Source organism: Schistocerca piceifrons, chromosome 9 (assembly GCF_021461385.2).
Source record: "Schistocerca piceifrons isolate TAMUIC-IGC-003096 chromosome 9, iqSchPice1.1, whole genome shotgun sequence".
In the NCBI taxonomy this organism is placed as follows: Eukaryota; Metazoa; Arthropoda; class Insecta; order Orthoptera; family Acrididae; genus Schistocerca; species Schistocerca piceifrons.
Window position 1 is genome coordinate 101,446,959 of NC_060146.1, and position 288,358 is coordinate 101,735,316.

A 288,358-nucleotide genomic window follows, 5' to 3' on the forward strand; every position below is an offset into this window, starting at 1 on the left:
AGAACGAGTGATGAAAATGTAGCACGCATCCAGCAAGCATTTGGCTGTTCCCTCAGCTCGAACAAGAAGCACAATAATTCATATTTCAGCAGGATGGAGCGCCACCACATTGGCACTTATCTGTCCGTAACTACCTGAACGTCAACTACCCGAGGCGATGGATCGGCCGCCAGGCAGCCCGTGACAGGGCACTTCATCACTGGCCTCCAAGAAGCCCTGATCTTACCCCCTGCGATTTTTTCTTATGGGGGTATGTTAAGGATATGGTGTTTCGGCCACCTCTCCCAACCACCATTGATGATTTGAAACGAGAAATAACAGCAGCTATCCAAACTGTTACGCCTGATATGCTACAGAGAGTGTGGAACGAGTTGGAGTATCGGGTTGATATTGCTCGAGTGTCTGGAGGGGGCCATATTGAACATCTCTGAACTTGTTTTTGAGTGAAAAAAAACCTTTTTAAATACTCTTTGTAATGATGTATAACAGAAGGTTATATTATGTTTCTTTCATTAAATACACATTTTTAAAGTTGTGGTATTCTTTTTGAATCACCCTGTATACAGTCGCGACACTCACTGCTGCGAAAGTTGTTACCATTTGACAGTTCAAGTGACACTAGCGCCCCTAGCGGCCAGAAAGCTCGCCTTCCTCTGACGGCAGATGCGATGTAAAAATAATGTTTGTTTTTAATTCGTTTTGTACGTAATTTACAAAATAGTTTGTATATTTTTGCGTCACAAGTGTTAGGAGAACAGCGAGAGACATAAATGATCGTGAAATATAAGTAAACAGAGCACGAACTATTGAGTGAAGTGACATAAGCTGCAACATATTCTTGAAGAAATAATTAAGAATTGGCATACAATCGCACTTATTCCACTGAAAGTAAGAGAATACACACTATATGCCCCATATATGAAGTATATAGATGCCCTTCCTTGTGTATAAATGAAGCGACACATCACTTTTCATTACGTTCTGCTTTGCAGGAAGCCTGCTTCCAAAAATACAATTTCCATCTTATTCTTTGTGGTATCAGATTATCTCGATAAGAAGCATGACTGTTTTAAAACTTTATTATATCCCATTGATACATTTAACGAAAATAAAATTAAATGAATGAGTCAGTCCTAACACTTTAGCAACCCAAATGAGCCAGCTTCATCACTTTTTTATTTCTTATCTTGCTCCTACTGACTAAGCCTTGATTCCTGAATTTAATAATGTAAAGGAGCCTCACGGTGTCATAAAAAAGTGGATCTTACTCCCTTCGTGTACTAAACATGGATTAACTGGTGTGATACCCAGTCTGCCTCCACTCCACAAAATTCGATCCTCGATCAGTCACACGTGTTTTTACAACCAAACCAATCTCTGTGAGTTTTTTGACAACTTCAAGAAATATGCGCGTCAGATTGGTGGCTCCTACTGGTCCTTTGGAGAAATAATGTACTAATGGCTGTTTAAAATTTGAGAAGATGCCGTTAATCATTATAACTAATGCAGTATTGGCAACCACAGATGTACGTATGAAAGCCATGTCTTCAAATGCAATAACACGATCCCTAGAGCTGTCATATATAAAATTTTCCGTTAGTGACATCTCATCCATAGACAAATTAACAATTATATCAGTTTCTGGTAACTGCTGCACTTTCTGCTTTAAAAGATGAAATATGTTATTATTTATCCCACAATTTAATTGGATATCTTCCACATACCTTTGTAAGGTACGTACTGATGGAAGGCTAAAACAGTGTGATAAAAAACTGTATGCCTGAGTACTATAATACAACAAATTAAGTGCAAATAATTTAGTTTCATCTTTCCATCTCGCACCACGGTTTGCATTCAATGGCATACTGATTTCGCTTATCAATAAATCGAGAGCATCTTTTTTCAAGTACTTGGGACCAATACTTTTTAAAATGAGCTTGTCCTTTTGTACATGTGTCCTGTGACGTTGTGGTTGCAGTTTATTCTTATGATGGTCACTTTCCTTGTCACGTAGTAATTTTGTACGAAGTCTAATGATTTGCACGTTTTTACATTTCACACGATTTTCCAACACGCGAATAATTTCACGTAATCTAAGCATTTCATCTTCAAAAGATGTCTGTGTTGCAGATTCCGTTGTTGGTGATTTTATATATGTTTTTCGTGCAGGAACACTTGTGGTAGCTGTTTCTTCTGTGTCAGGAGACAGTTTTATTGTTTTTGCAGTAACACTTTCACGTTTGTATGGCAATTTTCTCTTCATCGTCACTAGTCGTGGCTTATGCGGCACGCCAAACGACGTAGGAACTGCATTCCATACCAATGTCTTCTTTTCCGCGCTCATGAACTGGTTTGACTCGAAATGTAACGCACAAAACTTCACGTTATTGTGCAAATAAAGGACATCTTTTTGCAGCAGGTCCTGTCTTCTACTATTTGTTAATCAGTTCTTGCTTCTAAAAAAGAAAAACAAATTCAGTAATTCAATACAGTTTAGAAAAAAATCGTAAATAAAGAGCGCTCTAATGTGATGTTTCATGCCCCTCAGGGTCCTTAGGAAACCTGAAGACTGACAAATGTGGTGTCTTCTTCCTATTATTACTGCAACTGATTGCGCTACATACGCTGCCTTTCGTAAAAACCATGTTAAAAATGAATATAAACGATACTGTGTACATTTACTGACTACCGTATTCAGCAGCGTGGCTTCTCCACCGCTTGGTGCGCTGTTGTCATGGTGTATAACAAAAATCTGCGCGAGTGTCGCGACTGTATATATTAGATTGTGCTATAGTTTTATTCGGTATTAACAGTCTGAGTATGGCATAACTTTGATGTAATACGAGTGACACAGACTATAATCCGTTCATCATACGAATAAACCTGATGTAAGCATTAAGCGATGTATTCTTCCGAGTTTGCTTGAATCTCGTTGGATTTCGTTTCACGTGGAACGGAAGCCGATCTGTGACCAGTACAGTCGAGCACGATCATAAGGATACGCTTTATGCTGTGTAAGACGCACATAGACTGAGCGATAACGTGGGACAACAGCTTTACCGGCGCATTAAATTTGGACAACAGTGGCCAGCCAGCGGTCCAGCTAACCTGCAATGGTGCGAGCAGTTGCAATTCAGATGTAAAAAGAGACGAGGAAACAAACAATGTCATTTAATTTAGATTGGTTACTGTAGCTACAATGGCAGGTCATCAAGATTTAAGTGAGTTTGGACGTGGTGTTATAGTCGACGGGTAGTGTTATGGGACACAGCAGTTCCAAGGTAACGATGAAGTGGGGATTATCCCCTACGCCCAGTTCACATGTGTACTGTGAATATCAGGAATCCGGTAAAACATCAAATCTCCGACATCGCTGCGGCCAGAAAAAGATCCTGCGAGAACGGGACCAAGACGACTGAAGAGAATCGTTCAACGTGACAGAAGTGCAGCGGCTCTTCCGCAAATTACTGCAGGTTTCAATGCTGGGTCAGCAACAAGTGTCAGCGTCAGAACCATTCAAGGAAACATCATGGATATGGGTTCTTGGAGCCGAAGACACATTCGTGTACCCTTGATGACCGCACGACACAAGGCTTTAGTCCTTACCTGGGCCCGTCAAGACCGTCATTGGGCTGTTGATGCCTGGAGACACGTGGCCAGGTCGGACGAGTCTCGTTTCGAATTTATCGAGCGGATGGACGAGTACGGATGTGGAAACAACCTCACGAATGCAGGGATCCTGCATGTCAGCAGAGGAGCGTTCAAACTGGTGGAGGGTCTATGATGGTGTGTAGGGTGTGTGCAGTTGGAGTGATGTGGGATCCCTGAGACGTATAGATACGACACTGACAGGTGACACGTTCAGAAGTATCCTGTCTGATCACTTGTATCCATACGTATCCATTGTGCATTCCGACGTACTTAGCCAACTACAGCAGGACAATGCGACAGCCCGCAAGTCCAGAATTGTTACAGTGTGGCTCCAGAACACTCTTCTGAGTTTAAACACTTCCGCTGGTCACCTACCTTCCCAGACATGAACACTATTTAGGATATCTGGGATGCCTTGCAACTTGCTGTTCAAAAGAGATCTCCACCCCCTCGTACTCTTACGGATTTATGACAGTCCTGCAGGATTCATGTTTAGACATTAGTCGAGTCCATGCAGCGTCGTGTTGGGGCACTTCTACGGGCTCGCGGGGGCCCTACACGGTATTAGGTATGTCTACCGGTTTCTTTCGTTCTTCAGTGTACTTCCAATTGTCCCAGAAAAGAGAATGAAATAACATGCGGAGACACTCGAGCACTTCCGCGCGTTTCTTAGGTGACCAGACGGAAAGCACAAAACGCACTCGTTCTCACCTGACATAGTGTTCTAATTACAAACAAGAGTGATGAAAATTTCCAACTTAAATATAGGGTAATTGTTCTGAGCGAGCTGTGTGTAATGCAAAAGCGCACTGCAGGGATTTCACTGTACTGTTGAATACTGAAGCCACTGAAGGTATTAATTACAGACAGCCGTCTGGTAATCTCTTAGCTCCTTCCTCATCCGAATCCGAGAAATACATTTCAATTCTGGAAGCGTCAACTGCTACATTGATAACGAGCCTATCAACAACTGAATCCACGAAGCCAACCAGGCGCCGCATTTTCTCTTACTTCTTCTATATCTCGCCAGCATTCGGCAGTGACGTGTGTAAAAGCTGCGTGCGTTACTTCCAGTGCGTCTGTCAGCTTAACAGTCTTGTTACTTCTCTGGCCAAATCCGGCAGCTTGGCTCCAGATCAGTTCTGTTGGGATCATATTGTAACGGTACAGCAGCAAATGTAAAATGCAGCATCTGTATGACGTGCACGATGCAGTCAAAATATTGTTTTTCATGTTTCTACGATATTTATCTACCTCCGTGGTTTAAAACGATGGACATAGCTCAAATAAAGAGGATTCGATTTTTCATTTTTGTCTTAAAAATTAAATTGTTATGTTTTCTTAGTTTAAGCAACTTTTATGAACAATCTTTCATAAAACATCGATATTTAAGAATTTGCAGTTGAAATGAAAACAGGAATTTCGCGTCCACTGTGCAATTAGAAACAAGAAGACGTGCATTATTCATAAAAGTAGGTATTTCAAATTGAACTAGAAAAAAATGATTCAGGTATAGGTTTGAACTATCGAATCAGGAACTGTTTATGATTATCTTACTTTTACGCTACCGACTGCGCTACACGTACAAAGTAAATGTGTCAATAATTATCTTGGAACTCTTCCATTTGGTCCGTGCTTGCATAGAAAAACAGTAATATCAGAGACTGAGTCCGCCTTGATGCAAAACACCTTGTTATTCGTTTATTTCTTTATTATTCCAAACTAGTTTCGGCGACAAATATCACCATCATCAGTGGGTTTTTTTAATCAAAAACATGCAGAAAATGGCATGGTTATACAAACACAGTAAAACATTATTACATTTTTACGATTCGTCTTTTGAAATATAGTTTTCTATTGATACTTTCATACTACCTTATTTATTGTATGTTACAAAATGTTTTAAGCAATTATTGGCGCTTTTTGTGACATATTTTCTGTGCTTTTTTTACTTTCCTGTTGCCGTCTTTTTACTTAGCGAACATCAAGACAAATATTGCACCCAGCAAATTAAATGTATCAGTGCAGTAAATAAACTACAAATCGTCCAAAGTTTCTAAAAGAATTGAAAATAAAATCTATGTCTTACTGTTTGTGGCTCCTATTGTACATTGATTTTATGGTGGCGCAAAGTAAAGAACAAATTTTATCGTGCCTACTAAATTATTAACAGTGTATGAATCATTAATAGGAAATAAAGAAAAACGGCTATAACCACGAGTTGATCACACATTCCTGTCCAAGAATTATGTTCTTACTTTCCATTTCATTGCTTTGAGCACAGGAAACACATTCATAAAGTCGCTTGAATCAAATTCAGCAGCTACAAGATAGTTGAATTTGACAGTCTGCTTCAATTACACTCGACCATAAGTAGATTTTTCATCATCTTTAATTTGCTGAAAGTGCGTTGTAATTGTCATAAATATCTTCAATGTTATTTCGATGTTTGCATAAGCATCTAGCAACCTATACACCGAAAACAAAAAACTCAAATTATCCAAATGACAGTCTGTTAGTGCTCTTTCTGCTGGAATTCGAAAGCAATGTTTCGTTAACTAGCTCTGCTGTACCGATGTTTCTGTTATATTTGGAATCGAAATCTACTGCATATGTTTCAAAATATGATACAGTGCTCTTGTATTGTATGTTAACCGGGGGCCTAGAAACGACGCAGTGGTCCACAACACCACGACGACTACCGCAGTCCACTTCACGCCTCCATCGCCCCGTCGTGTACTATGAGGTGTTAAAACCAAATGAAACGATCACAGGTGCTCATTATCGAACGCAGTTAATGCGTTTGAGCAGAGCATTAAAAGACAAATGGCCGCAATACAGCGAGAGGCACGAGAAAGTGATTTTGCAGCACGACAACGCTCGACCCCCGCGTTGCAAAAGAGGTCAAAACGTACATGGAAGCGTTAAAATGGGAAGTCCTACCCCACCCGCCGTATTCTCCAAACATTGCTCCTACCACCTGTTTAGATCAATGGCACATGGCCTGGCTGACCAACACTTCCGATCTCATGAAGAAGTCACAAACTGGATCCATTCGTGGATCGCTTCAAAAGATGAACAATTTTTTCGACGCGGGATTCGTACACTGCCCGAAAGATGGGAAAAAGTAGCGGTCAGCGATGGAAAATACTTTGAATGATACATGTGTAACCAATTTGTTTCATTAAAGCCTCAAATGTTGGGGAAAAAACGGCAGAAGCAAAGTTGTACGCCTTGTATTTGGATAGAAAAACATAACATAAGATAACATTGACAACCAAGCACTACAAAACAGTAGAAATCAATTAAGAAATGTCTGTACCTAGCCACAATTGTTGACCATATAATTTTTTACATGTTTAAATGTCATTTTTTTAAAAATAAGACAAGGTAATATAAAAGAAAAACTGTTTTCTTACCGTTAGTTCTGCAAACCTTCTTTACTACATCTTTTAAATTTACTTGATCAGCAACTTCGTGCTCAGCTGTAAAATGGCCAAACCATTAAGACGATCTCGTGTAGTGTTGGAATATAAAATGTTCTTAACTAATTTAATTTTAACTTAGAGAATCTGCATTCGCCGCTTGCTGCAATAGAATATGTGACTTTTTTCTGGAAATTGTCTTAAATGATTAATTAAAACATATGCTCAATGCATGCTTTCTTCCTCTAGAATTTCAGTATTCTTGTATAAAAACGGAAACGAAATTCAAATAATTGGAAATTTCACTAAAACGCTCCATTCGAGTCATGTCATGGCAGTCTTGTGTGGAATGCAGATTTGAAAAATGTGTTACAAATGGTGTGTAGTACCATGCTGTACAAATACATGTATAACAACTCCGGAAAAGTTGTTTTTGACGGTTTCAGAGAACGAGAACATGTGAAAAATGTGTTTGCACTGTACTGACAAATTGCCACCATATCGATTCGTAAATTCACTAAGTTAATTAAAAATGTGTTGCACTGTGAAGTTAACATTAACTTATCTCCGAGATATGTTCTCCCACTGTTGCAACGAAGGATAGCATCATTCAACGAAATTAAACTCCTAGTGAAAAATTGTTGTTTACCCCAACTACACCCGAATTATTCGGTTGTTACAGCGGTACAACGTTGAATTTTATGAGAAGACGTCCATAGAACGCTGGTTCGAATCTGTCGCGAAAGTACCTTTTTACTTATTTGCTAAACGACCCGACAAAAAAAATGGTTCAAATGGCTCTGAGTACTATGGGACTTAACATCTGAGGTCATCAGTCTCCTAGACTTCTAAGTCTAGAACTACTAAAACCTAACTTAACCTAAGGACATCACACACATCCATGCCCGAGGCAGGATTCGAACCTGCGACCGTAGCGGTCGCGGGGTTCCAGACTGTAGCGCCTAGAACCGCTCGGCCACCCCGGCCGGCGGTTGCAGTTGTGAGGCGCTTCTTGCGAGGGTTACGAAGTTGCTCGCCCACCGATCCTGGACACTAAAGTTGAGTGCTCACTTAACCTACTATCAATTCTCAACTATCACATCTCTTCGTTTGATCCTGGTTGTCGCTTTCTGGGAGATTCCCGCTAGCAACAACGTGTGTGCATTGACGTCGGCTAGAATTGCAGCCGTCTTCCTGCGTGGTGTTTAACTTAATTTAATTCATTCCTTCATTAATGAAGTGTACCAGCAGTATCTTCTGCTTTGTGGCCGTTGATGTTCCTGTTACCTGCCCAGGTTGTTGGCGTAGTTTTCGGCAGTGTATTTTCCTCGTTGTGTTGATTCTGTCCAGTACGGCGTGTAGTTCGACAGCTGAGGTCCTGTTGGTAGTTTTGGGCGTTTATTCTGACTTGGCTGGATTGGGTACCAGTGTCCAGAACGTTGTGCTATTGACATCTTGTTGTCGTTTTGCTGGTCGGGTGGGGCAGAACTGATCTTGTTGGTTGGTTCGTCAGCTGGCTTTCGGTTGGGTTGCCTTCCGAGTAAGAGGTTGTCGGTCTGGCTGCCTGTCTCACCTAAGCGTGCATTAGTGTTACCTTCCCAGACCGACCCTTGATACCTTCTGAGCGCCGCTCCTTGTGTTTTATATAGTGATTTCATTTTTAAAGTATTCTGTGTGGCCTTCAGCCAAATTTTAGCTTATTAAAATTGCAAGACTTCCTCTTAGGCCTTAAGCTGTTATATATATATCAAAGGAGGTATATATATATATATATATATATATATATATATATATATATATATATATATATATATTTGTTGTTTGCTATGTGGCCTTCAGCCGAGTTTCAGCCTTTCAAGATTAAAATTGAAAATTCCTTGTGTCTAGGCCTTAAGCCGTAAATTTGTTTCAAGTTGGTATGTGGCCTTCAGCCGAGTTTTCAGCCTTTTCAAATCAAAAGTTGAAAATTTTGTGTAGGCCTTAAGACGTAAGAAATATTTTCTAGTTTTTATGTGGCCTTCGGCCGAGTTTTCCAGCTTAAATTAAGTAAAAATTGGAAATTTCTTTGTCTGGGCTTTAAGCCGTGAGATTATTTGGGTTTCGTATGTGGCTTTCAGTCGAGAGTTATGTGAAGCATTTTAGGATAAAGCCTTTAACCTGTTTTAGTTGAAATTTAGAAGCTCTTCCCTTTAGGCCTTAAGCCGTAAATTGTTTTCTGCATGGTGTGTGGCCTTCATCCGAGTTTAATCTCTTTTAAATTAAAAATTCAGAATCCTAAAGTCATAAGATTATTATTCCTTAGTATGAGGCCTTCAACCGAGTTTTACACGAAATATTTTAAGATAAGGCCTTCAGCCCTTTCAAATTGAAAGCACTTTTTCCCAGGCCTTAAGCCGTTAAATTGTTTTGTTCATATGCGGCCTTCAGCCGAGTTTTCAGCCTATTTAGATTAAACTTTGAAAATCTTTGTCTCGTCCTTAAGCCGTAACACTGTTCTTGGTTAACGTGAGCCTTCAGCCGAGTTCTATGAAAAAAATTTAAGCTAAGGCTTTCAGCCTATTTATATTGAAGATAAAAAATTTTGTTCTAAAGAATGAAGCCTTCTGAAGAACTCTTGTACCTCAATTCCTTGCTTAGGCCTTGTACCTTGGATTTTCGATGTGGACTTCAGCAGATCTAAATTAAATCAAAGGAGGTCTTTCCTTAAAACCTTGAGAGTTTTAATTCTTGCTTGTGTGATTGTGTGTTTTAAGAAATAAAGTTTGTTTGTTGAGTGCAACTGACTGATATACACTCCTGGAAATGGAAAAAGGAACACACTGACACCGGTGTGTCAGACCCACCATACTTGCTCCGGACACTGCGAGAGGGCTGTACAAGCAATGATCACACGCACGGCACAGCGGACACACCAGGAACCGCGGTGTTGGCCGTCGAATGGCGCTAGCTGCGCAGCATTTGTGCACCGCCGCCGTCAGTGTCAGCCAGTTCGCCGTGGCATACGGAGCTCCATAGCAGTCTTTAACACTGGTAGCATGCCGCGACAGCGTGGACGTGAACCGTATGTGCAGTTGACGGACTTTGAGCGAGGGCGTATAGTGGGCATGCGGGAGGCCGGGTGGACGTACCGCCGAATTGCTCAACACGTGGGGCGTGAGGTCTCCACAGTACATCGATGTTGTCGCCAGTGGTCGGCGGAAGGTGCACGTGCCCGTTGACCTGGGACCGGACCGCAGCGACGCACGGATGCACGCCAAGACCGTAGGATCCTACGCAGTGCCGTAGGGGACCGCACCGCCACTTTCCAGCAAATTAGGGACACTGTTGCTCCTGGGATATCGGCGAGGACCATTCGCAACCGTCTCCATGAAGCTGGGCTACGGTCCCGCACACCGTTAGGCCGTCTTCCGCTCACGCCCCAACATCGTGCAGCCCGCCTCCAGTGGTGTCGCGACAGGCGTGAATGGAGGGACGAATAGAGACGTGTCGTCTTCAGCGATGAGAGTCGCTTCTGCCTTGGTGCCAATGATGGTCGTATGCGTGTTGGCGCCGTGCAGGTGAGCGCCACAATCAGGACTGCATACGACCGAGGCACACAGGGCCAACACCCGGCATCATGGTGTTGGGAGCGATCTCCTACACTGGCCGTACACCACTGGTGATCGTCGAGGGGACACTGAATAGTGCACGGTACATCCATACCGTCATCGAACCCATCGTTCTACCATTCCTAGACCGGCAAGGGAACTTGCTGTTCCAACAAGACAATGCACGTCCGCATGTATCCCGTGCCACCCAATGTGCTCTAGAAGGTGTAAGTCAACTACCCTGGCCAGCAAGATCTCCGGATCTGTCCCCCATTGAGCATGTTTGGGACTGGATGAAGCGTCGTCTCACGCGGTCTGCACGTCCTGCACGAACGCTGGTCCAACTGAGGCGCCAGGTGGAAATGGCATGGCAAGCCGTTCCACAGGACTACATCCAGCATCTCTACGATCGTCTCCATGGGAGAATAGCAGCCTGCATTGCTGCGAAAGGTGGATATACACTGTACTAGTGCCGACATTGTGTATGCTCTGTTGCCTGTGTCTATGTGCCTGTGGTTCTGTCAGTGTGATCATGTGATGTATCTGACCCCAGGAATGTGTCAATAAAGTTTCCCCTTCCTGGGACAATGAATTCACGGTGTTCTTATTTCAATTTCCAGGAGTGTATTTTGGCCCCTTTCCACAAATGTAACTGCATCCTGCTGTCCTGCTAGCACAGGGATTTCATTATTGTGCTTTCTTGTCTCTTTGCATGCGCTTACATTTGAAATCGCTGTTCACACACGTCAAATTCAAAAAGATATTTTCTAGTTATTGTGACCGCATGCTTTTTACTTTCTTAGAAACAATGTTTTTTATCTTCGTGCTGTCTAGCTAGGATCATTATTGTTTAAACTTCTGCAGTTTCATCATCTTACATAAAGATGAAGTCAGTCTGCTTCAGACGCCAACGTTCGTTTACACTCACGCGTGGCCCGCATGTTGTATACCCTTATAACGTCTACGTCCTACACCTCGTACGAGCGCGCATGGTGATACCTTCGCTACTAGCATTGCTTTCCAACAAAGTGAATTGTTCGTTCGCAAAGTGAATACATTTATCGTCTATTGTTCATTTCTCAGACGAAGACTGAAGTGAAGCTATGTATAATCCATCCCATAATCGAACCAACTGCTAAATTCAGTTTTTGCTAACGCTATTTTCGTATTTTGTGTAAAAATTTTAAAACTACATGACCCTTCCTAGATTGCTCTTCGATGCGCTATCCGTTGCGCCACAGAACGCCTGCTGCATAACAGCATCTCTGCTGAGTGTCTTCTAGAAACGAAATCACACTAAGTTTTGTATGAACAATTTCATTGTATTTTGGGTCGCGGCTTATGACCGATAGGGGAAAATCTAGTTACAACATACGGGGTATAAACGCGTCAGCTTTTACAAGGCTTCCACAACCACCATTCACCAAATTCCTTTATATTGTTACTTAGAAGTTGTAATTGCGTTTTGCATCACTAAGTAGCTAAACTGTTTGCAGAAAAAGTACGTCAAAACCTGAAAATTCGTCTAACGCTCATAAAATAGATGTATAGCTTCTTCTTACTCCTAGACTGTCAAGTCATCAGCTAATAACACAGTGTTTTCGATCACGTGGCCAGGTCTTGATATTTAATGATTTTTAAACTGTAATAACATATTTTGTGAGGATATTGACCGTAAAAGCTTTTTAAATGCTATAATCAGTCAGAACAACAACAATCCGAACTGTAATTTTATCATAGCAAAATAGGCTATTACTGCTGTATTCTTAAAGCATTACTAAGATTGGGACAAAATTTACCTTTGTAAATAAGCTCAGTACATAGCTTAGGCATTCCTTTTTGCCCAGAAGTGCAAGGACTGCAGAAGTTTCCTGAGCTACTTCTACCCCATTTATGTCAACACCATCACCATTAGTTAAAGTACATTCTAAATCTTTCAGAGTTTTAGTAGCATTTTTGAACATATTACTTAAAGGCAAAAGGTATTGGTGAGAATTCTAGCAGAAGTGATACACTTTAGAGATCAAGAGCAGTTGGCACAGATTCAGATATCTTCATTTTTGTCATGCAGTATGTGAGATGGGATCAATGAGGCAGCGATAGGAGACAGTTTTTTGACAAGAACATACACAACGGTAGATGAGCCCAAGAATTAATTTTCTGCAGGTGCATTTGGTACCACATGGAAGACGTTTGTATATTTAAACTTACAATATATGTTCCCACACTTACGAAACTTTGCACTGGCTGAGTTCAGTATGTACTTATTTAGCAAGAAGACATATTTCAATAACTTAAGCGAATTTCCAAATGGCATTTCATTGTGTTTGCAGGTTGTCTAATCTCTTACACCAGCCTTTCATCAATAGAAAGCCATCAGTCTGACGCCAAGAATCGGTTTTTTTTCTTTTTTTGAGCGAAAGGCTATTTACAATTTGTACAGAAACCAGATGGCAGTTATAAGAGTCGAGGGACATGAAAGGGAAGCAGTGGTTGGGAAGGGAGTGAGACAGGGTTGTTGCCTCTCCCCGATGTTATTCAATCTGTATATTGAGCAAGCAGTGAAGGAAACAAAAGAAAAATTCGGAGAAGGTATTAAAATCCATGGAGAAGAAATAAAAACTTTGAGGTTCGCCGATGACATTGTAATTCTGTCAGAGACAGGAAAGGACGTGGAAGAGCAGTTAAATGGAATGGACAGTGTCTTGAAACTAGGATATAAGATGAACATCAACAAAAGCAAAACAAGGATAATGGAATGTAGTCGAATTAATAACTGATGATGATCGTAGTAGAGAGGATATAAAATGTAGACTGGCAATGGCAAGGGAAGCGTTTCTGAAGAAGAGAAATTTGTTAACATCGAGTATAGATTTAAGTGTCAGGAAGTCGTTTCTGAAAGTATTTGTATGGAGTGTAGCCATGTATGGAAGTGAAACATGGACGATAAGTAGTTTGGACAAGAAGAGAATAGAAGCTTTCGAAATGTGGTGCTACAGAAGAATGCTGAAGATTAGATGGGTAGATCACATAACTAATGAGGAGGTATTGAGTAGAATTGGGGAGAAGAGGAGTTTGTGGCACAAATTGACAAGAAGAAGGGACTGGTTGGTAGGACATGTTCTGAGGCATCAAGGGATCACAAATTTAGCATTGGAGGGCAGCGTGGAGGGTAAAAATCGTAGAGGGAGACCAAGAGATGAATACACTAAGCAGATTCAGAAGGATGTAGGCTGCAGTAGGTACTGGGAGATGAAGAAGCTTGCACAGGATAGATTAGAATGGAGAGCTGCATCGAACCAGTCTCAGGACAGAAGACCACAACATGTGACATGGTAAAATACAGCATCACTGGTCTTTCGCGGTCTAACTGTGTTGCTGCGGCAGTAAATTTAACCACAGGGCGGAGACGCTGTATCACTGCAATACACTCTGGAGGTGTGGCAGTGGGACTTGGAGTCCCGTACACCCCCCCCCCCCCCCCCGCCCCCAACGGTGACAATACTCATTAGTCAGGCATAAAAACTCAGTCCGACATCGGCAGGTAGGTTGGGAAAGTATAGAATGGGGGCCTAGTCTCGCCAAAGCATGTAGCTGCAGTGAGCGTGCCAGGCTCATCGTTAGCCAAGGTCGGTAGCCGATTCCTCTAGGACGGTTAGAGAAACTGGATGTCGATGCCAGTGGCGTGGAAGTGTGGCTCCAACGTGGCGTAACCCATGGGCAGCATCCTGCATGGCATCCACATTCTCTAAGAGCCGCCGTGCACTGTTGCGTATAGTCATCTTGAGGGGAACGATATCCGCTTCCTCATGGAGAGTCACAATTCTCGTGAGTGGCGGTGCATGCAGACTCCACCTGAGAAACTTGTTCTGCAGGTAGTGCAACGTCCGCATCCTGGTGACACTAATCGTGGCCCGTGAAGCGGATCCACACGCGAGGGCAGGCAGGATAACTGCTTGGTGCCGGCCGGGGTAGCCGAGCGGTTCTAGGCGCTACAGTCTGGAACTGCCTCGGGCATGGCTGTGTGTGATGTCCTTAGGTTAAAAAATGGTTCAAATGGCTCTGAGCACTATGGGACTCAACATCTGAGGTCATCAGTCCCCTAGAACTTAGAACTACTTAAAACTAACTAACCTAAAGGCATCACATACATCCATGCCCGAGGCAGGATTCGAACCTGCGACGTAGCGATCGCGCGGTTCCAGACGGAAGCGCCTAGAACCGCTCGGCCACCTCGGCCCGCTCCTTATGTTAGTTAGGTTTAAGTAGTTCTAAGTTCTAGGGGACTGATGACCTCAGAAGTTAAGTCCCATAGTGTTCAGAGCCATTTGAACCATTTAACTGCTTGGTAGATGCGGAGCTTGGTATGTAAGTGAAGTTCCCTACTGTGGAAGAGGGAGTACAAAGCCCTGGTCAGCTTTTTCTCCTTATTGGCGACATACTCCGCATTACAGTGATATCCCGCCAGGGGGCTCACCGCTCTTTGGTGAGTACATGTTTGGCGACCACGGGGCCCCAGCCCTCGCAGCACCACTTCTCTTTCAGTGCTGCCTAGTCTCCTCTTCTTCTGTCCTTCCCCTTTCTTGGGGAGATGTCTCGTGCCTCCATGGGTTCTTGAATCTCATTTACGTTGGCTTACTTGTAGGACTCTTCTCACTTGTATTGCTCTTTCTCTATACTGTTCTCTCCCTTTAACGCTCCTTCCCTAAACTGCTCTTTTCCTATATCACTCTTTCCCTGCACTGCCCTTTTCCTATATCGCACTTTCCCTGCACTGCCCTTTTCCTGCATCGCTCTTTCCCTGCACTGCCCTTTTCCTGCATCGCTCTTTCCCTGCACTGCCCTTTTCCTGCATCGCTCTTTCCCTGCACTACTCTTTTCCTATACTGCCGTTTCCCTGTCCTTCTCTTTCCTCATTTTGCTCCTTTCCTGTTTCCTCTTTTCCTGTTCAGTTTTCCCTGTTCCGCTCTTTCCTTGTTCCTTTCTTTCCTTGTTCTGCTCTTTCCTTGTTCTGATCTCTTTTTCCTCCACTATGGCGTTTGAGACCATTCTTTCTTTCCTCCTTTCCTATCTATTCTTCTCCTCCCTGGGAGCGCCTGGCGGCAATCCAAGCGTGTGCTGCGTAGCAGGAGACTGGGTAACGGGTCATTCCCAGCCCCTGGTTGTCATGTGGGACCCGCACGTACCCCCTGGTACAGGCTAGGCCCAGGGAGGGGTGATTGCCTGAGCTGTTACTTTCCTCCTCTGCCGACTGGTCCTTCCGTCTGTCGTTCGGGAGGTGTGGTCTAAGATGAGGACAATCACCTAAGGCGAGGGGCTCTCCTTTGGAGGGCCCCTGGCTGGAAGGAGCGCGCCATCAGAGACTCTGGCAGTCATGGCCCGAGTGTTTCCCATAAAAGAAAGTGGAATGAGGCTCCTGCCTCAATGTCTCTTCCTGTTGCGCCTTGATATCTAGTAGTCTCGCGTTTAGATGAAAACCAGACTTTTGCTACTGTTACCCCCTTTGTTATACAGAAAGGCGTGGATGACATCGCCAGCCCTGTGAAGTCATGCTCTCGTCTCCGCAATGATACTCTGCTTTTGGGAATCGATAGTGCTCTCCAGGCCCAGAAACTACTCAAGGCCCAAATCCTCCACGAATATCCTATAAAAGTAAAGGCTCACAGGACACTTAACTTGTCCCGCGGTGTTATCTACACCCGGCTGTTGGATGGTTTGACGGAGGACGAAATAACTAATTATCTATGGTATCAGGGCGTTACTGCTGTTCATGAAGAAAGAAGCTGCCTATTTGGTGCCCACTCGCACGTCGTTCCTGACTTTCGATCGGTTAACACTTCCTACCAAGATAAAGACATGCTATGAAGCCATCTCAATGTGCCCTTACATTCCCAATCCGTTGCGGTGTTATAAATGCCACCAGTTCAATCATACCAGCACGCCATGTAAAAACGCAGCCAAATGTGTCACTTGTAGCAGGGATGCACACGAGGGCGCCTGCTGCGTTAATTGTCCTGGAGACCATGCTGCTTCTTCTCTTACTTGTCCCATCTATTAAGACGACCGGGTTGTTCAGAAGATAAGGTTGAAGGAGAAGGTACTTTTTCCTGTTGCCCAGAAACTGTTGGCGAGCTGTAAACCGACTGTCCCTTCGTCTGGAAGCTACAGCACCGTGTTAGCCTGTCCCCGTCCCACGAAACACATGGCTACACGGTTGCAACGCAGCCAGTGAACCGTCAATTCAAAAAGGATTATTCCTGGGAAGATTTCTTGCGTACCTCGAGTTTGCAGCCATCTGGCTCTTCTGCCAATCGTCAAAAGCCAAAACAATCATCCAAAGCTAACACATCGGTCCTTTTCAACTGACCGACACCGAGGAAGCTCCGTCGATCCCGCTGAGTTAATGGACGAAGATCCTCCACCTGTGGATTCCAGTGGCCGTCCTCCCTCGACGGCTCGCCCTAAGCGGCCGTCGAGGTGAGTGTTTCTTCTTCATTCTCCGGTGTTCCTAAATTTTATGGCCCTTTTACAATGGAATATCCTTGGCCTTCGGTCTAACAGGGCGGACCTCCAGCTGCTCCTGCAATTGCACTGCCCGCTTGTAGTCTGTCTCCAAGAAACCAAGCTACGTCCTCAAGACCATTTTGCTCTTTCCCATTTTAGTTCGCTACGGGTGGACCTTCCCTCTACGGCGGGGATTCCCGCTCATGGTGAGGTCATGCTGCTTTTACGAGATGATGTTTGCCATCATCCTATCCTCTTGCACACCCACCTGCAAGCAGTTGCTGCCCTTGTTTTCCTTCCCGAATTTACCTTTTCCCTCTGCACCATTTATATCCCTTCGTCTTTTGCTGTCACTGGGGAGGACCTGATGCAACTTGTTGCTCAGCTTCCTCCACCCGTTCTCCTCCTCGGCGACATCAATGTCCATCATCCTCTTTGGGACTCGCCTGTCGCCTGCCCGAGTGGTTCACTTTTGGCGGATCTTCTTAATCATCTTAATCTTGTGTGCCTTAACACCGGCGTAGCCACGTTTCTCTCTGATTCCACGCACACTTATTCCCACTTCTCTCGATCTGCTGTACCCAGCTCGCTCGACGTCTCGAGTGATGTGCTCTTTCCGATACTTACTCGAGTGACCACTTCCCTTGTGTGACTCACCTGTACAATCATACGCCGCCACAGTGGCCCGCTCGTTGGAAATTCTCTCCTGCTGACTGGAGGCTATATTCCTCCTTGGCAGTCTTTGACGAACGGCCGTTTCCCACCTGTGATGATCAGATAGAGCACCTCGTGGACTTTATTCTCTCGGCTCCCGAATCCTCTATCCCATGTACTACTACCTCACCCCGTCGGATCCCGGTCCCTTGGTGGACCGTGAAGTGCGGCAATGCGATTAGTGCCCGACGACTTGTGCTTCCTGTCTTTCACCGTCATCCTACGTTACCAAACTGCATCTGCTACAGGCAACTAAGTGCGCAGTGCCGTCGCACTATTAAGGAAAGCAACAAAGTGTGCTGGGTTTCTTTCACCAGCTCGTTCAACAGATTTAGTCCGTCCTCTCTCGTCTGGGGTGGCCTGCGCCAGCTTTCTGGGACTACTGCCCACTCCCCGATTCCTGGTCTGACTGTGGCGGGAAACGTCATAGTCGACCCTGTCGATGTTTCCAACGCTTTGGGCCGGTACTTTGTGGACGTTTCAAGCTCCACCCACTACCATCCTGCCTTCCTTCCTCGGAAATAGGTGGAGGAGGCTCGTGCAATCTCTTTTCTCTCATTGAATCGAGAATGCTACAATACTCGTTTTATTATGAGGGAGCTCGAGCGTGCTCTCTCCTCATCCAGGTCTTCTACTCCTGGGCCCGATACAATCCACTCTGGCCGCACATGGGGTCTCTGGACCCCCCCCCCCCCCCCCACCATCCTCCACACTTATAAATCCCTCATCCATCCCATCCTCTGTTATGCCCATCCAGCCTGGATCTCCACCCCTTCTACCTTCTACAAGTCCCTTCAAATCCTGGAACGCCATGCGCTCCGCCTTGCCTATCGCATCCACCTCACATCCCCTACGCAGATGCTCTATGAATTAATTCCTTTTCCCCACCTCCTCTTCCTTGAACAGATACAGATCCTTTACACCTTCCGTAAACTTGATCCCCCTCGCCCAGTTGTCTCTCCCATCCTTTCCCACATCCGTCTGCTGCCTCACCTGTACTACTGCATCCCACCCGCTCTCCATCTTACCACACTCCATACCCTTACCCAAGGTGGCTTCCGCCAACTCCCTGATAATGCCCTCGTCCCCTCCATCTACCCCTCCTACCAGCTTTGAACCTCCCTCCTCCTGTGGTTTCCCCCCAGGGTTCCCTCTTTTCCCCTATCTCCCTCCTCACTTCCTCCCCTCTCCTCCCCTCCTTCCTGGGCTTCTACACACACCCTCCCCCTCCCTTCTTCTCTCCCACTGGCATCCTCCACCCTCCCTCCTACCCTCCCCTCTTCCCTATGGCAGGCCCCCAACTTTTTCGTGCAAACAATATGTTTTAGTGCACGAAAGTTCGTCGCCACTGTGTTAGTGTTTCTCTTCCCATCTGTTCATCAGTGTCTCTCCTTCGGTGCTTCACATGTGAAAATCTGTGTCTCCATTTGTGTATGGTGCTGAACTTTTTTATATAACCAGTGTGTCCATCAACACATTCCTTTATTTTAATATGTATGTCTCCTGTTTTTATCCTCCTTGTATGTTTGTTTTTATGTCTTCCTGTTTAATGTATGTTTTTCTATGGCCGAAGAACGGTGTAGATAGGCCGCTGCCACCCTACCTTTATGTAAAGGTTTGAAAATAACAATACAGGAAAAAAACTATTCTTGCCAGTTTGGTTTTACTTTGTACCTCTCCACTGAACTTCAGGTCCTATGAATCACTGAACATGTCAGCAAAGGCTTCAACACGGCCAAGTCGGCAGCTGCCGTTTTTCTGGACTTGCAGAACACCTACGACAAGATCTGGCACAATGACCTAGTGCACAAGATGCTGACGCAGACCCCTATACCGGATAACTATGTCAAGATTGTGGATGACTTCCTCCATGATAGGACTTTCCTAGTGGCTCAACGGGGAATGCATTCCGGCATTTGCCAATTGTCAGCAGGCACTCCACAAGGATCGGTGCTGTCACCCATTCTTTTTGATGTCTATGTGAATGATATGCTGGCATCCCCGAGTGGCACCTGGCACAATATGCTGAAGGCACAGCACAATATGCCACTGGCCAGATCACTGACGCCGTCGTCGCCCACCTCCAGTGACAGGTGGATGCTACCATCATCTGGTGCCAGACAGACAAGATGGCTCTCAATGCTGCCGAAACTATGGCTCCCAGTCTTCCGCCGCAATATTTCGATTGCAGGTTTGCAGGTGCCCTTTTCCCCGAAGACCACCTATCTAGGGGTCAAGATGGACCACAAGTTGATATTTCATTGTCACTTTTTGTGGGGTTTTAGGGCGAAAAACATCTAAGGTTATAAGCGCCCAATATAGAACCATAGAGTGCTCGGACCGCGGGGGTAAAAAACTGTTGTGAGGTCCAATACAAAACGGAAGAAAAAAACAAATCTAAAACATCAAGACATTACGGAAGAGTATCTAAAAGACGTCGACAAGACATTGGGGTCACCAGGTAGAAATCAAGTCTCTTTTGTCATATTACCGCTTTTTAAAAAACTTTAAATATGAGCCACAGTTCGCACATCATCTGCTAAAATGTCCGGCAAAGCGGGCGGCAGCTTGAGCCGGAGATGTAAGTGGCTAAAATAGGGGCAGAGAATCAGGAAATGTCTGACCGTTGATGGCTGGCTGCAGAAAAAACAGCTGGGTGCAGGGTTGCCACTCAACAAGTGGTGGTGACTATAGCGGCAGTGCCCTATTCGCAAACGAGCTAACATTACTTCCTCACGGCGAGACGACCAGGAGGAAGTCGACCAGGCTTTTGGAAGAGGTTTGACTTCTCTGAGTTTGTTCCCATGAAGGGAGCACCAATGGTCATGCCAAAGTGATGTGATACGCTGACAGAGAAAAGCACAAATATCTTGCGAGGGAACAGAGGCGGGCCGACCGAGATGGACTGCAGCCTTGGCTGCAGCATCAGCAGCGTCATTCCCAGGCACACCAACATGGCCAGGAACCCAGATGAACATCACTTGGGCTCCCCTATCGCGGGAACAAATGGAGGCAGTTCTGGATCCGTCGAACGATGGGGTGGACTGGATCGGGATCATCTAGACTCTGAAGGGCACTGAGGCAGTCAGAGCAGATCATACAGCGAGTGACCTGGTGCCTCTGGACGTAGTGAACAACCTGACAGAGGTCAAAAAGCTCTGCTGTAAAAATATTGCACTGGTCGAGAAGCCAATATTGAAACTTATCAGCCCTGATGACAAAAGCACAGCCAACACTGTGGGCGGACTTGGAACCATCAGTGTACAAAAATATGCTATCGGCAAGTTGTGAGCGAAGTTCGAGAAATTTGCAGTGATAGGTCAGCTCAGGAGTCGAATCCTTCGGGAACGACCTGAGGTCAAAACGAACGCAAACCTGTGTTTGAAGCCAAGGTGGTGAAGGGCTCTCCCCCATTCAGAAACTGGCAGGAAATGTGAACTGCAGCTGCTGAAGCAGGTGACGAAAGCGGACGCCGGGAGTGCCGCAGGGAAGAAGCGTACGTCTCGTACTGGCGGTCAAGAATGTCATCAAAAAAAGGGTCAAAGGTTGGGTGGCCTGGCATGGAAGAAAGCCGACACACATACCTACTGAGTATGATGTCGCGCCAGTATGACAGTGGTAGTTCACCAGCTTCTGCATAGAGACTCTCAACAGGGCTAGTATGGAAGGCACCAGTGGCGAGACGGATCCCCAAATGGTGTATTGTATTTAGACGGCGTAAGATAGACGGCCATGCAAAGGAATAGACAATGCATCCATAATCCAACTTGGAGCGGACAAGAGATCGATAGAGGCGGAGGAGGACAGTCCGGTCAGCTCCCCAACAAAAGTTACTACTCAATACACGAAGGACATTGAGGGACCGGGTGCAGCATACAGTCAGGTAGGACACGTGAGGAGACCAACTGAGTTTCCTATCGAACGTAAGCCCTGTAAGAACTTCGTTGCACCCATGAATGGGAGAGCATTTTGGCCCAGTCGCAAGGACGGTGGAAGAAACGCCTTATATCGCCAGAAGTTGAGACAAACGGATTTGGTAGCGGAAAAGGGGACCCATTTGTGACACTCCACAAATAGAGACGGTCCAGACAACGCTGAAGACAACGTTGCAGGAGACACGTCCACTGGGAGGTGCAATAATAGCAAAGTCGTCAACGAAAAGAGAGCCAGAAATGCCAGCTGGAAGGCAGTCCATAATGGGGTTGATGGCTATGGCAAAGAGGACGACACTCAGTACGGAGCCCTGAGGCACCCCGTTCTCCTGTGAAATGGTATGGGATAAGGAGGAACCCGTATGTACCCGGAAAACTCGGTCATTTAAAAATTCCCGGATGAAAGTGGGAAGACGACCTCGAAGGCCCCATGTGTGCATAGTACGTAGAATACCTGTCCGCCAACAGGTATCATAGGCTTTCTCCAAATCAAAGAACATGGTCACTGTTTGACGCTTCTGCAGAAAATTACTCATGATAAACATCGACAGGGTGACGAGATGACCAATCGCTGAGCGGCACTTTCGGAACCCACACTGATCATTAGTGAGAAGATGGTGTGACTCCAGCCACCACACTAATCGACCATTAATCACGCGTTCCATCACCTTACAAACGCCGCTAGTAAGGGAAATTGGCCGATAGCTGGAAGGAAGAGAATTATCTTTACCAGGCTTAGGTAGGGGAACAATAGTAGCTTCACGCCAAAGCGTGGGAAATACAGTGTCATTCCAAATATGGCTGTAGGTATCGAGGAGAAAGCGTTTTCCCGCAGGAGCGTGCCTTGGCTTGGATCATGTGGAGATGGTGGGTCCAGGAAAGGCGGTGGTCAAGGGTGACACAAAGGTACTTGAGGGTGGGGGTGAGATTAATAGGACAGCCATAGATGGTGAGATAAAAATCAAGGAGGCTGAAGGAAGGGGTGGTTTTGCCTACAGTGATTGCCTGGGTTATGGAAGGATTGGTGTTGAGTAGCCGCTGATTACACCAAGTGGTGAACTGGTCAAGATAGGATTGGAGAAAGTGTAGGAATCCATATTACAGATGGTGACATAGGAAGGATGGTGAGAAAGGGAGGAGGCATAGTTAATAGGAAGGTCAAAGGTTTGGAGCTTGAAGAGGAGACCGGAATGCCATACATGGTCATAGGCACGCTCAAGGTCGAGAGAGAGGAAGATGGCTGAGGAATTTAGTTCTTTGGAGAGGTGAGTGAGATGAAGGTCATCGGCAGAGAAGGATGGTCGAAAGCCACATTGGGTAGAGGGAAGGAGGCAGTGCTGGTGGAGGTGCTGGTGGATGCATTGGGTGAGGATGGATTCCAGGACCTTACAGAAGACTGAGGTAAGGCTGATGGGATGGTAGGACGAGACAGCGGAAGGTGGTTTGTCTGGTTTGAGGAACATCAGGATGTGGGAGGTTTTCCACAGGTCAGGGCAGAAGCCAGTGGACAAGACGACATTATATAGTCTGGCCAGGGTAGAGAGGAAGGAGGCGGGAGCTTCACGGAGGTGGCGGTAGGTAACACGGTTGTGACCGGAAGCAGTGTTTCGTGTGTAGTGTAGCTGTGATATATTGAGTGGTGATTGGGGAGTTGACTTCAGTGTGCGGAATGTTGTCCAAGTACTGGAAGCAAGGAACGAGTGGAGGGGCAGAGGTGTCAGTTCAATCACGGACATCAGGGAAGAGGGAGTAATCGAACTGGGAATCATCAGGGATGGTAAAGATAGTGGATAGGTAGGAAGCAAAATGGTTGGCCTTACTAAGGTTATCAGGAAAGGGGCGGTCATCATGAGGGAGCGGGTAGTAGGAGGTGGGTTTAGACCCAGTAAGGCGGCAGAAGGCTGACCAGTACTTAGACGAGTTAGTAGGCAGGGTAGCATTAAGGCGGGTGCTTGTCTGTCGCCAGTCCCGGCGTTTCTTGGCCGCGAGCAACTTTCGGATGTGTCGTTGGAGTTGCCGGTGGCATTGTAGTTTGTCCCGGACCCATGTGTGAAGGAATGCACGGTATAGACGGCGGGATTCACGAAGGTGGAGGACGGCCTGTGGAGGTAAGGTAGGTCGGTGTGGGTGGATGGCGACAGTAGGGATGTGTGCCTCCACGGCCACAAGAATAGAGAAAATTCGCATTCAAGAGCGAAAATCATAGCACACCCTATTTCTTAGGGTGGCAGTTGTGAATTTACTAAGTTGGCAGTTGTGAGTTTGCTTGGTGTCTAATATTAACCAGCAGTCGTAAAGTAAGAAAATGGAAGCAGAAATATTAGTGGGTGTAGCTGTGTTTACTAGATGAGGTAGAACTATGTTTGTCAGTGTGGGGCTAAGCGAAGCGAGCGAGCAGAAGCGCCCCTGTCGACCAGCGGTTGAACTACTGTGCAGTTTACAGTGTCAAGACAGCGGAAAGTTGCTGTGCAAGGAAAGATTACACAGAAGGAGCGAGAACATATAGTTAGCGTCTGAGGACTGTGTATTTCATATGTTTGCGTGTGTATTTCTGTATTTGTGTCCAGCAGGCGACTTGTGCAGTATTGGGAGATATTGATAAATAAGAAGTTATATGAGTACACGTATGTGTTTGGGACAAACGTCAGGTATAAGTAGGAGCGGCAGGCGCGCGGTTTGCATCTTCTTCCTAGCCAATCCTGCACCCTTCAAATCCGGAAGTATATCCCCAGTGCACCCATCACCCAACTTATCCCTCACAGAGACTCATCAAGTCTCCCTCTCCATCCTTCCATACTGATCTCCTCTGGCACCTTCCCCGCATCACCTTTGGGCCCCATGCATCCCTCACCCCATTCCTTACATCCTCCTCTCCTCGTCAGCCCCAACCACCTCGTCGTCCACCGACCCTCACCGCCGTCATCACAAAACTCATCCCTGTGGTCACAGAGGCTGAGGTGTTGGCGGAACTGAACGCCCACTCCGCCCTGGAAGGCCGCTCCGCCCGCCGTATTTACAACTCCTCTGGCCCTACTTTCCTCATGCATATATTTACAGAGTCTGCCTCCTCCATCGACCGCCTCCTCACGCAGGGAGCCCTGATTTTCAACCGTCGCCACCCTGTTGACCCATCCCATTCCCCTCCTCAATCCTAAGGCTGCCAGCATTGTCTTCTGTACAATGACCACCTCACCCAAAACTGCAAGAACCCACCCACCTGCCCCCATTGTAAAGCCTCCCACTTCCTTAAACAGTGTCCCAACCTCGCCTCCCCCCCTTCCTGCAACACCTGCAGTGAACCTCACTCCACCTATTCCTCCAAATGCAAAGCCAAGCCCCTTCCCACCAACCCTGAACTCACTGTCCCTGTTCGCCCCATCGACCCACCTATCCACCCTAATTCCCTCCGCCATCCCCCTACAACAGAGGACATCATCTGGTTCCTCACCATCGTCCTGCAGAACATCCACCCCTTCCAGCGCCCCCACACACTCCAGCAGATTTCCCTTGCCACCCACTCTGTTTTCCACTTAAACACCTACGCCACCTACTCCCACAACCAGGCCCACTTTACCTTCATCCACCTCGGCACCCTCGTTTCAGCCCCTCTCTCCCCTTCCCGCACCCTTCCCACCTCAACCTCCTGGCGCGTCAACAGTATCGTCTCCTCTATCTCAACTTTCGCTCCCTCCCTGCAAAAACAAATACCTCTTCATGCATACCCTCTCCCAGCACCAGGTTAACTCCTTCATCCTTAATGAAACCTTCCTGCAACCTCACCACGTTGTCCGCACCTCCCCCTATCTCCTTCACTGCACTGACAATCCCCTTCCCCTAGCCCGAGGCGGGGTCGCTATAGGCCGCCTCAGACATCTCCCTGTTCGGCCACAACCCCTCCTCAATGACCCGACCGAACACTTTCTCCTCAGCCTATTTTTTCCCTCCCTCACCATCACCTTTGCCACTATCTATATCCGCCCCGCAGCTCCTCTCCCCTTTGACTTCATTTCCCATGTTGACCGTACCTTCTCCACCTATGTGATCGCCGCTGACCTCAACATCCACCCTTTGGCGGTGGCATCAGTTCCTTGCTACCCTCCATGGTGACCTTGTTCCTCTCCCACAGCACACCCGTCCTGAAAGTAACTCCACCCCTGATGTTATCCTCGCATCCCCAAACCTCCTTGGTCGCATCGCCATTGATGTCCTCGATCCTGTCAGTGGTGACCATCTCCCTGTCCTTCTCACCACCCTGTCTACCCATCCCGCCACCGCAGCCACCCGCCCAGGTGCCCCTCCAAAGTCTGTCCATGACTACTGCCGTGCCAATTGGGATGCTTACCGGGAATCCATTGCCTTACAGGTCGAAAACCACCCCCTCACCTTTCACCACCCTGATGACATCACCCATGCCTCTTCCTTCCTTCAGAAGACCATCACTGACGCTGTGGAGGCTCATGTCCCTACCAAACTCATCCACCCTCGCCGCCCTACGCTTCCTCCACAGGCCATCCTTCTTCTGCATGAATCCTGCAGGCTCTACCGCTCCTTCCTCCGCACTCGTTACCGGGAAACTCTCACCCGCCACCGGCAATTACAGCGACATATCCGGAACCTCCTTACAGCAAAGAAATGCTGGGACTGGCGCCAGACATGCTCATGCCTCAACTCCACCCTCCCTGTCAACTCCTCCAAGTACTGGTCAGCCTTCCAGTGCCTTACTGGTAGCCATCCCACCCTGCATTACCCCATCCTCCATGACGATCGACCCTTTCCTGCCACCCTCAGTAAGGCTAACCATTTTGCTTCCCACCTATCCGAGGTCTTCTCCATTCCTGACGATCCCTATTTTGATTACTCCCTCTTCCCCACTGTCCTTGACCGCACTGACACCTCTGTCCCCCTGCTCGCCCCTAGCTTCCAGTACTTGAATCAGTTACCCCCCTCAGACATCAACACTCCCATCACCGCACAAGACATCACACTCGTCCTCCGCTCCAAACCCAACACCGCCCCTGGTCATGATGGCATCACCTACCGTCACCTCAAGGAATCCCCTCCATCCTTCCTGTCTGTCATTTCTACCCTGTACAATGTCCTCCTCTCCACTGGATTTTACCCCAACCTTTGGAAGACTTCCTGTGTCCTGCTGTTCCCTAAACCTAACAAACCCCCCTCTGATACCTCTTCCTATCGTCCAATCTGCCTCACGTCTGTGTTCAGTAAGGTCTTCGAGGCCATCCTCTCTCACTGTACTCACCGGTACCTTAACCAGCACTGCCTCCTTCCTATTACCCAATGTGGCTTCTGGCCTTCCTTCTCCGCCGACGACCAGCTCCTTAACCTTACCAAACTTCTTTCCCTCCAACTTAACTCCCGTCGCTCTGCTATCGTTGTTTCCCTTGATCTCCAGAACGCCTATGACCGTGTCTGGCATCCCGGGCTCCTCTTCAAACTCCAGACCTATGCTCTCCCCATCCGTATTGTTGCTTCCTTCCTCTCCCATCGTCCCTCCTATGTGACTATCCGCAATTCCAACTCCCGTACTTTCTATCGCTCTGCCAGCGTGCCCCAAGGTTCTGTCCTTTCCCCTCAATCTCTTGTACACTGCTGATATGTCCAAACCTCCCCCTCCTGTTCATCTTCTCCAGCTCGCTGATGACACCGCCTTCCTAGCCCTTTATCTTACCCTTCAACGGTCCCAACATACCCTCCAAATCCACCTTGACCAGTTCACCACTTGGTGCAACCAGTGGTTCCTCTGTGTTAATCCCTCCAAGACCCAGGCGATCATCATAGGCTGCACCACCCACTCCTTCCGCCTCCATGATTTCTACCTCACCATTTATGGCCATCCTATCCACCTCACTCCTACCCTCAAATACCTTGGCCTCACACTCGACCGCCACCTCACCTGGACTCCCCATCTCCCTACCATCCAAAACAAAGCTCACAACTGCCTCCGCCTCTTGAAATTCCTGTCCGGTCGGATGTGGGGTCTGCATCCTTCCACCATCCTTCACACCTACAAATCCTTGATCCACCCCATCCTCTGTTATGCCAGTGTAGCTTGGATTTCCGCCCCTCCCCAGTTCTATAAAGACCTCCAAATCCTCGAACGCCATGCGCTCCACCTCGCCCTCCCGCAACCGCCTTCCGTCCCCCATGCGCATTCTCTATGACCTCATCCCCTTCCCCCACCTTCTCCTTTTCCTTGAACACTTCTGCACACTATATATTGTCCGCCACCTTGGTCCCCCTCACCCCCTGGTGTCTTCCTTCCTCTCCACCCCAAACCAGTTGCGCACCTTTACCATTATGTCCCACCCTCTCTCCATCTCCACACCCTTCATCTCCTTTCCACCGTCTACCCCTCCCGGATGATGAGCTTCGCCCTTCCAACTCTAACCCCATCTTCCTGCCTCCTCCTCAGTGCTTCCTCTCCTCCCTCCTCCTGAGTGGCTTCCCCCTCCTACTCCCCCCCATCTCTTGTGCCTCCTTTCAGTGTCTCTGCACTCCCTCCTGCCCCGTCTCCCCTCTTCATCTCCTGCCCCACGTGTCTCCCGCCTCTTCATGTACCCACTGATGCCCCTCCTCTCTTCATCCCACCACTTCCCCTGCTGCCCCTTTTCTTCCTCTCTGCCCTTTCCCTCAGCAGGTCCCACCTGGCAGTTTTTATTCTTCATCATGTGTGCTCCAAGTGGGTTTTAAGTGTGTTGTTCCGGAGTGTTTTTACTACTGTGGCTGACTTTTAACGTGTGCATGTCCATTCAGTTTTGAAGAATCGCCAACTGTTTTTCAACTTTCTGGGGTGACTTTTTTTTTAACTGTCCTCCATGAACGTCTCCATGTTAGTCTATATTTTTTACCCCATTTTCTCCCATTATTCTGTTTTAAGTTCCCCTTTATCGCCTTATGTATGTAACATTTTATTCTTATTTTACGTTTGTCATGCCACTCGGCTGAAGAGCGGCGGAATGTGCCGCTGACAGCCCTCCCCTGCCCATATGGGGCAGGGGAATGAAATCACAATAAAGAAAAATAAAAAAAGGCCGGTTTGCCCTCCTCCTCTGCTGATATCCTCCTCCTGCACGTCACCCACCTCCTCTCCAACCAACTAAATTCCCATAGATCCGCCATCTTCGTCTCCCTCGACCTAGAACATGTCTACGACTGTGTGTGGCATTCCAGTCTCCTATTCAAGCTCCAAACCTTCGCCCTTCCCATTAATTACTCCCACCCTCAAGTATCTTGCCGTCACCCTTGACTGCCGCCTTTCCTGGATCCCCCATCTCTGGATAGCCCAAGCCAAGGCAGGTATGTGACTCCACCTAGTTAAACACGTCTGCCCGCACATGGGGTCTGGACCCCTCCACCATCCTCCATACTCATAAATCCCTCATCCACCCCATACTTTGCTATGTCCACCCCACCTGGATTTCTGCCCCTCCCACCTACTACAAGTCACTCCAAATCCTGTAACGCCATGCACTCTGCCTCGCCTATCGCATCCATCTCCCATCCCCCACACAGATCCTATGCCACTTGATACCCTTCCCGCATCTCCTCCTTTTCACTGAACGGATACAGATTGTTTACACCTCCTGCAAGCTTGATCCTCCCCACCCGCTTGTCTCTCTCATCCTCTCCCACCTCACCCTGCTGCCATGCCTGTACCATTGCATCCCAACTGCTCTCCACCTTCACACTCTCCATACCCTTGCCCAAGGTGGCATCTGCCAACTCCTCTTCCCTGGTGATATCCTCGTTCCTTCCATATACCCCTCCTACTGAATCTAATCCTCCACTTCCTCTCCCCTTTCCACCCCTTTCCTCCAGGGCTCCCTCTCTCTTTTTTCTCACCATCCTTTCTTGTTCATCCCTCCCCTCTCCCATTTTTCCCACTTCTTCCCCCCTCCCAAGCTTCCACATGTCACCCTACCCTCATCCCTCCCCTCTACCTTCTTTTCTCCCACTGGCTTCTTTCCTCCCTCCTTCCCCCCAGACTGTCCCCTACACCCAGTGGCGCCACCCCCTCATCAAGTGTGTTCACCGTTTTCTGTGCCGAAGATCAAAAAATGGTTCAAATGGCTCTGAGCACTATGGGACTTAACTACTGTGGTCATCAGTCCCCTAGAACTTAGAACTACTTAAACCTAACTAACCTAAGGACATCACACACATCCATGCCCGAGGCAGGATTCGAACCTGCGACCGTAGCAGTCGCGCGGTTCTGGACTGCGCGCCTGGAACCGCTAGATCACCGCGGCTGGCTGCCGAAGATCGTCATGAGTATTTAGTGCAATGGTGTTTTCTTCGTTTCTGTGAGTCAGTGTTATCTTCGGTGTGGTCCTCCGTTCGAGTGAAAAACTGATTACCTTCGTTTGTGGACCTTGTTTCTGAAACCAGTGCCTTCCGACGAACGTATTCATCACTATTCTTGTGTGTGTCTTCTGTTTTTAACATTCATGTACTTCTCTTTCCATGTCTCCGTGTTTCCTATATGTTTTTTCTGTTGGCCGAAGAGCAGCATCTGTATGCCACTGCTGGCCCACCTTTGTATAAAGGGAAAATATAATTTAAAAAAATCGCGCGCAGTTTGCAAGAAAGGGTCAGAGTCCTGTAGTGTTGACTACACATTTACTTGCGATTGTATGCGTAGATTCTTTGTTATGTTCACGAGTATTCTCTACAGCGTTGTGTTGTCGTTTCATACAACGTGATTTGTTACTGCTTTCTTTGGCGTTATTTTTGGTGTGCGTCTTTTCCGGCGATGTTGTAGATACCACCCTGGTTACACCATTATAGCCAGGATTTCGTATGGATAACGCCCGGCCGTCGAGGCCACGGCAAGGTGACTTATCCACCACCCCGTGTGGCAATGTGGTTCCTATCGAGCAGTATGCTGCCGGTGGCGCTAATACTACCACCTTCCAACAGGCTAAGAACTGCACGTAGCGGGCCGACCGCCAAAAGTCTCCAGTCACCTCCAGCACTGGCACCGATCAAAGTGTGCCTGTTCCGCACCCCTGTATGTGAGAATGCTCACCATCGTCGTTGTCATCTGACAGTTCACCTGGTCTCTTGGTTGTTGTTGACCTTTCACCCGCTGGCTGTCCTTCCCTGCTGTAACTCACCTCCACTTGGATGCACCTCTTAGGGTTGTGCCGTCTGCTTCCTTCCACCAACCGGATGGGCTTTCTGAGGCTGTCACCCATGTCTGATTATGCCGTCATCAGACATCCTACAGCTCGTCCGCTCATACTCGTTGCAGCAGCGATGGCTACGGCTCAGATTCCTCCCTTCCAGGAGAAGCCACACCTGCTGCAGCCATGGACGTGAGTCCTGCTGCTGATCTCTCCTCTCGGGCTGTGCCATCAGCCGCACCACCAATTTGCAGCCCCCCTGAGTGCTGCTGCATCTACTCCGTCTAACCGGCCTGACAGGCCTTGTGAGGACTTCACTCCTGTCAGTCCACGAACATCCAAACACGCTCGTCGCGGTGGCGATGGTTCCGAATCTGATGTGCCCTCTCAAGTGGAAGCCGCGCTCGATGATGCCATTGACGTAGATGACACTCCACGTCCCACTTCTCAGGTACCACAATCTGCGCCACCGAAGAAGGAGAAAAATCCCTCCAGTTGTGGTATACCATCCAAAGAATTACCTAAAGCTGAACGCTGAACTGCAATGCCTCATCGGTGGCCAGTTGCGGGCTGTCTTTCAGAAGGACTTCATCAAATTGCGGGAAATGCCTTACTACACTCATCAAGTTTCTGGTGACAGGAAGATGAAAATTATTATTAAAGACTTGCTACCTGAAGTTACAGAAGTGGATACCAGGAGCGAACTGCTCCGTCTCAATTTCGCGGACCCTTTGGTCCATCAATACAGCAAGAGGGACCCTGAGACCCAGAGGTTAATCCTATTGCCCACACATGTGATCTTCCTCTCTAGAAGGGATGATATTGAAAGGGTCTACCAAATCCGGTATCTTCTGAGCACTAGAGTGCGCATTGAATCCTATGAAGGTCGCGCCAGGCCCTCCATTTGTCGTAGATGCCACCACATGCGCCACGCTGTTAATTACTGTTCATTGGCATAGAAGGTGTTAGAGATGTGCACACACCCAGCCTCAGAGAAGCCCACGTGTGCCAGATGTCAAGGCACTTCTCGTGACAGCCACCACCTGGCCTCCTGAAAGGGTTGCCCTACGTATCAAAAGGCGTTAAAGTCTTCCCGCCCTTCCAGGAAAAAACCTCGATCGAATTGAGACCTCGCCGATTTCCCACTCGTCTGGAGCCAACCTGAGATTCCTCCAATGGCGGGTGCTAAACTCCAATTGCAATTGCAACACAGGAGCCCCCTTCGGGTCAGTTGCATATGCTTACCTTTGGTGATGTGGCTCGATCTACTGCTCCTTGTCTGTCTCCTGTGGTGGCTGCTAACGATCACCAAATGAAAAGACCAGCTGCAGCATCCTCACGACCACCTGCTGAAGTGTCTCAATCTGTCGAGGTGGTACCTCCTCCGCCTGCGCCAACTCCCATGCCTGTTCATCGCAGGGTCCACCGACCCACACGGGAAGTACCCCCAGCTGAGGAAGCTGACACATCCTTTCAGGACGACATGCTAGAAATCCTACAGGTCGTCTCCTTTTTCACGAAACACAACATCAGGGCGGTTATTGGTTACACGGCTCAAAAAATCCGGCGGTCAGAGGACAAGCTCATGAAGGTCATCGCCCTGGTTCAAGGGCTCAGTCAGATCATAATATAATGGCAGATCGCCCTCCACAGGACCACCATTGCCCTAGGTATCCCGTCATCTGCATCCTTAATGCCAATGGTATCAAAAGGATGAAAACTATACTGAACGCCTTAATTCATGACTACTATCTGTATATTCTCCTTGTTACTGGAACACACCTTAAGCCAACTGACGAGTTTCGCCTACCCAAATAGTATGCTATTGGACTGACCGGCTCAATCACCATGGTGGAGGCACAGACATGTTCCTCTGCAGCGCATCGGTCCACAACCAAGAGGCTGTGCAGCCACTGGACTACATAGAGGCCACAGCTGTCACTATCTCCAGCTGTCTTGGGGCCATCACTTTTGCTGCAGCTTATTTGAGCCCTAACCAACCCCTCCTTGAGACAGAACTTCACAAGCTAACATCATTTGACAAGCTTATCATTGGGGCTGACCTCAATGCCAAACATCTCATGTCGCCAAACCCAAGGATCTCCTCCTCCCTGAGCTAAAAGATATCTGAGCAATGTCTGTCTATGGCCCTCACACTCCTACCCACACACAAGCCTGCTCCAACTGCCAACCAGATGTTTTGGATGTGATTATTTGTAGAAACGTTGCTGTACATTTTTCCTTGGAAACAGTCCATGACCTAACATCTGACCATGACATGGTACTTCTACTCATTACCGATGTTGTGTTGTCTTTTGACGTCCATTCTACTGTCACAGTTACTGATTGGGACAAATTTTGCAAGGGTCCTCAACAACAGCACCCAACCAGACCTAGACCTGGCGACTCCTGCCAATCTTCTTCGTGCAGTTGATTACCTTACCACGAAAATCCAGCGAGCGGTAAAAGTCTCCATTTCCCACATTGCTAGGGTTGTAACTCCACTGGATGATTTACCTTAACGTTAGCATGAACTGAAAATCAGGAAAACCGCTACCGCCGCTGGTGGAAACAATACCGTGACCCTTGGCCAGGCATTACATGGAGCATCTCCAATGGGAGTTCGGTCGTCGCCTAGCAGATTGGATGTCAGAACAGTGGGAGGATAGAATGTCCACCTTTCTCCTCCAGCATAAATTGGACTGGGCTGTCACCCAAGTCCTGCATTGTACCAACTTGCAGACCCACCAACCTGTCCAGACAGACACAGGTCTCACATATGATGCCCTCTGTGTGGTGGAAACCCTGGCTGATGCATTTGAGGCCCAAAACCAACTGCTCGTCCTGGCCCCCACACGTGATGAACTCCAGGATGACCAAGATATCCTGAGGGCTGTGGCTGCCTTCTGAAACACCACCGATTATAGCCCCTCACCTTAACGTCCATGACGGAAGTGCTCCGAATCCTCCAGAGGAAACATAATTCGGCCATCGGTCTGGATGGGATTGTCAACGAACATCTCTGATGGCTACCTCGTAAACCTCTGGTCTTATTCACTAGGATCTTGAACTGTTGTCTTCAGAGTGGCCTTTCCCCTCCACAGTGGAAACAGTCAAAGCTTATTGCGATCCTAAAGCCTTCTAAGGACCCTAAAGTCCCTACCAACAACAGGCCCATCAGCCTTTTGAACACCATGGCAAAGGTCCTGGAGTCTCTCATACTACACCATATTTTCCAGCCTCTGGCAGCAACTGGTACGATCTGTTCTGAGCAGTCTGGGTTTACCTCACACATGTCCACTGAACTGCAAGTTCTCCAAATCACGGAGCACATCAGCACATCTGCATGGTTTGTAACTCCAGCATGTGGACAGCAGCGGTCTTCTTGGATGTGCAGAATGCTTATGATAAGAATTGGCTGGAGAACCTGGTGTATAACATGCTGGCGCAAGCGACCATCCCTGGCATATACATAAAGATTGTGTATGATTTCCTCCACTAGAGGACCTCCCTCGTTGCTCAGAGGAGAAAGTGCTCCAGTGTATGCCACATTTCGATGGGTACCCCTCAGGGCTCTGTACTATCCCTTCTTCTTTTTAATGTCTACGTCAATGACATGCCCCTCAACCGCCACTGCCATTTGGCTGAATATGCCGATGACACAGAGCTTTATATGACTGGCCAAAATCCTGCTCAACTTATAGCTCACCTCCAAAGGCAAGTGGACGCAATGGTCACCTGGTTTCGCTAGCTGGCCAGAATGGCCGAGCAGTTCTAGGCGCTACAGTCTGGAACTGCTCGACTGCTATGGTCACAGGTTCGAATCCTGCCTCAGGCATGGATGTGTGTGATGTCCTTAGGTTGGTTAGGTTTAAATAGTTCTAAGTTCTTGAGGACTGATGACCTCAGATAAGAAACTTTTCTTCCATTGCCTTGATTTTTCCCTTACCATCTGCACCCGTCCTGTCCACCTCTGCCCCAATCTCACCTACCTTGGCCTCACCATTGACCATCACCTCACCTGGATCCCTCAACTCCGCTCTATCCAATCCAAAGTTCACAATTGCCTTCAACTCCTTAAACTCCTCTATGGCTGGACTTGGTGTTTGAACTCCTCTCCATCCTCCACACCTACAAATCCACACCTACAAATCCTTAATCCGTCCCATCCTCTGTTATGTCAGTCCTGCCTGGATATCTGACCCCTCACCAAATTCTATAAGTCCCTCCAGATCCTCGAGTGCCATTCACTCCGTATTCGCCTCCTGTCCCCCAGGCAGATCCTCTACAACCTAATTCATTTGCCCCATCTGGTCCTTTTCGCCTGCTGGAGTGGCTGAGCGGTTCTAGGCACTACAGTCTGGAACCGCGCGACCGCTACGGTCACAGGTTCGAATCCTGCTTCGAGCATGAATGTGTGTGATGTCCTTAGGTTAATTAGGTTTAATTAGTTCTAAGTTCTAGGGGGCTGATGACCTCAGAAGTTTAGTCCCATAGTGCTCAGAGCCATTTGAAACATTTTTTTGCTCCTTTTCCTTGAAAATATCCACAACCTATACAGCTCCCACTGACCTGATCTCCCTCATCCCCTGGTTGCTCCTCTCGTCTCCAACCCCCACCCTATGCCGCGCCTCATCATTATGTCCCCCCTACCCTCCACCTCTATTCCCTTCATCTCCTATCCCAAGGTGGCTTCCATCAACTATGCCACACACATGATGCCCTCTCTCCATTTATCCCTCCTATCAACTGTCATCCTCATCTCCCCCTCCCTTCCTCTGCCTTTATCCCAGGCTCCGTTACCCCCCCCCCTTCCATTTTGTTTTTAATCACACACCCTCTCTCTGACTCCAATCTCTCCCACGAGTCCTTTTGCTTTCCCCTCCACTTCATTCCCTTCTCGTGCACACCCTGCCCCCCTTTTTCTATGTCCTCTCCCTCCATCGGCTCCCTACTTTTTTCTTTTCCTCTGCTCCCCCTTTTCTAACCCAATGCACTGGGACCTGCCCCCGCCGCCATCTGCCACTGTGTCGCCTCTACAGTGCTGTTTTAAGTGAATGTTCAGTGTTGTGCACCCCCTGTTGGTGTTGCGACCAGCCACCATACTGTCACAGGGTGTGTTTTTAACTGTTACGAACAGAAACCAGCCTGTCAGCATGTTTTTTAATTGTGCCTGTCTACATATTATGTGCTTTAATTAGCGCCACTGACCTTTTGTCTTCGGTTATTCCTTGCAACATTATCGCCATAAATCAGTTTTTATCAGTCACCCCCTTATCGCGTGCTTTTACTGTAATATCTCCTAACTTTGTATTTAACTTTCCTGCAGGCTGCAGAAAGGCATACAGTGCTGCTGCCAGCCCGCCCCATTCTTGGGGGGAATCAAAATGCACTAAGGAAAAAAAAAGCATAAAGTTATTTACATATGCGCAGTGGCAATATCGTAACCAATGAAGTGTAACTGAGGTGCGATTATTGCTAGTTGAAAACTTTTACCAATACCCCGCCATAGAGATGTGAAATACCACCTCTGTGGCAATTTTTAGTAACTCCTAAGGGAGTGTGAGTCTAATGTAAACAATGTTTGAAGGTGTGTTTGTCTGTAAACTCGGTCTGCAGTTGTGTAAGAGTTTGGCTGATGGTTGTGAGGGACAATGCACACCAGATAGGCTGTGTTCCCTCAGGGATTGTATACAGTGTTTGGAAGCTAGTGAAAAACATTCTCGAATTGGGTAAGCTGTTGTGCAAGTGCTAGTGTGAATCCCTACACCGTTTGTGGACCACTGAAGTGCTGTTGTGTCTAGAGGGATGCAAGTGGTACTCAAGTGCAATGTTTACTGATGTATGTTGTGTTTAGCTATTTTCTGCCAGAAATTATTGAAGGAGACTAGGGCAGTACACTGAGTGTTGATGAAAGTGTGGGAGGTTAACTCGTTTATATATCAGTGCCGGCATTGTACTTTCGTTGTTTTGTCTTGTGTTGGTCATTAGATACATGTTTGATCTTTTATGAATATGGCTGTGTGTACAGGTCGATAATTAGCACTGATGACTGTGGAATTGCTGTTGATAGCAGTAGGAAATGAATTTGTTTACACGTTTAAGGTGACTGATGTGTATGCACAGTCACATAGATGACAGAGTCTTGCCTGATGTGTGCTACACCTCACAGGTGTAACTGTAATGTCATGCAAGAGTTTGGCTCACTTTGAGAATACATACATTTCCTGTAGTGTGCAGAGCAGATGGATTGACAGAAGAGTTAGTGCTAGTAAGTGGTTGGATAGCAGCAAATGCAGTCTGTGGTGTTGAGTGTGGTATTGTGATTGCATATGTAGCATACTTGTTTCAGCTGCAGGCTACAGGTAGGGCATGTTTCTCATGCAGTGCAGAATTTGGTCTACTCAAGGCATGGTGTTTTCATTTCCATCAGTGCAATTCGTGTGTCTGTCGTAGTATTCCTTGGACTGTGGATTTGCTGTTCATGTGTGACAGAGGCTTTAGTGTAATAGTTGGTGCTTATTTATGGTCCGTTTTGCCATGAGAATGTATGTTACACCGTGTGGCATACTGAAAAGAAAGGTCTCACATTGTCTTGTGGGGTAGGATTAGTATCCATGATACTGAATATAAACCAATGTAAGCATTAAAAAATGCAGGGGTATAAAAGGCATTGGTGAGAATTCTAGCAGAAGCCATACATTTTTTATGATCAAGGGCAGTTGGCTTCTGATGGCACCTTTTTTTTCTGCATCTCACCGTTTGTGGGTGTGACTGTTCCCTGTATGTAAGGTGGGCAAAATTAGCTGCCCACTATATTACAAGGTGGGTGCCATAGAAAAATGTCTCGTATTGTTTGTATCTGTTATAGGTGGTTGGCACTGAAGATTCCTTTTTAGCACACAATCACATATTTTCATTTTTGTCATGCAATATGCAAGATTGGGTCAATGAGACAAGAGGCAGGGTAGGGAGCCGGATAGTTCTTTATCATTTTTTTTTTTTTTGGAAAGAACAATCAACGGTAGATGAGCCCAAGACTTAATTTTTCTGCGGGTGTATTTGGCACCATATGGAAGAAGCTTGTATGTTTAATGCTACATTATATGTTCCCATAATTATGAAGCATTGCACTGACTGAAGAGGGTGCTTAACTAGCGAGGCGACACATTTCAATGACTTAAGCGAATTTGTAAATGGCATTTCATTGTGGTTGCAAGGTGTCTGATCCCTAAGACCAAGTTTTCATCTGTGAACAGCCATCAGTCTTTCGGCAAGAAACGGGAAAAATTTCATATAAGAGCGAAATACACGACACACCCTATTGCTTAGGAATGTGAAGTTTATTATGTTGTCAGTTTGCTTGGTATCCAATATTAGCCAGCAGTCGTAAAGTAAGAAAATGGAAGCAGAAATTGGAGTGGGGGTAGCTGTGTTTACTAGATGAGGTAGTACCACTTTTGTCAGTGTGGGGCTAAGAGAAGCGAGCGCGCAGAAGCGCCCCTGTCGGCCAGCGGGAGAACTGTGCAGTTTACAGCGCCAAGATGGCGGAAGGTAGCTAGGCAAGGATGGATTATACAGAAGGAGCGAAAAACAAACAGTTAGCGTCTGGGGACTGTGTGTTTCATATGTCTGCGTGTGTATTTCTGTATTTGTGTGCAGCAGGCGACTTGTGCAGTGTTGGGAGATACTGATAGATGAGAAGTGATATGAGTACCCATAGGTGGTTGCGTCAGGCGTCAGGTATAAATAGTAGCTCTAGGTGCAAGGTTGTTTACCTTTGTGCAGTGGCAATATCGTAACCAGTGAAGTGTAACTGAGGTGCGATTATAGCTAGTTGAAAACTTTTACCAATACCCCGCCATAGAGATGTGAAATACCACCTCTGTGGCAATTTTTAGTAACTCCTTAGGGAGTGTGAGTCTAATGTAAACAATGTTTGAAGGTGTGTTTGTCTGTAAACTCGGTCTGCAGTTGTGTAAGAGTTTGGCTGATGGTTGTGAGGGACAATGCACACCAGATAGGCTGTGTTCCCTCAGGGATTGTATACAGTGTTTGGAAGCTAGTGAAAAACATTCTCGAATTGGGTAAGCTGTTGTGCAAGTGCTAGTGTGAATCCCTACACCGTTTGTGGACCACTGAAGTGCTGTTGTGTCTAGAGGGATGCAAGTGGTACTCAAGTGCAATGTTTACTGATGTATGTTGTGTTTAGCTATTTTCTGCCAGAAATTATTGAAGGAGACTAGGGCAGTACACTGAGTGTTGATGAAAGTGTGGGAGGTTAACTCGTTTATATATCAGTGCCGGCATTGTACTTTCGTTGTTTGTCTTGTGTTGGTCATTAGATACATGTTTGATCTTTTATGAATATGGCTGTGTGTACAGGTCGATAATTAGCACTGATGACTGTGGAATTGCTGTTGATAGCAGTAGGAAATGAATTTGTTTACACGTTTAAGGTGACTGATGTGTATGCACAGTCACATAGATGACAGAGTCTTGCCTGATGTGTGCTACACCTCACAGGTGTAACTGTAATGTCATGCAAGAGTTTGGCTCACTTTGAGAATACATACATTTCCTGTAGTGTGCAGAGCAGATGGATTGACAGAAGACTTAGTGCTAGTAAGTGGTTGGATAGCAGCAAATGCAGTCTGTGGTGTTGAGTGTGGTATTGTGATTGCATATGTAGCATACTTGTTTCAGCTGCAGGCTACAGGTAGGGCATGTTTCTCATGCAGTGCAGAATTTGGTCTACTCAAGGCATGATGTTTTCATTTCCATCAGTGCAATTCGTGTGTCTGTCGTAGTATTCCTTGGACTGTGGATTTGCTGTTCATGTGTGACAGAGGCTTTAGTGTAATAGTTGGTGCTTATTTATGGTCCGTTTTGCCATGAGAATGTATGTTACACCGTGTGGCATACTGAAAAGAAAGGTCTCACATTGTCTTGTGGGGTAGGATTAGTATCCATGATACTGAATATAAACCAATGTAAGCATTAAAAAATGCAGGGGTATAAAAGGCATTGGTGAGAATTCTAGCAGAAGCCATACATTTTTTATGATCAAGGGCAGTTGGCTTCTGATGGCACCTTTTTTTTCTGCATCTCACCGTTTGTGGGTGTGACTGTTCCCTGTATGTAAGGTGGGCAAAATTAGCTGCCCACTATATTACAAGGTGGGTGCCATAGAAAAATGTCTCGTATTGTTTGTATCTGTTATAGGTGGTTGGCACTGAAGATTCCTTTTTAGCACACAATCACATATTTTCATTTTTGTCATGCAATATGCAAGATTGGGTCAATGAGACAAGAGGCAGGGTAGGGAGCCGGATAGTTCTTTATGATTTTTTTTTTTTTTGGAAAGAACAATCAACGGTAGATGAGCCCAAGACTTAATTTTTCTGCGGGTGTATTTGGCACCATATGGAAGAAGCTTGTATGTTTAATGCTACATTATATGTTCCCATAATTATGAAGCATTGCACTGACTGAAGAGGGTGCTTAACTAGCGAGGCGACACATTTCAATGACTTAAGCGAATTTGTAAATGGCATTTCATTGTGGTTGCAAGGTGTCTGATCCCTAAGACCAAGTTTTCATCTGTGAACAGCCATCAGTCTTTCGGCAAGAAACGGGAAAAATTTCATATAAGAGCGAAATACACGACACACCCTATTGCTTAGGAATGTGAAGTTTATTAAGTTGTCAGTTTGCTTGGTATCCAATATTAGCCAGCAGTCGTAAAGTAAGAAAATGGAAGCAGAAATTGTAGTGGGGGTAGCTGTGTTTACTAGATGAGGTAGTACCACTTTTGTCAGTGTGGGGCTAAGAGAAGCGAGCGCGCAGAAGCGCCCCTGTCGGCCAGCGGGAGAACTGTGCAGTTTACAGCGCCAAGATGGCGGAAGGTAGCTAGGCAAGGATGGATTATACAGAAGGAGCGAAAAACAAACAGTTAGCGTCTGGGGACTGTGTGTTTCATATGTCTGCGTGTGTATTTCTGTATTTGTGTGCAGCAGGCGACTTGTGCAGTGTTGGGAGATACTGATAGATGAGAAGTGATATGAGTACCCATAGGTGGTTGCGTCAGGCGTCAGGTATAAATAGTAGCTCTAGGTGCAAGGTTGTTTACCTTTGTGCAGTGGCAATATCGTAACCAGTGAAGTGTAACTGAGGTGCGATTATAGCTAGTTGAAAACTTTTACCAATACCCCGCCATAGAGATGTGAAATACCACCTCTGTGGCAATTTTTAGTAACTCCTAAGGGAGTGTGAGTCTAATGTAAACAATGTTTGAAGGTGTGTTTGTCTGTAAACTCGGTCTGCAGTTGTGTAAGAGTTTGGCTGATGGTTGTGAGGGACAATGCACACCAGATAGGCTGTGTTCCCTCAGGGATTGTATACAGTGTTTGGAAGCTAGTGAAAAACATTCTCGAATTGGGTAAGCTGTTGTGCAAGTGCTAGTGTGAATCCCTACACCGTTTGTGGACCACTGAAGTGCTGTTGTGTCTAGAGGGATGCAAGTGGTACTCAAGTGCAATGTTTACTGATGTATGTTGTGTTTAGCTATTTTCTGCCAGAAATTATTGAAGGAGACTAGGGCAGTACACTGAGTGTTGATGAAAGTGTGGGAGGTTAACTCGTTTATATATCAGTGCCGGCATTGTACTTTCGTTGTTTGTCTTGTGTTGGTCATTAGATACATGTTTGATCTTTTATGAATATGGCTGTGTGTACAGGTCGATAATTAGCACTGATGACTGTGGAATTGCTGTTGATAGCAGTAGGAAATGAATTTGTTTACACGTTTAAGGTGACTGATGTGTATGCACAGTCACATAGATGACAGAGTCTTGCCTGATGTGTGCTACACCTCACAGGTGTAACTGTAATGTCATGCAAGAGTTTGGCTCACTTTGAGAATACATACATTTCCTGTAGTGTGCAGAGCAGATGGATTGACAGAAGACTTAGTGCTAGTAAGTGGTTGGATAGCAGCAAATGCAGTCTGTGGTGTTGAGTGTGGTATTGTGATTGCATATGTAGCATACTTGTTTCAGCTGCAGGCTACAGGTAGGGCATGTTTCTCATGCAGTGCAGAATTTGGTCTACTCAAGGCATGATGTTTTCATTTCCATCAGTGCAATTCGTGTGTCTGTCGTAGTATTCCTTGGACTGTGGATTTGCTGTTCATGTGTGACAGAGGCTTTAGTGTAATAGTTGGTGCTTATTTATGGTCCGTTTTGCCATGAGAATGTATGTTACACCGTGTGGCATACTGAAAAGAAAGGTCTCACATTGTCTTGTGGGGTAGGATTAGTATCCATGATACTGAATATAAACCAATGTAAGCATTAAAAAATGCAGGGGTATAAAAGGCATTGGTGAGAATTCTAGCAGAAGCCATACATTTTTTATGATCAAGGGCAGTTGGCTTCTGATGGCACATTTTTTTTCTGCATCTCACCGTTTGTGGGTGTGACTGTTCCCTGTATGTAAGGTGGGCAAAATTAGCTGCCCACTATATTACAAGGTGGGTGCCATAGAAAAATGTCTCGTATTGTTTGTATCTGTTATAGGTGGTTGGCACTGAAGATTCCTTTTTAGCACACAATCACATATTTTCATTTTTGTCATGCAATATGCAAGATTGGGTCAATGAGACAAGAGGCAGGGTAGGGAGCCGGATAGTTCTTTATCATTTTTTTTTTTTTTGGAAAGAACAATCAACGGTAGATGAGCCCAAGACTTAATTTTTCTGCGGGTGTATTTGGCACCATATGGAAGAAGCTTGTATGTTTAATGCTACATTATATGTTCCCATAATTATGAAGCATTGCACTGACTGAAGAGGGTGCTTAACTAGCGAGGCGACACATTTCAATGACTTAAGCGAATTTGTAAATGGCATTTCATTGTGGTTGCAAGGTGTCTGATCCCTAAGACCAAGTTTTCATCTGTGAACAGCCATCAGTCTTTCGGCAAGAAACGGGAAAAATTTCATATAAGAGCGAAATACACGACACACCCTATTGCTTAGGAATGTGAAGTTTATTATGTTGTCAGTTTGCTTGGTATCCAATATTAGCCAGCAGTCGTAAAGTAAGAAAATGGAAGCAGAAATTGGAGTGGGGGTAGCTGTGTTTACTAGATGAGGTAGTACCACTTTTGTCAGTGTGGGGCTAAGAGAAGCGAGCGCGCAGAAGCGCCCCTGTCGGCCAGCGGGAGAACTGTGCAGTTTACAGCGCCAAGATGGCGGAAGGTAGCTAGGCAAGGATGGATTATACAGAAGGAGCGAAAAACAAACAGTTAGCGTCTGGGGACTGTGTGTTTCATATGTCTGCGTGTGTATTTCTGTATTTGTGTGCAGCAGGCGACTTGTGCAGTGTTGGGAGATACTGATAGATGAGAAGTGATATGAGTACCCATAGGTGGTTGCGTCAGGCGTCAGGTATAAATAGTAGCTCTAGGTGCAAGGTTGTTTACCTTTGTGCAGTGGCAATATCGTAACCAGTGAAGTGTAACTGAGGTGCGATTATTGCTAGTTGAAAACTTTTACCAATACCCCGCCATAGAGATGTGAAATACCACCTCTGTGGCAATTTTTAGTAACTCCTAAGGGAGTGTGAGTCTAATGTAAACAATGTTTGAAGGTGTGTTTGTCTGTAAACTCGGTCTGCAGTTGTGTAAGAGTTTGGCTGATGGTTGTGAGGGACAATGCACACCAGATAGGCTGTGTTCCCTCAGGGATTGTATACAGTGTTTGGAAGCTAGTGAAAAACATTCTCGAATTGGGTAAGCTGTTGTGCAAGTGCTAGTGTGAATCCCTACACCGTTTGTGGACCACTGAAGTGCTGTTGTGTCTAGAGGGATGCAAGTGGTACTCAAGTGCAATGTTTACTGATGTATGTTGTGTTTAGCTATTTTCTGCCAGAAATTATTGAAGGAGACTAGGGCAGTACACTGAGTGTTGATGAAAGTGTGGGAGGTTAACTCGTTTATATATCAGTGCCGGCATTGTACTTTCGTTGTTTGTCTTGTGTTGGTCATTAGATACATGTTTGATCTTTTATGAATATGGCTGTGTGTACAGGTCGATAATTAGCACTGATGACTGTGGAATTGCTGTTGATAGCAGTAGGAAATGAATTTGTTTACACGTTTAAGGTGACTGATGTGTATGCACAGTCACATAGATGACAGAGTCTTGCCTGATGTGTGCTACACCTCACAGGTGTAACTGTAATGTCATGCAAGAGTTTGGCTCACTTTGAGAATACATACATTTCCTGTAGTGTGCAGAGCAGATGGATTGACAGAAGACTTAGTGCTAGTAAGTGGTTGGATAGCAGCAAATGCAGTCTGTGGTGTTGAGTGTGGTATTGTGATTGCATATGTAGCATACTTGTTTCAGCTGCAGGCTACAGGTAGGGCATGTTTCTCATGCAGTGCAGAATTTGGTCTACTCAAGGCATGATGTTTTCATTTCCATCAGTGCAATTCGTGTGTCTGTCGTAGTATTCCTTGGACTGTGGATTTGCTGTTCATGTGTGACAGAGGCTTTAGTGTAATAGTTGGTGCTTATTTATGGTCCGTTTTGCCATGAGAATGTATGTTACACCGTGTGGCATACTGAAAAGAAAGGTCTCACATTGTCTTGTGGGGTAGGATTAGTATCCATGATACTGAATATAAACCAATGTAAGCATTAAAAAATGCAGGGGTATAAAAGGCATTGGTGAGAATTCTAGCAGAAGCCATACATTTTTTATGATCAAGGGCAGTTGGCTTCTGATGGCACCTTTTTTTTCTGCATCTCACCGTTTGTGGGTGTGACTGTTCCCTGTATGTAAGGTGGGCAAAATTAGCTGCCCACTATATTACAAGGTGGGTGCCATAGAAAAATGTCTCGTATTGTTTGTATCTGTTATAGGTGGTTGGCACTGAAGATTCCTTTTTAGCACACAATCACATATTTTCATTTTTGTCATGCAATATGCAAGATTGGGTCAATGAGACAAGAGGCAGGGTAGGGAGCCGGATAGTTCTTTATGATTTTTTTTTTTTTTGGAAAGAACAATCAACGGTAGATGAGCCCAAGACTTAATTTTTCTGCGGGTGTATTTGGCACCATATGGAAGAAGCTTGTATGTTTAATGCTACATTATATGTTCCCATAATTATGAAGCATTGCACTGACTGAAGAGGGTGCTTAACTAGCGAGGCGACACATTTCAATGACTTAAGCGAATTTGTAAATGGCATTTCATTGTGGTTGCAAGGTGTCTGATCCCTAAGACCAAGTTTTCATCTGTGAACAGCCATCAGTCTTTCGGCAAGAAACGGGAAAAATTTCATATAAGAGCGAAATACACGACACACCCTATTGCTTAGGAATGTGAAGTTTATTAAGTTGTCAGTTTGCTTGGTATCCAATATTAGCCAGCAGTCGTAAAGTAAGAAAATGGAAGCAGAAATTGTAGTGGGGGTAGCTGTGTTTACTAGATGAGGTAGTACCACTTTTGTCAGTGTGGGGCTAAGAGAAGCGAGCGCGCAGAAGCGCCCCTGTCGGCCAGCGGGAGAACTGTGCAGTTTACAGCGCCAAGATGGCGGAAGGTAGCTAGGCAAGGATGGATTATACAGAAGGAGCGAAAAACAAACAGTTAGCGTCTGGGGACTGTGTGTTTCATATGTCTGCGTGTGTATTTCTGTATTTGTGTGCAGCAGGCGACTTGTGCAGTGTTGGGAGATACTGATAGATGAGAAGTGATATGAGTACCCATAGGTGGTTGCGTTAGGCGTCAGGTATAAATAGTAGCTCTAGGTGCAAGGTTGTTTACCTTTGTGCAGTGGCAATATCGTAACCAGTGAAGTGTAACTGAGGTGCGATTATTGCTAGTTGAAAACTTTTACCAATACCCCGCCATAGAGATGTGAAATACCACCTCTGTGGCAATTTTTAGTAACTCCTAAGGGAGTGTGAGTCTAATGTAAACAATGTTTGAAGGTGTGTTTGTCTGTAAACTCGGTCTGCAGTTGTGTAAGAGTTTGGCTGATGGTTGTGAGGGACAATGCACACCAGATAGGCTGTGTTCCCTCAGGGATTGTATACAGTGTTTGGAAGCTAGTGAAAAACATTCTCGAATTGGGTAAGCTGTTGTGCAAGTGCTAGTGTGAATCCCTACACCGTTTGTGGACCACTGAAGTGCTGTTGTGTCTAGAGGGATGCAAGTGGTACTCAAGTGCAATGTTTACTGATGTATGTTGTGTTTAGCTATTTTCTGCCAGAAATTATTGAAGGAGACTAGGGCAGTACACTGAGTGTTGATGAAAGTGTGGGAGGTTAACTCGTTTATATATCAGTGCCGGCATTGTACTTTCGTTGTTTGTCTTGTGTTGGTCATTAGATACATGTTTGATCTTTTATGAATATGGCTGTGTGTACAGGTCGATAATTAGCACTGATGACTGTGGAATTGCTGTTGATAGCAGTAGGAAATGAATTTGTTTACACGTTTAAGGTGACTGATGTGTATGCACAGTCACATAGATGACAGAGTCTTGCCTGATGTGTGCTACACCTCACAGGTGTAACTGTAATGTCATGCAAGAGTTTGGCTCACTTTGAGAATACATACATTTCCTGTAGTGTGCAGAGCAGATGGATTGACAGAAGAGTTAGTGCTAGTAAGTGGTTGGATAGCAGCAAATGCAGTCTGTGGTGTTGAGTGTGGTATTGTGATTGCATATGTAGCATACTTGTTTCAGCTGCAGGCTACAGGTAGGGCATGTTTCTCATGCAGTGCAGAATTTGGTCTACTCAAGGCATGGTGTTTTCATTTCCATCAGTGCAATTCGTGTGTCTGTCGTAGTATTCCTTGGACTGTGGATTTGCTGTTCATGTGTGACAGAGGCTTTAGTGTAATAGTTGGTGCTTATTTATGGTCCGTTTTGCCATGAGAATGTATGTTACACCGTGTGGCATACTGAAAAGAAAGGTCTCACATTGTCTTGTGGGGTAGGATTAGTATCCATGATACTGAATATAAACCAATGTAAGCATTAAAAAATGCAGGGGTATAAAAGGCATTGGTGAGAATTCTAGCAGAAGCCATACATTTTTTATGATCAAGGGCAGTTGGCTTCTGATGGCACCTTTTTTTTCTGCATCTCACCGTTTGTGGGTGTGACTGTTCCCTGTATGTAAGGTGGGCAAAATTAGCTGCCCACTATATTACAAGGTGGGTGCCATAGAAAAATGTCTCGTATTGTTTGTATCTGTTATAGGTGGTTGGCACTGAAGATTCCTTTTTAGCACACAATCACATATTTTCATTTTTGTCATGCAATATGCAAGATTGGGTCAATGAGACAAGGAGCAGGGTAGGGAGCCGGATAGTTCTTTATGATTTTTTTTTTTTTTTGGAAAGAACAATCAACGGTAGATGAGCCCAAGACTTAATTTTTCTGCGGGTGTATTTGGCACCATATGGAAGAAGCTTGTATGTTTAATGCTACATTATATGTTCCCATAATTATGAAGCATTGCACTGACTGAAGAGGGTGCTTAACTAGCGAGGCGACACATTTCAATGACTTAAGCGAATTTGTAAATGGCATTTCATTGTGGTTGCAAGGTGTCTGATCCCTAAGACCAAGTTTTCATCTGTGAACAGCCATCAGTCTTTCGGCAAGAAACGGGAAAAATTTCATATAAGAGCGAAATACACGACACACCCTATTGCTTAGGAATGTGAAGTTTATTAAGTTGTCAGTTTGCTTGGTATCCAATATTAGCCAGCAGTCGTAAAGTAAGAAAATGGAAGCAGAAATTGTAGTGGGGGTAGCTGTGTTTACTAGATGAGGTAGTACCACTTTTGTCAGTGTGGGGCTAAGAGAAGCGAGCGCGCAGAAGCGCCCCTGTCGGCCAGCGGGAGAACTGTGCAGTTTACAGCGCCAAGATGGCGGAAGGTAGCTAGGCAAGGATGGATTATACAGAAGGAGCGAAAAACAAACAGTTAGCGTCTGGGGACTGTGTGTTTCATATGTCTGCGTGTGTATTTCTGTATTTGTGTGCAGCAGGCGACTTGTGCAGTGTTGGGAGATACTGATAGATGAGAAGTGATATGAGTACCCATAGGTGGTTGCGTCAGGCGTCAGGTATAAATAGTAGCTCTAGGTGCGAGGTTGTTTACCTTTGTGCAGTGGCAATATCGTAACCAGTGAAGTGTAACTGAGGTGCGATTATTGCTAGTTGAAAACTTTTACCAATACCCCGCCATAGAGATGTGAAATACCACCTCTGTGGCAATTTTTAGTAACTCCTAAGGGAGTGTGAGTCTAATGTAAACAATGTTTGAAGGTGTGTTTGTCTGTAAACTCGGTCTGCAGTTGTGTAAGAGTTTGGCTGATGGTTGTGAGGGACAATGCACACCAGATAGGCTGTGTTCCCTCAGGGATTGTATACAGTGTTTGGAAGCTAGTGAAAAACATTCTCGAATTGGGTAAGCTGTTGTGCAAGTGCTAGTGTGAATCCCTACACCGTTTGTGGACCACTGAAGTGCTGTTGTGTCTAGAGGGATGCAAGTGGTACTCAAGTGCAATGTTTACTGATGTATGTTGTGTTTAGCTATTTTCTGCCAGAAATTATTGAAGGAGACTAGGGCAGTACACTGAGTGTTGATGAAAGTGTGGGAGGTTAACTCGTTTATATATCAGTGCCGGCATTGTACTTTCGTTGTTTGTCTTGTGTTGGTCATTAGATACATGTTTGATCTTTTATGAATATGGCTGTGTGTACAGGTCGATAATTAGCACTGATGACTGTGGAATTGCTGTTGATAGCAGTAGGAAATGAATTTGTTTACACGTTTAAGGTGACTGATGTGTATGCACAGTCACATAGATGACAGAGTCTTGCCTGATGTGTGCTACACCTCACAGGTGTAACTGTAATGTCATGCAAGAGTTTGGCTCACTTTGAGAATACATACATTTCCTGTAGTGTGCAGAGCAGATGGATTGACAGAAGACTTAGTGCTAGTAAGTGGTTGGATAGCAGCAAATGCAGTCTGTGGTGTTGAGTGTGGTATTGTGATTGCATATGTAGCATACTTGTTTCAGCTGCAGGCTACAGGTAGGGCATGTTTCTCATGCAGTGCAGAATTTGGTCTACTCAAGGCATGATGTTTTCATTTCCATCAGTGCAATTCGTGTGTCTGTCGTAGTATTCCTTGGACTGTGGATTTGCTGTTCATGTGTGACAGAGGCTTTAGTGTAATAGTTGGTGCTTATTTATGGTCCGTTTTGCCATGAGAATGTATGTTACACCGTGTGGCATACTGAAAAGAAAGGTCTCACATTGTCTTGTGGGGTAGGATTAGTATCCATGATACTGAATATAAACCAATGTAAGCATTAAAAAATGCAGGGGTATAAAAGGCATTGGTGAGAATTCTAGCAGAAGCCATACATTTTTTATGATCAAGGGCAGTTGGCTTCTGATGGCACCTTTTTTTTCTGCATCTCACCGTTTGTGGGTGTGACTGTTCCCTGTATGTAAGGTGGGCAAAATTAGCTGCCCACTATATTACAAGGTGGGTGCCATAGAAAAATGTCTCGTATTGTTTGTATCTGTTATAGGTGGTTGGCACTGAAGATTCCTTTTTAGCACACAATCACATATTTTCATTTTTGTCATGCAATATGCAAGATTGGGTCAATGAGACAAGAGGCAGGGTAGGGAGCCGGATAGTTCTTTATGATTTTTTTTTTTTTTTTTGGAAAGAACAATCAACGGTAGATGAGCCCAAGACTTAATTTTTCTGCGGGTGTATTTGGCACCATATGGAAGAAGCTTGTATGTTTAATGCTACATTATATGTTCCCATAATTATGAAGCATTGCACTGACTGAAGAGGGTGCTTAACTAGCGAGGCGACACATTTCAATGACTTAAGCGAATTTGTAAATGGCATTTCATTGTGGTTGCAAGGTGTCTGATCCCTAAGACCAAGTTTTCATCTGTGAACAGCCATCAGTCTTTCGGCAAGAAACGGGAAAAATTTCATATAAGAGCGAAATACACGACACACCCTATTGCTTAGGAATGTGAAGTTTATTAAGTTGTCAGTTTGCTTGGTATCCAATATTAGCCAGCAGTCGTAAAGTAAGAAAATGGAAGCAGAAATTGGAGTGGGGGTAGCTGTGTTTACTAGATGAGGTAGTACCACTTTTGTCAGTGTGGGGCTAAGAGAAGCGAGCGCGCAGAAGCGCCCCTGTCGGCCAGCGGGAGAACTACTGTGCAGTTTACAGCGCCAAGATGGCGGAAGGTAGCTAGGCAAGGAAGGATTATACAGAAGGAGCGAAAAACAAACAGTTAGCGTCTGGGGACTGTGTGTTTCATATGTCTGCGTGTGTATTTCTGTATTTGTGTGCAGCAGGCGACTTGTGCAGTGTTGGGAGATACTGATAGATGAGAAGTGATATGAGTACCCATAGGTGGTTGCGTCAGGCGTCAGGTATAAATAGTAGCTCTAGGTGCATGGTTGTTTACCTTTGCGCAGTGGCAATATCGTAACCAGTGAAGTGTAACTGAGGTGCGATTATTGCTAGTTGAAAACTTTTACCAATACCCCGCCATAGAGATGTGAAATACCACCTCTGTGGCAATTTTTAGTAACTCCTAAGGGAGTGTGAGTCTAATGTAAACAATGTTTGAAGGTGTGTTTGTCTGTAAACTCGGTCTGCAGTTGTGTAAGAGTTTGGCTGATGGTTGTGAGGGACAATGCACACCAGATAGGCTGTGTTCCCTCAGGGATTGTATACAGTGTTTGGAAGCTAGTGAAAAACATTCTCGAATTGGGTAAGCTGTTGTGCAAGTGCTAGTGTGAATCCCTACACCGTTTGTGGACCACTGAAGTGCTGTTGTGTCTAGAGGGATGCAAGTGGTACTCAAGTGCAATGTTTACTGATGTATGTTGTGTTTAGCTATTTTCTGCCAGAAATTATTGAAGGAGACTAGGGCAGTACACTGAGTGTTGATGAAAGTGTGGGAGGTTAACTCGTTTATATATCAGTGCCGGCATTGTACTTTCGTTGTTTTGTCTTGTGTTGGTCATTAGATACATGTTTGATCTTTTATGAATATGGCTGTGTGTACAGGTCGATAATTAGCACTGATGACTGTGGAATTGCTGTTGATAGCAGTAGGAAATGAATTTGTTTACACGTTTAAGGTGACTGATGTGTATGCACAGTCACATAGATGACAGAGTCTTGCCTGATGTGTGCTACACCTCACAGGTGTAACTGTAATGTCATGCAAGAGTTTGGCTCACTTTGAGAATACATACATTTCCTGTAGTGTGCAGAGCAGAGGGATTGACAGAAGAGTTAGTGCTAGTAAGTGGTTGGAGAGCAGCAAATGCAGTCTGTGGTGTTGAGTGTGGTATTGTGATTGCATATGTAGCATACTTGTTTCAGCTGCAGGCTACAGGTAGGGCATGTTTCTCATGCAGTGCAGAATTTGGTCTACTCAAGGCATGATGTTTTCATTTCCATCAGTGCAATTCGTGTGTCTGTCGTAGTATTCCTTGGACTGTGGATTTGCTGTTCATGTGTGACAGAGGCTTTAGTGTAATAGTTGGTGCTTATTTATGGTCCGTTTTGCCATGAGAATATATGTTACACCGTGTGGCATACTGAAAAGAAAGGTCTCACATTGTCTTGTGGGGTAGGATTAGTATCCATGATACTGAATATAAACCAATGTAAGCATTAAAAAATGCAGGGGTATAAAAGGCATTGGTGAGAATTCTAGCAGAAGCCATACATTTTTTATGATCAAGGGCAGTTGGCTTCTGATGGCACCTTTTTTTTCTGCATCTCACCGTTTGTGGGTGTGACTGTTCCCTGTATGTAAGGTGGGCAAAATTAGCTGCCCACTATATTACAAGGTGGGTGCCATAGAAAAATGTCTCGTATTGTTTGTATCTGTTATAGGTGGTTGGCACTGAAGATTCCTTTTTAGCACACAATCACATATTTTCATTTTTGTCATGCAATATGCAAGATTGGGTCAATGAGACAAGAGGCAGGGTATGGTATGGAGCCGGATAGTTCTTTATGATTTTTTTTTTTTTTTTTTTTTTTTTTTTTTTTTTTTTTTTGTTTGGAAAGAACATAATCAACGGTAGATGAGCCCAAGACTTAATTTTTCTGCGGGTGTATTTGGCACCATATGGAAGAAGCTTGTATGTTTAATGCTACATTATATGTTCCCATAATTATGAAGCATTGCACTGACTGAAGAGGGTGCTTAACTAGCGAGGCGACACATTTCAATGACTTAAGCGAATTTGTAAATGGCATTTCATTGTGGTTGCAAGGTGTCTGATCCCTAAGACCAAGTTTTCATCTGTGAACAGCCATCAGTCTTTCGGCAAGAAACGGGAAAAATTTCATATAAGAGCGAAATACACGACACACCCTATTGCTTAGGAATGTGAAGTTTATTAAGTTGTCAGTTTGCTTGGTATCCAATATTAGCCAGCAGTCGTAAAGTAAGAAAATGGAAGCAGAAATTGGAGTGGGGGTAGCTGTGTTTACTAGATGAGGTAGTACCACTTTTGTCAGTGTGGGGCTAAGAGAAGCGAGCGCGCAGAAGCGCCCCTGTCGACCAGCGGGAGAACTACTGTGCAGTTTACAGCGCCAAGATGGCGGAAGGTAGCTAGGCAAGGAAGGATTATACAGAAGGAGCGAAAAACAAACAGTTAGCGTCTGGGGACTGTGTGTTTCATATGTCTGCGTGTGTATTTCTGTATTTGTGTGCAGCAGGCGACTTGTGCAGTGTTGGGAGATACTGATAGATGAGAAGTGATATGAGTACCCATAGGTGGTTGCGTCAGGCGTCAGGTATAAATAGTAGCTCTAGGTGCAAGGTTTTTTACCTTTGCGCAGTGGCAATATCGTAACCAGTGAAGTGTAACTGAGGTGCGATTATTGCTAGTTGAAAACTTTTACCAATACCCCGCCATAGAGATGTGAAATACCACCTCTGTGGCAATTTTTAGTAACTCCTAAGGGAGTGTGGGTCTAATGTAAACAATGTTTGAAGGTGTGTTTGTCTGTAAACTCGGTCTGCAGTTGTGTAAGAGTTTGGCTGATGGTTGTGAGGGACAATGCACACCAGATAGGCTGTGTTCCCTCAGGGATTGTATACAGTGTTTGGAAGCTAGTGAAAAACATTCTCGAATTGGGTAAGCTGTTGTGCAAGTGCTAGTGTGAATCCCTACACCGTTTGTGGACCACTGAAGTGCTGTTGTGTCTAGAGGGATGCAAGTGGTACTCAAGTGCAATGTTTACTGATGTATGTTGTGTTTAGCTATTTTCTGCCAGAAATTATTGAAGGAGACTAGGGCAGTACACTGAGTGTTGATGAAAGTGTGGGAGGTTAACTCGTTTATATATCAGTGCCGGCATTGTACTTTCGTTGTTTTGTCTTGTGTTGGTCATTAGATACATGTTTGATCTTTTATGAATATGGCTGTGTGTACAGGTCGATAATTAGCACTGATGACTGTGGAATTGCTGTTGATAGCAGTAGGAAATGAATTTGTTTACACGTTTAAGGTGACTGATGTGTATGCACAGTCACATAGATGACAGAGTCTTGCCTGATGTGTGCTACACCTCACAGGTGTAACTGTAATGTCATGCAAGAGTTTGGCTCACTTTGAGAATACATACATTTCCTGTAGTGTGCAGAGCAGATGGATTGACAGAAGAGTTAGTGCTAGTAAGTGGTTGGATAGCAGCAAATGCAGTCTGTGGTGTTGAGTGTGGTATTGTGATTGCATATGTAGCATACTTGTTTCAGCTGCAGGCTACAGGTAGGGCATGTTTCTCATGCAGTGCAGAATTTGGTCTACTCAAGGCATGGTGTTTTCATTTCCATCAGTGCAATTCGTGTGTCTGTCGTAGTATTCCTTGGACTGTGGATTTGCTGTTCATGTGTGACAGAGGCTTTAGTGTAATAGTTGGTGCTTATTTATGGTCCGTTTTGCCATGAGAATGTATGTTACACCGTGTGGCATACTGAAAAGAAAGGTCTCACATTGTCTTTTGGGGTAGGATTAGTATCCATGATACTGAATATAAACCAATGTAAGCATTAAAAAATGCAGGGGTATAAAAGGCATTGGTGAGAATTCTAGCAGAAGCCATACATTTTTTATGATCAAGGGCAGTTGGCTTCTGATGGCACCTTTTTTTTCTGCATCTCACCGTTTGTGGGTGTGACTGTTCCCTGTATGTAAGGTGGGCAAAATTAGCTGCCCACTATATTACAAGGTGGGTGCCATAGAAAAATGTCTCGTATTGTTTGTATCTGTTATAGGTGGTTGGCACTGAAGATTCCTTTTTAGCACACAATCACATATTTTCATTTTTGTCATGCAATATGCAAGATTGGGTCAATGAGACAAGAGGCAGGGTAGGGAGCCGGATAGTTCTTTATCATTTTTTTTTTTTTTGGAAAGAACAATCAACGGTAGATGAGCCCAAGACTTAATTTTTCTGCGGGTGTATTTGGCACCATATGGAAGAAGCTTGTATGTTTAATGCTACATTATATGTTCCCATAATTATGAAGCATTGCACTGACTGAAGAGGGTGCTTAACTAGCGAGGCGACACATTTCAATGACTTAAGCGAATTTGTAAATGGCATTTCATTGTGGTTGCAAGGTGTCTGATCCCTAAGACCAAGTTTTCATCTGTGAACAGCCATCAGTCTATCGGCAAGAAACGGGAAAAATTTCATATAAGAGCGAAATACACGACACACCCTATTGCTTAGGAATGTGAAGTTTATTAAGTTGTCAGTTTGCTTGGTATCCAATATTAGCCAGCAGTCGTAAAGTAAGAAAATGGAAGCAGAAATTGGAGTGGGGGTAGCTGTGTTTACTAGATGAGGTAGTACCACTTTTGTCAGTGTGGGGCTAAGAGAAGCGAGCGCGCAGAAGCGCCCCTGTCGGCCAGCGGGAGAACTACTGTGCAGTTTACAGCGCCAAGATGGCGGAAGGTAGCTAGGCAAGGAAGGATTATACAGAAGGAGCGAAAAACAAACAGTTAGCGTCTGGGGACTGTGTGTTTCATATGTCTGCGTGTGTATTTCTGTATTTGTGTGCAGCAGGCGACTTGTGCAGTGTTGGCAGATACTGATAGATGAGAAGTGATATGAGTACCCATAGGTGGTTGCGTCAGGCGTCAGGTATAAATAGTAGCTCTAGGTGCAAGGTTGTTTACCTTTGCGCAGTGGCAATATCGTAACCAGTGAAGTGTAACTGAGGTGCGATTATTGCTAGTTGAAAACTTTTACCAATACCCCGCCATAGAGATGTGAAATACCACCTCTGTGGCAATTTTTAGTAACTCCTAAGGGAGTGTGAGTCTAATGTAAACAATGTTTGAAGGTGTGTTTGTCTGTAAACTCGGTCTGCAGTTGTGTAAGAGTTTGGCTGATGGTTGTGAGGGACAATGCACACCAGATAGGCTGTGTTCCCTCAGGGATTGTATACAGTGTTTGGAAGCTAGTGAAAAACATTCTCGAATTGGGTAAGCTGTTGTGCAAGTGCTAGTGTGAATCCCTACACCGTTTGTGGACCACTGAAGTGCTGTTGTGTCTAGAGGGATGCAAGTGGTACTCAAGTGCAATGTTTACTGATGTATGTTGTGTTTAGCTATTTTCTGCCAGAAATTATTGAAGGAGACTAGGGCAGTACACTGAGTGTTGATGAAAGTGTGGGAGGTTAACTCGTTTATATATCAGTGCCGGCATTGTACTTTCGTTGTTTTGTCTTGTGTTGGTCATTAGATACATGTTTGATCTTTTATGAATATGGCTGTGTGTACAGGTCGATAATTAGCACTGATGACTGTGGAATTGCTGTTGATAGCAGTAGGAAATGAATTTGTTTACACGTTTAAGGTGACTGATGTGTATGCACAGTCACATAGATGACAGAGTCTTGCCTGATGTGTGCTACACCTCACAGGTGTAACTGTAATGTCATGCAAGAGTTTGGCTCACTTTGAGAATACATACATTTCCTGTAGTGTGCAGAGCAGATGGATTGACAGAAGAGTTAGTGCTAGTAAGTGGTTGGATAGCAGCAAATGCAGTCTGTGGTGTTGAGTGTGGTATTGTGATTGCATATGTAGCATACTTGTTTCAGCTGCAGGCTACAGGTAGGGCATGTTTCTCATGCAGTGCAGAATTTGGTCTACTCAAGGCATGATGTTTTCATTTCCATCAGTGCAATTCGTGTGTCTGTCGTAGTATTCCTTGGACTGTGGATTTGCTGTTCATGTGTGACAGAGGCTTTAGTGTAATAGTTGGTGCTTATTTATGGTCCGTTTTGCCATGAGAATGTATGTTACACCGTGTGGCATACTGAAAAGAAAGGTCTCACATTGTCTTGTGGGGTAGGATTAGTATCCATGATACTGAATATAAACCAATGTAAGCATTAAAAAATGCAGGGGTATAAAAGGCATTGGTGAGAATTCTAGCAGAAGCCATACATTTTTTATGATCAAGGGCAGTTGGCTTCTGATGGCACCTTTTTTTTCTGCATCTCACCGTTTGTGGGTGTGACTGTTCCCTGTATGTAAGGTGGGCAAAATTAGCTGCCCACTATATTACAAGGTGGGTGCCATAGAAAAATGTCTCGTATTGTTTGTATCTGTTATAGGTGGTTGGCACTGAAGATTCCTTTTTAGCACACAATCACATATTTTCATTTTTGTCATGCAATATGCAAGATTGGGTCAATGAGACAAGAGGCAGGGTAGGGAGCCGGATAGTTCTTTATGATTTTTTTTTTTTTTTTGGAAAGAACAATCAACGGTAGATGAGCCCAAGACTTAATTTTTCTGCGGGTGTATTTGGCACCATATGGAAGAAGCTTGTATGTTTAATGCTACATTATATGTTCCCATAATTATGAAGCATTGCACTGACTGAAGAGGGTGCTTAACTAGCGAGGCGACACATTTCAATGACTTAAGCGAATTTGTAAATGGCATTTCATTGTGGTTGCAAGGTGTCTGATCCCTAAGACCAAGTTTTCATCTGTGAACAGCCATCAGTCTTTCGGCAAGAAACGGGAAAAATTTCATATAAGAGCGAAATACACGACACACCCTATTGCTTAGGAATGTGAAGTTTATTAAGTTGTCAGTTTGCTTGGTATCCAATATTAGCCAGCAGTCGTAAAGTAAGAAAATGGAAGCAGAAATTGGAGTGGGGGTAGCTGTGTTTACTAGATGAGGTAGTACCACTTTTGTCAGTGTGGGGCTAAGAGAAGCGAGCGCGCAGAAGCGCCCCTGTCGACCAGCGGGAGAACTACTGTGCAGTTTACAGCGCCAAGATGGCGGAAGGTAGCTAGGCAAGGAAGGATTATACAGAAGGAGCGAAAAACAAACAGTTAGCGTCTGGGGACTGTGTGTTTCATATGTCTGCGTGTGTATTTCTGTATTTGTGTGCAGCAGGCGACTTGTGCAGTGTTGGGAGATACTGATAGATGAGAAGTGATATGAGTACCCATAGGTGGTTGCGTCAGGCGTCAGGTATAAATAGTAGCTCTAGGTGCAAGGTTTTTTACCTTTGCGCAGTGGCAATATCGTAACCAGTGAAGTGTAACTGAGGTGCGATTATTGCTAGTTGAAAACTTTTACCAATACCCCGCCATAGAGATGTGAAATACCACCTCTGTGGCAATTTTTAGTAACTCCTAAGGGAGTGTGGGTCTAATGTAAACAATGTTTGAAGGTGTGTTTGTCTGTAAACTCGGTCTGCAGTTGTGTAAGAGTTTGGCTGATGGTTGTGAGGGACAATGCACACCAGATAGGCTGTGTTCCCTCAGGGATTGTATACAGTGTTTGGAAGCTAGTGAAAAACATTCTCGAATTGGGTAAGCTGTTGTGCAAGTGCTAGTGTGAATCCCTACACCGTTTGTGGACCACTGAAGTGCTGTTGTGTCTAGAGGGATGCAAGTGGTACTCAAGTGCAATGTTTACTGATGTATGTTGTGTTTAGCTATTTTCTGCCAGAAATTATTGAAGGAGACTAGGGCAGTACACTGAGTGTTGATGAAAGTGTGGGAGGTTAACTCGTTTATATATCAGTGCCGGCATTGTACTTTCGTTGTTTTGTCTTGTGTTGGTCATTAGATACATGTTTGATCTTTTATGAATATGGCTGTGTGTACAGGTCGATAATTAGCACTGATGACTGTGGAATTGCTGTTGATAGCAGTAGGAAATGAATTTGTTTACACGTTTAAGGTGACTGATGTGTATGCACAGTCACATAGATGACAGAGTCTTGCCTGATGTGTGCTACACCTCACAGGTGTAACTGTAATGTCATGCAAGAGTTTGGCTCACTTTGAGAATACATACATTTCCTGTAGTGTGCAGAGCAGATGGATTGACAGAAGAGTTAGTGCTAGTAAGTGGTTGGATAGCAGCAAATGCAGTCTGTGGTGTTGAGTGTGGTATTGTGATTGCATATGTAGCATACTTGTTTCAGCTGCAGGCTACAGGTAGGGCATGTTTCTCATGCAGTGCAGAATTTGGTCTACTCAAGGCATGGTGTTTTCATTTCCATCAGTGCAATTCGTGTGTCTGTCGTAGTATTCCTTGGACTGTGGATTTGCTGTTCATGTGTGACAGAGGCTTTAGTGTAATAGTTGGTGCTTATTTATGGTCCGTTTTGCCATGAGAATGTATGTTACACCGTGTGGCATACTGAAAAGAAAGGTCTCACATTGTCTTTTGGGGTAGGATTAGTATCCATGATACTGAATATAAACCAATGTAAGCATTAAAAAATGCAGGGGTATAAAAGGCATTGGTGAGAATTCTAGCAGAAGCCATACATTTTTTATGATCAAGGGCAGTTGGCTTCTGATGGCACCTTTTTTTTCTGCATCTCACCGTTTGTGGGTGTGACTGTTCCCTGTATGTAAGGTGGGCAAAATTAGCTGCCCACTATATTACAAGGTGGGTGCCATAGAAAAATGTCTCGTATTGTTTGTATCTGTTATAGGTGGTTGGCACTGAAGATTCCTTTTTAGCACACAATCACATATTTTCATTTTTGTCATGCAATATGCAAGATTGGGTCAATGAGACAAGAGGCAGGGTAGGGAGCCGGATAGTTCTTTATCATTTTTTTTTTTTTTTGGAAAGAACAATCAACGGTAGATGAGCCCAAGACTTAATTTTTCTGCGGGTGTATTTGGCACCATATGGAAGAAGCTTGTATGTTTAATGCTACATTATATGTTCCCATAATTATGAAGCATTGCACTGACTGAAGAGGGTGCTTAACTAGCGAGGCGACACATTTCAATGACTTAAGCGAATTTGTAAATGGCATTTCATTGTGGTTGCAAGGTGTCTGATCCCTAAGACCAAGTTTTCATCTGTGAACAGCCATCAGTCTTTCGGCAAGAAACGGGAAAAATTTCATATAAGAGCGAAATACACGACACACCCTATTGCTTAGGAATGTGAAGTTTATTAAGTTGTCAGTTTGCTTGGTATCCAATATTAGCCAGCAGTCGTAAAGTAAGAAAATGGAAGCAGAAATTGGAGTGGGGGTAGCTGTGTTTACTAGATGAGGTAGTACCACTTTTGTCAGTGTGGGGCTAAGAGAAGCGAGCGCGCAGAAGCGCCCCTGTCGGCCAGCGGGAGAACTACTGTGCAGTTTACAGCGCCAAGATGGCGGAAGGTAGCTAGGCAAGGAAGGATTATACAGAAGGAGCGAAAAACAAACAGTTAGCGTCTGGGGACTGTGTGTTTCATATGTCTGCGTGTGTATTTCTGTATTTGTGTGCAGCAGGCGACTTGTGCAGTGTTGGCAGATACTGATAGATGAGAAGTGATATGAGTACCCATAGGTGGTTGCGTCAGGCGTCAGGTATAAATAGTAGCTCTAGGTGCAAGGTTGTTTACCTTTGCGCAGTGGCAATATCGTAACCAGTGAAGTGTAACTGAGGTGCGATTATTGCTAGTTGAAAACTTTTACCAATACCCCGCCATAGAGATGTGAAATACCACCTCTGTGGCAATTTTTAGTAACTCCTAAGGGAGTGTGAGTCTAATGTAAACAATGTTTGAAGGTGTGTTTGTCTGTAAACTCGGTCTGCAGTTGTGTAAGAGTTTGGCTGATGGTTGTGAGGGACAATGCACACCAGATAGGCTGTGTTCCCTCAGGGATTGTATACAGTGTTTGGAAGCTAGTGAAAAACATTCTCGAATTGGGTAAGCTGTTGTGCAAGTGCTAGTGTGAATCCCTACACCGTTTGTGGACCACTGAAGTGCTGTTGTGTCTAGAGGGATGCAAGTGGTACTCAAGTGCAATGTTTACTGATGTATGTTGTGTTTAGCTATTTTCTGCCAGAAATTATTGAAGGAGACTAGGGCAGTACACTGAGTGTTGATGAAAGTGTGGGAGGTTAACTCGTTTATATATCAGTGCCGGCATTGTACTTTCGTTGTTTTGTCTTGTGTTGGTCATTAGATACATGTTTGATCTTTTATGAATATGGCTGTGTGTACAGGTCGATAATTAGCACTGATGACTGTGGAATTGCTGTTGATAGCAGTAGGAAATGAATTTGTTTACACGTTTAAGGTGACTGATGTGTATGCACAGTCACATAGATGACAGAGTCTTGCCTGATGTGTGCTACACCTCACAGGTGTAACTGTAATGTCATGCAAGAGTTTGGCTCACTTTGAGAATACATACATTTCCTGTAGTGTGCAGAGCAGATGGATTGACAGAAGAGTTAGTGCTAGTAAGTGGTTGGATAGCAGCAAATGCAGTCTGTGGTGTTGAGTGTGGTATTGTGATTGCATATGTAGCATACTTGTTTCAGCTGCAGGCTACAGGTAGGGCATGTTTCTCATGCAGTGCAGAATTTGGTCTACTCAAGGCATGATGTTTTCATTTCCATCAGTGCAATTCGTGTGTCTGTCGTAGTATTCCTTGGACTGTGGATTTGCTGTTCATGTGTGACAGAGGCTTTAGTGTAATAGTTGGTGCTTATTTATGGTCCGTTTTGCCATGAGAATGTATGTTACACCGTGTGGCATACTGAAAAGAAAGGTCTCACATTGTCTTGTGGGGTAGGATTAGTATCCATGATACTGAATATAAACCAATGTAAGCATTAAAAAATGCAGGGGTATAAAAGGCATTGGTGAGAATTCTAGCAGAAGCCATACATTTTTTATGATCAAGGGCAGTTGGCTTCTGATGGCACCTTTTTTTTCTGCATCTCACCGTTTGTGGGTGTGACTGTTCCCTGTATGTAAGGTGGGCAAAATTAGCTGCCCACTATATTACAAGGTGGGTGCCATAGAAAAATGTCTCGTATTGTTTGTATCTGTTATAGGTGGTTGGCACTGAAGATTCCTTTTTAGCACACAATCACATATTTTCATTTTTGTCATGCAATATGCAAGATTGGGTCAATGAGACAAGAGGCAGGGTAGGGAGCCGGATAGTTCTTTATGATTTTTTTTTTTTTTTGGAAAGAACAATCAACGGTAGATGAGCCCAAGACTTAATTTTTCTGCGGGTGTATTTGGCACCATATGGAAGAAGCTTGTATGTTTAATGCTACATTATATGTTCCCATAATTATGAAGCATTGCACTGACTGAAGAGGGTGCTTAACTAGCGAGGCGACACATTTCAATGACTTAAGCGAATTTGTAAATGGCATTTCATTGTGGTTGCAAGGTGTCTGATCCCTAAGACCAAGTTTTCATCTGTGAACAGCCATCAGTCTTTCGGCAAGAAACGGGAAAAATTTCATATAAGAGCGAAATACACGACACACCCTATTGCTTAGGAATGTGAAGTTTATTAAGTTGTCAGTTTGCTTGGTATCCAATATTAGCCAGCAGTCGTAAAGTAAGAAAATGGAAGCAGAAATTGGAGTGGGGGTAGCTGTGTTTACTAGATGAGGTAGTACCACTTTTGTCAGTGTGGGGCTAAGAGAAGCGAGCGCGCAGAAGCGCCCCTGTCGGCCAGCGGGAGAACTGTGCAGTTTACAGCGCCAAGATGGCGGAAGGTAGCTAGGCAAGGATGGATTATACAGAAGGAGCGAAAAACAAACAGTTAGCGTCTGGGGACTGTGTGTTTCATATGTCTGCGTGTGTATTTCTGTATTTGTGTGCAGCAGGCGACTTGTGCAGTGTTGGGAGATACTGATAGATGAGAAGTGATATGAGTACCCATAGGTGGTTGCGTCAGGCGTCAGGTATAAATAGTAGCTCTAGGTGCAAGGTTGTTTACCTTTGTGCAGTGGCAATATCGTAACCAGTGAAGTGTAACTGAGGTGCGATTATTGCTAGTTGAAAACTTTTACCAATACCCCGCCATAGAGATGTGAAATACCACCTCTGTGGCAATTTTTAGTAACTCCTAAGGGAGTGTGAGTCTAATGTAAACAATGTTTGAAGGTGTGTTTGTCTGTAAACTCGGTCTGCAGTTGTGTAACAGTTTGGCTGATGGTTGTGAGGGACAATGCACACCAGATAGGCTGTGTTCCCTCAGGGATTGTATACAGTGTTTGGAAGCTAGTGAAAAACATTCTCGAATTGGGTAAGCTGTTGTGCAAGTGCTAGTGTGAATCCCTACACCGTTTGTGGACCACTGAAGTGCTGTTGTGTCTAGAGGGATGCAAGTGGTACTCAAGTGCAATGTTTACTGATGTATGTTGTGTTTAGCTATTTTCTGCCAGAAATTATTGAAGGAGACTAGGGCAGTACACTGAGTGTTGATGAAAGTGTGGGAGGTTAACTCGTTTATATATCAGTGCCGGCATTGTACTTTCGTTGTTTGTCTTGTGTTGGTCATTAGATACATGTTTGATCTTTTATGAATATGGCTGTGTGTACAGGTCGATAATTAGCACTGATGACTGTGGAATTGCTGTTGATAGCAGTAGGAAATGAATTTGTTTACACGTTTAAGGTGACTGATGTGTATGCACAGTCACATAGATGACAGAGTCTTGCCTGATGTGTGCTACACCTCACAGGTGTAACTGTAATGTCATGCAAGAGTTTGGCTCACTTTGAGAATACATACATTTCCTGTAGTGTGCAGAGCAGATGGATTGACAGAAGACTTAGTGCTAGTAAGTGGTTGGATAGCAGCAAATGCAGTCTGTGGTGTTGAGTGTGGTATTGTGATTGCATATGTAGCATACTTGTTTCAGCTGCAGGCTACAGGTAGGGCATGTTTCTCATGCAGTGCAGAATTTGGTCTACTCAAGGCATGATGTTTTCATTTCCATCAGTGCAATTCGTGTGTCTGTCGTAGTATTCCTTGGACTGTGGATTTGCTGTTCATGTGTGACAGAGGCTTTAGTGTAATAGTTGGTGCTTATTTATGGTCCGTTTTGCCATGAGAATGTATGTTACACCGTGTGGCATACTGAAAAGAAAGGTCTCACATTGTCTTGTGGGGTAGGATTAGTATCCATGATACTGAATATAAACCAATGTAAGCATTAAAAAATGCAGGGGTATAAAAGGCATTGGTGAGAATTCTAGCAGAAGCCATACATTTTTTATGATCAAGGGCAGTTGGCTTCTGATGGCACATTTTTTTTCTGCATCTCACCGTTTGTGGGTGTGACTGTTCCCTGTATGTAAGGTGGGCAAAATTAGCTGCCCACTATATTACAAGGTGGGTGCCATAGAAAAATGTCTCGTATTGTTTGTATCTGTTATAGGTGGTTGGCACTGAAGATTCCTTTTTAGCACACAATCACATATTTTCATTTTTGTCATGCAATATGCAAGATTGGGTCAATGAGACAAGAGGCAGGGTAGGGAGCCGGATAGTTCTTTATCATTTTTTTTTTTTTTTTGGAAAGAACAATCAACGGTAGATGAGCCCAAGACTTAATTTTTCTGCGGGTGTATTTGGCACCATATGGAAGAAGCTTGTATGTTTAATGCTACATTATATGTTCCCATAATTATGAAGCATTGCACTGACTGAAGAGGGTGCTTAACTAGCGAGGCGACACATTTCAATGACTTAAGCGAATTTGTAAATGGCATTTCATTGTGGTTGCAAGGTGTCTGATCCCTAAGACCAAGTTTTCATCTGTGAACAGCCATCAGTCTTTCGGCAAGAAACGGGAAAAATTTCATATAAGAGCGAAATACACGACACACCCTATTGCTTAGGAATGTGAAGTTTATTAAGTTGTCAGTTTGCTTGGTATCCAATATTAGCCAGCAGTCGTAAAGTAAGAAAATGGAAGCAGAAATTGGAGTGGGGGTAGCTGTGTTTACTAGATGAGGTAGTACCACTTTTGTCAGTGTGGGGCTAAGAGAAGCGAGCGCGCAGAAGCGCCCCTGTCGGCCAGCGGGAGAACTACTGTGCAGTTTACAGCGCCAAGATGGCGGAAGGTAGCTAGGCAAGGAAGGATTATACAGAAGGAGCGAAAAACAAACAGTTAGCGTCTGGGGACTGTGTGTTTCATACGTCTGCGTGTGTATTTCTGTATTTGTGTGCAGCAGGCGACTTGTGCAGTGTTGGGAGATACTGATAGATGAGAAGTGATATGAGTACCCATAGGTGGTTGCGTCAGGCGTCAGGTATAAATAGTAGCTCTAGGTGCATGGTTGTTTACCTTTGCGCAGTGGCAATATCGTAACCAGTGAAGTGTAACTGAGGTGCGATTATTGCTAGTTGAAAACTTTTACCAATACCCCGCCATAGAGATGTGAAATACCACCTCTGTGGCAATTTTTAGTAACTCCTAAGGGAGTGTGAGTCTAATGTAAACAATGTTTGAAGGTGTGTTTGTCTGTAAACTCGGTCTGCAGTTGTGTAAGAGTTTGGCTGATGGTTGTGAGGGACAATGCACACCAGATAGGCTGTGTTCCCTCAGGGATTGTATACAGTGTTTGGAAGCTAGTGAAAAACATTCTCGAATTGGGTAAGCTGTTGTGCAAGTGCTAGTGTGAATCCCTACACCGTTTGTGGACCACTGAAGTGCTGTTGTGTCTAGAGGGATGCAAGTGGTACTCAAGTGCAATGTTTACTGATGTATGTTGTGTTTAGCTATTTTCTGCCAGAAATTATTGAAGGAGACTAGGGCAGTACACTGAGTGTTGATGAAAGTGTGGTAGGTTAACTCGTTTATATATCAGTGCCGGCATTGTACTTTCGTTGTTTTGTCTTGTGTTGGTCATTAGATACATGTTTGATCTTTTATGAATATGGCTGTGTGTACAGGTCGATAATTAGCACTGATGACTGTGGAATTGCTGTTGATAGCAGTAGGAAATGAATTTGTTTACACGTTTAAGGTGACTGATGTGTATGCACAGTCACATAGATGACAGAGTCTTGCCTGATGTGTGCTACACCTCACAGGTGTAACTGTAATGTCATGCAAGAGTTTGGCTCACTTTGAGAATACATACATTTCCTGTAGTGTGCAGAGCAGAGGGATTGACAGAAGAGTTAGTGCTAGTAAGTGGTTGGAGAGCAGCAAATGCAGTCTGTGGTGTTGAGTGTGGTATTGTGATTGCATATGTAGCATACTTGTTTCAGCTGCAGGCTACAGGTAGGGCATGTTTCTCATGCAGTGCAGAATTTGGTCTACTCAAGGCATGATGTTTTCATTTCCATCAGTGCAATTCGTGTGTCTGTCGTAGTATTCCTTGGACTGTGGATTTGCTGTTCATGTGTGACAGAGGCTTTAGTGTAATAGTTGGTGCTTATTTATGGTCCGTTTTGCCATGAGAATATATGTTACACCGTGTGGCATACTGAAAAGAAAGGTCTCACATTGTCTTGTGGGGTAGGATTAGTATCCATGATACTGAATATAAACCAATGTAAGCATTAAAAAATGCAGGGGTATAAAAGGCATTGGTGAGAATTCTAGCAGAAGCCATACATTTTTTATGATCAAGGGCAGTTGGCTTCTGATGGCACCTTTTTTTTCTGCATCTCACCGTTTGTGGGTGTGACTGTTCCCTGTATGTAAGGTGGGCAAAATTAGCTGCCCACTATATTACAAGGTGGGTGCCATAGAAAAATGTCTCGTATTGTTTGTATCTGTTATAGGTGGTTGGCACTGAAGATTCCTTTTTAGCACACAATCACATATTTTCATTTTTGTCATGCAATATGCAACATTGGGTCAATGAGACAAGAGGCAGGGTAGGGAGCCGGATAGTTCTTTATGATTTTTTTTTTTTTTTTTGGAAAGAACAATCAACGGTAGATGAGCCCAAGACTTAATTTTTCTGCGGGTGTATTTGGCACCATATGGAAGAAGCTTGTATGTTTAATGCTACATTATATGTTCCCATAATTATGAAGCATTGCACTGACTGAAGAGGGTGCTTAACTAGCGAGGTGACACATTTCAATGACTTAAGCGAATTTGTAAATGGCATTTCATTGTGGTTGCAAGGTGTCTGATCCCTAAGACCAAGTTTTCATCTGTGAACAGCCATCAGTCTTTCGGCAAGAAACGGGAAAAATTTCATATAAGAGCGAAATACACGACACACCCTATTGCTTAGGAATGTGAAGTTTATTAAGTTGTCAGTTTGCTTGGTATCCAATATTAGCCAGCAGTCGTAAAGTAAGAAAATGGAAGCAGAAATTGTAGTGGGGGTAGCTGTGTTTACTAGATGAGGTAGTACCACTTTTGTCAGTGTGGGGCTAAGAGAAGCGAGCGCGCAGTAGCGCCCCTGTCGGCCAGCGGGAGAGCTACTGTGCAGTTTACAGCGCCAAGATGGCGGAAGGTAGCTAGGCAAGGAAGGATTATACAGAAGGAGCGAAAAACAAACAGTTAGCGTCTGGGGACTGTGTGTTTCATATGTCTGCGTGTGTATTTCTGTATTTGTGTGCAGCAGGCGACTTGTGCAGTGTTGGCAGATACTGATAGATGAGAAGTGATATGAGTACCCATAGGTGGTTGCGTCAGGCGTCAGGTATAAATAGTAGCTCTAGGTGCAAGGTTGTTTACCTTTGCGCAGTGGCAATATCGTAACCAGTGAAGTGTAACTGAGGTGCGATTATTGCTAGTTGAAAACTTTTACCAATACCCCGCCATAGAGATGTGAAATACCACCTCTGTGGCAATTTTTAGTAACTCCTAAGGGAGTGTGAGTCTAATGTAAACAATGTTTGAAGGTGTGTTTGTCTGTAAACTCGGTCTGCAGTTGTGTAAGAGTTTGGCTGATGGTTGTGAGGGACAATGCACACCAGATAGGCTGTGTTCCCTCAGGGATTGTATACAGTGTTTGGAAGCTAGTGAAAAACATTCTCGAATTGGGTAAGCTGTTGTGCAAGTGCTAGTGTGAATCCCTACACCGTTTGTGGACCACTGAAGTGCTGTTGTATCTAGAGGGATGCAAGTGGTACTCAAGTGCAATGTTTACTGATGTATGTTGTGTTTAGCTATTTTCTGCCAGAAATTATTGAAGGAGACTAGGGCAGTACACTGAGTGTTGATGAAAGTGTGGGAGGTTAACTCGTTTATATATCAGTGCCGGCATTGTACTTTCGTTGTTTTGTCTTGTGTTGGTCATTAGATACATGTTTGATCTTTTATGAATATGGCTGTGTGTACAGGTCGATAATTAGCACTGATGACTGTGGAATTGCTGTTGATAGCAGTAGGAAATGAATTTGTTTACACGTTTAAGGTGACTGATGTGTATGCACAGTCACATAGATGACAGAGTCTTGCCTGATGTGTGCTACACCTCACAGGTGTAACTGTAATGTCATGCAAGAGTTTGGCTCACTTTGAGAATACATACATTTCCTGTAGTGTGCAGAGCAGATGGATTGACAGAAGAGTTAGTGCTAGTAAGTGGTTGGATAGCAGCAAATGCAGTCTGTGGTGTTGAGTGTGGTATTGTGATTGCATATGTAGCATACTTGTTTCAGCTGCAGGCTACAGGTAGGGCATGTTTCTCATGCAGTGCAGAATTTGGTCTACTCAAGGCATGATGTTTTCATTTCCATCAGTGCAATTCGTGTGTCTGTCGTAGTATTCCTTGGACTGTGGATTTGCTGTTCATGTGTGACAGAGGCTTTAGTGTAATAGTTGGTGCTTATTTATGGTCCGTTTTGCCATGAGAATGTATGTTACACCGTGTGGCATACTGAAAAGAAAGGTCTCACATTGTCTTGTGGGGTAGGATTAGTATCCATGATACTGAATATAAACCAATGTAAGCATTAAAAAATGCAGGGGTATAAAAGGCATTGGTGAGAATTCTAGCAGAAGCCATACATTTTTTATGATCAAGGGCAGTTGGCTTCTGATGGCACATTTTTTTTCTGCATCTCACCGTTTGTGGGTGTGACTGTTCCCTGTATGTAAGGTGGGCAAAATTAGCTGCCCACTATATTACAAGGTGGGTGCCATAGAAAAATGTCTCGTATTGTTTGTATCTGTTATAGGTGGTTGGCACTGAAGATTCCTTTTTAGCACACAATCACATATTTTCATTTTTGTCATGCAATATGCAAGATTGGGTCAATGAGACAAGAGGCAGGGTAGGGAGCCGGATAGTTCTTTATGATTTTTTTTTTTTTTTGGAAAGAACAATCAACGGTAGATGAGCCCAAGACTTAATTTTTCTGCGGGTGTATTTGGCACCATATGGAAGAAGCTTGTATGTTTAATGCTACATTATATGTTCCCATAATTATGAAGCATTGCACTGACTGAAGAGGGTGCTTAACTAGCGAGGCGACACATTTCAATGACTTAAGCGAATTTGTAAATGGCATTTCATTGTGGTTGCAAGGTGTCTGATCCCTAAGACCAAGTTTTCATCTGTGAACAGCCATCAGTCTTTCGGCAAGAAACGGGAAAAATTTCATATAAGAGCGAAATACACGACACACCCTATTGCTTAGGAATGTGAAGTTTATTAAGTTGTCAGTTTGCTTGGTATCCAATATTAGCCAGCAGTCGTAAAGTAAGAAAATGGAAGCAGAAATTGGAGTGGGGGTAGCTGTGTTTACTAGATGAGGTAGTACCACTTTTGTCAGTGTGGGGCTAAGAGAAGCGAGCGCGCAGAAGCGCCCCTGTCGGCCAGCGGGAGAACTACTGTGCAGTTTACAGCGCCAAGATGGCGGAAGGTAGCTAGGCAAGGAAGGATTATACAGAAGGAGCGAAAAACAAACAGTTAGCGTCTGGGGACTGTGTGTTTCATACGTCTGCGTGTGTATTTCTGTATTTGTGTGCAGCAGGCGACTTGTGCAGTGTTGGGAGATACTGATAGATGAGAAGTGATATGAGTACCCATAGGTGGTTGCGTCAGGCGTCAGGTATAAATAGTAGCTCTAGGTGCATGGTTGTTTACCTTTGCGCAGTGGCAATATCGTAACCAGTGAAGTGTAACTGAGGTGCGATTATTGCTAGTTGAAAACTTTTACCAATACCCCGCCATAGAGATGTGAAATACCACCTCTGTGGCAATTTTTAGTAACTCCTAAGGGAGTGTGAGTCTAATGTAAACAATGTTTGAAGGTGTGTTTGTCTGTAAACTCGGTCTGCAGTTGTGTAAGAGTTTGGCTGATGGTTGTGAGGGACAATGCACACCAGATAGGCTGTGTTCCCTCAGGGATTGTATACAGTGTTTGGAAGCTAGTGAAAAACATTCTCGAATTGGGTAAGCTGTTGTGCAAGTGCTAGTGTGAATCCCTACACCGTTTGTGGACCACTGAAGTGCTGTTGTGTCTAGAGGGATGCAAGTGGTACTCAAGTGCAATGTTTACTGATGTATGTTGTGTTTAGCTATTTTCTGCCAGAAATTATTGAAGGAGACTAGGGCAGTACACTGAGTGTTGATGAAAGTGTGGTAGGTTAACTCGTTTATATATCAGTGCCGGCATTGTACTTTCGTTGTTTTGTCTTGTGTTGGTCATTAGATACATGTTTGATCTTTTATGAATATGGCTGTGTGTACAGGTCGATAATTAGCACTGATGACTGTGGAATTGCTGTTGATAGCAGTAGGAAATGAATTTGTTTACACGTTTAAGGTGACTGATGTGTATGCACAGTCACATAGATGACAGAGTCTTGCCTGATGTGTGCTACACCTCACAGGTGTAACTGTAATGTCATGCAAGAGTTTGGCTCACTTTGAGAATACATACATTTCCTGTAGTGTGCAGAGCAGAGGGATTGACAGAAGAGTTAGTGCTAGTAAGTGGTTGGAGAGCAGCAAATGCAGTCTGTGGTGTTGAGTGTGGTATTGTGATTGCATATGTAGCATACTTGTTTCAGCTGCAGGCTACAGGTAGGGCATGTTTCTCATGCAGTGCAGAATTTGGTCTACTCAAGGCATGATGTTTTCATTTCCATCAGTGCAATTCGTGTGTCTGTCGTAGTATTCCTTGGACTGTGGATTTGCTGTTCATGTGTGACAGAGGCTTTAGTGTAATAGTTGGTGCTTATTTATGGTCCGTTTTGCCATGAGAATATATGTTACACCGTGTGGCATACTGAAAAGAAAGGTCTCACATTGTCTTGTGGGGTAGGATTAGTATCCATGATACTGAATATAAACCAATGTAAGCATTAAAAAATGCAGGGGTATAAAAGGCATTGGTGAGAATTCTAGCAGAAGCCATACATTTTTTATGATCAAGGGCAGTTGGCTTCTGATGGCACCTTTTTTTTCTGCATCTCACCGTTTGTGGGTGTGACTGTTCCCTGCATGTAAGGTGGGCAAAATTAGCTGCCCACTATATTACAAGGTGGGTGCCATAGAAAAATGTCTCGTATTGTTTGTATCTGTTATAGGTGGTTGGCACTGAAGATTCCTTTTTAGCACACAATCACATATTTTCATTTTTGTCATGCAATATGCAACATTGGGTCAATGAGACAAGAGGCAGGGTAGGGAGCCGGATAGTTCTTTATGATTTTTTTTTTTTTTTTTGGAAAGAACAATCAACGGTAGATGAGCCCAAGACTTAATTTTTCTGCGGGTGTATTTGGCACCATATGGAAGAAGCTTGTATGTTTAATGCTACATTATATGTTCCCATAATTATGAAGCATTGCACTGACTGAAGAGGGTGCTTAACTAGCGAGGCGACACATTTCAATGACTTAAGCGAATTTGTAAATGGCATTTCATTGTGGTTGCAAGGTGTCTGATCCCTAAGACCAAGTTTTCATCTGTGAACAGCCATCAGTCTTTCGGCAAGAAACGGGAAAAATTTCATATAAGAGCGAAATACACGACACACCCTATTGCTTAGGAATGTGAAGTTTATTAAGTTGTCAGTTTGCTTGGTATCCAATATTAGCCAGCAGTCGTAAAGTAAGAAAATGGAAGCAGAAATTGTAGTGGGGGTAGCTGTGTTTACTAGATGAGGTAGTACCACTTTTGTCAGTGTGGGGCTAAGAGAAGCGAGCGCGCAGTAGCGCCCCTGTCGGCCAGCGGGAGAACTACTGTGCAGTTTACAGCGCCAAGATGGCGGAAGGTAGCTAGGCAAGGAAGGATTATACAGAAGGAGCGAAAAACAAACAGTTAGCGTCTGGGGACTGTGTGTTTCATATGTCTGCGTGTGTATTTCTGTATTTGTGTGCAGCAGGCGACTTGTGCAGTGTTGGCAGATACTGATAGATGAGAAGTGATATGAGTACCCATAGGTGGTTGCGTCAGGCGTCAGGTATAAATAGTAGCTCTAGGTGCAAGGTTGTTTACCTTTGCGCAGTGGCAATATCGTAACCAGTGAAGTGTAACTGAGGTGCGATTATTGCTAGTTGAAAACTTTTACCAATACCCCGCCATAGAGATGTGAAATACCACCTCTGTGGCAATTTTTAGTAACTCCTAAGGGAGTGTGAGTCTAATGTAAACAATGTTTGAAGGTGTGTTTGTCTGTAAACTCGGTCTGCAGTTGTGTAAGAGTTTGGCTGATGGTTGTGAGGGACAATGCACACCAGATAGGCTGTGTTCCCTCAGGGATTGTATACAGTGTTTGGAAGCTAGTGAAAAACATTCTCGAATTGGGTAAGCTGTTGTGCAAGTGCTAGTGTGAATCCCTACACCGTTTGTGGACCACTGAAGTGCTGTTGTATCTAGAGGGATGCAAGTGGTACTCAAGTGCAATGTTTACTGATGTATGTTGTGTTTAGCTATTTTCTGCCAGAAATTATTGAAGGAGACTAGGGCAGTACACTGAGTGTTGATGAAAGTGTGGGAGGTTAACTCGTTTATATATCAGTGCCGGCATTGTACTTTCGTTGTTTTGTCTTGTGTTGGTCATTAGATACATGTTTGATCTTTTATGAATATGGCTGTGTGTACAGGTCGATAATTAGCACTGATGACTGTGGAATTGCTGTTGATAGCAGTAGGAAATGAATTTGTTTACACGTTTAAGGTGACTGATGTGTATGCACAGTCACATAGATGACAGAGTCTTGCCTGATGTGTGCTACACCTCACAGGTGTAACTGTAATGTCATGCAAGAGTTTGGCTCACTTTGAGAATACATACATTTCCTGTAGTGTGCAGAGCAGATGGATTGACAGAAGAGTTAGTGCTAGTAAGTGGTTGGATAGCAGCAAATGCAGTCTGTGGTGTTGAGTGTGGTATTGTGATTGCATATGTAGCATACTTGTTTCAGCTGCAGGCTACAGGTAGGGCATGTTTCTCATGCAGTGCAGAATTTGGTCTACTCAAGGCATGATGTTTTCATTTCCATCAGTGCAATTCGTGTGTCTGTCGTAGTATTCCTTGGACTGTGGATTTGCTGTTCATGTGTGACAGAGGCTTTAGTGTAATAGTTGGTGCTTATTTATGGTCCGTTTTGCCATGAGAATGTATGTTACACCGTGTGGCATACTGAAAAGAAAGGTCTCACATTGTCTTGTGGGGTAGGATTAGTATCCATGATACTGAATATAAACCAATGTAAGCATTAAAAAATGCAGGGGTATAAAAGGCATTGGTGAGAATTCTAGCAGAAGCCATACATTTTTTATGATCAAGGGCAGTTGGCTTCTGATGGCACCTTTTTTTTCTGCATCTCACCGTTTGTGGGTGTGACTGTTCCCTGTATGTAAGGTGGGCAAAATTAGCTGCCCACTATATTACAAGGTGGGTGCCATAGAAAAATGTCTCGTATTGTTTGTATCTGTTATAGGTGGTTGGCACTGAAGATTCCTTTTTAGCACACAATCACATATTTTCATTTTTGTCATGCAATATGCAAGATTGGGTCAATGAGACAAGAGGCAGGGTATGGAGCCGGATAGTTCTTTATGATTTTTTTTTTTTTTTTTTTTTTTTTGTTTGGAAAGAACATAATCAACGGTAGATGAGCCCAAGACTTAATTTTTCTGCGGGTGTATTTGGCACCATATGGAAGAAGCTTGTATGTTTAATGCTACATTATATGTTCCCATAATTATGAAGCATTGCACTGACTGAAGAGGGTGCTTAACTAGCGAGGCGACACATTTCAATGACTTAAGCGAATTTGTAAATGGCATTTCATTGTGGTTGCAAGGTGTCTGATCCCTAAGACCAAGTTTTCGTCTGTGAACAGCCATCAGACTTTCGGCAAGAAACGGGAAAAATTTCATATAAGAGCGAAATACACGACACACCCTATTGCTTAGGAATGTGAAGTTTATTAAGTTGTCAGTTTGCTTGGTATCCAATATTAGCCAGCAGTCGTAAAGTAAGAAAATGGAAGCAGAAATTGGAGTGGGGGTAGCTGTGTTTACTAGATGAGGTAGTACCACTTTTGTCAGTGTGGGGCTAAGAGAAGCGAGCGCGCAGAAGCGCCCCTGTCGGCCAGCGGGAGAACTACTGTGCAGTTTACAGCGCCAAGATGGCGGAAGGTAGCTAGGCAAGGAAGGATTATACAGAAGGAGCGAAAAACAAACAGTTAGCGTCTGGGGACTGTGTGTTTCATATGTCTGCGTGTGTATTTCTGTATTTGTGTGCAGCAGGCGACTTGTGCAGTGTTGGGAGATACTGATAGATGAGAAGTGATATGAGTACCCATAGGTGGTTGCGTCAGGCGTCAGGTATAAATAGTAGCTCTAGGTGCAAGGTTGTTTACCTTTGCGCAGTGGCGATATCGTAACCAGTGAAGTGTAACTGAGGTGCGATTATTGTTAGTTGAAAACTTTTACCAATACCCCGCCATAGAGATGTGAAATACCACCTCTGTGGCAATTTTTAGTAACTCCTAAGGGAGTGTGAGTCTAATGTAAACAATGTTTGAAGGTGTGTTTGTCTGTAAACTCGGTCTGCAGTTGTGTAAGAGTTTGGCTGATGGTTGTGAGGGACAATGCACACCAGATAGGCTGTGTTCCCTCAGGGATTGTATACAGTGTTTGGAAGCTAGTGAAAAACATTCTCGAATTGGGTAAGCTGTTGTGCAAGTGCTAGTGTGAGTCCCTACACCGTTTGTGGACCACTGAAGTGCTGTTGTGTCTAGAGGGATGCAAGTGGTACTCAAGTGCAATGTTTACTGATGTATGTTGTGTTTAGCTATTTTCTGCCAGAAATTATTGAAGGAGACTAGGGCAGTACACTGAGTGTTGATGAAAGTGTGGGAGGTTAACTCGTTTATATATCAGTGCCGGCATTGTACTTTCGTTGTTTTGTCTTGTGTTGGTCATTAGATACATGTTTGATCTTTTATGAATATGGCTGTGTGTACAGGTCGATAATTAGCACTGATGACTGTGGAATTGCTGTTGATAGCAGTAGGAAATGAATTTGTTTACACGTTTAAGGTGACTGATGTGTATGCACAGTCACATAGATGACAGAGTCTTGCCTGATGTGTGCTACACCTCACAGGTGTAACTGTAATGTCATGCAAGAGTTTGGCTCACTTTGAGAATACATACATTTCCTGTAGTGTGCAGAGCAGATGGATTGACAGAAGAGTTAGTGCTAGTAAGTGGTTGGATAGCAGCAAATGCAGTCTGTGGTGTTGAGTGTGGTATTGTGATTGCATATGTAGCATACTTGTTTCAGCTGCAGGCTACAGGTAGGGCATGTTTCTCATGCAGTGCAGAATTTGGTCTACTCAAGGCATGATGTTTTCATTTCCATCAGTGCAATTCGTGTGTCTGTCGTAGTATTCCTTGGACTGTGGATTTGCTGTTCATGTGTGACAGAGGCTTTAGTGTAATAGTTGGTGCTTATTTATGGTCCGTTTTGCCATGAGAATGTATGTTACACCGTGTGGCATACTGAAAAGAAAGGTCTCACATTGTCTTGTGGGGTAGGATTAGTATCCATGATACTGAATATAAACCAATGTAAGCATTAAAAAATGCAGGGGTATAAAAGGCATTGGTGAGAATTCTAGCAGAAGCCATACATTTTTTATGATCAAGGGCAGTTGGCTTCTGATGGCACCTTTTTTTTCTGCATCTCACCGTTTGTGGGTGTGACTGTTCCCTGTATGTAAGGTGGGCAAAATTAGCTGCCCACTATATTACAAGGTGGGTGCCATAGAAAAATGTCTCGTATTGTTTGTATCTGTTATAGGTGGTTGGCACTGAAGATTCCTTTTTAGCACACAATCACATATTTTCATTTTTGTCATGCAATATGCAAGATTGGGTCAATGAGACAAGAGGCAGGGTAGGGAGCCGGATAGTTCTTTATGATTTTTTTTTTTTTTTTTTTGGAAAGAACATAATCAACGGTAGATGAGCCCAAGACTTAATTTTTCTGCGGGTGTATTTGGCACCATATGGAAGAAGCTTGTATGTTTAATGCTACAGTATATGTTCCCATAATTACGAAGCATTGCACTGACTGAAGAGGGTGCTTAACTAGCGAGGCGACACATTTCAATGACTTAAGCGAATTTGTAAATGGCATTTCATTGTGGTTGCAAGGTGTCTGATCCCTAAGACCAAGTTTTCATCTGTGAACAGCCATCAGTCTTTCGGCAAGAAACGGGAAAAATTTCATATAAGAGCGAAATACACGACACACCCTATTGCTTAGGAATGTGAAGTTTATTAAGTTGTCAGTTTGCTTGGTATCCAATATTAGCCAGCAGTCGTAAAGTAAGAAAATGGAAGCAGAAATTGTAGTGGGGGTAGCTGTGTTTACTAGATGAGGTAGTACCACTTTTGTCAGTGTGGGGCTAAGAGAAGCGAGCGCGCAGAAGCGCCCCTGTCGGCCAGCGGGAGAACTACTGTGCAGTTTACAGCGCCAAGATGGCGGAAGGTAGCTAGGCAAGGAAGGATTATACAGATGGAGCGAAAAACAAACAGTTAGCGTCTGGGGACTGTGTGTTTCATATGTCTGCGTGTGTATTTCTGTATTTGTGTGCAGCAGGCGACTTGTGCAGTGTTGGGAGATACTGATAGATGATAAGTGATATGAGTACCCATAGGTGGTTGCGTCAGGCGTCAGGTATAAATAGTAGCTCTAGGTGCAAGGTTGTTTACCTTTGCGCAGTGGCGATATCGTAACCAGTGAAGTGTAACTGAGGTGCGTTTATTGCTAGTTGAAAACTTTTACCAATACCTTGCCATAGAGATGTGAAATACCACCTCTGTGGCAATTTTTAGTAACTCCTAAGGGAGTGTGAGTCTAATGTAAACAATGTTTGAAGGTGTGTTTGTCTGTAAACTCGGTCTGCAATTGTGTAAGAGTTTGGCTGATGGTTGTGAGGGACAATGCACACCAGATAGGCTGTGTTCCCTCAGGGATTGTATACAGTGTTTGGAAGCTAGTGAAAAACATTCTCGAATTGGGTAAGCTGTTGTGCAAGTGCTAGTGTGAGTCCCTACACCGTTTGTGGACCACTGAAGTGCTGTTGTGTCTAGAGGGATGCAAGTGGTACTCAAGTGCAATGTTTACTGATGTATGTTGTGTTTAGCTATTTTCTGCCAGAAATTATTGAAGGAGACTAGGGCAGTACACTGAGTGTTGATGAAAGTGTGGGAGGTTAACTCGTTTATATATCAGTGCCGGCATTGTACTTTCGTTGTTTTCTTGTGTTGGTCATTAGATACATGTTTGATCTTTTATGAATATGGCTGTGTGTACAGGTCGATAATTAGCACTGATGACTGTGGAATTGCTGTTGATAGCAGTAGGAAATGAATTTGTTTACACGTTTAAGGTGACTGATGTGTATGCACAGTCACATAGATGACAGAGTCTTGCCTGATGTGTGCTACACCTCACAGGTGTAACTGTAATGTCATGCAAGAGTTTGGCTCACTTTGAGAATACATACATTTCCTGTAGTGTGCAGAGCAGATGGATTGACAGAAGAGTTAGTGCTAGTAAGTGGTTGGATAGCAGCAAATGCAGTCTGTGGTGTTGAGTGTGGTATTGTGATTGCATATGTAGCATACTTGTTTCAGCTGCAGGCTACAGGTAGGGCATGTTTCTCATGCAGTGCAGAATTTGGTCCACTCAAGGCATGATGTTTTCATTTCCATCAGTGCAATTCGTGTGTCTGTCGTAGTATTCCTTGGACTGTGGATTTGCTGTTCATGTGTGACAGAGGCTTTAGTGTAATAGTTGGTGCTTATTTATGGTCCGTTTTGCCATGAGAATGTATGTTACACCGTGTGGCATACTGAAAAGAAAGGTCTCACATTGTCTTGTGGGGTAGGATTAGTATCCATGATACTGAATATAAACCAATGTAAGCATTAAAAAATGCAGGGGTATAAAAGGCATTGGTGAGAATTCTAGCAGAAGCCATACATTTTTTATGATCAAGGGCAGTTGGCTTCTGATGGCACCTTTTTTTCTGCATCTCACCGTTTGTGGGTGTGACTGTTCCCTGTATGTAAGGTGGGCAAAATTAGCTGCCCACTATATTACAAGGTGGGTGCCATAGAAAAATGTCTCGTATTGTTTGTATCTGTTATAGGTGGTTGGCACTGAAGATTCCTTTTTAGCACACAATCGCATATTTTCATTTTTGTCATGCAATATGCAAGATTGGGTCAATGAGACAAGAGGCAGGGTAGGGAGCCAGATAGTTCTTTATGATTTTTTTTTTTTTTTTTGGAAAGATCAATCAACGGTAGATGAGCCCAAGACTTAATTTTTCTGCGGGTGTATTTGGCACCATATGGAAGAAGCTTGTATGTTTAATGCTACATTATATGTTCCCATAATTATGAAGCATTGCACTGACTGAAGAGGGTGCTTAACTAGCGAGGCGACACATTTCAATGACTTAAGCGAATTTGTAAATGGCATTTCATTGTGGTTGCGAGGTGTCTGATCCCTAAGACCAAGTTTTCATCTGTGAACAGCCATCAGTCTTTCGGCAAGAAACGGGAAAAATTTCATATAAGAGCGAAATACACGACACACCCTATTGCTTAGGAATGTGAAGTTTATTAAGTTGTCAGTTTGCTTGGTATCCAATATTAGCCAGCAGTCGTAAAGTAAGAAAATGGAAGCAGAAATTGTAGTGGGGGTAGCTGTGTTTACTAGATGAGGTAGTACCACTTTTGTCAGTGTGGGGCTAAGAGAAGCGAGCGCGCAGAAGCGCCCCTGTCGGCCAGCGGGAGAACTACTGTGCAGTTTACAGCGCCAAGATGGCGGAAGGTAGCTAGGCAAGGAAGGATTATACAGAAGGAGCGAAAAACAAACAGTTAGCGTCTGGGGACTGTGTGTTTCATATGTCTGCGTGTGTATTTCTGTATTTGTGTGCAGCAGGCGACTTGTGCAGTGTTGGGAGATACTGATAGATGAGAAGTGATATGAGTACCCATAGGTGGTTGCGTCAGGCGTCAGGTATAAATAGTAGCTCTAGGTGCAAGGTTGTTTACCTTTGCGCAGTGGCAATATCGTAACCAGTGAAGTGTAACTGAGGTGCGATTATTGCTAGTTGAAAACTTTTACCAATACCCCGCCATAGAGATGTGAAATACCACCTCTGTGGCAATTCTTAGTAACTCCTAAGGGAGTGTGAGTCTAATGTAAACAATGTTTGAAGGTGTGTTTGTCTGTAAACTCGGTCTGCAGTTGTGTAAGAGTTTGGCTGATGGTTGTGAGGGACAATGCACACCAGATAGGCTGTGTTCCCTCAGGGATTGTATACAGTGTTTGGAAGCTAGTGAAAAACATTCTCGAATTGGGTAAGCTGTTGTGCAAGTGCTAGTGTGAATCCCTACACCGTTTGTGGACCACTGAAGTGCTGTTGTGTCTAGAGGGATGCAAGTGGTACTCAAGTGCAATGTTTACTGATGTATGTTGTGTTTAGCTATTTTCTGCCAGAAATTATTGAAGGAGACTAGGGCAGTACACTGAGTGTTGATGAAAGTGTGGGAGGTTAACTCGTTTATATATCAGTGCCGGCATTGTACTTTCGTTGTTTTGTCTTGTGTTGGTCATTAGATACATGTTTGATCTTTTATGAATATGGCTGTGTGTACAGGTCGATAATTAGCACTGATGACTGTGGAATTGCTGTTGATAGCAGTAGGAAATGAATTTGTTTACACGTTTAAGGTGACTGATGTGTATGCACAGTCACATAGATGACAGTCTTGCCTGATGTGTGCTACACCTCACAGGTGTAACTGTAATGTCATGCAAGAGTTTGGCTCACTTTGAGAATACATACATTTCCTGTAGTGTGCAGAGCAGATGGATTGACAGAAGAGTTAGTGCTAGTAAGTGGTTGGATAGCAGCAAATGCAGTCTGTGGTGTTGAGTGTGGTATTGTGATTGCATATGTAGCATACTTGTTTCAGCTGCAGGCTACAGGTAGGGCATGTTTCTCATGCAGTGCAGAATTTGGTCTACTCAAGGCATGATGTTTTCATTTCCATCAGTGCAATTCGTGTGTCTGTCGTAGTATTCCTTGGACTGTGGATTTGCTGTTCATGTGTGACAGAGGCTTTAGTGTAATAGTTGGTGCTTATTTATGGTCCGTTTTGCCATGAGAATGTATGTTACACCGTGTGGCATACTGAAAAGAAAGGTCTCACATTGTCTTGTGGGGTAGGATTAGTATCCATGATACTGAATATAAACCAATGTAAGCATTAAAAAATGCAGGGGTATAAAAGGCATTGGTGAGAATTCTAGCAGAAGCCATACATTTTTTATGATCAAGGGCAGTTGGCTTCTGATGGCACCTTTTTTTTCTGCATCTCACCGTTTGTGGGTGTGACTGTTCCCTGTATGTAAGGTGGGCAAAATTAGCTGCCCACTATATTACAAGGTGGGTGCCATAGAAAAATGTCTCGTATTGTTTGTATCTGTTATAGGTGGTTGGCACTGAAGATTCCTTTTTAGCACACAATCGCATATTTTCATTTTTGTCATGCAATATGCAAGATTGGGTCAATGAGACAAGAGGCAGGGTAGGGAGCCAGATAGTTCTTTATGATTTTTTTTTTTTTTTTTTTGGAAAGATCAATCAACGGTAGATGAGCCCAAGACTTAATTTTTCTGCGGGTGTATTTGGCACCATATGGAAGAAGCTTGTATGTTTAATGCTACATTATATGTTCCCATAATTATGAAGCATTGCACTGACTGAAGAGGGTGCTTAACTAGCGAGGCGACACATTTCAATGACTTAAGCGAATTTGTAAATGGCATTTCATTGTGGTTGCGAGGTGTCTGATCCCTGAGACCAAGTTTTCATCTGTGAACAGCCATCAGTCTTTCGGCAAGAAACGGGAAAAATTTCATATAAGAGCGAAATACACGACACACCCTATTGCTTAGGAATGTGAAGTTTATTAAGTTGTCAGTTTGCTTGGTATCCAATATTAGCCAGCAGTCGTAAAGTAAGAAAATGGAAGCAGAAATTGTAGTGGGGGTAGCTGTGTTTACTAGATGAGGTAGTACCACTTTTGTCAGTGTGGGGCTAAGAGAAGCGAGCGCGCAGAAGCGCCCCTGTCGGCCAGCGGGAGAACTACTGTGCAGTTTACAGCGCCAAGATGGCGGAAGGTAGCTAGGCAAGGAAGGATTATACAGAAGGAGCGAAAAACAAACAGTTAGCGTCTGGGGACTGTGTGTTTCATATGTCTGCGTGTGTATTTCTGTATTTGTGTGCAGCAGGCGACTTGTGCAGTGTTGGGAGATACTGATAGATGAGAAGTGATATGAGTACCCATAGGTGGTTGCGTCAGGCGTCAGGTATAAATAGTAGCTCTAGGTGCAAGGTTGTTTACCTTTGCGCAGTGGCAATATCGTAACCAGTGAAGTGTAACTGAGGTGCGATTATTGCTAGTTGAAAACTTTTACCAATACCCCGCCATAGAGATGTGAAATACCACCTCTGTGGCAATTCTTAGTAACTCCTAAGGGAGTGTGAGTCTAATGTAAACAATGTTTGAAGGTGTGTTTGTCTGTAAACTCGGTCTGCAGTTGTGTAAGAGTTTGGCTGATGGTTGTGAGGGACAATGCACACCAGATAGGCTGTGTTCCCTCAGGGATTGTATACAGTGTTTGGAAGCTAGTGAAAAACATTCTCGAATTGGGTAAGCTGTTGTGCAAGTGCTAGTGTGAATCCCTACACCGTTTGTGGACCACTGAAGTGCTGTTGTGTCTAGAGGGATGCAAGTGGTACTCAAGTGCAATGTTTACTGATGTATGTTGTGTTTAGCTATTTTCTGCCAGAAATTATTGAAGGAGACTAGGGCAGTAAACTGAGTGTTGATGAAAGTGTGGGAGGTTAACTCGTTTATATATCAGTGCCGGCATTGTACTTTCATTGTTTTGTCTTGTGTTGGTCATTAGATACATGTTTGATCTTTTATGAATATGGCTGTGTGTACAGGTCGATAATTAGCACTGATGACTGTGGAATTGCTGTTGATAGCAGTAGGAAATGAATTTGTTTACACGTTTAAGGTGACTGATGTGTATGCACAGTCACATAGATGACAGAGTCTTGCCTGATGTGTGCTACACCTCACAGGTGTAACTGTAATGTCATGCAAGAGTTTGGCTCACTTTGAGAATACATACATTTCCTGTAGTGTGCAGAGCAGATGGATTGACAGAAGAGTTAGTGCTAGTAAGTGGTTGGATAGCAGCAAATGCAGTCTGTGGTGTTGAGTGTGGTATTGTGATTGCATATGTAGCATACTTGTTTCAGCTGCAGGCTACAGGTAGGGCATGTTTCTCATGCAGTGCAGAATTTGGTCTACTCAAGGCATGATGTTTTCATTTCCATCAGTGCAATTCGTGTGTCTGTCGTAGTATTCCTTGGACTGTGGATTTGCTGTTCATGTGTGACAGAGGCTTTAGTGTAATAGTTGGTGCTTATTTATGGTCCGTTTTGCCATGAGAATGTATGTTACACCGTGTGGCATACTGAAAAGGAAGGTCTCACATTGTCTTGTGGGGTAGGATTAGTATCCATGATACTGAATATAAACCAACGTAAGCATTAAAAAATGCAGGGGTATAAAAGGCATTGGTGAGAATTCTAGCAGAAGCCATACATTTTTTATGATCAAGGGCAGTTGGCTTCTGATGGCACCTTTTTTTCTGCATCTCACCGTTTGTGGGTGTGACTGTTCCCTGTATGTAAGGTGGGCAAAATTAGCTGCCCACTATATTACAAGGTGGGTGCCATAGAAAAATGTCTCGTATTGTTTGTATCTGTTATAGGTGGTTGGCACTGAAGATTCCTTTTTAGCACACAATCACATATTTTCATTTTTGTCATGCAATATGCAAGATTGGGTCAATGAGACAAGAGGCAGGGTAGGGAGCCGGATAGTTCTTTATTATTTTTTTTTTTTTTTTTTTTTTTTTTGAAAGAACAATCAACGGTAGATGAGCCCAAGACTTAATTTTTCTGCGGGTGTATTTGGCACCATATGGAAGAAGCTTGTATGTTTAATGCTACATTATATGTTCCCATAATTATGAAGCATTGCACTGACTGAAGAGGGTGCTTAACTAGCGAGGCGACACATTTCAATGACTTAAGCGAATTTGTAAATGGCATTTCATTGTGGTTGCAAGGTGTCTGATCCCTAAGACCAAGTTTTCATCTGTGAACAGCCATCAGTCTTTCGGCAAGAAACGGGAAAAATTTCATATAAGAGCGAAATACACGACACACCCTATTGCTTAGGAATGTGAAGTTTATTAAGTTGTCAGTTTGCTTGGTATCCAATATTAGCCAGCAGTCGTAAAGTAAGAAAATGGAAGCAGAAATTGTAGTGGGGGTAGCTGTGTTTACTAGATGGGGGACTAAGCGAAACGAGCGCGCAGAAGCGCCCCTGTCGGCCAGCAGGAGAACTACTGTGTAGTTTACAGCGTCTAGATGGCGGAAAGTAGTTGTGCAAGGAATGATTAGACAGAAGGAGCAGATAACATAAAGTTAGCGTCTGTGGACTGTATATTTCATATGTTTGCGTGTCTATTTCTGTATTTGCGCCCAGCAGTGGCTTGTGCATTGTACGGTGATATTGATTGATAGGAATTGTTGTGAGCACCTGTAGTTGTTTGGGCCAAATGCCAGGTATAAATTAGAGCATCAGTGCTATGAGAGTATACTTACACCATTTTTAGACCACTGAACTGTTGCACTGTGTAGTGGCAATTTCTCCTTCATAGCATGCAAGTGATACTCATGTGCATTGTTAATTGATGTATGTCGTGTAGCCGAATTTCTGCCATATAGTATTGAAGGAGTGTAGGATAGTACTCTGAGTGTTAATGAATGTGAAGGAGGCAGGTGTTGTAGTTAACTCATTTAGATAGCTCTGCCATGATTGTACTGTGGTTGTGTTGATTATTAGATACATGTTAGATCCATTTTGAACATGGCTGCTGTTGATAGTAATAGACAATGAGTTTATTGACACTTTTAAAGTGCCTGATGTGTTAGGGCAGTCACATAGAGGACCATCTTGCCTGGTGTGTGTTACACCCTACAGGTGGAACTGTAATGTTATGCAGTACTTTGGCTCAGTTTGAGAATACATACATGTACTGTAGTGTGCAGAGCAGAGGGATTGAGAAAAATGTTAGTGCTACTAGGTGGTTGGATGGTAGACAATGCAGTCACTTATGTTGAGGTTTTAAAATCTGAGCGTAGCATATTTGTTTCAGTTATAGGCAGAGATTCTTTCTCATGCAGTGGCCGCATTGCATCTGCTGTAGAACTTGTTTGATTCCAGCAATAGCATTTGCATTTTAGCTATGTGAATGGTATGTCTTTTGTGCTAGTCCCTGAGCTGTAATTTTCTGTGCATATGTGATTGAAAATTTAGTGGGACAACTGCAGTTTACCATTATGCATTATGATGAACCATTGTGTTCTCAAAATGTATGTTACACCATTTGGCTTATGAAAAAATAGCCCCTTTACCTGCAGGATAAATTGTGATTGCATTCCAGTTCTTTAGCTGTACTGCCTTTTGGCATTAGACACCGGATCTTGAGTACTTTTTCTTCATGTAGTCTGGATAAATTAATTTTGGTTAGTTAATGAGTATGACAACCGGAAATAGTCACTCATAATAGGAAGAAAGTTATTGACTTTTAAATTGTTATGACGTATATAAAGCATAAATTAATGATATTTTGACATTTTCTTTTGTTGCAGGACTGATGATGTTTTCTACGCTTCAGGAAGAAGTGCAACTCCAGGCAGGATCCAAGGAACTTCCTTGATTAAGTCACATCTAACAAACACTGAACAAGTAATGTTTAATCCAACAGTACAGTATGACCCGCAAGTACAAAATAATCGTGTCAGTCTTTATAAGACTGTACAGGAGAAACATGATTTCGAGCAAGGAACACAGCATCATGTGCCAGGCCATAACCTTCATAGGATTAGACCACTTATAGCTCATATTTTGCAAACAACGAAGCCACCATCGCGGCATAGTGGAAGTAGCGTTTCACTTAACAACTATATCACAACGAAATCAACTTTGAAAAGTCCCTTGTTTTCTTCATCTGCGACTGCTACTGAATCTACCTTACAAGTAATAGATCATGTAGTGAATCAACATTCTACTAACACTGCAAGTGTAGGATCTGCTACGCCTAACAGTCCCTTGAATGGGGAAAGGGAGAGTATTCTCAGTACTCCGGTACCTCATGTACCGTCAAATGAAGAACAGTCCCGAGACACAGCTATGGGAGAAGTTTCTCTTGCTAATAGTAAAGAGAATTTATCTTCTGGTACTAGATCATTATGTTGCAATAACTTATCACATTCAAGCGCTTCAGAAAGACCTAATCAAAAACATCAAGTTCTGTCTGAGGAGGATCTGAGTCAGAGTGCTGTAGGAAGCAATAAGCAGTTGCAGGGGATTTATACATCAGTTACAGATGTATCAATTACAAACATTAGTTATCCCAGCAAACAAGGTTCTTATACTTTCTTACTCTCATCGAAAAGTGCAAAACACCAGGATACAAACAAAGAAAAATTCACAACTGAAATTCAGGAAAGACAGAATGATAATGCTGGAATAAAATCTGCCAATGTTGGAATTAGTATGACCAGTCTTACCATCAGCCAAAACGACAGTGTGGATAACGTGTTTGACAATAGCGACAGGTCATTGCCTTTGCATGATGTGTCTAAAGTATATGTTACTTTGTCATCCAATCCTCATCCCACAGAGGAAGCATTATTCTTTGATGGTGACAGTGAATATGCACCAACACCTTTGGCTTTGCCGCTATTTGGCCTCGAAACAAGTTGGAGTGACAGTGATCGGGCAGAATATGTGAGGCGCTCAGTAGAGTCTTTCTTGCCTAATGACTTATCTCCCGTGAAAAATGTACATGAAGATCTTATTGATGAAGGCAACAAGGCTGTAGTGGCCAGTCAGAAAAATCCAGACAGCTATATACATTTCCAGGAAGGTGATGGAAATTATGAGGCAGTGAAATCAAAAACAGTCATGCTCCTTCCTGAGAGACATATTGGTGGTTATGAGAAAGGGTATGCTATAAACAGCACACCTACCTTGAGTTCTGAGAAATCACCAGAAAGCAGTCAAAGACTTGAAGATGTCAGTGCAAGAAAACGTAATGCACATATGCTCCTCAGCTATAATGGTAGTTCCTCTGTTTCAGAAGTTCCATTCCAGAGGGATGTAGGTGGAAATCTCAGAGAATTTAATACTGGAAGGCTCGAACGCGCCGTTGACAGGATAGACAGTTCAAAAGCAAAAATTGTCAGTCACTTTGGAGCTGTAACAGAAGATAACATGCAAGACAGAAGTGGCATAGTCGATGAAATTGGATCCAGAAAGATTAATGCCATAGGTAGGAATGGAACAAGCACATCATCAGCCTATTACAACTACAGAGGTGGCGTGAAAGATGAACAAAATGTGAGGACTGATAAATTCGGTCATTCTATACCTCTGGAATCAGTTGGCGAGCCAAGTATTGTTGACAGGAAAAGCTCTGAGATTGGTAGCACCACCACTGAAGAAGTGAGCGCCAGGAGAATGGCTGCTGGAGATAAAGCAGAGCCATCTAGCCTGCTGGAGGTAGAGCACATGTGTCGTGCCTGCTCACAGGTGTGCCACCACACGACTGCCGAAATAGGGAGTGCGGGCAGAGTGCGCTGTGGCTGTTTCCGCGGCTACACTGTCGCTTCAGATTGGCAGCACTGTGCCGGTAAGGTGCTGACGAAGAGACCTGCATGCTGCATGGGATAGCCCTGAGCGCATGTTGGCAGCGTATATTGACTACCCCGGTGAGTAGAGTACTGTTAGTGTTTACAAATTACAAGCATGCTTGGGATTAACAAGTGCAGCCACCTGTAAATGGTGAACTGTTAGAGAAGTGTGCAGTTTAGTAATATTCTTACTGAATCTATTTTTGGATTTCTCAATTCTTGCACAGTGTACCTACTGTTCTTATATAACCTTCTTTTTAGTTCCAAATGATTTGCAGCTTTTTGTTTGACATTGTAGTGTTGATGAATGTTCCCACGTTCTATCGTGAAATCTTATGTGTATATTGATGTCAATGATAAATATTCTATTGACAATTATATTACTGTTTAGAAATATGGCGGAACTTATTACCTATTTAACTTGCTTGAGGGGAAAGTATGCCCAACGGAAATGTAATCCAACCACCCCTCTGTTGCAGTCATAAGCTTTTGCGTTTGTAAATCACAATAGAAATATTTGGGAGCAGTCAACAACAATAAAATTAACCATATCTCTAAAACATATAAAGCGTTCACACATTATTAACATATATTTTTATATAAACATAGCAGGGGCTAAGTATAATATCAGGGTTTTTCTTAATCTAAAGCACTGAATCCACATTTTACACGCATACAAAGTGAGCAAACATTTTACAATGAGTGTAGTAACCTGTGTACTGTTGGCTGTAGCATTCATCTTCACTGCTATTGCTTATGCTTGCTTACTGCGTCTAACGAAAAAATGGCTTAGTGTAATATCTAGATAACTTCTCTTGCGCTATTCAAATTATTCTGGAATTTGCAGACCATTACAGGAGAAAAGAGTGGAAAGAAATACAAACCTCAGAATAAAGCTTCTGCTATATCAATCCCATCAAGAGGGATGCACAGATTGCCAGTCGTAAATAAAACCTCAGATAATGTGACACACGAGAGTAGCAATTCCTAGCACTTCAGGAAGTACACACTGTTCTTCTCAGACCTGTTCCCACAGCTGCATTCATTGTTGCCGTCCACACACCACCTTCTTCTGGGTGGTTTTTGCCTTCCTTCAAGCCACTTTCCCTAAACTTCCTTGCAAGATGATCATAGTTCAGTTACAATGAAATAAACTTAATAATAATTACTTTAAAATAATGGAATGTAAGTCTAACTATGACCTGAAACATGAAGTTAATGTTACGCATATTAGGCCTATGTCATTCTTGTGTTATGCAATACAAGTTATCTGATAGTCAGTTACACAGCTTTTGCTTGCTTTTCAGCCTTAATACCATTTGCCCAATATATAGGGGCAATTTATTAAACAACCTTAAGAGCATCTACTTCTCAAGTTTAAAATTCTTACTAGCATATGCCTTGAGGTGTCTTAGCTCTTAGCTCTGGTGTACTGGTTGTGAGTTTCATGCTTGGCAGAACATTCAGAAACGCCGTTCCTGACACTGAGTTCACATATTTGTAGATACAAAATTGATAGCACTCGTTAAGTCTCAGTTTGAGAGGATGACTAATTGTTATTCTTGGTATGTGGTAGGCATAAGGAATGCACGACTAGAATAGTCTGAAATACTTCACACAGAGGAAGCGACCATAAACCAGACCCGTTTCTGTGCAAGTAGGGGATCTTTCTGCGGATCGTCCGAATTAAAAATGTAATGGTGTCGATGGAAAGAGGTTTGCTCATTTAATAATCTAAGAGTACCGTGATAACACATCTAGGATTTGTTTTGGTGATTTTATTTTGTATCTTATCTGTGACGTTATTTTAATGTCGTTTCTAAATGAAAGATTTCAAATTTATGCTATTTCTTCCTCTCAGGTTTCCTGTTGCCCTGTTTTCATATTCACATAAAGCGCCGTGCCTAAGACGGACAGATTCAGAAATATTTACTTCACTTTCATATCAATATTTTGTTCATCTGTCTGTCACATTGCTGTTGATATGGTTAAGAGTTCACAGTAGTACACTTTGACCGCAAATTACTGTAGGTGAATGAAGTCACATCGTGACCGCAATTAACTCCAAATTCGAAAGCAGGGTCGTCGATTAAGTACAACACTTATTACTGAAAGGACATTTACAGGGCGTTTATAAATGAATATCGGGGTTTTAACGCTTTATAATATTTATTACATTAAAATTACAGTTATAAATGATGTGTCAAATGAAAGAGCAACTCAAATAGTTTCACCAAGAGGCTTATAAATGTTCAATGTGGGCACCATTTGTCACATGGCACACATCAAGTGACTCTTGCCAAACGTTGACAACTGTGTCTTCAGTGATTGTACGAGCAACAGCTGCTTCAGTCTGGTTTCTTAATTCAGGGAGGTCCGCTGGTAGCGGAGGCACGTACACACGATACTTGATGAAGCTCCAAAGGAAAAAATCGATGGCGTTAGGTCGGATGAACGTAGAGGTCATGCAAAGCAAGTCCTGTCATTGGGCCCCTTGCGGCGTATTTAGTGTTTGGGAAGAACTCGGCTATAGACTTGATGTGTGCCGTGTGACAAATGGTGCTCACATTGAACATTTATAAGGCTCTTGATAAAAATTTTTGAGTTGCTCTTTCATTTGACATACACTCCTGGAAATTGAAATAAGAACACCGTGAATTCATTGTCCCAGGAAGGGGAAACTTTATTGACACATTCCTGGGGTCAGATACATCACATGATCACACTGACAGAACCACAGGCACATAGACACAGGCAACAGAGCATGCACAATGTCGGCACTAGTACAGTGTATATCCACCTTTAGCAGCAATGCAGGCTGCTATTCTCCCATGGAGACGATCGTAGAGATGCTGGATGTAGTCCTGTGGAACGGCTTGCCATGCCATTTCCACCTGGCGCCTCAGTTGGACCAGCGTTCGTGCTGGACGTGCAGACCGCGTGAGACGACGCTTCATCCAGTCCCAAACATGTTCAATGGGGGACAGATCCGGAGATCTTGCTGGCCAGGGTAGTTGACTTTTAGAGCACGTTGGGTGGCACGGGATACATGCGGACGTGCGTTGTCCTGTTGGAACAGCAAGTTCCCTTGCCGGTCTAGGAATGGTAGAACGATGGGTTCGATTACGGTTTGGATGTACCGTGCACTATTCAGTGTCCCCTCGACGATCACCAGTGGTGTACGGCCAGTGTAGGAGATCGCTCCCCACACCATGATGCCGGGTGTTGGCCCTGTGTGCCTCGGTCGTATGCAGTCCTGATTGTGGCGCTCGCCTGCACGGCGCCAAACACGCATACGACCATCATTGGCACCAAGGCAGAAGCGATTCTCATCGCTGAAGATGACACGTCTCCATTCGTCCCTCCATTCACGCCTGTCGCGACACCACTGGAGGCGGGCTGCACGATGTTTGGGCGTGAGCGGAAGACGGCCTAACGGTGTGCGGGACCGTAGCCCAGCTTCATGGAGACGGTTGCGAATGGTCCTCGCCGATACCCCAGGAGCAACAGTGTCCCTAATTTGATGGGAAGTGGCGGTGCGGTCCCCTACGGCACTGCGTAGGATCCTAAGGTCTTGGCGTGCATCCGTGCGTCGCTGCGGTCCGGTCCCAGGTCGACGGGCACGTGCACCTTCCGCCAACCACTGGCGACAACATCGATGTACTGTGGAGACCTCACGCCCCACGTGTTGAGCAATTCGGCGGTACGTCCACCCGGCCTCCCGCATGCCCACTATACGCCCTCGCTCAAAGTCCGTCAACTGCACATACGGTTCACGTCCACGCTGTCGTGGCATGCTACCAGTGTTAAAGACTGCGATGGAGCTCCGTATGCCACGGCAAACTGGCTGACACTGACGGCGGCGGTGCATAAATGCTGCGCAGCTAGCGCCATTCGACGGCCAACACCGCGGTTCCTGGTGTGTCCGCTGTGCCGTGCGTGTGATCATTGCTTGTACAGCCCTCTCGCAGTGTCCGGAGCAAGTATGGTGGGTCTGACACACCGGTGTCAATGTGTTCTTTTTTCCATTTCCAGGAGTGTATCATTTATAACTGTAATTTTAATGTAATAAATATTACAAAGCGTTAAAAACCCGATATTCATTTATAAACACCCTGTATTAGGGACACCAACGTACTGACAGAACATTAGAGCTTTCTGGAAGGAGAGAGCTGCTGTTTATACAGATACTGAATATTACAGAATATGCAAGCAGCACAGACATATGAAGTTTCGAAAACCTTCCGGAAACGATAAATAATAAATAACTACTGACAGCTCGCCAGCCAGCGACGCACGCTGCTACACCACACTGCAGGCAGTGAAGCTTGCAGCACTGGGTCATCTCCTGGAGAAAAAGTTCTCATTCCTACATCTACATCTACGTGACTACTCTGCTATTCACAATAAAGTGCCTAGCAGAGGGTTCAATGGACCACCTTCAAGCTGTCTCTCTACCGTTCCACTCTCGATCGGCACGCGGGAAAAGCGAGCACTTAAATTTTTCAGTGCGATCCCTGATTTCTCTTATTTTATCGTGATGATCATTTCTCCCTATGTAGTGGGGGGAAACAGAATGTTTTTGCAATCGGAGGAGAAAACTGGTGATTGAAATTTTATGAGAAGATCCCATCACAACAAAAAAACACCTTTGTTTCAATGATTGCCACTCCAATTCATCTATCATGTCTGTGACACTATCTCCCCTATTTCGCGATAATACAAATCGAGTTGCCCTTCTCTGTACTTTTTCGATGGCATCCGTCAGTCCCACCTGATGCGGATCCCACACCGCACAGCAGTACTCCAGAATAGAGCGGACAAGCGTGGTGTAAGCAGTCTCTTTAGTAGACCTGTTGCACCTTCTAAGTGTTCTGTCAATGAATCGCAGTCTTTGGTTTGCTCTATCCAAAATATTATCTATGTGATCGTTCCAATTTAGGTTATTTGTAATTGTAATCCCTAAGTTGTTGCTGTTGTTGTTGTTGTTGTGGTCTTCAGTCCTGAGACTGGTTTGATGCAGCTCTCCATGCTACTCTATACTGTGCAAGCTTTTTCATCTCCCAGTACCTACTGCAACCTACATCCTTCTGAATCTGCTTAGTGTATTCATCTCTTGGTCTCCCTCTACGATTTTTACCCTCCACGCTGCCCTCCAATACTAAATTGGTGATCCCTTGATGCCTCAGAACATGTCCTACCAACCAATCCCTTCTTCTGGTCAAGTTGTGCCACAAACTTCTCTTCTCCCCAATCCTATTCAATACTTCCTCATTAGTTATGTGATCTACCCATCTAATCTTCAGCATTCTTCTGTAGCACCACATTTCGAAAGCTTTATTCTCTTCTTGTCCAAACTATTTATCGTCCATGTTTCACTTCCATACATGGCTACACTCCATACGAATACTTTCAGAAATGACTTCCTGACACTTAAATCAATACTGGATGTTAACAAAAATCCCCAAGTATTTAATTGAATTTACAGCCTTCAGCTTCAGATTTGTGTGGTGTGACGTATCGCGTAATCTAAATTTAGCTGATTTCTTTTAGTACTCATGTGAATAACTTTAAAGTTTTCCTTATTCAGGGTCAATAGCCACTTTTTGCACCATACAGATATCTTATCTAAATCATTTTGCAAGTCGTTTTGATTATCTGATGACTTTACAAGACGTTAAATGACAGCATCATCTGCAAACAATCTAAGACGGCTACTCAGATTGTCTCCTATGTCGTTAATATAGATCAGGAATAATAGAGGGCCTATAACACTTCCTTGGGGAACGCCGGATGTTACTTCTGTTTTACTCGATGACTTTCCGTCTATTACTACGAACTGTGACCTTTCTGACAGGAAGTCACGAATCCAGTCACACAACTGAGGCGATACTCCGTAGGCACGCAGTTTGGTTAGAAGACGCTTGTGAGGAACGGTGCCGAAAGCCTTCTGGAAATCCAATACTGTAGAATCAATTTGACATCCCCTGTCGATAGCACTTATTACTTCATGAGTATAGAGAACTAGTTGTGTTTTACAAGAACGATATTTTCTGAAACCGTGCTGACTATGTGTCAATAAATCGTTTTCTTCGAGGTACTTCATAATGTTCGAATACAGTTTATGTTCCAAAACCCTACTGCAAATCGACGTTAGTGACATAGGCCCCTAATTCAGCGGATTACTTCTTCTTTCCTTTTTGGGTATCGGTGTGACTTGAGCAATTTTCCAGTCTTTAGGTAAGGGTCTTTCTGTGAGCGAGTGGTTGTATATAATTGCTAAATATGGAGCTATTTTATCAGCATACTCTGAGAGGAACCGGACTGGTATACAATCTGGACCGGAGGCCTTGCCTTTATTAAGTGATTTAAGCTGCTTTTTTTTTACACCGAGGATATGCACTCCTATGTTTCTCATCTTGGCAGTTGTTCTTGATTGGCATTCAGGAATATTTACTTCGTATTCTTTGGTGAAGGAATTTCGGAAAACCGTGTTTAATAACTCTGCTTTAGTGGCACTGTCAGTAAATTCACCGTTGTTATCGCGCAGTGAAGGTATTGATTGCCGCTTGCCACTGGTGTGCTTTATGTATTACCAGAATCTCTTTGGGTTTTCCGCCAGATTTCGAGACAGAATTTCGTTGTGGAAATTATTAAAAGCATCTCGCATTGAAGTACGCGGCATATTTCGAACTTCTGTAAAACTTTGCCAATCTTTGGGATTTAGCGTTCGTTTAAATTTGGCATGATTTTTTTCGTTGCTTCTGCAACAACGATCTGACCCGTTTTGTGTACCATGGGGCTTCAGTACCATCACTTATTAATTTATTTGTTATATATCTCTCAATTTCTGTCGATACTATCTCTTTGAAGACATTCCACAACTTTTCGACGCTTACATGATCAGATCGGAAGGAGTGAAGACTGTCTCTTAAAAAGGCGTTAAGAGCATTTTTATAAGCATTGGAGATGAGTACAGCACCCTGGATCTAGGTCTTGTCAGTGGTCCTCTGTATGTCATCCCTGCCTGATCCACGCTACTCCCGTCTAAGCACCACGATAGTTCAGTAGGTCTTCAGCTTCCCATCGGCGACCTGCGCTTCAGGATTGTTGTAGGGCTTCATACAGAGGAAATGGTCGACTTCTCTGCCCTTTTGTCTTCTTGATCGACGGTATTAATACTCGATTTCGTATGTGGCGTCCAACAAGTGGAGAAGGATACGATACGACCCAAAGTAGCACTTTAGTACCTTTCCCGATAGTCTCACTTTCCAGACAGCGTAAAAATCCATACCTTACCACAGGATGTGTCTGGGGGTTGAACTGGAAAGAAACACTGAGGATCTGCTGAAACGTTTGAGTTCAGCTACTTATGCTATTATACTCATTGCAAATTTTGGCGATATACATCTGAGTAAATTAGCTTACCACGCCTATTTTCATTCTCTGCTTTCGTATGACATCATATTCTGGGGTAACTCAGCATTGAGTAAAAGAGTGTTCATTGCACAAAAGCGTGTAATCAGAATAATTGCTGGAGCTCATCCAAGATCATCCTGCAGAAACTTATTTAAAGAGCTAGAGATCTTCACTGTAGCCTCACAATATATACACTCCTGGAAATGGAAAAAAGAACACATTGACACCGGTGTGTCAGACCCATCATACTGGTTCCGGACACTGCGAGAGGGCTGTACAAGCAATGATCACACGCACGGCACAGCGGACACACCAGGAACCGCGGTGTTGGCCGTCGAATGGCGCTAGCTGCGCAGCATTTGTGCACCGCCGCCGTCAGTGTCAGCCAGTTTGCCGTGGCATACGGAGCTCCATCGCAGTCTTTAACACTGGTAGCACGCCACGACAGCGTGGACGTGAACCGTATGTGCAGTTGACGGACTTTGAGCGAGGGCGTATAGTGGGCATGCGGGAGGCCGGGTGGACGTACCGCCGAATTGCTCAACACGTGGGGCGTGAGGTCTCCACAGTACATCGATGTTGTCGCCAGTGGTCGGCGGAAGGTGCACGTGCCCGTCGACCTGGAACCGGACCGCAGCTACGCACGGATGCACGCCAAGACCGTAGGATCCTACGCAGTGCCGTAGGGGACCGCACCGCCACTTCCCAGCAAATTAGGGACACTGTTGCTCCTGGGGTATCGGCGAGGACCATTCGCAACCGTCTCCATGAAGCTGGGCTACGGTCCCGCACACCGTTAGGCCGTCTTCCGCTCACGCCCCAACATCGTGCAGCCCGCCTCCAGTGGTGTCGCGACAGGCGTGAATGGAGGGACGAATGGAGACGTGTCATCTTCAGCGATGAGAGTCGCTTCTGCCTTGGTGCCAATGATGGTCGTATGCGTGTTTGGCGCCGTGCAGGTGAGCGCCACAATCAGGACTGCATACGACCGAGGCACACAGGGCCAACACCCGGCATCATGGTGTGGGGAGCGATCTCCTACACTGGCCGTACACCACTGGTGATCGTCGAGGGGACACTGAATAGTGCACGGTACATCCAAACCGTCATCGAACCCATCGTTCTACCATTCCTAGACCGGCAAGGGAACTTGCTGTTCCAACAGGACAATGCACGTCCGCATGTATCCCGTGCCACCCAACGTGCTCTAGAAGGTGTAAGTCAACTACCCTGGCCAGCAAGATCTCCGGATCTGTCCCCCATTGAGCATGTTTGGGACTGGATGAAGCGTCGTCTCACGCGGTCTGCACGTCCAGCACGAACGCTGGTCCCACTGAGGCGCCAGGTGGAAATGGCATGGCAAGCCGTTCCACAGGACTACATCCAGCATCTCTACGATCGTCTCCATGGGAGAATAGCAGCCTGCACTGCTGCGAAAGGTGGATATACACTGTACTAGTGCCGACATTGTGCATGCTCTGTTGCCTGTGTCTATGTGCCTGTGGTTCTGTCAGTGTGATCATGTGATGTATCTGACCCCAGGAATGTGTCAATAAAGTTTCCCCTTCCTGGGACAATGAATTCACGGTGTTCTTATTTCAATTTCCGGGAGTGTATATTCACTTATGAAATTTGTTATTAACAATCCGAACGAATTCAAAAGTAATAGCAGTGTACATGGCTACAACACTAGGAGAAAGGATGATCTTCACTACACAAGGTTAAATCTAACTTTGGCTCAGAAGGGGGTAAATTATGCTGCCACAAAAGTCTTTGGGCACTTACCTAATAGCACGAAAAGTCTGTCAGGTAGCTATATAGCATTTAAAAGGAAATTAAAAGAATTTCTTAATGCCAACTCCTCCTACTCATTAGATGAATTTTTGGATGTAGTAAGTGGGTAATTTCCCCAACCCCCACAAAAAATTAAAAATATTAAGTGTCATGTAATATTTTGTGTAATGTAATATCTTGTATAGACACCTTTTATTACCTGACACGTTCCACATCATTACGAAGTGTCGTATTCATGATCTATGGAACAAGTACTAATCTAATCGAAATTGATCTGTGTTTGATGTTGTACTCTTTATCCGGCTGTACTGGGCCTGCACTCGAGCCAGCTGTCTTGCTTCTTCGGTTCTGGTGGTGAGCATATCTGCCAACGCCCTATTAAAGCTTTCTCTGAGGCCATTCGTCTATGGGTGGCAGGCAGTTGTCATTCTGTGCGTAATCTCACAACATGAAATTACCTCTTATACACATCTCGACTGGAAAACTTTGTTTGCGGATAGAAATCATCAGAGTGTCTGTTTCAAAATGACATTTCCTGCAAAGAACCTTGCAATTTCCGGATCTCTGACACTCAGTACAGTTTTGATGACAGTGTAGTGGGTGAGGTAGTCAGTGTAGACTATCGTTTTCCATTTGTCGACTTCTGGAACCACCACAAGAAGTTGTTTCCAGCGCTGCAGCAGACAGAGTTGACACCAGAAGCCTCAGAAGTAACTGCAGCATGTGCTTCCATCACTACAGTGGCTCAAATGGAGACCTGCTCAGTGGTACACGTGTCTGATTCTGTCTAAATTATCCTGCATACTACGTGACCAGATGTTGCGGTGTCATGGAAAAACTTCTGGATAGCTCGCTGTACATGGGCAGTCATTTCTACCCCATCCATCGTAGTTCCTCCTATACAGTGTTCTGTTTATTAATTCAATTACTCCTTTTGTTGGTTCCTCCTCCTTCAATGCTTCTATGGTTTTCAGCAATGCTATATCTTCCCTCTGTTCAGCGGCAATGTCATTTAATGCAGTGATGACTGAGATTTCCTCCACGCTGCTGTGTTGGACGAAATGCAGTTGGAGGGCAGTTAATGTCCTTGTGACTGCATCCATTTTCTTCTACCTCTTTGACGTCATACACCTGAAGCCTCAGTACCCAACCCGCCAGTCAGCCCAACGTATCCTTCAGGCTAGTCACCCACCTTAAGGAGTGGTGGCCCATCACAACAGTGAATGGTTCGCCAAATAAATGAAACCAGAACCTGTTGATGGTCCAAGCAATTGCGAGGCACCTTTCTCAGTTGTGCAGTAGTTCGCATTGGACTTGGAGAGTACCCTGGAGGAGTAAGCTACCACCTTTTGCAGCAGCTTTCTGAGTTTTTACTAGAACTGCACCTCTGACAGATGACCTGAAACTTGCCATGGACAGACAAGAAGCGACTATCATTTGCTTCTTATATTTCAGCAAAGCTGTCGACTGCGACATCTTACTAGCCAAACTTAGTGGCGTAAATTTCTCACCAAGTGCAGTGCAATGGTTTCGCTCATAAATGACGTCTCGTCAGCAACGTGTCCTGTCCGGGAATATAAAATCACAATGGCGGCAGGTGGTGTCAGGCGTTCCTCAAGGCTCAGTACTAGCTCCCATACTCTTCTCTCTGCACGTCAATGATGTGTCATCGGTTCTGACCTATTGCAAATATCATATGTCTGCTGATGACCTTCAGTTGCATCTAAGTGCGAAACCAAGCAGTCTTAAGAAAGCTACTGCAAATTTTAATACTGATCTCGATGCACTATCAAAATGGGAACAGGACATAGGACTAAGACTAAACCCATCTAAAACCCAAGCGGTACTTGTTGGTCACTCTAAGCTCATTAGCCCAAAACATCGGGAATCCGTACCATCACGTATCGTAAATGGAACAAATATTAACTTCTCTCCCTCAGCAAAGAGTTTGGGAGTAATAATAGATGAAAATCTAAGTTGGACAGAGCACGGAACTGCAGTGTGCAAAAAAGCATCAGCATCCCTTCATGTTCTACAAAAATATAAAAAACTCTTCCCTTTTGATCTGAAAAAGAAATTAGTACAAACGCTTATACTCCCAATCATTGACTACAGCGATATTATCCTACAAGGCCTCTCTCAGGAAAATTCGCGACGTCTAGAGCTGGTCATGAATGCCTGCGTCCGAAATATCTGTGACGTTCGACTTTTTGATCACATTTCACCAGCATATGAAAAATTGTCCTGGCTGCATGCAGACAAACGCAGAGATTTCCATACACTCTGTCTCATCTACTGCCTTATAAACGTACACTGTCACTCATATCTCTCCTCGTCCTTAACACTTATATCGGAACAACATGACAGAAACACCCGTTCCCATCATAATAAAATCCTCTCTGTTTCACTGCATCGCTCAGTCACCTTCTCCAAGTCCTTTACATTAGCAGGAACCCGACTCTGGAATAACCTCCCTCGTTATGTTAGAGAACTTAAAACATGTCCGGCTTAAAAAAAACAGTTAATGACGTATCTACTTACGCAACAGTAATGCCTTCCTCTGTACATGAATGCACTTCACCTCATTACTTCCCACTTTCCCCCTCCTTTAATCTCCCTTCCCCAAAACTCGCTATACTAGTAAACATCTACTTTACACACGAAGATGTTGTACATCTGCACAAATCTTCATTACTATTGCCAATTTTTCTCATGGTTATCATTATTATTTGATTTTTTACTGTTACTATTATCGCTTTTATCATAATTTGTATGTATAGCACCTGTTGTAAAATACTGCCAGCACTTACTTTATTAGGTCTTAGTCATTACTCTTTATTCATATTGTCACTAGAGTAATCTAATTTTCTTATTTAAAGTATTGTCACGATGTAACTCTTATGTGTGAAATGCTGCATGTGTGAAACACTGGTCCGATGTAAGAGAGGGCCTGACGGCCCCAATCTGATCAGGTTAAATAAATAAATAAATATTTCATAAGCATTAGTGTAGGTGTGAAGTTCTGTTTCAGCATTCTCGTCATACAGTCATAGGACTGAAAAAGCTGTTAATTCCTCCTTAAGGACAACTTGGTCCTTCTTGCAGCTCGTTCTAGGAATATTTGGGGCCACCCTGTAGTATTTCTTCCAATGTACATTGGTACAAAAATCCGTTAGGAATCACTGGTGGTACCAAGTGGCTGTAATTGAAGTGTAGCCACTCACAGATGTCCAGTGCAGGCTGCAATTATCGTATGGCAGCGAAATGTGGTATATATTCTAATGTGTTAACAATTTATTTTTTATTTATTTATTTATTTACGTACTGAATCTTTGTGGTACATATACCATACCTTAGATGTTGGACAAAATGATATTACATTAATATACTGTTACATTGGTGTATACATTACATTTATAAATTGTTACATTTTTATATTGCTATATTGTTACATTTTTATATTGTTACAACCAACTTATTTTTCAAGATACTGTGTTACTGAGTAAAAACAGTTTTCCAAGAGATATGATGTTACAGATTTTTTAAAGCTATGGATTTTGTTTATGGCCCAAAGAACCAATTTACGCTGGAACAAAATTAGTTCCAGTTTTGGCCATCAGGTGCTTTTGGCGCTGTACAGCATCTCATCGACGTCTCTGGTGCTCATATTCATAAAACTGTGTAAGCGGCAGATAATAACATCAACATTATGCTTTTCTCATTTATTTCGCCTTTCCTGTCCACATTCCACTCCTAACCCCTTACATGTGGAAACATTTCTGTAAGTCTTTTCTTGCATTCACATTCATAGCGCCAAATTTGCACCTGGTGGCCAAAATTTGAATTGGTTTTTTTCTGCATTAGCACATTAGCATATCTATTAAGTTTCACTGCCATACGATAATTACAGCGCACACTGGATCACTATGAGTAGGTGCACTTTGCTTATAACCACCTAGTTAATCCAAGAAAATTTTTATCGCAATACAAATGAACTGAGAAATCGGAAAATCTATGACACTCTGATTTTCTCTGGATCAGGACAGACTCCACAGCCATTAACTAGGTACCCTAAGATTTTTATTTCTTGTGCAACGAAGAGGCAATTTTTCGGATTCAGGTGGAAGTCTTTAGTTTGAACACACTTCAACATGGTTATCAGGCAGCTTAGATTTTTCTCAAAAGTCTTTGAAAAAGTGACAGTGTCACCCACAAAGCAAAACACATCATCTGTCTAAGGTGCTGAAGTAGGTTGTTCATCATACATTGAGTGGTGGCTGGGGCTTTACGTAGTCCAAATGACATAACTTTGAACTCATAGAGGCTGTCAGGATTTATGAAGGGAATCTTTCTCTGGTCAGCCTAGTCACTCTCAATTTGCCAGTACCGTGTCTCTATGTCCGTAGTTGAGGATTACATTGCTCCTTTAAAACAGTCTAGGGTATCATCAATGCGTGGCAATTGATAGACATCTTTCTTCATGATTTTTTCAGTCGTCAGTAGTCAATGCAAAAACGCCATGAGCCTATCTCTCTTCTTCACAAGGACCACAGAAGAGGAGCAAGTTCTTCCTATAGATTCAGGGATGTCATCTTGCAGCATCTTCTCCATTTCCTCCCTGATTATCTGTTGTTCAGCTGATGACACTCTATACAAGCACTGGACAATTGGTGGATAATCCCCAGTGTTGATACAACTATTGGCCAATTGGTGTGTGTTTTCTCCACTCTGAAATTGGAAGCATCCAAGAATTGTCATGGAATGGCTAACATTCACTGATAGTGTTCCTCAGTCAGGCCACATTCTGTTCGCAATTCAGTTGTGGTTTCCTCCACTGTATTCTCTGTAGTGATAGTAAAGCATGATTCTTCACTGACAGCGCAGAGTTTCCCATCCTGGACTGGTATGGCTGTTGCTATGCATACAACTTTTAGGGATGAGTTGTGGCTGTTTATGGCAATCAGTGGTCTCCACTATTTCTTGATATGGTATATAGATTTCGTTTGTGAGCTTGAGCATCTTTTTGCAGTCAGCAAGAGCTTCACAGTTTAACTGAGTATCTGGATTGATGACCAGAACTCATCTCATTGAGTATGGCGAAATAACAACGTTTTAAATGATAAACAACCATCCAGTGAAATCTTTGTTCTGTGTGCTTGTTAGAATAACTTCACCAATCTGGAGCTCTGATATTCCCCAATATGACTACTTGTGATGCCTGCAAGAAGTCCCATCCAACAATAACGTTATAACTAAATTCCATTACGAAGATAAATTTGAAGGGCTACATTCTGTCATCAGTGATTATTCTTGCAATACATGTTCCTGTCATATGGAAGCATTTCCCATTTATAACCTTCCGTGGGATCTCCTTTATATTAAGGAACAGTCTTCTTGAGCTATATCGTCTTGTGCAGAGGCATCAGATAAAAAGCGGAAATGTGGGTGTCAGTCAAATGCTTTTCAGAAATGAAGAAATACCGCATCTACCTGTTTGCCTTAATCCAAAGCGTTCAGTATGTCACGCAAGAAAAGTGCAAGTTGGGTTTCATATGGTCGATGTTTTTGGAATCAACGCTGTTTGGCATGGAGGAGGTCATTCTGTTCGAGATATCTCATTATGTTTGAGCTCGGAATATATTCTAACAATGGAACCTCCCCATCGCACCCCTCTCAGATTTAGTTATAAGTTGGTACAGTGGATAGACCTTGAAAAACTGAACACAGATCAATAGAGAAAACAGGAAGAAGTTGTATGGAACTACGAAAATATAAGCAAAATATACAAACTGAGTAGTCTATGCGAATGATATGCAACATCAAGGTTATTTTGAACTCAGGAGCGCCGTGGTCCCGTGGTTAGCCTGAGCAGCTGCGGAACGAGAGGTCTTTGGTTCAAGTCTCCCCTCGAGTGAAAAGTTTAATTTTTTTTTATTTTCAGACAATTATCAAAGTTCAGGTACTCACACATAATCAACTTCGCTCTCCAAAATTCCAGGACATGTTCAGATTTGCTTGGACATATGCAGGATTTGACGGGCTACACACGGAAAAATTTGAAAACGTTAAAAACATATGTTATGACAGAGCACAGGGAAAACTGTGCGACTGTGAAACTGTAGCATTCATTTGTTTCAGTTTATGTGACAAACGCTTATGTTTTCATCACTTTTTTGGGAGTGATTATCACATCCACAAGAAAACCTAAGTCGGGCAAGGTAGAAGAATCTTTTTACCCATTCGCCAAGTGTACAAGTTAGGTGGGTCGACAACATATTCCTGTCATGTGACGCACATGCCGTCACCAGTGTCGTATAGAATATATCAGACGTGTCTTCCTGTGGAGGAATCGCTTGACCTATGACGTTGCGATCAAATCGCACGGTTTTGCGGTGCGGTCGCAAAACACAGACACTAAACTTATTACAGTGAACAGAGACGCAATGAACGAACGGACAGATTATAACTTCGCGAAAATAAAGAAAGTAAACTTTTCACTCGAGGGAAGACTTGAACTCTGGACCTCATGTTCCGCAGCTGCTCACGCTGACCACGGGACCACGGCGCTCCTGAGCTCAGACTATCATTCATGTTGCCTATCTTGCGCAGGGCCTGCTCAGTTCATATATTTAGCTTATTTTTTTCATAGTTCCACACAACTTCTTCCTGTTTTCTCGATTGATCTGTGTTCAGTTTTTCAAGGCCTATCCTCTGTGCCAACTTATAACTAAATCTGAGGGGGGTGCGATGGGGAGGTTCCCTTTCTACAACAGATGGATGTAGGGGGACATTGGATGGTAGTGTTGTGGATCTCTTCTACCACCCTTCTTTTTAATGGGTGTGACCCGTGCTATCTTCCAACTATTGGGCATATTTTTTTGTTTGAGGAATCTTCAATGGATTATAGTCAGCAACAAGTTCAGGATAGGATCTGACAGCGATTTCATTGGGCGCAACTTTAACGATTTCGGCTGTTTCTCAACACCACTGGCACTGACATATATGTCATTCATCTTCTTAGGTGTACAAAAATGTATTTGGGGCTTTTCTCTTGTGTCTTCTTTTGTAAAGAAGCCTTTGAAAATGATGTTACACTCTTCAGTTTTTGCTCAATTCCAGTTCTTGTCTTGTCTATGTCTTACTGGACACTAACTTTGATTCCATTAGCAACCTTTATACACACATCAAAAAAGTTCCCAGAACTCCTGAAGATAGACATTGACTGTGGATATTGTATCATAGGCACAGTCCCTTTGACTGTTCAGTTCCAGTCATTGCACCAGGAAGGAGATACATGGCCCATGTTGTTTGTAGTTTAACCATGGCTAGATGGTCGATACCGCGGTTCAATTGCGATTGCATTGTTGCTTTGTGCCAGAAAGGGCTCTCAACAAGGGAAGAGTCCAGGCGCATTGGAGTGAACCAAAGGGATGTTGTTCGGACATTGAGGAGATACAGAGAGACAGGAACTGTTGATGACATGCTTTGCTCGGACTGCCCAAGGGCTACTACTGCAATGGATGACCACTACCTATGAATTATGTCTCGGAGGAACCCTGACAGCAGTGCCACCATGTTGAATAATGCTTTTTGTGCAGCCACAGGATGTCGTGTTAAATAACTCAAACTGTGCGCAATAGGCTGCACGATGCACAACTTCACCCCCGGCATCCATGGTAAGGTCCATCTTTGCAACCATGACACCATGCAGTGCAGTAGAGATGGGCCCAACAACATGCCGAGTGGACCGCTCAGGGTTGACAGCATGTTCTCTTCATCGATGGATGTCACATATGCCTTCAAACACACAATCGTCAGTGACGTATTCGGAGGCAGCCGGTCTGGCTGAACGCCTTAGAGAGGTTCCCTGCTGTTTTGGGAATTATGTGGGGCAGGCATATCCGACTGGTGGCCACGGAAGGCTCTGTAACAGCTGTATGATACGTGAATGCCATCCTTCAAAAAAATGGTTCAAATGGCTCTGAGCACTATGGGACTTACATCTATGGTCATCAGTCCCCTAGAACTTAGAACTACTTAAACCTAAGTAACCTAAGGACAGCACACAACACCCAGTCATCACGAGGCAGAGAAAATCCCTGACCCCGCCGGGAATCGAACCCGGGCGTGGGAAGCGAGAACGCTACCGCACGACCACGCGCTGCGAACTGCCATCCTTCAAGTGATAGTGCCTCCATATTGGCAGCATACTGGCGAGACATTCGTTCTCATGGATAACAATTCGCGCGCCCATCGTGCACATCTTGTGAATGACTTCCTTCAGGATAAAGACATCGCTCGACTAGATGACCAACATGTTCTCCAGACATGATCCCTATCAAACAAGCCTGTGATAGATTGCAAGGGCTGTTTATGGATGACGTGACCCACCAACTACTTGAGCTATCTACGCAAAGTCGCCGTTGAGGAGTGGGACAATCTGGACCAACAGTGCCTTGATCAACTAGTGGATAGTATGCCACGACGAATAGAAGCATGCATCAATGCAAGAGGATGTGCTACTGGGTATTAGAGGTACTGGTGTGTACAACAATCTGGACCACCACCTTTGAATGTCTCGCTGTATGGTGGTACAACATGCAATAAAAATGGCATAAATGTTGTTCATGTTGATCTCTATTCCAGTTGTCTGTACAGGTTCCGGAACTCTCAGAACTGAGGTAATACAAAACTCTTTTTGATGTGTATATATGATGAGAATTCTTTGAGTTTTGTAATAGGTCATTTGATAATAATCTTCTACAGTAGACACTAAAGGCTTCATGCATTGGCCTCTTGACAGCCAAACAGTTTCAGTCACAATTTTTCTATCTATTACTCTATGCTTTGTTTTGCTGCTATTGTGCAATAGTCCATGTTGCTTTAAAAGTTTCTTTACAGTGACTGTCCACAATGGAGGGACCCTAGTGGGTGCACCCAGTGAGTGGTCAATTATTCTTTTAAACTTGAGCGATAGCTCCTCCACATTGAAATAAGAGTACTGCTTTTTATCTAATTTACTAAATATATATATATATATGTTTCTGCTTGTTTCGGTTGCCCTAAGTATTTTCGTAGTCATTTTTGCCACAACCATAGCATGGTCACTGGTACCAGCTTCGATGTGAACATCCTCAAAGAGGGCATGTCTGTTTGTAGCCATTATATCTAAACTATATCCACTGTGAATGGAGTTCTGAACCTTTTGTTCTGGGCAGTTTTCAGAGCAGGCATTTAGTAATGTTTCACAGGATGTCTTGTCACGCCTCCCACTATCAAAACTGTAATTTTCCCACTTGATTGTTGGGTGATTCAAATATCCACTGATGATTATAGTGTGATTAGGGAACTTACATATAAGTGAACTGAGGTTTTCCTTATACTTTTTGGTTACATCGGGAGGTGAGTCTGGTGGACAGTAGACGGATCCAATTACAATTTAGTGCTTGCCCCTTGTACTAAGTCTTGCCCAGACAGTCTCACATGCAGCTTCAATTTCCATCTCAGTAGATTTGTGTGTCACAAATACATCACCTCCATATCCTGTTAGCCTATCTTGTCTACATACACTTAAATTGCCGCCAAACATCTCACTGCTATTGACTTCATGCTTTAACTAGCTTTCTGCACCTAGTAATGTGTGAGCTTCACTGCTTTTCAGCCGGCCACTGTGGCCGAGCAGTTCTAGGCGCTTCAGTCCGGAACCACACAGCTGCTACGGCCGCAGGTTTGAATCCTGCCTCGGGCGTGGATGTGTGTGATGTCCTTAGGTTAGCTAGGTTTAAGTAGTTCTAAGTCTAGGGGGCTGATGACCTCAGATGTTAAGTCCCATAGTGCTTAGAGCCATTTGAACCATCACTGCTTTTCAGAAGCGCCTCAGACTCTGGCCCTTTGTTGTGAATGTTTCGGCATTTACCTACTAGGCTTTTAATACTCTTGTATGTTGGGGACATCCCTTTAGATTTTACACTTATACTTCTGGGTCTCCTACAGCTGTTGTTACATGGACTGGATGGAGGGTCGCTTAATCGAAAAAGACACCCTTGTTCGCATCTCACACACAGTCAGCTACTTAGATACAGCCTCTGATATGTCATGCTTATCTTACCCATTTAGGGGAATCCTACAGTTCTCAGCCATATGGTGCACATCCAGGAAGTCGCAACCTAGCTTGTCACAGAACCTTGGGAGTTTCTGGTGCAGTATTTCCACTCTACTAAGAATCAGGGGACCACGATCAGTTCTGGGAACAATGTTGGAAGTTGTGAACTTCATTTAAACTCTGTGCACTAAGCTGGTCTTCTCAACCTTCCGTGCCAGTTGCTGGAATGATCCAAATAAGACCTCGTAGCCTAAATGACAGGCATCATTTGTTCGCATGTGCGCCACAATCAGCAGTTGGCTGCATCCTATTACCTCAATGGCTACTGGAATATCCTCTTCAACCTGTTGAATGAGACCCCTAGGCATATATATATCACACACCGAGTGCACCTGAAGTTTTTGGCCTCTTGCTGCCATTTTCCTAAGGGGTACCATTATTCACCGTACGTTTGAACTGCCAGTGACTTCTACCCTTCCTCTTGACACAAAAAGCAGGTTCCCCACAGTTGAAGTGAGTCCCACTGGCTCAGAGCACTGAAATTAGCATTTCTATAATATGAATATACAGCCAGTACTGCATTAATTTTCAATATTTGTAAAAGAGCTGCTGTGAACCTAAAAATTAACTTTCACTAACCAGTCAATAATACTTGCTTACACACTAATCTTATCCATACATCACTTTATACATGTAATAGAAACATCACATACTTTAACCACAAATTAATCACTATGTGCTCATTAAGCTTTTATATACCGTAGTCACACTTCCTGCCACTGTAGCATGTCAAACCGTAGGGTCTATAAAAAAAAAACGATGCATTTTAGAGAGGTCTTTAATGCGGTGCATTATTGAAATTACATATTTTCGTAGTACGTAAGTATAAAAATGCTTAGAAACAATATATCTTTGTCCACCGTAAAGATTTTTTTGAAATTTTATATTTTTTGTAGTAGCATTTTTTTAATATTTTAACTTCGTAAACCCAGTTTTGGTAACACTCAATTCATGAATACTCAATAATAGTAATATTGAGAAGGCAACGAATACAGAATACACCATGTGATCGAAAGTATCCGGACACCTGACTGAAAATGACTTAGAAGTTTGTGGTGCCCTCCATTGGTAATGCTAGAATTCAATATGGTGTTGGCCCACCCTTAGCCTTAATGACAGCTTCCACTCTCAGAGGTATATGTTCAATCAGGTGCTGGAAGGTTTCTTGGGGAATGGCAGCCCATTCTTCATGGAGTGCTGCACTGAGGAGAGGTATCGATGTCGGGCGGTGAGGCGTGGCATGAAGTCGGCGTTCCAAAACATCCCAAAGGTGTTTTATAGGATTCAGGTCAGGACTCTGTGCAGGTCAGTCCATTACAGGGATGTTATTGTCATGTAACCACTCTGCCACAGGCTGTGCATTATGAACAGGCACTTGGTCATGTTGAAAGATGCAGTCGCCATCTCCGAATAGCTCTTAAACAGTGGGAAGCAAGAAGGTGCTTAAAGCATCAATGTAGGCATATGCTGTGATAGTGCCATGCTAAAGAACAAAAGGTGCAATCCCCCTCCATGAAAAGCACAACTGCACCATTACACCACCACATCCGAATTTTACTGTTGGAACTACACACTCTGGCAGATGACGTTCACCGCGCATTCACCATACCCACACCCTGCCATCAGATCGCCACATTGTGAACTGTGCTTCATCACTCCACATAATGTTTTTTCATTGTTCAATTGTCCAATGTTTACGCTCCTTACACCAAGCGAGGCGTCATTTGGCATTTATCAGCGTGATGCGTGGCTGCTCAGCCATGAAATCCAAGTTTTCTCATCCCCTACCTAACTGTCCTAGTACTTGCAGTGGATCCTGATGCAGTTTGAAATTCCTGTGTGATGGTCTGAATAGATGTCTGCCTATTACATATTATGATTCTCTTCAACTGTCAGCGGTCTCTGTCAGTCAACTGAGGAGGTCAGCAAGTACACTTTTATGCTGTACGTGTCCCTTCACATTTCCACTGCACTATGACATTGGAAACAGTGGAGCTAGGGATGTTTAGGGGTGTGGAAATCTCGCGTACAGACATACAACACAAGTGACACCCAAACAACTGACCACATTCGAAGTCCATGAGTTCCGCAGAGTGCCCCATTCTGCTCTCTCATGATGTCTAATGACAACTGAGGTCACTGATATGGAGTACCTGGCAGTAGGTGGTAGCACGATGCACCTAGTATGAAAAACGTGTTTTTGGAGGTGTCTGGATACTTTTGATGACATAGTGTATTCTCAAAACAAGATTTGATTCTCATTTTTTTTTTTTTTTTTTTAAATTTATAAAACTTGCTTTCCAGCATTTGATAAATGGCATGAACTGAGCAGAGAATGGTATTTTCAAAGATACTGAGAGCGTTCACTTTGTGAGAGTTCTTGCGGCATTTGCCAAAGATCTTGTTATTTGTACAATCTCTTTTGTTTTATCAATAAAATTTTCCCAAGCAACACATTTTGAAGTGTGTATGATGATACAGAGTACAGCGATATTTAAATAGCCCCTCACCTGTTTTGCGTTTTTAATCAAGATTTCAGAGTGCAGAGACAACGGTATAAATTGTTGTCTTTCATACTGGTAGCACGGTGAGGGTTCTGAAAGGATTCTGTTGGTTCTGGTGCAAAAATTTGCATCAGACTCCCATAGTACAATGAACTGAGATCCCAAAAGACACAAAAAATAATTAAACAAAACCTAATCAGTGATCATCCACCTCCTCTACAAATTATGGTTATTGAGATTCAAAGTTTGAAGACTTCTACATCTACATATATACTCCGCTAGCCACCGAGCGGTGCGAGGCGGAGGGCACAATTCGCAGCCAAAGTCATATCCCCCCGGTAGGGAGCCGGTATCTAGAGCCTGTTGTATATCATGCACAAAGAGGGCCAGCTGTGACTTACATGACCGCTGTTTCCTGAAACCATGCTGGTTTCTGCAGATGAGCTTCTCAGAGTCTAGAAAGGTCGTTATGTCTGAACACAAAATATGTTCCATGATTCTACAACAAATCGATGTCAGTAAAATTGGCCGGTAATTATGTGCATCCGATTTTCTACCATTTTTATATATTGCTATGACCTGGGCCTTCTTCCAGTCCCGTGGAACTTTCCGCCATTCCAATGATCCCTGATAGATGACGGATAAGAATGGTGCTGTATTTGTAGCATAGTTACCATAAAATCTTAGGGGGATACCGTCTGGGCCAGATACACTATACACTATGTCACTCATCCTTTCGTTTGTTTGATAATTGAAAGGGGGGAATGGTGCTGCAGTCCTCTATCGTAAACGAGTTATTGAAACCTAGATTTAGAATTTCGGCCTTCTGTTTATCATCATCAGTTACATTACCCATACTGTCAGCAAAGAAGGTATTGAATTATTTGGAGCGTTCATAGATTTTACGTATGACCAAAATTTTGTGGGGTTATTTTTAGAATCTGCAGACAAAATATTGCTTTCAAATTCGTTAAAAGAATCTCTCATTGTCCTTCTGACAGCTGCTTTCGTTTCGCACAATTTCTGTTTGTCAGCGCGGCAGTAACTACGTTTAAAACGACTTTGCAAAATTCTCTGCTCTCTCAGCAACTTCCTAATATGTTTGTTGTACCAAGATGGATCCTTTCCCTCCCCTATACTTTTGCTAGGCACATACTTCTTTAGCACATGGTGTACAATACCTATAAATTCCAACCAAAGATGCTCAATATATTTGCATCCTGCGGTGAATGCTTGTAGCTGACTAAGAAGATATTAATTAATGACACTTTTATTTGCTTTCCCAAACAAGAAACCTATACGCTGTATCTTTGGTTTTTTTGCAACTTCCACTGACATAGAAGCCACAACAACATTATGGTCGCTAATACCTTCTTCTAGATTAACTTCCTCAAAAAGATCAGGTGTGTTTGTCACCAAGATATCTCATATGTTCCCATCTCGAGTTGGTTTTCTAAGCAGTTGCTCAAGGTTGTATGTTGAGAGTGCTCCTAGAATAACTTAACACGAAACTTTGCTTCTGCCCCCGGTGATAAACGTGTAATTTTCCCAGTCAATGGGTGCTAGATTAAAGTCTCCACCTATAACTAATGGATAATTTGGATATTTACTTCCTATGTACTCAAGAGTTTCCCTGAAACGTTCTGCGACGTTTGTTGTGGATGCTGGCGGTCTATAAAAACATCCTAATACAATGGTCAATCCTTGTCTGATTGACAGCTTTTTCCAGACTGTTTCACAGTCCGGCCCAGTATCGATCTCAACTGTGTTTAAACAGCTTTTAACTGCAATGAACACACCACCTCCCATAGCATTAGTCCTATCCTTCCTAAACATTGTCCAATCAGAGTTCAAAATTTCACTGCTTTTTATGTCTGGTTTCAGCCAGCTTTCGGTACCTAGTACAATATTGGCATTGCTACTGTTTATTTTGGAGATTAGCTCAGGGATCTCGCTACAGACACATCGAGAATTTACTACCATGAGATTAAGCATATTTAAATCCTTTGGAATGACCTGTTTAGGCGAACTAACAATTTTTGCAGTTAGCACACTTACATCAGTGTCATGAACTGGTAATTTTTCAGGCCAGTGGTTTGTTTCCCATGGGGAGGAACCTAATCTAAAAAAAACCAATGTGCACACCACAAGTACTGTGCTACCCATGTAGCTGCTTCCTGTGTGTAGTGCACCCTCGATCTATTGAGGGATGTCCTGCAACCTTCCACCCCATAGCATAGGTCGAGGAATCTACAACCATTTTCGTCACAGAGTCGACGTAGCCTCTGATTTAGATTCTCCACTCGACTCCAAACCAGGAGACCCTGGTCTACTCTGGGTATGATGCTGCAGATCATCAGCTTGGCTTCCACTCCTCGAGAGATGGAGGCCGCCTTCACCAATTTAGCCAGCCATTGAAAGGACCCAAGGATTTCCTCGGAACCCCGACGACAGGCATCGTTGGTGCCGACATATGCAACAATCTGCAGCTGGCTGCACCTTGCACGCTCGATAGCTGCTGGAAGAGCCTCTTCCACATCCTGGACAAGGCCCCATGGCAAGCACACTGAGTGAACGTTGGACTTCTTCCCCACCCTAGCCACTATGTTCCTGACCCACCTAACATTGGAGCTCCCAATAACTAACAAACCTCTACCCCCACGTGCCTGTCTGGACCTTGCTGAAGGAGCGGCCACTATCCTAGCAGATGGTGCATTCTGATCCGGCTCAGTTAAAGTTCGAAATCTATCCTCTTGAGTTTTTGAGGGCTTAGCTCCAAATTCCTGTAATATCTCTTTCATTTCTCACTAAAGAGTGTTAGCATATTGTCCAAAGTTTATCCAATGGGGGCACATCTTTGCTTTTTGTCTGTTTTGAGCTGTATGACCATACTTCGAATACTACTGCCTTATTTTCAGTTATATCCCAATGAATGTTTGTTTTTAGTCATATATTACCAGAGATTATCAAAACACATCCAGTAAAACTTCATTCCACTTGTTTTTTGAAACAAAATGCTCGTGGCTCTCACTTTGATATTCACTTGATAGATATGAGGTAATCCCTTCCCAGTGAGTCCTGTGTTTATTCTCTGTGCACCTCTGTCATGTCAACTAGATTCCCACAGTCTAGTAATACATCAACTAGGCAGTCTCCCTCCCATTTCTCATTCTATACAGGATTTTTTTAAAGTGGTAATATAGACTTTCAGGAGCACAATTAATGGAAGGAGTTCCATATTGATTGTAAATTGATGTTTCTTAGTGACATGCGCAGAAATGAAACCTCAGAATCTGAAATTGTGTTTGTTGGTAATCATACAGTTCAATGATGAATGCAACTAGCTTGAGTTAAATGTTTTACAAATCCACCATAATTCAAGTAAGACATTTACATTGGAGTAAATATAGCACAAAAGGCCCTGTTAATTTTCATCCAAAGCAGTGCCATTTAGCGGCCAAGTAGTGTCCTTAATTCTTGACGTTATGAAAAACAACAGCACTCAGTGCCAGCTCATTGACACAGCCCATTCCTGTTATCTGCACTCAGTTCACTTACTCTGCAGCCCATTGAAGTCACTCTCAACATAACAATAGTAACTTTCCTCCAAAAGAAGTTCAGTATTTAGTGACAGAGGACCTAACTATCTTCCAAATCACAATTAATCAAAACAAAACCACAAATCATTATTTTCTGCATGCACATACCCTGTTATTCATGATAGAAAAGTTAAGATACAAGCCACTTGTGGGCTGTAATAAACATAACTGTACAAAGTGAGGCACTGATCTTCATTGACGTGAATAACATGAAACTGTTAATGTGATCAATAATTGTGAGTGCATTTTCATTGGGATGGTTTGACAATAGTGGTATGCACTCTCTCAAGAGATGTTCACTGATTGTGAGACTCACACAAGTATATTATACATAGGTCTTTTCACATCAAATGCTAGCTGTGTGATTTCCGGCTGCAGACTATTTTAACACACAAACTTCCATGGAAATTTTTTGCAGTTTACTGCCTTGTGCAGACCCTGGACATTTGGAAGGGGACAGATATTTATAGATCGGCATAATGGTGGTCTGTGCTCTTGTGAATTACGTTATAATTTTTAAAACTACAGAGTACAAATTTAATAATGTAGATGGCCTTTCAGTTCCAATAATGATTTGGTTTAACTAAAAGATAGTGAAAAGTTGTAAAACTTCCCAGTACTTTTTCAGTAGCACATTGTATCCCTATGTGGTTTTATGGGTAAAGCTGCCATATTTAAAATTATGTTAATTTAGTCAAATCTTTAAATAACAACTTAAATGAACAGTCTGGTCAGGTAAAATTAGATCAACAAAAATACTAAGTCAAGAAAAATACAAAGTCAAATCCTGGAATCTCGCAAGCCTAACGGCTCAAATGGTGAAAATAGTTTCGGGCATAGCTAATCTTCAATTACAGATAGCTTTTAAGTTAACTAGTTTTTGGCAAATTGAAACAGATTACCGAAAAGAATGAAACAAGCGCTTTTTAATGAGTGGTGTCAGTACTCTCAAATCTGCTGTCCGCAGCTAGTGGTCTCGCGGCTGCATTCTCGCTTCCCAAGCACGGGGTCCCGGGTTCGATTCCTGGTGGGGTCAGGGATTTTCACCTGCCTCGAGATGAATGGGTATTTGTGTTGTCCTCATCATTTCATCATCATTTATGAAAGAGGCGAGATTGAGTGAGCAAAGTTTGGGAATTAGTACGGGTGCTAATAACCGCGCAGTTGAGTGCCCCACAAACCAAACATCATCATCATCCCAAATCTACTGATTGAAATTATTACTACAGCATGAAATGGTAAAAATAGTGTGAGCCAGTCTTGGTTACTCTTCATTAACGTAGTTTCCATTGGAACTAAGTATACGGTTGTAATCTGTGGACTGAAAACTACAGCCTGAATTATGTAGGGTTACTCAAAAGTCCCTTGACATTTTGGGGAAACACTTTTATTCACAAAATGGAAGTTACAGCTTCATTACACACTATATGGGGGACAACATCAATAGTTTAAGTGTGGTGATCCTGCAAGTCTTCGTACAGCTCCCATCTCTCCTGTGTGACACAAAACATGGTCACCAACATGTCTTGTGTCATTGCTCCTGCTGCATTGGCTATTCATTGTAACAACTGGTCTAGGCTATTGATCCTTACCTGGTACACCTCTGACTTTATGAAATCCCTTACAAAGAAGTCAAAGGGCATCAGGTCAGGAGAGCGGGCAGCCCGAATGATGATTGCAAAGTGCAGAGGTGTGCCATCTTGTTGGAAAACAGCATAGTCTTTTATCCCATCCTGTTCCAATTGTGGTTCCAGATACTGTCAAAGCATGTGTTAGTAAATTCTTCTTATAACTGTCTTTTCAGCAAACATTAAAAGGCTGTATACCCTTGTTTTGGCTACTCCCATCCACACATTTACTTTAAGGGTGTTAATTCCCAATCCTGAAGTACATTTGGTTGGTCATCTACCCAAATGCGACAGTTGTGCCTATTCACCTTGCCACATGTGTGAAATGTTCATTCTTAGCTGAACATAATGTTTTCTGTTACATTTTCATGCTCGATTGCTTGCAGCAGGTCTGCACAAGTGAAACCACAATCAGCAGTGTCTTCAGAATGAAGGTGGTGCATAGTCTGGATTTAGTATGCACAATCGTTCAACATGCATCTCAGTGTCTACCACACAGTCGTTTGCAGGGCTTCTAGTTCCCTACTGAACCATCAAATTTAGGTGGTTGGACTGTGGTAGATAGCATTCTGTTTGGTGTCTGTGGTTTCTGGTGATATTACTGGCTTCCCATAGTGTACTTCATTGGTGACACATTCTGTTCCTTTACACTTATTTACTAAATTCCTGATAGCTTGTCTAGATGGATCTGGCTTTCTAAACTTCCTCAGGAAATCTTGCTGAATATCTTAGTAGGTCATACCTCTCAATCAAGCCAAAACAACAGCCATTCTTCCTGCAACTGTGAGCATTCTTCATGAGTATCTGCAAGACATAGACACTGGTTAGCAATTTCGAGGAAATGTCAAGGGACTTTTGAATCACACTGTAAATTAATGAGAAAGCATTTTGGCAGCTTAGAATGTATATTTTATATACACAGTACATTTAGTCAGATAGATTTGAAATATAAAGAAAAAAATTAATTATTATTCAACAGGAGTAGAATAATTTCTGTTGGAAGAGTTTCAGCTTGCTGTGATTACAACTGACTATACAGTTGAGGTGTTGAGCAGTTGACAGGCATATAAGCAAGACTGAAAATCATGTCTTCCTTCAGAACTAACTTATACAGAAAACACACACATGCATTCACTGTCAGATCGCCTCAGCTGACTACATTGTCACAGTGTCCCACAGCAGACTGTTAATGAAGATCTGAGCAGCAGTCTCTAAATGTAGAAAATGTGAATTAAATGAGATGATTAGGAAATAAAATCCTGTAATGTTTGAATATGATGGTAGTGGTGTGCTGCTTGACACAATCATAGCAGTTAAATATGTATGTGTGATTGCAAAATGATATGAAATGGAACAGTTGTTGTGGGCAATATGCTTACTGAATGAGCTACCCACACACCAAGTTGTGACAGGGTGTCATGAATTGTGTTTGGACAGAACATTTGGCAAGAACTTTGCCCCATGAAGGCAAGATTCTAGGTTTGAGTCCTAGCCTGACCCACAGTTTTAATTATGTCAATTCATCATGTGTTTTTCAATCTCTAATGAAGATTAAGCTGTGTATACAGACATTGATGAAATTTAGATACAAATGGACAGTATAGACCTGTGCACAATCAAAGGAACAGAATAAATACTGAATATATTTCTAAAAATGTTATGCATTGCACTTCCAGTGATATATCTACATCTACATGCTTACTCTGCTATTCACAATAAAGTGCCTGGCAGAGGGTTCAATGAACCACCTTCAAGCTGCCTCTCTACTGTTCCACCCTCGACCGGCGTGCATTGAAAATGAACACTTAAATTTTTCTGTGCGAGCCCTGATTTGTCTTATTTTATTGTGATGATCATTTCTCCCTATGTAGGTGGGTGTCAACAGAATGTTTTTGCAATTGGTGGAGAGAACTGGTGATTGAAATTTTATGAGAAGATCCCATCACAACAAAAAACACCTTTGTTTTAATGATTGGCACTCCAATTCATGTATCATGTCTGTGGCACTATCTCCCCTATTTTGCAATAATACAAAATGAGCTGCCCTTCATTGTACATTTTCGATGTCATCCGTCAGTCCCACCTGATGCGGATCCCACACCATACAGCAATACTCCAGAATAGGGCGGACAAGCTTAGAACTGTTGCACCTTCTAGGTGTTCTCCCAATGAATCACAGTCTTCAGTTTGCTCCCCACAACATTATCTATGTGATCATTCCAGTTTAGGTTATTTGTAATTGGAATTCTTAAGTATTTAGTTGAATTTACAGCCTTCAGATTTGTGTGGCTTATCGAATAATCGAAATTTAGCAGATTCCTTTTAGTACTCATGTAACTAACTGCACACTTTTCTTTATTCAGTGACAATTACCACTTTTTGCATGATGCAGATATCTTATATAAATCATTTTGAAATTCATTTTGGTCATCTGATGACTTTACAAGACAGTAAATGATGGCATCATCTGCAAACAATCTAAGATGGCTACTCAGATTGTCTCCTATGCCGTTAATATAGATCAGGAACAATAGATGGCCTTTAACACTATTGTGGGGAACGTCATATATTACTTATGTTTTACTTGATGACTTTCCATTTATTATTACGAACTGTGACCTTTCTGACAGGAAATCAAGAATCCAGTCACACAACTTGAGCTGATATTCCATAGGCACGCAGTTTGGTTAGAAGACACTTGTGAGGAACGGTGTTGAAAGCCCTCTGGAAATCTAAAAATATGGAATCAATTTGACATCATCTGTTGATAGCACTCATTACTTCATGGGTATAAAGAGCTAGTCATGTTTCACAAGAACAATATTTTCTGAATCCGTGCTCACCGTGTGTCAATAAATCATTTTCTTTGGGGTATTTCATAATGTTTGAATACAGTATATGTTGCAAAATCCTACTGTAATAGACATTAGTTATACAGGCCTGTAATTCAGTGGATTACTCCTACTTCCCTTTTCGGGTATTGGTGTGACTTGAGCAATTTGCCAGTCTTTAGATACGGAACTTTCAATGAGTGAGTGGTTGATATAATTGCTAAATATGGAGCTATTGTATCAGCATACTCTGAAAGTAACCTGACAGGTGTACAATCTGGACTGGAGGCCTTGCCTTTATTAAGTATACAAAAAATGGTATCACAGTTATAAGTTTTAGAGTAATTTTTCTGCAAAATGACAGGCATTGAAAGAAGTGATTATGGGTTAGAAAATTCAATGAAATTGCAGAATAGGGGGAAGGACACAGGAGCTGATGGGGTACTTATAAGAGTCTAGATAGAGTATGCATAAGAACTTGCTCTTTCTCAAGCAGCTCTGTGCTATAGGTCGCCGGAGGAATGAAGTGTTCAATGTGATAGGAAAAGCACACAGGTCATACCTGTTTTCAAGAAGGTTGGTCAAACAAATGCACGCGACTGTAGACCTATACTGCTGACAGCAGTCTGTTGCAGAAATTTAGAACATGTGTTATGCTTATTAATTGTGTCCATTCTGGACCCTGAAAATCACCTGTGTAGCAATCAACATGGGTTTCACAAACAACGATAATAGGAAACTCGACTTGCCCCGTCCATCCATTAGATGCAGAAGCAGTAGATTCTGACACCCACGTTGCTGTATTCCTGAACATTCAGGGCACATTTCCCATAGTTGCCCGATGAACAAAATATGAGCGTATAAAATATCAGACTGACTTTATGAATGTATTGAAGAGTTACTAGCAAACATAACACAGCAGTTCATTTGTAACAGAGAGAAAACTTTAAACATAAAAGTAGCTTTAGACATACTCCCAAAGACTGTTATAGGACCATTAATGTTCATAATATACACTCCTGGAAATGGAAAAAAGAACACATTGACACCGGTGTGTCAGACCCACCATACTTGCTCCGGACACTGCGAGTGGGTTGTACAAGCAATGATCACACGCACGGCACAGCGGACACACCAGGAACCGCGGTGTTGGCCGTCGAATGGCGCTAGCTGCGCAGCATTTGTGCACCGCCGCCGTCAGTGTCAGCCAGTTTGCCGTGGCATACGGAGCTCCATCGCAGTCTTTAACACTGGTAGCATGCCGCGACAGCGTGGACGTGAACCGTATGTGCAGTTGACGGACTTTGAGCGAGGGCGTATAGTGGGCATGCGGGAGGCCGGGTGGACGTACCGCCGAATTGCTCAACACGTGGGGCGTGAGGTCTCCACAGTACATCGATGTTGTCGCCAGTGGTCGGCGGAAGGTGCACGTGCCCGTCGACCTGGGACCGGACCGCAGCGACGCACGGATGCACGCCAAGACCGTAGGATCCTACGCAGTGCCGTAGGGGACCGCACCGCCACTTCCCAGCAAATTAGGGACACTGTTGCTCCTGGGGTATCGGCGAGGACCATTCGCAACCGTCTCCATGAAGCTGGGCTACGGTCCCGCACACCGTTAGGCCGTCTTCCGCTCACGCCCCAACATCGTGCAGCCCGCCTCCAGTGGTGTCGCGACAGGCGTGAATGGAGGGACGAATGCAGACGTGTCGTCTTCAGCGATGAGAGTCGCTTCTGCCTTGGTGCCAATGATGGTCGTATGCGTGTTTGGCGCCGTGCAGGTGAGCGCCACAATCAGGACTGCATACGACCGAGGCACACAGGGCCAACACCCGGCATCATGGTGTGGGGAGCGATCTCCTACACTGACCGTACACCACTGGTGATCGTCGAGGGGACACTGAATAGTGCACGGTACATCCAAACCGTCATCGAACCCATCGTTCTACCATTCCTAGACCGGCAAGGGAACTTGCTGTTCCAACAGGACAATGCACGTCCGCATGTATCCCGTGCCACCCAACGTGCTCTAGAAGGTGTAAGTCAACCACCCTGGCCAGCAAGATCTCCGGATCTGTCCCCCATTGAGCATGTTTGGGACTGGATGAAGCGTCGTCTCACGCGGTCTGCACGTCCAGCACGAACGCTGGTCCAACTGAGGCGCCAGGTGGAAATGGCATGGCAAACCGTTCCACAGGACTACATCCAGCATCTCTACGATCATCTCCATGGGAGAATAGCAGCCTGCATTGCTGCAAAAGGTGGATATACACTGTACTAGTGCCGACATTGTGCATGCTCTGTTGCCTGTGTCTATGTGCCTGTGGTTCTGTCAGTGTGATCATGTGATGTATCTGACCCCAGGAATGTGTCAATAAAGTTTCCCCTTCCTGGGACAATGAATTCACGGTGTTCTTATTTCAATTTCCAGGAGTGTATATAGGGTTTCAGAAATATGATGCCCAAACTGACAGATATTGTGACAGACACAACAACAGATTTATTTCATTAAGCAACCTAGTGTCAGGAATGTGCACTTGGGGAGCACCAGGCATGCTTAAATATGCCAGTGATGAAGGAGATAAAAAAAGTACATTTTTCAACAATTATTACTCCAAGGTATCTTTGAAGTATTGTGTTGTGATGTCCTGGCATTCGCATTGAGCCAGTAAACAACATGTGGCACTATAGTTCTTGGCCAACAGTCACTAAAAAAACATGGAGAGCTACATATGGAGAGAACTGAGAGGCGTGCACCCTGTAAGACCTAACATCTCTCAAAATACATGAAAAGAGAAGTATATTCTACACCTAAGGGCTCAGAGCAAGAGGAATTTCTTGCAGTGGTCACAGACATACAGAACATGCCTCACATTTACCACTGAACATTGGTATTGGCTCTGCACTGAAGTTAATGGTGCTTATTTTGGACATTTATTGTAACACTGATCAGAACAATAAAGGGCTGAAATATTTATCATTATTTTCTTCTAAATAACACCTGATGACAACCTGGATATGCCATACTCACAGAGATGCATTTCTGGACTTGGTTGTTTAATGAAATGTATTCGTTCTTGTCCCCATTATCATAAATGTCAGTTTGGGCATTGCATTTTTGAATACCATCTGTAAATGACCAAGCAGATAATGTCCAAACCCCCATGAGGCTGTTTGTGGTTGATGTTGTTGTATATAGAGAAGTTAAAAAGCTAGAAAATTGTTATGAAATGAACACCTGCAGAGGGTCGACGCTTGGTGTAAGGATCGGCAATTGACCCTCAAGATAAGCAAATGTATAACAAACTGCACATAAATAGGTGGAAATGCTCCTCTTGTATGATTGCATGATTGCCAAACAGTCACTTGAGGCAGACTCATCCATTAAATATCTGCAATTTAAAGTGTAGTGAGTACATAAAATTAATTGCAGCTAAGATAGATGCACTGAGATTTGTTGGGAAAATCCTTAGAAGTAGCAGTGCACCAGAGAAGGATGCAGCTTGCAAAGCCCTCATTCAACCAATACTTGACTATTCCTTATCAGTCTATGCCCTTACCAGATAGGACTGCTAGAGTAATTATACAAAGAAGAGTTGTGCATTTTGTCACACATTCATTTAATAAGCATGAAAGTGGAACAGAGTGCTCATAGAATTCCAGTGGCAGACACCACAAAAGAGTTGTCATGTATAACAGAGTTGTTTACTGTTAAAATCCTGACAGCGTACCTTTCTAGAAGAGTAAGCCAAAATATTGCTTCCTCCTATGTTTATCTTTGCAAAGAGGAAATTAGAGAGATTTAAGCTTTCATGTAGATTTATCAATGATCCCTTTGCTACACAAAATAAGGTAACTTGTGGTTTGTAGATGTAGATCTCTGTGGTATCTTCAGTCCCATAACTTCAGAATTGCATCAGTTAATTGATTAGGAGAACTGAAACAGTAATGACCATCATAAATGTTGACTGCCATAGCCAAAATGAGCAAACTGCTCCCAGAAGACTTGCTAAATGGTTCACACAGTGGCTTGCATGCAGTCTGTGCCAAAACCTAAAAGATTATTTTTAACTCTAAAGAAAGTCCTTCTTGTTATCTCACAGTTTGTGTGCGGAGTAGAAAGTGCTTCTCAGATTTCAACAGTGAGGCAACACGTTGTAAAGAGAAAGTCCCAGCTAGTATATTTCTGAACATACTCAACAATATGGCTCTTCTCTTTGTTGTATTTACATTGGTAACTGTCCCAGTCTTCATTGTAGGTTATTCACTGACATTTATCATTATCTGCAACTATGTTTCCTTGTAAAATGGCTTGTATTGATGGGAAGCTTAGTGATGTCAAATTTGAACAGATAGTTAACATGACTAAATCAGAATCAGACAAATTTTCACAAAAATATTTGATTGGTGTTCAGCCAACAAACCATCTTAAACATCAGGTTACCTTCCATTAGGAAAGAGAGTGCACTCAGTGACTGTTATGTAATTTATAAATGATAAAGCGCAGCGCAGCAATCAGTGCCCCCCCCCTCCCCCCTCCCCCCATCCAGGTTTTATTAAGCAAATCCAGTGCTGCAGCCTGTGACAATTCTGTCGTCCAGGTAATTAATACCATGAGGGATTGTTGACGTGAGGTGCTCAAGATAACGCTGAAATATCGCCGGGGCACTGGATATTCTGAAGGCCAACCGCTGGTATTGGTAAAGGCCAAACAGTGTGTTGACGACCGCCAGCCGTTTGGAGTCCTCATCAAGTGGTATCTGATGATAAGCCTCCAAAAGATCGATTTTCGAAAAATATTGGCCTCCCGCCACGTCAGAGAACAATTAATCAGAACATGGCAAGGGATAGGTGTCCACCACCAATTGGGAATTAATGGTGGCCTTGAAATTGCCACAAAGATGTAATTTTTGCTGAGGGTTTCCTGACAATAATGAGGGGCGAAGCCCACTCACTAGAAGAAATGGGAAGAACGATGAGGGCTGTCACCTGGTCTGGCTCTGCTTTTACCTGAGGGCGGAGAGCCAAGGGGATCTGCCTCGTGCATAGAAAATGCGGGCGAGCCGACGCCTTCAACGTTAAGTGAGCTTCAAAGTCAAAAACACACCCCAGGCCCTCCTCAAAGATATCCTTAAAGTCAGAGGTCAAAGATTCCAATGATTGATAGGGAACATCTTCGGAGACCAAATGTATGGTGTCTGCGATAGAAAAACCGAAAGCTTGAAAGGCATCCAATCCAAAATGGTTAGCGGAGCTCGCATCACTGACAACAATAAAAGTAAGAGGCCGAGTGACTGATTTGTAAGTAACGTCAGTAGTGAATTCACCCAGTAGTGGAATGAACTGTTTACCATAACCGCGGAGACGCCGGTAAACTGACGCCAATGGGGCGACCCAAGGTCGGAGTAAGTGTACACTCAACAAGGAAATTGCCGCGCCCGTATCTACTTGCAGTTGTAGTCGAACCGACACCTCGATAAAGAGTTTGTGTGCTGATATGTCGGGAGGCTGGCCCGATGAAACTTCCTGAATGTCAACGTCCATGTCCTCTGTACCTGCTTCCTTCATTTCTTTTGAGACTGAGCGGCAAACTTTAGCAATATGTCCTTTTTTATTACATTTGCGACAAACGGCCCAATGCTGGGGGCACTCTGACCGATCATGATGTATTTAGCATGACGCACAGGACGGTAACAGGGGCCGGCAGCCAGAACTCTACGTGTCATGTGGGAGCGACCGTAATGGCCCGATTGTACTGCTTGCATGTCGTCCATCCCAGACGCAGTGGACGCGGCCGCACCGCCCTGAACTGCCGCAACATCGCACCACACTTCCAACTGTTGACTTGTGGCATGAGAGACTTCATACGATTGAGCAGTGGACAGGACTTCCACAAGGGAAGGGTCTTCCAACTGCAGGGCCCATTGCCGGACCGCCCTATCAGGGGCTGAACGAACAATGATGTCTCGCACCATAATGCGGGCATACAACTCTCGCGACTGCTCCGTGACAAAATGACACTTGTGACTAAGACCGTGCAGGGCAGTGGCCCACGCTTGGTACGACCGATGGGGCTGCTTCTTGCATTGATAGAACTCGACCCTAGCCGCCACAACATGTGTGCGGCAGCGATAATATGAAGACAGTGAGGAACACAATGTGCCAAAAGGCAAGGATGAGGGTTCCTGCAACGGCGCTAGCTGCCGCAAAACTTGATACAGCGAGGGAGATATCCAAGATAAGAAAAGAGCATGACATACCTCCGCATCGGCAACATGAAATGCCTGGAAATGCTGCCGAAGGTGATGTACATATGTGTCCCAATCCTCCGCTGTCTTGTCATACGGGGGAAAGGGAGGAGGGAACGGTGCTGGAGCAGACTTTGTGGAGAGCAGTGCCGGAAGTGCTTGGTTCATGGTTCCCATGAGCTCCTTCTGCTGCTCAACCAAAACCCACACTGAATCCTCCATGCCGTGGATAAGCTGCAAAACCGGAACAACAATGCAACACGCAAAAGAACGTCCGTACTCATCGCCAATTGTGTATTAACACGATTCACGTTGTCCGTTGCACTTCATATAGTGTAGACCGGGAACTGTCTGCTAGGCATGCCCGATGTAAAACTGAATGGGGACGGCCCGTGCTGCCTGAGTTGTTGTTGTTCCACCGGAAGAGGGCGTCGCCGAATTCTCGTGTGCCCTGTGGTGGACGGGACTTTACTTGCGGCAACTACTGTCCATGATGCACTGTGCCGATGTGTGCCTCCTGTGATCTTTCTGGTGGCTACTGCATCCAGATTTCGGCTAGTGCCTAGCCATTATGAATACTAAAAATACAAGAAGTACATGTTCAGGTTATACAATAAAAAGTTATAGCTCATGGCATAACCTTTATGGCTTATATATTAGATTACATACCACTATTTTTTAATCTTGATGCATGTTAGGCCCCTGTTGTTCAGGTGTCAGTCACAGTTCTTTGAATGCTACTGTATAAAGAAGGTAGGTTGTGTGGAGAACATGTCAACTGGTTGTATGGCACTACATATATAACTACGTATATAACATTTAAAGGAAAGTAAAAAAACTTCAAATTTGCATGGGAATTACATAAAATAAAAGTAAGCAAATTAAGTTTACTGGAAAATGTGAAATAAGTCAGACAGCAATGTAAAGAATTTTTCTTATGTTTTATTTTATGTAATTCCCATGCAAATTTGAATTATTTTTTTTTACTCTCCTTTAAATGTTATATATGTAGTTCATATAGAGGGCACCATACAATCAATCAATGTGTTCTCCACACAGCCTGCCTCCTTTATAGAGTAGTATTCAAAGAGCTATGACTGACACCCAAACAACAGTGAACTAACATGCATCAAGATTAAAAAATAGTGGTATGTAATATAATATAAAGGCCATATAGGTTATGCCATGAGCTATAACTTTTTATTGTATCATCTGACCATGTACTTCTTGTATTTTTAGAACTGATAATGGCTAGGCACTAGCCAAAATCTGGATTTGCATAGTAAAACCTACAAAAAAATAAAATAAAATGAAAATTTTTGCTCTACAGTGGAATGTATGCTGATATGAAACTTCTTGTCAGATTAAAACTGTGTGCTGGACTGAGAACTCATGACCTTTGCCCTTTGCAGGCTCTGGCTATGCCATGTCTGCACTATATTCCTTCTTCCAGGAGTGTTAGTCTCACAAGGTATGCAGGAGAACTTTGGAAGGTAGGAAATGAGGTATATTGTTGAAAGTAAAGCTGTGAGTATGGATCATGAGTTGTGCTTGGGTAGCTCAGTTGATTGAGAACTAGCCCACAAAAATCAAAGGTCCTGAGTTTAAGTCTCAGTCTAGCACAGTTTTAATCTGGCAGGAAGTTTCATGATCAGGTTTGTCTAATGGCAGGCATTACTAGTGTGACTGTGACTTGTGGAGTGAAATTTCTCACATTCCACCTGTATTTGCGTTCAGCAAGAAGCTGGGGTTGAAATCTTTTTCTCCTCTCTCTCTCTGTCTCTCTCTCTCTCTCTCTCCCCACTGCCCCCCCCCCCCCCCCCCGACAAGTGTTATGTTAACAGAGGCATGTATATGAGGACCAGGAATCAGAAAAACATGGGAGGAGAAGATCTACCAGGCTCTCAAACTGGAGGAATAGAGATTTTGCTGGAATGAAAGTGTTTCTGGGATTTTTGCTGCGCGTGGTTAGGCCTTGTTGTTTTCTATATTTATAACATTACTGCAAGTCCATTGCAAGCAGAAATGTATTCTAGATATCATCACTTTTCAGACAACTAATCCCTTTCCAGTAATGAGACTAAAAAATTAGACCCATTTTGTATGTTTCAGTAGCACCATTACATTCAAGACAATAAGCTATGTAATGATGACTCAGTTAATTTGTGGTGTGGTTTTCTGTTTTTCATGTAGTTTTTATTGGAAATGAGAAATACAAGTGGTGTGAAACTATATGAACTCTCTGTAATCAGTGGTTCAGTTATCACATTAAAAATCTGCTGTGGCAAGTCAGAGGAATGGGCAGAGATGGAAATTGTTTCACAGACAATGGAAACCTAATTGAACTAAGGATATTTCCTTTATGAGGGCAATATTAATAAGTGCTGTTACAAAACTGTTATCTTCTTTTAGAACATATGTTAATAAAAGTCATGTAACATCATAAAGAATAACCAAAATATTAGGCATCATGAAACTGAGGATAGTTTGAATGGAATCGAAAAGAAGACATGAAGTCATTTGCAAGTGGAGGGATAAAAATGAACCCATCGCAGTTTCTAATATTCACTGTGCTGAAATGCTCGAAGTACATAATTGAAATAGTAAAGTTTCCTGTACACCTAACATAGTGGCAAGACAGGGCTACTATAAATGGTTCATTTATTACCAAAGCTCTACATTGTTCAGTTATTATATGTACAAATATGTTTGATGCGTGAATCAAACTTTAAACTCTCCCAGTTTGCATTGTACACTCCAGTTGGCACTACAAGTGCAGTGTCCAGACAAAATGGCGACAAAGCATTGCTCGAATAGGGGCATTGGTGGTGATATGGGTCTGTTCCCCCTCCCTTCAGCTCACCTGACATAATGCCTTGTGACTTTTTCCTTTGGAGATACAGTAGAGCGTCAATTATCCGAAGTAATTGGGGGACATGGGTGTTCGGAAAACTGGTTTGTTCGGATAATCAAACTGTACATGTTTATTTTCCAAAAAGAAATACTGTACAGCAAATTGATTCATAAAAACGGGCATCTCTTTTAGTATTACAAAGTAACATACAAAGGCAACTTCAGCAGGAATATATAGTATGTGACACAGTTTATTAAACAAAAATATATACATGTTACATACGCATTTTGCATGAACAACACACACAGTATACAACATTAATGTATAAAAAAATCCTTCATTTTTGTCTGTCTAAGCAAGCGTACACACTTAGGAGCAGCTAAGTCATGTACTTTTTTCATTACAGATATCTGAAACTGGTCACTTTCATCTTGGGCTTCAAACCATCGCAAGGCAGTATCTAAACAAGTGAACGCCTCAGAAACTGTTAGTATACTTTCATCTTCACTTTCTGGAGCACGGATTGATGAGATGCTGGCTGCGTCATCTTTATCAGTGACAACGTTTACAATCTCGCTGTCCTGCATGATTTGGTTTCCTGGATCTGCATCATCGATATTCACCCATTCATGAACGTCTTCTTCATCATATTCGTGGCAATCTATTTCTTTTAGCATACCAAGAATTTCAGACATATCATTCTGTTCGTCATTTTCAATCATACCTTGTGAATTTTCATCTGCGTCCAAAATTTTATTCCAGGCTTTCTTCAAATTCTATTCCTTTACACTACTCCATGCTGTGCTGATCATGTAGGATGCGTCTTTCAAGTCAATATTCTTACGATTTCTTAAGAGACTTTCTTCTCCATCCTCTTCTCTTTCTAACAATAACTTACGCAACAATTCTTTCCTGTAATATCGTTTGAAAGTCTCAATAACGCCTTGATCCATGGGCTGTAATAAGGAGGTTACGTTAGGGGGAAGAAATATTACCTTTATGAACTCATCTTTTTCGTTTAAAATATCACATGATGGATGAGTTGGTGCATTGTCAAGGAGAAGTAATTTTTTTATCTCCTTTTTCCCATTCTTTAGCTGATGAGCTTTTACAGAGGGTACGAAAATGTCCAGAAACCAGTTTATAAAAATTGTACTATCCATCCAGGCACTCTTTTGTGAGGTGTACACAACAGGCAAGGCTGACATATTAATGTGCTTGAAACAATGCGGTTTTTTACTTTTACCAATGACGAACATAGGCAGTTGGTGACTTCCAGTAGCATTAGCACAAGCCAAAGCTGTAATATGGTCCTTGCTTGTTTTAGGACCAGGTGCTGCTAATTCATGACGTGAAACAAGAGTTTTTCTCGGTAAAGCTTTCCAGTTAAGTCCAGTTTCATCAGCATTGTAAACGTTTTCGAGAGCATAATCTTCTTCCCTTAATACGTCCCTTAGTTTGACTTTGAAAGGATCAGCTGCTGAAGAATCAGCCGACAGTTTTTCTCCCTGTATTGTAAGCTCACAAATGCCGCCTCTTGACTTGAAGCATTTTAACCAGCCTGTGCTCGCTTTAAAGCTCGAAGGCCCTCCAAGTTTTTCCTTGAACTGCATTGCCTTCTCACACAGAGTGGGACCTGAGATAGGTTCTCTTTCCGATCTCTTTTGTGTAAACCACTTGTAAACAGCATCATCTAGATCTGTGTTAGTGGCAAGCTTCATAGTTTTACGGCTTGTTGATCCATCAGTAGAATCAAGCATAGCTATAAAATTTGCTATGCTCGTCTTTTGTTTTTTTATATCCGTAATGTTGACTTCCCCACCTTGTACTCATTGGATAAAGTACTTGCAGATTCACCTTCTTCTAACCTTTTAATAATCTCGTACTTGTCCCTCATAGAAAGGACAACACGTTTACGTTTAAGCATTTTGTATCATCAAGTTCACTTCTTCACGCAGCAGCGCACAAGTGGTCGTAACAGAGAACAGGTGACTGTTTGCACCGTGAGAAGCTCTTCTTGGGGACGCGCAATCCTTCAAACTGCGCGGAGCAGCATGCCTCAACTCTAAGCTGGCGCAGCTGTTGCTGTCAACAGCTTTGATACTGCCACTACTTCTACTGCCAGTGCCAAGCCGATAGAAGTGTGCCGAATGTTGAAACACAGCGACTGGCGGCTTGGCCGGTCAGCAGCGCCTTGTGGAGGCCCCATTAGAACCAATGTTCCGCCAGCAGTGGCCCAGTGCGGCGACTACTGTGGGAAACTTGGTTTGGGAGTGAGGGGGATGATGGACGGTAGGGTGGGAGAGTAACAGGTGCGAGCGAGTACACAGTTCGGTTAAGCAGTCGTTCGGTTGACCGACATTCGGATAATCGACGCTGTGTGTACTCCACTGCAAAGAACACAGGGCAGCTTAGAGAACACATCAATACTGCTGTGATGGCCAACGACAGGGTTTTGCTACATAAGGTGTGGAACAAACTTGACTACCACTGGATGTGTGTCGTGTGACCATACATCTACATCTACATCTATACTCCACGAGCCACCTTACGGTGTGTGGCGGAGGGTACTTATTGTACCACTATCTGATCCCCCCTTCCCTGTTCCATTCACGAATTGTGCGTGGGAAGAACGACTGCTTGTAAGTCTCCGTATTTGCTCTAATTTCTCGGATCTTTTCGTTGTGATCATTACGCGAGATATATGTGGGCGGTAGTAATATGTTGCCCATCTCTTCCCGGAATGTGCTCTCTCGTAATTTCGATAATAAACCTCTCCGTATTGCGTAACGCCTTTCTTGAAGTTTCTGCCACTGGAGCTTGTTCAGCATCTCTGTAACGCTCTCGCGCTGACTAAATGTCCCCATGACGAATCGCGCTGCTTTTCGCTGGATCATGTCTATCTCTTCTATTAATCCAACCTGGTAAGGGTCCCATACTGATGAGCAATACTCAAGAATCGGACGAACAAGCGTTTTGTAAGCTACTTCTTTCGTCGATGAGTCACATTTTCTGAGAATTCTTCCTATGAATCTCAACCTGGCGCCTGCTTTTCCCACTATTTGTTTTATGTGATCATTCCACTTCAGATCGCTCCGGATAGTAACTCCTAAGTATTTTACGGTCGTTACCGCTTCCAATGATTTACCACCTATGGCATAATCGTACTGGAATGGATTTCTGCCCCTATGTATGCGCATTATATTACATTTATCTACGTTTAGGGAAAGCTACCAGCTGTCGCACCATGCATTAATCCTCTGCAGGTCCTCCTGGAGTACGTACGAGTCTTCTGATGTTGCTACTTTCTTGTAGACAACCGTGTCATCTGCAAATAGCCTCACGGAGCTACCGATGTTGTCAACTAAGTCATTTATGTATATTGTAAACAATAAAGGTCCTATCACGCTTCCCTGCGGTACTCCCGAAATTACCTCTACATCTGCAGATTTTGAACCGTTAAGAATGACATGTTGTGTTCTTTCTTCTAGGAAATCCTGAATCCAATCACAAACCTGGTCCGATATTCCGTAAGCTCGTATTTTTTTCACTAAACGTAAGTGCGGAACCGTATCAAATGCCTTCCTGAAGTCCAGGAATACGGCATCAATCTGCTCGCCAGTGTCTACGGCACTGTGAATTTCTTGGGCAAATAGGGCGAGCTGAGTTTCACATGATCTCTGTTTGCGGAATCCATGTTGGTTATGATGAAGGAGATTTGTATTATCTAAGAACGTCATAATACGAGAACACAAAACATGTTCCATTATTCTACAACAGATTGACGTAAGCGAAATAGGCCTATAATTATTCGCATCTGATTTATGACCCTTCTTGAAAATGGGAACGACCTGCGCTTTCTTCCAGTCGCTAGGTACTTTACGTTCTTCCAGCGATCTACGATAAATTGCTGATAGAAAGGGGGCAAGTTCTTTAGCATAATCACTGTAGAATCTTAAGGGTATCTCGTCTGGTCCGGATGCTTTTCCGCTACTAAGTGATAGCAGTTGTTTTTCAATTCCGATATCGTTTATTTCAATATTTTCCATTTTGGCGTCCGTGCGACGGCTGAAGTCAGGGACCGTGTTACGATTTTCCGCAGTGAAACAGTTTCGGAACACTGAATTCAGTATTTCTGCCTTTCTTCGGTCGTCCTCTGTTTCGGTGCCATCGTGGTCAACGAGTGACTGAATAGGGGATTTAGATCCGCTTACCGATTTTACATATGACCAAAACTTTTTAGGGTTCTTGTTTAGATTGTTTGCCAATGTTTTATGTTCGAATTCGTTGAATGCTTCTCTCATTGCTCTCTTTACGCTCTTTTTCGCTTCGTTCAGCTTTTCCTTATCAGCTATGATTCGACTACTCTTAAACCTATGATGAAGCTTTCTTTGTTTCCGTAGTACCTTTCGTACATGATTGTTATACCACGGTGGATCTTTCCCCTCACTTTGGACCTTAGTCGGTACGAACTTATCTAAGGCGTACTGGACGATGTTTCTGAATTTTTTCCATTTTTGTTCCACATCCTCTTCCTCAGAAATGAACGTTTGATGGTGGTCACTCAGATATTCTGCGATTTGTGCCCTATCACTCTTGTTAAGCAAATATATTTTCCTTCCTTTCTTGGCATTTCTTATTACACTTGTAGTCATTGATGCAACCACTGACTTATGATCACTGATACCCTCTTCTACATTCACGGAGTCGAAAAGTTCCGGTCTATTTGTTGCTATGAGGTCTAAAACGTTAGCTTCACGAGTTGGTTCTCTAACTATCTGCTCGAAGTAATTCTCGGACAAGGTAGTCAGGATAATGTCACAAGAGTCTCTGTCCCTGGCTCCAGTTCTGATTGTGTGACTATCCCATTCTACACCTGGTAGATTGAAGTCTCCCCCTATTACAATAGTATGATCACGAAACTTCTTCACGACGTTCTGCAGGTTCTCTCTGAGGCACTCAACTACTACGGTTGCTGATGCAGGTGGTCTATAGAAGCATCCGACTATCATATCTGACCCACCTTTGATACTTAACTTAACCCAGATTATTTCACATTCGCATTCGCTAATAACTTCACTGGATATTATTGAATTCTTTACTGCTATAAATACTCCTCCACCATTGGCGTTTATCCTATCCTTGCGGTATATATTCCATTCTGTGTCTAGGATTTCGTTACTGTTCACTTCCGGTTTTAACCAACTTTCCGTTCCTAATACTATATGCGCACTATTTCCTTCAATAAGAGATACTAATTCAGGAACCTTGCCCTGGATACTCCTGCAGTTTACCAATATTACGTTAACTTTTCCTGTTTTTGGTCTCAGAGGACGGACGTTCTTTATCAACGATGATAATGTCCTCTCTGGTAAGCCGTCAGGTATTTTATCGTTTCGCCCAAGGGGGGGTCCCTCTAACCTAAAAAACCCCCGTGTGCACGCCACACGTACTCTGCTACCCTAGTAGCTGCTTCCGGTGTGTAGTGCACGCCTGACCTGTCTAGGGGGGCCCTACAGTTCTCCACCCAATAACGGAGGTCGATGAATTTGCAACCATTATAGTCGCAGAGTCGTCTGAGCCTCTGGTTTAGACCCTCCACACGGCTCCAAACCAGAGGACCGCGATCGACTCTGGGCACTATGCTGCAGATATTAAGCTCAGCTTGCACTCCGCGTGCGATGCTGGTTGTCTTCACCAAATCAGCCAGCCGCCGGAAGGAACCAAGGATGGCCTCAGAACCCAAGCGGCAGGCGTCATTCGTTCCGACATGTGCTACTATCTGCAGCCGGTCACACCCAGTGCGTTCAATAGCTGCCGGAAGGGCCTCCTCCACATTACGGACGAGACCCCCCGGCAAGCACACCGAGTGCACACTGGCATTCTTCCCCGACCTACCCGCTATTTTCCTAAGGGGCTCCATAACCCGCCTAACGTTGGAGCTCCCTATAACTAATAGGCCCGCCCTCTGTGATTGTCGGGACCTTGCCGGAGAATCGGCCACTGGCCCAACAGGGGCACTCGGAACATTTAGGAATGCAAAATACAAACTTGGTGAGTTTACTCTTCTATTTGTGCATGAATCATATTTGCACATGTAATATTTTGGAAAATATAGAGCTTTGAAAATGAATGAATCATTTACAGTAGCCGTGTACAATAATAGCATGTCAGTCTGCGCAACATGCGTTTGATTTGCATTCGAGTGACTGTGATGTATATCACATATCTATCTTTGAGAGGAGAATTAGCTCAAAGGAAAATTAAAACAAAAGACAACTTTTATTATTTAGAGGCCACACCTGCCACTGGAAAGAAAGAATGACCACCAGTGCCATGCAAAATGTGAACTTGACAGATGTGAATCACACTATCATTGCCAGATTTATTAAGAACTGCAGAAATTTATACATTTATTATCAAAAACTGTATTACCTGTATGCACTTAAGTTACTTTATTCCCAGTATGAAAATAAAAATTATATTCTGTCATGCCCAGAAAACATGCCATAGCTGTATCTCATGAATACAACATGTATTTGCAATGAGGTTTACCTACCTACCTGGCTTTACATAAAAGCTAATTTTTTTTCCGGTTAATTTGAAGTTGATGCCAGCAGTCAAATCAGTAGGTCCAAGATAACTCGCAGTTTGAAATCGGTGTATTAATCATTAGATCTTTGCCCCTTTTTGATTTTGTTAAGCTGTGGACGTTCTTGTTCCATGCTGTAGTATTTGAAGCAAAGAGTGGCTTGGTATTCTGTTGTGGCAATTATGCTGGATCAAATACCTCCACAATTTTACCTGATCTGGGTCCCAGTTGCCTTTCTGGTCCCTGTTCTTCCCATAAACTTGATTGTAGTTTTGTTTATTCTTCTGTTGCATGTGTATCTGCCAGCAGATGAAATGCTTCGTTAACCTACTCAGAAAACAAATTTAAGCTGTGGTGTAACATAGTTATATGGTACTACCTGTTAATTGCTTGCAGCAACAGTAACTACTGATACAGCTGTATATTACAAGTAATCATAACTTTTACTGGCTGCGTAACAGCATGCTTATACTGTACTGAACATGCTTTTTGAGGATATATCTTATTTCTAAAAATGCTGTATATTGTAGAAGTTACCAGGTTTCTTTGACGTACTTATTAAAAATTGTTGTATACTGTAGAAATTTGACCATTTTTGTTGATATTACAATTAGTAAATGTTACATTACTTCAGTGATGTATACACGGAATGTGTATCATGTTGTACAAATACTTTTTTTTTTTTTTTCTTTCCTTTGCACCAAGGAGTAGAGTGGTCCATTGGAGGTTCTTTTTAACCAATTACTCTATTGCTAACTGTTACAATTTATAGTTTTACGTGCACAACATGTGTGGCAAACTGCCTTGATAATTTATTTTTCTTTGCAGAATCAGCCTTGAGCCATACCATGGATATTTATTTTCTGTGCATAACAAAATTAGACTTATCACTGGTTATTAGAAGTGTTTAAGGTCTCCAACCTGTTGTATGTACATTCCAGTCCTTGTTAAATGGACAGCTTCTAAATATACTGGCAACACATCAGAGAAAGTGTGCCTGTCACTCAGTGTACCTGTTACATCACAGCATTGAATACAAATTGTGCTGGTAATGTTTGACCTTTTCTAACTCGTACAAGACAGAATTTTAGCAGCCATCACTCTGCCCCTTTGCACATGCACTGTGCATATATCTGTGCAAGAGGAACCCATATGTTTTCTCTTCACACTGATTCATTCCTCCTACTGCTTACTTTTAATGCAAGGGCATTCACCTGAACATTGTAGCTTCCATACTGATATAAGAGATAGGGACATCAGCTGACAAACTTTTCATGGTGGAAAATAGATACAGTTTATTCCCTTTTCATTTCTAGAGATAACCAGCTTTATTTATTACCTTTCTCTTGAATGTTAGTTAATTCTGAAGTCACAAGATACCATCTTTAAATATCTGGATATAAATACAAGTTCAGTGACGAATATCCAACACATGAAATGTTGTATTATCCCTCTTGGCAAGTAACCAGAGAGTATGTTGGCAGAGAACAATCTTTATTCATATTGGGCTCACTGTAAGAAGTACATAGTTGTAGGGACTGGTTGAAATGTTTTTAAGGTTTAGTTATAACAGTGTAGACAATCTGCAACTTACCAAACTGAGTCATTCAACAGCGTTTTTTATGAGTTGTATCAAGTGTTGATAATTGGATGTCATTTTTCATAAAGATAAAGATACATTGTCACTTATTCAGTAGAAGAGATACTGAGCTGCCGATAGGTATAGGCATGTAAAAATAGACGATCATTAATAGAACCTTCAGACAAAATCTTCTTTTAGAGACCCATATGGCATGTGTGCATCTGCAAAGAGGTGTGCAGCAGGAGACAGGATCCAGAAAGAATTTTCACTCTGCAGTGGAACATGTGCGAATGTGAAACCATTCATGACCTGCCCTTGCAGCTGTACTTCTGGCAGTATCTCATTTACTACCCACCAAACTTCACATAAGTTCTCCTGCTCTAGTAGCTCAGTTGCTTTACCAATTTCCCATGAAAGCCAAAGATCCTGAGTTCAAGTCTTGGTCTGGCACAGTTTTAATCTACCTGGAAGTTTCAGGAGACTGGAAGTATTGTAGATTCCATGGAAAATTGGAAAAGGAACTGCTCAATTGTGACATTTGAATTTTGTTTATTCAGTATGCTTGCTCATACAGTTGTATTCTTTGCAAATTTATTAAGGTCCATGCACCTGATTTTGGGGTACTTAAGGGGAGTTGGAACACCCTATCCTGACAAAGTTGAATTTAGTGACTTGGCTTCCCTGTATTTCAGGAACCACTGTAGCCATTGCCATGAAACTTTTATAGGACATTAAACTGTATGTTCTGAGTCTACTGAACTACAATAATTGCATTTCACCCACTGCTTTTGGAAATACAATTTTTTAATTACACATTTAAACTTTTTTGTACTTTTTTTGTATGCTATCCTAAATAATTTTCGTTATACATAATTTTATGTTCTTCTTTTAGTTCAGTAGACTCAGGGTATGTATGTTATTACTCCCTGAAAATCTGAATACTCTACTTAAAGTGGTTCCTAAGATTTAGGCAAAAATGCAACAGAAAATGTAAATTTTCAGGAATGGCTTCTAAAGTTTCAAAAGACTGTAACTCACTTAATATACGCTTACTTTTTTTATTTTTAGTTACTCAGAAGCACTCTGCATCATACTGTGTTTTATCCTCTTGATCTTTTTCCAGGTTTTTTCTTCTTTCTGGCCAACTGTGCTGCATACTCTGCTTTATCAATGCGAACCTTATCCACCTGTTCAAGTTCTCTGATGCAGTTTTCTCCAGGATTGATTCCCATATGACATAGCACTTTCACCTTACCAATGTTTCCACCATTAAAAACAATAACAGCATTGCTAACCCTCCACTTTAGTGTCTTCATTCCAACAAAAGCATTTTTTGTTAAGTGAGTCCATATAAGATTGTTGAACGACTCATTGGGATTTTGAGTCTGACTGTGACAACACGTCTTCAGTAATTGAGGATCTGTAAATGGGTTTTATGATATCCACAACTGCTGCTGGAATGGAATGTTTATGGCTGTATGAACTGTTTGAGTACTGTGCATTGCGATAACTGCACTGTGAATCAGGTCCAGGAGGGAAAAAGTGGTGTACTAGTTTTTCATCAGTTGACAGTCTGTGGAAGAAGGTAGCCCATATTGCCTGCTTCATTTTCAACAAATCCTCAGTATTATTTTTAATAGCCTTCCCATAATACTGCTGTAGTTCATCAATCATTTTGTCTGTCAGCCTGCCTCTTATGGTTTTACCATCAGAAAGTTTCTTGTCTCTCAAACTTTCTTTCAACTTCCTCAACCTGGTGCCCATCCTCTCTTGGATGTGACCATCGCATTCCAGATTTGTGATAATCTTCTCACCATAAGGCTGAGCAGCTACTACACTGTTATATGCTGTTGAGTCTCCATCACCTAAGAACTTAGTGTAACACACACTACATGTTGAATGCAGTGTTTCCCTTTATTCGAAAATTTATTACCATGAAATCCACATTTCTTAAAAACACTTTGTTTTGGTGTCATACTTTACTTTTTGAGAGATTTACCAATCTGTTCATCACTTTTCCTTGGAAAAACGTTAGCACTTTGATATACAACGTGTGTCTATATTATGAAATGATATGATACTGTTTTTGACATTGCTACCAATACAAACATGTAATTTGACCTTTATAACACAGCAATCTACAGCCTTCTATTAAAATTATTAAATTACTGATTATATTAAATGAGGATGACAAAGGAATTTGAGTACTCTGAACTCAACTGAATGTAAGTTGAAATGTTCCTTCCATCTCAAACTCTCAGATCCTGTGCCCTCACATTAAGTCCGAGTTGTGGACACAGACAGATCTCACACTCTCTTAGCTATGTCCAATGCATAAGACACACTACATGAAATAATGCTCTACAGATTTACTCTGATACATTTATTGGTGGACTCAGATTAATCATCTGAATTACTATGATATTAAATGAGTTTCCAGCTTTGCTTTGACCCGTGAGACATATCCAAAACTGGCACAAGACCTTCATCAATAATAAATACCCTGAAGCAATCCAACAACTTTCAGACTCCCAGATCTGACCACTAGACTGGAAAACATGCCCCACAAAACACTCAAAGTCAAAAGGGAAATAAATCATGCAAAATACACCGAACAAATGTAAGTTATAGGCCCAAATAGATTTGATCATCCTTGCAAAATCCACCACTTTTATCAAACACCACCTCCAGTTAGCCAGTGGCTCCACATTCTGATATGAGGTTTCTCCCTGACTTAACACTCATTCACAACACCAGACTTTGAATTAGGTAAGTTCCACATACACACATCAAAAAAAGTTTTCCATCACTTCAGTTCTGACAGTTCCAGAACATGTACAGAAAATTGGAATAGAGATCAACATAAACATCATTTCCACCCTTATTATTGCTCATGAAAACCACAAATTGCATGTTGTACCACCATCTTCAGAGATGGGGGTCCAGATTGTGGTACACACCACTACCTCTAATACCCAGAAACATGTCCTCTTGCATTCATGCATGCCTGTATTTGTTGTGACATACTATCCACAAGTTGATCAAGGCACTGTTGGTTCAGATTGTCCCACTCCTCAACAGTGCTTCAGCATAGATCCCTCAGTGGTTGGTGGGTCACGTCATTCCTAAACAATCCTTTCAGTTTATCCCAGGCTTGTTTGATAGGGTTTGTGTCTGGAGAACATGCTGGACACTCTAGCCAAGCAAAGTCATTATCTTGAGGGAAGTCATTCACAAGACACTCACTTCTGGCTTCAAACACCTGTTAAACTTAAAATATCTTCTCAATCTGACATGGCTCCCAACTCAATTCTCGTAGCCCTGAAGGCCACCTACTGATGCCATGGTTTTGCTAATTATGAGCAGCTCCATGAAAAGTGTTTTTATGATCCAACCTTTCTGCCAATTGATGTAGGAATAGAGTGCAGTTTCATTGGCCATTTCCCGGATGTCACTAAATCTGTCCAAAGATGTAAAGAACCATGCATGAGCAGAGCCTATTAGACGGAAGGGGTCCGACAGCCAATCACTTCCAGTCATTCCACCAGGAAGGAGACATGCGGCTTTTGTTGTCTGTAGTTCGACCATGCCTAGATGGTCAACACCACAGTTCAATCACATCTGCCTTGTTACTTTGTGCCAGGAAGGGCTCTCAACAATGGAGGTGTCCAGGCACCTTGGAGTGAATCAAAGCAATGTTGTTTGGACATGGAGGAGATACAGAGAGACAGGAACTGTCAATGACAGGCCTCGCTCAGGCTGCCCGAGGTATACTACTGCTGTGGAGGAATGCTACCTACAGATTATGGCTTGGAGGAACCCTGACAGCAACGCCTCCATGTTGAATAATGCTTTCCGTGCAGCCACAGGATGTCGTGTTACGACTCAAACTGTGCGCAATAGGCTGCACAATGCACAACTTCACTCTCGACGTCCATGGCGAAGTCCATCTTTGCAACCATGACACCATGCAGCGAGGTACAGATAGCCCCAACAACATGCCAAATGGACTGCTCAGGATTGGCATCACGTTCTCTTCACCGATGAGTATCGCATATGCCTTCAATGAGACAATCGTCATACATGTTTGGAGGCAACCTGGTCAGGCTGAATGCCTTAGACACACTGTCTGGTGAGTGCAGCAAGGTGGAGGTTCCCTGCTGTTTTGGGATGGCATTATTGGGGCCAATGTACGCCACTGGTGGTCACGGAAGGCACCGTAACGGCTGTACGATACGTGAATGCTATCCTCCAACTGATAGTGCAATCATATCAGCAGCATATTGGCAAGGCATTCATCTTCACGGACAACAATTTGCACCCCCATCATGCACATCTTTTGAATGACTTCCTTCAGGATAACGACATCGCATGGCTAGAGTGGCCAGCGTGTTCTTCGTACATGAACCTTATTGAACATGCCTGGGGTAGATTGAAAAGGACTGTTTATGGACGACATGACCCACCAACCACTCTGATGGATCTATGCTGAATCACTGTTTAGGAGTGGGACAACCTGGACTAACAGTGCCTTGATGAACTTGTGGATAGTATGCCACAATGAATACAGGCGTGCATCAGAGCAAGAGGACTTACAAGTGGGTATTGGAGGTACCGGTGTGTACAGCAGTCTGGACCACCACCTCTTAATGTCTCATTGTGTGGTGGTACAACATGCAATGTATGGTTTTCATGACCAAAAAAAATGGCGGGAGTGGTGTTTATGTTGATCTCTATTCCAATTTTCTGTATAGGTTCTGGAACTCTCGGAACTGAGGTGATGAAAAACTTTTTTATGTTTGTATTTTATATTCCATTCTGGATTTTCCATACATATATAAGTGAGATCATTCTTCAGTATTTTCGATGCTAAAGTTAATTTTGGATAACATCATGTTGAGTGTTTCAGATGTGGATGAGTGTCTGGTCAAAGACTCTGTCTGCCAGAATGGTATCTGCCTCAACACCCTTGGGTCCTTCACGTGCCTCTGCCGACCCGGTTACCAGCAGATCGGCAGTGACTGTTTCGACATTGACGAGTGTGCTATTGGAGCGGCTTGTGACCAGCTCTGCATCAACTTACCAGGTATTTCTCACTGCTGTGCTTCTTAAAATGATCAGTCTCTGTTCCAGAAACTCCTTGACTGTGAATAGAGATACCTTTCTTTTTCAAGGAAAGTGAAAATAATTAAGAGATAAACTATAAACAAACACAAAGAAAGGCAACCACTCAGCTGTAGCTAATTGAGTCACAGTGCACAGAAACACGTAAAACACATAACACCACAGAAACTTGATTGGCTTTTGAGAGGTGAGTGGGGGAGGGGGAGGAGGGAGAGGGAAAAATAGGTATGTGTGAGACTGGATTGGGAGCAGAGAAGTGCATGGAGGCAGTTGGAGAGCAGGGACTGTAGAAGGTTACCTTCATTATTCTCCATCTTGCACCAGTCTCTGGGTCCTTTCCACTTCCCATTCCAGCCTCACACATGCCTTCTACCCCTCCACTTCTCCTGCATAGCCCTTCTCCCATCTCTTCTTCTTTCCTCTCTCCCCGTCCCCTCTTTCCCCCACAGTGCAGCCTCTTGTCTTGTTCCTGCCACATCCCATGTCCCTGCATTCTCCCAATACAGCATCTTCCCCGAACACCTACCCAACTTTCCCTTCACTTCCCCATCCCACATCTCTCCTGTATCTGCACTATCCACCCCACCCCAGCTGAGATGATTGCTCGCTACAGTTTTGGACCTGAGCACCAGGAGGCAATACCTTGTGTGTGTGTGTGTGTGTGTGTGTGTGTGTGTGTGTGTGAAGAAGGCCTTTCTCCAATAGATTAATTAACTTTTACACATGTCTTTATGATGCTCAGCTCTTCCTGTATGTGCTGAACAGCAGTCTATCCTGATTCAAATTATTGCTATTCCATCCCAGATTTTCCATTATAGTTTCAGAGTCATAGCTGTAAACCCAAATGTTATTACCAGTGACAACTTTTCGAAATTGTTTAGATCATCCTGAAGCAATTGGTTAAGTCTTCCACTTGATATCATTTCTGATCATATTGGAATTGTCAGGTTACAAGCTTTGTTACAGTCCTCATTTTCAATACTTCTGACCAACTACATTCACTTGTACCACAACTTATTCCCGAGGTGTTGTAGAAGTCTCAGATGGTCTGTGAATCAGATCCCTCAGTTTCTGAGTATTTTCTGGTGTGACCACTGACAGGAGCAGTTGTTGTCATCATTTTATGTCTGCTGATTTTTGAAATGGTTATATACAAGTTGTAAGTCAGTGCTGTCTCCAAAAGCTTGGTTCAAAATTTGGTGTGTTTCAGCAGCTGTTTTCCCCAAGTTTTAAATGAAACTTTGTGTGCACAAGTTGATCTTTCAGTCAGCCATTGCAAAACCCCAAACTCAGGGAAATGTCATATTGAGAATACGCTCACCAGCAACTAACCAGATCTCTCAATTTGCAGCTAGTTCCCACACTCATTTACGAAAAATTCATGAGGGAACACCTAATGGTATTTTAGTGTACTCATAGCTGTTTGCTCACAAAATTCAAAATTTTTGAACTTTTGGACACCATCTCATATATGCTTTCTGTATGTGGGATACACAACATTCATTCTCACATTAGAGGTTCTTAAATTTTCTTTTAAAGCACCAACTTGGGATACACGTAGAGGGTGCACTAGGCTCGGATTGAATCTGCCTTATGGATTAATGATGGGAGTCAGTGTGCCAGCCAGCTTAGTGTTGTTTTTAGGCACTTTTCCACATCCACCTAAGTAAATACTGTGCTGGGTACTGTACCTGCCTCAGACATGGGATATGCAAACACTGCAGCATGTGGTTACACTAGGTACAGACCCAAGTGGTACATCAATTGGGAGTGGCAACCCCATCATAGTAATAGCCTGTAAATAGGTTTTCCAAAAAATAGGGGTATTGACCATTTAACAACTCCATTTTGCAATTGACGACTACAGTACCTAGTCCTGCCTTCTGAAGAATGTAGAATATTGCACCAAAACCCAAAAGGTGCCAAAAAAATGTATTAAGAGTTTGACCAGACAGCAGATGAAACTCATGGTAGGTCTAATGACTCACCATGAGAACTACAGGCAACAGCTGCACGCAATGGGTATAGAGAAAGAAGTATTCTTTGTAAATGCAAACTATTTGGTACAGAACATGAAACGACGCAACTTTTAATCTAAAGTATATTACTGCGTGGCTTTTCTAAAATGTTGAAGAGTTTTGTATTCATAACAGGCAGTAACTAACACTACCATCTGATGTTTTAACCAGTACATGAGGGGCCAGAATTTTGCAATTCACAGAAAAGTGTAACATATTAAGTACTCCTAAACAGAAAATACTCTTATACTTCAACTTAAAGCTCAAATAAGCATTTGTCATATTAGAGCCCGTATTCTTCCTGGAGAAAGTAATGAAGAAAATTTTTATAATTCAGTAAGAATGATGTAGCAGCAGTGAATATATTGTCAGAGTTTATGTTATTATTGCTGCACTAGGCCTGGCCTTTCTTTGCATCTCTGTTAACTGAGTAATCTCTGGGAGGTTTAATTTCTCTCATACCGGCTATAAAGTCTTTTTCCCAATATTCTCTTTAAAACAAAATTCCTGAAAACTCTGTGTGTCTGACTGTGATCTTTAATTTTTCCTTTTTTTTTTTTTTTTTTTTTTTTTTTTTTTTTTTTTTTTTTTTTTAGTACACAATTAGATCATATTTTTCTAACCTTTTCCTATTAAATAGAGTAAATTGAGGTAGAATATGATACTGAGGTGAATATCCATAAGCCAGCTTATGAAACCATGAAAGTTCTGTTCGTTTTTTGAGGCCAAACTTGCTTAAAACTGTTCCTTCCTAAATTGTAATTTCAAGACCTTTTTACGATGTATATTGCTGTTTCGCGATTATTGCTTATAGCTCAGTCATTAATGATGAGTGTCCTATTAATCACTGTAATCTATAGAAAAAAACTACTAAAACTTCACAGCAGCTCAAAGTTCTAATGAAACTGTACAAGTAATTATGAGAGTTATCGAATACTTACCTCCTCAGCAGACAGGTGTAAATTCTCCATCTGAACACTCCAGAGAAAATCTCAACCACTCAGCTTGAGTCCAGCTGAACAACTAACCAAAACCAGTTTCATACAAAATGAGCAGCACTTTCATCGTCTCTTTATGTTATCCATAGTACATAATAATTGTAACTCTTGAAGCTGGTGACAGTTTTATTATTATTATTATTTATTTTTTCCCGTATGAACCCTATTGGACCATGCAGTGCTTATAGACTGTTTCTCAGTCAGCTCATGTTTTGCTGTAAACTTCCCATTCTGCAAATTTTGAGGGTCATCAGCAAATTACTGGAGGCACCATACCTCCTCCCACATATCAACAAATTAAAACAATTCCAGTTACAAACTGTACACTACATAATTCAGTACACAATGTGTCTTTACATACATAAGATAGCAAGATATTTATAATCATGATGTTTCAAAATTTTTGTACTGTCACAAACTGTGTACAATTTGCAGGGAGCTACCAGTGCTGGTGTCGGCGGGGCTTCACACTGTCGACCGTCAACCGCCGCCTCTGTGTCGATCTAGACGAGTGCTCACTAGGGGTGGCACTCTGTGCTGGGAACTGCCTCAACACTTTTGGTAGCTTCATCTGCCGCTGTCCCCCAGGGGCTACACTCCATGCTGATGGCAGAACCTGCATTGCCAAAGCTTTGGTCAGTAAATATGGATCTGTTTCTCACTGTCATTGTCATCTTGTGCCACAATTCACAATGTACTTTCTAAATTTTCATTTTTGTTCCCAATTGCACAACTATTTTCAATAAGATGTGTACTTGTATGTTGGGTAAGGAAGGGGGCATGCAAGGGGGTTTGTTAAATGGTGCCTATGTGTATTGATAGCCACTTCTTGGGTGTACTGCACTAAAGAATTTTCCATATCTTAGTAATCATTCTAGCTTTGTATTTTCGCAGAACTCTTTTTTGAAATCTGGTTTCCAGGGCTGGCAGTATGAACTTTTGGAGACATTATCAGAACTAATGCTTCTTGATTTCAGTTTCTCATTGTGACAAGAGTTGCACAATATGTTGCAAATCCATACAAAATTAAAAGAAAGTTGAAACATATCTGGCCTGGCACTAGTCTGTGAAATCACTTATGGCCTACATTCAATGACTGGAAACTCCTGTTAGCAGGATAAATGTCATCCATTGTAAATGTGCCTCTATTTTTATATCAAGCAGATAAATGTTGGACTTTGAAATTATTACTGTTTGTACCTAAATAACTAGTGGGCTGATAAATTCTTGTTGTTGTTGTTCTTCTTCTTCTTTTACTTGTGGCTTTGTTCCACATCTGCTTAGGGTCAGGACGATTATTGATTGATTTGGCATGGTTAGTTTAAGGAGTGCCCAGATATCCTTTGTGTCACCACCCCGTTATCCCCTGAAACAGAATATGTGTACTCCAACTGTCTATTTGCAGTGTGATTTATGGTATGTGCAAGTGTGCAAAATTTTTTGTAAATGTTTGTGAATTGTATAACTGAAGTGATTTGTGAGCACCAGCCTAGTATTCACCTTAGTCAGATGTGTGAAACTGCCTAAAAACTACGTCCAGGATGGCTGGTACACCATCCTCATCATTAATCTGTTGGGCAGCTTCAGTCTGGGGCCAGCACCATGCCTTGTCCTGGAAGTGGTGCTTTAACATGCACGGCTATCTGGGTCCGTCAGATGCTCGTTAATGATCAAGCGATAGTTTTTATTATTGCTTTTGTTGTTTTTTACGTATGAACCCTATTGGACCATGCAGTGCTTATAGATTCATTTTGTGGGTCTCATTCTCTCACCATGAACTGTTTTTATTTTTTCTGTCCACTTGGTCCATGGTATTTTTGGAATCTTGTGTTCTGGCTTGTGAACATACAAGCTGTGGCAGGATATTAGAGCAGCAGTTTCCCACCACAGAGCATGTGGCTGATGTTTGCTGCGGTGCTGTGGCAAGTGGCTAGCGTGTACACGGCCTTGGAAAAACCCGAGTGGATGCTTGGCAGTGGCGCATATGGCTGTGTTTGCACTCTTGGAGAAATTTATATGCCACAGAAAAATGGATAAAAACAAAACTAGGAGTGACACGGAAGCACGAGTTGGCACTTATGCACAGAAAAATATGTAAAGCTAAATTATCTAGATGTGCCACAAAAATATGTAATAGTTTAAAAGTTATTGTTGTCTTAGAAATTGTAAATTTATGAAAGTTCAAAAGCTAGTATCTCTGCAATGCTTTGGCCGATTAATATGAACAAAATGTTTACAGATGCAGCTAGTAGAGCTGCATGAAGCAGTCATAGCCAATTTAGCATAGGATGTACCATTTTCGAGTGAGAGGTTGGAATACGGGATTCGACAGAGAGAAACTGTGTTTTTGGTGATAAATAAATTTAAAGAGATGAAACTAGTGGCAGGATTCTAAAGTTGAAAAGGTAGATGAGTAATTATGTATGTATTTTTATTTGTTTATTTATGTTTGGTATCAAAAATCCGGGAAAAGCAATGTCATGTCATAAGAACGTTATTTGTGAGAAAACAGTGGCAGATACAGAAAATTGGACTTTACATTATTTTTGCCTGGTAATTTTCCATATTTTTCATTGTATCATGTGTTTTTGTGTTTAGTTTTAGAATATCCACAATTTTTTGTCAAACATTGTTTTGAGTTAGGCAGTCATTTCGAGGGTGCATAGGGTGGCCATCTTTGATGACTGGGAAGTTGAGTTTGAGTGAGGCTAAGAGCTGGACGTGCTGTCCATCTGGGGGTGGTAGATGGTTTTGAGCAACACTAAGAACCAGACATGCCACACATCTGGGGGTAGTGTGAGTTCGTAGCCACATTCGGGGACAAGCATGTATGTAGCAACTTTCAAAACCGATCAAGTGGAGCAAAATATAGTGATTTACAAAAGCAGACAACAGTGTATTTGTGAACTGTGAACATACTCGAGTGTCATGATCACAACATATGAATTTTATAGTGAACTGTTGTGGCATCAGTTATTAACAGCTGCCCTTATGTAAAAGCCCCTCAGACTGCATTTCAAGTGTTAAGTGAATTTATTGAAGAAAAATAAACTATTTGTTCAAATTATAAATCAACATGAGTGACTCAATATTTTAAATTTCACCACAATACCTGCCTGCATTGTTTTGTTATATTTTATTTCAACTTTAAAAATTGAGTTTACGACAGGTTCTAATGTGTTTGATGACTAAGAGTGTGTGAAGTGTATGTGCAAACTCGCTTTTCTCTTACATGAGTTGACTTACTTTGGAAAGCGCAGCTGATCTTCTCTGGACAGTCAGCTTCTGTAATCTCTACAAACTACTTCTCCAAAGAATGATGCTAGTCACTGGAATGTTTAAGACTTTCTCTCTCTCTCTCTCTCTTTGTGAAATAATGAGGTACTCGAAGGATGCTTTTCAACAACTATCGGTCTATTTGAACTTCCACAAAGAACAAAATTCACACTTCTCATATAAACCACTGACTTCTTGTAAGTCACCTGTGTTGTCTCACATTAGAAACAATTAAGTTACATTTACAACAGAGTGTTGTTTTGATAAACATAACTCTATTATACAGGAATCATATACATGTCTTGCCTCTAGCAAGTTAAAGTTAAAAGTTACTTAAAAGTCCTCTCAACTAAAATGTTCTTTTGTCACCAACAATAGTCACAGTTATAAAACAGCACAGAATAAGACAGTAGTTCCTTGGTTCTGCCAACTTCCATGTTGCGACCGACAAGTACTTGTCGGTGCCGTTTGACCACCATGTCTACTGTCTTCTCACGATAAACTTCGGACCTGGATACACAGACAGGTGACGCACCGTAGATAAGGTTCCTTTCTCCCACTCACATCTAAAATATCGTGTGTTCGAGATGGTGGAAGGCCGAGTGGTTCTAGAATTTACGCAGAAATTCTTGAAACACTACAAGATGTGAGCTGGCACCCTATGATGAAAAGCATAGCCAAACATCGAGACCATCCACATGTCTGGGCCACTCAATTAAGCTGAGTGTAACTAATATATACAGTTTCGTGCTGTAGCACGTGTGGGCTCAGGCCAAACTATTCGAACTTCAATGTGTAGTGCCCAGTACCATCGTAGGTTGTACCTTTTGACTAAATAGATTTCTGTCTACTATTTCCACTGTTTCTTTTTGGACTTTCCTGAGATCCTTTTAACTTGTTGGATCTATTAATTTTCCAGCGTCCTGCATCATAATGTAGTATTAGCTTCATTCCTGAGAGTCACTGAATATATCCATAAAATTTCAGTCTTTATTTTCCGATGTCTGGTATCAGGTTTGGCAGTTTCTCTGTTGCTTTACTGGATTTCAGTTTGTATTCATCCCCCATTTTTTATGGGCCAAGAATTTCCCTCATAATCCATTGTTCTTCCTTCAAGATGTTTCCCAGACAACTTTCTCTGTTGATACTTAAAGTTTCACTCACATACAGAGCTTCAGGTTTGATCACTGTGTTGTAACATCTAGCCTCTATATGTGTGGACATGCAGTTTTTGTTGCAGGTAACTTGCATACTTTCATACACACTCTTGCATTTCTAAAATCAAACTCTCTGTGCCTTCTTTTGTAGTCTCTTTGGCATTACAATCTCATGGAGATACTTGAAGTATCTGCCCCTTTTGATTTATCCATACTTAGTGTTTAATTTTTGAATATTAAATTTTGTGCAACTGAGATAAGCTTTTGCAGCACATTCGTTCAGGGATTCTATTTATTTGCTGTGATTTCACTCTTCACCAGTATCCCAAAGACAAAGAGATATTATTGCAGTCTTCTGTTGATCCAGTTTGATTAGGCTTCCAGTGATGTTTTTAATTCTTTTTCCCATGCCCTAATGATTTTTGTCTCAGATGGGATGAAAGAGTCCTGGCAACAATCCATCTCCTTGATAAATAGATTTTAATTTCTAAAATTTTACTTTTGACTTTGTATGTATGAGGGTTTGCTGGATTAGGCCCACTGTCTTTGGTTCTAGTTTCTGCCCTTCTAGGATGTCAAAAAGAGACTATTGGTCAACTGAGTCACATGTCTTTTTGAATCAGTGAAATTTTTTCACGTGAAGTGAGTGACAGCTGTGACAATGAAGGTACAACTGAAGGCTGATGCATTTGATATGAACAGAGTTTTCTGTGGGACTCCTGAAAGCGAATGTTGCTTGGTTATCTGAGAACAACTTGCTGAAGTACATTTAGGACTGGATGTTGTTGTTCTGGAGGAAAGAGCAAAGGTTGTCCTATTCCTGTACTGGTTATACTGTACTATGACTTTAGTTTGTAATTATCTAGATGCTTTTGTTGGTTTCCAAGTGATATTCTTATAAATGTAACACATTTCCAGACCTTCTAGTAATATTTCCAATTTCATATTTTGATATTAGGAGTTCATCTCTATTATCTTTGAGACTTCTTATGATTGGATGAAGGACATGCAATGAGGGGCTTTTTTTTCAGAATAACAGTTTTATCCATGGTTCCATCTTCTGTTTTCCAAGCAGTTTCAACTGTTACTGTATTTTGTCTGTAGCTCTTCCAGAAAAAATAACTGTAAAAGAAAAGTCCAACTGAAGGTGTTGTAAATGACTGAGACAGTGTGTAAAGCTGTTTGCTCAGAGTTCCAACACATATAAATAGATTAGGGCTCATTTTTATGTTCAGGTTTGCTGCCCCTGAGAAAAAATGGTACTCTATAGTGGCATTCTATTACACGCAAACAAGTGGGTCTGTCACTTCAGCTATGTTCATTGGTGTTGCATGGCATAATTGGGTATGAAGCTGCCATTAATGATGCTTGAGGAATACTGCCTAATATTATATAATGCTGAACTCTACCCTAATCACATTGTCATCCTAAACCTGAACAGTGTTTAGCAGCATTTATTGCTTATTTGGTGCATTAATACTAATTGTGGAGGGGTTCATTATAAACTCAAATTATATTTAGCTCAATCAAGGATGATTTTTTGTCATGGGATTTTAGTGTGTGAGTAAAGATGCAAATAAAAACATTTATGCTTCACGTACTTTCAGGCTTTTATTACAATAACTCATTAAATCACTGAAAACCGAACATTATATAATAAGCACAACAGTGTGCTCAACTAATAATGAGCCAAACAAAATTTAAGTAATAGATAATAAGCCATATTGTCACAGCAGTGATGCTATTTATAATCTTTCAACAATTATTCCATTTCTTGCTTTGTTAAGTTTGTTCTTTCAATTGCATTTATTATAATTAAACAAAATTATGACAGGCTACACATGATAAGTTATTCAGTGTTCCTCATTACATGTGTCAGCATCAAATCCTTTTGCAAAATTTGCCTCTCTAATACAAATTTCAGTTTTGCATAAATTTATACCTGTCTTAAAGTTCATTGAATGCTTTAATGTATACAGTAACTATACCTTACATAGACTTATCAAAGCTCTGTTTCATGTCAGTTCCTTATATTTTTAAGTGACAAATTGTGGGTTTACTTGACTTAAAACAATGAAGTATCTATCTACCCTCATTTTATTGTTACGGTATTGTTGTTATTATTATAGATTGTAAGATATGCAGCCTTTGATATTTGATTTGAGGATGAAACAAAATACACAAATTATTAACCAAATGTGATGACCACCTACTCATAACCTGTATATTGTTGTCAATATTTTGAAATAACAAATTATAAGATTGAAATATATGAGCATACCAGGACCTTTATTAAAAGTATAGATTGTATAATATACTAATGAAAATTGAACACTAACAAAAAACCATAAAGTTTACTTTCAGCAAAGATCTGCAATTTAAAAAGTGTAGACATTTATTCCAGTGAACATAACAACAGTAACTCTTTGTACAACAATTATATGTCTTCACTGTACACTCTGCGAGAATCAATTGCTCCTGCAGATTTACATTACTTTATATAAGTGACACAATTTTGGCCTGCCTTCTGCACAGGAATCCAGAGATCACTCTCCACACATTGTGCTACACAGGGGCTCAACAGTACAGCCACCAGGAGAGCAGAGTATGTTGGAACTGCCCACAGCACGTGCTGGTAAGTCTTGAGCAGCATCTTACTGTCATAATGACAAGCTGGGTGGCCTGTAGCCAATTGAGCAGATCTCTGCAGTTCAAGAGGTGTGTGGCTCTATCCCTGGCCAGTCTTAAGGCTTTTTCGTCTCTTACTACTTCTTTTGCCCCTGGCAATAATTTGTTAATGTAAAAAATTGTGAGTTGGAGTCCACATTAAACTGTAGGTTCCATTATGATATAAGCACAATAAATGTAGTGTATCACAGCTACTATGAGTAAGTAATTAGGTATGATGTATTCTTCTGTGGAAATTTAGCCAACAGCATTAGACTCCTAAAAAGAAAAACTGTCAGGAGTGTGTGTATCAGGGAGATTCATGTCACACCCTAGTGTGTGTGTGTGTGTGTGTGTGTGTGTGTGTGTGTGTGTGTGTGTGTGTGTGTGTGTGTGTGTGTGTGTGTATATATATATATACTCCTGGAAATTGAAATAAGAACACCGTGAATTCATTGTCCCAGGAAGGGGAAACTTTATTGACACATTCCTGGGGTCAGATACATCACATGATCACACTGACAGAACCACAGGCACATAGACACAGGCAACAGAGCATGCACAATGTCGGCACTAGTACAGTGTATATCCACCTTTCGCAGCAATGCAGGCTGCTATTCTCCCATGGAGATGATCGTAGAGATGCTGGATGTAGTCCTGTGGAACGGCTTGCCATGCCATTTCCACCTGGCGCCTCAGTTGGACCAGCGTTCGTGCTGGACGTGCAGACCGCGTGAGACGACGCTTCATCCAGTCCCAAACATGCTCAATGGGGGACAGATCCGGAGATCTTGCTGGCCAGGGTAGTTGACTTACACCTTCTAGAGCACGTTGGGTGGCACAGGATAAATGCGGACGTGCATTGTCCTGTTGGAACAACAAGTTCCCTTGCTGGTCTAGGAATGGTAGAACGATGGGTTCGATGACGGTTTGGATGTACCGTGCACTATTCAGTGTCCCCTCGACGATCACCAGTGGTGTACGGCCAGTGTAGGAGATCGCTCCCCACACCATGATGCCGGGTGTTGGCCCTGTGTGCCTCGGTCGTATGCAGTCCTGATTGTGGCGCTCACCTGCACGGCGCCAAACACGCATACGACCATCATTGGCACCAAGGCAGAAGCGACTCTCATCGCTGAAGACAACACGTCTCCATTCGTCCCTCCATTCACGCCTGTCGCGACACCACTGGAGGCGGGCTGCACGATGTTGGGGCGTGAGCGGAAGACGGCCTAACGGTGTGCGGGACCGTAGCCCAGCTTCATGGAGATGGTTGCGAATGGTCCTCGCCGATACCCCAGGAGCAACAGTGTCCCTAATTTGCTGGGAAGTGGTGGTGCGGTCCCCTACGGCACTGCGTAGGATCCTACGGTCTTGGCGTGCATCCGTACGTCGCTGCGGTCCGGTCCCAGGTCGACGGGCACGTGCACCTTCCGCCGACCACTGGCGACAACATCGATGTACTGTGGAGACCTCACGCCCCACGTGTTGAGCAATTCGGCGGTACGTCCACCCGGCCTGCCGCATGCCCACTATATGCCCTCGCTCAAAGTCCGTCAACTGCACATACGGTTCACGTCCACGCTGTCGCGGCATGCTACCAGTGTTAAAGACTGCGATGGAGCTCCGTATGCCACGGCAAACTGGCTGCCACTGACGTCGGCGGTGCACAAATGCTGCGCAGCTAGCGCCATTCGACGGCCAACACCGCGGTTCCTGGTGTGTCCGCAGTGCCGTGCGTGTGATCATTGCTTGTACAGCCCTCTCGCAGTGTCCGGAGCAAGTATAGTGGATCTGACACACCGGTGTCAATGTGTTCTTTTTTCCATTTCCAGGAATTATATATAAGGCACTGTGTGTTCTCCTGAGGCAAGCTGGCCCAAAATTGCTGCAACCAGTCCTTGAAATCCCGGATCTGGCACTGAGATGGAATTGACATCCGATCTGGTCCCAGTGTCAGGTGAGTGAGCATTATCCTGTTGAAAACTTGCACCATGATGCTGTCAGAGGAGAGGTAACATGTGAGGATGCAGGATGTACCACCGTGCAATCAATGATTACCATCCATAAACAGATGTCGTATCCCGTGGCTCCTCAAACTGTGATGCCAAGAGTAACAACACTATGCCTCCCCAGAACTTTGGAAACAACAGCACCTCTCTCCAGATCACCACTGTACTCTATGAAGGTGGTCCTCCAGAGTTGCGCAGAACTGTGACTTATCACGTGACAGTGCAGTGCCATTCGTCAACAGTCCATGGTCCCATTCACTGCACCACTCCAAATGCAGACATTTGTGTCGTGGTGTTAATGGCAGCTTACATGTGAAATTCCTTAGTCCAGCAGCTTCTAGTCTCTAACCAGTGGTGTGGGATGACAGAGAAACTTGCAGGGAATCCATTACTCATTTTCAGATGACTGGCACAGATGTGATCGGATTAGATGTGCTCAGTGCACAGTGCAGTGGTCCTCCCCTGTGGTGGTCAGAATAGTCAACAAGAATCGTGAGAACAAGTACATTTGCCCTTGTGTTTCACATTCCAACATCAAGTCACCATCACATCTGAACACCCGACAGATCTGATTATTGCACGATTCGACCAGCGTGCCGAATGGAGACCCACAGTGCTGCCTGTCAGCAGCTGATAATACTGCCTCACAGAAGTATGCAGCTTCTCAAAATGTCCTTCACAGTGACTGTTCAACATCTGAAATTTTTCACACCTCTTATTTACCCTCCCATGCTCTGTAACAACCCTCAACAGAAAAACAGTACGCAATCTGATGGCTGTTCTGATTCTCATAGAGAATTGCAGCTCTTATCAATTACATACCAACCAATGATGCAAACACTATCAAAAGTATCCAAACACCCTCCAAAAACACTTGTTTTTCACATTAGGTTCATTGTGCTGCCACAGACTGCCAGGTACTCCATACCAGTAACCTCAGTAGTCATTAGACGTGAGAGAGCAGACTTTGACTGTGGTTAGGTGATTGGGTGTCACTTGTGTAATATGTCTGTACCCAAAATTTCCACACTCCTAAACTTCCTTAGGTCCACTGGTTCCGATGTGATAGTGAAGTGGAAATGTGAAGGGACACGTGCAGCACAAAACTGCTCAGGTCGACCTCGTCTGTTGACCGGTAGAGACAGTTGAAGAGGATTGTAATGTGTAATAGACAGACATCTATCTGCACCACCACACAGGATTTCCAAACTGCATAAGGATCCACTGTAAGTACTATGACAGTTAGGCGGGAGGTGAGAAAACTTGGATTTTGTGGTCGAGCAGCTGCTCATAAGCCATACATCACACCGGTAAATGGCAAACGATGCCTCACTTAGTGTAAAGAGCGTAAACATTGGACAATTGAACAGTGGAAAAATGTTGTGTGGAGTGACGGATCACGGTACACAATGTGGTGATCCGATGGCAGGGTGTGGGTATAGCGAATGTCCGATAAATGTCATCTGCCAGCGTCTGTAGTCCCAACAGTAAAATTCAGAGGTGGTAGTATTATGGTGTGGTTGGGTTTTTCATGGACGGGGCTTTCACCTCTTGTTATTTTTCCTGGCACTATCACAGCACAGGACTACATTGATGTTTTAAGCACCTTCTTGTTTCCCACTGTTAATAAAATTATAGGTAAAAAGATGAAGAAGCAAGCTAGGTCCCTGCTGTCCCCAATGAAAAAGAAAAACAAACTGGAAAAGAAATAGTGCAAATTACCTTTCATAGGGAAAACATCAAATAGCATAAGTAACATATTGGAGCCAAAGGATTTCTCTGTGTTTTTCTATGTCCCACAGACAATAGGTACGTTCTTGTTCAATGCAAAAGACAAACAACCAGATATCACAAAAAGTGGGGTTTATAAAATCACATGCTGTGAGTGTCAGTCTTGCTACATTGGACAGATGGGGAGGTAAATCTGTACCAGGCTTAAAGAACACCTCAGAAGCTGGAGATTGAAGAAGCCTGAGTCAGCATTTGCAGAACATTGCCTGAACAGTAACCACAAATGCACAATACATGTACAAGTCCTACACACAGAGCAAAAGGGGGCCAACCTCAACCAATAAGAAATCTTGGAAATTAAAAGACAGATGGGCATATCCACACACCTATTATTAAATGAGCGAATCCAGTTCAGTTATTCACCTCTTTTAGATGAGATCACAACCCAATGATAGAAGCAAAACTTTGGGCTCCAGTCCATCATAGTTAGAGAGTTCCAGGCTGATGCATAACTTTAGTCTGGGCATTGTTGTGTAATAGTTGAATGTGTAATTTGTTAAAAAATGGTCATTGACATAATTGCACATTTAACAACTTAAGAAGTTGAGATGATTATCTTTGCCTGGTCATTATGTTTATCTGTGTATTATCGTCTTTGGAAATCAGTAATGTACTTGAAAATTGGCTTATAACCTGAAACCTAGGTTGTGAAATAATGCTAATAATAAAATTGTGAAACAAGGCCGAAAACAGTGTTTGTTTAGTTAATAAAATTAAATTTTAATGGGCAATAGTTAAAAGAAAAAGTGGAAGATCACTTGAGGAATATGAAAACTTTTTACTAAAGAAAACAACCAAATATAAACAATAATAGTCAGGTAACCAATAGATTAATCACTTTCTGAAACTAGCTCAGAAGATTGGCATGGACAGTTCTTGGAGTAAGGCAATAGAATACATGCAAGAAGCAATGTCAACATAACAGACATACAGCCAAATCATTTACCCCATCCTCTGCCAATGAAATTAAGAATGTACTTAAACCCTTCTAAAGCAAAAATTCTCAAAAATTTGATAATATTTCAAGTACATTTCTAAAATATTTTTCTTCACTTGTATGCATTGTATTCAGTCCTGTATGAAATATACCGTTACCATTTCTGCCTCTGTTTATAAGTGGTTCTGACAATTCTCTGTACTATACTTCTCACATGTCTAAACCTCCTCATCCCTCTTCTCTACTCTGAGCTATTTGTAAAGCAAGCTGCAGAACCAAAAGTTACAAATTCATCTTTTTGACTCTTCTATGCTGCTGTTGACCTACTTCAAATTTCTGCAGTTGATAAACATTTATCTGACTGAGCGTAAGTCACATTTATCTTTAAGAATATTTTTTAGTGTGTTGTGATAGCTCTGTAATGTTGCAGGTGGTAGTGCCCATTCAGCACTGGAGAAGAGGAAGCTCCACTTGGAAACACTGCACAATGTGGCCACACTCAGGAGCTCCACATCCCGGATGAAACTGAACAAAAAGCCACTCAAGACAGAGATAGCCCATCAGACAACTACAAGAAGACCAAACCCTAAAGATGGGGCACACGATGAGTACAGAGACACTGGCTTCGAGTCAGTACCTCCTGCTTTCAACACTGGCAGGTCTAGTCCTGTGCGAGATGAGGGACAAGTTCAGGATGGTGAGGCACAGGACAGAGAACACCGTCACTTGTATGGTGCAAATGGGGTTTCTGCAGAAAGAGGCCTGTCAGCAAGTTCCAAGAATATAAGGACTGGTGACTTGGGTACCAGATATAATGGTAATGTAGGTAAGCCACATTTCACAGATGTATTGGGACCAACAGTAGTAGTGGCAATGAAAACAGAACAAGAAACTGAGGCAGCAGATATGTTTCACATAAACAGAGTCCTATCTGAGTCTCAAGTGACTACTGAACTTCCTCTTCAAGCCACTGACCTACCTACAACAAAAGTATCTGGAGTCGGATCACCAAAACCGAGTCATCAGCCACAGGACGAATTACATCAAAGCACTCAAACATCGGCATCTACTGGTAACACAGTATTCGGAATTTACTCGAAGCACAACAAGCGCCGGAGCTGCATCCCAATGTGCAGGAATGGAGGAACGTGCAATACTGCAGCAGGAGCATGTACCTGCCTGGCAGGCTTCCGTGGCCACTACTGCCAGCTGGGTAAGTCACGGTCATTGTATAAATCTGCACTGAAAGTGAAATCTTTCCGGTGATTAAACTGTGTCACTTTCCTCAACAACTTGATGGTTCATATTTCAAACCCTTTGTTGTAATCTGCTTCAGGAGTCTTCTGGTGTCTGAATGCTGTGATTTTTTAAATTTTATAGCTCTCAAATCTAGACACTCAAGGATGAGACAGGAACTGAAATTGGGGAAGGGGGGGGGAGGGGGGGGGGGGTTAGCAGTGCAAAAGCAAATATGTTAAATTCAGTTTCAAAATGTTCCTTTATAAAACAATACCCAGGAGCATTGTCCCAATTTAATTCTTGTATTAGTTCATACACGAGTGACCTGGATATTGGTGTTGAGAAACAGTTTAAATTAGCAAAACTGAACACAGCTCCAGGACCAGGCAAAATCCCTGTCAGATTTTATACCGATTTTCAACCTGAGTCAGCCCCTCTTCTAACTATAATGTTCCATAGTTCCCTCAAATAAGGAATTATACCCACTAGTTGGAAGAAATCACAGGTCACACAGGTGTACAAGAAAGGTAACACAATTGATCCACAAAACTGTTCTCCAATGTTCTTGACAACCATTATTTGTCGAATGCTAGAACATAGTCTGAGCTGAAACATAATTATGCATCTTAAACAGGATGACCTCCATGGCAATCAGTGCGGATACCCAAAACAAGTCATGTGAAACCTAACTTCCCCATAACATCCTGAATGCATATATTGAGGCAGTCAGATAGATGCAACTATGCAACACACAAGTAGTCAATCATGACTTCTGAGAAGCATTTTAGCTATGCTTATTATAAAGTACATGATTATATGGGGTGTCAGTGAAATTTGTGACAAGATTGAGGATAGCGTGGAAGGGACGACACAGCATGTTACAGTGGATGGATAGTCATGGATGGATGTAGAAGTAACCTCAGATGTACCCCAGGAAAGTGTGTTGGGACCCTTGCTGTTCACCTTCTATATTAATGATGTTGCAGACAGTATTAACAGCAACCTTAGACTTTTTGCAGATGATGCAGTTTTCTATAATGAAATATTACCTGAAAATAGCTGCACTAATATTCAGTCAAATTTTGATAAGCTTTTAAAGTGGTGCAGAGATTGGCAACTTGATTTAAATATACAGTGCTGTAAAGTTGTACACTGCACAAAAGGGAAAAATATATTCTAGAAGATTCATTTCAAAAGTTCTGCACACTGTAAGATAAAATTGAAGAAAATAACTTATTTTACAAAATACCTTTACAAACCTTCAACATAATGTCCATTCTTGCTTATGACAGCTTCCCAATTTTTTGGCAACTTCTGTATTTTGTATTTGGCTTCATTGTTGAGTTACTCAGGTTACCTCATTGGAAGCTTCATCAACTGTTTGAAAACATTTTCCACAGTGCTGTTCCTTCAATTTGGGAAACAAATTTAAGTCTGATGAGCTCATATCAAGACTGTATAGTTATAGTGGGTGGAGAAATATTTCCCACCCATATTTGTCAAATGTTTCTCTGACTGGTAGGGCAGTATGCAGTCACGCATTATTGTGCAAAATGAGGACACGAGCTTCAAACATGTCAGGCCTTCTTCAATGAATTTTTTGATGCATAACATTTTGCAGAATCAGTTTGTAGCATGCACCTGTTACTGTTGGCATCAGAATTTTTTCAGGTTTGTAGAATTAGAACTTTTCCTTTGTGATAACTGAAACTTCAGTTCTGGCTCAAAATCTCATTTCCAGGTTTCATCAAGTGCAACAATCCTTTTCAGAAACTATTCTCCTTCTGTTTGATAACAATGAATGAATTCTGTGATTCTTCTGTGATCTGCTTTCTGCCCTCCATTCAGATTATGCAGAACCCATATGGTAGCAACTCTTCTCATCTTTAACTTCTTGCGTATTGTTCAGTAAATTGAAGTGACAGACATTCTGGCCTCATATGCAACTTCCTCAGATGTTTTTTTGTTAATCCTCTCTCAAGTCATTAACAATAATGTGAGATGTGTAGTCTTTTGTAATTTTGTCCTCAGTGCTTACTGGACTTTCACAGAAATGAGTAGAGCACCATGAAACGGTGCTGCAATCCACTACACTACAGTAGATCCTACACACCTCTCTCAAAGTGTTATAAATCTCCATTGGATTTTTTCCGTGTAGGATTCAGTTTTGATGTAGGAATATGGTCACTATGTGTAATCCAAACTGGCTCGGTTTCAGCTTCCATTTTAAAACTGAATTCCTCATGACACAGTCACATGAACCAGCAAACACACATAAGACCATAACACCCAAAGTCTCACTCACAGCAACATAAATTTCAACTTGTTCACTTCACTGTAATGGTTGCACATGCACAATGTGCAGGAATTTTGAAATGGCCCTTGTATGACTACAGAATGAATAAATCGCAGTTGCAACCTGTCAACTTATAAAAATACTTGGGTGTAACACTTCGTAGGGACTTGGAATGATCACATTGGCACAGTCATAGGTGAAGCAGGTGGTAGACTTCAGCTTACTGGCAGAATACTAGGGAAATGCAATCAATCTACAGTGGGAATTGGTTACAAAACACTTGTGTGACCCATCCCAAAATATTGCACAAATGTTTGAAACCCAAACGAGATAGGAATGACAGGGGATATTTAACATATACAGAGAAGGGCAGTGTGAATGGTCACAGGTTTGTTTGACCCATGGGAAAGTGTCTCAGAGATGCTAAAGAAACTAAACAGGCAGATGCTTGAAGATAGATGCTATCTTAGGAAATGCTACTTGTGAAGTTTCAAGAGCCAGCTTTAGATAGTGGATCTAGGAATATACAACAAGCCGCTACATTTCACTGCTGTAGGGATTGCGAGGGCAAGACTAGACTAGTTACAGCATGCACAGACATTTAAACAATCATTCTTCCTGCACACCATAAGTGAATGGAACAGGAAAAAGCCATAACAACTGGTACAATATGAGATACCCTCAGCCATGCCGTTCAGTGTATGGCTGTTGATGTAGATGAATAATTATGACACTGACTTTTTTTTAAACCGTATACTTTCTCAGTGGACTTGATAAGAGCCTTCGGTGAGGACTTCAGTGACATTAAATTGTGGGGTTTCATCAAATACTAACAGGATAACAGCAATGCAACCATTGTTTCATCAGCAGCAGAATAAATCCCTGAAATGTCTGCCCTACTGCACCTCTAAGCAAACACATAACTCAGATGCAGCTCATGAGTTGACCTGAACACTTCAGTTTGTGCTTTAGATTGTAGCTATCAGACAACATGTTCTTAAAGCTATTCAGACATTCATAATGTGTACATCAGTAAAGAAAGTGCATATGCTTTTTGTTTATGGCAAATGTTGACAGACTGTTAGAGCAGTGGTGAGGTTGTAAGCTGAAAGATATCCTGATCTTGCCAAGACCTCGCATTCTTTATTTGCAGATACTATTAAAAATATTCAAAAAATTGGAAGTTTGGAGGATGAAATACACCAACAAAAAAGAACATCAGCTGATGAGAAAAATGAAACTAATATTTCGGCTACAGTAACTCGCAATCCACAGAGGCAGCTTGAATGTCTGAGTGGTATAAGCCAAATGTGCTTTTCATGTCTACAACATTCGTATGCATTTCATACTTTTCACATTCTGCTTCAGCAACAAATTCATGGCAATGTCTTTCCAAAGCACTCACAGTATCTACAAAAACAGCAAATTGGTGCAGAGTTTCTATGGAAGATTTTGTTTATGGATGAAGCATTTTTTGAAAACCGTGGCCAAATCTGTCTTTGGTCAGTTGATACCTACATTGGCCAGGAGAAGTGAATATACATCAACCTTGTTCTGTCAATGAGTGGTGGAGGCTTTTTGAATATTGCATCATTGGTCTTTGTTTTATTGATAGAACTATAAATAGGCACTAGTGTCTTCCTAACAATATACTGCCACACTTATTGGAAGACACCCCACAGAGCACATGGCAGCCCTTATGGTTCCAACATGATGGTTATTGCATTCATTCTGCACCGATAGTTACATTCCTTCATAAGCAAATGTCTGGAGATCATTGGATCAATCATTCATGAAATCCAAAATGGTCAGCAAGCTCACCAGACTTAATATCTCTAGATTTTTATCTGCAGGGAAAATTAAAAGAAATGATCTACAAGAAAATTTCGGTGGTCTGTGCTGCTTTAAGTCCAGATCAAATTCAACACGCATTATTGTTTGTTCATTTTATACAATGGTCTGATGGCAGAACAGTGGTTTGTGGTGCTGTTATCTCTGATCGAGCTCCACAAGTGATCTAAATAAGTAGAGTAATTTTTAACACAGGTTTCTGCAGTGCAGTGTCGAGATTGTCTAGCAGACCCTGGAACAGTGACAACATTTTTTTGGTGTTCTTTCATTTTGTGCTGCTGGAATTGTGCAACAGAGAAGCAGACAAGATCAGGAATAATGTATGGTGAGACTTGCCCTTTTGTGCACACGTTGGCCAATAGTGCAATATAGCCTTCCAGCTTATGACTGTACGTCCTTTCTTCTCTGTCTTCAATTGTGAAGGCGTCATCACGTTTGCATGTTAACAGTTACTGCAGCATTGCTCAGTCGCTTCTTCCCTCATCATGTCCACAGCCGAGTTCAGTAACTCCCTCACAGGGTGAGTGTATCCATGCCAGTGTCACACCGTCACTTCGTCGGTGAGCTGCTCAACTCTCTAGCATCTTCCCCCACTTCTGTCATTTGTGGACTCTCTCAATTACTCGCATACTGCCCAGTTCTGTGCCTGCTCACTGCTGTCTTGTTCTTCCAGTTTAACAGTTCTGACCCCTCCGTGTTTCTTCTAAATGTGTGTTTTTGCAACATCCACTTGTCCTTCGTCCTTGTCTTGGCTGATTTGAGGCCTCAAAAGAACTTGAAACATAGCCATCTTTTCACATGTGGCCCTCGACAGCCAGTACACGAAGCAGTTTACCCTATATGTCACAAGTCTGGCTGGCATTATAGCTAGTACACCTTACATATCTGGATTCACACTGATGCGACTCCATCTGTGTCATCTACAATATTGAGGCAAAAGTCCAGATAGGCTCCTCCTTAATGTGCAACCATTGTTCATTTCTCAATTTTAAGATCCTCTTTAGTATAAAGTGTGGCAGCTGTCTTGGGCAGGCTCCACAGTTCAGAAGACAGCAGCTTTCTCCATTTGGTCTGATTGTATAGCCCAACCACCTGAAACCAGAAAGTGCCAACTGTTCCTTATCCACAGAAACCCTTCAACATGGCCTTTGCTGTAGCTGCCATCAGTGGCAATGTACAATGTACAGTGCTACAAACACTTTGAGAGTCTTTCACTGAAATAAAATTGCAGAAACAATTGCACCAGATGAACATTCTCTGGTACCGTGCGCTGCGGAATTTGAATCCCCACCAGACGTCATGGACATCGAAGACCCATAGAGGTCTCTGCACCATCATGCTGTAAGCTGTGGCGGCGCGTGCCTCCTGGCCTGCTTTTAATGTGAGGGTGCCACAGTGGAACACATGGTTGCAGCAGCCAATAGCGGCACCACCGATAGCCTACTTAAACACCTGCCTCGCGCTCAGCCAGCAGTCTAACATCACTTTGCGTCTCAGGACATATTGTCTCAGGCAGCGTATTGACTTCGTGTTTCTATTCCAGTGGACATGGTTGTCTTGTTTGGTTCGTTACTCTGTTGTGTGTTCTTATCATGTTGTAAGGTCCTCCGTTGGTCGTGTCCGTCCTCTCCTGTTGTGTTGTTGTTCATGGGCCAGTCTGCGGGTCCCGCTGCGTTTCCGTCACTGCTACCCCATGACCGTTCCGGTCGCCGTTACAACACATTCCACATAAGTTGCATTCCAACACAAATCTGTAGTGCAACCATTTTGGTCACACATTTGTAATTGCAAGTTATTGTTTATCCTAGAGTAATACATAGGAAACCAATGTATCATTTGTTTTGGTGAAAAAAAAGTCTGATAATGAATTGCAAAAAATTCAAAACTGGTAACAGTGCTTTCTGAATGCATTCGTGGCTGTTTGCTGTACACCATCAACAATTTATCTTTAAATGGCATTTTTTACTGTGCAAATGTGACTTTCTGCAGCCCATTCTTCACCTGGATACAGTTTGCAATATTGTTATCCCGTTCTGTGAAGTTGTTTCTGGAGTTTCTGATCGACCCCACATTTGCAGTGTCCTCCAGCTCTTATCATATTGGTCAACATTTGTCAATCATGTTTCCTTCTGTGACCTTCATTTTTCCTTTGCCAGATTGTGTTGTGTTGTCTATCTGCCACTGCCATGTAACAGCTCTGCTTAGTCATTGCTGGAGCCCTGGTTATTCTGCATGTTTTACTGTTCGTGATGAGATATGTCATTAAACCAAATATCACACTTGAAAAATGTGACACGGCTCTATCGAATGGACACACAAAATTCAAACTAAAGAAAAGGTTTCTATCAAGAAACAGCCAGACAGTGGGCACAGCATGAAACAAGTGATGAGTAGTACTTGTTTGTGTTGACTACTGTGACTGGCATCAGAAAAGTCCAGGAATAACTTCAGAACCAGTGGTGGCTGGCCAAGTGGCTGAGAGTTTTGGCAGTGAGTAGCTAGAGAACAACAGGTGGCCAACATGAGAGAATGATGGGCAATGGAGATGCACAGCACAATAACAAGTCCAAAGGGTAAATCAATGTCAAATACTCAGATGTAGCAAATTCGTAACTGAGACAATGATGTGTAGTGAGATCTGTATGGTAATGTAGAGAAATCACAACTGATGGGCGGAGTGGCCACCTGCTCGCTTTATAGGGCAGCAGCGAGCCCTTATAGGCTGACTGGAGAGGTGTGTCTTATGGCAGTGCTTACATTGGTGATTGCAGCACCCACCATTGCAGCAGTGCCACCTAGTGGCTGTTGTCATTGTCCATACCATCCAGCAAGTCTTCAAATGCTCTACCGGATCCTCCCCCCCCCCCCCACTCCCCCCCCCCCCCCTCCCCCCTGTCCCCAAAATGGGCATATGATATCAGAAGTGGCCTGGATGATGCTTTGGAAGGCAAACAACTGGCAATGCTTGAGGCCCGGCATAGAAGCCCGCCAGGAGGCAGGAAAACTCTAGAGTACCCAGTGGCACAGGCACGGACAGTGTGGACAGTGACTGCCGAGAGAGCGGTGGTCACCATGAGACCTCCACTTCAATGTCTGCATCCTTGGAAAACCACTGCTGAAGCCCGAGAGTGTAAATTGTACCTCAGTCGGCATGAGAGTGGCAAAGGTGCACCTTCCAGGACCGAATGAGGTGGCAGTGATGGCAGTGGGACCGTTGGTAGGCAAAAATAGAGCTGGTTGGTGTGCTGATACTCCAAAGCCCTCAGAGTATCCACCTCCATAAGGTGCCATATGGGAGTGGCAACCACCGTTGCTAGCACCTGTGGGGTTTTTGCCCCATATGAGTGTACCCACACAGCTGTGCCATGCAGAAAGCACCGGTAGGCCTGGTCCAGTGATCTGTTGGCTGTGGGCCCAGGAGGTAGAGGAGAATATGTGGCTGCTGGCCACAGAGGTGTTCTACCAGGCAACAGTCACAGAAAGGGGTGGACTGGTAGGGGCTCAGAAACAGTGTGAGGGCAACCATGCTAGTGGAAGTACCCACCAGTTTCAACATTTATGATTTAAACTTAAGCATCATGTGCTCCACTTTGCCTTTGGAGGGGGGACGAAACAGTGAAATAAACAGGTGCAAATGCAGAACTGTTCGAAAGCTGCCACTGTGAATTAGGCCCCATTATCTAACACAATGGTGCAGGTTCTGCAAGAAAACCACTCGATGGTGAGAGTCTGGATGAGAATCGGTGGTGGTGAATACCGTGCTGACCACATATAGATAGTTAGAATAAGCATCTCTGACAATGAGCCACATAGATCCCAAAAAGGGGCCAGTATAGTTCAGACGAATGCAGTCCCAGCAGTGACAGGGATGGGCTAGGGAGTATAAGACTGGGGCAGAGCTGTCTCGTGTCAGGCACGAGGAAAACAGCTACACACCATGGTCTCCACATCTTTGTTCAATCCCAGACAGTAAGTGTGGTGCCATGCGAGGGCCTTCACCTGCAACATACCCCGATGCCCACAGTGAAGGAGGTGCAGAAAATGATGGTGCAGGGTAGGTGGGATGATGACACAGTAAGTATCCACCTCTGCATCAAGCAGGAGAAGTTGGAGATGGACAACAAATTGTGGGAGAGGCAAGCCCAGGCCCAAAGCTCAGGATTGATAGATTCTGAAAAAGAATTGGCCCACCCAACTGAGCACAGGGTGCATGGCATACTGCAATGATGTGAGTAGCCATAATAGGAAACCCATCTGAGGTGTGCTGTCATTCCTCACCAATGTGGAAACAGGAGACATCCTGTCAGTCAAATGCCAGATCGGGCTCTGGAGGCACACAAGAATGGGCATCTGCATTTGCATGTCATGCCGTGAGCTTGTATTTAAGTGTATAAATGTAGGAACTGAGGAAGAGTGCCCAACACTGGAGGCATTGGGTAGTCTACTCTGGAAGCAGAGGGCAGGGCCCAAAGAGAGCCACTAACAGCTTGTGGTCCATAGTGAGGGTAAATTTTATCCCAAAACGGTAAACGTGGAACTTCTTAATGGTAAAGATGATCAACAAAGCCTCTTTCTAATCTGCAAGTAGCTTTTTTGATCAAATGTCAGCATCTTTGATGCATAGGTAATTGGCTGTTCCATACAGTACTTCACTGCACCAGTGTCATAGGGAGCAGCACCTGTAGCCAGAACCAGTGGATGTGACGGAGTGAAGAGCATTAGGCAGGGCACAACAGACGCTTCAGCTGTGTGGAAGTATGCTCAACGGTAGCTGTCCAGCCAAACATCCTTTTTGCACAACTGTTTGCATGGATGCATAACGTGGAGGGAACTTGAAATAATAATTTACCTTCCCCATAAAAGTTTTTGGGCGTGGTAGAATGTCTGTGACAGAAACATTGCTCTTGAAAAAACCTATGTTTGTGTAAGTGCCACTTGAGCGCTGCATCATGGGATGTTGAAAGGGGGTACAGTGGTTGTGCTGGCGGTCCAAACACAAGGTTCTTATAACAATTAGCTTGTCTAGAGAGTACAAGCAGAATTGGACAAGATTAACTGTTCCTGGTATCTCTGGAAAATTTCTGGAGCAGAAGAGATCCCAAAGGGCAAGTACCTGTATTTATATAAGCCAAAGGGAGTGTTGATAACCATAATGTGTTGTGATTCCTCATGCAGGGGGGATGCATATGCATTGGTCAGGTATATCTGAGAGAAATATTTACCTCCAACAAGCTTCTTGAGGAGGTCTTCCAGGCCACTTGTATCCCAACATTGATCTTCAATTTAAAATCCCTACATAGCCAGAGAGAGCCATTAGACTTCTTGACCATCACCACTGAGGTGGCTCAGGCATTATTTTTTATGAGTTCAATTACCCCAACAGTATGGATGTGATGGAGTTCTTGCTTAATGGCTACCCACAGACAGATAGGGAGCAATCCCACATGCCAAAAATGGGGCACAGCATCCATACTTACGGAGATATGGGCTTGGAAATCTGTGGCGCACACCAGCCTGAGTTCAAACAGAGGTGCGAAGGTGGCACAGAAATCATCGAGCTCCTGGAAGGGAACTGATTCGCAGATGACCCGGACCTCACCAGTGATGGAGGAGGCATCGAGACCAAAAATATTGCCATATGAGTGACTATCAACAACAGAGTTAACAGCTGGACTACCTGTTTGTACGTAGTGTTGACTGTGATCTGACTCTGGAGAGGAGTTGAACTGTCACAATAGGTGACCACTGTATGGGTGGGTGGGGTGAAGTCGGGGAAAGCGAGATGAGTATACATATGAAGGTTGATGATAGGAATTGTAGCTTCTGTGTCTAGCTGGAAGCAGACATCTTGGGTTGCAATTTTTCACACACCATTCTGGGTGCATATGGGGGGGGGGTGACAATTGACTGTGTGAAGGTTGACAAAAAACTGTGTGGAGATGCCCATCTTTCCAAGAGTGGGTGCAGTGTGCCCAGAAATCCAGAGATCCTACATGTGGGTGGGCCATGAAGCAATCAGGACTCAACACTGCTTGTATCGACGGAGCATGATAGGCTGTTCAGAGGTCATGGAGATGTCCAATTTGATGAACTTTGATGCCATTGGTAGGAAAAGGACTTACAGGAATTTCACCCCCGACACGATATCTGGACTGATGCGACCTGGGTGGAGCCATCAGGCGTTAGTTTGCAGTTTGTGTGCTCTCAAAAGAGAGTGTGATGTTCAAAATATCATTTAAGGAAGGGTTTTATAGTTTGAAGGCTGCAGTACAAACCTCTGGATTGGGACCCAATTACACCACAAAATTGCAGATCAGTGAACTGCACATCAAGTATTGCAAACAGGGTTTGTGCAAGTGAAATAATAACGTTGACTCAACCATTGTAAATCTGTCACCCACGGGTGGTACAACTGACCAGATTGCTTGTGGTATAGATGGAATTTGGGGTGCGATGCAAGCACATGGAATAAATAGTGAAGAATAATTGGACAGATCTTGTCAAATGTGAGCACAGCCAGATTTGAGAGTGGAACCAACTTCTTTAGCAAGACAAAACTCTCCAGGGAAGCCCAAGAAAGGAAGGGCAATTGATGGAGAAAAACCTGAAAAGCAACGAAGTGCTGTTTCAGCCACTGCAAATATGTGTCCCAAAACTCTTATGCATTGTTACATGGTGGAAAAGCAGGTGGGTGGCCCTTCACCTGGGAAGTGTCCACAGTCTGGGTGGGTTGAGAACACTGAACCTGTAAATGATCTGACAAAATTTGAAATAGTTTTTGGAATTGCTGTTGCTGCTGCTGAAACAGCTGCAAGAGTTGATGTAGCTAATGTTGCTGCAGGAGCAGCTGTTGCTATTGCTATTACTGTTGCTATTTTAGGAGTTGCACAAGCTTAGCGTCCATGAAATGCCACTAACCTTTTACCTCATCAACAATTATAGTGACCACAATTGGGCAAGTCTGGGAGTGACTTCAGAACCGGCAGTGGCTGGCCGACTGGCGTAGAGAGATGACAGTGAGACGAAGGAGAGCGACAGTTGAATAACGTGACAGAACGATAGACTACACAGACAGCACGGCAGAATATTGAGGCCGAAGGGCGAGCCGACATCAAATACTAAGATGTAGTGAACTCAGAACTGGCACAATGATGTGTAGCAAGATGTATACAGTAATGCAGAGAAATAACAAGTAATGGGCAAAGTGACCATGCAGCTGGCTTTGCAAGGCAGTCATGAGCCCTGAAACGCTGGCCAGACAGGCACGGTTGTGGCGACACTCAGTTAGTGACCACAGCATCTGCAATTGCAGCAGTGTCACCCAACAATTGTCGTAGATGTCTGTACCGTCCGGTGGGTATTCAAATGTGCTGGGCTGGGATATGATATTGACTCTATCCATACACTACAAAAAATTTAATTGCAGATACCTGGCAAAATGCCATGGAAAATGCATCTGACAATTCTTCAGAGAAAGATACCCAACATATAAGCAGTGAGTGAAATCTTTACTTACTTCACTAGTGCACATCATTTGACATGTATCAGAAGCTATGCAATGTTGATAAGACATGTAGGAGATTGTCAAAATAACATTACTTGACTGTATAACTGCACAGCCTATGAAAGTTTGAAAAATGTCATGATTCACCACCAAGAATTGTTGATAAAAATTCGTTTGGTTTGTCTGCAGACCATGGTCATGTATTCTGTACACTAAGTGAAAGGGAGTATGAAAGGCATTATAAATTGAACTGTCAAGAAACAGCTAACTGGTGTACACGTTCACGAATATCTTGCATAATAAGATAGCACATACAGCACATACCATATTTACCCCCTTAAAAGGCAAAAAAATCAATGACATTGAACAACATAAAATCCTTGACTCAGTACTGGAAATAAAAGAATGACACATCAGGTAACATAACAGACTGTGTTAATACATATCACAAAATACTTAGACATTTATTGCATTCATACAGTGTTACCTGTTGTCAAGTAATATTATAAATTAAATTCTTGTTAGTAAAAATGTACCAGATGCTACACTCCTTCGTGTTATAGAAGGCATCTCAGGAGGATTGGTCAGTATTCAGGGATACAATGGAAAGATCATTCGATGCAAAAAAAGTCCAGTAGACAGGGGCTCTAAAATCCTTACCTTAAGAGCTGTGAGCACTTCTTCATTTTCTATACTGTGAAACAAATCTCTCCTACTGGAAGCTCTCTGTTCTCCATATTTTGAGAGTGGTAGTATGGACCAAAACAAGAAAAAGCATCCAGTAAACATGGTCTCTAAAGTGCATACTTCAAGAGCTTTGAGCAATTCATCTTCACTACTGTGAAATGCATCTCTTCAACTGAACGAGTGGTAAGCTATGTGTTTTAGAGCCAGTGTTTATTAAACTTTTTCATTTCAAATGATTGTTCCTGTTATATCTCTCAATGTGGCCCATTCTTTCTGGAACACCATGTATTAACAGTGAGCTTACAACATTATGAGCAGATGCACTTTTCATACTGCCAACTTCACAGCTGATTACTGTTTGAGATGAAGCAAAGATGGTCCAGAGGTTTGCATACATTAATAGCTACTGTATGATTCCAGTGACTAGTATCTCTATGATTATACGTGCTGTGTGTCACATATTACTATGAGCATTTGTGACTGTCATAAGAGTCTCATGTTCCATATGTTGTATGGAACAGCACATTGTATGTGTTACAAAAACATTAGCACTTACACTAGTAAAAAGTAAATGAGTAATGACTTATAGTTCTACATTTATATCTGTGTGAAATTAGCTACAACTATGTTTAGTATGTGTAGTATTTTTATTTTTTGTAATCTTGTTGTTTGAAATTGCTTTTGTGGTGTGAACACACAAATTATTTAAGACAAAATGTTGCTGTTACGATATAATTTCAGTTTTTGTTTATACGAAAGACTCTTTTTCCTCTGAGATGTAATATAGGCAGCTGGCCATTAAAATTTGCAACACTGGGGAGGACAGTAACTAACAGAATTTTATATATTGGGTGTATAGAGTATAGTAAGAAGAACATATTATTAAATTTGCAGCTGACTTATGAGAATAGAGGGTGCAAACATTAACACACAGAGCTGCGTCCTCTGTCAACAACAACAGCTGTAATGCGGCTGGGTGCCGAGTCACAGCTTGGAGAAAAGATACAGGTTTGTTATTCCACAGTTCTTCAGCTCTATTCAAGAGTTCATCAGTGGGAGTGGCTGGCAAGTGTTGGCATGCCAGTCTTTTGGCATCCTGTGACCGGATGTTTTGAGTATGTGGGGGATCTGTAGAAAGTGGTGGCCAGGGAAACGGTTGAATGCCCTTTGTGTTGAGGCAGTTCGTGACAGAAAGGAGAATGTGCAGTCTTGCATTATCTTACTGAAAGGTATCTCACAGACACTAGGAAGGTAGTACATGGCCACTGGCCTTGACACATCACAAATGTGATGACTACTGTCCAAATTACCAGCTGTGTGAACCAGAGAACATGTGTACCTAATGGTACCCCATATAAACACACCTTCATGATGATGACGAATGCAGTTCATTCTCCTTGGAGCCTCCTCATACAGATACATCTGTCATGACAGGATAATGGGACTGGAACTTTTCTGAAAAGACAGTGTGGTGCCATTTCTGTGTCCTGTGTTATCACAGGGTGCCCTACTGTAGCACACCTCTCTCTGCTGCTATGTCGAGGAAAGCCACAACAGTGGTAGCTACACTGTCAGTCTGTGGTGTTCCAGAAAGTGTACACTGTCTGTGTGTGTGTGTGTGTGTGTGTGTGTGTGTGTGTGTGTCTGTAAATAGCTGGATGTCGGCACATGCCTCAAAACCCAGGAGAGAAATATGTGAAGCAGTAAGGCAGAAGGATTGCATGTGGAAGAGAATGTGACACCCACCAGTAGCCAAGCTAGACACAGCTGAATGCTGGCAGATGGGACACACACGAGGATGAAATCAAGACAACCTTTGTAAACAACAAAGTGCTAATCAGAAATGTTTGCCACAATGACGTCGGCAGGCTGAGAGCAAAGAGAGATACAATCAAAATCTCGACCAGAGAGAAAGATCAAGTACCAGGTGAGGTTGTTATCTGATAGCACACGGTACAGCGATCATGGTAACTGATAATTTCAGATGTGAGTGCAGAACTGATAGCCATTCATTGGGCAGCCATATTTATATCTTGCTGATTCGAGGCATTATTCTGTGAGATGGTAGTTCTGCAAGTGTTCAGTACTGAGGAAATAGGATATTTTTTGTTTTGTTTTGTCCTTATCAGATGCACGAATGTGTAGTGTCTGCTCTCCCGGACTTGTCCAGAAGGACAGATATCGGGCGGAATCTGTAGCTGGGATACATTATCTGTAACCTGAAGGTGGAGGTGTGGAGAAAGGAAAGGAAAGGGAAGGGGTTACTGATTTCAGCTACATTGGGACAGTTGCATTGATATACAATTTTAACTGCACTGGTTACCGGTTTTAAGCTGACACACCAGTTCTCAAACCACACACCTTGTTATTAATCCTAAGTAATTATACAATTGGTGCCAAAAGGCACAAGTAGCTTCTGCACAGGAAGTTAAACTGTAGGCAGCAAATACTCTCATTGACATTAGCCCTTGTATCAACTATTGAACCTGACTGACACAACCAGTAATGTGCAACAGTAGACACAAAGGCTAGTGTCTATGAAAATACTTGTTGCCCACAGCTTAACTTTCTGTGCAGAAGCTATTCTTGTCTTTCGGCTCCATATCGTATGACTAGTTATGATTAATAACAAGGTGTACGATTTGAGAATGGGTGTGACAGCCTGAAACCGGTAACCACTGCAGCAAAAATTGTATATCAACGCAACTAAGAGGGACAAAATTAAAAAGATATCCAGTTTCCTTCATATTTATATCAGCTGTGAGGAACACCACGGCTATTGTATTCATGACGCAAGACGAGTAGCGTGCTCGTGCTGCGAGTGTGGCACTGTGGTGAGACTGTGCCCTCAAACAGCCATTTGGTCCAGTACTTCTGGTGGAACCAGGCACCAGACAGACCATCCCATTTCCCAGCTTAAGATGTGCGTTGTGACTGTATGATCCTGAACAGACGAGGAAAAAAGATCTCTCTCCCCTCATGGGCCAATCACACCTGACAGCTGTGATCCTCCAGGGCTTTGAGTATGGTCCACTTGAAGCCAGCAATTCGTTATTTCTGTAACTGTAGCGGAAATGACAAATGAGATTCTCATTAGGCTGCTATGCTGCCACTGTCACATTCCAACATATGTTGGTAGATGCTTCTGACTTACAGAAGGCATAACACTGTCTTCTTACAAGCAATCATTATTCAAATATAGTTTCTGAATGAGAAACCTGCTGCATAATTCTTACTTGCTCCATAATCCTTCCTTATATATGGAATGAAGTGGCAATATTCTTTCACATACAGGGTGAGGTGGTGCAGTCGTTAGCACACTCGACTCACATTTGGGAGGACGACTGTTCAAACACTCATCCAGCCATCGTGATTTAGGAGGTTTTCCATGTTTCCCTAAATTGCTTCAGGCAAATGCTGGGGTGGTTCCTTTGAAAGGTCATGACCAATTTCCTTCCTCATCCTTCCTTAATCCGATGGGGCCAATGACCTCAGCGTTTGGTCCTCTCCCTCAAATCAACCAGCCAACTCTTACATACTTTAAGCCATTGTAGTGAAATAATAGTCATTTTAATGCCCAAGCACATAGGTCACTTCGTGCCAGATTAGCGTTTGTCACATGCCACTCTCACAGTGTTGGCAGGTCTGATGGCCAGCAGTGTAGTACTAGGTAACTAAAAGACCTTTAATGCCCACAGATCGCAATGAGTGTATAGAGGAAGATAGACCGTGTGGCAGCCACCTGTGTGTGAATGCATGGGGCTCGTACCGGTGCCTCTGCCCTGCCGGCTACCGCACTTCGGCAGGCGGGACGTCATGCGTCCAGGAAAGTGCCTGGCGTGATCTCCATGTCGCAAACATGGTCATAGAGGATCGGCAGCCAACCCCTCTGCCGCCGCCTTCTGCTGAAAATGTAACAACTCTGCAACATTTCAGCATTGCAGCTGAAAGAGAAAAAAGTGTAACTGAGCTGACCACTGTCAGTCCCAAGCTGGGCACTCGGGAATGGCCACTGGAAGAATTGGTGAAGAATGGAAGTGCAAGCTCAGAAAACAGTGCAGATGTAAATATCTCCAGCAGTAATTTAAAAACATATGGGCCCTCTCCAGCTATTTTGAGGAACAACACTGACAAGTATTCGAATATACTATCAGAAATGCTCACCTACAGTTTTGCTCTATACACCAATCCTGGCTCAAGAGCCACAACATTTGCCACTACTTCAGCAGTTACAGAAGGAGCTGTTGGTAGCAATTCATCCAGCAGCAGCAGCAGTCACACAAAGAAGCCCACACAAACAACGCCATTAGATGATGTTTCTCAAGCAGTCACTTATACTGTTGCTGTTGTGCCTAAACTTTATGAGCATAGATTTTCAAATGTTTCTTCAGTGAGTTTAGTCAAAAACATGAAGAATGCTAGAGAGTCTGTTCAAGAATATGTATCTGGAGAGTACACACAGTCTAACAAATCAAACACAAATGTGCACAATTCAGTACCTTTGATAAATAGTGCTTCTAATGAATTGTCGAAAAGCTCGGATGCTTCTACACTAATGGAACATTCAACTACAAAGAATCTTAGTGACCCAGAGATAAAATTTAATGTATCACACATGGGTAGAAATTGCAGTTCATCAGTTACATCTAATGTTTATGACAGTCAGCTCGGTTATGAGCCTAAATCGATAACAAGTGATGACAGAAATTTAAATGCCGAGAAAAATAATGCTGTGAACAAAACCACTATTCAGAGTGACAAGCCTGGGGAACACAATTTGATAGAGAAAGATTCAGCAGGCAGTGTACAACAACCTGCAGTTTCTTATGTGGCAGAGAACAGCATAAACACCTCAGATATCGGGACAGCCTCGAGTGCATATGGACAAAGAATTCTACACACAGATCATAAATTGGTCGAGCACAGTGGAACAGATATGTTACGTACCACGTTACCTTCAACTGACAGTGAGGCTCAAGATTTCACTGCACTGCCAACAGTCACACAAAAAATGGAACTTGTGAGAGAAGAACAAGATACACTGGAATTAAAAATTGAGACACAGCAGATTCAGAAGCCAGATGAAACAAAATTCAAATCCATAAAGATGAAGAAAGTCAGGTCCAGTGTGGAGAAAATGAATAAACAAACAAAAAGCCAAGAAGAGAGAAGTGGAGAGATGGGAAGAGGACGCATGGCAGCTTCAAGACCGCCTGAGAGTAGAATGGTAAGTCACATTATAATTACTCCTTCTGTGTTGTCTTTTGAACTTAAACATATGGAAAATGAAGCTTCCTGAAGTTTCATTATAGTGCCCACTCCACTGCAAAGTGAGATACTCATTCTCAAAAGATTTCCTAGGTATCGGATTATCGAGTGTTTCTTAAACTGTGTTCCATGAATTCTGGCATTCCATAGAGATCACTGAAGTGTTCCGTGAAGTTACATTCCTTTCTCGCAACGTTCAGAAAAATAACTTAAAAAACAATAAAAATCGGCACCTCTACAAAATTAAAGAAAGAGCATGGCAACTATATAATTTGGATAGTCAGTATGAATGTGACACTGACAGTAGATAAAGCTGTATTTGTGAGAGAGCAAACAGCAACCTTGCATATGGCAAACTCAATGGGGAATGACTCCACAAGGCATGATTGTAGTAGGCCACAGTTCTCTCTCACTGTGCACCCTTATCCACTGCCATCCTCAGAAAGGTGAACCACATTGTGATTTGCAACCAACTTGCTTGCCAAAAGCTGCATTAAAGCCATACTGTAGAAACAAACCAGGGATTCCACAATAAAAGTGGCATTAAAAAGGGTTGCACTTATAGAAAAGATTAAGAAATGTTGGGCTAGTCCATTATCCATCATATCTTTGCCAGGACTGTAAGGTGGACTCCTGTAAAGCTGGGAAGAAGAGGAGAGAGGAACTACAAGAGTGTGGCTTGTGACACATCTCTAGATGCCTCAGCCAGTAGAACATTGCCTGCCAAAGCAAAGCCAGTATCAAGTCCTGGACCAACATACAGTTTTAACCTGTCAACAGATTTTTATTTTTTTCAAGGCTAGATAAATGGTACACAGCTTCTTTGCTCACACTGTGCTCCATGTTAATGAACTACCATATTTTTTTAATCATGAGTCAGAATTTGCCTTTTTCTGCAGATGAAATTCTTAAGTTGAGCACAAAAACATCAACAGGGAATATATTAATAATGTTTTTTTGTTAAAGTTACCTACCAGTTTTGTACTTATTTACTTGCTTCAAACTATGAAAAAAGAAATAAAGAAAAAAATTACACAGTTCATCTGAGTTTATACTGTCAAAAGTACCCCATCTGTTACTAACATAATGTACCACAAAAAGAATAATAAATAGAGTAGAAAGTTCAAAGTTCTTGGGTATGCACATACATGAAAACTTAAACTGGGGAAACCATATAGTAGCTTATATCTGCTACAACATTTAGTACAGCTATTTTTGCCATATGAATAATTTCCAACTTTGTGTGCTTAAAAATCAATAATTAACATATTTACCATATTTTCATTGAATGATGGACTTTGGGATAATGTTCTGGGATAAATCATCAATTAAGCAAAAAAGATTCATCACACAAATGAAAGTAATAGGAATTATGTGTACAGTTTACTTATGTACTTCATGCATACTCCTACTTAAGCAATTGAGAATATTAACCACGTTGCTCAGAGTGTAGTTATTATATGATGAAATTTGTTGTCAACTATCTAATTTTGCGACAGATAGTGGTGAACTACTTGGATGTAAAAGTGACTGTATTTGTTTGAAGTGAAAGTTAAAACTTATGACTGTACTTCATAAAATAAAGATGATACATTTTTAATTTTCTTTATATTGGTTGGAATTCCCAATTTCTTACATTTGTCTATATGGGAACATGGTTGAATATCTTTGCACCCAAACACATGACTCCATTCTCAATGCTAGAGAATGGAGACAAAGCCTAAACAAAAAATGATTTGTTGATTTAAAGACATGCAAATTAATTAAGTAATGTTCTGTTACTAGTAGTAGAGTATGTAATTTGTCAAACAATAGAAAATCCAGTGTGGAATGTAACAATATCCTTTTCATAGTAAGTAATTTGTTCTATTTTTGCTGCCAGTTTCACAGGGAATACCTTATACACTTGGCACTCTAACACCTACATCATCTTTAACAAGATGTAACATATCTGAAATCTTCTGAGTGGGACAGAAAACCAATCTCAACTCATGCCTCTGGAATAAGTATTCTATTTTGCTAACAGTCATACACTATAAATGTAATGCTGTCACTTTTGCCAAAGAAAAAACCTATTGGGATTTTGCTGTAAAAGAGCAAGCTGATATTTCATTACAGCACAATAATTTCAATTGGTATAAGTACATCTGGGCAGAATTTGGACATTGAGCAACAACAAAGAACAACATTCAGTGTCCACAGAAAGGCAGACGTCGCACTTTTTAAGATGGCAACAGTCCCTTGCACTATGTGGTGTCATTCAGCCCAGGGGTAGGTTGAATCTACCATGCCCTATTTGACTTTCCTTCTCGTAGCTGTGTAAACTGAGTCAACTTTTGAAAGGTGCTGCACTTTTTTCTTTGTGCTTACGAGGAGGACATCTAGCCACTTCAAGCAGTCCACAATCTGTGCCTCCTAAAGACAATCATGGGGACAACTGCGGTAAGATTGTGAATTAGGACACAACTGACAAACCGAGAACATCTTGTGCTGTCAATCACCAAAAAAGATTCTGAAGGAACATGGAGCAAGTTCCTCCAGAATCATATGTGGGTCTTCTTAATTCTGGACCACAGTGGGAAGTGGGGAGGTCTGGCTTCATGCCATACAGAATTGTCAGAGCCATAGATCACATAGAGTTTTGTAATCCTAATCATTCATCTATTGCAATGCAAATATCTGTGTTATAAAGATTTTTCAGTTACTTGTGTCCATCATGGAATCACCATGTCCTCCTTGAAATATACACTGACTAGCATTGTGTAATTATTAGTTTAACTGAAGTGAAGCACTTCAACCAATTTTTTGAGATGGGGTATGTTATTGTTGTTTCTTTGCAAGTAAACAATGAAGTATTGATTGTTTACTGCACTAGCCTCAATTGTTGTTTCTGCCCAGCCTGGAAAGCACATCACTAAATGTGAGTAAATAATGTTTTTCTTCTCTTGTAGCGCTTATTGTTGTATAGAGAATTGTTTCCCTTTCAACCACATGAGTTTGTAGGATCTTTCTGTGATATCCGTAATCAGCTTTCTAGAGTAAACATGCCATTAAGCCTTAAATAAGCTGTGAAAGCTGTTGCTTTGGTGGAAGACGGCCGCAGCATGCATTATGTTGCAGAAGTGTTGAAGACTTATACCTTCCATGATTTCCAGGACCGCATGAAGTTACAGAGCAACTGGAAGCTTTGGAAAGAGACCAGCAACAGGCCCCAAAAGAGTAACATCTGAGAGTGATGACCTCATCTTAGAACTTCCAGGTTCTCTACAACCAACACACCACCACTATTGATGCACAAAATTGACTCCACCAGGTTCGAGGGCCAATGTTAGTGAGAGAACCATTCGAAGAAGACTGGAAGAAGCTAACCTTCAGTCCAGAAGACATGCTACAGGTCCAAAACTCCCCAGAGAGCATTGCACAGCTCGACTACGTTTTGGAAGGGAACATCTGGACTGGACAGTACAACAATGGGATCAAGTGTTGTACACTGATGAGTCGCAATTTGGTATCTGATCATCTGACAGATGAGAGAGAGCCTGGAGAAGACCAGACCCTTGCACATTCTCATCCAGGATGCCTTTTGAGTGTGGTTCTGTCATGGTGTGAGCAGGAATGAATGCAGTTGCGAGGATGTATGTGGCATTTGTGGAGCATGGGAGTCTTACCGCACATCAGTATGTGGAGGAAATCCTTCTGGACCATGTTGTGCCATTTGCTCCATTATTGGTGATGATTTTAGACTAATGCATGACAATGCATGCTCACATGTTGCAAGAATTGTGCAAGGGTTCTTGGATGAAATATGGATTCATGCTACGGGTTGCCCTGCTCGATACCCTAATTTGAGTCCTACGGAGAGCATTTAGGTCTGACTGGAGAGAAGAGCTCGTCAGCATTATGCAGAGACCCTACAGGACCTACAGAATGCCCTCCTGGAAGAACGGCATACGATTCATTAACAGGACATTACCGCATTAATCAGGAGCATTCCTGAAAGGTTGAATGCAAGAGGTGGCAGGTGGCAATACACACATTTGAAGATGTGAATAGATATCTCTGAGATTGTGTCTGAGATCTATGAAGTAAAGTGTAAAGTGTCTAACATCAAAACAGATGTGCATTACCTTTTGAGCTTACTCAAAATTTCCCCGAAGTGTGTGTCTCTGTCTTAAATTGTTAAATTTGTTTATAATCATCTTTCTTTTTTCATTTTTGGACACTTAGATGGGACTGTACCACAATATTCCATTATAAGATTGTGGATTAGTGTCATAAATTTAAAATAAATTTCAGGTTTTGTAAGAAACTGAATTGTTGCATTTTTTGTGCCGGTCAGTGTAATACAGATTGTGGTGGCATAGGCATAGATTGGAGACAATATCTTTGTTTTGTTTACTGTTTATTGGTTGCAAGCAGCTTTTGTGTTGCCACTTTAAACCAGGTGAAGTCTCAGGATTCACAAATGAATGATACCTGTGTAAATTAATGATAAAGCAAATATCATGGTAGCATAAAACAAAAGCTGTCTTTAATTCATTAGCACAATAAATAAAAAATTTCAGCATTTTACAACAGTAAGTATAATATTTTCCTTCATAGGCTTTAGTGAGAAATTTGTGAAGCTCGTGTTCTAAATGAAATGTTCTCATGCTTCCAGTTCCTCCTGGAGCCACTGCCGACTCCGACCCCAACCACAGCTGGTACACTGCCGCCATTGCCTACTCTCGGAGCACCACCACAGTCTGGAGCTGACTGCTTCTTCAAGTATCGCAGGATCCCATCAGGCCAGAGCTTCTACAAGGATGCCACAAACTGCACTAGTTGCATATGTCGGGTAAGTTTTTGATACGCCCAGAGAATCCAATGTGTGGTATCTGCAACAATTAATGGATTAATAAAGGAAAAAATGCTTAACAATTGGAGCACGAGAATAACCTGCCCATTACATAAGAAAGGCGATAAGGCAGAGTGCAGCAATTATCGTGGAATTACTCTCTTAGATGCAACGTATGAGGTGTTTAGTAAGATTTTAGCATCTTGACTAGAATACAAGATGTGACTGGTACTAGGGTTTATCGTGCTGGATGAAGGAGTAATAGATTCACAGTGGACTAAACATTTTAATCAAGATGCGTGATAGAGGCACTTTATGAATTTGATGAGCAACTGCATCTGTTATGTTGATAACATGTAAGCTTTCACAGCCGGCATCTTCATTAATTAAAACTTCCGGGCTAAATTGCTATGGTCCATATATAAAACTTCTTCTCCTTCATGACGTTTCATTGCCTACTGCGGGCAACATCTTCTGAGGTGAGTCGGTGACTGGTTGCTAGGCACTGGTGGTCCCGCTTATATAGAGCGCTTAGATGGCGCCACCACTCGTCACGTGCTTTCAGATTTAAAACTATCTCTGGCTAGTGCCATCTCTCTCAATTACAGGTAATCGACTGTCACTTCGTTGGTACAAAGTTGACCGCCATATCTTGTCTAGTTTTAATCCTTCTTCTTTTCTATTAAAATTATTTCCGTGCTTGTAGATCTCTATAGCTTCTCTATACATGCGAGTATAATAATGTGAGGTCCTCGCTATCACGCTTGTCTCACTAAATTTTATTTTGTGATCACCGTCTTTGAAAACATGTTGCGCTACAGCTGATCTGTAGATTGGGACAGGTTGACAAATCAGCTGTAGCGGAACACGTTTTCAAAGACAGTGATCATGAAATTAAATTTAGTGAGACAAACGTGATAGCTAGGACCTCACATTATTATACTCGCATGTATAGAGAAGCTATAGAGATCTACAAGCATGGAAATGATTTTAATAGAAAAGAAGAAGGATTAAAACTAGACAAGATATGGCGGTCAACTTTGTACCAACGAAGTGACAGTCGATTACTTGTAATCGAGAGAGATGGCACTAGCCAGAGATAGTTTTAAATCTGAAAGCACATGACGAGTGGTGGCGCCATCTAAGTGCTCTATATAAGCGGGACCACCAGCGCCTAGCAGCCAGTCGCCGACTCACCTCAGAAGATGTTGCCCACAGTAGGCAACGAAACGTCAGGATGGAGAAATAGTTTTATATATGGACCATGGCAATTTAGCCCAGAAATTTTAATTAATGCATTTGTTATGCATTGATTTTCTACAAGCATACAACAGCCCAGATAGGAATAAAATTCTCCAAATTATGAAGGATTTTAAAATCCTGCTAAAATTATTGATGGCAGAAATGACAATGAAAGCAGCAGTTTGCAGGGTCAGAATAGAGAAAGAATTGTCAGGACTGTTCTATGTGGTTAAAGGGCTGCAGCCAAGAGATGTGATCCCTGCACTACTCTTTAACTTAGCACTAGAGAAGGTAATTCGACAAATCACAAAAAAACAGGAGAAACAATACTTGACTGCCATGTCCAAGTGGTGGCATACACTGATCAAGTAGCAGTAATTGCAAGGAATATCAGAACATTGAAGGATAATTATGCTGCATTGGAAAGATCAGTGCAGAAGTTAAGACTGGGAGTGAATATAAGTAAAACAAAATACATGATAGGAGATTCTGGTGGGGGTGGATGAGAGACGTCAATAAAGGTAAATGGGAAAGAGTACCAAAGAGTGGAATCATTTAAAAACCTTCACTTGAAAATACAAAATAAAATAGGACAGCAGCAGAAATCTAAAAAAGGATCGAAAGTGGAAACTGATGTTATTATCCCTTACAGAATATATTCAGGTCCAGAAATGTTAGTAGGAATTCAGAAATCCAAATATATTTGATTATATTAAGACCTGCAGTAATGTATGGCTCAAAAGGGTGGGTGATGACCACAGAGGAGGAAGGCTGGCTGTTGAGCTGGGAAAGGAAGATTGTGAGAAAAATATTTGGGATGGTGAGAGGCAGGAAGCTGGAAAATAAGGATAAACACAGAACTACAGGCAATTTCTGGACAGATGAATATTGTAGTGAAAATCAAACAAGGAAGAACAAGATGGGTTGGACACATACAGAGAGTGTTAGATACTCAAAGTATTAGGAAAGTGTTTATAGGAAAGCCCAAAGAGAAAAGGAGAAGAGGCAGATCCAGGAATGTAAATAAGTAACAGTGAATCCAGTCTCCTTTACACAGCTCTGAACAGATTGACATCCTGTGTGTGTCTGAGCACCACATAACCACAGGGTTAGATAAGTTACTTATAAAAGATAACTCTCTAGCATCTTACTTGTTCAGAACTAATATGGGAAAAGGAGGAGTTATTCCATTATCACCCCCTTACACACTCCACCCGACACAACTTCTCATCCCAGTTGAACTGCAGCATCATCACAGTGTAGTCCACTGGGACAGCTTAGCCATACAGGTGTGTGTGAACTCTGTAACTCTGAAAAAGATTTGTGCAAAATATAATAACATTGTCAGTCTCGATAATGTGCCTGTCGACAACTCGGCGTGTCTACTGTTCGGGACTCGGCTAGTTATTAGTTGCGAGGTATATTTGTTAAACAGTATATGAATAAATGATGAATTTCTCAATATGCTTTTCTTAACATACAGAGTGATTATGTGACGATGTCACAAACTTTCAGGCATGATGGTGAAGGGTAAAGGTATCCATTTGGGGGAAGGGACCCTAGTCCTTTAATTACAGAGTCAAAAGTTATAAGCTAAAGTGTAATACATATACCTGTGCTGTTGTTCCTATGATTGTAGGGTAGGCAACTTTCAGAGGTAGTAGTAATAAGAAAAAAAATTCTAGTAAACATGGGCTCTAAAAGCCATATGTTATGAGCTATGAGCCCCTGTTCATCTTAGCTACAAACTCTTCTACTGAACCAGTGCCCATAGTTCTTAAGGTGTGCATTTTAGAGCCCATATTTACTGAACTTTTTTTCTTATTTTGGTTCATACTAACCGCCTCTGAAAGTTACCTACCCTAAAATCTTTGCAACAACACCACCAATATGTGTATTCTATTGTGAGAGGTACCACAATGATTTTCACTTCTAACTTTTGCCCAGTCATTCCTGCACCTGGGTCTCTTACCTCAAATTGATATATTTACCCTTCTCCATTGTCTCTGTAAGCTTGTAACATCACCATAGAATCACCCTGTATAACTAATTCTAGAGTACAAATGGAATAAAATGGTAGATTATTAATTTTTTTCACAAAATCCAATTGTGGAATACATTTCTGTACATGATTCTGAAAACAATTTGTTCAGTTATTTTTATTCATATTTCTATTACTTAATAGTGGTTTCGTTATTGGGTTTTATCGTATAAATTTAGCAAGCCTCTGAAAATCTGAAAATTCTCAATATATTACAAACTACTGCTTGTGTATGCTTGCTTAATGGGGATTGCTAAGGGATAGGGATAATAGAAATGATTTGTGTTTGCTTTTTGTGTTAATGCTGTGCGTGGACTGAACAGTCGTCAGCTGCTCGTGAGTCACATTTTCCGTGCACAGGACAGTGAGGTGAGATGTGAGAAGAGGCAGTGCCCTGCAGAGCCATTGCACTGTGAGGAGCCGGTGGCCGGCCGCTGCTGCCGACACTGCCCGCAGGACTGCGTCCTGGAGTCGGGCGACGTGCTGCTGCCGGGGGAGACGTGGACGTCGGCTCTGGATCCTTGCAGGGTCTGCCGCTGTGCTCCAGTAAGTGTGTACAACACGAGTACTTGTGATGCGTATGGTATGGATTCTTACTGATATGATGAAATGTGACTGCGCTATATTTGAAAAGTTCAAAAACACTTTTCTAGTATATAATCTACCATACGTGAAATATTTACATCTTCAATAGCTCTGTAAAATGAATAATATGCACTGTTGACCAAAGGTTTCATCATCATCAGTGAGGAATTAATACTGTGCATAGCTAATCCGTATATTTTGTCGTCAAAGAAACAATACAGTATAACTTACTCTGTGCATGTTTGTAAAAAATGATGTGAAAATTGGCAGTTGACCTTAATTAACGAAAAGTGTGAGGTCATCCACATCAGTGCTAAAAGGAATTCATTAGACTTCAGTTACACAATAAATCAGTCAAATCTAAAGGCCGTAAATTCAACTAAATACCTAGGAATTACAATTACAAACTTAAATTGGAAGGAACACACAGAAAATGTCGTGGGGAGGGCTAACCAAAGACTGCTTTTTTTTTTTGGCAGGTCACTTAGAAAATGTAACAAATCTACTAAGGAGACTGCCTACACTATGTTTGTCCATCCTATTTTAGAATACTGTTGTGTAGTGTGGGATCCTTACCAGATAGGACTGACAGAGTATATCGAAGAAGTTCAAAGGAGGGCAGCACGTTTTGTATTATCGCAAAATATGGGAGAGAGTGTCACTGAAATGATACAGGATTTGGGTTGGACATCATTAAAAGAAGGACTTTTTCATTGTGACGGAATCTTCTCACAAAATTCCAATCACCAACTTTCTCCTCCGAATGTGAAAATATTTTGTTGACACTGACGTACACAGGGATGATCACCACGAAAAAATAAGGGAAATTAGAGCTGGTATGTAAAGATATAGGTGTTCGTTCTTTCTGCATGCTATACGAGATTGGAATAATAGAGAATTGTGAAGGTGGTTTGATGAACCCTCTGCCAGGCACTTAAATGTGATTTGCAGAGTATCCATCTAGATGTAGACATAGATGTGGTTATTTGCCACAGAAATGCAAAGGCATGTGGATCCACAGTTTACTGCTATTGCTTAATGCATATCTCTCTGTATTGGGAAGCAGTTATCGAGTCAAAGCTTCATTTGATGCAAAAGGACAGCGTTTCACAACATTATCTTTCCACTGAGAAAGAAATTATTGCTCACTTGAAAGCAGCGTACAAATGCAGTGGAGCCGGCCGAAGTGGCCGTGTGGTTAAAGGCGCTGCAGTCTGGAACCGCAAGACCGCTGCGGTCGCAGGTTCGAATTCTGCCTCGGGCATGGATGTTTGTGATGTCCTTAGGTTAGCTAGGTTTAACTAGTTCTAAGTTCTAGGGGACTAATAACCTCAGCAGTTGAGTCCCATAGTGCTCAGAGCCATTTGAACCATTTGAACAAATGCAGTGGTTTGGTTTTGATTGTGACTGACAGCTGATGGCCAGTGCTTGAATCATTGGCTATCTGCAGATCTTCCTGCAGTTCACTCCAGACTTCTAGCATTACAACCTTCATACAGACAACAGCACTGTCCACAGAAATGCCTCATGGAGTTTCTGATGCTCCAGATACATTGTCTTGCAGTTATACAGAATGTACATCTTGTTTGCCTTGTTTGATGTGTGTAGTGTTCTTTCAGCTTCGTTTTTATTAAGACACAAAGGAATTACAGACATTGGCTGCAACTAGGCATTGATTTAAATCAGTGGCAAAAGTTCAAAATTTGTCAGAGCAAGATTCGAACCCAGGTCTCCTGTTTACTAGGCAGATGCTCTGAACACCAAGCCATTTGGTCAAAATGATCATTGCATCTGCACAGACTACCCTAGCATGGCTCCTTTCACCCATATTCATTCTGTACTTATCCACATACTACTCATGTATCGATTATGCCAGTGACTGCACAGTCTGGAAAATCAGAAAGTCCATTTTGTGTTTTTGTTCTCTCTCTCTCTCTCTCTCTCTCTCTCTCTCTCTCTCTCTTTGTATAGATATATATATCTCTGAGTTGGGGGGGGGGGGGGGGGGAGGGGGGGTGTCCTCATCATTTAATCTTCATTGACACTCAAGTCACCAAAGTGGGGTCAGTGGCCAAACTCTCCAGAAGGGGATAGTGAGCTAAAAATGACACCACATTTTTATGACAACCCGAATTGCAAAAAGATTGTCTTTATATCAGAGCACTTCTTTATTTTACTATGGGCAAAGTATAAACCACATAAATCTTTCTTTGACAACTGCAGACTAGAACTTGGCAACTTCAAGTGCACTAATCACAGCTTTTTACCGTTACCTCCGTGGTGCCAGTTAATAGGACTGGATGTAGACTACATAGGCTCAGTCGTTGGTATAACAGGTTGCAGACTTCGGTTCATTGGCAGGGTAGTGGGACGATGCATTAAGTCTGCTTACAAATCACTTGTGCATCCCATATTAGAATATTGCTAAAGTGTGTGGGACCTATACCAGATAGAACTAACAGGAGACACTGAACATACACAAAGAAGGGAAGTATGGGTGGTCACAGGTTTGTTTAACTCACAGGATAGTGGCACAGTAATGTTGAAAAAGCTAAATTAGCAGATCCTTAAAAGATAGATGCAAATTATTCTTTAAAAGCCAAATTACAAAACTTCAAGACACTGTATGAAGTGAAGAATTTACAGACTTCTTCAGCCTCTTACGTATCACTCCCATTGGGACCAGGAAGACAAAATTACACCAGTTACAGCAGACACAGAGGCATTTAAGCAGGGGTTCTTTCCATGCTCTGTACACAGCTGGGATGGAAAGAATCCTTAACATGTGGTATCGTGCTAAGTTTCGTTTGCTATGCTGTTCAGTATGGCTTACAAAGCATTTATGTAGAGTAGATAGTTGACACTTCAAGAAATGGGCTGAACAGACTGCTAAAACTGCTTGTACGCATTTCTGAGGAACTTTTTAATTTGATGTCTTCACAACTGGTCCTATACCTCCACAGTTCTGCATGCTCCAGCTCATAACTTGTAAGTTATTCCTGGAGGCAATCACTGAAGACCCTATCAGGAAAATAATATGAATAACTGAGCGTATTCTCCTTCTTACATCCATCTGTATATCTTCTTCTTCTTCTTCTTCTTCTTCTTCTTCTTCTTCCTCTTCTTTCTATTCCCTGTCCTTATCCCATGTCTTTACTGGGCAACATTTCATACTGAATTTGGCAATGTTAGTCGTAGAGGATGGCTGGATGCCATCCGTCACCACCCCTTCCTTTCTGAGACAGAATTATTGCACCCCATCTGTCTGCGTGTAGTGTTATCCCATTTTAAGTGTGTGAGCATTTTCTAAATGTTTATGAATCAGTAATTGAGTCAGGATGTGGATACCGGCCCAGTATTCATCTACTCAGATGTGAGAAACCACCTAAAATTCATCCACACTGGCCAGCACCTCGGCGCTCATCATTAACCCACCGACTGAATCTGATCTGGGACTGGCGTGCCTCCTCAAATCCCAGAAGTAGTGTGCTAACACTTGTAGCTTTATAGGTGGCTTAAATCCATACACTCATTTACATTCTGTATTCTCTGTGTCTTTGATTTTGTTCTCTGTCTTTTTGGTGTTATGTTAATTATTTTCAAAATGGCACAGTTTTAACCTGTCTCAAACTTTTATTTTATTTTCCTTTATCTGATTTTCCTGTGTGCCTTAGACTACCCTTTACACTACCATTCTTCTACTTTCATTATGGATCATTTCTCTCCAGTTTCAGCATCTTTGTCTGACCTACCGAATGTTCGTTGTTACCTCACTTTTTAATTTATTCTCTTTTACACCTTGTCATTCTTCTGAACCAGGGTTTTCTATTCTATGAACATTAGTATATCTTTTTTGTGTATTTTCCTGCTTTTTTATTTTATTTTACTATTCAAAATTCTCCTACTTGACTCCTCCTCTTCCCCCAGAAAGAGTTTAGTATCTCCCAAAACCAAAGATTACAGATTGTCTCATTTTATAGCATTCCATCTGTAGTCTGACACACAATTTTTTCTCTCAACATCAAGTTCCTTCTCTCTTTGCCCTACTGGACCTTCCCCTTTTCTTAATTCCCTTCTCAAGAAGGGATGCTGGATTCCAAAACTGCAATGAATGGGATGGATGTGTTTAATATTGGGCACTAAACAGCAAGGGCTTGTGGCGACGATAGGTAGTATCGACCACGATTAAAACCATCTTTGGACTCTGATTGCTCTGCCGAGCCTCCATGTTAGTTTTTAGTTCTGTTCTGTATCGCAAGCTGTGTACACATATATGACTTACTGCAAAATGTATCTCTATATGAAATTTAATGGGGATAGTTATTGCATTCAACCGATAATCGTATCCTGTTCCCGTACTGGTCAGCCTGAAGTTTCTACGTCTTCCGCGACTTCCACACTAGGTGTTGTAAATCAGCAGGTTACGCGCACGATGCCATGGTTACCTCACCCAACACTTTGTTCGAAGATTTGGAAGCACAACAGTGATCGCCGGACATCTCCATTCCTTCATCAATGACCGGTTCTACATTAATTCACAGTGATTCATGATCTCCAGCCATGTTGACTTTAAACTTTGTCGCTCTACAGTGGTCAAGTGCTATGCCTCCAACACAATTGACTTGGGTTTCATGTCACTGGACTGTGCTTGCCACCATGTGAAGTGTGAAGTGAATAATATTCAGAACTGTGTACCTAGTGATCAGTCGTATAATGCTCAAAGTGATCTAAATTCGCACACATACTTTGACTCTCAATGGACCACAACAATAGTTACTGTCATGCCATGTGCAGCACTGCCATTATTGCAAAATACACCTAGCCACTATCAACCGCGACCTGTTCCGGTTTTACCTCATTGGCAAACTAATCAAGAACATTTTAATGCACACAATTCTACATTCTCACTTAAGAAGAACTTAAAACTTTGGTCATACGAGTTACCGACACCCCCTCCCCCTGCCCCTCCTCCCCTCCCCACGCACTTGCAGGGGGCCCCGGTTTCGGTCTCTCAGCCACTCGCCTCTCCCACAGCACCGCCTGTGTCTACCGCGCCAGCCTTCCACGTCATGTCCGGGGTGGGTCAGTTCAATTCAGTACCTGTAATCTCCGGTCCAGTTTATGGGATCCCCGCACATATTGCCCAACCACTTGTTCCCACGGTACCGACCGTGCCATCCACATCATGTTTTCGTGACACGTCAAGGATAATGCAACCCGCCGTTGCTACGGACGTGCTTGTCAGTAACACACCCACGCCTGCTCTGCCGGTCTGCTGTATGGCCTCTCCTACCATGAACCAGCCAGTTTTTCAAGGTACACCAAAGTCACCTTCGTCCCCTCCCCCTGGTCGTCTGCCAAAGCTGCCTTCTTTATACAAGGACAACCTTGTATCATGGTTTGTACTTGTTGAGCATCTTTTTGAGTTGCGTCATGTGTCCAACGACAACTCTAAATTCCTGTGTCTTGCCACGCACCTCCATGATCACTCAGACTTAATTTGTGATCTACTCCTCTCCCCACCACATCGATCGAAGTATGAGTTCACCAAGAAAATGATCATGGACCGACTTGCCTGCTCACCACAAGAATTAATCATAAAGATCTTGCACGAGGAACACCTGGAGGACCGAACTCCATCACAACTCTGGTGCCACCTTCGGTTGCTCGTGAGCGAGCACACAATGCTGGACGTCACTCTGTAAGCAGTATGGTCCGCCAAATTTCCTACCGACCTACAGATTCACCTGCTACCACACTCCTTCAAGTCAATCATCTCTGGATCACAGACAAGCCATATGCATTGCTACAACAATACCAACCAGCTCACCACTCACCGCTGGTCGGCACAACTGCTCCTGTCTACCAGCCGTCTGCTGGCAGAGGCAGAGCTCACTCCCCAGCCACACATTGTACACTGCCTGGTAGTATCTGCTCACTCACTCTACTGTCCGGACATTCCAGGATCACCCATGCACCATATGTGCCGGTATACATGCCAGAACAAATCGGCGAGGACAAGCCTCCTCCGCTACCACAGTCACTACCACCACCACCACCACATCCAGCTCATCCATACTGCTGGTACCACAAGGTTTTTGGCAATAATGCTAAGAAGTGCTGGTTACCTTGCCAGCACCCAATCTGACCACAGGACCTAAAAGATGCCGAGTCCTGCAGGGAACCTCACAGGCGTCCCCATACATTGCACTCCGTCCACTTATCCGCCTGGGCGAGCGGTCATTTATATGCGACACATTTCATCATAGCTCATTTTCCTAGTTGACACTGGTGCTGACGTGTCTATCATACCTACATCAATGGCTCCCCCTGTCTTTTCACCAACAAGGTCACTTCTGCAAGCTGCCAACACATCAAAGTTACAAACCTCAGTCTCTGTCAAAGTTACAGTGCATCTGTCCCCTTCTTTGTGTTTTCCAAGGACTTTCTACATTGCTGACATTGATGAACTAATTCTCAATATGGATTTTTTGTCCCATTACAAACTCTCTCTGAAAGTGGTTCAGGGCTCGGTGCTACACAACCACACCAATACTCGGATACTGTGCTCCTGCACTTATGTTCCACGTTCTGTTTCTCTCGCGACATGTGAGTTAGTACGTGAGTGCTTCACTCTCGTGGGTGACGTTGTGACCTGCATCACTAACCTATTGTCAGAATACGACTCGGTGGCACAACTCCAGCAGGAAAATGACGAGCTGAAACAATGAATAGCACACACTTACAACGAGCTCGTCGCAGCTCGTACCTCATTTGCTGAAACTGCAGTCCACTGTGCTGCCACCTAACCTTGTTTTTCCAGCAGACACCAGCTCAGACACTCAGCAGGTTAGACCAAAAACATTAATTGCGTGTGACGATTCACGTCTGGTAGACACTGCATCCCCGATGTGTTCACCACGTTCAGTACCATGTGTTTCAAACAGTGCTTCCAATGACAATAATGCGTGCAATATGACAACGCGCACCACACAGGCAGCCACCCCGCATGTTGATAAACATTCCCCCTCTCTCACGCGCCAACCACGTGACTCGGTGGCCATCACTGTTTCCCGCATGACGCCAACACCTCTCTCGCCCACGCCGGTTACCCAAAGCAAGGCTGACAACAGACAGTCACTGCGCATCTTGACTCGCTCCATGCTGCATGCACAACTGACCTCTCCAAACAAGCACATGCTGTGCTCATGTAATAGGCTTGTGACTTTCATCCTGCCTTTTCCCACTCGCGCTAACGGTTACTCCTCGTTTGCACCCCATTCATCCAAAAACTTCATGTCAGGACGTTACTCAGTCTCGTGTGCAGTTCTCAGTTTCTTCCGTCACTGATGGAATGACACACAAGATAATTACCACTACCACCCCCTATTAGGCACAGGGTTAGATGCCTCAACCCCATTAAGTTGCGCGTGGGCCGGCAGCAAATTAACGAACTTTTGGAGGCAGGTATTCTACAGTCGTTGGACAGCAACTGGTCTTCACCAATTCACCTCATCCCCAAACATGACAGTTCTTTTTGAACGTGCGGTGATTACAGATGCTTAAATGCTCGTACCATCATGGACAATTACCCCATGCTGAAAATAAACGATTTCACTCATATGTTATCAGGTGCCACAATCTTCAGTGTGATTGACTGCAAACATGCCTATCACCAGATTCCCATAGTGCCGGAAGACATTCTGAAGGCAGCTATTATCACACTGCTCAGTTTGTTCCAATACAACTTCATGCTGTTCGGCCTGAAAAACGTGGCACAAACATGGCAACATTTCATCGACTCAATCTTACGACAGTTCAAGTTTTGCTCTGCATATCTGGATGACATACTTGTTTTCAGCAACTCGGCTGAGGAACACGAAAATCATTTATACAAGATCCTCCAGACCTTGAACTCAAATGGCGTCGAGGTCAAAAAGGGCAAATTCCAGTTGCGCCAGTCCTCTGTCACATTTTTGGGTTACATCATCTCCACAAATGGAATATAACCTCCCAAATCCTGTATGCAGGCCATCACATCACTGCCACCTCTGGCTACTTATAAAGAACTCCGACGTTTTTTGGATACAATAAATTACTGCTGTTGGCATGTGCCTTCTGCTGCCACCGTGCAGACCCCACTGACAGACTCGCTGTCAGGCAAACAGTCATCAGGCCTTAAACCATTTCACAGGACTGAACCTATGCTAGAGGCCTCCAAGGCTCTAAAAACTTCCTTAGCTCACGCCGTGACACTCGCCCATCCCGACCTGTCGGCCAAGTTGTTCATCACTACAGACGCCAACGACATCGCGATGGGGGCAGTACGTTAGCAACGCAAGGGTGACACAGTTTCTCATTCACTACAGACGCAAACGACATCGCGATGGGGGCAGTACGTTAGCAACGCAAGGGTGACACAGTTTCTCCATTTCTTCTCTAAAAAACTGTCTATAGCGCAGAAGAAATATTCAGCTTTTGATAGAGAAATTTTGGCTGTCTATAAAGCCGTCAAACACTTTCGTCCCGACGTCGAGGGCTGCTCTTTCTTCATCCTCACTAATCACAAACCACTAGCAGATGCTTTCTGCAACCCTCCCAAGGACCCACCTCCTCAGCTTTTCTGCCACTTTGATTTAGTCTCTCAATTCACAACAGAACGTTTGCTACACCAAAGGCACAGAAAACATCCCCGCAGATTATTTTCTTGCAGATCAATACTGTCTCATACATCATCAGCTTATCCATCGTGGCCGCTATCCAGGCCTCCGACAAGGAATCTCAAGCTCTCCTCGTGGATCCTCAAACATGTCTTGTGTTTACCAATGCCAAGTTCCCCAGCATTTTGGATGAGGTGTGGTGCGATTCTTCTACCGACAACCTGCGGCCGTTGCCCCCACCCACAATGCATCCGTGCCACTATTTGGCTCATATCTGAGCATTTCATTTGGAAAAATATTAAATGGGACTGTCAGACCTGGGCACGCAGCTGCATCCCCTGTCAATGCAACAAAATCGGCCACCACACCACCCCTCCACTAGGCAAGTTTGACATTCCACAAGTATGATATCGTCATGTACGTATCGACCTTATTGGTCCACTACCACCGTTGGAGGGCCACAGATATATTCTCTCCACAACTGACTGCTTGTCTCACCGGGTGGAAGCTGTTCCTTTACACTGAAACTGTGGCCTAGGGTTTCGTCTCCTCACGGATTGCCAGGTTCAGTTGCCCGACCACCATAACCGTGGACCAAGGTTGGCAGTTTGAGTGTTCCCTGTTCACAATTTTATCTAATATCTGCAGCATTAAAAAAATTTGTACAACAGGCTATCACCCACAAAGCAACGGGTTAGTTGAATGGTGGCACCGCAACCTCAAAACTGCCCTCAGATGCCACGACTGCCTCTGGTCTAAGGTGCTTCCGTGGGTGTTACTTGGTCTCTGTTCGACCTTTAAACCAGACTTACAGGGAACCATCTCTGAATTCGTTTTTGAGGACAACCCAGTGCTTCCAGGGGAACTTAGCCTGCCTTAAGCACCCGAGGATTTTCCCCCCTCCCCCCAAATTTCATTAGTCACATGCGCACTCACTTCAAACGTGCGTGCTACACCCACCTATCAGCCATTCTCTGTCAGACACTTATGTGCCATTTTGTTCCCATGTTACGCTCAGGGATGATTCCGATAGACAACCCCTGCAATCACACTACCTCGGCCCCTTTAAAGTACTCCGGCGGGGTGAGACAACGTTCGACATTATGGTTAAAGATCATCCTCAAACTGATTCATTGCACAGGCTCAAACCTGCTTTTGTGGACTCCGACGCCCCTCTGCCATCTCAGTCGGACCCTCCTGACGACTTTTCCACCATGGAGCCTGAGAATGCTTTGTCTCGTCCCATGGTGCTGTTTTCTCCAACCCATGATCCGTCATCACCATTCACAGGTTTTCCAGGCTCGTCGCCATCCACCCCGTGTGTGTGTTTTGCCACCACTTCACCGTCTGTGGAGACTCACTCTTCCACATTGAACCTGTGCTGCAACATGCCACCGCACTGCCTGGATGATGTATCAATCGTCCTCTTCGATGACTGTGTGCTCGTGCTCCTAACAGACACTGCAGCCTCACCATCCGATGCGCAGTTAAATGTCAGTGTGTTGCGTAGCCTGTCCCTCCCCCGCGAGTGCGACCCATCATAAATCCGCGTGTTCATCTCATCGGACGGCTCGATCTGCATACGGGGTTATAGATGCCTGCACCACAACACAGCCCATTCCGCACACCTGCTCTCAGGCTGGTCGACGCATCGTCTGCCCCGCTGGTTAATCGACTACGAGGTAGACCTGCCACCAGTCACTCAGCCTCCGCACTCCGCCTCGACCGAGATGGAAATCCCAGTCATGTGCCTGTTGACTCGCACGATTACAACCGACGCCTATGCCCACATGACCTCCGCTCGAGCCTCACCAGTGGCACTTCGTACTGCGGGGGTGGCTGTGTGTTGTCGATAGGTCGTATCGACCACGATTAACACCATCTTTGATTGCTCTGCTGAGCCTCCATGTTAGTTTTTAGTTTTGTTCTGTATCACAAGCTGTGTACACATATATGACTTACTGTGAAATATATCTCTATGTGGAATTTAATGGGGTAGTTATTGCATTCAACCAATAATCGTATCCTGTTCCCATAGGTTAATCACCCATTCTCAGTATTGTGGTAGAAGTAGCCACTATTATTCAAATTGAAAGTAAAGGCTGTATTTACAAACTCAGTGATTAAAATGCCAAACATGCATACAATGGGATCTCTAATTCTGCTGTTGTCATATATTTACAGTATTTATAAAACAGTTTGGTGAGTAAATGTGGTCAAATGGTCATACAGTTAAGTGGATGAAACAATCATCTTGGAATACATTTTTCTGTGCTACGCATTGCTCTGCCTTAGGTGAGTGGTTGTTTTTCCCTTATTTTATGCAATTTTCTATCCAAGAATTTCCACTATTTTTATACTTTGCTTATTCCTATCTTCCTTCTCATACCCTTTTACCTATGGTACTGTCTGTCTTCATTTATCTACAACCTATTTGCCTGTTATTTACTGCCTAATATGTCTATACTTTCTTCTCCGCTACAGTATCTGCCTTTAAAATACGCACTTACCACCCTCTGTTGCAAAATATAAACAACTGCTGTTGTAATAGCCCACCACACTAATAGGTGCTATACTACATCTCCACGCTCTCACAGCAACAGCCCCTTTTCAAACATTTAATTCCAGTGCTGTTGTTAACACACTACCTACTATCAACTCTTGCTTTTAGACTTGAATGTTAGTGCACCAGGCATATTTATTTACAATGTCATTTTGTGAGTGTGTGTTTATTTACAGTTGTGCATGTCAATTTATGATCAAACATATATATTTATGAGTGCATCTATTACATCCTGATTCTTTAAAACTTTTTATTACCCTTCTTCTCTCTCCCTACATAGCTCTTTATACAATACCTACCATTTCTTTTGTTATAATACTCTGACCATAGTTTTCACCTTCTCATTTTCAAAATTTTCTGACTATTTCTTCAGTGTTCTTTTAATCTCCTGACCATTTAATCATCAGTCCTTGTACTTTCTACCTCTACCAACAAATCTTGTCTCAGACATGGTGGACATGGTATCCTATGTAATGGGCTTACCATTAAAACTGGGATCTTGAGCTGTCATCCATCATACCTCAAGGACCTTCACCTTTTCCAATTCCATCAGTCTCTCACCCTCACCAATCTTTCTTCCTAATCAAACAACTCAAGCTCAATTCATACTTCAGAGCCTCTACTCCTTCTGAAAAATCCTTTTACTCTATGGCCACAACTTTCTTAATACTATCACTGTAATAGAATTTAATATAACAAGTCTTGCCATTACTCCAGGAGTGTGTGTTTGGGTGTCTGTGTGTGAGAATGTGTGTACTTTTACTACACTACTGGCCATTAAAATTGCTACACCAAGAAGAAATGCAGATGATAAACGGGTATTCGTTGGACAAATATATTATACTAGAACTGACATATGATAACATTTTCACGCAATTTGGGTGCATAGATCCTGTGAAATCAGTACCCAGAACGGCCACCTCTGGCTGTAATAACGGCCTTGATATGCCTGGGCATTGAGTCAAACAGAGCTTGGATGGCGTGTACAGGTAGAGCTGCCCATGCAGCTTCAACACAATACCACAGATCATCAAGAGTAGTGACTGGCGTATTGTGACAAGCCAGTTGCTCGCCACCATTGACCAGACGTTTTCAATTGGTCAGAGATCTGGAGAATGTGCTGGCCAGGGCAGCAGTCGAACATTTTCGGTATCCAGAAAGGCCCGTACAGAACCTGCAATGCGTGGTCATGCATTATCCTGCTGAAATGTAGGGTTTTGAGGGATCGAATGAAGGGTAGAGCTACGGGTCGTAACACATCTGAAATGTAACGTCCACTGTTCAAAGTACCGTCAATGCGAACAAGAGATGACCGAGACGTGTGACCAACGGCACCTCATACCATCATGCCTGGTGATACGCCAGTATGGCGATGACGAATACACGCTTCCAAAGTGCGTTCACCGCGATGTCACCAAACACGGATGCTGTTAACAGAACCTGGATTCATCCAAAAAAATGACGTTTTGGCATTCGTGCAACCAGGTTCATCGTTGAGTACACCATCACAGGTGCTTCTATCTGTGATGCATCATCAAGGGTAAAACGTGATGGTATGCATTTCTCCTCCTTAGACGAGACATCATGACAACATTTCACCAGGCAACACCAGTTAACTGCTGTTTGTGTATGAGAAATCGGTTGGAAACTTTCCTCATGTCAGCACGTTGTAGGTGTTGCCACTGGCGCCAACCTTGTATGAATGCTCTGAAAAGCTAATCATTTGCATATGACAGCATCTTCATCCTGTCAGTTAAATTTCGCATCTGTAACATGTCATCTTCGTGGTGTAGTAATTTTAATGGCCAGTAGTGTAGAAAGAGAGCAATATCTTAAAAGCTAGAGTGAATACTGTTTCCTGTTGTCTATTTCTGTATGCCACGCATTGGTTCATAATGAAATTGAGAGTAAGACCCTCGGTAGACCAAAGGCTTCCCTCTAATCAGCATATAAATCCCAAGATGTTAAAACATTATGCATTGTGAATGTTACTGTCAAAAAACTGTATTCTGATGTATCTTCTACTCAAAATGGGTGAGTTTGTGTCATTTGTCAGTATCTTGTATGAATGCAAGTGAGGACCACTTGATGAATCCTGCTTTGAGAAGTGGGTAATAGTCAGTTCAACTGACTGCAGCTTGTTGTCTGTAACTTCCTGCCACTGTCTACCCCAGTTTTAGCCATCACCTGTTTTGTTGCCCAGGAGACTACAGCAGCCTGTGAGAGGGGGGAGGGGGGAGGGGGGAGGGGGGGGGGTGACACATTATAGTGAACAGCTATGTTTTCATGGTAGGCTGCATTTGTTGCTGTCAGCTATCTTTGTTACATCCATTCCAATCTTTGTAGGTGCCTAGCAGTATGCCACATTCTTTACCAGCCTTTATAGGAGAAGGATAGTGTGTTGCACCATCTTGACTGTGTTTCTTTGTTTGTGTTTTCAATTTTATGGCCTTCATTGGAAGACTCTAGCTAACTTTATACAAAGAATTTTTCAGTTTCGTGTCAGCCCAGTACTTATTCTGATGTGTCGACAGAAGTGCCGACACAGTGTTATTTTGAGGGGGCCGATAGGCACGCTATCTAACGCAGACGGGCGTGAATTCTGGAACAGGATAACTATTGAATGGTAGCAAGAAACGTACGTAGCTGCTTTATACTTAACTTTAATCACTCCTTGTGATACATCTCTCTTGACTATACAAATGAGACTCGTAATATACATGCACTGTTACAATTGGCACCTTGCTGGGTCGTAGCCATGGACTTAGCAGAAGGCTATTCTAACTGTCTCTCGGCAAATGAGAGGAAGGCTTCGTCCGTATTGTCGCTAGCAATGTCGTCGTACAACTGGGGCGAGTGCTCTATCGTATATCGAGACCTGCCTTGTGGTGGCGCTAGGTCTGCGATCACACAGTGGCGACACGCGGGTCCGACATGTACTAAATGGACCGCGGCCGATTTAAGCTACCACCTAGCAAGTGTGGTGTCTGGCGGTGACACCACATATTCATTCTCTCGGATCTCATCCTTCTTTCTTCATTGGAAATCACCCTTCCTATTGTCTGTTGATTCTCCTTTGCAGTCTGGTTTGTTTGTCTGTGAATTTCCTGATTTTGTCACTTTTGTTTCTCAGGTCTTCCAATGTCATCTGTAGCTCATCCATATCTTCCTTGATTTCTGTAATCCACTTAATGTTGCACTTACTATTCCACAATTTTTCTCTTATTCTCCTGATGATCCTGTTCTCTGGTGTTCTGATTAGATATCTGAAAATAGAAATACATTTCTTCCTGATTGTACTCATTACTGAATCTATTTACTTGTAGACTGTTTCATTTGCAGATACTCTCCAGTGTCCATCTTTCTGGTACAATTTGTTGATGCACATTCTGATGATTCTTCTCTCTAATTTGAGTATTTTGTCTATTTGTGGAGTGTTAGTTGTTTTGAAGATGGTTTCACTTGCGTATGTTATTTCTGGTTGAGTCACTGTTTTGTAGTGTTTTAATTTTGTTGCTATTGACAGGCCCTTTTTGTTGTAGGTGTACTTGGTGATATATTGTGCTCTAGTCAATTTGTTTATTCTGTTATGCTATGTTGGCTTTTCATTGAGGTTATATATTACGAGTTCTCCCAGATATTTAAATTTATCTACAATTTTGATTTCTTGGTTTCCTATGGCAATTTTGTTTATGAATGGTGGGTCAGTTAACATGATGACTGTTTTTTCAAAGGATATTCAAAGACTAATTTTCTGTGTTATTTCCTGTAGTGAGATGATTTGTTGTTTGGTTTCTTGAATATTGTAGGACAAGAGAGCAAGGTCATCAGCAAATCCTAGACAATTTAAACTTATGTTGTGTTTGCATCTTCCAATTTGGATGTTCTTTGCGTTAGTCTTGTACCATTCCCTCATTATGTATTCTAAAGCACAGTCGAACAGCAGGGATGCCAAGCAATCTCCTTGTCTTAAACCTGTTTTTATGATGAATGGCTCAGAGAGTCCCTCCTGAACTTGACTTTTGATACAGTGTTAGCTAAGATGAGTTCTATCAGCTTGATTAATTTTATATCGAGCCCAAAATTTCTTAAGATTTTTAACACTGAAGGCCTATGGATACAGTCATATGCTTTTTTAAAGTTCACAAAGGTTATTAAAAGAGGTTTATTTCATTTATTATAATATGCTATGGATAATTTTAAAGTGATGATCTGTTCTGCACAGCTTCTCCAAGGTCTGAAGCCTCCTTGGTATTCACCTAATTCTTCCTCTAGTTGCACTTTGATCCTCTTGTATAGGATTCTGAAGAAAATCTTATATGTGCAGTCTGTAATTATCTGGGTTGCTTTTATCTTCTTTTTTTATGGAGTGGGTGGATTATGGCTGTGGTCCAATGTTCGGGAAACTTTTCTGTTATTCAGATTTTTGTTAGGGCTACATGTAAGGATATTTGAACTGTATCACTGGAATATTTCCACATTTCTGAAAAAACTTGGTCTTCTCCACATGCCTTATAATTTTTCATCTCTCTGAGTGCTGTTTCCACTACTTGCATTGTTGGAGGATTTATGAGGACTATATTATATGTTGGGTGCATTTGCTGAATAGTGTGCAGAGCACTGAGGGAGTCCAAGCAGATAAGAAAGTTCCCTCCACCTAGAAATCTCATCTCTTCCAGAGCCTTCTTGATTACCCACAGCTCTGCAGAGTACACTGAGACTTATTACCTTTTTTTCCAAAGTAGCTTCTTTTTCTCTTAATGTTTATAACATACATCATCCTCACTACAGGTGGCATGTAATCATTCTTAGGTGTTAGTGTCCTGCCCTTCCTTTTAATTTTCCCCTACCTATCTCTCATCCTACCTGAGGATGGAACAATTAGTTCCAAAAGTGAGGTAGTGTGTCACTTTTATACTGATTTTCAGAGGGAGCATTAAGCAAGTTGGGGGGATATGTACACAACAGAAGACAAATGATTAGCTTTAAGATCTGAAACAGTGAAGGCAGTAGAGGATTGAAAGGTAAAAAGGTAAGATGTAGCAGAAATCTTTGAATAATACAAGAGATGTTGAATTTAATCAGTGAAAGCAGTTTATCATGGAAACATCATTATTAATCAGACATTTTATTACTCTTTGGATTACACAATTGTGACAGTGTTTGCATGTGCCCACAGTGTTTACATTTACATCTACATCTATATTCTGCAAATGAAGTGCATGGCTGAAGGTACATCCCATTGTGCCATTTGTTACGGTTTCTTCCCATTCCATTCGCATATAGAGCATGGGGAGAATGATTGTCTGAATGCCTCTGTGTGTACCATAATTATTCTAATCTTATCTCATAATTCCCACGTGAGTGTCATGTAGGGGGTTGTTGTATATCCCTAGAGTCATGGTTTAAAGTTGGTTCTTGAAACATTGTTAATAAAGTTTCTTGGTATAGTTTAGGTCTATCTTCAAGAGTCTGTTAGTTCAGTTCCTTCAGTTTCCCTGTGATACTTTCCCACAGATTAAACAAACCTGTGACCATTTGTGCTGCTCTTCTCTGTATATCTTCAATATCCCCCGTTAGTCCTATCTGGTATGGGTCTCACAGACTTGGGCAGTATTCTAGTACCAGTTGCATCAGTGCTTTGTAAGCAATCTCCTTTGTAGACTGATTGAACTTCCCATGTGTTCTACCATGTGCTTTACCCATGAATGAGCCTATGTGATAATTCCATTTCATATCCCTACAGTGTTACAGCTAGGTATTTGTATGAGCTGGCCAATTCCAACACTGGCTCATTGGTATGACTGTCATAGAATATTACTTTTTTCATTTTGTGAAGTGTGCAATTTTACATTTTTGAACATTTAAGGTAAGCTAGATCTGATTGAATATTTATGCAGCTTCTTTCAGACAGTACATCATTATACTGACCTTCAAAGTAGTCACCAGTTTGTAGCAGTTCTGAAGCAAATGCCGTGAAGTGTTTCTTTCAGTTTAGAAATCGAGTTGAACTTACAAGGGCTTAAGGTATAGAACTTAGCAGCCTCATCAGTCAAACAAATCAATAACAGCTTGCACTGTACATGCTTGAGCATTGTCCTGCAAAATGATGGTCAGGTCCTGCATAAAGTGTCATCACTTCTGTCTCTAGGCTGGTCATAGGTTGTGTTCCAAAAATTAACTGCATAGAGACAGAAGTGATGACACTTTATGCAGAACCTGACCATCATTTTGCAGGACAATGCTCAAGCACGTACAGTGCAAGCTGTTACTGATTTGTCTGACTGATGGGGCTCCTAAGTGCTATACCAGCTACTGCACTCCCCTGACTTAAACCCTTGTAAGTTCAACTCGATTTCTAAACTGAAGAAAACACTTCACGGCATTTGCTTCAGAACTGCTACAAATTTGTTGGGCAATAGATTGCAAAACTCAAACTGTCAACACAACTGGCACTGCTAAGAGTATCCTACAACTTCCACATTGCTGGCAAAGGGTTATACACAATGCTGGTGACTACTTTGAAGGTCAGTAAAACTTTGAAACATGTATCCATTTTGTACGAGCTGTAAATAAATAGTTGCCACTATTGAAGTTCCAACCCTCGTATACAACATGAACAGCTCGGATCCCAACACACTTCCCTAGGGCACACATGGAGTTACTTCTACATCCAACAATGACTATCGATCCAAGATAACGTGCTACATCTATCCTGCCAAGAAGTCTTTAGTTCAGTCACAAATTTCACTTGATCCCTATATGATCATGCTATTGACAATAAGTTTAGATGTAGTACTGAGTCAAACGCTTTTCAGAACTCAAGAATTACTGCACCTACCTGACTGCTTCAATCCAGAGCTTTCAGTACATCATTCAAGGAAAGTGCGAGCTGGGTTTAACACGATCGATGTTTTCGGAATCCGTGCTGTTTGGCACGGAGGATGTCATTCTGTTCAAGATACCTCATTATGTTTGTGCCCAGGATATATTCTGAAGCTCAGAATACGTGTTTATGGAGTGTGGAGAGATTTGCCACCAGCAGGTTGGCCTGTGGCCATGCATCACCTGACCAGAGGAGCAGCATCAGCTGGGGCTCTGTTGAGGCACTGACCTGCCAGCAGTGGCGGCCTACAGTGCAGACGGAAGACACCCTGGTTGCTCAGGACGTAACGCGTCGAGGCACTCAGAACCGCGCCAATGTCCGAGCATATGTGAGATGTCTTTCAGCTACAGTGCCCACATGTGCGAGTGGCAGTGATCAGCATCAATGTTTGCCCACCTAGACGAGACGAGTGAGCAGCTGCACTGCCCCAGGCTCGAACTCTAGGCTGCTGAGGTAGGAGGCTGGCAGTGCGTGATGGTTTACCTGCTGGAGGCTCACTACCCGGAAGGCAGGAAGTCACCAGCATAGGACTTAGCTCAGCTGGTAAGTCCACTGCTACTAGGAGTAGGATCCAGCTGTGGCACCTCGCAAACCGGTGTCGACACTTAGGCTGGCGTAACTCCCCCCTTGTAGGTGGTGGCTGGCTAATGGTACACATCTATGTAAAAATGAGGGGAGTTACATAGGCTCGGCTTACCCCTGTTATGCCACATTGTTGATTTCTATCCTGTAACCCAGAACAGTGTCCTGTGTAGTAATCAGGGCACCAACACTACAGTGGCCCTGCTGTCTATTGTGCTGGCAGTATTGTGCACTAACTAACTGGTCAGTGCTGTGGTGCTGGTTCTTACTGCATCAACAGGTTATAATTTTGTCTGGCTGGCCCTCTTCCACCTTCCTGCCGACGGTTTCTCACAGTAACACCGGGCAGTGTCTTTGTCTTACTCGAGCACGCAAATAAAATAATGGTGGTGCTATAGCAGAGAATGAGCTGGGTAAAAATGAGATTTGCATGAAATGAATAATAATGAAGCAGAAATGACTATAGAAGAAATGCAAAGGTGTTGAAGCACACATAACTGGGAAAGACAGATACATCATATAGGAAAATTAAAGAAATGTCCCTGAGAAAGAAATTATTACTTCTGAAAGATAGGACAATGCCCTGTACTTTTTACATCTCTGTAAACAGTATTACATATTTCACCTCCAGAATATTAATACTGTTCAGCAATTCTGTCACATTACTTATTAATCATATGTAAAATAAATTAGAAGTAATTTCCATAATATCAGTGTGAGTATATTAATAGTTTGTGAGAACACTTTAAAGAAGTAGTCTGTACTGGCTGCTTTTGCCTGTTACTGTATAATGTGACTCGTTCGGAAATTTGAAGCTGTGCACTAAATAAAATGTGAAAACTTGGTATTCTATGACTGCAGTATCAATGTGTCACAGTGGTAATTCAGCAACTCATACAGATATTTGGGTGTAAAGATTTAGAGGGATATGGAATGAAATGAGGTGACAAAGGCTTTTCAATTGTGTCATCTGCTCTTACTCTGTCAGTGCCCTTCAAAACCTCTGTGTGCTGAACACCGCCCATCCCTCAGTGCAACGGGTCCAGGAAAGCTGTCACTTGCTCACTCTTGATGGAGCCACTGTGATTTTTATGCGGGTTCCTGGTCATGTTGGTCTGACAGGAAATTAGGCCACTGATGCTGCTGCTGAGGTTACAGTCCTCGTATCTCAGCCTGCTACTTCTTACCTTCCCTCCGATGATCTCTGTGTTACCGTCTGTCAGCAGGTGGTGTCACTTTGGGATCACCACTGATCTTCCATCTCCCAGCAGCTTGGATGACCTCCTCTCAGCCCTCTCACCATGAGGAGATCATTTTAGCTAGGTTGTGTATTGGGCACTGTCATTTTAGCCATTGCCACTTGTTAAGTGGTGCTCCCCCACCACTTTGTGCTGATTGCACTCAACCTTTAACGGTCCCCCATTTCCTGACAGAATGCACTTTTTTTAGCCACTTATGTTCTCATTTGTGTTTGCTGTCTGAGTTACCTGCCATTTTAGCAAACGATGTGCAGGCTGTGTGCAGACTGTGTTTTAATTTTTATCCATTGTAGCCATATGGCGAAAGACACTTAATTTTTCATTCAGGACCTCCATTTCTCTATGATGTATTTTATAAATCTTTCTCCATGCCCCTGATTTTAGTTGTCTTGTCTTCCATTGATTAGGATTCATGTGTAGTTGTTTTTAACTCCTTTCTTTGTCTTCATGTTCTACAGTTTTGACATGGGTGCCCGTGACCCTAGTTGTTTTTGTGCTCTAAAACAAAACAAAACAAACAAACTGCATAATTTGAGTTGTAAAAAAAAAGAAAGAAAGAAAAATGTCTGATAGAAATTAAAGTTCAGAGGGAAGAAATAAAACTTTGAGGTTTGCCAGTGACATCATAATCCTGTCAGAGACAGTAAAGAACTTGGAAGAGCAGTTGAAAGGAATGGATGATGTTTTGAAAGGTGGATGTAAGATGAAAGTCAACAAAAGCAAAACAAAAATAACAGAATGTAGTCAGATTAAATCATGTGATGCTGAGGATTAGGTTATGAAACAAGACACTTAAAATAGTAGATGAAATTTGCTGTTTAGGCAGTAGAATAACTGATGAAGGTCAAAGCAGAGAGGATATAAATGCAGACTGGCACTGGCAAGAAAAGTGCTTCTTAAGAAGGGAAATTTGTTAACATCAAATACAGATGTGGGTCAAGAATACTTTCCTGAAAGTTTTTGAATGGAATATAGCCATATATGGAAGTGAAACATGGATGATAAACTGTTTAGACAGGAAGAGAATAGACTCTTTTGAAGTGCGGTGCTACAAAATAAAGCTGAAGATTACCTGGGCAGATCCTGCAACTAATGAGGAGGTACTAAACAGAATTGGGGAGATGAGAAATTTGCAGCTCCCAGGTGGTATTACATATTCCAAGACATCAAGGTATCAGCTGATCAGTAATTAGGGAAGTGTGGTGGGTAAATATGTGGAGGGAGACCAAGAGATGAATACAGTAAGCAGATTCAGAAGGACGTAGGATGCCATAGTTATTTGGAGGTGAAGAGGCTTGCACAGGATAAAATAACATGGAGAGCTGCATGAAACCAGTCTTCTGACTGAAGACCATAACAACAACAACATTAACAACAATTTGAGGTGCAGTTCTGCATAGCAAACTGTGAACTCAGTAGTGATAAAAGTGGTGGTTGTGGTAGCGATTTGGTGATGGTTGGGATGCTGATGCTCTAAGGTTCACGGAAGTTTTGTTTGAAAGTCCTATATTCATTTGATTTTGCTTTGCGAATCTTTCATATAACTTATAATTCACATTACATTTTTCTTTAAATTTTCTGTTGCAGCAATTTTTTATAAGAAGATAGTTTGTGGCTGTTTTTCTGTGTATCCATGTCACAACACGTGTGTGTGATCTACAGTTTTCGTGCCACCATTTATTGTGACTGCTGACACAGAATTGGTGTGCTAGGGGAACCCTGGGCGCACTGTCTGCCACGATGTGGAGTGCCCGCCCCCTGCATGCCCAGCCCGGGACGCGGTGCTAGTGGCAGGCGAGTGCTGTCCTCGCTGCCCACCCTCGCCTGGCTGTATCCATCGGGGCCGCTTCCTCTACGAGGGCCAGCTGTGGCTCAACCGTGAACATGGTTGCCACTCCTGCCTCTGCAAGGTCTGAACGTGTGGTGTGCACTTTCGTGTCATGTGTAGTTTGTGCACTCTGCAGATCGGTCAGCTTCATCACGTATGTCAGTCTCCCGCAACGCGAGACGCATACATCATGAAATATTCTTGTCAAAACCTTGTTTTCACCTTCATTATTTTCCATATCCTCTTTTTCTTCTTCTGTGCAGCTCATTGTTAGCTTGTAGCACAGAGTCACAATTACAAGGGTGGTCTGTAAAGTTCTTTGCCTCACCATAGATTACAGCACCAGATGGATGGTTTTTTTCCACAGAGGTCGATACAATTTTCTACATGCTCTGTGTGAAACTCCAAGTCATTCCATCCAATAATTCACCATAGACAGCAGTTTGAACAAAGTGCAGTGCTTGAAATCTCAGAAATGGTGAAAATTGAGTATCATATAGTGACAAAGTTTTTGGTAAAAGAGGGCTTGACGCCAGCTGAAATTCAATTAAGGCTCATAAATGTGGACAATGAATCTTCTTCAATTTACACTGTGAGTAATTGGGCTGCCAATTTTAAATGAGGCCATGGAGGTGTTCCAGTTGATTGCAGTAAAGACATCAAAAAAGTGTAACAGCTTCAGATACTATTGGAAAAAATGCACAATATGAACCTGAAAGATCAGTGTCCAAAGGTATGTGACATTGCCAAGGTTATGGGGATTTCGAAAGAATGAATCTGCTTCATTTTGCATGAAGAATTGCACATGAGAAAGTTTTATACAAGTTGGGGGAGCAGAAATGAATTCACATTTTTATATATTTTTGTAGTAACCAAATGATACCTTCCATTTATATTCAACAATGTGTGCAACATAGGCAGAATCAAAACAGCAATTGAATCAGTAGACAGAAGCCAGTTCTTCAGTTCCAAACAAGGCAAAGACAATGTTATCAGCAGGGGAGATCGTGGCACTGAAATAGTACCCCAAAAGGACATCTACTGTTACCATAGTAATGCTAAGTGTCAATAATGGACATTAGTCTTTCTTTTACTGGAGTATGTAGATTAGAGGTTATGTTCCAAGCAAAAATTTAATACAGACAGTATTCCAATATACCCGTGCTGCAGATGACATCTAGTATTAATAGTAACTTCCAGATTTCTTGTGCTGGCCAAAGGGCATACACAGTGTAAAAGAAAGTTAAAATACATATGTAACCTAAACAACAAAAAATCTGATATCAACACAGTATATACACTGAAGAGCCAATGAAGCTGGTACTCCTGCCTAATATCATGTAGGGCCCCGCAAGCACACAGAAGTGCCACAACATGACATAGTGTGGACTCTGCTAATGTCTGAAGTAGGGCTGGAGAGAATTGACACCATGAATCCTGCGGGGCTATCCATAAATCTGTAAGAGTACGAAGGAGTGGAAATTTCTGAGCAGCAGGTTGCAAGGCATTCCAGATGTGCTCAGTAATTTTCATTTCTAGGGAGTGTGGTGGCCAGCAGAAGTGTATAAATTCAGAAGAGTGTTCCTGGAGTCACTCTGTAGGAGTTCTGGATGTGTGGGTGTCACATTGTCCTGCTGGAATTGTCAAAGTCTGTTGAAATGCACAATGGGTATGAATGGATGCAGGTGATGAGATAGGATGCTTACATACGTGTCACCTGTCAGAGATGTATCTAGATGTATCAGGGGTCCCATATCACTCCAACTTCATGCCCCACACCATTACAAAGCCTCTACCAGCTTGAGCAGTCCCCTGCTGACATGCAGGATCCATGGATCCATGAGGTAGTCTCCATACCCATACATGTTCATCTGCTCAATACAATTTGAAATGAGACTCATCCGACCAGGCAACGTGTTTCCAGTCATCAACAGTCCAATGTCAATGTTGACAGGCCCAGGCAAGGCATAAAGCTTTGTGTCGTGCAGTTGCCAAAGGTACATGAGATGGTCTTTGGGTCCTGAAGCCCATATCAATGATGTTTCATTGGCTGGATTGCTTGCTGATACTTGCTGATGGCCTAGCATTGAAATCTGCAGCAGTTTGCAAAAGGGTTGCACTTCTGTCATGTTGCATGATTCTCTTCAGTCGTTGTTGGTCCTGTTCTTACAGGATCTTTTTCTGGCTGCAGCGATGTCAGAGATTTGGTGTTACACCAGATTTCTGATATTCACAATACACTCGTGAAATGGTTGTGTGGGAAAATCCCCACTTCATCGCTACCTTGGAGATGCTGTGTCCCGTTGCTCGTGCCCCGACTATAACACCATGTTCAAACTCACTTAAATCTTGATAACCTGCCATTGTAACAGCAGTAACTGATCTAACAACCACTCCAGACACTTGTAGTCTTATATAGGCATTGCCAATCACAGCACCGTCTCCTGCGTGTTTACATATCTCTGTATTTCAATATGCATACTTATATCAGTTTCTTTGGCACTTCAGTGTATTTTCACAAATGCCATACACTAACTTTCTCTATTGACTCTCTATTGACTCATCCGACCAGGCAACGTGTTTCCAGTCATCAACAGTCCAATGTCAATGTTGACAGGCCCAGGCAAGGCATAAAGCTTTGTGTCGTGCAGTTGCCAAAGGTACATGAGATGGTCTTTGGGTCCTGAAGCCCATATCAATGATGTTTCATTGGCTGGATTGCTTGCTGACACTTGCTGATGGCCTAGCATTGAAATCTGCAGCAGTTTGCAAAAGGGTTGCACTTCTGTCATGTTGCATGATTCTCTTCAGTCGTTGTTGGTCCTGTTCTTACAGGATCTTTTTCTGGCTGCAGCGATGTCAGAGATTTGGTGTTACACCAGATTTCTGATATTCACAATACACTCGTGAAATGGTTGTGTGGGAAAATCCCCACTTCATCGCTACCTTGGAGATGCTGTGTCCCGTTGCTCGTGCCCCGACTATAACACCATGTTCAAACTCACTTAAATCTTGATAACCTGCCATTGTAACAGCAGTAACTGATCTAACAACCACTCCAGACACTTGTAGTCTTATATAGGCATTGCCAATCACAGCACCGTCTCCTGCGTGTTTACATATCTCTGTATTTCAATATGCATACTTATATCAGTTTCTTTGGCACTTCAGTGTATTTTCACAAATGCCATACACTAACTTTCTCTATTGAATGTAAAAATACTTTTTGTTTACTCCCACTTGTGTAGGGAGAGATGACCATAGCAATACAATAAAGTAAATCAGAGCTCGCATGGAAAGATTTAGGTTTTCATTTTTTTGATGTGCTAGTCAAGAGTTGCACAGTCAAGAAATAGTGTGAAAATAGTTGTATTAACCCTCTGCCAAGCAATTAATTGTGAATTGCAGAGTTATACGTAGACATAAATGCATATGCAGGCAGTTGGCCATGGCCTTGTTGAAAGAACCATCTGACATTTGTCCAAAGTGATTTAGGAATACCTAATGGCTGGACAGAGCACAGGCCTTTGTCCTCCTGAATCTGAGGGCCATGTCTCAACAAACTCACCACATCATCAGGTTGTATATATTTCTATTACATTTGTACTTAGTTTGAATAAGTTAGCTTTTTCTGTTGCTAACATAAAAAATACACTGAAGTGACTAAAGTCGTGGGATAGCAATATTCACACATAGAAAGCAGTAGTATCATGTACACAAGCTATAAAAGGGCAGTGCATTGGTGGAGTTGTCATTTCTACTTAGGTGATTTGTGTGGAAAGGTCTCCAACATGATTATGGCCACAAGATGGGAATTAACAGACTTTGAATGCAGAATGGTAGCTGGAGCTGGATGCGTGGGACATTCCATTTTAGAAATCGTCAGGCAATTCAATATTCCACAATCCACAGTGTCAAGAGTGTGCTGAGAATGCCACACTTCAGACATTACCTCCCACCACAGACAACATGGTGGCTAACGGCCTTTACTTAACAATCGAGAGCAGCGGCATTTGCTGTGAGTTGTCAATGATAATAGATGAGGAACACTGTGTGAAATAACTGCAGAAATCCGTGTGGGATGCACAACATACTTATCCGTTAGGAATTTGCAGCAAAATTTTGCATTAGCAGGCTATGGTAGCAGATGACCGTCATGAGCCCCTTTGCTAACAGCATGACATCACCTGCAGCGCCTCTCCTGGTCTCGTGACCGTACTATATCAGTTGGACCTTAGGTGACTGGAAATCTGTGGCATGGTCAAATGAGTCCCAATTTTGGTTGGTAAGAGCTGATGGTAGGGTCTGAGTGTGGCGCAGCCCCCATGAAGCTGTGGATCCAAGTTGCCAACAAGGCACTGTGCAAACTGGTGATGGTTCCAAAATGGTGTGGGTGTTTACATGGAATGAACTGGATCCTCAGATGTTCGACTATTTGGAGGCCATTTGCAGCCACCCAAGGATGTGATATTCCCAAATAAATAAATAAATATATATATATATATATATATATATATATATATATATATATATATATACATTTTTTTTTGACAGTGTGTCGTGTCACTGGACCCCAATTGTATGTGATCGGTTTGAAAATGCTATGTCCTCGACTGTCACCTCCACTGTGGCTACTGTCTCGAGATGGCTTTGCCATCTTTCTCCAAAGGGAAGAGGAATGCTTTGTACCTCAAGTGCTCAATATTCCGGCATGACACCACAAAGCAATACCCTGCATATTGCTGTCACACCAGGTGCCTGCAGCTGACACTGTTGGACTTCACTGTGCCATACGCTGTGGTAGGGAGGGCGCCGCGATCACAGGACAGCTGGCACTATTTCGCATCCACAAAGCCACATGACATCGGCTGTTTCCAAGTACCCTTATGCCGGGTGGCCAATATAGGACTGCCTCCTGCAGCTCTCCAGGGGTGTGAGCTGATGAGTGTGCTGTCAAGTAAACGACGAGTCACCAATACAGCACTACCAGGTGAAGACAATGCGAGTGCACCACCAATTGGGATCACAACCGATTCCGACCTTGGAGAGCAATCGATGGTGACAGACTGTGTGCTAAGATCAGAATGATCTCTCTTGCTCTTTGTAGAGATTCAGTTTCTGTGTTCCATGTTTTCGTGTTGTTTCATTAGAGAAATAAATTCTGTAGTTCAAGGCTACCTGGGAACTGCCCTTTTTCAGCATGCACCATCCCACAACGGGATATATCCAAAAACATTCTGTACGGAAATACGGAAGCGTCCGATCCCGCCTGTCTGCTTTGACCCATGACGTCACAAATATGGCGGAAACGACCATAAACCATGATTCCAATATGGCGCATATAAAGTTGTTATGTACACATTATGAGGACAAAAATACATCGAAAAACAAACACACACACACATTCCACAAAAAGCCTAATGACACTAACGTGACAAGTGCGGGAAATAGGAGGTTTTTGGGTGGGTACAAACTAAATATAAACAAATTTACACACCCACCCCCATACAAAACCACACAAAACGATGAAAAAAACTGACATCACAAAACTCCCCAAATACCACTAAACACAGTATCATCTGGAATCGGACACTTCCCTTGACCTATATAGCTCAACAGCAGCTCCCGATCCCATAAATTAGGTCCTAAACACTTCCCTTGACCTATATAGCTCAAAAACATCTCCCGATACCAATACCAACATTCACAGCCATACATTGGGATCGAACACTTCTCTTGACCTGTTATCCTTACGACATCTCCACATACAGCCATCCATGGTCTGAGACGCCGGAACTTTAAGTAAGCCTCATTTCTTCACGACATACTGAACACTTCACAACTTCATCCAAAAATCTGAATAGTTGAGGAAATTTTATTAGAGACAATGCACTGTCCCCTATCATAGTTGACAACCGAAAACTGTTGACCCTGTCAGTCATATCCATACCTACCAAAGACATAAAAAAAGCAATTTACCAAAATTCACACGACGCCACACTCTCAAACTAAACCAAAAACATCACCTAACACACCACCAGAGAGCACCACCGATCGCATCAAAATGACACCTACAAACATGCCACTCTCACAAACTAAATTCCGCGCCGTCGTGACGTCACACACAACACCCTTACGTCATGGGTCAAAGCCAACGGGTGGGATCGGACACTTCGGTCGACCCTTCTGTACTACTCGAACGAATAGTTTGGCCACCCAAATTACCTGAAATGAATCCCATCAAACATTTATGGGCATAAATGAGGGGTCAGTTCATGCACAAACTCCTGCAACACTTTTGCAATTTTGGTCGGCTATAGAGGCAGCATGGTTCAATATTTCTGCAGAGGACTTCCAGTGACTTGTTGAGTCCATGCCACATTGAGTTTCTGCACTACACCAGGCAGAAGTAGTTCCGAGATGATATTAGGAGGTATTCCATGACTTTTGTCATGCAGTATAATTATCTAACTCTTCATGAGGGGCTGATGACTCAGATAAAATGGTGTGACTTTGGTATTATGGTCTAGAATAATCTGTATAATTGTTATTGTTATTATTATAATTTCTCTTTCCTGTCTCAGACATTATGTCTGGTTAAAAATGGAAAGTGATGCGGACCTTGATCAAGCGTGACTTCCTTTTAACTGTACGGTATATGTTACATTGCATTTAGGAACTTTCGGGTAATTGAACAGGTATCAATAATTACAGATTTCTGTAGTTGCATATATATGTTTGGATGTAGCTGTTTTGCGTTGATGTACTTGTGGATATTGTGTGGCATGACTCCTGTAGTTGATAGTATAATTGATATGATGTCAACTTTATCCTGATGCCACATGTCTTTGACTTCCTCAGCCAGTTGGATGTATATTTCAATTTTTCCTCCTGTTTTCTTCTTTATATTATTATTATTATTATTGTTATTATTATTATTATTATTATTATTATTATTATTAACTCCAACTCTCTAAGTAATCTTTCACTGTCAAGTATGCAATTTTTAATAGGTAAGGTTTGACTGCCTTTTAAAATAAATGTATTTTAAGCAACTCTCCCATCTGCTTGGGCAATATGTTATTCATTTTAATCTCTGATATGAAATGCTGTTTGAAGTTTCTATGTTAGTTTTTCCTTTCTGAATGTAAATCCAAAGTGAATCTTGTGTCACAATTGTGTACACTGTATAACTATTGGTAATGTACTTTTCTTTGTTTCTCCTGATGTGCACAATAATAATTCATTTAACACAATATGGATACACAATTTTTTAAAATATTTCTTTGCAGTGAGCTCAACTACTGCTGTTAGTTATTATCCTTACAGGCCTTTCCCCAGTTTGGACAATGTATCCATGTTTTGTACATTTTACCCTAGAAAAGTATCTCACAGCTGTGAAATGAATGTACATAGGAGTAGTATGTCACCACAAAGCACTGACTTTTGCACTTTGATGATAGCATTCAAGGGCCATAACATGCTGCTCACAATCTAATTGCCAATATCTTAGTGTTCATTCCATGTCAGCTGACAATCAATATTCATCACTAAAAACTAGAGTTATCACATTTAAAATGATAAGTTGTCTTCTGTGTGTAAGCAATCCTGTGTCCGGCCATCACGATTTAGGTTTTCCGTGATTTCCCTAAATGGTTTCTTTGAAAGAGCACGGCCAACTTCCTTCCCCATCCTTCCTTAATCTGACGAGACCGATGACCTCGCTGTTAGGTCTCTTCCCCCAAACAACCCAACCCATATACACTGTCTGATGATAAAAGTGAAGCACACTGGAGGAGAAAATGAAATTCCACGAGTCGAGAGGGTATGTGATGATATTTCAGCGATTACAATATCTAGCCAAGTTTTCAAGCAACTTGGCACTGTGACAATATTTATCAGTACAACACTGCATAACCTCTGACCTGAATGTGTGCACTGAGTCAGTCAAGAAGTGTGTCATGAAATCATTGTAGACTTTCCTGAGGCAAGCTAGCTCACAACTGTTGTGTTGCTCCTCAATATCCTGAATACTCGCACTGGAACGGAGTTGACATCTGAGCTGGTCCCACACATGTTCTATTGGGGGCAAATACAGATAACTTGCCAGTCACGGGAGTATCTCACCGTCACACACAGTTCATAGAAACATGTGCCACATCTCGATGAGCACTGTCCTCCTATCGGAAAATTGCACCGCGATACTGTCACACCAGAGGTAACACATCAGAATGCACGACGTCTGACTGTACCATTGTCCCGTCAGAGTTTCCCAGTCACTACCAGCCGAGACCCATGAAGGCACACCTGGTAGCTTCCCACATCATGATGGCAGGAGTAGCGTTTGGGTGCCTACCCAAAATATTGGAAGAAATGGACCTTTCCCCAGGTCACCACCATACCCTCTGATGGCGATCATCAGGAATAGTGCACAACCGTGATTCGGCACTGACCCCAGTGTGATACCGTTCACCAGCAGTCCGTGCTTCCAGATCTTGACACCACTCCACATGCAGTCGTTTGTGTTGTGATGTTAACGGCAGCCTATGCAAGAGACAGTAATTTCTTAGTCGAGCTGTTGCTAATCTCTGAACAGTGGTGAGAGATGACACAGACTGTTGCAGGGAGTCTATTACTTGTTCACAGATGGCAGGCACAGATGTGGAGGGTTTACAACACACTCACTGCACAATATGGTGATCTTCTCTTGTGGTGGTCAGACTCCTAATGAGGCCCCTTTCAAACTCTGTCAGATGCCACTAATACTGTCTCTCAAGAGTGCCTAGCACTGCAGTGTCCTTCTGTGACCACTCATCATCCGACACTGTTCACACCCCTTTTATTCCTGTCAGGCCTGTTAACAACACTAAATGTGACTAACATTAATGCACTTTGATGGCTGTTCTACTTGTTACAGAGAACTGCAGCTCCAACCACTTACATACCTGCTGCCAATGTGCACATGTGCAAAGTTACATTGACTTCTCACCGTGTCTTCTGGGTGCTTCACTTTTGTTTGTCAGACAATGTATATTAAAAACAGAATTAGTCCTGACATATTCCCTTGAGTAACATCTACGTTAATATCTTTAGGGTATGTTAATTGTTTCAGTAAAAATTGAGCATCATTTGAAAAGTAGGGCACCTATAACCATATGCACCATATTTTCTAAGTGTGACTGGAACCAATCATTAACTAATTCCCCTACACCTAGTGCTTCTATTTTGTTTAGTAATATTTTATTTGATTGTCAACCATGTCAAAACTCTTGGATGAGTCTAAAAATTTGCCTATAACACAGTCATTATAAGTTGTTTTGAAATTTCATGGCAGGTTAAAACTGTGTGTCACACCAGGTCTCGAACACGGAACCTTTCCTTTCACGGGCAATGCTCTTATGAGTTTAGAAGGTAGGAGAAAGGTAGTGACAGAAGTAAAGCTGTGGGAGCAGATCGTGCATCATGCCTGGCTAGTGTGGTTGGTAAGAGTATTGGTCACGAATGGGAAGGTTTTGGGTTAAGTCCCAATCTTGCACAAAATTTAATCAGGTAGGAAGTTTCAAGTGGTCCACTAATTACTGTATTTCTCTGTAGCCATCCAAGAAGGTAAATTTTTCAGGCCAAACGTTTAGAGAAGTTAAACACTATTGTGTCATAAGAAAAACCGGAAGCACTGTGTCACTGTATGACTGCTAGGTTTTATCAAATATGACTGATTTTAAACTTATAGACAGTTTAAGAACCTTCAACATCGCAGTGCATCAGCAATCGTTGGTTAATATATTAAAAAACTAAAAACCCGCCTCGATTGCGAAAAAAGCACCTAGTGTCAAGTGTTAACCCAGGTTTCGGCCTATCAATAGGCCGGAGTGAGGTGGAGCGTACACCATTAAGTTAAGTAGTGGTTTTGACTTTGTACATATGTACTGTTTGTGTTTTCCTTTCTTTTTCATTTGTAAATGTATAGCTATGGTGTTCTTTTAATCATTGACAAAGGTCTTCTTAGGCACTTGTGGGTTTTATTGTTGTTCTGAAGAAGGTGTAGTTATCTACACCAAAACCTGGGTTACCACTTAACACTAGGTGCTTTTTCGCAATGGAGGCGGGTTTTTAGTTTTTTAATATAAACAGTTTACCTTGCAATCTATTCTTGTTAGACTGTAGCTCCTAAACTGATAAGTTACTTTGAGACAATAGGAATTGTTTATGAATCTGAAATCAGCCTTACCTTAAAAAAACTTTGTAATCTCAATCTGCTAAATAAAAAACACTCATTCAAACATGTATATTAATGCTCAGGGTCTTACCTTTTTTCAGTTAAAGTTCACTGTGTCTTCTATTGTCAGATGTTCACTCTGGATGCTGTTATTTCAGTTTAGGTAACACTGACATAGTTTCCAAAATAAATATATATATTTTGAAATAATAAGTTGCCTATTGTCTTTAACAATGTGGTATAGTAATTCAACAGTATACATCAACCTTGTCGCACTAGATCCTATTAAGATTTCATATTACTGTTCAAGATATATTTTTGAAGATCTATGCACGAATAATCTTTACAATAAATCTTTCAAAATTGGCGTTTAACAAGTGGCATAATTCTGATGTTTTATGTGGAATGATGCAGATTTCACAGAGTTATCAAAACCAGCAAGGTCTGTACGAGCAGAAATAAGTGGGACAAGAAACACTGTGTCTCGTAGGTGCAGCCACTGGCAGTTGTTGCAGCCCACCCAGAATTTCTTCTATATGAAACAAACCATTCAAGACACGCTTCAGTAGAATTCACTCTCACAGAGTTAACGCATAGAAACATGACAAACAAGTTCATTAGCTCCTTTTGTTAAATTTTACCCTACAGAAGCCCATTTTGCATTGGTCAACAGTAGAGGATCGTTTCACTACATGCTACACATACAGTTCATGAATAATCAGAAAAGCATTTATCAAACATGTACCTGAAAAAACTAATCAGTTGGAGAGGCAGTCTGAAGTCTTGTGAAAAAAGGAAGATTAAGGTTTAAGATCCCACTTGGACTGTATTTTCTCAAAACAAAGCACTCTGGAATTTTCCATGAGCAATATAGAGAAACCATGGGGAATGTAAATGTGGAAGGCTGGATGGGGATTTGATTACATATCATCACTCCTTTATTTCTTTTTTTAAATTAAAAATAAAATGATATAATGCAGCAGAAGTGTAGAGAGGAATTTTGTGTACATCACTGTTGGTCGTAACATTATTTCGTGTCTGCCCAGAGTACAGTGGAACAAAAAACTGTAAAATAAAACATTGTGTTCCAGAATGGCCAAGTGGAATGCAGCCCTGTGGAGTGCACACTGCAGTGCTACCACCCACGGCTCACGCCCGGCGAGTGCTGTCCCCTGTGCAAGGGTTGCCAGTACGGCAGCCGCACATACGACGACGGCCAGCTGTTCCCACACCCGTCGCTGCCCTGCACCACCTGTGTCTGTCAGGTACGGGTGCGCACACATCTGCTTCACTCAGCTCAGAACACCGCAAAGAGGAGCATCCCTGATGGTTCTGGTGTCTTTCCTAGACTAAAGACACACTTTTTTGCCTTCTCGCTATTTACAAGTCATTCTGAAACTAATGCCTCCTATCATTTTGCATCGACTTTCGGTGTCCGAGCCAGATTATGTTGGTGTAGTAATAATTTTTGAACCTTTGCAGTAGTATGCTGCCCATTTTGTTGCCCTGCAACAGACAGCAGCATCAAGGGAGCATTCCAGAAAGATGTCAGACGTTGACTGCTGAACAAATTACACCAATTCAGATCCATCTGTGCTTGAAAAAGGTGTTTGGAGATGTACAGTATATGCAAGTAATGTGAAATCCTGGGTACTGCATTTCAGTAGTGTTGAAATAGATATGCATGACAAACCACACCCCGGTCAACCTGCTCGGCATGCTTCTCTCATAATGAACAGTGCCTCGATCAACTCCTGTACGATGAAAGGTGGATCGTGACTGAGGAATTGTGTACACAGCTGAATGTTAACTGAAATGCCTTAAAAGAGATGTTACATAACTTAGGTTATGCAAAGTGTGCACAACATAGGTCCCATGGATGCTTATGTGAAAAAGAATGTTGAATGGAAATCAGTTGGGACCTACTGAACCTGTATTACGCTGAAGGTGACAATTTTCTGAACATCATTATCCCTTGAACTGTCACAACTACAAGCCAGAATTCAAAAGGTAGTTCACAGAGTGGCAACATTTGAGCTCTCCTGCAAATAAGGTAAAGACAAAGCCATCTGCAGGCAAAGTGATGTGCACTGCCTTCTCGGATACAAATGGTATGGTTCTTTTCAGTGTCTCCGAGAGTAAAGTAAGTAAAGCAAGCCTCAATAACTGTCAGTTCATAACACTACACTGGCACACTGCCTGGGCTGGAAGCTTGAATTTCCAGTGTCAGGCATAAAAGACGACAAACTTCCAATCAAAACACAATAATGCTCGGCCCCACAACAGTTTTGCGACTGTGGAACTCATTGCCATATTTGACTAGACTCTCTGACCACATCCACCACACATTCCTGAATTACTGTCATTAGAGTTCCACCTCTATGGGCATGCACAAGACGTACTACATTGCCAACATTTTCCAGACTCAGATGCTGTCACTGGAGCTGTAAGGCAGTAGCTAGCCTCAGTCAGTTCAGGTCTTTATGAGTGTGCAGTGTGCAGCATCTTCTTCATCATTGGCAAAAGTGCATAATGAATGGTGACGACCATGTGGAAATGTGACAGTATGTTGCTGAAATATTGCACTATGCAATTGTGTTACTGTCATTTCTATAACTATTGTAGTTTTTGTGAAAATAAATGGGAGGCACTAGTTTTTGAATGACTTTCATACTTTCTGATAACATTTACCTTGTAAATATCAAAATTAATTAAGGCCTTGGTTTCAAAATTATCATCATTCAGACAGTAATTAATGTCTTGCTAATTCCTAAGGTGTAGTTAGTACGAGGGTCACTCCAAAAGAAATGCACACTATTTTTTTTAAAAAAATCCATCTTTTATTCTACAGGTTTGAAAGTTTCACAGTGTGTAGATACATCCTTTAGGAACAATATTTTCATTTCTCCACATAATTTCCATCCCTCACAACTGCCTTACACCATCTTGGAACCAGCGCCTGTATATCCACATGGTAAAATTCTGGACCAACCTCCACTGATTGCCTCTTCATCTCTGGTGAAAAATGATGAAGCCATGTTTCATCACTTGTCACAATTCTTCCAAAAAATTCATCTCCACCATTCTCATACTGTTTCAAAAGTTCTCTGCATACCATTTTTCTTTTTTCTTTGTGAGCCACTGTCAGCATCCTGGGAACCCACCTGGCACAAACCTTTTTTAACGCCAACACTTTCAGTATTCTGCAAACACTTCCTTCCCCTATTGCAACATAGCATGACAATTAGTTCACTGTGATGTGTCTGTCAGCAGTCACCAATTCATCAACTCTCTGCACATTGTCTGGAGTGCGTGCAGTATGAGGCCTGCCACTGCTAGGACAATCATCAATATTGCCGTGCCCGCTGTCATCACATAATCTGCTTGCCCACTTACTAACTGTACAGCGATCGATAGCAGCATCTCCATACACCTTTTTCAACCTCTTGTGGATGTTTCCCACTGTCTCGTTTTCACAGCACAGGAATTCAATGACAGCACGTTGCTTCTGACAAACGTCATGTTTAGCAGCCATCTTGAAGACACGCTGTGATGGCGCCACTCACAGGAATAGGTTGAACTAAGATTGAAAACACACTCTAAAACTTTCACACATGCAGAATGAAAACTATATTTTTACAAAAATAGTGTGCATTTCTCTTTGAGTGACCCTCGTATTACTGGGGAATTTCAATGTACAGAAGAACTTGATATGCAAAATAAATGCTTGTGTTTTAAAATTTCAACCACACTAAAAACTTTTGCTGGAACATTGACCTACACTGATTTGAAGTAATAATGAATATGTCATGTGAGCTGAAAGTTTGTGCAAGACTGGAACTCAAATCTGAATTCCCTCTTTATCACAAGCAATCACATTCACTGTTAAGCTATTTGATCACACCTCCAGGCTTAACTCAAACTTTCATTGTCACTGAAGCTTCCATCACTACCAATGGGGTGTATGGGAATATCTGCATTGGTGGGACAGAGCCAGTGGAGAATAGTTGCTCGGTTGCAACAAGGAATATACAGGATGAACCAGAACTCGACCGGCAAGCTTTCAGAGGAGGTAGGATGGACCAAAACGAGAAAGAAGTCCAGTAAAGATAGGCTGTAAAGTGCATACCTTAAGATCCATGAACACTTGTTCATCTTTGCTACTGTGAAATTTATCCCTTCTATTGAACAAGTCCTCATAACTCATAAAGTTGTTGAACAGAGGCACAATAAAAATAAAAAGAAAAATTATATCCACGTGACCGAGGTGAGTCACATAGGACACCTATAAAGTATTTTAAAAATTTGGAAACTTCTTTTACATTCAAATGCTTATTAATGTGTCCCTATGCCTTTAATATTTGTAGCCATTTGTAGTTGCCATATTCATTTTGAGTTGCCTTGTACACGATTCTCAGTCAGTGATATAACCGTTGCACAAGAGGTCGCATTTTGACACAGTCTCGTTTTTATGTAGATCATTTGTGTAGACTTTTCTGCTCTCACCCAGCAAGGAAACATCACATGCTATCCAGAGGTGTGTCCAGTGGCCAACTGCTCGCACCCCCTGCTGGCTCCCTCTGGGGGCGGCGGCAGTGGCAGCTGCTGCCCCCGCTGCCTGCACTGCCTCCTCGAGGGACAGAGGCTGCTGCATGGCACCTCCATCCTCCTGCTGTCTGCCAACACCACCTGCCACAACTGCTCCTGCCATGTAAGTGCACAGAGGTACACGTATCTGAGTTAACAATAGATGCTTTGGGTTTCGTATTCTATCTCAAAACTTTACCTGTGTGCAGTCCTTCTGAATCTCTCTCTCTCTCTCTCTCTCTCTCTCTCTCTCTCTCTCTCTCTCACACACACACACACACACACACACACACACACACACACACACACACACCCTTCCCCTTCCCCTTCCCTTCCCACTGCCCCTCTCTATCCTTGTCCCCTTCCCCCTCCCATTCCTCACCCCCTCATGCACCCCCCACCCCAATCCCCACCCTCCACTAAAGCTCCTCACACCACCTAACCACCCACCACTCTTCCCCAACCCCTCAACCTCTGTCATCATTCTCAACCTCACCACTTTCTCTGTTTTTGACATGAGGGGAAAAAGTTGTGGACACATAATTTCAGGTCATCAATGGCCTTATTTTGTTGAATACATCAGTTCTCACGAGATCACAGAGGTTAAGCAATGTCAAGGTTGGTCAGTATTTGGGTTGATAACCACCTGTGTACCCTATGTGCTGGTGGCAGCTCGCCATTTTCCCTACAGCAAAGGGTAGGAGGAGTGGTAGCATACAGTTTCTTCTCACAAGACTTTGTGCCAGTGTCCTGGAATAAAGTCCAAAGCTCTCTGCAGTGTTTGATGATATGAGGGCATGCGGCACTGTCATTGTGATCTGTCAGTCAGATGGGTACGTTAAACTCTGTGGCCCACTAAAGTGCTGTTCAAGAGAGTAGGGTACATGCTGGCAGTGGGTTTCACCCTCTTTCTTCTCTCATCATCATCACAGTCTGACACAAACATGACATCACACTACACGCCCATTACTGTCAGCTACACTTATCAGGTACATCTACATCTCACACTTCACAAAGTAAAGGTGCCATTGTGTGTGAAGAACAAAGAAAAGCTTTCCACTTAAGTGGCTACACCTGCTCTTTGAAGTCTCCTAGCCAACAACTTTGCTGTGTGAGAATGGCTGAAAAGTTGTCAGTCAAAACTTAGTAACATGAATTAAAAGTACACATGGTGTGCATCTGAAAAAGATGGGACTTTAATTTGTAGTTGGTGCCAAATCTCAGAAGGCCTAATATAAATGAGTTGGATCAAACAATTGAAAGTCCAGGCTGGAATAACAACAATATTATGAAAATGATAGGTTGCTAAAAAAGGACTTCCAGCCAAAAGCTTAGATGTATAACAGTCCTTTCGTTGTGCCTGTCTGTGACTCACAGTGTCCTTTTTGAGGCGAGTAGCAGCCTATCCCATTCAATTGGATCAAAAGTTCACTTGAGAAAACTAAAAACAATGTGAGCCAGCATTGCTAACCAGTACTTACCTCCAACTGGTTAAATATTTAGTACTGCTGAAAAAAAGTATAAAAGTAAAAGTGAGACACTACCTAACTTTCACAACAAGAGTTTGATAAGCTGGGGATGTTTGGAAGGACTCAGACACCAGAATGAGAGGGAGCCACCTGTAATGAGATAAACAGAAATGAAGAGGGAGGAGTGAGAGGGAGGAAGAGGCCAAAGCATCTGTCTGCTCTCTGACAAAAGCACTGATCATTCTAAAAGCTAAGGTAGTGTATGGGCTTTGGTGTGGGTGCATCTGTAGTACTAAATATTTTATGCATCTGTAGTACTAAATGTTTTACCCTGTAGTGGCCAGCTATTGTGTCTAATATTTTTTAATATAAATAAATTGCATATGTACCAGTTTGTGGGGTACCGCTTGCATAACCAGAGCTTTCTTACTGATGTGAACTTAAACAATTTGTGAATTTTGGTGCCAGTCCATGTAATGGACAGTGAAGTGACAAAGTATTGATTGTGATGATTCACAAGGCAAGTTCTCAAACTGAAATCTAAATATTCATAGCAAATGACTCTTCCTGCATGGCAGACTGAATATACTCTGGTCTTTTTTCCACATTGGATTGTTTTCAATTAGTTGCACTTCAAGAAACAGCAACTTGGAAGTGACAGTAGCAAAAATAAAAAAAAATTAAAAATGCATTAGGAAAGCATATAAGCACATGACAAACTGCCGCCAGATGCACCATAATAGTACAACTTTTCACTCCAATAATAAAAATAATTAATGTTGCCACTTTCAGTCTGGTAGTTAGATGACAGAACTGTAGTACTCTGTGACAATCTGAATAAAACCTAAATCAAACAATGAAAAATCTAGGATGGAATATAACAATATTATGAGAAAGAAAGTAACTATTCACCATGTAGCAGAGACGTTGAGTTGCAGATAGGCACAACAAAAAGACTGTTGGAAAGTGAGTTTCAGCCAACAAGACCATTGCTGAAAATAGACAAAACACACACACAAATGCCATACTGACTGTAAGCAGCAGTGCATGATGGGAGAGGCAACCAGGTGGTGGAGGTAAGCAGTAAACAGGGATGGGGGATGACAAACAACAATGTTGTCTGTCTGCATGAACGGCCATGACAGACAGTGGCCAAGAAACAGCTGGACTGCCCCATTGCTGAGCTCGCTGCCCAATATGATGTTCTTCATTCCAATTATGCTTCACAGCCTGTGCCACACAGATCCTTCCCACCAACACCAGCTTCCAACTTTTCTGTATTGCGCAGGTGGGAACTCCCCCTGCAATATATCCTATGTTCTGAATAGAGGTGGAGGGACTAAGAATGTGATTTATATATATTGGAAACTGATTAAAAAAATTGCTGTCTCAAGAATTAAAAGAGAAATTTTGAAAGAATGATTGAAAAAAAATTGGAAGGTACACCTATCCTGAGTGAACTTTAACTGGCTCTAATATAAACAGACATTCAATATTCTATACATATATTCAGCATTTAACATTCATGAACTTACATACATCCTTTCCTTGTTACCACCATTGTACATGGCGATTGGTATGACAATACTGGTTCCGGATCGCCCCTCCTCTGCTCGTGCAAATTCTTCTTGTTAGTTACCATCCTCTTGATGCAGGATTCTCAGCATGTCGCGGAGAGATGAACAACTGGGTATCATCGTCATGAATGAACGAATAAACTTTGCTATTTTGATAAGTGTCTTACTACTTTCTAACACACAACCACAATATAAACTTCTGAACAATACCAATGCGGAGAAAATTTTGTACCATAGATAACATTGACATACAAACAAAAGAGATAGCGAGATGCTCTTCAGTTTTTTAATTCCTTTAGATTCATCTGTCTGTTACTGTAAGTTGTAGTGGGTGGACATGTGACGAGTTCCTCTGCATTGGTATTGTTCAAAAGTGTGTATTCTGATTGTGCATTAGAAAGTTCCGGATCGCCCCTCCTCTGCTCGTGCGAATTCTTCTTGTTAGCTACGATCCTCTTGATGCAGGATCCTCGGCACGTCATGGAGAGATGAACAGATGGGTATCATAATCATGAATGAATGAATAAACTTTGCTATCTCAATAAGTGCATTTAATACTTTCTAACACACAATCAGAATACACACTTCTCAACAATACCAATGCAGAGGAACTTGTCATATAAATATTTTAAAAAATGCTGTGACTTACCAAGCAAGAAAGCGCTGGTAGATAGACACAATAAAAAACACACAAACACACATACAAATTTCAAGTTTTCGCAACCCACAGTTGCTTCATCAGGAAAGAGGGAAGGAGAGGGAAAGACGAAAGGATGTGTCTGCTCTGCACAAACACAGACACAAGCAGACATTTGTAAAGGCAAAGAGTTTGGGCAGAGGTGTCAGTTGAGGCGGAAGTAAAGAGGCAAAGATGTTGTTGAAAGACAGGTGAGGTATGAGCAGCGGCAACTTGAAATTAGCGGATAACGAGAAGAGAGGATATACTGAAGGGCAAGTTCCCATCTCCGGAGTTCTGACAGGTTGGTGTTAGTGGGAAGTATCCAGATGACCCGGACGGTGTAACACTGTGCCAAGATGTGCTGGCTGTGCACCAAGGCATGTTTAGCCACAGGGTGATCCTCATTACCAACAAACACTGTCTGCCTGTGTCCATTCATGTGAATGGACAGTTTGTTGCTGGTCATTCCCACATAGAAAGCTTCACAGTGTAGGCAGGTTAGTTGGTAAATCACGTGGGTGCTTTCACACGTGGCTCTGCCTTTGATCATGTACACCTTCCAGGTTACAGGACTGGAGTAGGTGGTGGTGGGAGGGTGCATGGGACAGGTTTTACACCAGGGGTGGTTACAAGGGCAGGAGCCAGAGGATAGGGAAGGTGGTCTGGGGATTTCATAGGGATGAACTAAGGGGTTACGAAGGTTAGGTGGACGGCGGAAAGACACTCTTGGTGGAGTGGGGAGGATTTCATGAAGGATGGATGTCATTTCACGGCAGGATTTGAGGAAGTCATATCCCTGCTGGAGAGCCACATTCAGAGTCTGATCCAGTCCCGGAAAGTATCCTGTCACAAGTGGGGCACTTTTGTGGTTCTTCTGTGGGAGACATATTTAAAGACCTGCTTGTGTCTGTATATGTGTGGATGGATATGTGTGTGTGTGCGAGTGTATACCCATCCTTTTTTCCCCCTAAGGTAAGTCTTTCCGCTCCCGGGATTGGAATGACTCCTTACCCTCTCCCTTAAAACCCACATCCTTTCGTCTTTCCCTCTCCTTCCTTCTTTCCTGATGAGGCAACAGTTTGTTGCGAAAGCTTGAATTTTGTGTGTATGTTTGTGTTTGTTTGTGTGTCTGTCGACCTGCCAGCACTTTCATTTGGTAAGTCACATCATCTTTGTTTTTAGATATATTTTTCATATGTATGAATGAGGGAGTTAAGAAAAGAAAGAAAAAATAATAATAATAATATGTTACATTATAGTCCTGTAACCCTCCTGGCCTCAACCTTCATTAGCGATTTTTCTTACCCATCTAGCTCCTTCCCTGTTCCCACTGCACCGCTCTTTATTCCACTTCTCTCCTTTTCCGCTTGCCCCCCCCCCCCCCCCCCCTCCTGTATCCCCCCACTGGCCCTTTGTCTAAGCACCCAACTGCACATAGCTGCCCTACCCTTACCCTCTCTCCACCCCACGTCATCCCTGTATTCTCCCACAAGCAGCACTTTACCATCCCCAAGACCTACCCTGCTATCCCTAGCCCTCCCTGCCACAGGCTCCTCCTTACCCCCACCACCGGCTGCCTCTCCCAGTCTAGCCTCAGCTGCCAGAGACTGTGGTCATTTGGTGTGAGCTGCATTAGCATTTGTGTGTGTGTGTGTGTGTGTGTGTGTGTGTGTGTGTGTGTGTGGTCTACGTTTGACAAAGGACTTGTTGGCCAAAAGCTCACTTTCCGACAGTCTTTTTGTTGTGACCATCTGCAACTCAGCATCTCCACTATATGGTGAGTAGCAACTATCCTTTTCATAATATTGTTACATTCCACCCTAAATTTTCCATTATTTGACATTCCTTTAGGATTATTAAAATTTTTGAGCAAACTAACCATAACAGAACTATTCGATTAAGAATTTAGTATGTGGGATATAGGAGAATGGCAGAAAACCTCCAGGCTTCAAGAGGAATGTAATGTTTCCAATTTGAAAGAAGGCAGATGCTGACAGTGGAAATACCACACAAGCATGAAGTTAAGAAGCTGGCTTTGGGGGAGCTTAGTTTCGGTTCCAGAGAAATTTAAGGATGTGATGGAATACTGAAGAAAGGAAAACATACATTTGTAGCATTTTTAGATTAACAAAAAATTTGAAAGTGATTACTGGACTACACTTTGAAATTCTGAAGTAATCATGGATAAAATATATGGAGCAAAAGCTACCCCTACAACTTTAACAGAAACCAGACTGTGAGCAATTGATTTAAGAAGTCTGTTTTGTGGAGTTTCAGTATTAAAGTTGAAGTACTAATTTTCAAAACAAACTGAGTCCTGAATTTTATTATGAGTGACTTAACTCACATTTCATAGTTGTGGCTAAGAGAGTTTATTCTGATAGTGGCAGAGGAGTTTCTGTGAGATGATTATCAAACTGAAAGTGGTAATGTTGATTACTTTTATTGCTGCTGTGAAGAGAACGAGACACTAAAAGTAGCAGATGCATTTTACTATTTAAGCAGGAATTTAACTAACACTGGCTGAAGTAGAGAGGATATAAAATACAGGCTTCATAATACCAAGAAAAGCAAGATTTGTGATAAATGTGAGCAAAGTAAGGGAGTGAAGTCAAAGAGTATTCTCCTTACAACCAAACTGGGATTCCATCCTTATCTGGTGAATTGATTGTTTTCAACTCTTTCAGGTGCTTCACTCTGCCAGGGATGCCTATTACTATGCCCTTCTGTGTGAATGATTTCTTATACACAAAATTTAAAACTTTTTGCTTTCCTTCTGCAGTCTTCCTTGGCCTCACCAGACAGAGTGACTGGATGTTTTTCTGAAGAAAAATGCTGAAAATAAGATAGATAGATCAAATAAAATTGAGAAAGCACTGAAACAAATTGAGGGCAAAAGAAAGTTTTGGCACAAGATGACCAAAAGAAGGTATAATTTGATAAGATAAATCATGAGGCATCAAAGTATAGTTAATTTTTTATGCTGGAAAGATGTGAAGATATTAATCGCTGTAAAGAAAGATCAAGTTTTGACTACAGCAAGCATGTTCAAGTAGGTTTGATTTTCAGCAGGTATGTAGAGATTAAAAGGGTTACACAGGGTAGACTAGCAAGGATAGTTGCATCAAAACAGACTTCAGACTGAAGACCATAAAAACAACAGAAAACAATGGCAACAACAACAACCACAAATTGATACTAAAGTGTAGTATTGTTGGGCAATGAAGCAGTACTATTTAAAGTAGTTCATATCTGACAGGTACAGCACTGGACTATTCTCACCAGTAATACAACAATGGGAGTTGTAATGGCATCATAGAGTCTCACTCTGTTGCTACTTCCACTGCACAAAGTGCCCTCCATTTGCTAAGTACCAAATTTTTGGGACAAGAAAATTTCAAGAAAAAAGGTAACTCCAGCAAAATTAAAAAATCACAAACTTACTTTTGCCATGCTTAGAAACACTATACAAATCTGTGCTCTATGCGAATTTCAGAATGTTTACATGATTTGCAAAAGAGGTATAGACTTTAAACTTCATACTTCTTAGGAGTTAAATATTGACAAAATGGTAAAAAATGTCTTTGGTGATGTTTATACATAGCAAAGGCAATTAAGTACAAAAATTTGGAAAGATCTGTTAACATACAAGATATTTTGGTAACCAAAGAAAAATAAATATTTCATTCAGTGTGGTAGTTTTTGAGCTATGATATGAGAACTTTAAAGCTTTTTCCCAGTTTGGAAAACTTTAGCTGTTTCATAAAATCAACTTAACTCAGACCCTAATCAAAATTAAGAACACTTTTGGGTTAAAGGAGGCCGGAGACCACTCACCAAAAACAGAAGCATGAATCATCAGTAAGCACACAGAAAAAGAATGAAAACTTGGAAGCTAGAATAAAATACACACACATACACGTGGCTATGTCCCCACACGAACAGTGCCAGTGCCGTATTTCAGCAGGTGAACCAGTTTGTGGAGTAATGTTGGATGGGTGGTTAGAGGGAGAATGAGGTCAAGGAGTGGGATTGGGATTGTGGATGGCTAGTGGCTCAGAGGGAGGCAGCCAGTTTGCTGGCTTGGAATACAGGAGGGAGAGGTGGCAGATACCCGAGCTAGGCACACGATGCTCACTTGTCGCAGCCAATGGGGAGCAGTGAATGCTTAAGGTGACATGGGAACGTGTACTGGGAGGAAGTGACAGGATGGAGGAAGGGGGAACTGTTGGGTAGAAGGTGTGGAGAGAGTGGGTTACTGGAGATTGAGGCCAGGACAATTACAGTAGCATAGGATGTGTTCCAAATCCCATCTGGCAGTGAAGGGAAGGATCTGGCAGCCATTGAAATTGAGCGTGTTGTGCTTGGCTGCATGTTGTGCCATCAAGTACTCTCCTTTGTTCTGTGAACAGTTTGGCAGCGGCCATTCACCGTAGTGAATCGTTGGTAGTCATATCGACATAAAAAGCTTTGCTGCATTTACTGCAGAGTTGGTGTATAACATGGCCTCTTATACATGGCCCGGCCTCTGATTGGGTAGAATAAACGTGTGACAGGATTGGAGTAGGAACTGCTGGGTGGGCGGGTGGGTTGGGCAGGTCTTGCACCTTGGTCTAGGCAAGACTTGGTGTACACTAGCAAGCAAGCTGTGTAGATTAGGTGGGCTACAGAACAACACTTTACGAGGGATGGGATGGGCCTTGATTACACTGTCCCTCATTTCAGAGCATGATGAGAGATAATCGAAGCTCTGACTAAGGATGTGGTTCAGTTGTTCCAATCCAGGGTGATACTGGGTGATTGGGGAGCGGGGCACTCCTTCGTAAGCTGATTCTTGGGGGTAGTGGAAGAATTGGGGGTGTGTGTACTGGATTTGGTTGTAGTGCCTACCTGTGAAGACCTCCATGAAACCTTCATTGTACAGGGCAAGGGAGTTCTTATCATTGCAGATTCATGGTCCATGGGTGGCTAGGCTGTATGGGAGGAATTTTTTGATGTGGAAGTGAGCATAGCTTTTGAAATACAGGTACTCTTAGCTATTAGTGGGTTTGATGTGGACAGGCCAATGGCCTTGCTGTGGTGGTAACAACGGTTCCTGTCAGATCACGGAAGTTAAGTGCTGTCGGGCTGGGCTAGCACTCGGATGGGTCACCATCCGGTCTGCCGCCGCTACTTGATTGAGAGTAGTGGCTCCGGGCTCAAAAACTGACAGACAGCCGGGAGAGCGGTGTGCTGGTCGCATGCCCCTCCATATCCACATCCAGTGATTCCTATGGGCTGAAGAGGACATAGTGGCTGGTCGCTACTGTTGGGCCTTCATGTCCTGTTTGGGAGGAGTAATGCGGACCGAGAGGTGTGGATGGAACTATCAGAGAGGTGGAGGTCAATGTCCAGGAACCCGGCATGTTGGTTTGAGGAATAGGTGAAGTGGATGGGAGAGAAGTTGTGAAGAAATGAATTTGGAGGCTGGGAAGGTTTCTTCTAGATGGCCCATAAACATGTTGTCAAGGGAGGGTGCTCATGGCTGTGCTGCAGATTTTTTTGTATACCTCTCCTTCAAAGGAAAAGTAGTTGTGAATCAGGATACAGTTGGTAATGTGTATAAGGAATGTGGTGGTGGAGAGCAGTAGCACTTGATAGCAGCAAGTCTGTGCCCGTGAGTAGGGTGACCTGATGTCCGGACATGTCCTCCTTTTTAGCTCTTTGTCCAGGGTCCAGGCGGCTTTTCACAATGTCCGGCTTTTTCGCAAAGTTGAGCGTAATACAGTTAAATTTACAATTCGTCCCGTTCTATTGCTCTTTTCTTAAATACTTTAACTATTGGCACAGCCTTCATGTTAAACACGCATGAAGGCGGTGTTATAGGTGACACCAGGATCGTCGATGTTATCGTTGATTGACCTATAAGCGAAAGTAAATATCGATTATTTAAAATTTTCGTTTCGTATCTTTGCTTTGTATTGGCTTGGCTTCCTGTAGTGCGCGTGGAATTTGTGAGTGTAATTTTTAACAGAGTGAGTTACGTAAAATATTTGGCTATGCCTAAACGAAAGTGTACATTTTCTAATGTCTTTTCGTGCAAATATCCGACTTTAAGAAAGGGAGAAATTAATTTGAAGTGGAATGTAAGATATTTGGAGGTAGAACACACGTCTCAGTGGCAAATAAAGGTGAGAAATAACTCGACAGATTAACTGTTATAGTTTTATTTCATTGTTTCATAGTCATTAAATTTATTTGTATTCGGAGGTTTAAAGTGCAGTTGGTAGCGGTGCGTTGAATGAAGGGAGGTGAATGGTCTTACGTTTTTCGCTTTGTAAACAATTCCGTGTTGTTGACATAACAAAACAATTGACACCACACTGTCACCACAATCAATGTTTTTAATTTTTTTATATTGCTCAGTTAACCACCACCTGACCATCAGTAACAATTAACTACTAGTTTTACTGGTAATTCCCAGCAGTCACGTGACTTGTCCAAAGCTGATGGGTGGTATCCTCATCTGCATTTGACCCATTTGATGTGTCCTCTTTTTTCTTCCTTTGTCCTCCTTTTTGAAGCTGTTTGTCCTCCTCTTTAAACAATTGTATCTGGTCACCCTGCCCATGAGGGATGTTGGTGTTCAGGAGGATGGAATCAACAGTGACAAGAAGGGATCCAGGAGGCAAAGAGGGGGAGAGGAGGGGGCGGGGGGGGGGGGGGGGGGGGGGGAGGAGTTGGTGAAGGAACTGGTTAGTGTATTTGATGTGGAAGGCTAGGTTTGGGACAATTGGTTGGAGGTGTTGGTCAACAAGAACAGAAATTCTTTCAGTGGGAGCAGCTGCCACCTACAGCAGGGTGTACAGGATTGTTGGTTTATTGGATCTTGGGGAGCATGTGATTGTGGATGTGTTGAGTGTTGTTAGGGTGTGAAAGAAGATGGGCTCAGGGCAAAGGTTCTGGGAGTCATTCTTACAACACATCACATCTTTTGCTCCTGTAATTTTCCTGGCCTTATTCTCTGATAACTCACTGTCCCCACACCCTCCACCCAACAATTTACCTTTCCCCTGCCAGTGCACATCTTCCCATTTAATGTTCCCATGTCGCTTTCAGCGTGTGCAACCCCCAATTGGCTCAGATACCTGTCCATCACATACCTAGTCTTTGTACCCGCCACCCCGTCCTCCCTCCCTCATGCATGCATACGTGTGTACATACGTGTGTGTGTGTGTGTGTGTGTGTGTGTGTGTGTGTGTGTGTGTGTGTGTGTGTGTGTGTGTACGTGTTTCTAGCTCAAAAAAGGATTACTCCAAAAGCTAACAAGTTGTCTTTTTTTTTTTCTTTTTGAGTGCACTTATTGACAACTCAATGAGTCTGCTTTTTGGTAAGTGGTCTCCTTTAATTCAAAAGTATTTACTCTCTACCAGAACTTTCGTACAACATTTAAAATTAAGAATAGATTTCTTACATGATTGGATGTACTGTATAGAGCTAATACAGACATTGATTTTACAATTTTTGCTCAATTTTTGTAGGAGACAGACTTTAATGTAATTTTCTGTCACCACAGAGAGCAACTTTGAACATTAAATGTCAGATGCCAACTACTTTAGTTCAGACTGTAGTTCTTCATAATTTACTGACTTCACAGTCCCAGACTGTCTGTAATTTTTTCTGTAGAGTTATTGGTGGATAACTCACTATACAATTCACAGTAACGAGACACAGATTTTTGGACTCGCCACATGGGACTACAGGCCCAAAGTGTGCATCTTTCCACAGTATGGCAATGTGAGCTGCTCGCCCACACCCTGCGAGACGACGTCGGGCTGCCGCCTGGAGAGCGGGGCAGTGGTGCCACTAGGCTCTCAGTTCTGGCCGGCGCAGGACGTGTGCACCGTCTGCCGCTGTAACGAGGGTGGCCGGGCCCACTGCCATTCCGCCGACTGCCCCGGCCCCCCCTGCACGCACGGCGTCCTGCTGCCCGACAGCTGCTGCCTCGACTGCTCCAAGTGCGACTACCGGGTGAGTGGGCAGCTGCAGCATGCCAATTAAATGATAATATTCTAATATTTGAGAACTGGAGTGTTTTATCAGAAATGAGTAAACTCCAGCAGCCAAGGACTGATAATAAACAAAGTAATAACTGCTATAGAGAACATGCAGTTTTTGATAAGCCTATCAGCAGTGGTATCTGATGCGGAGGATGAACACATTAATGTATGCATACTGATATCAATAACATGAAACATTTTGCCTATACTAAAGCAGAAACATAAGATTATGTACATATTGTGGGCGTCCACATTAAATTAAATGTCTGCCAAGTATAAAATCTTTCTAATAACTGAAAATTATGTAATCCATAAAAAATAGAAACCTGTGTGTATTCAAAGTCTAATTGTAACCCTGAACATATCAGTGCTTATATCACCATGATAGTATCTATTTTGTCTTACCCCTGCAATACAGAGTTCATATAAAGTGTGCGTGTTATAACTGTCCCACCACCCCCAGCATCAGACCAGTCACAGACATTTCGTACACTATAAAAGTCTTGGCCACATTTAAAAGCAGCCATATCATAAATCAGCTATTCTGCAGCATTCTTTGTGGGCATGATAAGTAACAAACTGTCTACTTGCACAACACAAATGATGTAACAGCTACTTCACTATGCGAGCCATTTGGATGCTCCCTTCCAGCAAAGTTTCTCTGAACTATGCAGGTGGGAATTCTCTCACCAGCGTATCCTGTGCTCTCGCAATCCTCCTGGCCTAAGCCTCTGCTAATCTGTTACCCACTCCTCACCTTACCTTTTCCTTTCTCTCTTTTGTGCCCACTACTCCCTCCTTGTCCAGATCCTGTACTGCTTTCTCCTCCCCCATGGAGGTTCTCTCTCTCTCTCTCTCTCTCTCTCTCTCTCTCTCTCTCTCTCTCTCTCTCTCGACCCCCTCCCCCTTTCTCATCTCCCCCTTTTCCTTCTCTCCAACCATTGCCCCCTCTCGCTCTTCCCCCTCTACCCCTTTCTCCCTCTCTATTTCTTTCTCACCCTTTCTCTGTTCCATCAATGTCTCCCCCTTCATCTCCGCACTCATCTCCTTTCCTCCCCTTCTGTTTTCCTACTCCTTCCTCCTTCCACCTTTTGTATGCTCTATCTTCTGAACTACTTTTGTCTTCTTGTGCTGCCACAAATTCATCTGTTGAAAGACCTGCCTCACACCATCTTGCTACCCTCTTCATGCATTCTTCCTTACCCTCCCCACCCCCATCTACCCAGACAACTGCCCTTTATGGGTATTGTGCAAGAATGTTACCAATGAAATAGTCCTGTATTTCTATATAAGCTATCTACATGTACATGCTACAAAGACTGCAATAATGTAATCAACTACCAAGACATGAACAGATTTTGGTATGAAATTATCCATAGGAAATTACATTGTAAAAAAGGAAAACTAGACAAAATTATTTGGAATCACTAAACAGGACAATCTCAAATGAAACACATGTGAAGATTCCTTAGGTTGTAAGATATTTAAAAACATATTTACTATAAATGTGATTAGCAAACATTGTAGATATGTATGTGCTGAAATCTGCATGGTTCGCATTGAATTATTGATAGGAAATCCTAATGTCTTGTTTTACATTTGGTGGGAGTTTGTTGAATACTTTTCCAGCTGAGTATATAACCACTTAGATCCCCAAACAAGGAAGCAAACTGTACATGATAATTAAATTTGTGTTTTTGTATTGTAATCATGAAATCGCGCTTCAGCTGAAACTGATTTTTATCATCAGCAACAAAAGGCATTAAGGGGTAATCCTTAAACAGACTACTGCATGATGTGCAGCTAGCTACTATACACAGTATTCTCCTTACTCACCAATGCTCAACAAATTCATTCCAGGATGGTTCATTTCAGAGGTCACGCCCAATTTCCTTCCCCCTCCGTGACACAATCTGAGCTTGTGCTCCATCTGTAATGACCTCGATATCAACAGGATGTTAAACCCAATCTTCCTTCCTTTCAACACAGGAAGGGTTATTTTGGTCTGAGAAGGCCTCAATGAGACCTATGCCATTGTTTCGGAGGGATTACTTGTCATTACCGATGCAACAACCACAAGGCAAGTAAGCTGTATGGAAGATCACAGTTGGACATTTGCACCCAGCTTGGCAGTGGCTCTCTCTCTTTGTGTGTGTGTGTGTGTGTGTGTGTGTGTGTGTGTGTTTGTTTGTGTGTTTGAGTGAATGAGTGATATGTTATGTGAATGTGTTATGAAGGACATAGCCTGACAGCAAATAATATCTAGCAGTGTTTTTCCATGTGCCTGTCTACCACTTAATGCCTCATCTATGTAATGTGTAGCAACCTATCCAAATCATATTGCTGTTATGTACTACAGCCGAAAGATGAAGAGTATGCTTCCCTAGTAAGCATTTATGTAGCCTTTCCCAGAACGCTACCAACTGTCTATAAGCTGGCAAAGTTAAAAAGTAATGTTAGTATTAAACAGAATTAACACCTGTTCCTTCTTATAAATACTTTTCTATTTTCCGTATATGTACAAAATAAAACTGAAATTCCAGGGAGAACTGTTTGAGGAGAAGCAAGTGTTCCTTCTGAAGACAGACCCTTGCCAGAGCTGCAGCTGTGCTGGCGGCAACGTCACCTGCCACAACATCTGCGGCGATTCGTCTGCCGTGAGGCTGCCCGGAGACTGAAGCGAGAAAGAAGCCTGGTACCTGTGAACACGAAGCGTCTGCTACTGTCATTGTCCTAGAATCGAACAGATCCAATTGTTGTGCTAAACAGAATGTGCATTTATTGGGGATGGGTTGGTTGGGGGCCATTTTTAGATGGAGATCTTGTATTTTTATCCACATTGGATACTGTAATGTACAGAAATTGTGGGTGATGCTTGTGGTCTTTTCAGAAAGTGAGGATGTTACTTGCCACTTGTATAATTCTTATGTATTTGATGCATAGGGAATTAATATTTTTGTTATTATTATTATTATTATTATTATTATTATTATAGAGTTCTAATGTCTCCCTCAAATTTGGTTCAGTGCTTCTGCCACATTTTCTCAAATTCTGTTTGTTTTAATTTATTTTCAGTATCACTCCACGCACTAGTTTATAACATGAAGGATAGAATGAACGCTAGACTAGTAGTATTTTAAACTCTCACATTGTACATTAAATGCCTTAGAACTGTAGCACTTCAGGATGTCACCACTGACAGATTCCATCCCATTATCTGAACAGCATCGATTAAAAACTCGTGTGATACTTAATAAATCATTATCTTGTGTGTAATTAATAAGCAGATAGACAGCAAGAGTATATTTTGAAATAGTTTGTGGAATATGCACTTTGAAAAGCACATTAGGGAGATCTTGTAGATGTATATAGTTATCATTAAGCACACATGGAAGAAAAAGTGCAAACTAGATGGTATTACCATATGGTGAAATACGAGACTGCCTCCCTGCATACTGCACTATTCCAGTGCACCTCTTTCCTTCGGCTTTGCTGGAAATCAGTTTAATTCCCCTTTCTGTGGGTATCTGAATGAACACAACGTTGTTACCTCATAATCTACTTTGTTGCTAAACAAGATAAGGATAGCAGTGCAATATATTTCTACATTTACAGTTCACAGAGCTTTTGATATGTACGTCATTCTTCATTTTCTTCCTTATGATGCTGATTACTCAGAAGAGGTCATTTTGATTTTTTGTGTGTCATGGTACACACAGATTTTAATTAGATTTTTTATAGGACTCCATGTAATAATTATTGCTAATTCATAAGTAACTGTTTGATTTGTGACATTATTTTTATCAGAGCATTTGAAATAATTATTTTTCCACAGTGTGCTTATAGTTTACAATCAAATAATTTCTGTATTTGTAATACTTATACCCCACACATGAGAGGTATGTGCTATTAAATATTTACACCTCTCCTCAGCCGGCCTAATATATGGAAAATATGGACACTTGACCAATGAGAGCAATAACAGACTGCAGTAAAGTCCTAGTAAAATGTTCAGTTTTTTTAACAGATTGTAGTAGTTTATCTGTTTCTGAAAACACCATAGGAGTAGTGCACTATCAAACTTAGAGATACTGATATCCTCATGAACTACATTGTCTTCCATAAATTTTCTCCTGCACATTATTAGACAGCATGTGTTGTATATCAAATTATAAAACTTTATACATGTTGAAAGTCACTAGTTATTACATTGTGAAATTGCCATTTATATTTATTCAGTTACAATGGGAAATTCTGACTGATTGTTGTTATATTATATATAATTTTATGTGTATTTTGAGATTGTAATTTATCTGATGTTTGGAGTAGAATAAATAACTACAGAAAGACTTGCTCTGTTAGTTCCACACATATCTATGTGTACGTGCCTTTATATCCATATTTCTTCTTGTGACTGTGCATGTCTGATGAAAAGTGCATTCAACTTACAATACATTACTCGTCATAACAAGAGTTATTATTATTGGTAATAACAAATTGTCTTGGATTTTGAAATTGTGAGTCTTTGCTTGAACAGAATGGGATTAATAGGATCAGCTTTTTTAGCAAAACACAAGTTATTCATTTCTATTTACATGTTTTGCCATTGTTGTGGCATCCTCTTTGAGTGTTTGTTTATTTCTTCCACAGATTACCTTTCGTCATTCTGTGATTGTCTAATGGTTTCAATCCATGATTAATACAGTATGCCATTGTTGTTTTTGTTGTTGTTGTTGTTGTCGTTGTCGTCACAGGCCTGCCCAGAGTCTTGACAGATATAAGTTTTTTAAGCTTATTGCACCCTTTTTTAATTAGTCAATTTGTTCCTTGTGTTCTTCTACATGTAGCTTAGGAACTGTGTTGCAAATGAATAACAGCAGAAAACTGTGGACAAGCATGAGGACATCATCACAAAGAAAAAAAAGACAAATCAAGGAGCCAAAAAAAGCAGCAGGCCTGCTAAAATATACTGCTTAATTTATAGATCTGTAATGGAAATTGATTGACAGCTACACGATAATGTAATTTAGCATAAAGAGTAAATAAATGAATGCCCATCACAATTGTCATGAAATATGCTTGGATTAAACAGAACAAATAATTGTGTTTTGCTTAAAAATAATAAGTGCAAGTGTAAAGCCACAAATTGCTCCTAGAAGTTAGCTTGTGAAAAACTTCTCAACATTAATTTCAAATTTTATTTGGAATTTTTAAGATGTTTCAGAACGGTGTCCACACCTCAGCAGCAAACGGCATTGATAATTTGCCTTAATATAGACCTATAGGAACATGGTCACTAAGAAAACTGTTTGTATCATGTTGACTTTGTCTTAGTGGATGCGCATTGTCCACAATCAGACCCCAAACCAAGCTCTGTGATACTGATTGCCTTCTGCAGCTTATGGCAAGATTATCATATTACTCTCCTTTGGATACCCACATTACATTACAAGTCCCTGGTTTTACTATCATGGCAGCCAATTTTCCTATTAGGGATACTGTCTGACACACATTACTAATAAATTCTCTTGTAATGTAATGCCTGCAGCAAGATGATGCTACACAACAGACAATGTGTTTATAATGATTTTTATTTTCAGGCACAATCACATTTAAATTTTTAGATTGCCAGTTTTCACTGTATCACACAGTCATCTGCAGATCTAAAAATAAAGACTAAAACTTGTATATAATTTGACATACAAGATAAATTACACATTCAGTATTCTTCTTTTATTTGTTTTGGCCATCTAAGCTTTGTTTATTCTTATCTTTATTCTTGTACAATTCTCTTTCAGTCTCATACTTGGCAACTTTTTCTGTCAATAATGATTTTGCCCTGTGTCTAATTCTGTCTCGGAAACACCGACAGCCTGGATTTTTATTTTGAAAGTCACCCTGTCGCAACTCTCTGTTTACTGTCATCCTTTCTTCCAGATCCCATTGAACCTCTTAGTATTTTGGTTCTCTTGTTAACAAGAAACTGTGTTATTTGATTTGTCAATTTCCTCCAATCTGTTTTAAGGATGTTTCAAAGAGTATTCTCTTTCAGGGTGGTGTTAAAGATTCTCTCTATCTGAGTATGCAGTTCCCAGTTTGCTCATCTTCTGTATCGACTGTCTCCTGCACCAGTATCTTGCTCAGAATCCTTCTTTTCACAAGCTCCACCCTCATAAGTAATTCTGTTCTTATTAGGTTCAGACTTTCTACTGTGTACAATGTTTCACGGTTGACCATTGTCTGATAATGTCTCTGTTTTCCATTGATCAAATGATTCTTCTTATTGCAGATGAGTTTTTATGCTAAATTCATTTTGTTGGTTCGTGCTCGCATTGCTTCCTTCTCTGTGAGATCAGTTTCTTTCCATTCTCCTAGGCATTTAAATCTCTCCACATTCTGAATTTTCTCTCCTTCTGTTGTCATCCACCTACGAACTGTCATCATGTTCAGCATCCACTTCGTTTTCTCAGTAGATATCTGCTGACATGCTTTAGCCATTTGTCTCTGAAGTTGTGTCATTTGATTAGCTGTCTCTTCTAATGATTCTGACAGTATCACAATACCATCTGCAAATGCCAAACAGTCCACCCACATTCCTTTCCTTCTCTCTCTCTCTCTCTCTCTCTCTCTCTCTCTCTCTCTCTCTCTCTCTCTCTTTTCATCCCAGTCATATTCCACCTACTCCTTTCCTTTCATTTCTCATCACCATTTCCTAACCACATTATTGAAGACACAGTTAAAGAGTAACGAACAGAGTCCATCTCCCTTTGTGTCTCAGGGTTTGATTTCGAAAGGTACTAAAAATTTTCATGTAGATCTAGGATGTCATGTTACTTAAGGTCTGTTTAATCATTTCACTGGGTTTTCTATACAAATTCACCTCCTACAAAATTTAGAACAGTGTTAGTCTATTTACAAACATGGGGTTTTTTAAGTCTATGCCACACAGAGTGGCCGCACAGTTTGAGGCACCATGTCACAGATTGTATTGCCCCTCCCCCTGGAGGTTCAAGTCCTCCCTCAGGCATAGACGTGTATGTTGTTCTCAGCATAAGTTAGTTTAAGTAGTGCAGAAGTCTAGAGACTGATGACTTCAGCAATTTTGTCCCTTAGGAATACACACACACACACACACACACAGATATGATGTGTCTTACCAAACAAAAGCACTGGCACGTCGATAGACACACAAACAAACACAAACATGCACACAAAATTCTAGCTTTTGCAACCAACGGTTGCTTCGTCAGGAAAGAGGGAAGGAGAGGGAAAGACGAAAGGATGTGGGTTTTAAGGGAGAGGGTAAGGAGTCATTCCAATCCCGGGAGCGGAAAGACTTACCTTAGGGGGATAAAAGGACGGGTATACACTCTCACACACACACATATCCATCCCCACATATACAGACACAAGCAGACATATTCAGAGGCCACGAAAATGAAAATAAAAATATGTTTCCGCTTTCAACACTACCGCTGCTATAAAATCCACCGTTTCTAGTTCACAAACAGTTCCTTTCACCTATTAAACAACCATTTCGGCTAGTTCTGATAACTTTCGCTTTATTTCCATTTCCATTTTTCCCACATCACTGATAATTTTTAGCCACTTCCCACAGGTTTTAACGTCATTATTTCTTCACCAGACAATTGTTAGCCTCATTATCGTAATCTGCCACCACAAAACCACTCCTTTTAATACATTTACACGCAGTTTTTTCGAAATTTTCCCGAATTTCTCCATCCTTTAACGTGTTTTGGCGGCAACACAACCACCTAACCATTGTGCACATTGTTGTCTACCAACCCAAGTTCACCACAGGATCAACATAGCCCAGCTTTAACCAACACTTTTTCGCCTTTTTTCACAACAGATCTCCAGTTACTTTCTAGTTCACCTTTATCTCTCCCCATATATTTTTATTTTCATTTTCATGGCCTCTGAATATGTCTGCTTGTGTCTGTATATGTGTGGATGGATATGTGTGTGTGCGAGTGTATACCCGTCCTTTTTTCCCCCTAAGGTAAGTCTTTCCGCTCTCGGGATTGGAATGACTCCTTACCCCCTCCCTTAAAACCCACATCCTTTCGTCTTTCCCTCTCCTTCCCTCTTTCCTGACGAAGCAACCGTTGGTTGCGAAAGCTAGAATTTTGTGTGTATGTTTGTGTTTGTTTGTGTGTCTATCGACGTGCCAGTGCTTTCGTTTGGTAAGTCACATCATCTTTGTTTTTAGATATATTTTTCCCATGTGGAATGTTTCCCTCGAAGTCTACGAATAATTCTTGCTTCTCTGTTTTTTATAGATAATTAACAGTTTCAGATTCAAGATGTGTTTTGTGCATTATCTGGCCATTCTGAAGCTGCCACATCACTCATCAGTTTGTGTATCTGAGTGTTATAATACAGTGCCTGACAAAAAAAAGTGATGTACCCAGGAGATGGGGAGGAAATGAAATGAAATTTCAGAAGTCCAGATGGTATGTGGTTTTATTTCAGTGGTTACAAAATTGAGTCAAATTTACAAAGAACTTGGCAACTGAAGCCCACTTATCAGTAGGATGTTGCACCTCTGTAGACTGAATCCATGCACTGATTCTGTCGAGAAGGGTGTCAAGAAGCTGTTCTGTCCTCCCCCAAGGTGAGCTGTCCCCTAACTGTGACAACAGGCCCTTTATATCCTGAATACTTGCATGGCGACATACTTTACGTTCGAGTCAGTCCCGTGGATGTTCTGTCAGGGAGAGATCTGAGGATCTTGATGGCTACAGGAGTGCCTCAGCATTACACAGACAGACCCATGCCACATATGGACGAGCATTCCGTGATACTGTCATACGAGAGGTGACAAGAGAGAAGACACAGGAATGTCCATGATTTACCACTGTGCTACCAGCATTCCCTCACTACCGGCGGCGACCTGAAGTTGTACCGGATGACTTCCCACATTGTGACACCAGGAGTAACATTGCATTGCTATGCCTCTCCGAAGCACCGGAAGACTGAGACCTCTCCTCAGATCACCACCACATTCGCCAGTGAAGGAAGAGATTACGATACACTCGGTCTACATTATAGTGATCTTCGCTAGTGGTGGTCAGGCAGAGCTGACCAGAAACTTGATGAGTAGTGTGCCTGCCCTAAAGTTCCCAGTTTAACATTGGGCCACTATCACTTCTGAATGCTTCACAAATTTGGATATTGTACCATTCAACCAGCTGGACAGATGGAGACCCACAATGTCAGGTGTCGATAATGTTGTCTCACACAAATGTGTGGCAATTCCGTGATCTTCGCTGTGATTGTAACCTATTTCAACGAATATCAGACCAAACCAACAAATACACTATAGCAAAAATATGTATAGTGACACTGTTCCCACAACATTCTGCATGGTGGGACTGGAGAAAAGTTACAGAGGAAGAAATGGTGTGCTACTGAATATGGTTTTACAAAAGTGTAAGAACCTGCTGGGCTGGTTTTTCAAGAGAATGGTTACAATCATCTGATTTCTTTTCAGACTGTTTTACTTGCAGCCGATTTATGCAAATTTTTGAGGCACTTCATGTTTCTAATCCAGAGAGTGCTACACATGTCAGCACTCAGGTTCAGTCAAATCCGAGTAAAGTAAAGAATGTGTCAGATTACCTGTCTGGCAAGTTTCTCAAAATTTATTATCCATACAGATATTTAGCTGCTGATGAATCTACAATATCTGATGTGTCGACAGAAGTGCCGACACAGTGTGATTTGAGGGGACCGCAATGCACGCTATAAACACACGAAGGATCGCGTGAGGTCTAAACAGGATACGTAATGAATGCTATAAAGAAAAGTACGTAGCTTTTGGAATACTTAACTTTAATCCATCCTTGTTGTATACATCGTTCTTGATGAGACATGCTTTATACGATAAGTATCAATTGCTATGTAAGGCTAATGGTGCCTTGCTAGGTCGTAGCCATGGACTTAGCTGAAGGCTATTCTAACTACGCGGGTCCAACATGTACTAATGGACCACGGCGGATTTAAAACTACCACCTAGCAAGTGTGGTGTCTGGCGGTGACACCACAATATCATTTGACAATTGAGTGTTATTCAAAATGTACAATCCTCAAGAATCAACAAAATAGAGACCCAGAGTTTATGTGATTTCTGATTCATCAAACAATTGTACTTGCAGTTTGATACCCTCCTTTGATGCTGTAAAACAGAGTCATTGATTCATTCAGAGTTGAATTTTTCTGAAAGAATTGCTCTTCAATTGCTGGTTAATATCATAAATGCTACAGGGAAATCAGGGTATCATTTCTACACTGCCCATTTTTATACAGGTGCTGCATTAGCTGTCAAACCGAAACAGAATGTGCATCTCACAGGAATGATTCAGGCTAACCGCAAGAACTTTCCAGCTGCAAACAAGAAAGGTTTTTCATCTGAAGAAGTGTGAAACAAAATGCCTCAGCAATAACAAAATGCCAGTTCTGGCATGGCAAGATAAACGAACTGTTCTCATTCTTTCTACAAAAGCAAATAACTCAATGTCACTCAAAGAAAGGAGAAACAGAAAGGAAAGGGAAGAAATAATGAAATCAAATATGATTATTGGTTATACTTTGAAGATGGGTGTAGTTGATTCATCTGCCCATTTTATTTCCAGTTATGGTTTTCTAATGAAAAATGTGAAGTACTGGCAAAAACTGTACTTCTGGTTGTCAGAAGTTAGACTTGTAAAAGCTGTTTGCTATACAAGAGTCACTGCAAGGAAAACAACATGAAGAAACTGTCTCACTATGTATTCCATAAATGTGTTATAAGAGATCTAGTTGGTGAAGAAAAAAATTCAGGGCTGAAACGACACTATTGTTGCTTTTGATGAATAGGAACCTTTGAATGGAAAGTTTCACATTATCGACAAGCTTCCTGGGAACAAAAGCATAAGGATTGTGCTGTGTGTTCAGACAGCAGAAAGAAAATGGCGTGTGTGAAACTATGTATTTATACAAAACATGCACATTAAACCCAGTTCTCCATCCCTGATGAGTGTTTGAAAAAATATAATTCATTGAAAAGCTTCATACTCTAATGTTTTGAAAATGTATTTGAATGAATTAAAGTGCACTTTTTTTTTTAATGTATACCCTACTTGTTGGTCAGGGCCTCACTATTTCCGCGCAATTCTCTGTGGGGGGCAGCAATTTAAATAAGATTGTGTGGAACCACTGTGTATCTGTCATATGGAGTGCAAAGAGTGCCATCCGCTATGGCCGAGCAGTTCTAGGTGCTTCAGTCTGGAACCATGCAGCTGCTACAGTCACAGGTTCAAATCTTGCCTCAGGCATGGATGTGTGTGATGTCCTTAGGTTAGTTAGGTTTGAGTGAAATGAGAAACAAAAACGGTATTTCTAATAAATTGTGAAATAGAACTGCTGGCCAGTACTTAACAGCTTCAGGAGGCAATAATACTTCCACTTCGACAGCAGCCACCCATTCCACACTGAGAAAGCCCTTCTTACAGCCTCACCACTTGTGGTAGTCAAATCTGTAGTGATGGGCAGTCCCTCTCCAAATATGCCAAGTGTCTCACTGAGGCCTTCACAGACCGAAATTACTTTCCCAACCTTGCCCAGAAACGGATCTCCAACATTTGTCTCCACAGTTGCCTACCTCCCCCAAAGTCTGTCTTCAAAGGAGCACTCCTCTTGTGACACAACACCACCAAGGACTGCAGAAACTGAATCACTCTCTCTCTGCCAGGATTTTGACTATCTCTCATTTTGCCTGTAAATGAGAAACATCCTCCCCACCTCTCCCACAGTGCTACTAAAGCAGACCACCCAACCCTTGGAATGTCATTGCCCATTCCTACTCATCTCTGCTTCCAACCCCTTGTCTCATAGCTCATATCCCTGCAATAAACCCAGGTGAAAGACCTGTCTCATACATCCTCTCACTACAACCTACCCCAGTCCTGTCACTGGCATCTGCAATCTGCTACACCATCAAAGACAGGGCCACCACATGATCTATATCACCAAACTGTGGGTGAGAGACAGTTGGACGACCCAGTTGCTGAACGTGCCTCCCAATACAATGCACTTCATTTTAATGACTGTTTCACAGCCTGTGCTGTCTTGATTCTTCCCACTGGCAACAGCTTTACTAAACTACACAAGTAGAAACTCTTCCTACACCATATCCTTTATTCCCATAAGCCCCCTGGCGTCCAACTGCCTATCCCCATCCCTGCTCCCACTATAATACACACATGCCTTCTATCCCACCAATCCACCAACAAGTCCTTTCCCTTTCCTCTTTCCTACATCCCCTTCCCTCTCCCCCCTCCCCAGACCTAGCAGCCCTGTCCAGTACCCACCATGTTGTTCCCGCATGCTCCCCCAGTCAGTACTAGCATCTTCCCCCAGCTCTACCTTGCTTTCTATCCCTCCCCCTCCCCACACCATGCCACATCCTTACCTCCACCACTGACCACATCAGATTGCCAGTCACGTCAGATGCAATCGCAGTTCGGCTCTAGCAGCCAGAGATAGTAGTTGCGTGTATGTGAGTTGTGGAAAGTGAAGATTATAAGGTAGTAGTTTGTGTTGTTGCCCCGGATGACACGAATATTTTGTCAGGATTTGTAAGTGGTGGGTCCTTGAGGTACGGCAATACGCGAACAAAGAGAGGTAAGTTTAAACAGTTTTATTAACAAAGGCGAATTATAAAAAATGCACGCTACGCATACCCATCATTACTGTGTCTGACATCCTAACACCAGCTAATTACGGTCGTATTGAAAAGCTCCATGGTGAGCTAAGGAAAGAGACATATTCGCACCCGAGGCCACGCTGGTTAATATGGTGCGCTGTGGACAGTGGACAGTGGCATACTCTCTGCGTCACGCTCCGGCCGGACACACACGTTCTGACCAAGAAAATTGTCAGCATTCCAGATAGGCCGGCTGACAAGCGCGTGTTACGTACCATACACCTGCATGCGCCCCGTAGACCCTTACATCAATCTCCCCAGAGAAAAAGAGCAACCACAGGTGGCTCAAAACAACCTCCTGGGTGTTATGAATCTGTTTTGCCATTTGTGGCATCAGAAGGCATTGAAACATGTATTTCATTTGCAGACAAAGTAATGTTCGGTACAGAGAAGCGTGCCTTCAGGATGACAATTTCATACATGACAAATGCTGCTGACAAAAGACAAATTAATAAAAGCAATAAAAACACAATATTGACAATCAAGTATGCATTAACATTACTGGATGAATCGAAGGACTTAATTCTATGTGCTGCTTCAATGAAGTTTAACTCATTATTGGAAGAAATTACATTTTCATGGATATCCTTAATTAAATTAGTGTCTTCAGAAAACTTGATAGGGAATGCTTTCCATATGTCAATACATATGAATCATTGTAATAAACAGATAACATTCTCATTAATGGTAAATGTCCAGTTGCATGAAATGTAGTTGGCAATACACTAGGCATATCAAATAGTTCACATGATAAATCGCAATGTGTGGCATTCAAGATTAATCCACTATTATTCAGTTTGAGTGTAAAGGGTAGCTCAGGTGTATCATAATTTTTACATGTAAATGTGATATCAAGGGTGGAGTTAAATGAGAAAATTATACCTTCAGATCGTCATTTAAGAAATGGAAGATAAAGGTGCGTTAAAATTCTTGGGCAATCATTTCTTGAAGGATGATTCATAAACAATTCTTTCTCACAGCTGTACACTCTACTAGCTAAGAATACTGCTGATTCTGGGCAAATTAATTTATGACTACATTTACACATATGCAAATCATTTCCATTTAGGGACACAAAATATCTTTGATGCTTGCTGATCAGTAGATAATCATTCAGTACGTACTTTACATGAATACCTGCCTGTCTCCATTTCAGGGTAAGTATAAATCTTATACATTTCAAAATTATGCTTTGATCTAGCAATGGGTATAGAAACAATAACAGTTAATTCATCTTCAATCCTTAAAGAGTTTGTGGTGGTTAACTTATAGTAATCATATAAATTGTAAGAGTTAACAGGGTAAATCGTAGTATAGGTTGCATCTAGCTTTCGTTCAATAGACAGTAGGATCTGTAAAAATTGTTCTGGATGTAGCAGTACACTGCTCAAACAATCATTTGAACTACTTTCTAAGACTTTTCTTAAGTTAAGGGCATCAATCCTATCATTTCATAAACTATCAGTAATCCTTAAAGGAGTGTTTAAGTGTGCACTCACAGCATTTAATCCTTGGAATAGTTCTTAGATATTTGCATTTATTTCATTAAAAATTGCATGGAAATGTGAGGTAAATTGATTTACAATCTGTTCAGTGTAAATTGTGTGGTTAGTAATGGTTCTTTGCATATTCCTTAATACGATAATTTCATTAGAGAGGGTAGTTGAATCTGTACTGGGCTGTTGTTCAAGAGCTAATATTTTGCCTTTAACTTCCAGTAGATCTCAACTAGTTAAAGTACCAAATACAGTATGAAGGATACTCCCTCCAAAACCAAACCAGAACCGTTTATGCCTAATTAAAGATTTGTGTGGCAAAAGCTTTCAAAAACAGTAAATCTCTTGTTCATAATTAGCAAATGTAGACTCTACCTGCATTTTGGCTGTGATCCAGTTATTATACCAAGGTGTACCCATTTCAAAAATTGTGTCATTACCCTTAACAGAATGAATTAGATCAATTTGCTTCTTTACAGAATTGAACTGTTGCTGGATTTCACTCAGATTGTACTTGAGGACAAGTTTTGCATTACTTGTTGAAACTACTGCATCTGATCGTGGTTCAAACAAAAAAAACCTGTACTCTGTGGTACTATTACTACAGCATTAGTGGAATACGCTATCATAGCAAACATCAGAATAAAAATGATCATGGTTAATTAGTTCTAAATACTAGAGTTAACAATGAACATAAAATAAATGAGATTCTTGTGGTAACCTCATGCAATAGCTTCAATACTAAAATTTCCCAACACATTCACATAAGCACATGGCGGAAATAAACACACACATTGCACTCTCACACACTACACACGTTTATACAGATTGTAGGGCTGTCTGGAACAGGATCGCTCGGAACGTGGCAATGCCTCAGCCTCGAAGTCTGGACTGCGACCTTACAATTCTCGCTTCCTGGGTTTGAGAGCAGCAGGTCTGCCTTTCGGTCAGTCCTCGTCGCCTTACGGCACTACAGGAAATCTACCCAGAAATTACTTTACATGATTGATATGAACGACAATCAAACAAAAGGGCAGTTGGAGCTTAAGAGTTACTGGAGACAACACCTACAAGATTGGAATGGTCCTTTCCAAAACTTCTTAAACTGTTTGACTTGACTCTTCTTTAACACCATGTTGCTCAGATACTCAAGATCTCCAACTCGATACTGTGGCACTGCTGCTTGGCAGCCATGTTGTCTTGCTTGCTGAAGAAAGGATTGATGATTTCGCTGTTTCACTCCCCTCCATGCTTCCTTTAGTTTGTGTGCTAGACCCCTGATGTGTTCGTTGCTGATTCTGGCAGTTGATCTTGCAAAGTCCAAGGGTGAATGCATTCTTCTTCTGTAGACAATCTCATATGGACTTAGGCCAGTTGAGCTGTGCATTTTATCATTGTAACAACTTACCAAGTTTGGTAAACAGACATCCCAATCGCCGTGTTTGCTGCTCATATAATGGCTAACCATTTTAATAATTGTTCTGTGGACTCGCTCGACTCTTCCATTTCCTTCAGAGTTTGCTGGTGTAGTCCTTAACTGAGTTATTTGCACGAGCTTACAAGTCTGTTTAAGTAATTCACTCATAAAATTTGTTCCTTGATTGCTAATTATTCTTAATGGCAATCCAAACTTAAGAATCCATTCTTTTACAAAAACTTTAGCTATAGTCTCAGTGCTCTGATCAGGTATTGGTATCATGAGAAGGTGTCTAGAGAAATGATCTAATGTTGTCAATATGTATTTCTTTCCATCTTTAGTCTTAGGCAACAGTCCTATGACATCTAATCCTACTCGTTCAAATGGTACAGTTGTCTCTGGCAGTTCTTGCAATGGTGCTCTACTTTCTCCTACATTATTCCATCTGTTACAGGAATCACATTGTGAAACAAACTCAAAGACATCAGCTTTGTGGCTCGGCCACCAAAACATTTTAATGTTTGTTGCTATTTTACTACAATGTCCTGATAATAAAGAATCATGTTGTTCTGTCATGATTTGCTCTTTCATGCTTTGTGCAATAACTAAGTGGTTTCCTTTGCTAGTGATTTTGTACAATAATCCATCTATTTCGACAAAATGTTGATCATTTTTCCATAATTTGCATTGTGGATCTTCTTCTTGAGCTGCCTTTAACTCTTCTTCTCGACTTATTGTACCACAAACATTGACTTTTCGACTCATTGCATCAGCATTCACATGTTGTTTACCAGGTCAGTGAATAACTTTAATTGGGTACTCACTCAGTCTTAATGCCCATCTTGTTAATCTGGAACTTGGATCCTTTAAGCTTAATAACCATTTAAGTGCCAAATGATCTGTAATAACTGTAAATTCTCTTCCTGTTAAGGAACATTTGTTACGTGTTATACCAAAAACCAAAGCAGAAAGCTCCTTCTCAGTAGTAGTATAATTACATGACGCATTTTTTAATTGTCTGGAGGCAAATGAGATTGAATGTTCATGACTATCAACTTCTTGAGACAAGATTGCACCTATGGCAAAATACAGTGTGGATGGATATGTGCGTGTGTGCGAGTGTATACCTGTCCTTTTTTCCCCCTAAGGTAAGTCTTTCCGCTCCTGGGATTGGAATGACTCCTTACCCTCTCCCTTAAAACCCACTTCCTTTCATCTTCCCCTCTCCTTCCCTCTTTCCTGATGAGGCAACAGTCTGTTGCGAAAGCTTGAATTTTGTGTGTATGTTTGTGTTTGTTTGTGTGTCTATCGACCTGCCAGCGCTTTTGTTCGGTAAGTCACCTCATCTTTGTTTTTATATATAATTTTTCCCACATGGAATGTTTCCTTCCATTATATTGTTGACTGCTTAGTATGAGAAAAATAATTTAATAAGTTTGAAAATCAGATGAGGATGATTCATGATGGAATATTAGCCACAGCACATTAAAGGTATTTACATTAGCAAGAGAGGTGCAAATGAGTTATTTCCTATTGCCATATTTCACGATTTTGGTTAGTTTTATGATCTAGAAAAAAAATACCTGTCTCTCTTTATATCGATATGCAGGAGACGGGGCTTCTCTGATGAGCTGATCTGGAGAACACTGTTATTCCTTTTATGTTTTGAGCATGAAACTGGAAAGTTACAGACTGCAAGCTCTTGTGAAGGGTGAACATTATACTCTCTTAATTTTCACATACTGCGCAAGCGGCCAAGACACAGTCGAAACCAGCCAGGAATTAGTCTCTTTTCACTTACCGCTTTTGACAGCCTTGAAGAAACAGTAAACTCCTTTGCCTTCTCTACAGTAAAAGGTAAATGATTATTATTAAATAATGAACAAATATATTTCCATTTGCCCAAACTCTATTCAATGCTAAAAACACAAAAATACCAGAATGTGACAAAACAAGATCAACCTTAACATATCTAATGTTTTTCAACAGAGATCATAATATTCCATCTGTCACTGAAGTTATTTATTGGAACTCCACACTGTCCCCTTAGGTAAAGTCTGTGCAGTTCATACTCACACGGTTGAGCCCAATGTTTCACTTCACAAAATGCTTGTTACGTACTATCTTTAACTTGTGCTATAGTGTTCTTGTGTATTTTAAAATCTTAGTATTCATCGTTGTCCATACTGCTTTGAGATTCATTTATATAACAGTTTGTTCAATAATATGAAATGGTCTTTCTTTCTGTTTTTTCAACTAAATTGAAACTAACAATATTGTCTTCAGATGTAAAAAAATCATTCTGTCTTATCTAATTACAATACACAACTTATGTCTCATCACATTAGCTCCATACAATCTGATTTCTCTCTTTACACACATTTTATACATTCAAGTTTCAATAATACAATAAAACAAGTGTTTTTCAGAAAAAGAGTTACTGTTCTTTGTACCTGAAATGGAAACAAGAAAAAAAATTCCTACATAGATATATTTTCTCTTCAGGTGACATATTGGATGTTAAAGTCGTTGGATGAATCGGGAATAGGTTGGGTAATTGGATTGCCCATTGATCCATCTGTGAAGTGGCCTTCAAAGCATAGTTTTCTGGTACCCGTACAAATAATCAAACAGAAATTAGATAACATCTTATACTACGCACATACATAAATATACATAAAAATACTATGTTCTCCTTTATTACATCATGATTTCAATCTCAGTAAGCTTACAACTGGGATGTCTTGAGTTTTCTCCTTTTTTGTTAACTCATGAGCTTTTAATGAGGATACAGTCATTGCTTTCTCTACAAACTCCCTCAATATGCACTTGCATAAGTGTCTTTGTGAGGTTCGCTTCCTATTTTTAAATTCACATTGTACATACGTCCATTGGGCAGGAAGAATGCTGGCATGTATATGAGTGCATATGTGACAATCAGTACAGTACAGTGGCAACTGGTCTTCTTATCCACCACAGTTGATTGGTGTAGCATATTTTATAACCGTACATGTGTTACAAGCACGGGTTTCCTAGCACTTTCTTTCATCATAGTTTTATCTGCATCAAGCTCCATCACGTCCAAAGAAGAGTAGCAAGGTTCTTGAAGAAATTGAGAATCCTTTCTTTACTACTAGATCCAGATAAGCAACACAGCTTGATGTTTGATGCCTCGTTACTTACTTTTACTATCCACCGTTGCATGTCCAGAACAACCTGTCTTCCATAACAGGAACAAAACTTTCTTAAACCACAGTTTTTGCTTCACTATATATGTGCTGCTTGAATGTAGTCTCTCAGTTTATAGTTATTTTTTAATTTAACTTCATAACAATCTTCCTTCATAACACACTCACTCACGAACACAATCCTTACTTGTTTGAAAACATCACCTGCCGCATACACATTTATTTACAATTTATTATTTAAGAAACAATTGTTTAAGGTATTGCTCCCTTTACTATTATTCAGAGTATAAGCAAAAAATGGATTACATGAGCCTGCCTTGTGCTTTCAGCATACCGAAATGCGAACAGTGTGTACACACAGGTCATCTGGAAAGCGTGTCTTGTAAAGTCACTGTACACATTTTCCTCATCATAAATGTAATTTGCTTAAATGTTTGGCTACTTTCACTTCAAAATTTTGGGACACAATCAAACACTCAGAACCATCTCAAATTTAAAATGTGAATCACTGTTTTACTACAAACACTAGTAACATTAAAAAATATGTCCAATAGACAAACCTATTCTTCTACTAGGTTCACCATATCTACTGATCTGGTTGTGTTACTTATGTTTGTGGTTCATGTTCATTTCATTGTGTCTTTTACTTTTACAATAACTCACCTTCTGTGGCTTACTGCACATATCATACCTATTAAACAAAATAGTGTGTGCTAGAGCTGAGCACTTGTCGAACTGCTACATATATTTACGTCTTTTCATTTGTTTCTGTGTTTCTATGAAAAAAATGTATAAACATTCAGGTCCTGTTCCAAATTACAAAACAAAGTTCATTGCTGGTTCTTCTCAAGTGGCTTGTACTTCTTCTCTTCTGTACATTAGAAGCGGTTTTGCCTCCCAGTTCCAAAATTTAGACCTGAACACTCATATATTCCTCTTAAAAATAAAGCTAAAAGTAACTACTGTGCTTAATAGTATTCACACTTTTCTATATTTTCCGAAAAATTAGCCCTTATTAGCATCAAGAGTAATATTAGCATTGAAAGGCAGATGGAATACATATATTTATACAAACACAAAGAAAAACCTACTTGTATCCATTTTTCTATTTCATTCATTCAAGGATGTCAGTTCTTGTCCCATGCTTTGTCCACTCATCTTGATCAACCTGTAGTAAAATACTGTGCAAGGTCCATGCCCATAGTCTCTGGACTCCTCTATTATTTAACCTAATATACCGGGATTAATATACTATGCTGCCTAACAATTACATTTCCTCGCTTCTTAACTGCTAGTAACAAATGTAGCCTAGCCCAATTTCCTTTTTAAAATCCAGCGTTATTTCCCACATAAGTGTACTAATTTTCTGTTTTACTTAAGTACTGTGAGAACAATAGAACAGCATCAGTATGTTTGGATTGTTGTGATTTTGTTCTTTAATCTTGTCCTCTAATCTATACCCTTACTTTCTTTGTCCCTTTGTCTCTGCTGTTAGTTTTCTTTACATTTTCCTATTAGAAGTATACTTATTCAGATCACGTTGTGCATACAAACATTTTATATTCCTGCTCTGTCGATATGCGAGTAAATAGCTGCCATCGTGTGGTGTTCGCACAGTGTGAAATGGGCCAGTATACATCAATTCCCATTTCTTATTTTCTTTTGTAATAATGATGGTTTACAGCCAGTCTTTAGCAGTACACTTTCCTCAACAGAGAATTGATTAACCCTGGGAAGCTGAATCTTTACACCTTGGCACTTTCTGTTAAAGATATTAATACACTATTGGCCATTAAAATTGCTACACCAGAAAGAAATGCAGATGATAAATGGGTATTCATTGGATAAATATATTATACTAGAACTGACATGTGATTATATTTTCACGCAATTTGGGTGCATAGATCCTGAGAAATCAGTACCCAGAACCACCACCTCTGGCCGTAATAACAGCCTTGGTACGCCTGGGCATTGAGTCAAACAGAGCTTGAATGGCATGTACAGGTACAGCTGCCCATGCAGCTTCAATACGATACCATAGTTCATCAAGAATAGTGACTGGCATATTGTGATGAGCCAGTTGCTCAGGCACTATTGACCAGACGTTTTCAGTTGGTGAGAGATATGGAGAATGTGCTGGCCAGGGCAGCAGTCAAACATTTTCTGTTTCCGGAAAGGCCTGTACAGGACCTGCAACATGCAGTCATGCATTATCCCGCTGAAATGTATGGTTTCGCAGGGATCGAATGAAGGGTAGAGCCACGGGTCACAACACATCTGAAATGTAACGTCCACTGTTCAAAGTGCAGTCAATGCAAAACAAGAGGTGACCGAGACGTGTAACCAATGGCACCCCATAACATCACGCTGGGTGATACGCTAGTATGGCGATGACGAATACGTGCTTCCAATGTGCATTCACCATGATGTTGTCAAACATGGATGCGACCATCATGATGCTGGTAACACAACCTGGATCCATCCGCAAAAAGGACGTTTCGCCATTCGTGCACCCAGGTTCGTCGTTGAGTGCACCGTCGCAGGCGCTCCTGTCTGTGATGCAGCGTCAAGGGTAACTGCAGCCATGGTCTCCGAGCTGATAGTCCATGCTGCTGCAAACATCGTCAAACTGTTCGTGCAGATGATTGTTGTGTTGCAAACGTCCCCATCTGTTGACTCAGGGATCGAGACGTGGCTGCATGATCCGTTACAGCCATGCAGATAAGATGCCTGTCATCTCAACTGCTAGTGATACAAGGCCATTGGGATCCAGCACAGTGTTCCGTATTACCCTCCTGAACCCACCGATTCCATATTCTGCTAACAGTCATTGGATCTCGACCAATGCAAGCAGCAATGTCACGATACGATGAACTGCAATCGCGATAGGCTACAATACGACCTTTATCAAAGTCAGAAACGTGATGGTACGCATTTCTCCTCCTTACACGAGGCATCACAACAACATTTCACCAGGCAATGCCGATCAACTGCTGTTTGTGTATGAGAAATTGGTTGGAAACTCCCCTCGTCAGCACGTTTTAAGAGACGCCACCAGCGCCAACCTTGTGTGAATGCTCTGAAAAGCTAATCGTTTGCATATCACAGCATCTTCTTCCTGTCGGTTAAATTTTGCGTCTGTAGCAAGTCATCTTCGTGGTGTAGCAATTTTAATGGCCAGTAATGTACATACCTTACCTTTTCTTCAAGGGATACTTCCTCCCTAGGCATCAGCAGGATTGGTGTAAACCACTTGCTCTTTTCCTTGTTTTTTGTGTATTATATCTGAGGGTCTATATACTGAAGTATACAATGGAATGTTTTTAATGGTTTGCTTATCTGAACAGGTTACTCTTGACATATGGAGGGCCCCACTCCCCTCCACAGTAAGCAGTGGAGGGTGTAATGTGACCAATTCTTGTTCGACATATTTATAGCCACTGAATATGTACTATCTGTGCTGATAAGTGTTTCTCCCCTGATTAAATTGTGGCTGGTTTTCCCGGTGGTACTGCCATTGTGGATTCTGAAAGTCCCTATTCTTACTGTACTGTGAGTGACTATTGGCGGTGGTCCTCACTGACTGCTATTGTTCTGATCTTTACAGGTGCCATTACCATGGTTTGAATGACCAGTGTGATACCTGTCATCATTCCTACATCTCCTTTTATGATGTGGAGAGATGCCACTGGCCGGGACGGGCATTGACATCGGCACAGCTTGCTGTGTGTCAACAAACGTGGTATACACATCAAGTGCTCACCCATGATTGTTGCCGTTATACTGCGATATCCGTTCTGGTTATCATTATTATACTATCCTTCATATCTTCATTTATAGGGTCAATAGTATTGATAACTGACAAAAAGTATTCAAAGTTGATTTCTGGGACCTGTACCACTTTTCCTCTAATGTGAAATGGAAGTTTTCCTCTAAAAATGTGTAGAACATCACTAAGATCCACAAATTCATCCCAGAAATGAGTCTTATTTATGCACTTTCCAAAATACTTTCTTAATGAGCCCTGCCTGATGTTGTATGGCACTGGACTAAATATTTATTTTTTTAATCTTTCCTGCACACAACATGACTAACAGTTCACAAGAAATGCAGTTTCAAATTGTGCTAATGTGTGACAGCTCTCTGCCGCCTTGGATGCCCAAAGCACTGCCTCACCCTCAGTAAAACCTTATACATAATGGATCTTTTGTCATTCAGACCAAGCTGCAGGCAACATGCTTCTAAAAGCTTTTACAAAAACAACTGGATGAACATTCACTATGTGATCAAAAGTATTTGGACACCTGGCTGAAAGTGACTTACAAGTTTGTGGCACCTCCGTCGGTAATGCTGCAATTCAGTATGGTGTTGGCCCACCCTTAGCCTTGATGACAGCTTCCACTCTCGCAGGCATACGTTCAATCAGGTGCTGGAAGGTTTCATGGAGAATGGCAGACCATTCTTCACAGTGTGCTGTACTGAGGAGAGGTATCAATGTTGATTGGTGAGGCCTGGCATGAAGTCGGCGTTCCAAAACATCCCAGAGGTGTTCTATAGGATTCAGGACTCTGTGCAAGCCAGTCCATTACAGGGATGTTCTTGTCACGTAACCATTCCGCCACAGGCTGTGCATTATGAACAGGTGCTTGATTGTGTTGAAAGGTGCAATCGTCATCCCCTAATTGTTCTTCAACAGTGGGAAGTGAGAAGGTGCTTGAAACACCAATGTAGGCCTGTGCTGTGATAGTGCCACATAAAACAACAAGGAGTGTAAGCCCCCTCCATGAAAAACATGACCACACCATAACACCACCACCTCTGAATTTTACTGTTGGCACTACATATGCTGGCAGATGACGTTCACCGGGCATTCGCCATACCCAAGCCCTGTCATCGTATCAGCACACTGTGTACCGTGATTCCTCACGCCACAAAATGTTTTTCCATTGTTCAATCATTCAATGTTTACGCTCCTTACACCAAGCAGTGTCGTTTGGCATTTACCGGCGTGATGTGTGGCTGATGAGCAGCCACTTGACCATGAAATCCAAGTTTTCTCACCTCCAGCATAACTTTCATACCACTTGCAGTGGATCCTGAAGTCCGTGAGTTCTACAGAGTGCCTCATTCAGGTCTCTCACGATGTCTAATGAGTACTGAGCTTGCTGGTATGGAGTACCTGGTCTAGATAGTAGATAGATGTCTGCCTATTACACACTATGATCCTCTCCAACTGCCAACAGTCTCTGTAAGTCAAGAAACGAGATTGTGCTGTACGCTTTTGTGCTGTATGCATCCCTTCACGTTTCTACTTCAGTATCACATCGGAAACAGAGGATCTAGGTAATGTTTAGGAGCGTGGAAATCTCATGTACATACGTATGACACAAGTGACATCCAATCACCTGACCACTTTCGAAGTCCGTGAGTTCTACAGAGTGCCTCATTCAGGTCCCTCACGATGTCTAATGAGTACTGAGCTTGCTGATATGGAGTACCTGGCAGTAGATGGCAGCACAATACACCTAATATGAAAAACATATGTTTTTGGGGGTGACCAGATACTTTTGATCACATAGTGTATTTGTTTTCTGGGATGAACACATGGAATTGTCAGTTTATTAGAAGACTTTCTTCTAGTATAAATGGTGAAAGTGTGGTGTCTGCCCCCACATTTCGTATAACTGTGCTTTGTGGTACCATGTTCATGCTAGCTACTCTTCCTTGTACACGTACATTTGCATTAGAAACTGGACTATGACATTCATCATTACTCTTACCTGTATAGCTACTATCATTCCTTGCTTCCTCCTTAATGTTATTTCATTCTTCTTCCAATTTCTCCAGTTTTCATATTTGTGCTTGCACATGATCCTGTGTATGTGTTCTTTGTATGTAACTTAACTCAGTTTGTATCTTTAATGCTGATGCATTCTGCTCTGTGTACACACTGATAATCATTTGCTCAACAGCCTTCTGTAGCTCTGTCTGTAACCTGTTATCAATTACAGTCTCTTTTTCTTGCAAAAAACCACCAACTTGTTTCCTGTGTGATCTACTTGCTTGCTTACCTGTTGAACCATTCTAACCCCATTGCATCAAAATCATTTGCCTGTTTTTTAATCTGTTCTGGCATGTCTTTTATTGTGAAATTGCATTAGTTATTCCTTTTAAGTTTCTGCATATCGCTTCACTGACTTGGTTCACAATATCTGTTTTCAAAGTGTTCTGCATCTGAATAAGATTACTAATATCATTAGTCACAGCTTCTAATTGTGCTGAAGTATTGTCAAGTGTATGATTGTTTTCATCAAATCTTTTGTCAAGTTTCTGATTGTTTCTATCAAGTTTTTGCTTGAGTAAAGCTTCTATCCTTTCATATTGTTGCACAGAAGGGTGAGGTGTAGGATTTGCTACTTCGGAATCAGTATTATTCACCAGCTGTGACTTTCTGTAACTTGGTGGCCCAAAACATTACTACCATTACCCTGAACATTTTCAAAATTAGTCCACTTCCTCTGAAATTTCCATGGTTCTTGTTTCAAACTTAGATTTGACCATAAGTTTATAAGAAGTATAAGTATAAGAAGTATATGTCTGCTTGTGGCTGTATGTGTGGATGGATATGTGCGTGTGTGCGAGTGTATACCTGTCCTTTTTTCCCCCAAAGGTAAGTCTTTCCGCTCCCGGGATTGGAATGACTCCTTACCCTCTCCCTTAAAACCCACTTCCTTTCGTCTTCCCCTCTCCTTCCCTCTTTCCTGATGAGGCAACAGTTTGTTGCGAAAGCTTGAATTTTGTGTGTATGTTTGTGTTTGTTTGTGTGTCTATCGACCTGCCAGCGCTTTCGTTCGGTAAGTCACCTCATCTTTGTTTTTATATATAATTTTTCCCACGTGGAATGTTTCCTTCTATTATAATACACTCCTGGAAATTGAAATAAGAACACCGTGAATTTATTGTCCCAGGAAGGGGAAACTTTATTGACACATTCCTGGGGTCAGATACATCACATGATCACACTGACAGAACCACAGGCACATAGACACAGGCAACAGAGCATGCACAATGTCGGCACTAGTACAGTGTATATCCACCTTTCGCAGCAATGCAGGCTGGAATTCTCCCATGGAGACGATCGTAGAGATGCTGGATGTAGTCCTGTGGAATGGCTTGCTATGCCATTTCCACCTGGCGCCTCAGTTGGACCAGCGTTCGTGCTGGACGCGCAGACCGCGTGAGACGATGCTTCATCCAGTCCCAAACATGCTCAATGGGGGACAGATCCGGAGATCTTGCTGGCCAGGGTAGTTGACTTACACCTTCTAGAGCGCGTTGGGTGGCACGGGATACATGCGGACGTGCATTGTCCTGTTGGAACAGCAAGTTCCCTTGCCGGTCTAGGAATGGTAGAATGATGGGTTCGATGACGGTTTGTATGTACCGTGCACTATTCAGTGTCCCCTCGACGATCACCAGTGGTGTACGGCCAGTGTAGGAGATCGCTCGCCACACCATGATGCCGGGTGTTGGCCCTGTGTTCCTCGGTCGTATGCAGTCCTGATTGTGGCGCTCAGCTGCACGGCGCCAAACACGCATACGACCATCATTGGCACCAAGGCAGAAGCGACTCTCATCGCTGAAGACGACACGTCTCCATTCGTCCCTCCATTCACGCCTGTCGCGACACCACTGGAGGCGGGCTGCACGATGTTGGGGCGTGAGCGGAAGACGGCCTAACGGTGTGCGGGACCGTAGCCCAGCTTCATGGAGACGGTTGCGAATGGTCCTCGCCGATACCCCAGGAGCAACAGTGTCCCTAATTTGCTGGGAAGTGGCGGTGCGGTCCCCTACGGCACTGCGTAGGATCCTACGGTCTTGGCGTGCATCCGTGCGTCGCTGCGGTCCGGTCCCAGGTCGACGGGCACGTGCACCTTCCGCCGACCACTGGCGACAACATCGATGTACTGTGGAGACCTCACGCCCCACGTGTTGAGCAATTCGGCAGTACGTCCACCCGGCCTCCCGCATGCCCACTATACGCCCTCGCTCAAAGTCTGTCAACTGCACATACGGTTCACGTCCACGCTGTCGCAGCATGCTACCAGTGTTAAAGACTGCGATGGAGCTCCGTATGCCACGGCAAACTGGCTGACACTGACGGCAGCGGTGCACAAATGCTGCGCAGCTAGCGCCATTCGACGGCCAACACCGCGGTTCCTGGTGTGTCCGCTGTGCCGTGCGTGTGATCATTGCTTGTACAGCCCTCTCGCAGTGTCCGGAGCAAGTATGGTGGGTCTGACACACCGGTGTCAATGTGTTCTTTTTTCCATTTCCAGGAGTGTAGTATAGTTGCTTTTGACATAAGCATATTATTAATATGTATGTATTTACATCGTATAAATGGTAGGCTGTGTAAAATCTTATTCTGCGTGACTTGCATTTTCTGACTGGGCTAGAAAAATTGTTGACTGCTTGGTGAGAGAAACATAATTTAATAGTTTTGAAAATCAGATATGCCCCCAATTTGAGGATGATTCTCAATGGAATTGTTAGTCACAGCACAGGAAAGGGATTTACATTAGCATAGAGGTATGAATGAGTTATTTCCTCATGCCACATTTCATGATTATGGTTAGTTTTATGATCTAGAAGAAAATACCCGTCTAGCTTTAGATAAGTATACAGGAGGCAAGAGGCTTTTCTGATGAGCTGACTCAAAGAAAACTATTATTCCTTTTATGTTTTGACCATGAAATTGGAAAGTTAAAGACTGTAAGCTCTTGAAAAGGGTGAGAATTATACTCAATTTTTATGTACCATGCAAGCCACCATCATGACACAGTCCAAGTCAGCCAGGAATCAATCCGTTTTCACTTATCTCCTTTTACACCCCTGAAGAACCACTAAACTCCTTCACTTCCTCTACGGTAAAAGATACCATAGGACAATAATAATTTTGTATGCTAATTTCTTCACTTGAATGGTTATTATCAAATAATGAACACTCATATTCCCATCTGCCCAAACTCTATACAATGCTAAAAAAAGTAAAGATAGCAAATGTGAGAAAATGAGATCAATCTTAACATATCTGCTGTTTTATATCTACTGTTTTTCTACAGAAATCATAACCCTAAAATCTAAATTATCATTTGTGGAGATTTCAACATCAACACATTGAACCCAGATACATTCTGCAACATGTTTTTGAATATTGTGTACAGCTATAGAATATAACTATTCATTAACACAGCCACAAGGATAACTATGCATTCAGCTTCAATCACTGACCACACACTAACTGATTTGGAGAAAGAAAATGGTGATGTTGTAGGTAACATGAGGCTTTCAGATCATTCCAGTCAGATATATATGAGAGAGAGACGATGGGAAGGAAATCAACCATGCCCTTTCAAAGGAACTGTCACAGCATTTGCCTGAAGTGATTTAGGGAAATCATGTTGTTGTTGTTGTTGTTGTTGTTGTTGTCTGGTTTGATGCAGCTCTCCATGCCACTCTATCCTGTGCAAGCTTCTTCATCTCCCAGTACTTACTGCAACCTACATCCTCCTGAATCTGCTTCGTGTATTCATCTCTTGGTCTCCCTCTATGATTTTTACCCTCCACGGTGCTCTCCAATGCTAAATTTGTGATTCCTTGATGCCTCAGAACATGACCTACCAACCGACCCCTTCTTCTTGTCAAGTTGTGCCACAAACTCCTCTTCTCCCCAATTCTATTCAATACCTCCTCATTAGTTATGTGATCTACCCATCTAATCTTCAGCATTCTTCTGTAGCACCACATTTCATAAGCTTCTATTCTCCTCTTGTCCAAACTATTTATCATCCATGTTTTACTTCCATACATGGCTACACTCCATACAAATACTTTCAGAAATGACTTCCTGACACTTAAATCCATACTCGATGTTAACAAATTTCTCTTCTTCAGAAACGCTTTCCTTGCCATTGCCAGTCTACATGGGAAATCATGGGAAACCTAAATCAAGAAGGCCAGACCTGGGTTTGAACCATTGTCCTCCCGAATGGGACTACACTGCGCCAACTAGATAAGTACAAAATAGTTGAAATTACAATGCAAATGAGCAATAAAAGATGGGAAGAAGTGTGCATGGGGACTAGTACAGATAGGGATTTTTCAAAGTTTCTATCGAAATTTAAATTCATGTATGAAGAAGTGTTTCCAAAAGTACTACGAATCACTAAAACATAAAACAAAAGTAACTGGGTGACCAATGGGATAAGATAATCCTCTGTAACACTCAAACACCTCAGCAGTATAAAAAACAACCAAAATGAACCTGCATTTCAAAAACAGTACCAAACATTCAAAAATGTATATACAAAAATTTTAGTAACAGCAAAAAGGTCCCAAAAATGATAAAATTATAGAAAGGGCAGAAAACAAAGTAAAAAACAGTCTGGAATGTAACCAAACAGGAAACAAAAAGAAAAAAGACAAAACAGATAAACATACAATTACAGCACAATGTACAACAATACATGATCACAAAAAAATTACAAACTTTTTAAATCAATATTTCATCAACATAGCTACCCAGCTATAGCACAAATCTGACAAAGTACAGCCTATACAAACACTGAACCATGTTCCATACACAATGGTGCTGTCACTCACCACTTCACTGGAAATAAGCAATGTTGTTCAGAACCTATACCTAAGGTATAGATGAGGTGTCTGTGTGTTTGCTGAATTACTGCACAGACAGTATCATAGGCCCTTAATGCACGTCATAAATTAACCATTCAACACAATTTGCTTCCCAGTAGCACTTAAATGTGCAAAGTTCCTGCTCCTACATAAGAAAGAAGGCCTCCAAAATATAGAAAATTATAGGCCCATCTCTTTACCATCATTATTTTCAAACGTAATGGAAATCATAATGAAAATTAGACTCATGGGGTACATAACAAAGTACAATCTCCGTGTAAAGAGCAGTTTGGGTTCAGGCCTGGTAAAATCACACAGTCAGCTGCAGCTCATTTTACAAATGTTGTTCTGGAAGCACTACATAAAGGAGATTATACAAAAGGCATCTTCCATGACTTCAGCAAAGCCTTCGATACAGTAGACTACACAGTCCTGTTAAATAAACTGAAAGCTCTGGGTGTAAGAGGGGTAGTAAATAAGTGATTTCGTTCACACCTAAAAAACAGTGTGCAATGATTGGAGATCCAATAATATCATAAAACACATTTTTAACACAGTATACATTAATATTGGAGTCCTCCAAGGAAGCATGATTGGCCCAATACTCTTCTTGGCATATATCAGTTATTTTCCCCAGGCGTCAAACATGGTGAAACATTATTGTTTGCTGATGACAGTAACATTCTGATCTATGAAATATCAAGTGTACTAAAGGACAAAGCTGAAGAAACACTCATGCATCTATGTATATGGGTAGACAACAAAAATTAACATAAAAATGTAACAAAAAAGTGTTAGTTTCCACATAAGCACAAAACCCAAAAATAAATCTTTAAAAGTGAAAGATGAGCTCACAGAATATGTATCACAAACAAAATTTCTAGGGGTGCATGTTAACACACAACTAAAATGGACTGGCTTGTTACTGCCCTTGGGAAACAAATAGCTTCAGAATGCTTTGCACTTGTTGTCGTTGTTGTCACGGTGGTAGTCTTCCATCTAAAGACTGGTTTGATGCAGCTCTCCATGCTACTCTATCCTGTATGAGCCTCTTCATCTCCAAATAACTACTGCGAACTACATCCTTCTGAATCTGCTCAATGTATACGTCTCTTGGTCTCCCTCTACAATTTTTACCCCCCACACTTCCCTCCAGTACTAAACTGGAGATCTCTTGATGTGTCAGAATGTGTTTTATCACATCACAAATTTCTTGCCTCCCCAATTCCATTCAGTACCTCCTCATCAGTAATGTGATCTACCATTCAACATTCTTCTGTAGCTCCACATTTCAGAAGCTTCTTTCTTTTTGTCTAAGCTGTTTATTGCCAAAGTTACACTTCCATACATGGTTAAACTCCAGACAAATACCTTCAGAAAAGATTTCCTAAGACTTAAATCCATATTTGATGTTAAAAAATTTCTGTTCTGCAGAAATTCTTTTTTGCCATTACCAGCCTACATTTTATATCCTCTCTACTTCAGCCTTCATCAGTTATTTTTCTGCCAAAATAATAAACCTAATCTAATTCCCTTAGCATCACCTGATTTAACTTGACTACATTCAATTAACCTTCTTTTGCTTTTGTTGATGTTCATCTTACATCCTACTTTCAAAACATTGTCCATTTTGTTCAATTGCTCTTCCAAGTCCTTTGCTGTCTCAGACAGAGTTATAATGTCATCCACAAATCTCAAAGTTTTTATTTGTTCTCCTTGAATTTTGATTCCTACTCGACATTTTTCTTTGATTTCCAACACTGCTTGTTCCACGTATAGATTGAATAACATCAGTGATAGGCTGCAACGCTGTCTCACTCCCTTCTCAACCACTGCTTCCCTTACATGCCCCTTGACTCTTATTACTACCGTTTGGTTTCTGCACAAGTTGTAAATAGTGCTTCACTTCCAGTACTTTACCCCTGCCACCTTCAGAATTTGAGAAAGAGTATTCTAGACAACATAGTAAAAGCTTCCTCTAAGTCCACAAATGCTATAAATGTAGGTTTGCCTTTCCTTATCCTATGTTCTAAAATAAGTTGTAGGGTCAGTATTGCATAGGGTGTTCCTGCATTTCCCCTGAGGTCTGCTTCTAAAAGTTTTTCCATTCTTCTGTATGGAATTTTTTTGTTAGTACCTTGCAACCGTGACTTACCAGAATGATAGTTCGGCAGGTTTCAGACCTGCTTTCTTTGGAATTGGAATTACCCCATTCTTTGTTAAGTCTGAGGGTATTTTGTTTGTCCCATTCATCTTGCACCCCAGATTTAAGAGTTATGTCATGGCTGGCTCTCCCAAGACTACCAGTAATTTGATGGAATATAGCCTACTCCTGGGGCATTTTTTCAACTTAGATCTTTCATGACTCTGTCAGATTCATCTCACAGTATCATATCTTCCATCTCAACCTCATTTGTGTCCACTTACACCTTTCAGCTTTCCCTTCTTTTGCTGGTTTACAATCTGAGCTTTTGATATTCATACAGATGTTTCTCTTTTCACCAAACTCCTCTTTAATTTTCCTGTAAGTGGTGCCCTAGTGAAATATGTCTCTAAATCCGTACATTTATCCTCTAATGATTCCTGCTTAGTCATTCTGCACTTCCTGACAATCTCATTTTTTAATTGTTTGTATTCCCTTTTGGCAGCTTCATTTATAGCATTTTCATCAATTAAATTCAGTATATCTTTGTTATCGAAGGATTTCTACTCCATCTTGTCTTTTAAACTATTTGATCCTCTGCTACTTTTACTACTTCATCTGCTAAAGCTACCCATTTGTCTAATACTCCCTCTGAAACTGTTACCAATCTCGGGCCCCAACTCATTAATTACCTAATTTCCTACCTTTTCCAATTTCTTAAGTTTTAATCTACAGTTCACAGCCAATAAATTGTGGTCAGAGTCCACATTTGCCCATGGAACTCTCTTACAATTTAAAACTTGGTCCCTAAATCTCTGTTTTACCATTATATAATCTATCTGAAACCTTCCAGTATCTCCAGGCCTCTTCCATGTATATAATCTTCTTTCACAATTCTTAAACCAAGTGTTAGCTATGCTCTGTGCAAAATTCTACCTGGTGGCTTCCTCTTTCATTCCTTACCCCCATTCCATATACACCTACAACATTTCCTTCTCTTCCTTTTCCTACGATTGAATTCCAGTTCCCCATGACTGTTAAATTTTCATCTCACTTAACTATCTGAATAATTTATTTTATTGCATCACACATTTCTTCAATCTCTTCATGATCTGGGGAGCTAGTTGGCATATAAACTTATATTACTGTGGTAGGTGTGGGCTTCGTGTTTCTCTTGGCTGCAATAATGCATTTACTATGTGATTTGTAGCAGCTTATCTGCGTTCCTTTTTTTGTATTCATTATTAAACCTACTCCTGCATTACTCTTATTTGATTTTGTATTTATAACCCTGTATTCACCTGACCAGAAGTCTTGTTCCTCCTGCCACAGAACTTCACTAATTCCCATTACATCTAAATTTAACCTATCCATTTCCCTTTTTAAATTTTCTAACGCACCTGCCCAATTAACAGATCTGACATTCCATGTTCCAATCCGTGGAAAGCCAGTTTTGTTTCTGCTGATAATGATATCCTCCTGAGTAGTCCCCACCCAGAGACCCAAATGGGGGACTACTTTACCTCCAGAATATTTTATCCAAGAGGATGCCATCATCATTTAACCATACAATAAAGCTGCACATGTTCGTGAAAAATTACAGCTGTAGTTTCTCCTCGCTTTCAGCCATTCACAGTACCAGCAAGGCTGTTTTAGTTGATGTTACAAGGCCAGATCAGTTAGCCATCCAGACTGCCCCTGAAACTACTGAAAGGGCTGCTGCCCCTCTTCAGGAACCACATGTTTGTCTAGCCTCTCAACAGATACCCCTCCATTGTGGTTGCACCTACAGTACAGCTATCTGTACTGCTGAGGCACGCAAGCCTCCCCACTAATGGCAAGGTCCATGGTTCATGGGGAGGGGGGATTTATAGCATATAGGATTACCTAAAGTTATGTGCAAATTTTGTTGACAATTATGCTAATGATTAATTACTGCAATCAATAGGCATTTGACAATATGTTCAATATAACAGTGAAATACAATGTCCAAATGGGTAAAACGGTAAGGCAAGAAACGTATGTATCTATTTATGTGTGCAATTGTACATGTTTATATATCTGTGTGTCCATACTTTATGTATTTATGTGTTGACAACATCCATGCAATTTACATTGTTTATGAATGGATAAATAAATTCCATCTGGCACCAAAATTATTTACTGTAACCCTTCATCCTTCTCCATCAGGAGTCTGATTATTACTGAAACAAAGCTAAAATGTCCATCAGGCTATGATACTCAGATAATACTTTTTCTTCCCAACATTTTGAAGTTCTCTCTAAAATAATCTAAATAAATCCAGGAAATGATATCTGTCTGTAAGACAGTCTCAGTATTCTAGCTACCTTAGTGGTGGATTAAGTTTCTGCAACCTGAGGTTTCCAAGTATCCCCTCCATCGGAAACAAAATTGGCTCATAGCAAAGGAAAGAGTCCTTTTAGATCTGTCAGAACAGACAGTAGTAGTTCTCCAAAAATTGTGTTTTAGTTCACCACTGGCAATGTTTAAGTCATGAAAAAAAAACTGCAGCACAAAACAGGAGTTATTTGGTTACCTTGAAATTTACTCTACAGATCAGGTTTCCCAACAGTGCCTCAGATCATCAGATTTGGCCTTTGTCTGCTATGTCATTCAGCAGTGCAGTCTGCCCATTGCTTTCAACACAGTAGTGTCCAACATGTGCATAGCCACCAGTTTAGGTCATGTCGAAGTGAGTCTCGGCATGCCAGTAACAGCGTTTGTGTGCATTTTTAAGGCCGAGGAGTTGGTGGTTTCGACTCCACAGCAGATGATACAACAGCACTCGTGCCACCACTCCAGCACTCACCAGAAAGCGTCAAACTGTCTACGCAGGTATGTCCTCACCTATTGTAGTGCTTCAAGGTCGAGGTGATTCTGTGAAGAAAGCTGTTCTGTCTGTTATGACCACACAGGCAATATGAGAGCCGTTCCACACTGTCACAAGAGTGTGTGGTCAAGTGCCACTCATTGTTGTGAGCTACCCTATTCAATCCACTGATTCCACATACCCGTCACTTTTGGAGCAGCATAAGCCACAGAGTCACTGTATGGCAAACGTGTTTCCTGAAGACCAATCATTCTATGCTGTTGATATTCACTCACGTGCTAACATTGCACTGTTTGTTGTAGATGGGGCATACCAGTACTTGCTTGCTGGTTTCCACTTCATCTGACGGTTCTGCACTGGCTGATTGTGGCACAGTGTAGATACATCCGGTCACAAAAGATAGTGTGGTACTGGTCCTATATGCATGCCATCTCTATGCAGTCACATTCACTTCCTATAGTTTCACTGTTTTAACAATCCTCTGATTTTAGAGTGATTCAGATCATTCCTTCTGGGTGTTGTCTGAAGCTTTTGGTCTACTGGTGAGTGTCGCTGCCTCAACATTGTGGAGTCCCAGGTTGGATTCCCAGCTGGGTTGAAATTTTCTTGGCTTGGGGCTGGGTGTTTGTGTTACCCTAATCACTCCATCTCATCTCCACCGATGCCCGAGACACCAAACTGGCATCAAATAAAAAAGACTTGCCGAACAGGGCACGGTCTCCTGGCCAATACAGCCAAATGATCATTCCATTTCATTTTCTGAGTGTTGCAATTTTGACAAACAGTAGCGTGCATCCAGCGAAAGAAAATGACACAATGGCTGTTCTCTTTGGTACCAGTGTTAATACCATTTGTAACACTCACATTCCATTTCATTGTGACAGCAATAGGCATCTTCAAGCTATTAAGTATGTAAATCTGTGGCAGAAAATATTCTCTCACAAAAGTCATTTCCATTCCTTATCAGGGCATAGCTCTACAGAGATCAGCAGGATTCTGAATAGATAAAAAATGCATCTCTTATGCTTCTATGCAGCTGTAGGTGATACTGGGTCCCGCAAAGTTTCAGAAAGTAGGGCACATTCGAGAAATCTCACTAGCGCAGGATCCCATAAACTAGCTGACCTCAATCTCCAGTAGCCACTGCCCCGCGCTCACCTCCACCCCAGGACTCTAAGTTCATTCATCCCGTGCCAACACACTCTTCTTTGCACTATCTCATTATTTTCTTCTACCTCCACACTGCTCCCATAAGGTACCACTACCTCAGTTTGACTAAATTGGTCATGCACAGCTTAAAGAATGGTTACACGATAAAGTGCACAACTCTCCCTGCCTGTAACCAGAACGAGCTCAATGCTGCTGCATTCCTATTCCCCGTCCCTGCTGCCTGCCTTGTAACTGCTAGCCACTGCTCCCTCTTCCTCAAACGCCCCTCAAACTTCCTACATTTTTTACACCTTACCCACTCCAACTGACACAACCCGTCACCCAAATTAAGTTGCAGTGCTGGCACAATGTAATCAGCCAGAAGCAATCTCTCTCTCTCTCTCTCTCTCTCTCTCTCTCTCTCTCTGCATTTCTGTGTGTGTGTGTAAAACTATACGAGCCACCAGGAGGAGCAGGGAAGAAGATGGGGTGGGATAGAGTACACTCCACACTATGAGAACGCTTCTCGTGCCGACAGCGCCGGTACTCCAACCTGGAGCCTCCTACGCGCAGCGGCCTGTTGTCCGCTGCTGAGCTGGCTGGCCAGCCGGGCACCGCCAGCCACACGCGGCCGAAGTAAGGGCATTCGACCGCTACGTCACAGCACGCGGCACTGCACTAGCAAGACTGGTGCGGCCCGGAGCTGGTGTCATCGCTCCGAGTCAGCGAGGACTCGGGGAAGGTCTTTGATATCACCAAGCTCAGCCAGCCTGTGTTATGTGGGCCACATTGTACTTGGCAGGAATAAATGTGTCACGAATTAATAATGTTTCTTTGGCGTTTCTGACGTGTCCACAGTCATTTCCTAGTATCCTGTCAGCTGGAGAGGTCACCGCTCGGCTTCCCGTCCACCTTGGGCGACCAGGACCACCGGGCACCTACAGTATCCGACATTATAATTGCACATACAAGCCACATAATTACGGATATATGTGAGCACCATAGATCAGCCTAAGGGAATTACAGAACTGTGCTGCTACAAAACAGTCCCAGCATATAACACAAAATGAAACATAATGTGTCGCGTGTAATCTCACTGAAGTAGTGTTACAGAATGGACAATCGAGTGTAGATGGACTGTACTGTAAACAAATGTGAAAGAGGATGCATCCTCTAGCGGATTTTGTCCAGTATTTCACCACTATATTACCTAAGATTTTATTACAGTTAAGAAGAAAATACTCTGCCTGGCAAAAAATGTCTGCATGATGTTGCGATATCACCACGGCCTAATAGAACTATCTTGGGTGACAACTCCATCCCAGTGCCAGTATCCAGGATCAGTTTGCTTCAGCAGAGAATGCAATGGCTTTATGACACCCTTTCTAACCCAGTCAATGCACACATCCATGCTCGAGGGGTTACAGCGTCACGCTGATAAGCAGATTCGTACTGCCAAGTTCTTCATAATTTTAATTTGATCTTGTAATCCCTGAAGTAACATCACATGCCATCTCAACCCATGAAGTTTCTTTTTTCTCTCTCACTCGCCTCACTTTCTGTGTGCTTCACTTCTTTTTGCTAGCAAGTTCAAATTTAATCTGTCACCAGAGTGCCATGAGGCATGTACAACTTCATGAAGAGGAATACCGACTAACAAAGCAGTGAAATTGGGCTCTTCATTTTTCTTGCTGAAAAATCATAGCATTGAAAATTAAAGTTAAATGACAGCCTCTCTATTTTCACCCACAGATCATTTCTGAGACTGCAGTATCCAGTTTGAGATCCATGAGTGTGTGTTTCTAAGTAGTGGAACAGATAATGTGTCTATCACTAAAACCAGTAGACCACAGACCACTTCATGCAGATTTTTGTCACAGCTTTTTACTTGTCTCACCTCTCTGTGTCCAGCACACTGCTCTCAGAAGCAAATTATTCACCACATGTCATTTACTTGTAGGTGACCCAAGAGCAAGATCTCTCCTGTATGCCCATCCACCTACCAGCTACTGCAGTCCAGTCACGGCATTTCCTACCCTATATCAGGCAGACCACATGCGAAAGCAGCCGCATTGTGTACAAGCTGTGTTGTGATTGACGAGCAGAGCATCCTGTCGGGATTGACAGCTTATCAGCTGTCTACCTGTGTAAATAGCTACAGCTGAACTATGAAGAACTCCAAATTTGACAACTCAATTGATGAACACACTACACACAACACTAATGACTTCAACTGCTGCTTCTGCACTTGTGCCTTTTGGATCTGTGCGCTCTGTTCCAGGACCAGCTTCTCCCAGTTACACAGGTGGAAACTATTTCTCCAGCAAATTCACTGTCCACACAGTACTGTATCTCCAGTAGACTGTTTCTCATCCATTTCATTTCCCCCTCACTCCACTCCTCCCACATCCAGATCTTCTACCCACCTCCTCCTTCCCTGCTCCCTGTTTTCCTTTACCCATATATCTTCTTACTTCCTCTCAGTTGGGGCGACAATGGTTTAAAACGAAATAATTCTCTTAGTGGTGAGATCTTTTCATGGAATTTCAATCACCAAAATATATTGTACACTCCAATCTACATAGGAAGAAATAACCATTGTGGGGGGAGGATGATGATGATGGTGATGTTTGGTTTGCGGGGCGCTCAACTGTGCGGTTATCAGCGCCCAAATTCCCAACCTTTGCTCAGTCCAAACTCGCCACTTTCAGGAATTATGATGAAATGATGAGGACAACACAAACACCCAGTCATCTGGAGGGAAGGGGGGGGGGGGGGGGGGGGGAGGAGTAGATTACGTGTAAATATTTAAGTGTTCATTATTCCCATATGCTATTTGAGAGTGGAGCAATGGAGAAATAATCAGAAGGTGGTTCTATGTACTGTACGCCAAACACTGAAGTGTGAATTACAGGTAATTCGTTTAGATCACCGTGCCACTGTGTTCAGATCCACTACCACCGTGATGGCCTGTTGTGGACTCACATCCGCATTATGACCAGTAAGTGACCGTGATCTCTATTAAAGTTGGAGGTGCTAAACTAAATTTCTTTTATAACAGAATTAGAGTTTAAAGTTGTTTGAGCAAGGATCTCTGTTTCTTGAAACTTTACCATGTGATCATTATTTAAGCTGTGCTTGACCGACTTGTTTCAAACCGAGTCAGCTTGTACACAATGCGGCTGCTTTCACATGTGGTCTGCCTGTTATAGGGTAGGAAATGCCGCGACTGGACTGCAGTAGCTGGTAGGTGGATGGGCATACAGGAGAGATCTTGCTCTTGGGCCACCCACAAGTAAATGACATGTGGTGAATAATTTGGGCAGAATAAACACAGGGACAGACTGGCACACTGTGTAGCTTGAGTGGGAATAGAGTACTACTATACTTACTGAACATAAGATTTTGGATAGAATATCCCTCTTCTTATCTCAGAACAAGACGAGAGAAAATCAAAATGGTGGTAAGCAATGTGGCCGAATTTCTTGAAAACTGGGTAATAAGAAGAGTACTGGTCAGTGACTCATCCACAGTAGTGACGATTTGATGGTTTCATCGCAAATCTATTTGTGGACTTGATGGGCAGGCCATCTAGTATAATCCTTCCTATCTACTTAATGCCTAAAATTGTCTGGTTTAGCTTTATTGAGAACTTCATCATGATGTGGCCCAAGGTAAGTGCAGCCTCTGCTGCTACTCAGAAATCACATATTCTTCTTTCAAATCCACTTCACCTGGCCTCTTTCCCATTCAACAAACTACCTTTCTAGATTTTCAACTCTACCTTTCAGCTGGCTCGATAGAAACCATCCATTCTGAAAGTTTTGAATTTCTCTTGTCTTGTCCTGACATAAGAAGAGGGATTTCTATCCCTCTTCTTATGTTTAGTAAGCATAGTAGCACTCTATTCCCACTCAAGCTACACATATGTTGGTCTGTCCCTGTGTTTTTTTCTGTCCAAATTTTCACCACATGTCATTTACTTGCAGATGACCCAAGAACAGGACCTGTCTCTCTCCACTGCAGATGCTGTGTCATGGGCACTGAGGCTGTAGGTGAGGGACTCTTTAATGTGGTGACAACTGTCAGTAGCTGTTGCTGTTAGTAGTTAGCACATTCGATATGGGTGGTTTCTATGAAGCCAGCTGACAGGTGGAGGTGAAAATTGAGAAAGGTAGATTGCTGAGTTGAAAAGGGGCCAGGTGAAGTGGATTTGAAAGAAGATTTTGTAATTTTGGAGGTAACAACAGGGGCTGCACTTGCCTTGGGCCATGTAATGATGAAGTTCTCAATAAAGCTAAACAAGTCAATTTTAGGTATTAAGTAAATAGCAAGAATTACCCCAGATGGCCTGTAAACAAGTTGGTGTAGGGTGTTACCATGCAGATACCCATAGCAGTTCGGGTCAGAATACAGTTGGCAAAAAGCATTAGGAAGAGTGTGGTGACTAAGATATCATGAAGATGTCAGAAAATGATGTGTTCTGTGGCAAAGTTATAATCTTGGTGGGTATTGGTATTTAAGGATGTAGCAGAAAGACAAACAAGCAAGGGAGTATGCAAGAATATTAAAATAGTCAATTTATGTACACTCCTGGAAATTGAAATAAGAACACCGTGAATTCATTGTCCCAGGAAGGGGAAACTTTATTGACACATTCCTGGGGTCAGATACACCACATGATCACACTGACAGAACCACAGGCACATAGACACAGGCAACAGAGCATGCACAATGTCGGCACTAGTACAGTGTATATCCACCTTTCGCAGCAATGCAGGCTGCTATTCTCCCATGGAGACGATCGTAGAGATGCTGGATGTAGTCCTGTGGAACGGCTTGCCATGCCATTTCCACCTGGCGCCTCAGTTGGACCAGCGTTCGTGCTGGACGTGCAGACCGCGTGAGACGACGCTTCATCCAGTCCCAAACATGCTCAATGGGGGACAGATCCGGAGATCTCGCTGGCCAGGGTAGTTGACTTACACCTTCTAGAGCACGTTGGGTGGCACGGGATACATGCGGACGTGCATTGTCCTGTTGGAACAGCAAGTTCCCTTGCCGGTCTAGGAATGGTAGAACGATGGGTTCGATGACGGTTTGGATGTACCGTGCACTATTCAGTGTCCCCTCGACGATCACCAGTGGTGTACGGCCAGTGTAGGAGATCGCTCCCCACACCATGATGCCGGGTGTTGGCCCTGTGTGCCTCGGTCGTATGCAGTCCTGATTGTGGCGCTCACCTGCACGGCGCCAAACACGCATATGACCATCATTGGCACCAAGGCAGAAGCGACTCTCATCGCTGAAGACGACACGTCTCCATTCGTCCCTCCATTCACGCCTGTCGCGACACCACTGGAGGCGGGCTGCACGATGTTGGGACGTGAGCGGAAGACGGCCTAACGGTGTGCGGGACCGTAGCCCAGCTTCATGGAGACGGTTACGAATGGTCCTCGTCGATACCCCAGGAGCAACAGTGTCCCTAATTTGCTGGGAAGTGGCGGTGCGGTCCCCTACAGCACTGCGTAGGATCCTACGGTCTTGGCGTGCATCCGTGCGTCGCTGCGGTCCGGTCCCAGGTCGACGGGCACGTGCACCTTCCGCCGACCACTGGCGACAACATCGATGTACTGTGGAGACCTCACGCCCCACGTGTTGAGCAATTCGGCGGTACGTCCACCCGGCATCCCGCATGCCCACTATACGCCCTCGCTCAAAGTCCGTCAACTGCACATACGGTTCACGTCCACGCTGTCACGGCATGCTACCAGTGTTAAAGACTGCGATGGAGCTCCGTATGCCACGGCAAACTGGCTGACACTGACGGCGGCGGTGCACAAATGCTGCGCAGCTAGCGCCATTCGACGGCCAACACCGCGGTTCCTGGTGTGTCCGCTGTGCCGTGCGTGTGATCATTGCTTGTACAGCCCTCTCGCAGTGTCCGGAGCAAGTATGGTGGGTCTGACACACCGGTGTCAATGTGTTCTTTTTTCCTTTTCCAGGAGTGTATTTATAGCAAATAATTTGTTGTAATCTTATGCTAACCCTTTCCACCCTGAGAGAACTTCTTTTAAACTTTACCCGAAATGTGCCAATTTCCATACATTATGACTTTCAGAACCAAGCAAAAATATTGAAAAAATTCTCATTGTGATAGTGTGTTCAAGAAGTCTCTAGCATCTCTGTGCAACTCAAAACAGGAACATGTATAACATCCAACTGGCACTTCATGCATTTTCTTAGGCACCTTATATATGTTAAATGAATAAGTCCCATTCTAAAATTATGACTTACACTAATGAAATGTAGGAAAATATATTGTGTTTACCTCGTGGACCGTGCAGCTATAATCTTGTTAAGTTTGAAATGATCTGTTGTTCTCTGGTGGTCACAAAATGATACAACACAGGTGCCAAACGAAAGCAAGGAACTCACACAATCATTGCAGTATAAGGTGATACAGAAAAGTTACATAGCTGAGCCACAGAAAGTTGAAAACCAAACCCGCACAATCGAGCAGACCAAGGTGGAAAGGGCTATGGCATAAAAATAGGCATCAAAAACATTAGAAATAAACAGCAAAAATTTCCATCTCATTCTGTCCTACTGAGCCTCCTTTGACCCTGGGGTATTGGTAACTTTCCTGTTTAACCTTTGAAGCATCCAATTTATATTAAGCCTTCAGTCTCAGTTTATCAGATACTGTAAAACTGTATATTCAGTTGCTACTGTTCGGGAAGTATTTCTACAACATTTCACGAAAGCAGGAAATGACGTACAGGGTGAAGCGAAATTCACAAACCCGTGCTTCGTAGTGCGACTCCTCACATACCAGCAATAAAAAAATCTCTCCCCCAAAATGGATAGGGATTGCAACTGCTGTGTTCGGATGCAGGCTGAGTTGGCATCCCTTCGCTCCCAGCTTCGGGCAGTGTTGGCTTCGGTCACACAGCTTGAGGCTGTTGCCAATGGACATCACTGTGGGGTTCCGGATGGGGGTTTGTCGGGGACGGCCAGCTCGTCCCACGCATCCCCCGATCGGACTACGACTGTGGTTGCCCGGGATACTGCCCGCATTGCGGCTGATCCCTCACCTGTGGTAGAGTGGGAGGTCGTCTCAAGGTGTGGCAGGGGGCGAAAGACATTCCGGAGGGCTGAACGGAAGGCCTCTCCAGTTTGTCTGACAAACCGGTTTCAGGCTCTGTCTCAGGCCGATACTGATCTTCGGCCTGACATGGCTGCTTGTCCTGTTCCAGAGGTTGCCCCTCAGTCTGCAAGATCCGGGCGGTCGCAGAGGGTGGGCTTACTGGTAGTTGGGAGCTCCAATGTCAGGCGCATAATGGGGCCCCTTAGGGATATGGCAGCAAGAGAGGGGAAGAAAACCAATGTGCACTCCGTGTGCATACCGGGGGGAGTCATTCCAGATGTGGAAAGGGTCCTTCCGGATGCCATGAAGGGTACAGTGTGCACCCATCTGCAGGTGGTCGCTCATGTCGGCACCAATGATGTGTGTCGCTATGGATCCGAGGAAATCCTCTCTGGCTTCTGGCGGCTATCTGAATTGGTGAAGAGTGCCAGTCTCGCTAGCGGGATGAAAGCAGAGCTCACCATCTGCAGCATCGTTGACAGGACTGACTGCGGACCTTTGGTACAGAGCCAAGTGGAGGGTCTGAATCAGAGGCTGAGACGGTTCTGCGACCATGTGGGCTGCAGATTCCTCGACTTGCACCATAGGGTGGTGGGGTTTCGGGTTCCACTGGATAGGTCAGGAGTCCACTACACGCAACAAGCGGCTACACGGGTAACAGGGGTTGTGTGGTGTGGGCTGGGCGGTTTTTTAGGTTAGATGGCCTTGGGCCAGTACAGAAAGGGCAACAGCCTCAATGGGTGCAGGGCAAAGTCAGAACATGCGGGGAACAAGCAGCAATTGGTATTGTAATTGTAAACTGTCGAAGCTGCGTTGGTAAAGTACCGGAACTTCAAGCGCTGATAGAAAGCACCGAAGCCGAAATCGTTATAGGTACAGAAAGCTGGTTGAAGCCAGAGATAAATTCTGCCAAAATTTTTACAAAGGTACAGACGGTGTTTAGGAAGGATAGATTGCATGCAACCGGTGGTGGAGTGTTCGTCGCTGTTAGTAGTAGTTTATCCTGTAGTGAAATAGAAGTGGATAGTTCCTGTGAATTATTATGGGTGGAGGTTACACTCAACAACCGAGCTAGGTTAATAATTGGCTCCTTTTACCGACCTCTCGACTCAGCAGCATTAGTGGCAGAGCAACTGAGAGAAAATTTGGAATACATTTCACATAAATTTTCTCAGCATGTTATAGTCTTAGGTGGAGATTTCAATTTACCAGATATAGACTAGTACACTCAGATGTTTAGGATGGGTGGTAGGGACAGAGCATCGAGTGACATTATACTGAGTGCACTATCCGAAAATTACCTCGAACAATTAAACAGAGAACCGACTCGTGGAGATAACATCTTGGACCTACTGATAACAAACAGACCCGAACTTTTCGACTCTGTATGTACAGAACAGGGAATCAGTGATCATAAGGCCATCGCAGCATCCCTGAATATGGAAGTTAGTAGGAATATAAAAAAAGGGAGGAAGGTTTATCTGTTTAGCAAGAGTAATAGAAGGCAGATTTCAGACTACCTAACAGATCAAAACGAAAATTTCTGTTCTGACACTGACAATGTTGAGTGTTTATGGAAAAAGTTCAAGGCAATCATAAAATGCGTTTTAGACAGGTATGTGCCGAGTAAAACTGTGAGGGACGGGAAAAACCCACCGTGGTACAACAACAAAGTTAGGAAACTACTGCGAAAGCAAAGAGAGCTTCACTCTAAGTTTAAACGCAGCCAAAACCTCTCAGACAAACAGAAGCTAAACGATGTCAAAGTTAGCGTAAGGAGGGCTATGCGTGAAGCATTCAGTGAATTCGAAAGTAAAATTCTATGTACCGACTTGGCAGAAAATCCTAGGAAGTTCTGGTCTTACGTTAAATCAGTAAGTGGCTCGAAACAGCATATCCAGACACTCCGGGATGATGATGGCATTGAAACAGAGGATGACACGCGTAAAGCTGAAATACTAAACACCTTTTTCCAAAGCTGTTTCACAGAGGAAGACCGCACTGTAGTTCCTTCTCTAAATCCTTGCACAAACGAAAAAATGGCTGACATCGAAATAAGTGTCCAAGGAATAGAAAAGTAACTGGAATCACTCAACAGAGGAAAGTCCACTGGACCTGACGGGATACCAATTCGATTCTACACAGAGTACGCGAAAGAACTTGCCCCCCTTCTTACAGCCGTGTACCACAAGTCTCTAGAGGAACGGAAGGTACCAAATGATTGGAAAAGAGCACAGGTAGTCCCAGTCTTCAAGAAGGGTCGTCAGGCAGATGCGCAAAACTATAGACCTATATCTCTGACGTCGATCTGTTGTAGAATTTTAGAACATGTTTTTTGCTCGAGTATCATGTCATTTTTGGAAACCCAGAATCTACTATGTAGGAATCAACATGGATTCTGGAAACAGCGATCGTGTGAGACCCAACTCGCTTTATTTGTTCATGAGACCCAGAAAATATTAGATACAGGCTCCCAGGTAGATGCTATTTTTCTTGACTTCTGGAAGGCGTTCGATACAGTTCCGCACTGTTGCCTGATAAACAAAGTAAGAGCCTACGGAATATCAGACCAGCTGTGTGGCTGGATTGAAGAGTTTTTAGCAAACAGAACACAGCATGTTGTTATCAATGGAGAGACGTCTACAGACGTTAAAGTAACCTCTGGCATGCCACAGGGGAGTGTTATGGGACCATTGCTTTTCACAATATATATAAATGACCTAGTAGATAGTGTCGGAAGTCCCATGCAGCTTTTTGCGGATGATGCTGTAGTATACAGAGAAGTTGCAGCATTAGAAAATTGTAGTGAAATGCAGGAAGATCTGCAGCGGATAGGCACTTGGTGCAGGGAGTGGCAACTGACCCTTAACATAGACAAATGTAATGTATTGCGAATACATAGAAAGAAGGATCCTTTATTGTATGATTATATGATAGCGGAACAAACACTGGTAGCAGTTACTTCTGTAAAATATCTGGGAGTATGCGTGCGGAACGATTTGATGTAGAATGATCATATAAAATTAATTGTTGGTAAGGCAGGTACCAGGTTGAGATTCATTGGGAGAGTCCTTAGAAAATGTAGTCCATCAACAAAGGAGGTGGCTTACAAAACACTCATTCGACCTATACTTGAGTATTGCTCATCAGTGTGGGATCCGTACCAGATCAAGTTGATGGAGGAGATAGAGAAGATCCAAAGAAGAGCGGCGCGTTTCGTCACAGGGTTATTTGGTAACCATGATAGCGTTACGGAGATGTTTAACAAACTCAAGTGGCAGACTCTGCAAGAGAGGCACTCTGCATCGCGGTGTAGCTTGCTCGCCAGGTTTCGAGAGGGTGCGTTTCTGGATGAGGTGTCGAATATATTGCTTCCCCCTACTTATACCTCTCGAGGAGATCACGAATGTAAAATTAGAGAGATTAGAGCGCGCACGGAGGCTTTCAGACAGTCGTTCTTCCCGCGAACCATACGCAACTGGAACAGGAATGAGAGGTAATGACAGTAGCACGTAAAGTGCCCTCCGCCACACACCGTTGGGTGGCTTGCGGAGTATAAATGTAAATGTAGATGTAGATGTAGAAAATTTTGTCTGGCGGGTACATCCAGGAGAAAAAGGATGTTAAAGAGTGGCAGTCTGGCAACACTGTAAGCAAATGTATGATAACTACCTCTATCCTCTATCAGCAGATAGTAGCCGTGCTGTACAGTTGGTGCAGTGGGTATAGTATGGGTTAGCATGCAGGAGGTAGATGGTACAATCCTGGGTTGAAGCATACGTTTTTTATTTGTAGTCCAGGTGGTACGGTATCTGGTATCTTAATCAACAGTGACTGCAACGTCCTTACATTATCAGTAGGATTAGCAACGTACTTTGCGAATAATGTCCACACTCCATTGCTCTTTGTATGTGTTATCACCACGGTCCTGCTAATTATGCCTTTCAGCATTAAGTCTGGTAACCGCACGCTGTTTAGTATGTATCTCAATGCATTATTATTATTATTATTATTATTATTATTATTATTATTATTATTACTACTATTACTATTCTATTGATGGGATTGTGGAAACATCATGTCTATTACCATTAGGGAAACAGTGTCATTTGAAACCGAACATTTCACAATTTGCAGTGTCGGGATGAATCATGTAGAACAATATCTGTGAGAGGGGTAATGCACGTTAGGTGGAACAGCACACAGGACTGACAGCGTGTTTATACTGTATGCGCTGTCCACTGGACAGTTACTAGTTGTGAGTGACGAACTCCGATGTACGTGCGAATTTTCTCATCGTAAACCACTAAACCAGTGTGGCAGACGTATGGCATACACAAACGATGAATATGTGGATATGTTTTTTCTGTATAGTACACGTAGTGTAGCAAGACAGCTGTGTGTCTCGCAACACACGGTCGTTAACATGCTGCACGAGCATGAGCTGTACCCCATCATTATGCATTCGTGCAACACCTACATCCTGCAGATCGCTGCCAGTGGATGCAATTCTGTGAACGGTTCCAACAACAGCAGGAAGTTAACGATGACTTTGTGAACACCGTAATATGGTCGGATGAAGCAGCATTCACTCATGAAGGTGTCTTCAATATGCACAATGCCCACCATTGGTGAGAGGTAAACCCACACATCACCTGCGACTGTGGATATCAAGTTCATTTTGGTATAAATGACTGGGCCGGAATATTGAGCAACAGGTGTTTGGGCTCCTACATGTTGCCTGACCGTTGACTGCATGAAGGTATCATGCATTCCTCTCAAACTATCTGCCTGATGCACTGGAAGATGTTCCACTACATGTTTGGCAGAGGATATGGTTGCAACATGATGGTGCACCTCCACACTCTTGAATTAATGTGCAACAGTATTTGGACAGAACATTTCAGGGAAATGGCTCGTATGTGGAGGTCCAGTTGTATGGCCACCACGTTCACCTGACCTAAATCCCCTGTATTTCTTCCTGTGGGGACACCTGAAGGAGCACGTGCACTCTACCCCACCGACGAATATGGAAGAATAGGTAGCATGTGTTCACGCTGCTCTTGTTACTGTGGACACAGCATTGCTGCAAAGGATCCAGAGCTGTACGATCTGGTGGGTTGTGTAATGTTTGGATGTGCGTAGAGGTCATTTTGAGCCTCTGTTGTTCTGAAGAAAACGTATTCCGTTGTGATGGTCATACGGCCATTAATATGGACATTATTATTGTCACTGGCTTCTAATGTGTGACATCTAAGTACTCATATTACATGTAGTATAACTGAGAACTAGATGTTGTGTTATTGTGCTGTGCTATCATCCTTAGCATCTCGAAATTGATATTATTTTTGTAGTTACTCTCTCATATGACAGGTCATTTGTTTCAACTGTCAATTTCTTATTTGTCTAACCACGTATTTGTTATGTTCAGCATTACAAAATGTTATAAATTTAGGATACATGTGACCTAAGAAATGGTGTATATTAGAGTATGAACTATCAGAATGAAATTAGCAAATAAAAAAAATGCACCCCAACCCAGGATCGAACTCTCGACCTCCTGCACACTAACTCAAAGCTCTATCCACTGCACCAACTGTACAGCACAATTAATATGTGCTTATAGAGGTTGTTACCATATATGTGGTTACAGACTTGCCAGATTGCCACTCTTTAACATCCTTTTTCTGCCATAGGTGCTTGCCGGCCAAAATTTTGTGAGAGACTTTTTTTTTTACTGCTGGCATGTGAGGAGTCGCACTGTGAAGCCCGAGTGCGTGAATTTCGCTTCACCCTGTACATTACCTGACAGACAAAAGATTTAAATCCCATTATTTGCCAAAATTAAAGGAAAATCTGATTAAATCATAAATATCAGCCAAAAGTAGAAGTATGATGAACAAAAGAGTTGAGACTATGCTACCTTACTTCAACAAAGGAAAAGTACACTGATCAGCCAGAACATTATGACCACTGGCTTGCTATTGATATAAATCCATCCAGGCGATAGCAGCATCAACTGATGACAAATGACTGTGAGTCAGATATATGCACAGTGCATGTTGTATCAGTGATCATGCCTTTGATGTGTAGAACGGGGAAGGCGCGTGATCTATGCGAGTTTGACTGACGACAGGTTGTGACAACCCACAGGAAACTGCATGACTTGTCAGGTGTTCAAGGAGTGCTGTGGTTAGTATCTTCAACATGTGGCAAAACAATGTGAAACCACATCCAGAAGTCATGGGTTTGGTCGGCCACCCCTCATTACAGGTATGAGAAGTCATTGGCTGGGCAGACTGGTAGAATAGGACAGGTGACAAACTGTGGCGGAGCTTTATGCTGGGCATAGTACAAGTGTGTCTGAACACACGGTGCACCAAACACTCCCAACTATGGGCCTCCGCAGCCAACAACCCGTGCATGTACGAATGTTAACACCACGTCATCAGCAACTACAACTGAAATGGGCACGTGACCATCGGCACTGGACATTGGCGCAGTGGCAGAGCACTGTAAGGTCTGATGAATTCCAATATTTTCTTCATCATGCTGATGACAGGGCATAAATCCGTTGTCTTCCAGGGGAACAGCTCATTGCCAACTGTACTGCAGGACAGAGAGAAGCTGGTGGCAGATCCATTATGCTCTGGGAAACATTCACATGGGCATACATGGGTCCAGTGAAGTTTGTGCAAGGCACCACGATGGCCAAGGAGTACTGTACACTGGTTGTTGACCACGTGTAACCCTTCAATGACAATCATGTTTCTGGACAGCACTGGCATTTTTGAACAAGATAATATACAATGTCATAAGGCCAGAAGAGTGATGGAGTTGTTCGAGGACACAGTGGCGAGTTCCAACTGACGTGCTGGTCCCCCGATTCACCATATCTGAACCCAACCGAACTCACCTGGGATGCAATCGAACATAGCGTCAGAGCTCATCACACTCCTCCACGGAATTCATAGGAATTAGGTGACTTGTGTGTGCAGATGTGATGACAACCTACAAAGGCATCACTGTTTCCACGAAACAATGCATCGCCACTGTTGTTGTGCCAAAGGTGAACATACCAGCTATTAGGTAGATGGTCATAATGTTCAGGCTGATCAGTGTATATTATATTCTGGTAAAATTAGTCTGCACAACAATTTTGTTTTCCAAATGAATGCACAGTAGGTAACAGATTTACCCACAGAAGTGTTATTAGATTATGTAGCTTAAAATAATATATCAATACATATTTTGACACATTAAATTGGGCTGTCAAGCTAACAGAAAATACCCTTCAGTTTTCAAGTCTAAGATGTCAGTTGAGCTGATACAACGTTATGATGCCTACTAGACAGGGAAAAATATAAATATTCTAAAAATATAAATATAGTCTCTATTTTAAACGGTTGTAGTGATGGGCACTTTTACATATTTATTATCATTATGGAATGGTTTTGTTTCCTCATTTACTTTGTGTGTTAGTTATTATTGTGTATTAGTCAGGTTACAAAATTTACAACAGTTCACAATATTTTTCTGAAATCCCCAAACATTTCAGACAGTCCAGAATCAGTTTCAGCCAGTTTACAATAAATGTTGAGTACATTGATCACCAATTTACACAATGACTACCAAGAGGTCACTGAGGCCCACAGCAAAGCCTCACGTCTTATTCCGTGGCCTGGCCTGTCAGTGAAACATCCAGCCTATGTGTGTGTGGCTGATAATGAGTTCAATGCACTGTTTTAGTCTCAGGAGTAGCAGAACTGCCACAATGCAGCGTATCATTTCATCTTTTCTACACTTCTGGTTTTACCCAACACCATGAAACAAAATTCTAAATCACTGTTGAGTGTAGACAGTTTTGCAATCACGTAATGCAACTACAATGACCAGTCCAATAATTAGGAATAGCACAGTTCAAATCATGTCCCCACATATGTAAATGGGGAGAGTATCATGCTGGAAGTAGATTGCAGCTGAGTACCCAACAGGTCTTCTATTTGTTCAGCCAACACATTTCTCGAAAAGGCCAGTAACTGTGTACAGTCATTTTCCACAGTAACAAAACACTTGAACATATCATCAACATATGTGAAATGTGCTCTCAGAAGCCACTAAAAATGAGGCTTTGAAAATGCCTATTTTCTGACAGCTCTCAGAATATTGTCATCCTTTGCATGAAATTGCTTCCTTCTATATAAGTCATAATGGAAACAACATCTATAAGTAAATATTGATCTTTGATCATCAAAACAATTAGCTTTAATATATACAAAGAAAAACGATAACATGGATTATATCCAAAAGCATATTATGTCTAGAGAATTTTATGCTAAACTTCCAAAACGAAATTGGAAACAGTTGAAAATTAAATTTTTAGCTCTCCGTGCGTGTGAGTGTGTGTGTGTGTGTTTTTCTGAGTGAGAGAGAGATGTTAAACTTTTATAACCGAGCAGTTGTTGTTGACAGGATGTACAAAAAATGTAATAGCTTTTCTGGCTTTGAACTCTGATCCTCTATTTCATTAAGAGGTTGTACAGTAATTACAAAATGTAGTTGTTACTGATTACACTTTTGGTTGTTTTGAATAAATATATGGACGTTTGGTTTGGAGTGTTGAGTACTACAAAGAACTTAGGATATTTACATAAGTTATAAGTAGTTTGTTTGGCAGTGTAACTCAAAAGTGTACTGTATTGTTTTAAAATTTCCCTTATTCAAAATTAAAGAATATTTAAGAAGGAAACTAAAGCTCTTGACACTACATTTGACCATCTGGAATAAAACAGACTGCAAGCATGTAATAATATAGAAATCTGAGCCCATTTTACTGTGCATATTCAACGCATGGTGGAGAGTATGTACCACTACAAAGCATTCCCTTTCCTGTTCCACTCACAAACAGAGTGAAGGAAAAATGACTATATGCCTCTGTGCAAACCAAAATTTTTCTCATTTTGTCTTCATGATTCTTAAATGAGATTTTATATGCCAGTTCTCTAAACTATCTCAATAGTGCTTCACGAAAAGGACTTAGTTTTCTCTCCAGTGACTACTTCACGCCCAGCTTTTGAATATAATGTAATCTAGTTGTGTACTTTATATTTTAAAATTACAAAACAACTTTATAAATGCTTCAAAAAATATTTTATGTTACTTCTTTATTGCAAGACAAAGTATTTAATAAAGCTTCCTCCAATATTTCATTTTTTTCTTCAGACATTATTTTTTGGCACACTTTGTGCCCCACTCTCTCCTTGTCATCATGTATCTTTTTTCTCAGTGACATCAACTGTTGTTTCCGGGATTCTCCAAAATTACTGATTTTACCATTTGCACACTACACTCAAATTTACATTCCTATCTGTTTGTAGATGGTTAGACTTCCAACATCGTGGAATGATTTACAGCCTGACGCTATTCTCTACATATAGCCACTCGTTTCTCTCGCAAGTCATTTCTCCGCAACACTGTCCAACATTCAGACCAGTCATAATAATCTTTTCTTGTCTTGACCATGTGCACATTTGACAGTCTCTGCTTCTTCAGCCTTCCCTTTTTTACTAATCGACATAAAGAAACTACTTATTTTACTCATTCTGAAGAATGACTGCGGTGATTTAATCAAAACCAACTCAAAACTAATGCAAACAACTCCCAAACATTTGCTTGTAATAGTGAAAACACTACAGAAATAAAACACTGATGTAACAAGTGAACTGAGCGTAGTTTCCTGTTAGTGACACCTACATATGAAACACAAAAGTGTCATTCCAACTTAAACACAATAAAACTGGAAATTTCATTCGTGAAGACAGTGACAGCTACCAGGATATTTATAATATGTTTTGCTCTAAATAAATCAAACATTTTTTTAAAACATAATAAAAAAAGGTGCTGGTACTGCGTACTGTTGTGTCCTGCCAGAAAAAAGTTCTGGTACAACCTGCATACAAATTTTGCACTCTAGTGCCTCTGGTGCCCCCTCAGCTTAGTGCCCCAAGGAGCTTGTGTCACTTGAGCCTTAAACCAGCACTGGTTCCACGTCCCATGCATCATAACTATAGTCTCCCACTATGATGTGGGACAGGTCAGTTTAACAATTATGGTACTCTTCCTCAATTAAAAATACAGCACCATGCTAACCATTAAATGATTTCCTAAATTATGTTTTTTACACACAGATATAGTGATTTATGCTTAACAAATATGAAAGCTACCTATTGCTTGAAAAATGTTTGTTCCATCATGAATTTGAATTAAGGTCTCAAGAACAAAATGCAGTTTGTTTAATTTGTATTTTTCTTAGCACTGTATGCGTCAAAACACGATTTTGCACCCTTCTAAAGCAAAAGCACCATATCTGTCTTTTGATATTCTTTCAAAACTTTATAAATATCAGACTGTCCATAGTAATAAGTTTGGTTTACAGAATCTGAAAAAAAATTTCTGGTACTTATTTCCTTTTATATTATCTTTGTCATTTTTAATATTAATTAGTTCTCTGTATCAAAAATTGAAATGGTCAGTACATATAACTGTGAGGCAAAACTACCATACAAACCTATTAATTGGATTTACGGAAAACTCAATCAAATCTCAGAAATTATCAGTAATGTGACGAGTTTGTTTTTAATAAAGTAATAGCCACAGTGAGCAAGACAGTTGTCATATGTGAAGCTTAAATGTATAGCAGTCTTTTCGTTTTTCCTGCCTGCGACTCCATGTCTCCTATACATGCGTGAGTAGCAGCCTATTCTTCTCATAATATTGTTAATAGTGTTTTTTACTAGATTTGACCTAAGCGACATGTCTCTTGTGACAGATGCTTCACAGAGGCAAGGAAAATGAAGATTATGTCAACACACTACTCCAAGCTATTAAACTAAAATCTGTAAACGATCCAGCTGAGAGAGACGTCACACTCATGGCAGACTTCAGTAATTTAGGAGAAGAAAACAAAAAATAATACATGCTTCAAGTTGTACCAGAGTATCACCAGACATTTCCAGGGCATAAAACAATACTTTATAAAAGAATAAGAACATTTAATAGAAATGTGTTTTTTCATATTATTTACCTCACAAATGTTACACATAGTAGATTTAGAGATTGTATTATTAAAGCTAATACAGCACTATTAATAAAGAAGTTGAGACTAATAAAGTTACTGGTTATCAGCTACTTCTGCACAATACTTTCATCTCATTTGTTTTTGCAATTTTATCACACTGGGAGAAAACATCAAAGTCAAAAAATTATAGCCACCCTACAAGAGATTACTTCCCCTTTCCCTCCTGTTTGTATGTGGAACATGGGGAGGATAACTGCTTAAATGTTCTGTGTGTCTAGTAATTAGCCTATTTCTGTCTTCTGGGTCTGTACAGGAGCAATACGTAGGAGACTGTAGCACATTCCTGTTGCACCCCCCCCCCCCCCCCAAAAAAAAAATAAATAAATAAATAAATAAAAATAAAAAAATCGAAAGGCACCTCACCTTTCTTCATGTCCTTCACCTAACAGATGCCTGTACCCAAATGTCAGTTCTTATAAAACCAACCAATAAGCAACAACATCTGGCACCCTTTCCACATCAAACGCACCCTTCCCTACAGCCTAGTCACCCGAACCAAATATATCTGTTCCACCACCAAACCCCCCAGCATCTGCACCAACTACCTTTCTCTGGCTATCCTCTGCCACAATACCCCACAGATATTATCCAGAAACAAATCTTCTGCTTTGCACCTGTGGTTAATGCAGTTCCCACTTCCAACAAACACAAGACGCACCCCTCATTATCCTGTGCTGACCAGGCCTCGAATGACTCAGTACTGTATTCCATTGAAACTATAATTTCTTTTTTGAGTCAAGCCTTGAAATAAGATCCCGTCTCCACAATATCATCCCTAGCTCACACACTGTCAACTTTCATTGCCCTCCTAACTTCAGTAACATCCTTGTCAAACCCTGTAACATTCCCCCACTTCAGGTGACTAATCATGCAGTCTTCTCCAGAGTAAAACCTGTGCTGTGAACCCCGTCCCATCAATTATAAATCCTACAATATAAAAAGCAGAGCAGCTTGTAAAACAACACATCATTCAACAGCTAACTTGTGTCCGCTGCATAGAGTTTTATATAGGCACGACCATTACTACACAAGCTGAGGATGACAGGCACAGAACTATGTGTTTTAGGGCCCCTGAGGCTTGCTACACCACAAGGGGTATTTGGAATCTCGCAATGAATATTAGTTTTCCTGTATTCAGCAAAAAGGAACTCACCCTCAGACAACTCCTCACATCCCAACACCATCTCGGAGTTAATCCTTGTTAACACCTCTTCCCCTCTCTTTTTCTGTTTTTTTCATTATCCTCAACCCTGGACTTCAGCTGACACAGTGCTTACCAATGTATCATCTCTGACCTACTACCTCTGATGCTTTCCCCTCCGTCTGTCTAATGTCATTCTAAATACAGCTTCAACCCACTCATCTTAGGGTCCAAGTGACCACCCACTCCATTTTAATACTTCTGCAGGCAGCATACTTGTCACCATGGGGATATGTCATACTACCTGTTGGTTGGTTGGTTGGTTGGTTGGTTTAGAGGCAGGAGAAAGGACCAAACTACGAGGTCATTGGTCTCTTGTTCCTAATAAAACAATGCCACAAGTGTGAGAACAAAACAGATGAAACATATAACACAAAACGGAAAGAAAGAAAAAGCCACAAGAACAAAGGGAAGGCAATGAACACTAAAACGAACAAAAGAGGACAAGAAAACAATAGAAAGATGCTGGAAACAGAAGAGAGTAAAACATGAAAGCAGATTACAGTGGCTGGCCAACCACGAGAATAAAAAAGGGAAAGCCAGTCACTCTGCAATACATTAAAAACTCCATCCTTAAAGCACTAGGGTGGAGGACACAGAGGGACAAAGGACATGAACTAAAACCTACATACAAGTGTAAAACCCACTCTCACAGATAAAATGTAAAAGTAAAGCTGCTGTGGTGGCATTATCGCCCAACACCGAAGGCAGGGTGCTGGGAAAGTTAAAAGTATGCTGCAGAGCGGCTAAAAGTGGGCAGTCCAGCAAGAGGTGGACAACAGTCATTTGGGAGCCACAGCGAAACTGAGGTGGGTCCTCATGATGGAGTAGGTAACCATGCATTAGCCATTTATGGCCAACGTAGAGCCGGCAGAGGACAACTGATTCCCTGCCACAGGCCTGCACGGAAGACTTCCACACATTCGTAGTCTCCTTAATGACACGCAGTTTGTTGTGCGTGCTGTTATGGCATTCCGTCACCCAAAGCCGGAAAACCCTGCGGTGTAAGACAGAATGCAGGTCAACTTCGGAGATGCCTATCTCCAGAAGCAGTTTCTGTATCGCCTGTTTGGCCAGCCTGTCAGCAAGTTCGTTAGCAGGGATTCCAAAGTGTCCTGGAGCCCACACAAACACAACGCAACGGCAGAACTGTCGGCATAGATGGGACTCTTGAATGAATGCTACCAGACGGTGGTGAGGGTAGCGCTGGTCGATAGCTTGTAGGCTGCTCAATGATTCAGTACACAGGAGAAAGGACTCCCCAGGGCATGAGCGGATGTACTCAAGAGCACGAGATATTGCCGCCAGCTCTGCAGCCAACTGGCAAGAAGTGCTGCTCAATATGTCCTACATGAATATATGTGATGCCTACGTGACCATCAGCCATTGAGCCCTCGATGTAAACCCCTTCAGGGCCCCGGAACACGTCAAGAATTGAGAGGAAGTGACAGTGGAGAGCGGCAGGGTTAATGAAGTCCTTAGGGACGTGCAAAAGGTCCAGATGAAGCTGCGGCCGAGGCATACACCATGGAGGCACACGTGAACGGACTGCAAGTAGCGGTGGTAAAGGAAAGGATTCCAGTTCAAAGAGAAGAGACCGCACACGAACCGCATTCATTAGCCTCGATCTGGGCCACCAATGCGGGAGATGGACTGCCACGGGCGGGGTAAGGAGATGGTAATTCGGATGCTCAGAGGAACTGTGAATGTGTGCTGTGTAACGCGCAAGCAGTTGCGCACGTCTGATCTGCAGTGGAGGGACACCAGCCTCCACCAGTACCCTGGACACCGGACTCGTTCTAAAAGATCCTGTCGCTAATCAAACCCCACAGTGGTGCAGTGGTGCACAGGGTTGAGTAAATGCGATACTGAAGGCACTGCTGAAGCAATTCGAGATTGGAAAAGGGCTCTGTAGAGTTGCAGCAGCTTACAGTGATCTGGACCCCAATTGGTTTTGCTCAGGCAACGGAGGGCAATGAGGTGCTGCCAGCACTTCTGCTTAAGCTGACAAAGATGAGGGAGCCAAGTCAATTGAACATCAAAAACCAGTCCTAGGAATTGATATGTCTCCACTACAATGAGTGGATCATCATTAAGGTAAAGTTCGGGTTCTGGATGAACGGTACGATGTCGTCAGAAGTGCATGACACATGACTTTGCGGCTGAAAACTGGAAGCCGTGACTGCACCTTGTGGATGGCTCCCTGGAGACGCCGCTCGGCAACAACAGTACTGGAGCAGCAGTACGAAATGCAGATGTCGTCTGCATACAGAGAAGGTGAGATGGAGGGTCCGACAGCTGCTGCTAGACCGGTAATGGCCACTAAAAATTGAGAGACACTCAATAGAGAGCCCTCGAGATTCCATTCTCCTGGATATGGATGGAACTATGGAAGTCACCAATTTGGACATGGAAAGTACGGAGTGACAGGAAGTTTTGGATAAAAATCGGGAGTGGTCCCCGGAGACCCTACTCATACAATGTGGCAAAGATATGATGTCGCCAAGTCAAGTCATATGCTCTACGTAAGTCTGGAAAACACTGTTTGGATGGCAAACTTGATGGACACAAGATTATCAGTGGTAGAGCGACCCTGGCGGAAGCCACCCTGACATGGAACCAGCAAGCCACATGACTCCAGGACCCAACCCAACCGCCAATATACCATACGTTCCAGCAGCTTACAAAGAACGTTGGTGAGGCTGATGGGCCGATAGCTATCCACATCGAGCGGGTTTTTACCAGGTTTGAGCACCGGAATGATGGTGCTCTCCCACCATTGCGATGGAAAGATGCCATCGCACCAGAGCCGGTTGAAGATGACGAGATGTCGCTTGTAGTCAGATGAGAGATGATTAATCATCTGGCTGTAGATGCATTCAGGCACAGGAGCTGTGTCGGGGCAATGTGCAAGGGCACTGAGGAACTCCCACTCTTGTAAATGGGGGATTATAGGATTCACTGAAAAGTGTAGTGAATGAGAGGACGTTCCCTTCCAGCCACCGTTTCAGTGTGCGAAATGCTGGGGAGTAATTCTCCGACGCAGAGGCTTGAGCAAAGTGCTCAGCAAAGTGCTCGGCAATTGCGTTTGCGTCGGTACATAACCCACCATTTAAGGTAAAACCGGGGGCAGCTGTTGGGGCCTGATACCCGATCTTCTTTTTTTTTTTTGGATTGTCTGCGTGAAGAGACCAAACAGCGAGGTCATCGGTCACATCGGATTAGGGAGAACGGGGAAGGAAGTCGGCTGTGCCCTTTCAAAGGAACCATCCCAGCATTTGCCTAGAGCGATTTAGGGAAATCACGAAAAACCTAAATCAGGATGACCGGATGTGGGATTGAACCGTCGTCCTCCCGAATGTGTGTCCAGTGTGCTAACCACTGCA

The 288,358-nt window shown here is 42.5% G+C and overlaps 1 protein-coding gene and 20 non-coding genes across 23 annotated transcripts; all 21 read left to right on the forward strand.

The window, feature by feature from the left end:
- The first annotated feature begins 36,380 nt into the window (after positions 1-36,380).
- Positions 36,381-36,520, forward strand: LOC124717543. The gene has a single exon (XR_007005801.1). It is a non-coding gene; the product is annotated as a U4 spliceosomal RNA (small nuclear RNA).
- Positions 36,521-38,735: 2,215 nt separating this feature from the next.
- Positions 38,736-38,875, forward strand: LOC124717541. Its single transcript, XR_007005799.1, has one exon. It is a non-coding gene; the product is annotated as a U4 spliceosomal RNA (small nuclear RNA).
- Positions 38,876-41,089: 2,214 nt separating this feature from the next.
- LOC124717542 lies at positions 41,090-41,229 on the forward strand. The gene has a single exon (XR_007005800.1). It is a non-coding gene; the product is annotated as a U4 spliceosomal RNA (small nuclear RNA).
- A 2,214-nt stretch (positions 41,230-43,443) lies between these two features.
- Positions 43,444-43,583, forward strand: LOC124717522. Its single transcript, XR_007005784.1, has one exon. It is a non-coding gene; the product is annotated as a U4 spliceosomal RNA (small nuclear RNA).
- Positions 43,584-45,797: 2,214 nt separating this feature from the next.
- On the forward strand, positions 45,798-45,937 carry LOC124717523. Its single transcript, XR_007005785.1, has one exon. It is a non-coding gene; the product is annotated as a U4 spliceosomal RNA (small nuclear RNA).
- Positions 45,938-48,152: 2,215 nt separating this feature from the next.
- On the forward strand, positions 48,153-48,292 carry LOC124717524. The gene has a single exon (XR_007005786.1). It is a non-coding gene; the product is annotated as a U4 spliceosomal RNA (small nuclear RNA).
- A 2,220-nt stretch (positions 48,293-50,512) lies between these two features.
- On the forward strand, positions 50,513-50,652 carry LOC124717527. Its single transcript, XR_007005788.1, has one exon. It is a non-coding gene; the product is annotated as a U4 spliceosomal RNA (small nuclear RNA).
- Positions 50,653-52,907: 2,255 nt separating this feature from the next.
- On the forward strand, positions 52,908-53,047 carry LOC124717529. The gene has a single exon (XR_007005789.1). It is a non-coding gene; the product is annotated as a U4 spliceosomal RNA (small nuclear RNA).
- Positions 53,048-55,265: 2,218 nt separating this feature from the next.
- Positions 55,266-55,405, forward strand: LOC124717530. Its single transcript, XR_007005790.1, has one exon. It is a non-coding gene; the product is annotated as a U4 spliceosomal RNA (small nuclear RNA).
- A 2,220-nt stretch (positions 55,406-57,625) lies between these two features.
- Positions 57,626-57,765, forward strand: LOC124717531. The gene has a single exon (XR_007005791.1). It is a non-coding gene; the product is annotated as a U4 spliceosomal RNA (small nuclear RNA).
- Positions 57,766-59,984: 2,219 nt separating this feature from the next.
- Positions 59,985-60,124, forward strand: LOC124717532. The gene has a single exon (XR_007005792.1). It is a non-coding gene; the product is annotated as a U4 spliceosomal RNA (small nuclear RNA).
- A 2,216-nt stretch (positions 60,125-62,340) lies between these two features.
- On the forward strand, positions 62,341-62,480 carry LOC124717526. Its single transcript, XR_007005787.1, has one exon. It is a non-coding gene; the product is annotated as a U4 spliceosomal RNA (small nuclear RNA).
- A 2,219-nt stretch (positions 62,481-64,699) lies between these two features.
- Positions 64,700-64,839, forward strand: LOC124717533. The gene has a single exon (XR_007005793.1). It is a non-coding gene; the product is annotated as a U4 spliceosomal RNA (small nuclear RNA).
- Positions 64,840-67,060: 2,221 nt separating this feature from the next.
- On the forward strand, positions 67,061-67,200 carry LOC124717534. The gene has a single exon (XR_007005794.1). It is a non-coding gene; the product is annotated as a U4 spliceosomal RNA (small nuclear RNA).
- Positions 67,201-69,419: 2,219 nt separating this feature from the next.
- On the forward strand, positions 69,420-69,559 carry LOC124717535. The gene has a single exon (XR_007005795.1). It is a non-coding gene; the product is annotated as a U4 spliceosomal RNA (small nuclear RNA).
- A 2,221-nt stretch (positions 69,560-71,780) lies between these two features.
- On the forward strand, positions 71,781-71,920 carry LOC124717537. The gene has a single exon (XR_007005796.1). It is a non-coding gene; the product is annotated as a U4 spliceosomal RNA (small nuclear RNA).
- Positions 71,921-74,155: 2,235 nt separating this feature from the next.
- On the forward strand, positions 74,156-74,295 carry LOC124717544. Its single transcript, XR_007005802.1, has one exon. It is a non-coding gene; the product is annotated as a U4 spliceosomal RNA (small nuclear RNA).
- A 2,225-nt stretch (positions 74,296-76,520) lies between these two features.
- On the forward strand, positions 76,521-76,660 carry LOC124717545. Its single transcript, XR_007005803.1, has one exon. It is a non-coding gene; the product is annotated as a U4 spliceosomal RNA (small nuclear RNA).
- Positions 76,661-78,878: 2,218 nt separating this feature from the next.
- On the forward strand, positions 78,879-79,018 carry LOC124717538. Its single transcript, XR_007005797.1, has one exon. It is a non-coding gene; the product is annotated as a U4 spliceosomal RNA (small nuclear RNA).
- Positions 79,019-81,239: 2,221 nt separating this feature from the next.
- On the forward strand, positions 81,240-81,379 carry LOC124717539. The gene has a single exon (XR_007005798.1). It is a non-coding gene; the product is annotated as a U4 spliceosomal RNA (small nuclear RNA).
- Positions 81,380-84,752: 3,373 nt separating this feature from the next.
- Positions 84,753-234,032, forward strand: LOC124717139. Of its 3 annotated transcripts, none has more exons than XM_047243885.1 (13): positions 84,753-86,684; positions 138,808-138,984; positions 142,474-142,673; positions 149,007-149,106; positions 154,309-155,091; positions 171,154-172,682; positions 177,384-177,560; positions 181,204-181,389; positions 203,091-203,288; positions 214,514-214,687; positions 217,933-218,133; positions 229,502-229,744; positions 232,317-234,032. In XM_047243885.1, the coding sequence occupies exons 1-13, from the start codon at positions 85,181-85,183 to the stop codon at positions 232,449-232,451; spliced, it is 5,607 nt and encodes a 1,868-aa protein (XP_047099841.1). In that variant the 5' UTR covers positions 84,753-85,180; the 3' UTR covers positions 232,452-234,032. The 3 variants fall into 3 exon arrangements, with proteins under 3 accessions (XP_047099841.1, XP_047099842.1, XP_047099843.1); XM_047243887.1 differs by having other exon boundaries at positions 86,551-86,763; XM_047243886.1 differs by lacking the exon at positions 203,091-203,288.
- The last annotated feature ends 54,326 nt before the right edge of the window (positions 234,033-288,358 follow it).

Coding starts and splice junctions, on each gene's coding strand:
- LOC124717139 (XM_047243885.1), top strand. CDS start 85,181: ATGGGAGAAGTTTCTCTTGCTAATAGTAAAGAGAATTTATCTTCTGGT. Junction 142,674..149,006: donor CCTGCATTGCCAAAGCTTTG/GTCAGTAAATAT, acceptor CCTTCTGCACAG/GAATCCAGAGATCACTCTCC. Junction 203,289..214,513: donor GCCACTCCTGCCTCTGCAAG/GTCTGAACGTGT, acceptor ATTGTGTTCCAG/AATGGCCAAGTGGAATGCAG.